We start from the raw sequence: 217,178 nt of genomic DNA on the forward strand, positions 1-217,178 counted from the left end.
CTGCAAGTAGGGACTGAGCCCTATAAGAGGGAAAGAAATAAAAAGAAAATCGACAGGTGGTAAACACAGAATTCAGCAGTTTCCTAGTACTGTGTGGAGTTTGAGGCTAGCAAATTCTCAGCTCAGTGCCCCCTCTCTTAGGACCATGCTGAAGCACCTCATCCTTAAGAGGGTCTTTGGGGCCCAGAAACCCACAGCTTTTCTTTCTAGTAACTTGGTATTCTGGCCCAAGAATAGGTCCAGGCCACGCCAAGGCTGTAGCCACAATATCTGTTCTACTTAGGACTCCTGTCTTCACTCTCAGCTAGTACAACAGGAGGTTCATTGTGGCAGAACCCCAAGCCACGGCAAACTGAGGGGAGAACTGTGCCTAGGAGTCTTATAGTGGGCCTTCTCTAAAGAGTTCCAAGGTAGAGATATCAGGCTGAGGTACTGGTAGGCAGAGAGGTCCTGGTTCAGCCACTGCCTTTGTTCACTACATCTCCACAGGGCATGGTGACAGAGGGAGGCTCCTTGATCCCTGTGCTTCTAAACTGAACTGGGTCGGGGCTGTGTCTCAGCTCTATTAATAGCCCCCTAGCCCAGCCTGCTAGCCCCAAACCCGGATGCCAGGAGCTGTGAGTCAGCAGCTAAAAATAACGGAGAGCAACTGCACCCCAACCCCAATGAGCAGCTCTCTGAGGCCCTCCTCCCTCAAGTTTTTGTTAGTCCCTGTCTCCAGCCCAGGGTCTCATAGAAGTTAAGTGTGCCATAGCTGTCCAGTCCTCCTAGAAAGCCAGTAAGGATAAGCGGTGGTAGCGTCAGGGCTGAGGACTCACGGCTAGGGTCCAGGGGTAAGGGGTGAGGGTCTGGGACTAGGTCCTGACACTCTGGCCCGGAGTCTGGACTCTGAGGTTACAGGACTGCAGCTGAAAGCCTGGGGGTTGGACAGTCTGGAGATTGTCAGGACTGGGTTGGAAGAGGAGGGGAGGAAGAGGCTGCAGGGCTGCGGGGCTGGACACCTGGGAGGGGACAGAAAAGTAGGGGTGCGGGGTGGAGGTACAAGCTGAGAGGTAAGAGCCTGGCGGTACCGGACAGTCTGGGCACCTCCAAGCTGCGGCTGGCAGACGGTCAGACTGAGGGGCGGATCAGGAATAGGGAAAACGAAGGAAATGCATCTTGAAAGGGTAGTGTGTGAAGGAGCCCTTCCCGCGACAAGGCGGGGTGGACGCCCGAGGAGACTGGGACCAGACAGCGGCCGCGGCATTGGCTCCCCCGGCGCCTACTTCCTCCCAGCCCTTCCCACGCTGGCGCCCCCGCCCACCGCGCCAGCTGCAGGCCAGGTATGTTGGCTTGAACCACTGCCTGTGTACGTATGTGTATGTGTATGCATGGAGGGGGCGGGTGGCGAGAAGGGAAGGGGCGGGCCTGGGAGGAGGAGGGGGCTGGAATACAAATTCAAACTCGCTTCCGTCAATCCCGAGACCGGAAGTGGTCGGGGCATCTTGGGAATTGTAGTTCCCGGGGCTGCCTTGCCATCCAGTAGGGTCTTGTCTGGAAATGGTAGTGCTGCCCCGGATCCCAGTCTGGTGAGAGAGGAGGAATTGAGAACCGACCCTTCTGACCTCGCCAGCGTCTTAATCCGATTTCCCTTCGCGTGGAGACACGAATCGGGGTGAACGTTGGTGTGGTAGGGAACAGAAGAGTCAGCCATTGAGCCCTCTCCGAGGGTCCCCGGTTTTGCCTTGGCCCCTCCCTCCCCCTTCTACCAGACTCCCCATCCTAGGTCAGCTTCTCACTGGTCACTTTAACTATTCTAGCCCAGGATCTCACTAGCAACAAACATACTGGGGAACTTGTTCCTCGAGGGGAAGGAGGGCCTGAGAACCAGAGCCTGCGCGCAGCAGCTCATAGAGGCGAAAATTTGTGAGAATCTTGTCGAAATCGGATTATACCCTCAGGGTGTAGAGTCAAGGACACAGGTCTCCAACTGGCACAGAAAACAGGTGGCATTCACGGTGACGACTGACGCGGCCTCCTTCTTGCGGCGGTTGACCACAAGGTGGAGCTACAACGCAACTCTGCACAGAGTGCCTCAGTCACCCAAGCTTGTCCCCGTGGTGGCTGTTCTCTTGCTTCCCCTCTTGCAGCCCTTCATTGTCCCAGGTGGTCTTCCCACCTCCAGCCCAAGAATCTCCCCGTGATGACCCCTCAGTGTCATGTCACATAAAACCGAGTGCATTCTCCACCAAACCCCACCACTGAAAAGATCAGACCACAACCAATCAGGAGTTAAATTCATTGAGGAACAGATTAACGACATACAATAACCAGCCTGTCTCGAAGAAAAGGCTGTGCGCAGCCACCTATAGGCACAGAATTAAATGGCTACATGGGCTCTTTTGCCCCCAGTATCTAGGCAGGAAAGCAGTTAAATTTGCAGGGAGTCAGAAGAGATAGCGAATGGAGTGGGATTAGTGTCTCCATCATCTTTGTTCTCCAGGAAAGGCTGTTCTGTCATCTCCTTCAGTCACTGGTCCAAACTGGTCCATCCCTGACACACCCTGTGCCTTCTACACAAGAACTCGTGCACACAGGTCTGAAACGTTATCTTGGCAACCTCCTTCCCACTTTCTCCGTCCTAGTTTCATTTTGGGAGTAACTTCCCATGACTCACTGTTTTCCCAATGACCTCAGGTCAAAACCCTAAGGGGAGCAGATTCCACGGAAGCTTGCAGCATGCCCACCATCTGTGCAGAGGACCCTCATGGTTCAAAACCTTCTGTTGGCAAAGTTTACCCCACCCCATCCCCACTCAGCCGCTCTCCCTTCCTTGCTGTTAGTCAATCCAGACAGGCCTCAGACTGTGGTTGGTGGGGGGGGTTGGGGCTGGGCATTCACTCCATTATGAAATTGTTGATCCTGGTCAGCAGCACTGCTGTTTCTAAGCCTAGAGCAGCGGGTGGGGAGAGGGGAGGACATATAGGGAGTGACCAAAGGGAAGGCTAGAGGAGGAGAAAATGAGATGAGGGAGAAAGTTCTTACCAGTTTTCTCTCTCTCCTTCTTACATCTCCTGTAGGGAGAAAAGCTTCCCATTATGCGTTCAACCGGCTTCAGGTATGACCTTCTGATGCCAGGTTCCCTCAAACTGCCTTTCCCAGGCTCAGGCTAATTTGGCATATAAGGAAGGGCCCAAGAACCACAAAGGAACCGAACAGACCAAACCCCAAGCTCCAGGCAGCGTATGTGAGTCTGAATCAGTCCCATTGCCAGGACCCCGGGGGACAACGAAGACCCAGAGAGCTGAGGCATGAAGCACTCACCCTTGGAGGAGGAAGGTCCACAGAAGCAACAGGGTGGAGACGCAGTTGGTGATGATCCACATCATTAGGTAGGTTTGAGGGGGCTACAGGATAGGAAAAGGCACCTCTAGGTGGTGGCCAGAGCCCCAAAGGTAGTATGTGGGGGGAAATGCATGAGGAAGAGATGGTTGGGGTTAAGGAGAACTGGAGGTGGGGGTGGGGGAAGAAGACAAGCGGTGACAGCCCCAGAGGTCTTACAATAATCCAGACGGGGTATTGCATCTGCTGCAGCAGCTGGCAGTCATTGGTGGTGACCGAATCCACCCCTGCACACCAGAGCAGGGAAAAAAGCCAGGGCTTGTTCACTACAAATAGGTTCACCGAGACATTATCTTGGTGTAGTGCCCTGTGGAGGTGGGAAACAAGGAACATCTAGAATCATGGGGCTCGAGGCACAGGAGTCAGCCCCTGTGCATGCTCCAATGTACGATGTTGCTGCCAAGGACTGTCAGTTCTACTTTTTAAACTTTCTTTGCATTGCTGAACTTTGTCTCCCAGTGGATCCCACCTACGGACCCTAGCTTGGCTATCAGGGGCCACATGAGTGTGTTTCTCTTCTCTGTCCCATGACAGCACTTCGGGTGTCTGAGGAACAAGTGCCCATGTCCCTGAGTTGTCTTGTCTCAAGGCCCAGCAGCCCCAATTCCTTCCACCAGGGCTTGGGACCTGGCTTATTATTCCCTTTACCACCAGACCTCTTCTGAGCTGATGTTGGTTCCATTTATCAGTGTTCCTTTCAAAGGATGGGGGCTTGCATCTGAATATGATCTCCCAGGTGGGCTTGGCCCAGCTTTGAGTACAGCAAAACTCCCCCTACCTTTTGGGCATGACGTCTGCATGCAGGCAGCCCAGGGTTGGGCTAGTTTTGGCAATGTCACATGCCACTGATGACTCATTATGCACACTATTCAATCAAAGCCCTGGTCTTTTTCGCACATGTTCCTGCTGAATGCCAGTATCTCCTCTCTTGTCTTTGTGCAACTGAGCTTCTTTTGGACTGCAAATATAGGTCTTTACATCTATTCCTGTTGTGTTTCCTCTTGGTACATTTGATCCATCGTCTTAGGGCACTTAGGCTTTTCAGGACCTCAATTTCATCGCCAGTGTATTCATTACCAATTTATATCTTTTGGAAACATGATCAGCAGGTGAGGCTGACTAGCCAAGACTAAAGTGAGGGCCAAAGCCAATGTCATGTCTCCCTCCATGGTGACAACTTGGGAAAAGGTCCTTGAAATACTTGCGATCACTGGGCTATCATTCAATCCATGTTTCTTTTTCTATCTGGCCACAGAGACCTTATAAGAGACCCTGGCAACTGCATGTTTTGCAGTTCATCCTGTTTACTTACTGGCTGGGTCAGCTTCTGGGGCCCAGCTCACATTTGGGACTCTCTCACCTCTCTCCCCGGATCCATCCTCTCTTGCACTTAACCTCTTTGGTGAAGAATGAAACCTAACATCATTCTTGTGGCCATCAAGGTCCTACCCAATTTGGCTCCTGCTGACCTCCCCAGCCTCACCTTCCCCTTGCAGCTCTTCTCATCATTAGCTCCTTGTGACCTGTCAGGTCTCAGCCCAGACATCACCTCTTTAACTACTTCTCCTAATGTGGCCCCTTTTCTAGCCCTCACTCTAATTGCTCTATTACATCTCCCAGTTTTATTATCTTCATATCACTTATCACTATCCAATATGCATATAATTCGTTCAGTTTATTATCTCTCTCTTTCACTAGTATTCCCAAAGCCTGCAATAAATAGTGCCTGATGCATAGCAAGTGTTAAACATATTGGTAAGTATTTGTTGTATGTGTGAATAAATGAATGGTCATTGCCCTCCCTGAGGTGGCTCTCCCCTGCCATTAAGTTTAATGGGATTCCCTTGGCTCCTTTCCTCTGGCACTCACTTGATATCCAACACTGGCAGGTCTTGGTAGGGGAGGTTGAGAAACTGAGGCCTCTCAGTTCTATTGCTTCCTTGCTGTCCATATATCTGGCGCATTCTGGGTGCCCGTTGTTGGACGTTAGCCCGATCTTCATCCGGTAGCCAAAGGACCTGTGGTTCAGGGAAGATGGGCATGAAGCTGAGGAGAGCTTGGGGATTCCAGGGATAGGGGCAGGGGCAGAGAGGTGTGACCACAGAATGGGGTATATGAGTTGGGGTGGGGCCCTGGGGCAGGGGGCAGCCTCAAAATTATCACCATAGCCTAGGGAAGGCAGGGGGTAGGGTGGGGAGAAGGGTAAGAGGGAGTACTCGGGGTCCTGGCAATATCACCATAGCTTGGGGCACCCTTGCACTCAGCACTGTCTCCAAAGTCTGGTTCACAAACGTATCATGGTATGTGTGATTTCGCGGGGGGCGGCGCAAGTCAAACATGATGGAAAGGTTAAGGACTGCAGCTTCCTTCAGCAGCTCTTCCAATGTTGGTACTGTCTGGTTCTCAGCCTCTTTCCGATCAGGACCTGACAGCCTCTTAGCCCCCCAGAAGGGTTGCCTCTACAAGAACAGGAAAATTATTTCAAGACCAGAAGAAGCCTTTAGAGCATTCCCCCATTCTTGCCATTTCGGCTCATTTCCCCCACTTGGTGCCCGGCTCCTGTGTACCTCTGAGCCAGCGTCTTTCTTTCTCTGAACTGTGGCCCTTTCCAGACCATCTAACACCTTACATTGTGATCCCCAACCTCCTTCCCTCCCAGTTTCCTAACTTCCTTTCTCCTACTACATTTTCTCTTTGGTCTCACAGACACCTCTGGGGTCTTAGCCCCTTGGTTTCCTCCCAGTCCATCAGCCCCTTTCTGCCACACCTACATCCCCTATCCTTGGTCCAGCTGCAGCTTGAATTACTTTTCCACAGCACCCTCAATTCCATTCCTGCCCTGCATGCTGCACTCCCCCTCCCACCAAATCCCAGACTCTGATTCGATTCTATAATCATCTGCCTCCTCCACCGCTAGAATTAGGGGGGCAGAGCACATCATGTAGACTGTCACTACAGTCTTCTTTCACCTTCAGCGCCACTTTATCATCCCTTTTCTAAAACAACAACAACAACAACAACAAAACAAAAAAAACACAACTCTATGCCCAACATGGGGCTTGAGCTCATGATCTTGAGTTGAGGGTCACATGCTCTACCGACTGAACCAGCCAGGTGCCCCACTTAATCATCCTCTTACTTGCTCTTCTTTTGCTCCTTTTTCCATTCCTAGTGGCTCTTCCAAACCTCTGTCACTCTCCTTTCCTACCCCTCTTAATCAACAAATGACCTTACCTCCTAATCACTGACATGGAGAAAGCAAACTATCTAACACCTTAATTTATTTAATCATCTCAATGATGCTACAAGGTAAGTACTATTATAATTATGCCTATTTTACAGATGAGGAAAATGAAGCACAGAGAGACTCTGTTGCCCAGACTCCCACAGCTAGTAGGTGGTGAAGCCAGGAGTCAAACCCAGACATCCCTTGGTCTTAATCACCCTGACATGTCATCGTATATAGAGTTCAATGAAAAACCAATCAAGCTGTAAAAGAAATATGAAGTGATCCTATCTGTGCAAAATGAAAAATGCACATGGGCATGTACATCTCTGTATATGTATATATGTATATATACATACTATCCAACTGCTAGCAATGGATATCTCAGAGGAGTTGGATTATGGGGGACTTTTCTATGTTCAGGTTATTTCCTTAATGTTTAATTTTTTTTATAAGAAACACATATTACTTTTAGGATCAGGAAGAGAGGAACTGAAAAAATAAAGTACCCTGATGAATATTTCTGTTACCTACAGGATTGAAGCCTGCACTTTGGGGGCCTGGCATTCAAAGCCCCCTGAGACCAAGCCTCTGGTCCCCTTGCCAGTCTCACCTCCTACCACTCCCACAAATTTTATCTCCCAGTTGCACGGAGCCACTCTTTTTTTTCCCCCTGGAAACACTTTTTTGTACTTTTGGGGCTTGACATATGCCCCTCTTTCTGACTAGAATTGTCAGTCCTTGCTTTGCCCATCTTAAAAACCATTGTTACTGCATGTGCTACTCAGGCATTCTCTCCTGTGAAACCACTCCTGATCCTCTCCCACATCCACCATGCCAAACATTGGCTTTACTCTCTCTCCTCTCTGTTTAAGAGTTTATTTAATCATTTGAGAGAGAGGGAGGGAGGGGAAGAGAGAGAGAGAATGAGTGAGAGAGGGAGAGAGAGAAGCAGACTCCCCACTGAGCTGGGAGCCTGACCTGCTCCATCCCAGGGCCCCGAGGTCATTACCTGAGCCCAAGGCAGACCCTTAACTGACTGGGCCACCCAGGCACTCCTCTCTCCTCTCTATTTGGTAAAGATATTGTAATCACTCTAGTTTTCCTATTATGATAGCCTGTTGGCTCAGCTCTGTCCTTGGAGGGAGAGACTTGTGGAGAGAGCCTGGATACCTATTGCTCAGCACAGGGCTCAGAAAATACTTATCAATGAATGAACTCTCCCCCAAGCGCTCCTACAGGTGGTTGCCTCTTCTATGAGGCTGTCTTCACCTCTAGGAACCAGGTCCCAGCATTGAGCTTCTTCAGTTCAGCACAGGAGAAGTCACTGCTGTGGGAGGAGGTTCGGGCTGGGAACACAGAAGCCACATCTGTGGTTCGGCTCAGGTGCTCATCATGCATGAGGAAGGGGATCCCGTCAGAGCTGAGGGCACAAGGGGTGTCGGGGGGCTGAGCTCTGGGACTGGTCATCACTTCCTGAGCTCCTCTACTGTGTCCCTCTGCCCCCAGCTTCTCTCACCTGACCATCACATCGGTCTCAAACACAGCAGCTCCGCATTCGGCAGTTTTCCGCAGGGACATCAGGGTGTTCTCAGGGGCCAGCTGGGCAAGGGAATTGGTGGGGAGGTAGCAGAGAAGGGTTGGAGCCTGGGAACCCAGAGCCTGGAGGAACAGACCCTCCCCACCCTACTGGCATTCTACCCCACACTCACCATGGGGGCCCCTCGGTGTCCCACCAGACCAGGCTTGGGGGGTAAGTCTCTGGGTTCCATGATACAGGGTGAAGAGATGCATAGTGGGGCGAGGTAGACGGCCAGGGAAACTCCAAAAAATAGGAACAGTAGCAGAATCTTGGGACCTGTGGGGGTGTGGGGGACAGGCTATGGAGAAAGGGCAATGGGTGAGCTCTGGTGGGGCAGAAAGCAGAGTGCAGGTGCAGTAAGACAGGTAGCAGGAGGCAGAAGCATTGACGGCCAGTGAGGGGATGTTGGGGAGCGGAGCTGGCACCTCTTCGATGGATGCGGTAGAAGGTATCAGCCACAGGCCAGGCCAGGAGGGTGATGCCAGCAACTGCTCCAATATGAAGGAATGGGGCTGTGGCCTGTGGACGAGACTTGGTGAGGAGGGCTCTTCTCTCTAGTGGTCCTTGCCTCCCCCTCCTGGGACCTGAGTTCAGAGCTCCTTGAAGTCTTGGGGACTGGGGGGCAAGATGTGTCCAGGAGTTGGACACAGGTCAAGGCTCCCACCTAGGCATTGGAGATCAGTCACTCACCTGCAGTGACACACGTAAGCTACGCCATTCCTGCTGCCATTGGACGTCCAGTCCCACAAGGCCAGCGGCCACAAGAAGCATAATGAGCAGCAGCAGCATCTGGGGAATCGGGGATGAATGGGGCCTTCTTTGTCAACCCTGGGCTCATGGCTCCCTGGGCTGCCTCCACCCCCTATATGCAAACAGGACCATTTCTTTCCCCTGACTCATCCACGTTCCTTCTTTTACTCAACAACCTGGGCTTCAGGTCCTGAGCTTGAGTGCATGGGTAGAATACTGGGGTGCTCAGCCAGTAGCTGGCCAAGTGCTGGGTCCAGTGACCCCTCTTTCCACTCACTCCCATCCCCACTCTACCTTGTGGACACTGTGCAGATGAAGAGGCTGGCCACAGAGCCGCAGGAGCAGGGCCAGGAGCTGGAGGCAGAGGGCGGTGGGAGTAATGAGGTGCCAAGAGGGGTCACTGAGATGGGCTTCCCAGACTGCCCTCTCATCCCTCCCCTCCCCTCGGTGGCCAGGGGGGTGAAGCTGACGGGAAGGGAGGACTGAGGTGGGGGTTATGCGGGCCACTCCCTGACCCACCAATAGCAGTGATGCATATGTGACAAGTAGAGAGATGACCAGCAGAAATGCCAGGGACCAGTCCATCCAGTGTCCCCAGTGGTGGAACAGGAATCTGTGGGAAGGGAGAGGAAGGTGTCTGAGTGGGGGGAGGGCTGTTAACAGTGGCCTGAAGGGAGTTGGGGTGGGTCTAGAAGGATGACTAGAAGGGAATGAGGGGCCAGGGGCTCCAAGGGCCGGGGAGACCTCATGGAAGAGTTTTCTAAGGAGGTTTTGGGTAGCGGGACAGCTAGGCAGGGCTGGGGATGACTGAGCACCCAGGGGTCCCAAGGTGGGGCACAGTGGAACGTGTATGCTGAGGAAGGAGGGGGTCCGTGACACACTCATTGAAGTTGTGCAGGTCATTGAGAAGGATGAGCCCGATGTACAGCCAGCCCAGGGAGAGGAGAAAGGTGAGGAAGAGCAGGCCAAACCAGATACAGTCGCACTGCAAAGGGGCAGGAGAGAAGCTCACAGCCGATCCCCACTTCCAGCTCAGAGTCCCCAACGGATGGCAGCTCAGTGGGGCTTCCTGCCAGGCGTTGGGCTGCTCTGCTCTGCTCTACAGGCAGAGAGAGATTTTCTTCCTAGGGAGAGAAAGCCCCTTCCCCCCAGCTGCCTCTGAGCACACTTGGCCTCCTTATCCCCTCCAGGCAGCTTCTGCCTTGGACTTCCAGTGCCCCCCCCCCCCCATCCCTACTCCACCTTGCTGGTTTGCATCCTCTCTTTGGGGCATTTCCTCCAGTGGCAGCTATACAGGCAGTGGAGGCAGTGGGCCCAGACGGAGCAGCAGCCGGGGGACTCGGCCATGGTGAGGGCCTGGGAGAAGGGACACTCAGCCATCAGGGACTCTGGCAGGAGGTGGATCCCATCCTCCCTCCCAGGGCATCTGAGGAGCTCAGAGGTGCAGCAGAGACCTGGGCCATTGCTCAGCAACAGAGGTCATGGGGCTGGCCAAAGTGCCAGATTGGAACAGGATGTGAGCAATGGGGGATAATCTCTTTCCCTTTAATCTGGATACCTGAAAAGTCAGTGGGACAGCCAGGAGATTCAGTCTCTGCAGGCAGGGTGCATACCCACCCTCTCCAACTCCTCCCCATTTAACAGCATCCATCCATCCAGCTCTGGGGATAGAGTGCTTGCCCAGGGTAGGGACTTAGGAGGAACTGCCCAGGGTGGGGCAAATTCAGTTTAGCAAGTTGAGACAGATCTGGCCAAGCTTTAGGCAGCCCCATGGTGGGGAGCCTTCCACCCCAGGAACCAAGAGTCACCTAAAGCAGAGGTTCTGGTTCTGACCTGGGGCTAAGGAAGGCCCAGCTAGTTGGCCAGTTGATATGGATACAGAGATTGCACACACCACAAAGTCCTGGCTAAAAGATTCTCTAGGTCTCTACCTCCTAGGGGGTAGGAGGCACTGCCAGTAAGAGGAAGACTGGAGGGAAACAGGTTGCCTGTGTCACTCCCAACTTTCTGAAGGAACCCTTTTCCTGCCCGCACACACATGGAAAATCCAAGTCCTTTCACCCCACAGTCATGTCCCTTCCTGCCCAGTCATCCTGCCCAGTCACCCCCCTCCACCCCGCCACCCCAGCCAGGAACCCAGTCTCTGTAGGGGCCCCACCCTCTGAGATCGCTTGGGTGAAAGTACAACAAATACTGGTCAAAGGTGTATGTGTGTGTGGGGGTGTGTGTGTGTGGTTGTGTTGTGGCCTGGGATTGTTAGACCTCGCAATTTTGGGTCATGCGGGGACCTAGGTGGCTTACTGATCCCCAAACTAAGCTGGGTGTGTGACTGGGTGCACGATTCGTGTCAGCATTTGTATGTGTGTGTGCACTAGTGACTGTCAGTTCAAATGGGTTTCTAGAGGACTTTGAGTGTGTAGAGGAGACCCTGGATCCACCCAAAGTGTGTGTGGTCTGAGGGACGTGACCCCTTGTCATCTGGGCCCCATAAAGGCTGTGGAGACTTAGAGGGTACATGGTGGCTGGGCCCCTGAAATGAGGGAGGGTGTGGCTGCCCCGAAACTGCCCTCCTTACCCCATGCTTGCCTTGGGAAAGGAGAATTAGGGTAAGGAGCAGAGGGGTGAGGGGTCTGTAGCTGGAGGGAGGGAAACTCCCCTGAGACCCTTCCAGGGAAAAAGCATCCTAAAGGGATGCTTCTTCCCATCCCAGGACTAGCTTCTAGTAGCCTGCCCTGGGCTCCATCCACACTTACTGCCTCCCTTCAGGTCTTGTCTCTGTATCCCAGACACTGCCTTCCAGAGTCCTCCCTTCCTCCCAGGAGCTGTCTGTAAGATGGGGTCAGGATCTGAGAAGTCTGAAAACCCCAATCAGGGGAGCTGAGCAGGGGTGCTGCTCAATCCTTGGGCCCACTCCCCGCCGGTTGGAGCCGGTCTCCGCCCCACCATTCCCGCCTATCACCCCAGCCTTCCCCAGCCCTCACACCTGTCTCAGCGGCAGCTCTGCTCTGCTCAGCTCTCTGCTCTGCACTGCACTGCTTCCCAGCTCCTCTTCGAGTTGTCTGCCTCCTCCCTCTTCTAGTCCTTGGCTCAGCCCCACTGGTCAAACAGGTGGCACTGTTGCCACCTACAGGAGGCTGTGTGAGTTCTGTCCGAAGGACTTCAGCTGCTCTATGGCCAGTGCCCAGCCTGTGGGGGTGGGGGGTGGGGTGGGCGGGGGTGGGGGTGGGGGCGGAGGGGGGAAATAAGGGAGGAAGGGGGAGGGACAGCAGATCTGCTTCTTTACTTGCTGCTCTGCCGGTCAGGGGCTTGGCGTGAGGAATTCCTTTGTGTGGCCCTCCCCATCTCTCTTGTCCCTCCTCCTGTTCCCCTCTCAGTCACTGCCGGGGCTTTGTCCAGGCTCAGGGAGGCGAGGGCTGAGGGCACCAGCTGAGGGCACCAGCAGGCGGGAAGCTGGGGGGAGGTGACCACACAATTCTGCGACTTGGCAGTGAGAAGGGGCCCAGCCAACCCCCTGGGAAGAAGTGTGTGTGTGTGTGTGTGCTCGCCTGTGTGTGTGTGTGTGTGTGTGTGTGTGTGTGTGAGAGAGAGAGAGAGAGAGAGAGAGAGAGAGAGAGAGAGAGAGAGTGTGTGTGTCTAGCATTTCCCTCAAGCTTCCTGGGAGGGTGGCCTTGATTTATCAGCCTCCTTTCACTCCTGGGATCCTACTTCCACTTCTGTAAGGTGCATCTAGAAGATAAAGGGTTGCAAGCTACTTCTTGAACTCTGGGCAGCAGGTCGCCCTGTTTCTGGACCAGGGGTCACCACAGGCCTCATGAATCCTAGGTGACACTAGCAGCCCCCCATTACCCGCATCACCCCAGACAGGAGATGTTCATTTAGGATGCAGAAAGACTTGTGTCATTCCTGCTGTCTTGTCCTCAAGGTATCTAAAGTCTCTTTCCAGGAATCATTTGAAGAGTATAGTGTTAGGGTCACAAGCCTTTGGAATGTGAACACGTGCAAAAGATGCTGTTACTATACATATCATCAGCAGAAGGCTGGCAAGCATGCTGTAGCCAGCTTAAAGTACAGAGCTCTCTCTGGGTGGGATGAGGGCTAGGGGGGTGCTGGCTTGACTAACCTTCCCTCTTTACCCTTTGACTGATGCAGTGGCTCAAAGCCTGAGAGGCTTACACAGCATTGGTGGGAAAAAATATCTTATTTGGGGATAAACTTGCTTACCCCTCCCCCGACACGTACTGGATTTGGAACAGTGAGAAGGAAGACTGGGTCTCTTATGCCAAGAGCTGGCTCCCCTCCCTCAGCCTTCCCATTGTATCCAGGGGCTCTAGTTGGCAAAGGCAAGAGGCTCCCTTGCTCCCTTGTCATTAAAATGCAAAGAGAAGTAGGGCTGCTTGCTGGCAGGAGGCCAGAGAGGGCGGCCTGGTCACCTAGTCCTCCTGTAGACCTCATTTTAGACAGGTTATCCTTCAGTTTCCTTCACTTGGGGTCTGGTGGATTCTAGAGGAGTTCTGGATTTCATGTGTCCAGTTCTGAGGGGTGCTTTGGGAGCTTTTAGTGAGGTGGTGGTAGTGGGGGGGGGATACTGGGATTCAGAATGCATTGATAGTTAGCCCAGGGCTTGCAAGCTCCTCAAAAGGCCGCAAGACCAGTCAGCAGTCTATTTGGCATGCCGGGGTTGGCCTCATTTTAGCTTTAAGCAGAGATGGAGAACCCTGATGCATAGTAAGGAGTAAACAACACCCCCCTCTCCCCTTTCAAAGGAGACAGCAGGCAGCCAGGACTGTGCTGTCCTGGGACTGGGTAGCAGTGTGGTCCCACACCCATACTATGCCAAGAAATGAGGCTGCATGGCATTCAGAACAGCTACCACTGCCACTCTAGAGTCACACAAAAAGCTTTGGTGTAAGGTAGACCTGGGTTCAAGACCTAGTTGCTACAAGGTAGTGAGGCTTGGGTTCTTGCACTGATTCTCCTTGATAGCATTTCCAGGGGCTAAGGAACCCAGGAATATTTCTTCTTCTAGCACAGAGGATCTTTCCAAACAGTAGTTAGACTAAGATTTATTTATTTACTTAATATTAACATTTTTAAAGACTTCATTTACCTCAGCAACATGGAAGACAATTGAGGGCACTATTAAAACACTTAAAATCCGGACATGGTCAGAGCAGGAAATATCCCAGTATCACCACCATTCCTGATGTGGGATGAAAGATTGGTGCCAGGCCACCAGCCTTGGCTAACTTCTGCCATTAAGCTGAGACAACCTAGAGATAAGACAGCCTCAGCCTCATCCGCAGTGGGGAGGAGGTGGGCAGCCTTACCTGCTCACAACTAAGAAAGAGCTAGATTTTACTGAGGACTGGTTCTTGATGAGTCATCAAGAAGGTCAGTTGGTTCTTTCTTCAGCAGGTGGCTTAGCAACTTTCTGGAGAAGAGAAAGCAATAGTCTGTGGCTTGGAGGCTGGAAAGTAGGGGCCAACATGCAACAAAGATTTCCTCCATTTTGGTAACATGCTGTCCCTTTTTTTCAATAGCAAGAACCCTGAAATCCAGAGGAGTCATTAAAAACAAACTCCTTCTGGCTGCAACCTGAAAGCATCTCCCAAGCCAGACTGGGGCAGTCCAAGACCAACTTCAATAGGCTTCTTCTTCAATAGGGGAGCACCCCGAGAAGAAGCTGGTATTGCTGGCTAGAGCTCGTTTCTTTTTCTTCCCTGGAGCTTTATTTTCTTGGGACTCTGTTGCTACATGTTTCAATTCTAGGAGGCCAAAGGAGGCGGCAGCTGGAGTTGTCTTCTTTAACAGCACCTGCTCCACATCACACATCTCTTTCAGGATCTAGGAAAGACAGAGACAGGTATGAAGAGATCTTGGATGGGGCAGAGGCTCTACCCAGCCTTGCCGCTAAAAATACTCAGCATGCTATAGTAGGAGGTGTCCCCAAGATTGCTCTCTTAAAAGAAAAAAAAAAAGGGCTCTGGCCTATGCCCAATTCCCACTTCCCAGCAAGCTGATTATACCTCTACTCCTTTTTCTCCCACTGCACTTTGTCATAGCTAATGCAGAGAAAGATACTAATACAGTTGGAAGCACCTGCCTTTGGCCTACCTACCTTGCTGTTAGGAGTAGCACAGACAGGGTTAAAGAAGCTCAATCCTGGGGTAACCTCTGTGGGATCCTCTAGTTTGAAAGAGCCTTCGGAATCCTGGGTCCTCTCAACAGTGCTCAAGCTATCCTGAGAATCAGACAGTTGGATTAGAAATTCAGCTACCAGGGTTACAAAATCAGTCTGCTCCCCTTTAACCAGTCAGCCTAAGCAAATCTTAAGGGGACTCTGCTTGGGGTTTCTTGCCATTACAAATGCTCAAAGGCAGCCTCTGAAGGCAAAGGACTAGGTAGGAGAATGGCACAGAGCACATCACAAAGCAATGTTCAAAACAAGGCCACACCTTGGTCATTTCTTTGGTTCAGCTTCCATCCTCCAGAATCCAGAATAACCGTTTTAGCATATCTACAGGGTGTTGACTGTATTAGTTTTTCTTTCCGAGAAGGGAACTTGGGCCAATAGTGAAAAGTTACTTAGGTAACCAGGCAACTCTGGTAGAGCCTGGAGTAGAATTATAGCCTGTTGTCATGGAAACAGAACTGGATTGAGAGTCAGGAAGCCCGAGGTCTAATCTTAGCTGTCATGACCAGCTGTGTAATATTAAATGAGTCACTTAAGCTTATCTCTGGGTCTCACTTTCCTTCCCTGTATAATGGGAGCACTGGACTAGGTAAGCGGTTTTATAACTGATGTCCTAAGAGGAAGCCCAGTATGGAAATAAGTAAAGAGAGAGCTGCTTGGATCAACATGGGGTCAAACTAAGCCAGGTCATGGTCCTCCATTCAAGAAGCACTTCCATGGAGCCTCCAGAGGACCTCAGAACCCAAACTGGAAGGACCATGGGAACAGAAAATCATTAAGTTCCTGACTACTTCTACGATTCTTAGCCTGACCCCCAGCTTGCCAAGCTGGTCCTCTAATGACTACCTGCCTTAGAAGTCATTTTAATAGAAGCTCCAGAGCAGGGCTGTTCACATGCTGATGTTCAAGAAACTTCTGATGAAGGGGCATTATACCAAGCTTGCCAGAGCTGTTGCTGTTGTGTATCACAGAGAGCTGTAGGAATAAGATTTTGCCACGGGGCACATGTAGGAGTAAGGAAGTCTTTGTTGCCCTGAGTTTGCTATTCCTGGGAGCAATATAAGGAGGGCAGCTACAGTGAACTTGGCCCAAAACAGTGACTATTTGAAAGACCAAGTTCTTGTGGGTCTTTTCCTAGAGCCATGGAATAGCTAGTTCCCATAGAGAGGGTCTAAGCAACGAAAGTCTCAAGATGTCAGAAGGATTAAGTTCCTTCCTGGAAGCTGCCTCATGGCCCTCAGAACTCCAGCTAAGCCTCTGGACTAGTTTGGTCCTGTGGGTCTCTGTGCCTGTAGTTGCCTTTTCTGCTCCTTGTCCCTGCCTCAGAAACTGCACCAAAACTTTACAGCCAAGGCTGGGCATGAGGAGCTGTGTATCTAGAAATCTCCTGGGAAGGGCTGTGATTTCTGAAGGGGATGTGTCGCTGGGCTCACAGAGAGGAAGAAGGACCGAGAAGTGAAATGTCCTTGGTTGCAGTGGGCAGGAGAAGGGCAGGAAAAGCTGTGCAGAAAACTCCAGGCTTTAGGGTGGTGGGAACTGGTGCGAGACCAGAAGGGCTGGTGAGGGGCAATGGAGTCGACCCTACCTTGTCTTGCTGCCGGTTCCTACACTTTGTGGAGTCACAGCTGCAGTCCATGCCACAGTCTGATTTTTGTCTCCTGCACCCACACTGCTTGTTCCCACACCAGCCCTTGCAGGAGCACTGCAAAAACAGGTTTGGAGACAGATGCATTACTGAAAGGGTTAGAAGACTAATGTAAAGTGCTTTTCCTTCATTTGCCAGCTTTTTAAGAAAAAAATCGAAAGCCCCATCAACTTTGCCACCCTTCTTTCTCCTCAGCGCCCTCTTCTTCAGTGAAACAAAGATCACCAAAACCACGAGATGTTGCCTAAGAACACGTCATGCTAGACAAATCCTTTCATGTTTGGATTATATATTTGAAAGACAGATTGGAGGGATACCATCATAAAGCAGGGTCACTGGCAAAGACTCACATGATAGTTTTATGGTCAAAGTGAAGAACTGCAAATTGGATGGTGCGGGGAAGGGCTGAGTATAGTGACTCGGTATCTTAAGATCTACCGAGCGGTACTTTCACCCAACTCACATTTCTACAGTTTGCTCAGTGTCAGTCTGGGCTTTATCTTCAGCAGTTTAATTGTTCAACATTTTAACAGATCATCAATGACATGAAATAAAATCATTTACATTTGTATGGCACTTTACAGTTTTCAGAGTCCTTTCATATACATAAGTACAAAAATCTCATGTATCTTCTAACCAGTCTACAAGCCAGGCATGTTTATTGGCTGTAACTATGGCCCAAAACTGGAAGGATGATTAATAAGTAAGATGATACAATCACAATTCAAAAATATTTTGACAGGCTGGAATTATGTGCTACAAGTTGAAAGAAAAGTTCTGACAGGGATAAACAAAGGTCTGGCATCTGGGTCCTCTCCACATCAACTGTATAAATATAATATGGGGGGGGCAGCGATCTGGCTTAAAAGTAGTGTAAAAATGGCCTAAGGTGGGCAAGCCTGGGTGGCTCAGCAGTTTAGTGCCACCTTCAGCCCAGGGCGTGATCCTGGAGACCCGGGATCGAGTCCCACGTTGGGCTCCCTGCTTGGAGCCTGCTTCTCCCTCTGCCTGTGTCTCTGCCTCTCTCTCTGTGTCTCTCATGAATAAATAAAATCTTTAAAATAAATGGCCTAAGGATGTGAGGTGTCAGCAAGCTCCATGAGTCAATAGTGTGAAATGGCTGTCAAAAAGCAAATCAGTCAGTCAGAAATTTGGAGTTTGGAAAGCATGGAGAACAACTGCTTCACTCGATTCTGGGTCAGACCCCATTGGAAATAATGAGCCCTATTTCAGGGCATCAGTTTTTTTCCCCCAGGTATGTAAAAGCATAAACGACAACAACAAAAATCCACTCATGTTCTCACTCTTCCCTTAGTAACTAAAATGCAGATAGAATGGAAGCCTCCTATCTACCCTTTCCTGATCCCATTCACCTCCCTCTCTCTCAGGAACAAAGTCTCTTGAATTAGGTGTTTATTATTCCATGCAGGTCTTCTTCCCACGTATGAGTTTCCATTAAAAACTCTAAGGAATGATCCTCCATGTCTTGAAACTTTATATAAGTGGTATCTTATTATATATTGCCATGTGTTGCTCAGTTCCATTCATTTTCATTCTATGAACACGATTTAGTCATACTCCTCAGGGTGCCACATTCACCCTTAACAACAAGGCTGCAGTAGTAACAGCTGGCTTTAGTGTGTGAGTGCTTCCCATGTACTTACTGAACCCACGTAATCACTGAGTATGCTTCCTTGTGCATATACTTGGGAGTTCAGTGTGTGTATGTGCTTAATAAAGAGGACAGTAGACAAGAAAAGAGGCAGGTGACCAGTGCTATAGGAAGTGATGTTCTAAGAGAAATGGCAGAAGAAGGGGGGGTAGTTTGGCTTGGAACAAATATAGGTGGCAGGGCTCACAGAATAATGGATTAGAGTCAGAAGAGACCTCAGCAACTGTCCAGAGCCTGATTTGATGTATGGGAGCTCCTTTTTAATGTCCCTGGTCTAATTATCTGAAGCTCTATTTATTCTGAGAGGATAGTTCCTATATAACTTCTGACCACAGGACTCAGTTCTGCCATCTGCAATGATAAGGAAGGAATCAGTTTAACCATACTCTCGCAGCATTCTTGCTCAAACCCTGAGCATAATTTCCACTCCCCAGTCCGCCTCTGCCCAGATCCTCTCAAAGGTAAGTATACCTAGCTTCCTCAATGAACCGCCACATGACATGGTTTCCAAGAATCCTCACCACCTTGGCCATACACCAATTTGTCCAAGTTCATCCTCAATTGTGACATCCAGAAAAGAACATAACTTTCTAGTTTTGGTGGCCATTGTGAGGTAGATTGACACAGAACTACTCCCTTGCTATGGACCCAACAGTCTTGTTTATGAGGCCTAAAAACCACAGTAGCTTTTTTTCCGTCTTATCTTTGTGAATCCATACTGATCTTACAGTTAAATATAAGTCTCTCTCACAGAAAAACCAACACCATCGTTCTGTTAGTTGTGAAGCAAAAAGAAACCATTATAATATCCTTTTTCCTGATTTTGAGATTAATATAGATCACTTTATAAAATTGGAAAATCGAAACCATGATTTTTAATATTTAATAGCTGTATATAGTGTTTGATCATGTGAAAACGTCAATTTATTTAACCAGTCCCCTAATGTTAGATATTAAGATTGTGTTTTTTTCTTTTTTTAAAGATTTATTTATTTATTCATGAAAGACAGAGAGAGGCAGGGACACAGACAGAGGCATAAGCAGGCTTCCTGCAGGAAGCCAGACACAGGACCAGACCCTGGTATCACGCCCTGAGCCAAAGGCCGACACGCAACCACTGAGCCACCCAGGCATCCCATTGAGATTGTTTTCAAAGAAATTGTTTCCTATTACCAATCATGTTACCATAGGTATCCTGTTACATAAACACAATCTATATCTTCCCATCATCGAGAAGGCTCTCTACGATCTGGCCCCTAACTACCCTTCTGGCCTGCCCTTGACTGCTCTCTCCCACTTTTCAATACTCTCCAGCTACCCTGTTTTTTTCAGTCATTCCTTGGTAAACCAAATTCATTCCTGTCTGAGGTCTTTGCATTTGCTGCTCCCTTTTCCTGAAATGTTTTCCCTCTGGGTCTTTCCCTGACTTGCTCCTTCACTTTGCTGAGATCTCTGCTTAAGTATCTCCTTCTTGGAGAGGCCTCTCCCAAACACTCTTTTAAAGTAAATTTTCCTATCCCAGAATTCTTTATGACTTCATTATATCTTCTCTGTTTATCTCTTATCACCATTTAAAATTATTTTGTTTTTCTGGCCATTGTGGGTCTCTCTCCACCAAGAATGTCTTTAGTTTCATAAGGCCAAAGATCTTACCTGTCTTGTTTGTTATATACTCAGCACCTAGAAACAGTGCTTGATATATAGCTAGGTGCTCACAAAAGTTTTGTTGAATGAATGCATCCTGTTTTGTACCAGTGACTATTTCCTTAGTATAAATTCTTATGTGTATAATTACTGAGCCAAAGGACAGGAACATTTTTAGGATTTTTGATACATATCTTTTTAAAAAAGATTTTTCTTTTTAAGCAATCTCTATATCCAACATGGGGCTTAAATTTACAACCCTAAGATCAAGGGACACATGCTCTACCCATACTCTACAGACTGAGCTAGCCAGGCACTGGAGATTTTTGATACATATTTTCAAGTTGCCTTCCAGGAGTATACCAATGTACATACCTAATAGTAATAGACAGGAATGCCCACATTAGTCACCCTTGCCAATACTGGACATGATAATAAAAAAAAAACTTGCTTCTCTGAATAACACAGGACAAAAGACAGAGTTCTATGACATGTCCTAGAGAGACTTCACCAAGATGACATTGATCCATTGCCACAGCCTGGGTATGGTCCTCTGACATTTGCAAATTCATCTAAATGCCTCCAAAACATTCTATTATCCTGTCAATGTGTCTCTAATTTATCTAAAGGGATAAGAGAATGAGAGTGGTATCTGAAAGGCTGTCATAAGGAAGAACAATTAGAATTTACACAGTTATCCCCCACTGGGATGATTTATAAGAGTGCATTTTAGCTCAACAAGGAACAACCTCCTAACAGTTAGTGGGCTCCAATGGGCTTCCCTATGAGACTGTGAACTTCCCAGTACTAGAAGTTTTCAAGCAGGCAGAGGCTAGATAAACCCCTGGTAGAGTGGTATTCTGAAACAGTCATGACACACATGACAGATGTATTCATCGCATGAATGCCATTCCACTAGCTGTAATTTCATCCTGTTCTCTTTCACACTCAGGACCCAGATCAGAACGTAAGAGAGGGATAATGACTTGTCACAGACTTGACCTCAAATATATATGTATGTAGTACATGGTGTGTGTGTGTGTGTGTATAACCCACCAGTATGTCCCAATACCACAGCTGAGAATCACTGTAATAAAGGGATTCTTTATATAGAGTGGGAAGTAGAGCTGAAAGACCTCTGGGGTTCCTTTAAACCAGTGGTTTTCAAACCTGGCTACACATAAGAAATCTCTGGGGAGCTTTTCAAAAAGGCCAGATCCCACCTCAGACCAATTAAGTCAGAATATCTGGAGGTGGGGTCCCAGGCTACCTGAAAAGTTCAGGTAAAGTTCCCTTGAAAAGTTCCCTTGGAGATTCTAACGTGCAGTCAGTGTTGAGAACTATTGCTTCAGAGTCTGTAATTCTTCTAGCACTGGTTTCAGTGTCACACTGTGTCTCAGAATAAGATCTGGTAAAAAATTTAACATAAAGAATACCAGACAATGGCAGGAGACTCAGGCTCTAGTCTTATATTTAAAACCTGGTATGGGGATGCCTGGGTGGCTCAGCGGTTGAGTGTCTGTCTTTGGCTCAGGGCATGATCCCAGGATCCATGATCGAGTCCCACATCAGGCTCCTTGTGGGGAGTCTGCTTCTCTCTCTGCCTGGGTCTCTCTCTGTCTCTCTGTGTCTCTCATGAATAAATAAATAAAATCTTAAAAAAATAAAACTTGGTATGACCTTGGACAAGTCACTTCATTCAAGTTCATCTCCATTCTCTCATCACTAAGGAAGAGATAAGAATTCCTGCTTCCTCTTTTCTGTCAAAGGGGACAAATGAGAGTATTTGTAAAATGCTTACAGTCCTTCAGTAACAGTATCTGCATGATATTTTATTTGTCACAGAGTGCTTTTGCACATATTCCTTCTTTTAACTACTCAGATGCCATAAAACACCATATAAAGTTAGTATTAACACTCCTTAATTATTTTTTTAAAGATTTATTTATTTATTCATGAGAGATACAGAGAGAGAGGCAGACATAGGCAGAGGGAGAAACAGGCTCCATGCAGGGATTCCAGGATCACGCCCTGAGCCAAAGGTAGACGCTCAACCGCTGAGCTACCCAGGCATCCCTAACACTCCTTAATTAATTAAAAAATATTTATACAGCTTTGACCGTTACTTGGATTCAGGATATTAGTGCTGGAAGGGACCTTACACAGCCATCTTTCTAGTTTAATCCTTTCATTGCATAGACAAGGAATGAGAAGCCTAGGGAGATTAAGTGACCTGTTTCAGGTCATCCAACTAGCCAGTGGCAAACTCAAGATGAGAATCCATGTCTACCTTGCTTTGAAGCTATTTCTTTTCCTATAGCACATGGCCTGTCCCTCAGCATCTCCTTAGTACATAAAGGAAGCCTGGTTGAGGAAGCCTCCTTTTTCAGCATTAGTTCTAAACGAGTCATTATTTTGGTGCCTGCGGCAGTCTCCTTTAAAGTAATAATGCCAGCCCATTTCAGCTGGGTTGGAATCGCAAATAGGATGAAGGTCTACAGCTAATGTCTCTAAGAGCAGTCTGATCAGGGAGCAGTCACAGCATCCATGTACTTCAAGGTTGCTAAAAGAGAGAAACTAGATCGTGTGCCAACTTGTCTCCCTTAATGCCCAATTATACTCTTAAGTTATTAAATCAGGGGAAAAGCCTAGAAAAGAATAATTTCTCACATTTTAGATATTGAATTTGTCATTAATAACCAATACTTACTTAAAATTTTTACTAGATTTCTCTATTTCCCTTTTACATGTGGAGCAACATTGTCATGATACATATGGAAAGCTTGCTTCAAGAACAAGGATATACATATTTGCTTCACATTTGGACACGTCTTCCCAGGGGTTTTTGGTCCTCTAATATTTGTTTCTGTGTTTACTTCTCAATTCTGCTTCCTATTACTTAGCTAACCCTTGCGTCTATATTCAGCTCATGCTCTCCACTTCAGTCATAGTAAAGTCCATAAACATTTGTTGATTAAGTGAATGAAAGTCAGACACATTCTGCCCCATTTTCTGTAAGTGTCTCCTGTCCCTCTATAACTAAGTCTTTGCAATATGCTGTTCGTTGTGCCAGAAATGGTCTCCCAGTTGCTTCCAAGACTGTATTTCCCTTTCCATCTTATAATGCAGTAATAGTCATCTCTTTCATGGTATCTTTCTAAACTATATCCGCTTGGTTTAGCTTTATAGTCACTCTTAAAATCCTTCAGTCCATCTCTCTAAGATGAATATGCTGAGATTCTTTGGTATGCTTCTATTTCTTTGCCTTGTTTTCCCACTAGATTATAAGCTCTCTGAGGCTAGAGGATGAGCTCTTTAGCCCCACTAAGAGCATGGGATATGTTGCATTCCTGATGATTCTTTCCAAGTGACTTAATGCCACCACGACTAGCTTAATTCCTCATTACTTGCTTCGCTCTGGTGTTGTGGCTTTTTAAGGCTTAGTCCCCTATGAGGTGCTCAAGCAGCTAATGAAATCATATAACCTTCCAGTGTTATTTGTGAACTGTTAGGGTCATTTGTGAACTGTTCTCTTTAAGTGCAATGTGGTTGCAGGGCACAATTGGGGTAGTGGTGAACTATAGGGCCTGGGAAGTTAATGTTTCAACAGAAAACACCTCGGTTTGGTAATTATGTAGGACTATCATTGTGGAAGTAAATAAAGCATGCCTCAAAGTTAAATTGGTCCTAACTAACTTGGTGTGTTTGATCTTAATTACTAGCCTTTTCTGTAATTACTATTACCCCTTAGTCTAGGGAGGCAAGGAAGATAGCTTCTAGCCTGCAATTTTTACTGATATGACCATGATGTGGTAGAAACAACTGGATTTGGAGTCGGAATATTTGGTTTCAAGTCCTGACCGTCCTCAGTTTTATGACCTTGAGGAAGGTCATTTCCCTGTGGGTCTCCAATCCATCTATAAAATGCAAATAATAAATACCTCACTGGATTTTTTTGGTGATGATAAAAGGAGATAACCTATATGACGATGGTTGATAAACTGTCAAATGCTATAAAAATATGAAGGATTATTACATGATCACTTTGGAACCAGCCTCAATAAAGTGGTATAGATACCACTAACCCGTTCAGACTTAGTAAGAACCTGAAAACATGAAGAGAGCCATCTTGTGCACTCAGGCAGCCTTCTCTGCTAGCCCCAGGCTCCATACAGAGCTGGCCCAACAAGGACTCCTCAATGCCTTTGAATGGGACCCAGGGGCTCAGGGATATGGGGCCAGCACATACCCACTGGCAGTAAAGAGCAAGGACCAGAACCCCTGACAGAGATAAGAACTGCCTCCTACCCCTTGGATGTTCTTCTTAGACACCTTAACCAATTTTGTTGGCTTCCATTCCTCATCAGCCCCATCATCATCATCATCACCAGCACTGTCGTCAGGCTCATTCACAGAATGCTCTGAATAATATTTTAGATCCTCGATGTCCATGCTTTGCTCCAGGAACTTTTCTTTAAAACGGGACGGTTTTGGCTAAGAAAAAAAAAAAAGGTTTGGAATAATTACTTAATAAAATTTTAAAAATACATGTAGATCATATCTTTCCAGTAGCTGTTGCCAGCTATATTCTCAAGCCGAGATTTCCGACTCCCTCAAATATACTCCCTTGGCTTTACCAATCAGAAGAGATTCTGCCGCAGCCTTTGGCCTTTCAGAGTCTTTGAAGGGATGGAAACTGAAGGCATAGAAGCTGAGCAATCTGAGGGAGGAAAGAGGGACTCATGATATGATGAGATAAGTATCTTTGGATGGACAGCTGAACACTGCCCTTTCCTCTTGCTCCTCCTCAGTTGTTACATAATACCTGTACATGGCCAAAAGTCAGCGTTCTGGGGAAGGAATGCTTATTTTCCTCAAGACTGTAGTTTTATTTGGGACTCTGAGGAAAACTGAGATGCTGGAATCTGGGATTTTTTTAAAAGACTTTTATTATTTTATTTTATTTTTTTAAAAGATTTTATTTATTCATGAGAGACACACAGAGTGAGAGGGAGAGATGCAGGCAGAGGGAGAAGCAGGCTCCATGCAGGGATCCTGATGTGGGACTTGATCCCGGGATTCCAGAATCATGCCCTGAGCTGAAGGCAGATGCTCAACCACTGAGCCACCCAGGCATCCCTAAGATTTTTACTTTTAAGCAAGCTCTGCACCCAATGTGGGGCTCAAACTCACAGCCCTGAGATCAAGAGTTGTGTGCTCTTCTGACTGAGCTGGCCAGGCACTCCAGAATTTGGGATTTTTAACTCCCAACCTCTTTTGAAAGATAAATTTAGCACACTTCCCCTCAACCATGGCCATATGAAGGTTATTACCATCATTGAGCAGTTTACCTTAGGTGGGATATATTCAAAAGAAGAGTCTGGAGATAGAAGGGTATCCTTAGGAAGATGAGGTTTCTGTCTGCTGGCTACTTGGAGGAGGGTCAGTTTCTGTTTGGAAAAAAAAATGCATAGTATATAGTGCAGGGCAGCTTCTGGGAGTGTTAATGGCTAAAACATAAAGATTCCTGGGCTAGCTGAATTTAAGACATAGTAAAGTGAGGTGGGTTAATAGTAAAGTAGGTTGAAGGACACTCACCTTAGAAGATGAGCATTAGATTCAGAAAAGAACAGATTAAAAACTGTGTGTTTACGGACATTCAGGAGGGCACAGGATGTAACGAGCGCTGTCTATTATGTAAGACTGATGAATCACTGGCCTCTACCTCTGAAACCAGCAATATTATTACATGTGAATTAATTGCATTTAAATAAAACTAAAAAAATTTTAAAAATGCGTGTTTATACCATTTTGAAATGCACATGACCATATCATATAGAAATTTGATACAGACCTCAAAAATAGAGCCAACTTGTCATACCCAGGGCTGCTCCCAAAAGCTAACCTCAATTGCAACAGGGTCTCCCAGGGCTTATTATAAAATGGGTGGGAAGCTGCGCTACCTGCTTGATGATTTCATTCTCTTGGAGAAGCTGCTGATTTTGCTCACACACTTCTCTCATCTTCTCGAGTTCTTCATCCTATTTCCAAATAATACAGTGATAGGTGGGGTTATTTTGGGCACTACATGTGGGTTACCAAACAACTCACATAGATGAAAACATATTGCTGCTAAGTTGCTGGCAGCGGATGGTTTTTTGCACAGTAGGTACTGGCACCCAGAAAAATGTCTGATTCCTACCAGTTCCTAGGTGTCCTGAGTGCCACTTCTGCTCCATCACTCCCAAGCAGTCCTGACTGTGCTCACAAGAACCATGTGCTCTGCCCTAAATGCTTTCCTTATTCCTTTCTATTCCCTAGCCTTACATACCTTATTCATTCACATCAGGATGCTGATTAAGAGACCTACACGGACAGTTAGCTTTGTTTCTTTCAAGTCTACAGATGCTTTTGTTTACCCTTCTAAACATAGACTAGGCAGTTCATTTGCTACTCTAATAAGCCTGATTAAACTTCCTGGCACTAAAGACAACTAGATTCATAATTCAGCATACGACCTTAACTAGTTTGGTTATGTCTTAGATGGGAGGTGCCAAGGAAACCCTAGAGACTGGTGGTTCAGAAAAAAAGATTCTAAGTTGGACAAAATAGTGTTCCAACACGCTGCTAAGGGGTGTGGTGTTCCCAGGCTCTGGGAGATATTCAGACCCCAGGCACTTTACAAACATGTCAGGTCTCAGCTCAGAACAACCTCAGAAAGAGAAAAAAAAAAAGAAAAGAAAAGAAAAGAAAGAGAAAGCTGAATGCCCTTAGGATTCTATGGGATGACTGAACTTTCCCATCTCTTTTAGAGCTTGGGGCTGAGGCAAGGAACCAGGAGGCCTCAAAATTTGGTATGGAGTAAGCAATGTCATTTCTGTTCCCGAAAGGAGGTCACCCTATGTGTGGTTGCATTCTAAATACCCCTACATTGATCAGATAGGGCCAAGAGGCCATAGAGAATACTATTATAAACCTTTTTTCAGTAGTCACTGTCCGCTACAAGTACAGTGGTGTAAATCAGATAGGATTCGCAGTCAGGCCTGTGGATCCCATCTCTGGAGACTTCTGCTCCATTATCATACCTGACACTTCAGTGTGCTCAGCAGCTGTTGCTCCTTCTCACTCACTGACTCCTCTAGCTGCTTCTCTGCCATTTGGCTTTGCTGCAGCTGGCTGAGAAGGTATAGCACCTAGAGAAAGATACAAATGAGACCAAAGGAATGAGGGGAGAAAGGAATTCTGGCTTAGGCCAAGCTGTGATCCAGATGACTCCTCGGATTTAGAGGGTACTTGTTACCTTTCATTCTTGTGGCTGGAAGTAGTAAGCCCGGCCACAATGTTAACCTTGGTATGAAAGTTGAAGGCTAAGAGTCGTTGTATGTGTAAACTTTGACAAGTCATTCCTTTTTCAGGTTCCTTGTTTGCAAAATTTAGAAAAGACAACATGGGCTTTCGAAGGAAACTTCATATTCCCCTCCCACCCTACTATCTTTTCAAATCTACCGACCAAAAGCAATGACACTGATTCTCAGTGTAGCTTCTGGGCTTGCCAGGGCTCACCTTCTCTTGATGCTGCTGTTCTACCCTGACCAGCTCTGCCTGTAACTCTGCCTCAATTTCAGCAAAATGATTTCGCTCCTCAAACAGCATCTTCTGCATGTCGGCACAGCTGGCCTTGTTCTGTTTCAGGCTGCTTTCAAGCTTGCTGACCTGTATTTTGGAGGAGACCAGCTGGAAGGGATAAAAGAAGATCAGTTTATTTGGAGAATGGCCACCTTTCCCCATTCATTAGGCAGGAAAATGTCAGCTTTCCTGAAATGGACTGAGAAAAGTTCCTCCATGTCCGAGCCCATTCTTCTTTTTCTATGTCACATGGATTCTACACATGGTAACAATGCTATCCAGGCCAAGACTCCCTATTTCGGTTGAAATTGATCTCTTCAAGCTAGAAGCCACTGCTAAAATCATTCAATCTCTTGCTCTGTCTCTGGACAAGAATAAACTGAACACAAACAGTATCTAAAAACTCCAAATTCTGATATTTAAGACTTTCTTCCTTCATTCTGAAGAAAAATCCACAGGACACACCCTTATGGCCAATTATGTTCCATCTCAGAATGTCTGTATTCACATGTTGGAACTAGTAGACATGTTAGCTGGCAGTGTAGATCTGGCTTTTCAGGCTAGATTGATATCCTATGCTGGCCTGGTTTTATAGTCTCTACTGGCACACACGGTGAACAGCATAATACCAGTGTTCACACAAACAATCAGGATTTTCTTGGTAGGACAAATCTGCTAACCCAATACAAAAATGTATAAAGGAATAACATTGCTCAAACTTCCAGAGCTGGAGTTTGTATGCTCATCTCAAAGTGAAAATGCCTCAATCACCAGAGGCAATCAACTTCAGTTCCTCTTGTGACAATGTAAGATGACATATTATTTTAAAGTCAGTGAAGATGGGACTTTCCTTAAGATGGGTGTATGTCAAAAGATGATTAGGTTTCCTCTTTCCTAGATTGTACCTTAAACTTTTTTTAAGATTTTATTTTATTCATGAGAGACACAGAGAGGCAGAGACATAGGCAGAAGGAGAAGCAGGCTTCCCGCGGGGTGCCTGATGCAGTACTCGATCCCAGGACTCTGGGACCATGACCTGAGCCAAAGGCAGATGCTCAACCACTGAGCCACTCAGGTGCCCTGTACCTTAAACTTTTTTTGAAAACATCTCATAGGTACAGTATAATAGTTTGAAAAGTAGTACAGTACAATAGTTTATGTATAACCAGTGGCCTACTATGGCATCCTGATACTTTCCCAATAATAATAGCAGACATTTATTGAGCACTTGCTGTATGCCAGGCTATCAGGTATCAATTTTCTAAGTGACTGGGCTGTATTTGTTCACACCAACCTTTACCCATAAAACTATTTTCTCTAATTCTAGTGTCATTGCAGCTTCTACCATGAAAAGTGGCAATGGCACTACAATAGTATTCCAGGTTAACATCTTATTTCAACCTATCTGGCCAGACTTCTAATTGCTGGTAAGAAGAGTGATGCTTACCTCTCCAATTAAATATTTCAGGGCACACTTGGCTTCCAGAATGGTAGCAATACTCTCCCAGCGGTGTTTTGGCCTGTCTTCACTTTCTGCATCCAGCAACTTCTGCTGTAGATCAGCAATCTGGGCACTCCTTCAAGGAAAGAGACAGTGAGACTTATTGCTAGTATCCTTAACACCAAGGAGGAGAGCTCTGTGGAGCTCTTCAGATAGGTTTATGGATGGAGGTATTAGTGAAATATCATTTAAATAATGACTGAGTCAGCTGGTTAGTATCTCAAATCCTGATGCAAAAGGAATCCAAGAAACTATCTCAGTGATTTTATTTTATGAAATACTGGTTGAAATAAATGTGTCACATGGTGGGGCTTGAAAAAATTTGTTTTAGTAGGGTTCTGTTGTAGTATATTAACTGTAATGTAACTTTGTCTTGAGGCCATATGAGTTCAGATTGTGATATGAAGGAACCAGGAGGCCTCAAAAGGATAAGAATCAGGTTGGAGACCTGAAGGGAAAAAGTCTCAAAAGTATAAGCAGTGGGCACCTGGGTGGCTCAGTCGGTTAAGAGTCGGACTTTGACTCAGGTCATGATCCCAGGGTCCTGGGATCAAGCCCCATTTTGGGCTCCCTGCTAAGTGGGGAGTCTGCTTCTCCTTCTCCCTCTGCCTCTCCCTCCTGCTGGTGCTTTCTCTCTCTTTCAAATGAATAAAATAAAATCTTAAAAAAATTTAAAAAGGACAAACAGGTAGATGTTCTACGCTGGGACCAAATATCAAATTGATACCTATGGCTAGTGCTATGAGAGGTTATCTTGATGTGCCTGCCACAGGACTGAGAAGTTTCTAAGAAGATTAGATACCCTGACCCTGGTTATAGCTTACAGATACTTTCTAATCAAGTATGGTCTGAGACCAGGGTTTACACAATATTTCAGTTTCATTAGTAGCTTCCTTCTCAAATTTGCAATGTGTCCAATGAAAGGTAGTATACCAGCATATGTGCAACATGCTGCTATGTAAGGTACTATAAAAGAAGATGGGTACCAAAATAATCTAAGATAGCAGTTCTCAAATCTTGGGAGTCTCAGGACCCCTCTACACTCTTAAAAATTATTTGAGGACCTCTGAGAAATTCTGTTCATATACATTGCACCTATAGATTTTTACAGTGTTGAAAGTAAAACTGAGAAAAAATTAAATGTTCACTAATTAACTTAAAATAACAATAATCCATTATAATCTATTTTATGAAAAATATATTTTCTATTTTTTTTATTTTATTTTATTTTATTTTATTTTTAATTTATGATAGTCACAGAGAGAGAGAGAGAGGCAGAGACACAGTCAGAGGGAGAAGCAGGCTCCATGCACCGGGAGCCTGACGTGGGATTCGATCCCGGGTCTCCAGGATCGCGCCCCGGGCCAAAGACAGGTGCCAAACCACTGTGCCACCCAGGGATCCCGAAAAATATATTTTCTAAAACAAAAAATCATGTAGTGAGAAGAATGAGACTCTTTTACACTTTTATAAATCTCTGTAATATCTGGCTCAGTAGAAGACAACTGGATTCTCACATCTCCCACATGCAAACATGTGACATGTTCTGGTTGATGTTAATGAAGACAATCTGGCCTCACATAGATATGTAGTTGGACAAAGGAACATTTTAGTAGCCTACTCAGATAACTGTGGACGTTCTTCTTTGAGACTACACTAAAACCCAACAAGTGGTAGTTCCTTAAAAATTAGTTGAAATGTGGAATCTGAAACTGTAAACTTTTTACTCTTTTATATTAAAATCCATTGGTCTATCTTCCAATCTGAATGGATCTTTTACCCACAGATGATTCTGTAACATATTTGGGCAATGTTGAGTGATGCAAAATCTCCAAATGATAACACATTTCATTATACAATATCAAGAAATAAATAGTTAATATCACTGCTGGTCTCAACAGAAAAGTTAAAAAAAACTGTCAAGCTCATGGGAGCAGATAAAAGTTTTCCAGAATTCTAAGTTTTGCTTGAAAGCTCAATTCTATCTTTAGTGACAAACACTGCCAGTTGTTTTTCTTGAAGTGACAAGCTCACTCTGTTCACTTTTGAGAAAATGCCTGCCAAGTACTCAAGCCTGAATAACCATAGTTTGTCAGTCGTTCTTTCAAACACAACGGATGTTCCGTGGAAAAAAGAGGCCTATTGAGTTCACACCTCCAACAATTGCACAAGTGCTTTTCCTCCAGACAACCCTCAGACTTCAGCAAAACAGTACAAGTGCTCTATGTGTTCTTCCCATTTGGTCACACAGAATACTAAATAGATTTGAACTCATGGGTTGAAATTTAATAAAATTAACACTGCTTTATCAAAGCCTTTTTTTAAAAAAAGTAGGCTCTACTTTGCCCAATGTGGGGCTTGAACTGATGACCCCAAGATCAAAAGTTGCATGCTCTACCAACTGAGGCAGCCAAGTGTCCCTATCAAAGCCATTCTTAAGTAAAACTGATCTAAAAAAACAACTGAGAGTGTGTGGTCATGAAGTATACAATGACCTCTAGTACAGATTGGTGCCACTGCTTTAATTCCAGGTATGGTATGAGCAATTTTGTCTTCTGTTGCTTTAACTATCACAGCAAATGTCATTGTAGTATAAGTGGAAAAAAATGTCTTAATAGCATTATGAAGACAGTTTCAGTTGCTCAGAGTACCCCAGGGGTTGCAGACCATGCTTCAAGAACTCTGGTCTAATATATAGCTCTTTCCTTCACCAAGATTACAATCAATTTATATTGACAAGACTAATACCCGTAAAAAAATAATAAATATATAAAGATAACACATCCACTGTACCATATATATGATTGATGACTCTAAGTTCTAAAGGAGTTTACAGAGGAGGAATAGTGGGAGATAAAGTGTCAGGGAAGGCTTCTTGGAAGAGGGGAGCCAGAACACTTCAGAATTATCGTCTACCATATGGCCTTTCCTGTCTCCTCTGACAATTCATGTCCCTTAGGTATTTTAAAATTTAGTTTCTGTCTCATCAAGTTTAGGAAAATTGCCTTGATTAAACTCACCTGTTTTTTTTTTTGTTTTTTTTTTTTAAACTCACCTGTTTAATTGCTCTCTACTTGGCACCTGCCTAACATTTAATATTTAATTATTCACAGTGCTGTGCAGGTAAATGTTTAAAAACCAGCCCTAGGGCAGCCCCAGTGGCCCAGCGGGTTAGCGCCGCCTTCAGCTTAGGGCCTGATCCTGGAGACCCAGGATTAAATCCCACGTCGGGCTCCCTGCATGGAGCCTGCTTCTCCCTCTGCCTGTGTCTCTGCCTCTCTCTCTCTGTGTGTGTTTCTAATAAATAATAAAATCTTTAAAAAAATAAAATAAAAACCAGCACTAAAAAAATGGACCCAATTTGTAGCTTTTGCTAGTTTCTGTGGCATAAATGTGGTAAGCTATCAATGGTTTACATTCCTGAAATTTTAACAAATGATTCCAACCTACCCCTCTGTCATTATACTATTTCCACTTGAGAGCAGGGGTGTGCCATCTACTTTCTGTATATCCAACTGTATGCATCCAGGGCAGCACAAAACAGAAACTCAAATGTTGAGTGACTTATAGACATATCCAAAGATAAATAGCTAGTATGTGTTGCTCAAAACAAATCAAATGATCTTTAAGGTCTTGTGGGTGATACAATTCTATCATCCTAAGACCCTATATAATCTCTGTGGAAGTTCAATTCCTTCTAGAGATTACAGATACTTAAAAGACAATAATAGTGATTAGAGCAGCATAATTTCTGGTCTTAGAGCCAGAAAAGGAGAAAGAGAGACTGTGCATTGAGCAATTCTAATATGCCAAGTACTATGTTATGTACTTTACTTATTAATCTAATGCTCATGATAGCTTTACTTATACATTATTACATCTACTTAGCCAATAATCTCTAAAGTTCTCTTTCTTCTGTATTGCTCTTCTGGCATCAGTTCTTAACTTCTTCTAAAGTTTTGTTTTTAGCCAGTTCTACATTTCAGAAATACCAAGATGGGGTGCAACATAAAGAGCATGGGTTTTGGAATTAGATAGGCCAGGTTTTGAATCCCAGCTCTGTATAACCTTGAGCACATTTCTTAAGATTTCTAACCTTCTGGGGTGCCTGGGTGGCTCAGTTAGTTGGCTGTCCAGCTCTTGATTTCAGCCACGGTCATGATCTTGGGGTTGTGGGTTCAAGCCCTGTGTTGGGCTCTGTGCTCAGCAGGGAGTCTACTTGGGATTCTCCCTCTCCCTCTGCCCTGCCCCCACCATGCTGTCTTTCTCAAAACAAAAAGTCTAAAAATATTTTTTTAATTTCCGAACTTGTTTAGATATTTAAAGTCAGAAGAATGATACTTACTTCATAAGGTATACCTCATAAGGAGGGACTGAATGAAAAAATATGTCTAATATGTCTAGTGAAGTATATGGTTCAAAAAATTGCTACATTCTCTCATTTCTCAATCATCACAAAGCCTTTGAAAAACAAGCTTTTGAATCACTGGATTGATAGGTTCTATTTTGATTCCAGGCATAAATTTTTATAAATTACAATGTCTTAGAGATAGTCCTATTACCTGAGCTCCATTTCAGTTTCTAGGCTCTCAATCTGCTTTGTAATGGAATCCTCTGACTCAGAAACTTGACCACGTAGTTCAGCAAGTGAGAACGTGCGCCTCTGTAAAGAATAATGGGAATGAGGGTGAGGTGCTAAAAGGAAAGTAATCCTCCAAAGTTGTGAGGGTTTCTGGGGAGTGCAGAATCTGATTATTGATAACATATTTCCATTGGGGTACTTGCCCGGAGTTTAGGAGGTGGATTCTCCCCAGATTCCTTTTTCTCTTTGAGTTGAGCCACATCCTGAGCCAGGATCTTTCTATCTTCAAGAAGGTCATTCAGATGGCGTTTGGCTTCCTCAGTACTGACCATAACCTCAATTTCATTTGCAAGCCAATTCTAAAAGAGAAATCAGTGATGCTGGATTAGGGATGAGGACTCTCTGGCCCATGGGCTAGATTCAGCTCCAGACTTAATTTCACTCAGAACTGAGCCCACATAAGTAGAAGTGAGATTTTCATCCATGCCTACACTCACCCAAAATTGTAATAGCTCTCCAAGAGCTTTTAACAGAAATATCCCAAAAGGTCATAAGAAAGAGGCTTTCTGTAGAAAATCATTCTCTAGATATCCTAGTATTTCTATACACTGTCTTTGCCTTCTCCATTTTCTCCTTAACGTGTCCTTAACTAGTCATGATAAGGAATTCAAAGTATATTTTATATGTTATATTTAATAAATAGATACTCATTCTTTAAAAAATTTTTTTGAGTATAGTTGACACATAATGTTACACTTAGTTTCCTGTGTACAACATAGTGGTTCAATATCTCTATACGTTATGCTTTGTTCACAAGTATAGCTACCATCTGCCACCATACAACACTATTACATATCATTGACTATACTGATGCTATTCTTTTTATTCCCATGACTTCATTCTGTAACTGGAAGCCTGTACTTCCACTCCTCTTCACCCATTTTGCCCATGCCTCCACCCCCCACTTTCCCTCCGACAACCATCAGTTTGTTCTCTGTATTTATAGGTCTGATTCTGTTTTTTGTTGGTTTATTCATTTGTTTTTGTTTTTGTTTTTGACTCCACATCTGAGTGATATCATATGGTATTTGTCATTCTCAGTCTGACTTATTTCACTTAGCAATACCCTAGAGGTATTAGGTCTATCCATGTTGTCATAAATGGTAAGATCTCATCCTTTCTTTATGGCTGTGTAACATTCCATTGTGTGTATCACATCTTCTTTACCCATTTATCTATCAACGGACACTTAGGTTGCTTGCTTATCTTGGCTATTGTAAATAATGCTGCAATACACATGGGGTGCAAATATCTTGAAATTAGTGTTTTGTTTTCTTTGGATAAATACCCAGTAGTGGAATTACTGGATCATATGATATTTCTATTATTAATTTTTTGAGGAACCTCCACACCATTTTCCACAGTGGCTACACCAATTTACATTTCCACCATCAATACATGAAGGTTCATTTTTATCCACATCCTGCATTCCCCTGGTGATTAGTGATGCTCAGTATCTTTTCATGTGTCTGTCGGCCATTTGTATGTCTTTGAGAAAATGTCATTTTAGAAAATGTCCTCTGCTCATTTTTTAATTTGATTGTTTTTCTGGTGTTGAGCTATACAAGTTCTTTATATATCTTGGATATTAACCCCTCATTGGCTATATCATTTGCAAATATCTTCTCCCATCCAGTAGGTTGCCTTGCATCACTGTGTGAAAGCTTTTTATTTTGATGTACTATCAACAGTTTATTTTTCCTTTTGTTTCTCTTGCCTTAAGAGATATAATTAGATACACATTCTTAACTTTTAAAGTCAATGAATGAAATTTTTTAAGCAAATAAAATTAACTAAACTTAGTTTCTAAAAAGTAACCATCTTTGAGAACATTTTCACTTTTGATAGAGGCATACCATGCTAAAAGTAATCAAAAGAAAGGTGGAGTAAGGGGATATATTAACATCAGATAATGTAAAATTCACATCAAAGGATATTTTTGAGAATAAAAAAGGTAATTTCATAAAGATAAAGGAGTCAATTATTCAAAAGAACTTAACCCTTAATGTTTTTTATCACTAATTTAAGCACCAAAATCATACATGAGCCAACAAAGGAGATAATATGAAATCACAAAATACTCAGTTGATCCAAAAAGAAGCCAAAAAGTAAACAAAATAAAGGGAATGATGAATAGATGGGACAAATAGAAAACAGCAAAATAATAGAGTCAAGCCTATCCATATCAATAATCATATTAAAAGCAAATGGTCTAAACACCCCAATTAAAATGCAGTTTGTCACACTATATTATAAAAGCTAGACTCAACAATATGCTGCTTACAAGAAATACACTTTATTTATTTTTTAAAATTTTATTTATGAGGCAGCCCGGGTGGCTCAGTGGTTTAGCGCTGCCTTTGGCCCAGGGCGCGATCCTGGAGACCCAGGATCGAATCCCACGTCAGGCTCCCGGTGCATGGAGCCTGCTTCTCCCTCTGCCTGTGTCTCTGCCTCTCTCTCTCATTCTGTGTGACTATCATAAATAAAAAAAAAAAAGAAGAAGAAATATATAACCTGAGCAACCCTATATCTATTTTTAAAAACTGAATTTTAGTTAATTTCCACCTACTCCACAAAGCAAAAACTAACAAAAAACACTTCAGGTGACTTAACTTGTAAATTTTAACAAATTTTTAAGAAAGAAACAATATTAGTTCTATACAAATTCTTCTAGACAACTGAAAAAGGACTACTTCCCAACTCATTCTAAGAGGACAACATTTACTTTGATACCAAAACCAGATGAAGACATTATGAGAAAACAACAGACCAATATCCCTCATGAACAGAGATGCAAAAATTTTACACATAATTTTTATTTTAGAAAAATTCTAACTTTATATACTGTTGAATTCAACAATAAACACATAAAAAGGATATGTCACAACAAAGTGGCATTTATTCAAGGAATGCAAGGCTGGTTTCAAAATTGAACATCAAAACACTCAGAATAAAAACTTACAATAAACTAAGAATACATAAGAATTTCTTCAATCTGTGGGGCACCTGGGTGGCTCAGAGTTAAGCATCTGACTCTTAATTTTGGCTGGGGTCATGATCTTGGGGTCCTGGAACTGAGTTGTGTGACAGGCTCTGTGTTCATCTCCTCCCCTAATACCCTGCTTACACACACTCTCTCTCTGAAATAAATAAATAATATCTTAAAAAAAGGACCTCCTCAATCTGATAAAGGGTATCTATTAAAAAAAAACTATAGGGCATCCCAGGTGGCTCAGTGGTTTAGCGCTGCCTTCAGCCCAGGGCCTGATCCTGGAGACCTGGGATCGAGTCCCACGTCGGGCTCCCTGCATGGAGCCTGCTTCTCCCTCTGCCTGTCTCTGCCTCTCTCTCTCTCTCTCTCTCTGTGTCTCTCATGAATAAACAAATAAAATCTTAAAAAAAACTATAGCTAACACCATATTTAATGGTGAAAGCCTGGGTCCTTTCCCCAAGATCAGGAAAAACAGAATGTTTTCTACTGTCACCATTCCTATTCAACATCATCCTGAAGGTCCAAGCTGATATAATAGGGCAAGTACGAGAAATAAAAGACACATAGATTAGAAAGGAAGAAATAAATCTGCATTTAGAGATGTCATGGTTGTGCAGAAAATCTCAAAGAACCTACAAAATAGTTATTAGACTAATAAAGTCAAAAGACAGAAGTTAATATACCAAAATCAATTGTATTTCTTTTTTTTAAATTTTTATTTATTTATGATAGTCACACACACACACACACACACAGAGAGAGAGAGAGAGAGAGAGAGAGAGAGAGAGAGAGGCAGAGACATAGGCAGAGGGAGAAGCAGGCTCCATGCACTGGGAGCCCGACATGGGATTTGATCCCGGGTCTCCAGGATCGCGCCCTGGGCCAAAGGCAGGTGCCAAACCGCTGCGCCACCCAGGGATCCCATCAATTGTATTTCTATATACCAGCAATGAACAACTGGATAAACAATTTGGTAGTTTCTTTTTTTTTTAAGATTCTATTTATTTATTCATGAGAGACAGAGAGAGAGAGAGAGGCAGAGACAGAGGCAGAGGGAGAGGCAGGCTCCATGCAGGGAGCCCAATGTGGGATTCCAGTCCCGGGACTGCGGGATCACATCCTGAGCGGAAGGCAGATACTCAACTGCTGAGCCACCCAGGAGTCCCAATTTGACAGTTTCTTATAAGGTTAAACACACATTTACCACATGACTTAGCAATTCCACTCCTAGGTATTTACCCAAGTGAAATGTTTACCTATGTTTACACAGAAACCTATATGTAAATGTTTTTATAGCAGCTTTAATTCATAATCACCAAAAAGTGGGGAAAACCCCCAAAATATCCTTTAATAGGTGAATAGATAAACTATGGGACATTCATATAATGGAATGCAACTCAGCAAAAAAAAAAAAAAAAAAAAGGGCACAAACTATTGATTCATGCAACAACATAAATGAGTCTCCAATGCGTTATGGTAAGTGAAAGAAGCCATGCTATATGCTTCTTTTTTTAATGTTTCTAATTATATGACACTGATGCAAAGGGAAAACAATTATAACAGAATACACATGAGTGTTTGCCAATGGCTAGGGTTGTGGGAGGAGTTGACTACAAACAGGTATAGAGAAATTTGGGAGGACAATAAAACTATTCTATATCTTGCTTGTGATGGTGGTTATACAACTATATATATTGTCAAAACTCTTAGAACTATACACTCAAAAAGGTAAATCTTACTGTATGTTAGACATACCTTAATAAAGTTGAAAGAAAATCAATGTCATTCGCCATACTAACAGAGTAAAAACTAACCATAAAATCATCTCAATAGGATTCAGAAAAAGCCCAACATCTGTTCATGATAAAAACTTTCAGCAAACTAGGGACAGGAACTTCTTCAAACTGATAAAGGACATAAACAAAAAACCTGTAGCAAATATACTTAATGGTAAAGGATTGAATGATTTATCCCTAAGATTGGGAACAAAGCAAGGATTTCTCTTTTTACTGACTCAATTAAATATTTTATTGGAAGTTCTAGCAAGTGCAATAAGACAAGGTCAAGTTAAAAAAAGAGGCATGCAGAACTACTTAGTAAATAAAATTGTCTCTATTTACAGACAACATGATTGTCTATGTAGCCTCTATAAAAAAGCTGTAACAACCAATGAATATATCTGAACATGTGGAAATTGAAATACAAAAAAATACCCAATATCATAAAAATATGAAATACTTAGGAATATATATATATTTTTAAAGATTTTATTTATTCATTTATGAGAGACACACACACAGAGAGAGAGAGGGAGAGAGAGAGAGAGAGAGAGAGAGGCAGAGACACAGGCAGAGGGAGAAACAGGCTCCATGCAGGGAGCCCGATGTGGGACTCGATCCCGGGACTCCAGGATCATGCCCTGGGCCAAAGGCAGGCACTAAACCGTTGAGCCACCCAGGGATCCCCACTTAGGAATATTTGACAAACGATGTGCAACACCTGTATACTGAAAAGTAAAACTGCTAAGAGAAATTAAAGATTTAAATAAATGGAGAGATACACTGTGTTCATGTAAAGACTCAGTATTGTAATATATAAATTCTCCTCAGTTTATCTATAGATTCTATGCCATCCTAACCAAACTCCCAGGACACTTTTTTTTTAAAAGATTTTATTTAGGGATGCCTGGATGGCTCAGCGGTAAAGCATCTGCCTTTAGCTCAGGGTGTGATCCTGGAGTCATGGGATTGAGTGTCGCATTGGGCTCCCTGCATGGAGCCTGCTTCTCCCTCTGCCTATGTCTCTGCCTCTCTCTCTCTGTGTGTCTCTCATGAATAAATAAAATCATTAAGAAAAATATTTTATTTATTTTTTTGAGAGAGAGAGTGCACATGCGGGAGGGAGGGGCAGAGGGAGAAGGAAAAGCAGATTTCTCCTGAGCAGGGAGTCTGATGCAGGGCTTGATCCAAGGACCCCAAGATCATGACCTGAGCCGAAGGCAGAAGCTTAATTGACTGAGCCACCCAGATACTCCTCCAAGTAGACTCTTTATAGAAATTAACAAGATGATTCTAAAATTTATATGAAAATGTATAGCAGGGATCCCTGGGTGGCGCAGCGGTTTGGCGCCTGCCTTTGGCCTGGGGCGCGATCCTGGAGACCCGGGATCGAATCCCACGTCGGGCTCCCGGTGCATGGAGCCTGCTTCTCTCTCTGCCTGTGTCTCTGCCTCTCTCTCTCTCTGTGACTATCATAAATAAATAAAAAAATTAAAAAAAAAGAAACTTTAAAAAAAAAAAGAAAGAAAATGCATAGCACCTAGTTTTTCCAAAACAATTTTGAAAAAGAGTAACAACTTTGGGGGTTTATACTACCTGATTTCAGAACTTATAAAGCTAGTGTGATCAAATGTGGGTATTGGCATAAAGATCGACATGTAGATCAATGGAGTAGAATCTAGAAATTGACTTATGGACAATTGATTTTGACAAAGGTGTCAAGTCAAAATGAATCATAGACTTAAATGTAAGGCTTAAAACCACATAAATTCTAGAAGAAAACTTAGAGGTAAATCATAGTGACCTTGGGTTTGGCAAAGATTTCTTCAACAGGACATAAAGCCCATTAAGCATAAAAGAAAAAAAAAATGTCAATAAATTGGATAGCATCAAAATTAAAAAGTCTTGCTCTTCAAAAGACACTGTTAAGGGAAAAGGCAGGCCACAGACCAGGAGAAAATATTTATAAAACATAAAAGTCCTTTGTAGGATATATCTAGAATATATAAAGAATTCTAACTGAAAAGTAAAAAAGCTTAATTAAAAAATGAGGAAGACTCGAACAGGTATTTCATGGCAAATAAGCATCTGAAAAGATGCTCAACATCATTAGTCATATGGGAAATGAAAACTAAAACCACAATGAGGTACCACTACCCATTCACTAGAAAATCTAAGATTTAAAAGACTTATCATACTCAGTATTCATAAGAATGTACAGCAACTATAACACTCATAAATTGCTAGTAGGATGGTACAACCAAACAATTTGGCAGTCGCTTAAAAGATAAAACTTAACACCTACCATATGAGAGAGCCAGCAGTCCACTCCTAAGTTATCTACCCAAAAGAAATAAAAACATATATCCACACAAAGACTTGTAGACAGATGTTCAGTAAAATATCCTAACAGCTAAAAACTGGAAACAACACAAAATGTCCATCAACAGGTAAATGGATAAATTAGAATATAGCCATACAATAGGATGCCATTCAGCAATATAAAGACGTATTGATACACACAATCACAGGGATGAATCTTGAAATAATTATGCTGAATTAAAGTCAGAAAAATAAAACATATGTATGATTAAAATTTTTTATACAAGTCTAGCAAATAAAAACTAATTTATAGTGACAGACAGAAGATAACTGGCTGCCTGAAGATGGGGAAGTAGAGGGGTGGACTAGGGAGGGGAGAAAGGAAAGGGATACAAAGTGAGTTCTGGTCATGATGGACATGGACATTGTCTTGCTTGTGCTATATGGATCAATAGTTTCTGCCCTTTTTTTTTTGCTGAGTTGCATTCCATTATATGATTTCATGGGTGCATCTGTGTCAAACTTATTAAACTATACACTTTAAATATGTACAGTTTATTGTAGGTCAATTGTTAAAAAATTAACTGAACCTCACTTGATGCAGGGATGTGAAGGGTTCTCTACTCTGGGCTTTATCTTGTCCAAAGATATTCAAAGGTATCATTAGGAAATCAGGCGTTTTAGGTAGAACTTCAGATTTTGAAGTGTTTTATTCTAAACCAAAAGAAAGCTATTTTCCGGGGGAGTCGGGGGGCGGGGCAAGATGGTGGAGGCATAGGGTCCCCAAGTCACCTGTCCCCACCAACTTACCTAGATAACTTTCAAGTCATCCTGAACACCTACGAATTTGACCTGAGATTTAAAGAGAGAACAGCTGGAATGCTACAGAGAGAAGAGTGTGCTTCTAACAAGGTAGGAAGGTGGGAAAAAAAAAACAAGTTGGGGAGAAGCCCTGCGAGGAGCCGGTCTAAGGCGGGGCTGTGAAAGCCTCCCGGGACAGGAAAGCCCAGTCCTTGAGAAGCAGGAACTTTAAAAATCCATACCAGATTCTTCCCGAACAGAAAGGCGCTTAGCAGGGAACTCGGGCAGAAGCACAGGAGGGGCAGTGGAGCCTCCAGTGTCCCCGAGTCACTAACAGAGGAAGTGCGGCCCGGAAGATAGAGCGCCACAGACTGTGCGTTGATCTCAGTAAAGGGCAGGAGCGCGAGCCGGCAGGGCTTTGGGAGAAGCTCAGGCAGTGGCTCTGGGGGAGGGGGCTGCACCCTGCTGCCTTGGGGAGCCGTGGCCCCCGGAGCACGATTCCAGCAACACACGTCCCGGCTCCCAGGGTGCCCAGCAGACACAGCCCAGGATCCTGCACTCCCCCGGAAGAGGTGGAAGCGGAGAGGGCACAGGACAGTGAGTCCTCTCCTGCCACCGGCCGCCTACAAGTTGTGGAGATCAGCAACCCCCCACCCCCACGTCCCCAGAGCATTCAGGCCAGTGTGGACTGGGAGACTATGGTAGTTACTGAGGGAGCTGACCCCAGAGCTGGAGAGTTGGCCGCCGCCAGTGTTGTTGTTCCTCCTGGTGTCACCCTGTGCCTGGGACAGAGCAGGGCCTCCAGGGAATAGGGGCCTCACAGGATAAACAGCTCCCACTGAGCCGTGCACCTGGCGGGGGTGAATCAGTACAGCAGGCCCCTTCCCCAGCAGACCAGCTGAAAGGACAGGGGAAGAGCAAGCTCTTGACTGAACAGCGCTGGAAAGCTGCAGGGGAAGTCCAGGGATTTATAGTATATAGAACTAGAGGATACCCCTCCCTTTTTTTTTCTTCCTTTTTCCAGTACAACTGGTTTTTAGCCACTCTGCACCAAGCAAAATGACTAGAAAGAAGAACTCATCACAAAAGAAACAATCAGAAACAGTACTCTCTCCCACAAAGGTACAGAATTTGGATTACAATTTGATGTCAAAAAACCAATTCAGAAGCACAATTATAAAGCTACTGGTGGCTCTGGAAAAAAGCATAAAGGAGTCAAGAGACTTCATGACTGCAGAATTTAGATCTAATCAGGGCAAAATTAAAAATCAATTAAATGAGATGCGATCCAAACTGGAGGTCCTAACGACCAGGATTAATGAAGTAGAAGAAAGAGTGAGTGACATAGAAGACAAGTTGATGGCAAGGAAGGAAGCTGAGGAAAAAAGAGAAAAGCAATAAAAAGACCATGAGGAAAGGTTAAAGGAAATAACTGACAGCCTCAGAAGGAAAAATCTGTTTAATTGGGGTTTGAGAGGGCGCCGAGAGGGACAGAGGACCAGAGAGTGTATTTGAACAATTCATAGCTGAGAACCTCCCTAATTTGGGGAGAGAAACAGGCATTTAGATCCAGGAAATAGGGAAGTTCCTCCCATCAAATCAATAAAAACCGTCCAACACCTCAACATTTAATAGTGAAACTTGCAAATTCCAAAGATAAAGAGAAAATCCTTAAGGCAGCAAGAGACAAGAGATCCCTAAATTTTCTTATTTTTTATTTTTTATTTATTCATGAGTGACAGAGAGAGGCAGAGACACCGGCCCAGGGAGAAGCAGGCCCCATGCAGGGAGCCTGATGTAGGACTCAATCCAGGGTCTGGAGGATCACGCCCTGGGCTGAAGGCGACGCTAAACTGCTCAGCCACCCAGGCTGCTCGAGATCCCTAACTTATAAGGGGAGAAATATTAGATTAACAGCAGACCTCTCCACAGAGACCTGGCAGGCCAGAAAGGACAGGCAGGATATATTCAGGGTCCTAAATAGGAAGAATATAGAGCCAAGAATACTTTATCCAGCAAGGCTCGCATTGAGTATGGAAGGAGAGATAGAGCTTCCAAGATAAGCAGACACTAAAAGAATATGTGACCACCAAACCAGCTCTGCCAGAAATATTAAGGGGGACTCTGGAAAAGAAAGAGGACGCCCAAAGAAATAATCCACAAAAACAGGGACTGAATAGGTATTATGATGACACTAAATTGATATCTTTAAATAGTAACTCTGAACTTGAATGGCCTACATGATCCCATCGAAAGACGCAGGGTTTCAGACTGGATAAAAAAGCAAGACCCACTATTTGCTGTCTACAAGAGACTCATTTTAGACCTAAGGACACCTACAGCCTGGAAATGAAAGGTTGGAGAACCATTTACCATTCAAATGGTCCTCCAAAGAAAGCAGAGGTAGCAATCCTCATATCAGATAAATTAAAGTTTATTCCAAAGACTGTAGTAAGAGATGAATAGGGACAATATATCATACTTAAAGGATCTATCCAACAAGAGGACCTAACAATCATGCCCCTAATGTGGGAACTGCCAAGTATATCAATCAATTAATAACCAAAGTAAAGACATACTTAGATAATAATACACTTATACTGGGAGACTTCACAGTGCATTCTGCAAATGACAGCGCAACATCTCCAAAGAAACAAGAACTTTAAATGATACACTGGACCAGATGGATTTCACAGATATTTACAGAACTTTACATCCAAACGCAACTGAATACACATTTTTCTCAAGTGCACAAGGAATTTTCTCCAGAATAGACCACATACTGGGTCACAAATCAGGTCTCAAGGGATACCAGAAGATTGGGATTGACCCCTGCATATTTTCAGACTATAATGCTTTGAAACTTGAACTCAATCACAAGAAGAAATTTGGAAGGAACTCAAACATGTGGAGTTTAAGAGCATCCTGCTAAAAGATGGAAGGGTCAACAAGGAAATTAGAGAAGAATTAAAAAGATTCATGGAAACTAATGAGAATGAAGATACAACCATTCAAAATTTTGGGATACAGCAAAAGCAGTCCTAAGAGGGAAATACATCACAATACAAGCATCCCTCAAAACACTGGAAAAACCTCAAATACACAAGCTAACCTTGCACCTAAAGAACTGGAGAAAGAACAGCAAATAAAGCCTACACCAAGCAGAAGAGAGTTAATAAAGATTCGAGCAGAAATCAATGAAATAGAGACCAGAAAAACTGTGGAACAGATCAACAAAACCAGGAGTTGGTTCTCTGAAAGAATTAATAAGTTAGATAAACCATTAGCCAGCCTTATTAAAAACAAAAGAGAAAAGATTCGAATTAATAAAATCATCAATGATAAAGGAGAGATCACCACCAATACCAAGGAAATACAAACAATTTTAAAAACATTATGAGCAGCTATACACCAATAAATTAGGCAATCTAGAAGAAATGGATGCATTTCTGGAAAACCACAAACTACCAACACTGGTACAGGAAGAAATAGAAAACCTGAACAGGCCAATAACCGAGGAGGAAATTGAAGCAGACATCAAAAACCTCACAAGACACAAAAGTGCAGGGCCAGATGGCTTCCCAGGGGAATTCTATCAAATGTTTAAAAAAGAAACCATACCTATTCTACTAAAGCTGTTTCGAAAGATAGAAAGGGATGGAATACTTCCAAACTTGCTCTATGAAGTCAGCATCACTTCACTTCCAAAACCAGACAAAGACCCCACCAAAAAGGAGAATTATAGACCAATATCCCTGATGAACACAGATGCAACAATTCTCAACAAGATACTAACCAATAGGATCCAATAGTACATTAAGAAGATTATTCACCATGACCAAGTGGGATTTATCCCCAGGATGCAAGGCTGGTTCAACATTCATAAAGCAATCAATGTGATAGATCATATCAACAAGAGAAAAAACAAGAACCATATGATCTTCTCAATAGATGCAGAGAAAGCATTTGACAAAATACAGCATCCATTCCTGATCAAAACTCTTCAGAGTGTAGGGATAGAGGGAACATTCCTCAGCATCTTAAAAGCCATCTACAAAAAGCCCACAGCAAATATCATTCTCAATGGGGAAACACTGGGAGCCTTTCAACTAAGACCAGGAACAAGACAGGGATGTCCACTCTCACCACTGCTATTCAACATAGTACTAGAAGTCTTAGCCTCAGCAATCAGGCAACAAAAAGAAATAAGAGGCATTCAAATTGGCAAAGAAGAAGTCAAACTCTCCCTCTTTGCAGATGACATGATACTGTCCGTAGAAAACCCAAAAGATTCCCACCCCAAGATTGCTAGAATTCATACAACAATTCGGCAGTGTGGCCAATCAATGCCCAGAAATCAGTGGCATTTCTAGACACTACCAATGAGACTGAGGAAAGTGAAATTAAGTCAATCCCATTGACAATTGCACCGAAAAGCATAAGATACCTAGGAATAAACCTAACCAAAGAGGTAAAGGATCTATACCCTAAAAACTACAGAAGACTTCTGAAAGAAATTGAGGAAGACACAAAGAGATGGAAAAATATTCCATGCAAATGGATTGGAAGAATTAATATTGTGAAAATATCAATGCTACCCAGGGCAATTTACATGTTTAATGCAATCCCTATCAAAATACCATGAACTTTCTTCAGAGAGTTGGAACAAATTATCTTAAGATTTGTGTGGAATCAGAAAAGACCCTGAATAGCCAGGGGAATATTGAAAAAGAAAACCAGAGCATCACAATGCCAATTTCAAGTTGTACTACAAAGCTGTGATCATCAAGACAGTGTGGTATTAGCACAAAAACAGACACATAGATCGATGGAACAGAGTAGAGAACCCAGAAATGGGCCCTCAACTCAATGGTCAACTAATATTCAACAAAGCAGGAAAGACTATCCATTGGAAAAAGGACAGTGTCTTCAATAAATGGTGCTGGGAAAATTGGACATCCACGTGCAGAAGAATGAAACTAGACCATTCTTTTTCACCATACACAAAGATAAACTCAAAATGGATGAAAGATCTCAATGTGAGACAAGAATCCATCAAAATCCTAGAGGACAACACAGGCAACACACTTTTTGAACTTGGCCACAGCAACTTCTTGCAAGATACATCTATTAAGGCAAGGGAAACAAAAGCAAAAATGAATTATTGGGATTTAATCAAGATAAAAAGCTTCTGCACAGCAAAAGGAAAAGTCAACAAAACTAAAAGACAACCTACAGAATGGGAAAAGATATTTGCAAATGACTCATCAGATAAAGGGCTAGTATTCAAGATCTATAAAAAACTTATGAAACTTAACAGCAAAGAAACAAACAATCCAATCATGAAATGGGGAAAAGACATGAACAGAAATCTCACAGAGGAAGACATAGACATAGCCAACAAGCACATGAGAAAATGCTCTGCATCACTGGCCATCAGGGAAATACAAATCAAAAGCACGAGATACCACCTCACACCAGTGAGAATGGGGAAATTAATAAGACAGGAAACAACAAATGTTGGAGAGAATGTGGAGAAAGGAGAACCCTCTTGCACTGTTGGTGGGAATGTGAACTGGTACAGCCACTCTGAAAAACTGTGTGGAGGTTCCTCAAAGAGTTAAAAATAGAACTGCCCTACGACCCAGCAATTGCACTGCTGGGGATTTACCCCAAAGATACAGATGCAGTGAAACAGCATGACACCTGCACCCCAATGTTTGTAACAGCAACGTCCACAATAGCCAAAATATGGAAGTTGCCTAGGTGTCCATCGAAAGATGAATGGATAGAAGATGTGGTCTATATATACAATGGAATATTACTCAGCCATTAGAAACAACAAATACCCACCATTTGCTTCAACGTGGATAGATCGGGAGGGTATTATGTTGAGTGAAATAAGCCAATTGGAGAAGGACAAACATTATATGGTCTCATTCATTTGAGGAATTTAAAAAATAGTGAAAGGGAATAAAGGGGAAAAGAGAGAAAAATGAGTGGGAAATATCAGTGAGGGTGACAGAACATGAGAGACACCTAACTCTGGGAAACGAATAAGGGGTAGTGGAAAGGGAGGTGGGTGGGGGGATGGGGTGACTGGGTGATGGGCATTGAGGGCAACACTTGATGAGATGAGCGCTGGGTGTTATGCTATATGTTGGCAAATCGAACTCCAATAAAAAAATATAAAAAAAAGAAAGCTATTTTCCATTTTTTCCTATCCCTAATGTAGATAAGAGAAATGGGAGTGCAAGCTATCCATACCTTCACTCGAGCTGCCGTGCCTTCCATTCCACGGCTCTGAGTCTCCTTCCGCTTATCTGCAACCTCCTGTTGCTTTTGCAGAGCATCTTTGAGACGCTTGTTGGCAGCTGCTGCCTAAATAAAAATGGCTCACAGTAATGTGCAATTTAAGGGTGAAAAAATATTTTAATGTCCATTTTTCTTTCTTAGTAAAAAAAAAAGAAAAAATTCTATGGGTTTGAGTTCCTATAGGAATCAACTTTTAAGTCTCCATGTACATAATACTGGTGAACTACTACTGCTTTAGAGCCTAAGAGAGGTACACATTTCAAAGAATTACTGCAGACTGAAAGAATCTGGAAATGCACTTGTCAATATTACTCTGTATTTTTTTGGAAAGAAGCAAGCTTAGTTGGAAAAAGACATCCTTATTTGAATTTTCATTTCTTCTTCAGATTTTTATCTGCTCACAGTTCATGACATATAAACAGGGATTAAGACTTAGGAATTGCTGGTCAAGATTGGTATCCCTGGTTTTTCAGGACACTGGTTTATTTAAGGCATATTGCTTTGTCAGTACCTAGTCTGAAGGTGATAATACACTTGACCTACCAGGTTGGATTTTCTTACCTCCTCAGTTTTACGTCTGAGCACATTAGACTGTTTCTGGAAGTTTCTTTCAAGTTTGAGCAGTTCATATTGCCTTTTACGGTCCTGAGAGAAAAAAGTCAGACTTTTAATTGCTATTCAGCTAGCGAACATAAAATCTTATAACAATAACTAAAGAGTCCTTCAATGTAAGTCATTGTGGAAAAGAGTAATTTTTTATGGTCCCTCAAAAATTAAAATAGAACTACCGTATGATCTAGCAATCTCACTACTGGGTATATATTCAAAGGAAATGAAATATGAAATCAGTATGTTGAAGAGATATTGCATTTTCTTATTCATTGCAGCATTATTCATAATGACCAATACATGGAAAGAACCTAAGACAGATGCATGGATAAAGAAAATGTGGTGTATGTATACAATGGGATATTATTAGCCACAAACAAGAAGGGAATCCTGCCACTTGCAACAACATGGATGAATCATAAAGGTCATTATGGTAACTGAAATAAACCAAACTAAGAAAGACAAATACTGTGTGATCTCACTTATATGTGGAATCTAAAAGAGTCAAACTCATAGAACCACAGAGTAATGGGTGGTTACCAGGAACTGGGGGTGGCGAAAACTGGGGAAAGTTGGTCAAATGGTATAAACTTTCAGTTATAAAATGACTAAGTTCTGAAGATCTATACATAACAGTGACTATACTAACATTAGTTAATACTGTACTATATACTTGAAATCTGCTAAGGAATAGATCTTAAGTGTTCTCAATTCACTGAAAAAAAAGCAGGTAACTATGTGAGGTGATGGATATATTGCCAACTGGAAACGTGCCATCTCCAAACTTCTATTTCACAATTGTTATGACAATTCTGGATCACTTCCATTTCCATATAAATTTTAGGGTCAGCATATGAATTTCAGCAAATAAGCCAGTTGGAATTTTGAATGAGATTGTACTGAATCTGTAGATCAATCTGAGGAGTATTCCATCTTAAGAATACTAAGTCTTGGGCAGCCCCAGTGGCGCAAGCAGTTTAGCGCCGCCTGCAGCCGGGAGCGTGATCCTGGAGACCCGGGATTGGGTCCCGCGTCGGGCTCCCTGCATGGAGCCTCTCTCTCTCTTTGTGTGTCTCTATGAATAAACAAATAAAATCTTTAAAAAAAATACTAAGTCTTTCTATTCATGAACATGGACTATCTTTCCATTTATTTAATTCAATGATATTTTATAGTATTTAGTTTATGAATTTTACACTTACTAAGCTTATTCCTAAGTATTTTATTCTTAATGATGCTATTATAAATGGAATTGCTTTCTTTACTTTCAAATTGGTTTCTAGTGTATAGAAATACAACTGACTTTTGTACATTGAACTTATATCCTGCAACCTAGCTGAACTCACGTATTAGTTTCCCCAGTTTTTTAGTAGATTCTCTAGCATTTTATACATACACGATCACATTACCTGTCAGCAGTGAGAGTTTTGCTTCTTCCTTTCCAATCTGGATGCCTTTTACATGTTTTTCTTGCCTAAGTGCCCTGGCTGGAATCTCCAGGACAATGTGGAATAAAAGTGACAAGAACGGATATTCTTGTCTTGTTCCTGATCTTAGGGGGAAAGTTTTTTCTTTCCTTATTATGATGTTAGCTGTGGGTTTTCATAAATGCCCTTTATCAGGTTGAGGAAATTCCTTTCTACTCCTAGTTTCCCGAGTGTTTTTATTATGAAAGGGTGATGGATTTTGTCAAATGTGTTTTCTGTCTGTTGAGATAATCGTGTGCTTCTTGTCCTTTATTCAATTGATATGGTGTAATAGATTAAGTGATTTTCAGATGTTAAGGAAAGCTTACATTTTTTCAGATGAGCCCTACTTGGTCATGGTGTTTCATTCTTTTTATATGTTGCTGGATTCAATTTGTTAGTATTATGTTGAAGATTTTCACATCCATGTTCGTAAGAGATATTGGTCTATAGTTTTCTTGGGATGTCTTCGGTTTTGGTATCAAGGAAATACTGGCCTCATAGAATGAGCTGGGAAATGTTTCCCCCAGTTCTGTTTTTTGGAATAGTTTCTGAAAATTTGGTATTCTTTCTTCTTTAAATGTCTGATGGAACTCACCAGTGAAGCCATCTGGGCCAGGGCTTTTCTTTCTGGTTATTTATGTATTTAGTCATTTATTTATTTAACAGAGTGCACACCTGAGTGCAGGGGTGGGGGCAAAAGGAGAAGGAAAGGGAGAGAGAAACCTCAAGCAGACTCCCTGCTGAACGTGGAACCTGACTCAGGGCTTGATCCCAGGACCCTGAGATCATTATCCAAGACAAAATTGAGTCAGACCCTTAACTGATTAAGCCACCCAGGTGCCCTCTTCTGGGAACTTTTAAACCAGCAAATTAATCTCTTGTTATGGGTCTGTAAAGATTTTCTATTCTTTTTTTTAAGATTTTATTTATTTATTCATGAGAGACGCTGAGAGAGAGAGAGAGAAGCAGGCTCCATGCAGGGAGGCCGACGCAGGACCTGATCCCAGGACTTCAGGACCATGCCCTGGGCTGGAGGCAGGCGCTAAACTGCTGAGCCACCCAGGGATCCCCAAGATTTTCTATTCTTGAGTCAGCTTCAGTAGTTTTTATCTTTCCAAAAATTTTCCCATTTCATTTAAGCTATCTAATTTGTTGGCATGCAGTTGTTCATAAGTATTCCCTTTTAATGCTTTCATTCTGAAAACTAGTAGTGATGCCCCTCTTTATTCCTAATTTTAGTAATTTGAATCTTTTTTTCTTGTTAAGCCTACCTAAAGATTTGTCAGCATTTGTTGATCATTTCCAAGGTCCGATTTTTAGCTTCACTGATTTCCTCTATTATTTTTTCTATTCTTTATTTCATTAATTTCCACTCTAATCTTCAACATTTTTGTCCATCTGTTAGCTTTGGGTTTAGTTTGCTCATTTTTTCCCAGTGTCTTAAAGTGGAAGTCTAGGTTATTGATTTGATATCTTTGCTCATTTTTAAATAGGCATTAACAGCTATAAATTTTTCTCTAAACACTGCTTTAGCTGCATCCCATAAATTTTGGCATGTCTTTATTTTTATTTCTCAGAAAATTTCCATGTGATTTCTTATTTAACTCGTTATTTAATTAGGACTGTGTTGTTTAATTTCCTCTTATTAGTGACTTTCCAAATTCCTTTCTATTAATTGATTTCTTATTGCATTCCACTGTGGTTGGAAAACATACTTTATATTATTTCATTCCTTTTAAACTTATTTTTTCCCTTTTAAATGCACTGAGCAATGTTTATGGCCTAACGTACAGTCTATCCTGGAGAATGTTCTATGTGCACTTGAGAAGATTGTATACCCTGCTATAGTCTATAGATGTGTTAGGTCTAGTTAGTTTATTGTATTGTTAAGTCTTTGACATCCTTGATGATACTTTGCCTAGTTGTTCTATCCATTATTGAAAGTGAGATATTTAAATGTCCAAATATTATTTTATTATTTAAAGATTTTATTTATTTATTTATTCATGAGAGACACAGAGAGAGAGGCAGAGGGAGAAGCAGGCTCCACACAGGGAGCCCGACGTGGGACTCGATCCCAGGTCTCCAGGATCAGGCCATGGGCTGAAGGCAGGCGCCAAACCGCTGAGCCACGCGGGCTGCCCATGTCCAAATATTATTATTGATTTATTTTTCCCTTCATTTCTGTCCATGTTTGCTTCATGTGTTTTGAGGCTTTGGTGTTAGGTGCATATATTTTTCGTAATTGTTATATCTTCCTGATGGGTTGACTCTTGTATCATTATAAAATGTTCCTTTCTATTTCTAGTAATATTTTGTGTTTTAAAGTGTACTTTGGAGGAGGGGCAAGATGGCGGAAGAGCAGGGTCCCCGAGTCACCTGTCCCCACCAAATTACCTAGATAACCTTCAAACCTTCAAATCTACGAATTCGGCCTGAGATGTAAAGAGAGACCAGCTGGAACGCTACAGTGAGGAGAGTCCGCGCTTCTATCAAGGTAGGAAGACGGGGAAAAAGAAATAAAGAAAGAAAAGGCCTCCGAGGGGGAGGGGCCCCGCGAGGAGCCGGGCTGAGGCCGGGGCGAGTGTCCCCAGGACAGGAGAGCCCCGTCCCGGAGGAGCAGGAGCTGCACCAACCTTCCCGGGCGGGCGGAAAGGGGCTCGCAGGGAGTTGGAGCAGGACCCGGGGGGGGGGGGGGGGGGGGCGGGGATGCCCTCGGGCTCCCGGGGACACTAACAGACACCTGCGAGCGCAGGAGAGTGCTCCGAGCTCCCTAAGGGCTGCAGCGCGCACGGAGGGACCGACCGGAGCAGCTCGGAGGGGCTCGGGCTGCGGCTCCGCGGAGGGGGCTGCAGGGCGGGAGCGCGAATCCAACAACGCAGGCCCCGGAGCACAGGGCGCCGGGACACAGCCCAGGATCCGGCCTCCCCCCGGGACAGGCAGAGGCCGGGAGGGCCCAGGACAGCAAGGACGCTCCTGCCCCGAGCTGAGCAGATCAGCGGCCCCGCCCCGGAGCCTCCAGGCCCTGCGGACGGAGAGCCGAGAGCCCCGAGCCCCCGTAGTTCCTGCGGAGGCTGAATCCAGGCTTCCAGAGTTGCCATAGCAACTGCGGCTGTTCCTCCTGGGGCCTGACGGGGTAAACAACCCCCGCTGAGCCCTGCAGCAGGCAGGGGCAGAGCAGCTCCCCCAAGTGCTAACACCTGAAAATCAGCACAGCAGGCCCCTCCCCCAGAAGACCAGCTGGACGGACCAGTGATACTCCCCCGTGTTCCAATACAACTTGTTTTTGGCCACTCTGCACTGAGCAAAATGACTAGAAGGAAAACCTCACCTCAAAAGAAAGAATCAGAAACAGCCCTCTCTCCCACAGAGTTACAAAATCTGGATTACACTTCAATGTCAGAAAGCCAATTCAGAAGCACTATTCTACAGCTACTGGTGGCTCTAGAAAAAAGCATTAAAGACTCACGAGACTTCATGACTGCAGAATTTAGATCCAATCAGGCAGAAATTAAAAATCAATTGAATGAGATGCAATCCAAACTAGAAGTCCTAACGACGAGGGTTAACGAGGTGGAAGAACGAGTGAGTGACATAGAAGACAAGTTAATGGCAAAGAGGGAAACAGGAAAAAAGAGATAAACAATTGAAGGACCATGAAGACAGATTAAGGGAAATAAACGACAGCCTGAGGAAGAAAAACCTACGTTTAATTGGGGTTCCCGAGGGCGCCGAAAGGGACAGAGGGCCAGAATATGTATTTGAACAAATCCTAGCTGAAAACTTTCCCAATCTGGGAAGGGAAACAGGCATTCAGATCCAGGAAATAGAGAGATCCCCCCTAAAATCAATAAAAACCGTTCAACACCTCGACATCTAATAGTGAAGCTTGCACATTCCAAAGATAAAGAGAAGATCCTTAAAGCAGCAAGAGACAAGAAGTCCCTGACTTTCATGGGGAGGAATATTAGGGTAACAGCAGACCTCTCCACAGAGACGTGGCAGGCCAGAAAGGGCTGGCAGGATATATTCAGGGTCCTAAATGAGAAGAACATGCAACCAAGAATACTTTATCCAGCAAGGCTCTCATTCAAAATGGAAGGAGAGATAAAGAGCTTCCAAGACAGGCAGGAACTGAAAGAATATGTGACCTCCAAACCAGCTCTGCAAGAAATTTTAAGGGGGACTCTTAAAATTCCCCTTTAAGAAGAAGTTCAATGGAACAATCCACAAAAACAAGGACTAAATAGATATCATGATGACACTAAACTCATATCTGTCAATAGTAACTCTGAACGTGAATGGGCTGAATGACCCCATCAAAAGGCGCAGGGTTTCGGACTGGATAAAAAAACAGGACCCATCTATTTGCTGTCTACAAGAGACTCATTTTAGACAGAAGGACACCTACAACCTGAAAATAAAAGGTTGGAGAACCATTTACCATTCAAATGGTTCTCAAAATATACCCTAAAAACTATAGAACACTTCTGAAAGAAAATGAGGAAGACACAAAGAGATGGAAAAATATTCCACGCTCATGGATTGGCAGAATTAATATTGTGAAAATGTCAATTTTACCCAGGGTAATTTACACGTTTAATGCAATCCCTATCAAAATACCATGGACTTTCTTCAGAGACTTAGAACAAATTATCTTAAGATTTCTGTGGAATCAGAAAAGACCCCAAACAGCCAGGGGAATTTTAAAAAAGAAAACCATATCTGGGGGCATCACAATGCCAGATTTCAGGTTGTACTAGAAAGCTGTGTTCATCAAGACAGTGTGGTACTGGCACAAAAACAGACATATAGATCAATGGAACAGAACAGAGAACCCAGAAGTGGACCCTGAACTTTATGGTCAACTAATATACGATAAAGGAGGAAAGACGATCCACTGGAAGAAAGACAGTCTCTTCAATAAATGGTGCTGGGAAAATTGGACATCCACATGCAGAAGAATGAAACTGGACCACTCTCTTGCACCATACACAAAGATAAACTCAAAATAGATGAAAGATCTAAATGTGAGACAAGATTCCATCAAAATCCCAGAGGAGAACTCAGGCAACACCCTTTTTGAACTTGGCCACAGTAACCAGAGAAGGACAAACAGTGTATGTTCTCATTCATTTGGGGAATATGAATAATAGTGAAAGGGAATATAAGGGAAGGGAGAAGAAATGTGTGAGAAATATCAGAAAGGGAGACAAAACATAAAGACTTCTAACTCTGGGAAATGAACTAGGGGTGGTGGAGGGGGAGGAGGGCGGGGGGTGGGGGTGAATGGGTGACGGGCACTGAGGGGTACACTTGACGGGATGAGCACTGGGTGTTATTCTGTATGTTGGTAAATTGAACACCAATAAAAATTAATTTATATATTAAAAAAAATAAATAAATAAAAAATAAAGTGTACTTTGTATAGCCACATCAGCCTTTTTTTGGTGTTTGAATGGTAGATCTTTTTCCAACTTTTTACTTTCAACTTATTTGTATCTTTGAATTCATTATATGTCTTCTGTAGACACCATGTCTTTGTTATAGATCCTGTTTTTTTAAATCTAGTCTGACACTCTGCCTTTTGAGTAGATGGTTTAATCTACTCACATTATGTTATTTTTTTAAATTTTTATTTATTTATGATAGTCACAGAGAGAGAGAGAGAGAGAGAGGCAGAGACACAGGCAGAGGGAGAAGCAGGCTCCATGCACCGGGAGTCCGACGTGGGATTCGATCCTGGGTCTCCAGGATCGCGCCCTGGGCCAAAGGCAGGCGCCAAACCGCTGCGCCACCCAGGGATCCCTCTCACATTATGTTATTATTGCATGTTTGGATTCATATTTTCATGTATACTTTTTAAATGTCATATCTTTTTTGTTCCTCCATTCTTCCTTTACTTCTTTCTTTTATATTAAGTGAATGAAGTATTTTTTAGGGCAGCATATTGATTCCTTTAATGATCATTTCACTCTATTTTTGAGTTATTTTCTTAATGATTGCTCTAATACTTATAATAAACATCTTAAAAGAATCTACTTCAGGGATCCCTGGGTGGCTTGGCAGTTTAGCGCCTGCCTTCGGCCCAGGGTGTGATCCTGGAGTCCCTGGATTGAGTCCCACATTAGGCTCCCTGCGTGGAGCTTGCTTCTCCCTCTGCCTATGCCTGTGCCTCTCTCTCTGTGTGTCTCTCATGAATAAAAAAAAATCTACTTCAGATTTATATTAACTTAATTCCAGTGAGACATAGAAATGTTATTTCTATACAGTTATTCTCTTCCCTTTCTGTGCTATTATATAAATTATATCTGTATGTAACCATGAAATTCACTATTATTATTATTACTTTATATAAGTTATCCTTTAAATAAGCTGAGATGAAAGAAGAACAAATATATATTTATAGAATTTGTTCTTATTTAGCATTTCTGGTTCTCATTTCTTCCTATAGATTCCGGTTACCATTTGATGCCATTTCTTTACTCAAATACAACTTTGCTCCCAGCTACCTCCTTTGTCAATTATGTTAGATTTCTATATGTTATAGACTCATCAATACAATTACATAAATATTATTTTATATAATTGATTTTTAAATCAGTTAAGAGGGGGCACCTGGGTGGCTCAGTGGCTGAGCATCTGCCTTTGGCTCAGGATGTGATCCCAGGGTCCTGGGATTGAGTCCCACACTGGGCTCCCTGCAGGGAGCCTGCTTCTCCCTCTGCCTATGTCTCTGCCTCTGTCTTTCATGAATAAATAAAATCTTAAAAAAAATAAGTCAGTTAAGAGAAGGGAGAAGAAATACACAATTATAATACTGTCTTTTAGAATTACCTACATAATATCTTTACTGGTACTCTGTGTTTTCTCTGTGTGTGCGCGTGCATGTGTGTGTGTAGATTCAAATTACTATCTGGTATCACTTGCTTTCAGACTAAAGTTCTTTTAGTATTTCTTATAAGGTAGGTCTGCTAAAAACAAAATCACTTAGCTTTTGTTTATCTGGGAATGTCTTTATTTTGTCTTCAATCTTGAAAGAAAATTTCGTTGTCTGTAAAATTCTTGGTTGATATTATTTTACTTCAGCACTTTTAATATGTTTTCCCACTGTCTTCTCCATTGTTTTTGATGGCATTCAGCTGTTATTTTTGGGGGCGTTGCTTGTATGTGATGAGTCATTTTATCTTGCTTTCAAGTTTTTTTTGTCTTTTGTCTTTCATCATTTTGACATAATGTGTCTTGGTGTGGTTCCCTTTCCATTTATTTTGGAGTTCACTGAGCTTCTTAGATGTGTAGATATTTTGTAGCAAATTTAGAAATTTTTCAGCCATTATGTTTTTGAATATTTTTACTATTGTTTCACTTATTGTTCTCATGGAGCTACCAGTCTCTTAATTGCTCACTACCAAAATTTCCATTATTTTTGATAGCTCCTTTAGGTTTTAACTTCCCCAAACTCTGTCCCCAAATAAAGAGAGCACCTTAGGGAGGGCTGCATTCCTATGACTGTTTCAATGCCAATGCTCCCCATCACCCCTGGGGAACCTCTGTATTACTGCTCAAGACTGGGGAGTGGGGATAGTATGCACTTCTCTGAGTGACTCCTCTGTTCTGTGAGTAGGGTGCTGGGCAGGGTCAGTGTACTCTATTTTTCTTGACTTGCCTCTCCTGACATGGAATCTATATCCTATGATTGGGTTGGGGTAATCAGGCCCCAGTATTCCTGGTCTTCTGTAGCAGGAGCAGTTTCCATCCTACACATGGGGGCTAGGTAGAAGAAAGGATCCCCAGACCATCTTGGTTGCTCTTTCCTGAAATAGAACTTCAGCAACATGAAGCTGTGGGGGATGAAACAGAAGAAACCATAGCCACAGACTGGAAGTTGAGGAATGAGGGGAGTGAGCTGATTGTGGCTCAAGTGCCACAGACTCTTGCTTCTTACTGAGATCTAGATTTCTTGAATACAGTTTCTTTGCTATATGCCCTCAGGACATATAGAGACTTTCAATGGCTGTTTTTATAAATTTCACTACTTACATTTCTTTTGTGGAAAAGAGTGTTCACAAAGCTCCTCATGCAACCATTTGCAAAGTGCTTCTCCTTATTTCTTGACCCAATGTATCACATTCTGGCCAATTCTAAAAATTTCCCTGTATCAATGTCCTTTCTAAGAATACTGTTACTACTCTAATTCAAGCCCTTACTATCTTTCTGGATGATGTAACATGTTCTTAACTTCTGTTCTGGGGGGATCCTTGGGTAGCTCAGAGGTTTAACGTCTGCCTTCGGCCCAGGGTGTGATCCTGGAGTCCAGGATTGAGTCCCACATCAGGCTCCCTGCATGGAGCCTGCTTCTCCCTCTGCCTGTGTCTCTGTCTCTGTGTGTGTGTGTGTGTGTGTGTGCGTGTATGTGTGTCTCTCATTAATAAATAAATAAAATCTTTAAAAAAATTCTGTTCTGGCCTCTAGTTTCTCAGTACTTCAGTTTGTTAAACACATTACTCTCAGATGTATCTTTCTAAAGCAGTACTTGGCTGATACCACTTTGTTTCTCAAAAACCTTAAAAATCTTTACATTGCTAACAAAATAAAGTTCAAATTTCTGAAATCTTTAACAATCCAGCTTCATTGTTTTTCTGATGGAATCTCCTACCATCCTTCATCTCACTAGGACCATTCATCTTTCCTTGAATAGCTTACAAAGTTGTCACCTGTGTCTTTGCTCCTGCTGTTCCATCTATCTAGAATGCCTTGCACTTGTCTCTATCAAAATCCTCCCTATCATTCAAGGCCTGTTCAGCTGTCATCTTTTCACTCTAATTGGAAATATGCTTTCTTTTCTTAATTACATTGGTATTTTAGGCCATTCATAAAGTACAGATCTCTTTATTCCTTGAATTAAAGAAAACCGTGCTTATGTCTCACCTTCCCCTCTAGATAAGACATTCTTCAAGGGTAGAGCTCATATACTACTCATCTTTCTCTTTTCCATGGTATCTAGTGCATAGTACCTTAAATATAGTGGACGTTTAAGAAATACTTGTTAAAATTTATGAATGTGTCACATTTTTGGAGATAACCAGCTCTTTGAAGAAAAGTTTCAATGTTAGTCAGCCCAGAGAAGGGTTTATTAGGTAGGCCTTTGGAAGGTTATAGTTACTTACCCTTTCTTTTAACTGGATAACTTCTTTGTCTTTTTGTTGTTTCCACTGTCTAAACTTCTCAGCGTCCTCTTTCATCTGACGCATTAACTGTACCCGCTGGCTTTTCATCACCTGTAAAAACAAAACCCAGTATAAGTATTAGTCATCTACACTTATTCTAGGCTGATATGCAGATGGATAGACTAACTATTAAGAGAGAAAATCCAGAGCTAAACTGAGAAGGCTGCCAACAGATTTTCTGATTAGGTTTGCAATACCCCTTGCTATGCTTGCACAAGGTTTCCAAGTATAGACTAAATGAACATGCTGAAGAAACTTTAAAAAATGTACCAACAGCTAAATCCAGCCCTAAATTCTTTGTATATAAATGAAATTTCAAGGAAATATCTACTAAGCCTCAAGGACAAATCCACCTAGCAACCATTGTATTCTAAAGGTTTCGGTATAAGTGGCTTGTGACTCCACTTTCTAGATGTCAGAAGTCGAACGTTCAATAACTGAAAATAATTTCCAGGTTTCATCACTTTGTAACTACTTTACAGAATTATTCAGCATAATCACGGAAGGTGGTCAGGATATCACGACAAAATATTAAGGTATCTTTCTCCTTTGGTTTCAGAGACTTTAACATTAAACTCTGAATGTTAAAGCCAGGTTTTGTTATTCAGATTCTAGATGACTACCAGGACAATGTCCCATAAAAGGGACATTTGTGGAGAGTCACACATTTGAAATGATGGTCCTGCCTGCTACTTTCTCATCTGACAACACCTCTGTAGTATAATTCTAAATGGAACACCTATGTTTGTAAGTTTTAATGAAATAAACCCAAGGATGAGAGCTTATTACCCGTATTTCCTGGTTCAATTTGGAAACGGTATGCTCTGTGGACTCCTTCAGCTTCAGAAGTTTGGACTGTTCATTCAGCTTCTTCTTCAGATCAGCCATCTGACCCTCTAGCTCCTGGAGACGTTTACGGCGGCGCTCACTCAACCTAAAAATAGATGCTATAGGAATGAAGACTAGCAGCAGCAAAACTTGACTTCAAAAGACATAGTGTTAGACTCCCAGGTTCACAGGGAGATATATATATAATATATATATTATATATATATATCATAGGTGATCAGTCACATAGTCATCTTTAAATAAAGAATAACCACCCAAACAACCAAAATTGTCTCAATAATGGGTGCTAAATATAAAGAGTAAACAACAAATTTTTTTTGAGTTTCTAACAATGCATTCGACTCAAATGACATCACTCCCCACCACTATGTTAAAAGGATGGTTCTTTGAAGATATTTCACTTTAGTTTAGCTGTAAAGAAATAATTCTGATGATTATTACACTAGTCTGAGACAGAAAGCGAACATTCAGCATAACATTTAATAAAGAACATGAACTTTAGACTCAACAGAGGTATAATAGAATCACTGAGTAAAGAGAAGGTAGAGTAGTCAATAAGGAAGAGGTCTGAGGAAGAGTAGGATATTCTGGTTATCTGTCTTGGTTTTATTCTTTTTTAAAAAGTGGGCTCCATGCCCAGTGTAGAGCCCAAAGTGGGGCCTGAACTCATGTCCCCAAGATCAGGACCTGAGCTGACATCAAGAGTCGGACACAGAACCGACTGAGTCACCCAGTCTTGGTTTTACTCTTAACTGACTAAGGGATGGCTAGATTGGTTTTTCATTTACTAGCCTGGACATTAACTCTATTCACAAGCTAATCTGCCATCAGTATAGGAACAAAGAAACTGTAGCTGTCTGGTAGGTTTTATAATCTTTCAAAATCCAGCTCAAAATCTAACTGCTTATAAAGCCTTTCTTGATCATGCCAGCCTAAACTATTATCTCCTGACTCTGAATTCTTAAAGCTATTACTTCCTAGGAAATTTATCTAGCTACTAATCATATGCTGTTATGGCATTCTTTTTTTTAAATTTTTATTTATTTATGATGGTCACAGAGAGAGAGAGAGAGAGAGAGGCAGAGACACAGGCAGAGGGAGAAGCAGGCTCCATGCACCGGGAGCCCGACGTGGGATTCAATCCCAGGTCTCCAGGATCACGCCCTGGGCCAAAGGCAGGCGCCAAACCGCTGCGCCACCCAGGGATCCCTGTTATGGCATTCTTTTACTCATCATGAGGTATTGTTTAAAATCTCAATTTCTTTTCTTTTGTTTAGATCTCCTCTCCACAACTAAGTATAAATCCTGTGGGGACAGGAAATGGTTCTCTTACTTATTTCCTCTATAACTCCTCACACATAGTAGGGACTTGAAATAATACTTATTGGATGTATTCTCACTTGGCTTGGTTGACATCCTTCTTCGTTGTCTGAAGTTCAAAAACCAATTCTTCTTTTTCCTTTTGCAGATTGATGACTTCCAATTCTAGATTTTTTATGTTATCCTAGAAATGTTATAGGTCAGAGAGAAAGCATTAAAAAGCACAAGAAGAAAATCACTTAAAGTCAATCACTTCAACATTCCACATCTTAAAGGAACTATGTATTCAATTTTACCACTTCAATCACACACTAAAAACATCTGTACTTGATTTAAGGAGATTAAAAGTTCTGTAGTGGGAAAAGTATAAATTTGGAATCCAAAAGCCTGGGTTTGAACCTTGAGTCTAGCACTTAATATCTAAATATCTTAAGGGAAGTCATTTCATCTCTGTTTAGCCTTAGTTTCTATGCAGAAAAGAGTTAATATAGCAGGCCTGAGATTGCTGTTTTTAAAAAGAGCTGCTTGTAAGACTGGCCTTCGGCTCAGGTGTGTGAACTTGGGTTTTGGTAGGGTTCCCATCCTTTTGATAAGATTATGTCATTATGTCTCATTATGTCAAGAAACATGTTCTTAACCATAGAGAATAAACTGATGGTTACCAGAGGGGAGGTGGGTGGGAGGATGCATGAAATGGGTGATGGATAATAAAAAAAAAAATGAAATGGGTGATGTTGATTAAGGAGGGCACCTGTCCTGATGAGCACCGGGTGATGTATGGAATTGTACTATACATCTGAAACTAATTACAATACTGTATGTTAACTAACTGGAATTAAAATAAGACCTTAAAAAAATCCCTGGACTCCTACTAGACTCTAGGGAACTTCCCTGATAGATAACATTTCACACATGTTGTCACAACCTGTTGCTAGAGGAATTAAATACATATTATGTTACTCCACTGGAAAAAGAAGCTTGCATCTGGTTTCCTTCAGACTTTGCCCCAGGTGCCTCTTCCCTTTGCTAATTTTGTTTTGTATCCTTCCACTGTAGTAACTCATAGCTGTATGACTATATGCTGAGTCCTTTGAGTTATCCTGGCAAATTGTCAAATGCTGGGGGTGGTCTTTGGGACCCCTGAGAGTTTCCCTATCTATGTAAACTATTAACAGTACCACTTACCTCACAGGCTTGTTGGGAAGATCAAATAAGATAAACGATATTTTGTAAATAGTAAAGGGCTGCACAAACATTCTTCTATTCAGAACTTTCAATATATATTCAATACCAACTGTAGCACTGCATGCATTTAGGAAATGAATTCCAGAAACTGAATTTTAGTAGTTTCCACGATTAGGAAAACCCAATAGATTCCTTCCTGTTCTCATAACCAAAAAATTAAAGGAAACTGCCTAAATGAGTGGTTCGTAGCCAAGATTATGCGCAGGCCTTAGACCAGTATTGAAATGACACAAAGAGGCAGGTCAGATGGGGCTGTATCAGAGCTTTCTAAGCAGGCAAGAGCTCTTTTCCACAAAATCTACTGAGTCATTCTAGTATCCAATGAAAATCAGTCTCATTGCTTTATAGTTACCCTGCATATTTAAACCAGCAATAACGTGTACATGATTATATTAGGGAAGTAACACATGAAAACACTGAGGTAAAAAGCCAGATAATACTTATAAAGGGCAAATTCTCTCTACTGCCTTACTCTTCCAAAATCCCAGTCCCCTATCCAGTAACCACTGTTATCAGCCTGGTCCAGATCTATCAGACACTTTTTAGACATTTACACATTATATATCTGGACATTTACATATTCTAGTCTTTTATATATATATATGTAAATACTTTAAAAATATACATAATTAGTAAATACATAAATATATTGTGGCAAATATCTAGGCAAATTTACATAAATAGATACAAAAATAATATATATACACATGTGCATATTTGTGTGTATACTTACTGAAATGTGTTAAAGATAAGTAGAATCACACTATATGTATATATTATTCTATAACTTGCTTTTTTCAGTCTTAGAGATTTATTTATATCATTGCATATAGATCTAACTCATGTTTTTGCCAACATGAAATATTCTTGTGCGTGCCTTCTGTGCACATGTGCAAAGTTTTTCTAGGGTAAGAACAAGTGGAATTAGAGTCATGGGGGTACACACTTTTAATTTTAATATATACTGCTGCTATATTTTCCTCTAAAAGTGGCTATTCCAATTTACAATCTTGCTAGGAAATTACTTGTGTCCCTGCACCCTTACCAACATTTGATATTACTACACTTCAAAATATTTACCGATTGGATGGGTGAATAATAGTATCTTTTCAATATATAGGCCATATTTAGTCAAAACTATCTCACTGAGTTGAGTCCTGGGTTACTATAACTTGTGGCAATCTTCATTAATCAGAACCTATACCTCCTCAAATTTTTCTACAGCAATTCTTCAGCAATAAAAAATATTTATTTATTTATTTATTTATTTATTTATTTATTTATTTATTTATTTATTTTTATAAAAAAATTTAGAACCAGAAACTACCTTTATTTCTTAGAAAGAGACAGTGATTTACATGTGATGAATAGGTACTATTTACAACAAGAATTTGTCCCCTCTTAACTTTAAGGTTTGGGAGCACCAGCTTATTTGATTCCAAGGGAAAAAAGGACAAGATATCTTACAGCTCTAGCTCTAACTCATTCTTAGCACCTCCTCCTAGGGTTAGAAGTACACTGGGGGAACATATATCCTCATATTTCCAGGGAAGGGTACAAGAGAGGAATAGTTTCTCAGCCTGTTAATCTTTTGTTTACCCTGGAAAGGTCAAAATACATTCAACCTAAAAAAAGGCTGCATTTTTATGTGCCGTTAACATGGAAGATTGAGCTACATATTTAACTTGCTCCCTCCTGATAGCCCACTAAAATGACCGCCCAAAAGGGTATAAATTAACAAGGATGAAGAGAGCCACCAAAAGATATAAACAAACTTTAGAAGAAGAAAATAGTTGAGTATATAGTCACTGACTTAGTAGAGTGGAAAAAGCTGAAATATGACTCCTATAGAACAAAGGCCAAGAACAAGGCAATATAAACCATAAGCCCACAGAGAGGAACAGAGAGGAGAAGTTTCATCCACGGAAAGGCTGAATCTCAGAGGCTGGGCTCACAGACAGCAGACACGACAAAAGGTGGGGATAAGGTACCATACTGCTGACAGGAGATTAAATAAAAGTCTATATATGACTGGGTAGACTCCTCCAAATCTCTTATTTTCTCTAGGTTGCCAGAAATAGGGCATACCATCACAATTCCAGGCAGGAGAATGAAAGTTTTTTTTTTTTTTACTGGAAACTGACCAGCCCAAGATAAACCTATGTACAGAACTTCCTATTGGCTTTTAGTGCCTTACTGTTAAATATGAAAGGAGAGCCAAAGATCACTGGAAATTTGAGGAAAGTTTCTTCTATGAAAGAAGAACCAAAACAAACCTACTAAATTTGGAGGAGACAGAGGCAAGGCAGGAAGAAAAAGAAAACCTCAACAAAATTTAATTTCTATTAGAGATGAACACTGCATCAATGAAAAAAAAATAGAAGGCTATAAAAAATTAAAGGATCAAACACATCTTAGAAATTAATAGGCAAGTAGAAAAAATTTACCAGGAAGTGGAGGGAAATCACCCAGAGAGTGGAATAGCAAGATAAAAAAAATAGGAGGGAGGAAATAAGAAAAGCAGAAACTAAGTCTAAGACATCTCAATAACTTAAGAGGAGTGCGAGAAAAGAGAAATGGAAAAAATAGAGAGGGGGCATTAAAGAAATAATATAAGAAAACCTTCCCATTAAGAACACAAATTTCTAGATTGAAAGGACCCACCAAGTACAATAAATAAAAAAAGGCCAAGATCAAGGCACATCATTGTGAAATTTAATCACACTTGGGAACAAAGAAAAGTCCTGAAAGTGGCGGTGGTGGTATACAGATGAAATTAAAAGAATTGGGCATTATAATGGACTTCTCAACAGTAATACTGGAAAGAGAAAACAATGACGTAAAGCCTTCACATTTCTTTCTTTTTAAAAAAAGATTATTTATTTATTTATTCATGAGAGACAGAAGGGGGTGGGGCAGAGACACAGGCAGAGGGAGAAGCAGGCTCCATGCAGGGAGCCCAATGTGTGACTCGATCCTGGGTTTCCAGGATCATGTCCTCAGCCAAAGGCAGGTGCTCAACCGCTGAGCCACTCAGGTGTCCCAAAGCCTTCACATTTCTAAAGAAAAATCACTTCCATTGTAGTGCCTAAACCCAGGCAAATTAACAAGTCTAACAACAACCACTACCACCAGCCATTTTCAGGAATGCAATGTTTGAAAACATTTTTCTTTCATGTCCACTGTCTCAGAAAGTTACTGGGGTTGTACTCCATCAACACAAAGGGGTATCCCAAGAAGGAGGAAGATACACACTCTGTTTCAACATAGAGATGAGAAGTGAAGCAGATTCCCAGGACCCAAGATGATGGTTCAGGTTGCTGGCTGGGCAGCAGGCTTACAGAAAGCCAACCAGGACAGAAGATTCTGGGAGGGTTATCTTTAAGAAAGAAATGGAATGATAAACTACTTGGTATGTCTGACCATATTAGGAGGAGTTTTATAAGTCTGTGAATAAGTCTGGAGATAAATTATTGACAGGTATATAGAAAAATAAGAAAATGAAAAAATGAGATTATTAACTCTAGGGAATACAAAACGCCAAACAAGAAAGGAAGTAGAATTGTATTATACTATGTGGCTCAGCTGTAAAATCTACTTACATAGTCACAAAAATTTAAACACTATTCATTTCATCAAAATTATCATTTTGAAAGATAAGAGGTGAGGTGGTGCACATGGGTGGTTGTGCAAGAGAGCTACATTCCCATTTCCCATAGTGGGAAGTCAATTGATAATATTTAAAATTTTTTCACAAGTGTACTAATTTATTATTATTTTTTATACAAAGGTTACCATTTTAATCATAATAAGTGAACATTAAGTATGTTTACATTGTATAACCATTATCACTCTCTATCTCTAGAACTGCCTCATATTCTTAAGAGGTACTACCTAACCATTTAATCAGAATTTCTTGAGACTAACTGGAAGTAAAGGAAGCTACTCACAGAAGATATTACAGCACAAAATTACCGTGGTTTTAATTGAATCCTGAGCTATTCTAAAATGTAATAGTAACCCAACTATTCTTTTTTTTGTATTCTTGATTTCCTTCACCTGTTTCATCCATTCCGCCATCGACTTCCCCTCTGGCAACTACCAGTTTGTTCTTTATATTTAAGAGTCTGTGTTTTCGTTTGTCTCTTTTTTTAGTTGTTTTGATTCTTAAATTCCACATATGAGTGAAATCCTATGGTATTTGTCTTTCTCTGACTGGCTTATTTCACTTAGCATTATATTCTCTAGACTCATCCATTTGTTGCAAATGGCAAGATTTTATTCCTTTCTATGTCTGAGTAATATTCCATTGTGTATATTACCACATCTTCTTTATCTGTTCATCCACTGATAGACACTTGAGCTGCTTCCATAATTTGGCTATTATAAATAATGCTGCAATAAACATAGAGGCACATATATTGTTTCAAATTAGTGTTCTTGTATCCTTTGGGTAAATACCCAGTAGTGGAATTACTGAATTATATGGTAACTCTATTTCTTCAAAGTTAGATTATCTATCTATCTATCTATCTATCTATCTATCTATCTATCTATCTATCTAAGAGAGAGAGAGAGCACATGCATGCATGTGCATGTGTGGGGATGTGTGTGTGTGTGTGCACGGGGGAGGAGGGGTGCATGGCAGAGGCAGAGGGAGAGAAAATCTCCAGCAGACTCTGTGCTGAGCGGGAGCTAGACAAAGGGCTCTATTTCCGGACCCAGAGATCCAGACTAAAAAAAAGTTCAGTCATTTGCCATGTCAAGTGGTATCCATTCTGAGTCTCTCCCTAATTCACACTGTAACCAAGACATCTACTAAGAAATCTTTCTCAGTATAGCTATCAGAACGAAATTTCTCCCCAGGTAGGGACCACATTTATTATAACACTATCAAACTATTTATTAAATACCTATTGCATAAGTTAAGGTATTAGATCAAATGAAACAAAATTATACATTCCTTATCCTGAATGTATCACTTTTTTGAAATCAACAGTGCAACTCCAGGGGTACTATGCACATTATGTTGTCTCATCATCATGAAAAACAGTGTGCCTGTTTTTTTCCTATACCATTAAAAAAGAGATAGTAGACATGAACAAATGCTGCTCTAGTTAATATTTTACCTGGTACTGGAAATGAATGGGCTGTAGTTGGCTGTCGTTCTGAGTCATCTTTCTGGCTAGTGCCTCTTTCAGTGCAAGGGCTTTATTCAACTCAACCAGCTCCTTAGACATCTGAGCTTGACGTAGAGCATGCTGAGTAGTGAAAGCATCAGAAGACCTACTGGTCTCTGGACTGGTTTCTACTTGCTGGAAAAGACCAAGATAATGATATTTAAGAGAAACAAGCAATTGGAGCTCCTTAGGTCCTGCTTCATCGGGTCTCACAGCTACTTCTCCATTGCTAGTACCTCTATTCTTTTTTTTAAATTTTTATTTATTTATTTATGATAGTCACAGAGAGAGAGAGAGAGAGGCAGAGACACAGGCAGAGAGAGAAGCAGGCTCCATGCACCAGGAGCCCGACGTGGGATTCGATCCCGGGTCTCCAGGATCGCGCCCCGGGCCAAAGGCAGGCGCCAAACCGCTGCGCCACCCAGGGATCCCAACTAGTACCTCTATTCTTTTAAAAATAATGGCTTCTCATACATTTGCATTAAACATAGGAAATGAATCGATCCTAGCCTATTTCCCTGCTCTTACAGCACCTATTTCTTATATTCTTTAACTGACTCTTCTAGAGTAAACTAAGTTTCTTGCTCTTTCCTTTATTGATCTAACATTTCTTACTTTTACCTCATTCTAAGGGGTCATTACAGGAGAAAGAGTTCTGGAAATGGCACTTTAGGAATGGTGGAAATGGTGACAAGGCTTCATTTATTCTCATAGAGCTGACCTCTGGCACCTCATTTATCTCCTATCTTTCTTCTTTCAGAATATGAAAAATACTGATACACGTTTGTTTTGAGGGGAAAAGATATCTCAAGCAAACCATTGTCTAGCCTTTCGTTTTGACTTTACTCATAACCTTTAGCCAACATCTAATACATTTTGTCTATTCTTGCAACTTGAACACTCCAGATATTCTCCTTGGTTCTTTTAGCCCCTAACCATCTCATCCATAGAAAAAGTATGATGAGAAAAAAAAAATCTCTTCTGTGTCTTTTTTGACTTTGCCATAATTTCCTAATTTGTTCCCTTCCTCATTCTAACTTGCTAGACAGCTGACACAGAATAGTAGCATCTAACAAGGAATCAGTAAGCCAGGTTGCAAAGAAGAAAAATGACATCCCTGAGATGCTCTGCCATCCATTACCAGTTATACTATTAAAGATGGAGCCTATCCAATTTAGGGATTTTACAAAGCTGTTATTTACACTCAAGATTTCTGGATTTCCAAGGTATTCTATGGAGGATGGTAGCAATCAGGGATTCTCTTCCTCAGCTGAGTAATAAATTACAGGAAATGGCACAGTTAAAGCTCCTAGCTCTACACAAAGCCAATTACTTACAGCTTCTGGTTCCACTGCAGTATCAATGGCTGCAGCCATGCAAGCAACAGTTTCATCCTACAATGACAAATGAGTTTCAGTTTAGGAAAAGACTCTGAAGTGAAGATTACTAGTGGATTTTATACTGGTTATTCAATTTTTTTCAAGTATATATAGAGACTACTTAGGTGCTAGACCCATTCTGTGGTACACAAACACCAAAAACCACACATTCCCATTTCCCACCTCCTAAAAGTCTATCCTTGTTATAAGGTTGATCCTGTAAGTCTTTGTAAAAAAGGGGGGGAGGGGTCATGTGGTGATTGACATATTTATTGTAACTTTCCTGCTCTGTCAGGAATAAGTGGGCCAGAGTGAAATATTAGCCATTCTCATAGGCTAAAGTTTAATCCATCTTATAGACTCTACATTTTTACCACTAAGTCTACCTCTAATAATGTACAGGTCTAGCCAGTTCTCATGGACATACCACCCTGAAAACAGACATAGGAAATAAAGGCAATGCAGTAGAAAAGTGAATAGAATGAAAGGTTATTTTGTATTTTATTTTACAGGCAAGGAAGCAAAAGCCTACTCTATGAGGAAATAAATTCCACAGGTAGACACCCCAGATAAATGTGCTCATGAAGTCATACAAATATCCTGCAGTTTCTCTCCCTCATATACACAAGAACCAACCAAACACCTGCAGCTATTCCTGCAGTTATTGCAGGTAGCAGTTACTTGAAGGGAAAGGTTAACAACCACCTAAAAGGGAACCCTAAAACCACTTGTGAGGACTAACTTGTTTATAGGCAATCATATGAACAAGCTTGGTTCTCTCCACTGGAATTTAGGCTTTATTTGGCATTGCAACATATGGATTACCACTTCTGTTTAAGCGATTCTGCAAGCCCTGGGAAGAAAGGATTATTTCCAGGAAGTCACACAATTAAAGTGGTCATAGATGAAAGAGCTATTGGCTCAGTAGCAAGGAAAGAATTTAGGGTTAGCAAGTCAATCTCTGCATCAGCCCAGTGAAACATTACATAGTTGTTGAGACTTGAACCTCAGTAACTTCAAGACAAGGAGCAAAGAGGCCCTTAGTAAGGTGCTATTTGTAAAGTACTTCCCCTTCCCAGAAATTCCCAATCTGTGAGACTCAGAGAAAATGCAAAGGAAGCTCTAGTGTTCCCACATCCCTTCTCAAGTGTTCCCACATCCTTTCTCATCATGATTTACAATACCAGTGATTCTCCAAGGGCCAGACATGAAATCCTTCTTGAGAAACAGAGCACTTTGATATATGATAGGTTAATGGTTACCCTTTCTTCCCTTCCGTATTTTAAGTTTCAGTAAATGGACTACTTACAGACCTATCCTGTTAACACTGGCTTTTGGAGACTTTTTCTAGTACTTTCCAGAGGGCCAAGATCAAAGTAGATGGGTTAAATCTTTGAGGAAGACATGTTACTACTGTGAGTTTACCTTCCAGTCTGTGGCCCCCCCAAATTTTAGAATGCAAAAGTTTAAGCTTTGGTGACATGTTCTGAAGTTGATGGTCAGGAGAACAAGACTAGGGTACACTGAGCTACATTAACCAGCAATACCCTCCCATATGAAGTATGTGCTTGGAGGCTATAGGCAATACCATTACTGGGCATGAAAAACGCCTTTCATGCTGGTCATAGCAGACAGGGTAAAAACAATGACAACAAAATTTGATTTTGTGGGAACTGAAAGGACTGCATGAATTTCCTCACAGGTGATTGCAGCAAGGAGGTTTGTTTGAATTGTGTTTTAAAGGAAGAAATGGTACAGTTTCATGCTTAGAGCCCCAGGAGGAAGATTCAGGAACAATGGTTGCCTTCATAACTGAAAAGAGGGCGTTCATCTGTCACTTAAAATAAAAATAGTTCTAATTTAGAACGAAGGGGACAAGCACTTACATTTGAAACATTTTGCTTTCACTGTAATGAGTTTTAATAAAAGCCACAGGACACAATGTTGTGTATTTCCAAAAAATATGTGCCTGGGAGGGTCTCTGAACAATAGACACGGAGAGCTCTGATTCAAGAGTCCAGCAGGAGCCTTAGGTAAAGGGGTTTACTCTGCCTAACTGTGACAGTAGAGGGAAGCCAGGGGCTTTATCAGCTTGTGGCAATCTTTAGTAACTTCTTGCTTCACGTGTCAAGTGAATTTTAGTGGCAGATACAGCGATTCTATAGAGTTCCTCTGAGTCAGCCACCAACCACTAAGCAACTTCCTTTGGAGGCATGCCAGGCACTAATCATATCACCAGATCCTCACCGTGGACATGCCTTCTCTTATGTTATTAGCTTGTATCCATGAGTTTCCTTCATCTTTCCCATGTGACTCAAAGCCCCAGAAATGAGGTGGTGTGACATCCTCTAAGATCAGTGTGGGGACCATGAGTGATGATGGCGTCCTGGATCACTTTTTTGTGATCACATAAGCTTTGGTTCCACAGCCTGGATTACCTTAATTCTGAGGCAGCTCACACAAGGTTTTCATACATGAGAGGTTTCAGCTATATTTAAGTGGAATTATAGATAGTGACATTTCACCTTGTGATAGCCATTCTCTGGCATGCACTCTAAAATTTAGCCACAATGAAGTCCTTATCATACACCACTTTCATCCCTTTTTGTTTGGCATATACCCTTCTCTCTATATAGATTTTTTCCCCTTTGTCTGTGTGACAAACTTCTATTCGTTTTTTTAGAGCCCAGTTTCTTCTGTACTGACTCCCTGAAGTTTCTATGTGGTTAATCGCCCTTTGCTCATATTGCTAATGTAAGAGGATCAAAACAGAAAGAGAGTTCTCAGTTTTCCTTACTTCTTTTCCCCTTTCTTTGCCACCTCTCCCACTTGGGAACCTTAACCAACGAACAAACTACAAGGCTTACAAGAACAACTCTTGAAAATAATTGGACACTTAGTAGAATGGGGTTGCACCAATATTCTCCATTCAAGCGAGAGGCATGAAAACTGGAATAGCCTCCAACCAAAAGTTTCTTTCTTTTTTTTTTTAATTTTTATTTATTTATGATAGTCACATAGAATGAGAGAGAGAGAGAAGCAGAGACACAGGCAGAGGGAGAAACAGGCTCCATGCACCGGGAGCCCGACGTGGGATTCGATCCCGGGTCTCCAGGATCGCGCCCTGGGCCAAAGGCAGGCGCCAAACCGCTGCGCCACCCAGGGATCCCTTTTTTTTTTTTTAATTTTTATTTATTTATGATAGTCACATAGAATGAGAGAGAGAGAGAAGCAGAGACACAGGCAGAGGGAGAAACAGGCCAACCAAAAGTTTCACAGCAATTAACAACAAAACTGCTCCTTGAGCCAAACCACAAGACACACACCCTCTCCCTTCTCACCTTACAAAAACTCCAATCCTACTTTGACTCAGGGAGTTACCTGGAGGTCAGGAACTCCCTGAGTGCCTCAAATGAATAGTGCCTTTAACCTCTTATGGCATCACTTATATTATTTTCTTTTGGCATTAATACAATACTTAGCAAGGTTACACAGTCAGTGAGGGGCAGATTTGGCTTCAAATCAGGGTCCGTCTGGCTCTGGAGCCCAGGTTCTCAACTGCTGTAGTCTGTCTGTTGTATAAATGAACTGTCATCTCAGACTGCTCATGACAGTTTGTACAGTACTACTTGTTCTAAAACGCTGCTTTCTAGTCTTTTTGGAGTTTACTCATTTAATTTATTGGAACTCATCCTAACCCTTCCTCCCACAATATTGTATGGTATCTTTTTTATTGACTCTTTCAGAGTAAAATACAATGCAGATCATTCCGTGATACCCTTTTGACATCTCTAGAAAACACTGGGCAAGACCTGAGATGGAGAATCAATGTTCCAGTAAAATTAAAGCCTCTGCCCAAGAGCTGGAAATGATATATATATATATATATATATATATATATATAGGCCGAGAAGGAACACCAAAAATAAAAGGTTTTTAGGGTGGTAGGACTGTAAGAATTTTTCTTCTAGGAAAAACAAGAAATACCCACCGCCCAACCCCCACCCCCAGACAACTACTATTGTAGTTCTATAAATAAAAATGGGAATTTACAGAATGATCATTCAAACTAATTTATTACTGGTTAGAGAAGAGAGCTATGGTATTCCCTGGTTGCTCTAAGTCCTCTGTCAGAACCCAACTTATTTAAAACCGAGGTATGGTAAGGCCTCTTATTAAGTTAGCCTATACTGATGGGACAGCAAGTCAACAACTGCTGTCCATGCTACCAGGCAATTGCATACTGCTATGTTTCTGCATCCAGCGTTTGATTAGAGCACTGAAATATTAATGTGCCATTGCATATGTAACCTATGAGTGTTTTGATTTAACGAATTCAATATTCAGATCATATCCAATGATCCATGATCTTTGTCCTCAAGCAGCTCACAATCTAGTTGTTTTGGAAAAAGGCACAGAGTTAGATATGTTTATGTGCATCAAGAGAAACACGAAAGCAGTAGGTCTATTCACACTGCCCCTACTTGGCTTACCGATAGCTGGGTAATCACTTGCTGCAGGTTACGAATTATCTCTACATTTTCTTTTAATTCCTGGTCTTCCAAAGTTTCCACTAACTTTTGAAGATCCACTTTGAGGCTAAAAATTCAAACAAAGGTTAATTAACCCAAAGGTTAATCATACTGCAAAGACCAGAGGATATATGATTATATACTAAGGTCACTAACAAACATTTGATACAAAACTTACGCTGCATGTTGCCTGAGTTCCTCTAGCTTGGCGTTCATCTTTTCATTTGCTTGTTCTGTCTGCAACAGAGACCCAGGAGATCATCAGTGGGAATGTCTGAAAGCCTCACCTAATTATGCCCTCTCTCTTACTCCTATGGATTAAAACCTAGGTAGAAAGGTTGCCTCTTTTGCTGTAATAGAGGATCTAGTGAGCATTGGTGATTTAGTGAGAATGTTTTTTGTTTTTTTAACAGAGTCATGGAAATTAGCCCTTTAGTCAACATGAGCTACTTAAAATAGCATCCAAGCAGCTGGGTCTTATGCTTGCCATGAAGCTCAGACTATGGCGTGGAGTGTGATGCCTTAATTCCATATAGAATTTTGCAACTAGGGAAAAAAGCAAAACTTTCTGGCATGCTACTCCCTGCTGTCTGCACAAAACCCACTTACTTTACTGCCTCCTACACTATACTATTCCCTAGCCCCAGCATAAGGGCATTGAAAACATAAAAGGACTTCACACTGAATATGAGCTGAGCTTTTTTTTTTTTTCAAGTTACACTATCTGATATGGTAGGCTGGTTTTAGTAAGAGAAAGCAAGAAAAAGGGTGAGGCACAAGAATATGGCAGAGAAGAAATGGCAGAGGGAGCTACATTTTGGGAAGGGTGATAAATTTTATCTCAATCACAGTATCTTGTAACGTGCTAGATGTTACAACAGATTTGGGAAGCACAACTTATATAGGACAAAAACGTGCTTGTTATGACATTCTAACAGGACAATGAACTTCACATAGCCATTATATAGCAACCTTATAAAGTTCAGATGGGTATGCGGCTAGAGTAACGGGTACTGTCTGTTACAGTTAGCCACACTCACATATGTGTGAAACACAGCTTCTATAGTTACTTCAAAGGCACAGAATGCAGCACTGGAGGCAGAAAATTATATAGAAAAATCCTCCAGGGATGCCTGGGTGGCTCAGTAGTTAAAAGTGCCTGCCTTTAGCTCAGGGTGTGATCCTGGAGTTCTGGGATCAAGTCCCACATCGGGCTCCCTGCATGGAGCCTGCTTCTCCCTCTGCCTGTGTCTCTGCCTCTCTCTCTCTCTCTGTGTGTCTCTCATGAATAAATAAATAAAATCTTTAAAAAATATCCTCCAGTTCCCCTTCCAATAGCAATGGACAACGAATATAGGATTTGGCCCCCTTTAAAGAATCTTTAAGCAGCTTACACTTCCTTGACTAGAGAGCACACTGATGTGTGAAGGTGTATAAATTACAGATGCTCAATTACATTTTGGTGGAAACTCATTTTCACTTTTGGCAATAGTTGTGCTATTAAAAATTGAGCTGTATTTAGTAGAAAAATGTTAGTGACAGTGCCAAGTTACTTTCAGACAGATAGTAGGCTACAGAACTGGTGTAATCAGTTATATAGAGATCCACTATTTGGAAATTAACCATATGTAAAAGGAATTAATATTAATTTCCCAGCTGTTCTATCTTATCATGGCAGTTGTTGGGACAGAATATGAAACGTGACAACATTAGGAGAAGGGAGATAGAGAAGAACTAAAATCTTACTGAGTGGACAGTTACTTGGTATAAAGTATAAAGATTAGGTAGGACTTTGAGAGAAGGACCTGGTTCTGTCCTCTCTGGAATTTTATTTTTATAATTATTTTTTAAATATTTTATTTATTTATTCATGAGAGACACAGAGAGAGAGGCAGAGACATTGGCAGAGAGAGAAGCAGGCTCTCTGTAGGGAGTCTGATGCAGGACTTGATCCCCGGACCCCGAGATCATGCCCTGAGCTGAAGGCAGACGCTCAATCGCCAAGCCACCCAGGCATCCCCTTTGGTATATTAGAACAAATTTACTTTAAAATAAGATTCATGTGGATTCTTCATAGTAGATCTATAGAATATATACAATTCTTTTAACTTTTCTGTATGTTTGATAAGCCAATGTGTCTACCTTAGAGGGGCTCCATGGAAGATATGATATTAATCCATTTCTTTACATGTAACTTTTCTCTCCTAATGAGAAATATGTTAAATATTTCAGAGACTAAAGCTAGTAAACATCCAGATTGCTAGTAGCTTAGTCTTGGAGCCTCACCAAAATGATCCTCTCTAACATCTGGGCTGTCTGACCAGCTGCTTCGCTCAGACCACGACTTAATTTTTCATTCTCCTCTACCAGGGACTGATTCTTCTCCATCAGGGATTGTAGACTTTCTGATGGTTCCACACTAAAACAAAGAAAATAACATATTAGAAATATCTGTTAATAACACCTATATTAAAGGCGGATAAAAATATATCCCACAGACATTAAGGTGTGTGTGTGTGTGTGTGTGTGTGTGTGTGTGTAGGTGAAGGTGGTTTAAAATTAACCCCCAAAAGTCTGGGAAGTAGTATGATCATTCCAATTTATCCTTCCACTCAGGTAGTATACCGAATGAATAAGAAATATATGCCTGAAATGCTTTGAATTAATGGCTTGCAGGAAGGTAATAATACAGAGCCAGCCATGGTTGCAACAGTAACAACTAACCTCTATCCTTGACTCTTGGTTTAAAATCTTTCTATTCATGCCATAGAATTGATGGCTAAGTGAAATAAGTCAATCAGAGAAAGGCAATTATCATATGATCTCATTCATATGTGGAATTTAAGAAACAAAACAGAGGATCACAGGGGAAGGGAGGGAAAAATAAAACAAGATGAAATCAGAGAGAGAGACAAACCATAAGAGACTCTTAATCATAGGAAACAAACTGAGGGTTGCTGGAGGGAAGAGGGGGTGGAGGGATGGGGTAACTGGGTGGTACACTGCATGCTAATTAATTGAATTTAAATAAAAAATAAACAGGGGATCCCTGGGTGGCGCAGCGGTTTGGCGCCTGCCTTTGGCCCAGGGCGCGATCCTGGAGACCCGGGATCGAATCCCACATCGGGCTCCCGGTGCATGGAGCCTGCTTCTCCCTCTGCCTGTGTCTCTGCCTCTCTCTCTGTGACTATCATGAATAAATAAATTAAAAAAAAAAGAGATTCTTTGAATCTCTTTAAATAAATAAATAAATAATAAACAAAAACAAACAAAAGCGAAGGCTAACTGTGGCTAAAATACACATTGTCTCCCTCCTTTTCCCACTTTCAATCCCTTATCAAAGATTAGGAGCAGGAAAGGAAGTGGTATGGGGGAGGTAGAAGTGACACTGCCAAGGGCTGAAAAATAACCTCATCAGTGTAAGTCAACTACCTATTTACTGAAGTTTAGGGAAATAGCATTTAAGAAGTCAGAAAGTTGATATAATGACCAGTGGCCACTGAGAGCACATTTCACAATTTTCCATAAATAAGTGTTCCCTTCTAAATGCCCACCTTGCTTGAAACCTCTTATTCATTTGTCTATCAATTTTAAATTGTTTAGAGTGGGTGGTGGCAACAATGGTGTCCATATCAAATAGGAGTGGAAGGCAGGGACAGAAATAGCTTGTAGTACATATAGATAAGAACCTTTGGACCTTATGCAGATTACTTGATATCAGTTCCAGACTAATGGAAAAGACCAACAAGATGGCTGGTTTTGGTTTGTTTTTTGTAATCCACTGGGATTAATTGTTCAAAATTAATAGGAAAATAGGACTGGTGAGAAAAGATCGGAAGAAATATGAAGATCCGGATCTGAAGGAAACTGAAGGAAAAAATGAATAGCTGTCAAGGCTATAATAAAGAGAAAATAAAGGACAGGGAACAGCTGTTCTCAATCTCAATAAAGGATCAGAAAGGATTTCAGTAGACACCCTCTTACTCAGCTTAAGACCTCTAGGAATTCTTACGGAAAATCTTAGCATGCTCTTTATTCATAAAGTTAGTAGCAAGGCCACACCATAAGGTCTAATGTTATACTGAGAATTTACTAAGATTCTTTTCAAAAATTATTTTTAAATTATTTTTTTAAAGATTTGTATTTGTTTATGTTAGAGAGAGAGAGAGAGAGTGAGCGAGCACAAAGGCCGGGGGCAGAGGCAGGGAGAGGGACAAGCAGACTCTGTGCTGAGAGTGGAGCCTACATGGGCCTGATCTCACCACCCCAAGATCATGACCTGAGCCAAAATCAAGAGTCAGATGCTCAGCTGACTGAGCCACCCAGGCGCCCCAAGAATTTAAGACTCTTATGAAAAAATGTTCAATTAAAATGTGGATTATAAACTCTTGGCAATTTTAGTGTTATTTTAGGTTGCCTTGATATTTTCTTATTGTTATTAAGCTAAAAACTTCCATGCATCATTTATGTAAGCTGACAAGCCCCCAAAGTAATGATACTTTTAACTCAATAGTTTTTTCCTCCTAAAAATTTCCAACGTTTCTCTAAATGGGGGAAAATACAATGGAAAACCAGTGTTTCCTCTTTTGCAGGCTATTTAATTGTCAATGCTTGGAGTTCAAATTAGCTAAGCATGTGTAAATTGATAAACACTCACAGAAAATCAATACAAAAGCTTCCATGACACACATTCAAAAAGAAAAGAATATAATTCTAGGACAAAAAGCAAAAAAAAAAATCATTTATATGAATCATATATATTCATATATATATGAATCATATATATGAACTGTGTATTTTGTAAAAAGCCTTTATGAAGTGTCTCTTAATATATACATTTTTGAGAAAAGAAGTACCATCTATTTCTCTGTGAAACATTGAACAGCTGAGTTCACTGTTTGATTCATCAACTGTTTCTTAGCATCTATTCCTGCAGCTGAAATTATATCCAGCAGTATATTCTTGGTGGTTGGAAGTCTGAAATAGTTTTTTTTTTAAATATTTTATTTATTTATTTATTTATTTATTTATTTATTTATTTATTCATGAGAGACACAGAGAAAGAGAGGCAGAGATACAGGCAGAGAGAGAAGCAGGCTCTATGCAGGGAGCCCGATGTGGGACTTGATCCCAGAACTCCAGGATCACGCCCTGGGTCGAAGGCAGATGCTCAACCGCTGAGCCACCCAGGCATCCCTGAAATAGTTTTTATTAGTCTTGTGTCCATTAGTCCTATCTTACATAAAACAGGTCTATGCTAAACTGAAAGGAAAGGAAGATGGGTCAGTAGCTTCTAAACTGATGGAACTGGGGCACCTGGGTGGCCTAGTCACTTAAGTGTCTGACTCTTAATTTCGGCTAAGGTCATGATCTCAGGGTTGTGAAATCAAGCCCCCTGTCAGGCTCTGTGTTCAGCAGAAAGTCTGCTGGAGATTCTCTCGTTCCCTCTCCTTTTGCACCACCGCCCCCCCCCCCCCCGCCATGCTCTCTCTCAATCTAAATAAATAAAATAAACTGGTTAAACTAGAATAGGTCTTTAAGAGACCCCTTAAGAGACCCCAGATTTCCTCAGTTTCTTTATCCAACATTCTTAAAATATTGTCAGGAAACCAAGATTAAATTACCCAAGGAGGGAAAATTACAAAGGGTGATTGTCTCTGGGTGGTAAAATTGTGGCAATTTTAAGATTTATTACTTTATACTTTTCTAAATGCCCTATAAGAAGCAATGCATCTCTTTTATAATGAGAAAAAATGATTAAGAGTTATTGAAAATAAGGATATTAAAAGAAAATAGGCTCACACATACATAAGAAAAAAACTCCATATGAAATGTAAAAAATAAAACCAGCATCAGTTCTAGAAGGAAACATGGGCAAATTCCTCTTTAACCTTGGTGTAGGGAAAGGCATTCTAATTATGAATCAAAATCCAGAGCATGAAGAGAATGTAAACACCAGAGCAAGTTTGGAAAATGGTGGCAGTTTCCTGAAAAGTTAAACATACAATTCTACTTCTAGATATCTACCCAGTAAAAAACATATGTCCATACAAAAAAATTTAAAGTAAATGTTCATAACAGCAAAATTCCTAATAGCCAAAAAGTTGAAACAATTCAAAAGTCTATCAACCGGTGAATGGATAGACAAAATGTGGGTTATCCAGACAGTGGAACGCTACTCAGCAAAAAAAAAATAAAAAATAAAAATAAAAAAAAATACAGGTAGTTATACATGCTATAACATGGATGAATCTCAAAATATTATACGTGAGTGGTGAACATAGCATAATGTTTAGAGAAGTTGAATCACTATGTTGGTACATCAGGTGCTAATGTAATATTGTGTGTCAGCTTATACTAAAAAAATGAGATGTACATATGTCTATATATACAATGGAATATTACTCAGTCATAAAAGAATGAAATCTTGCTAATTGTAATGATATGGATGGAGCTAGAGGGCATAATGCTAAATGAAATAAGTCAGACAAAGACAAATGCCATTGCTTTCTCTTATATGTGGAAATCTAAAAAACAAAACAAAACAAACAGAAAGCAGAAACAGACCCACAAATACATAGAACAAATGGAGGTTGCCATGGTGGAGAGGGATGAGAGGATGAGTGAAATAGGTGAAGAGAAGTAAGAAGCACAAACTTCCAGTTACAAAATAAATGTGTCATGGGGATGAAAAGTACAGGATAAGGAACAGAGTCAATATTATAATAACTGTATGGTGACAGATGGTGCCTACACTTATCATGATGAGCACTGTGTAATGTATAGAACTGTTGAATCACTATGTTGTAAATCTGAAACTAACATAACATTGTATATCAACTATACTTCAGTAAAAAAAAAGTCAGAAGGAAAAAAATTATTAGTGAAAGAAGCGAGACAGAAAATCCAAATACTATATGATTCCACGTGTATAAAATGTCCATAAGCAATCCATAGTGCTGGGAGCGGGGAAACAAGTAACTGCAAGTGGGTATGAAGGATCTTTTTGGGGTAACAGAAAAGTTCTAAAATTGGATTTTGTGTTGATAGTTGTGCAACTCTGTAAATTTACTAAAACCGTTGAATTGAATGAATTCTATGGTATGTAAATTACATCTCAATAAAGCTGTTAAAATCAGAAGGCAATGCAAAAATTGACACTTCTTTACTATGTGAAAATTAAACATTTTTGAATGACAAAAACACCAAAAACAAAGTAAAATAGAACAAACCAGGAGAAAATATTTGAAACACACACTATAGACAAAGGACTAATATCACTAATATATAAAGAACCATTAAGAATAAGGGCCAGAATTAGGATGGGTATTATTTTTTTAAAAAAGCAGAAAATAGCAAGTGTTTGGCAAGGATTTGAAAAAAAAATTGGAACCCTTGGGTACTGCTGGTAGGAACACAAAATGGTGTAGCCACTATGTAAAACAGTATGGTAGTCTAATTAAAAAATTAAAAATAGAATTACTATATGATCCAGCTATTCCACTTCTGGGTCTATACCCAAAAGAACTGAAAGCAGGGTCTTAAAGTATTCATGGCAGCATTATTCACTACAGCCAAAAGGTGGAAGCAACCTGTGTCCACTGACAGATGAATGGATAGACAACATGTGGTATATATGTACAATGGAATAGTATTCAGCCTTTAAAAGAAAGGAAATTCTGACACATGCTACAACATGGATGAAACTTGAGGATATTATGCTAAGTGAAACAAGACAGTCGTGAAAGGAGAAATATTGTATGATTTCACTCATGTGAGGTGCTTAAAATAATTAGAGGAAAGTAGAATGGTGATTGTCAGGACTGAGGTGAGAGGGGGTACTGGGGTGTTAATGTTTAATGGGTATAGACTTTCAGTTTTGCAAAATGAAAAAAGTTTTGATGACAGATGGTAGTGAAGGTCGTACAATATTGTGGAAGTACTTAATGCCACTGAACTGTATACTTGAAAATGGTTAAAATGATGAATTTTATTTTATGTATATTTCACCACAATTTTTTCAAAAAGGGCCAAAGGATAAAAAAATCTGATAGAGGAACCTCCACACAGTTTTCCAGAGTAGCTGCACCAGTTCACATTCCCACCAACAGTGCAAGAGGGTTCCCTTTTCTCCACATCCTCTCCAACATTTGTGGTTTCCTGTTTTGTTAATTTTCCCCATTCTCACTGGTGTGAGGAGCACTGGATGTTATTCTGTATGTTGGCAAATTGAACACTAATAAAAAATAAATTTATTATAAATAAATAAATAAATAAATAAATAAATAAATAAATAAAATGACAAAAAAATCTGACAGAAAAATGGGATGTATGGACAGATAATTCACCAGAAAGAGATAAAAGTGGCCCCAAAACATATGAAAAAAATGTCCAAATCTACTCATAATTAAAGAAATGGAAATTAAAACAAGATACTGAGGTATAGTATGTTTCACCTATCAGATCAGCAAAAAAAGGAAAAAGTATGACAACATATTCCATTGGTGAGGCTTAGGGGAAATAAGCACTATCACAAACTGCTGTTGGGAATATAAAATGCAGTAACCCTTCTGAAGGGGAATATGGCAAATCCAACAAAATCACACATGCACTTATCTTTTGCCTCAGCAATCTCATTTCTAGAAATCTACCCTGAAGAGAAATCACTAGTAATATGAAAACCAAGTAACATGTTTATTCACTGCAGTATATTCGGAATTACAAAATACTGGAAACAACCTAAATGCCTAGACATAGGAAAGAGGCTGAATTAGTATATTTGGCATATGTACACTAATAAGAGTACCATGCAGCTGTAAAAAAGAATGAGGACGATTTCTATGAACTGATAAGAAATGATTTCCAGGAAATGCTGAGAAAAGCAAAGCCACAAAGACTATCTGTAGTATACTACCATTCACATAAGAGGATATAAAAATATATAGGTATATGCTCATTTGTACAAGGAAATACAGGAAGGTTACACCAGAAACTAAAGAGGTTGGTTGAATGTGGAGGAGGGGGAAAAGTGGTAGAAATAAGGGTGGGATGGGAATAGGGTAGCAGAGATAAAGAGAGAATGACATTTCACTGAATACTTTAAAAAAATATTGTGGTAAAAACATGAACAAAATTTACCATCTTAACCATTTTTTAAGTGTACAGTTCAGTAAAGTATATTCACATTATCACAAAATAGCTCTCCAGAACTTTTTCATCATACAAAACTGAAACTTCATACCCATTAAACAACAACTCCCGGTTCCCGCCCCTCTCCCCCAGTCTATTCTTTTACAGTTTTCTGCCATTGCTTTTATTTCTACACTGTTCTGTACCTTCAACTATAGGGACATAGACCTTTGCCTATGTTTCCTTCTGTGTTTTTTGTGTGGTTTTCCTTTTAAAAAAAATTGTGGTTGAAAAGCATATAAAACTGGGGTGTTTGGGTGGCTCAGACGGTTAAGCATCTGACTCTTGGTTTTGGCTCAGGTCATGATCTCAGAGTCATGAGATGGAGCCCCACTTTGGGCTCTATGCTCAGTGGGTTGCCTGCTTAAGATTATCTCCTCTTCCCTCTGTCCCTACCCCCACTCACGTGTGTTCTCTTTCTCTCTCTAAAGTAAGTAAATAAATCTTCAAAAAAAAGACATATAAAACTTAACATTCTTAACTGGTAAGTGTACAGTTGAGTAGCGTTAAGTGTATTTACATTGTTGGTAAACAAATCTCCAGAACCTTTTAATCTTATAAAACTAAAACCTTTTAACCTTAAAGGACAACTCTCTTTTTGCCCTGCAGCCCCAGGTCACTACTATTCTACTTTCTGTTTCTATGAGTTTGACTTCTCTAAGAATCTCATGTAAGTGGAATCATACAGTATTTTTTGTGACTGGCTTATTTCACTTAGCATAATGTCCTCAAGTTTCAGTCATGCTATGACATGTAATAAGATTTCCCTCCTTTTTAAGGCTAATATTCATATATATATATATATATATATATATATAATATTTATTTTCTTTATCCATTTATCCACTGATGGACATTTGTATTGCTTCCACTTCCTGGCTATTGAGAACAGTGGCGCTATGACTATGGGTATGCAAATATTTCTTTAAGACCCTGATTTCAATTCTTTTAGATATATACCCAGCAGTGGGATTGCTAGATTATGTGGTATTTCTATTTTTAACTTTTTGAAGAACCTCCATACTGTTTTCCATAGCAGGTAAACCATTTTACAATCCTTTCAGCAGTGTACAAAGGTTCTAATTTTTCCACATCCTTGTCAACATGTTATTAACTTTTTTTATACTATCCATCCTAATGGGTGTATGGTGATATTTCATTGTGGTTTTGATTTGCATTTTTCTGCTGAGTATTTCTTTTTGTATAACTCTAACTCTTAGAGCATGATAACATTTCATAAACCCTTCACATACTCGAAATATAATCAAATAATTAAAACCAACCAAGATGTAGGGGGAATCCTAAAATGGAATACAAACAGTAACTCTGGGAACCAGTATCTTGCCTGGATACTCTAAGCCTAAAGACAAAAAGAACTGTACATAAATGCTGTAATCTAGTTCATAAAAGTGTTTCTCAAAGGGGTATGGGCTAGCAATTCTGAAACTACTTTATGTGTATATGGAACTGAATAAGTAAGTAAATAGATTGCAGATAATGAGAGCTGATTTCTCACTATTGGAAAAAGGAGTTATAGATAAAGGGAGGAGGAAAGCTAAAATGAACTCTGTAGTATTGGACTGGAATCAGAGGTATCAGTATAAGATCATGGGTTTTAATATGTGTACAGACAGATATAAAAATATAAATGAGCGTATGTGTGCATTAATAGACATACAGATATTTTCTAGCTCTACTCACTGAGAGGGCATCAGTGACACCCCAGTAACAATAAGCACATATAGCACTCAGATTGGGTTTCTTTTTTAAAAAAAATTCTATTTATTTATTCATGAAAGACACACGGAGAGAGGCAGAGACATAGGCAGAGGGAGAAACAGGTTCTCTGTGGGGAGACCAATGTGGGACTCAATCCCAAGACCCCACGATCAAGACCTGAGGCAAAGGCAGACACTCAACCACTGAGCCACCCAGGCAGGCATCCCTCAGATTGGGTTTCTAAACACTACTTTCTTTTTTTTTTTTTCATTATGTTTTTTCTTTTTATTTTATTTATTTTTTTAAATAATAAATTTATTTTTTATTGGTGTTCAATTTGCCAACATATAGAATAACACCCAGTGCTCATCCCGTCAAGTGCCCCCCTCAGTGCCCGCCAACCAGTCACCCCCACTCCCCGCCCTCCTCCCCTTCCACCACCCCTAGTTCGTTTCCCAGAGTTAGGAGTCTTCCATGTTCTGTCTCCTTTTCTGATATTTCCTACCCATTTCTTCTCCCTTCCCCTCTATTCCCTTTCACTATTATTTATATTTCCCAAATGAATGAGACCACATAATGTTTGTCCTTCTCCAATTGACTTATTTCACTCAGCATAATACCCTACTTTCAAATAAAAAATACCAGGGCTCTTTTGAGATATGGTTGGTTCTAGAATTGGGACAGACAAGGAAAATACAAGATGAGTGTGGAACATCTCATGGAAATGCTTAAAAACTAGAGGGTGGGGGAGCCTGGGTGGTTCAGTCAGTTGAGTGGCAGACTCTGGATTTTGGCTTAGGTTATGATCTCTGGGTTCTGGGATCAAGCCCCACATGGGGGTTCAGTGCTCCGCAGGGAGTCTGCTTGAGGATTCTCTCCCTCTGCCCCTCTCCTTGCTCACGTGCACTTTCTCTCTCATGGATGAATAAATATTTAAAAAAAACTAGAGGATGTATTAAAGAACATAAGAACCACCCTGAAAGAGCTCCTACTGGACAAAGCAGGAACAATTTGAGTAATAAAACAAATAATAATAGTATTGGATATTAACCCATAGAATAAACCCATGTGTCTATATTATATATATAATCTTCATTATACATACATATTATATTTTATTTATGTATAATGAAGAATTTTCTGTACAAAGTCTATACATAGACTATTACATATAGTCTTCATTATACATATATATGATATATATACATATAGTCTCCATTATATATATATATATATATATATATAAAAGGGGAAAAGAAACAGCTCTTCCTCACAGTAGAATTCCAATTAATACATTTTTTTAAAGATTCTATTTATTTATTCATGAGAGACAGAGAGAGGCAGAGACATAAGCAGAGGGAGAAGCAGACTCCTTGCCAGGAACCCAATGAGGGACTCGATCCCTGGAACCCAGATCATGCCCTGGGCTGAAGGCAGATGCTCAACCACTGAGCCACCCAGGTGTCCCCCAGTTAATAAAATTCTGAGGCCAGAACCCATGTTCTTTCTATCACATCAGGCTGCCTCAAAGCTAACTACAAGTTTGGCAAGATCCCTACCTTGATGTCACATGCTACCAGAAACTTTACTCAATCAGGGGAAAACAACCACAGGAGAAATGACCTCCGTTAGAATATATATTTAAAATTAATCTATGACTCTTACTTTATAGATCCAGGCAGGGTACCTCCGTGGGCTTGTAGCAACAAAACCTGTAGCTGTTGTACCTGGGAAAAGCAAAGAAAAATAGTCAACTAATCACTGATCAAATGCTATTTACCCCTTATCAGCTAAATTACTACAGTTAGCCAGAGTAAATTTATTTGATAGCTATGGAATCTAAGATATATCTTAGGCATTACAGAATGCCTCAGGGTTGATGAGTCAATGATAAAAGTCCAAACAGCATTATATGAATGACTAGTACTTGGAAGATGAGTTGTTCTTTTTACCTAAGCATCTTAATAGCTTTTTATTGAGCATCTATTTTTTTTAGCATCTATGTTTTAAAAACCAAACTCAGCACTGGGCTAGGTAATGTGAGGGGGATTCTCATGTGCCCATGAGAATAAACTCTTGTGTCTTATTGTCAAGTTTATAATCTAGTTGGCAAAGAGAAGCCTATGGCCTGAAATAGAAACAATACAGGACAGAAGATGCTAATTCCTTTTTTTTAGAGATTTATTTATTTATTCATGAGACACAGACTGAGAAACAGAGGCAGAGACATAGGTAGAGGGAGAAGCAGGCTCCTAGCAGGGGGCCTGATGCGGTACTGGATCCCGGATCTCAGGATCATGACCTGAGCCGAAGGCAGGCCCCCAACCGCTGAGCCACCCAGGCGTCCCAGAAGATGCTAATTCTTAAGGTACAGTTAAGTACTTTAGGGTTCTGAGAAGAAGCAAATTAATGAAATTCCAGAACAGTCAAAACCAGAGTGTACATGCAATCATCCTCTCCCACATGGAACTCCCTGTTTAGCAGGGTGTCTGCATCTCCCTCTGCCCTTCCCCCTTGCTCTTGAGTGCTCTCTCTCAAATAAATAAAATCTTAAAAAAGAGAATAGTTCAAGTGTCTCCTGTCTTAAAGCAAAAGCGCCCCTCTCAATCCCATTTCTATCTCTTTTGCCCTATTTCTCTCCCTCCTTCTTTGAGAGAAGAGGGCAAGCCCCAGTGGCTCAGTGGTTTAACGCCGCCTTCGGTCCAGGGCCTGATCCTGGAGACCCAGGATCAAGTCCCATGTCAGGCTCCCTGCATGAAGCCTGCTTCTCCTTCTGCCTGTGTCTCTGCCTCTCTCTGTGTGTCTCTCATGAATAAATAAATAAAATCTTAAAAAAAAAACAAAGTTTGAGAGAAGAGTCTATACTCATTACATCCATTTCCTTTTATTCACCCCTCACTTGCTCCTCAAACTAGTCTTTTTTTTTAGACCCCTTATTTGAGAGAGAGAGGGCATGAATGGTGGAGAGGGACAGAGGGAGAAGTGGACTCCCTGCTAAGCAGGGAGCCTGATGTGGGGCTTGATCCCAAGACCCTGAGATCATGATGACCTGAGCCAAACAAAGGCAGACACTTAACCGACTGAGCCACCCAGGTGCCCCTCCTCAAGCTATTCTAAGCAGATTTCTGCGCATAGCATTCCACTGAAGTAATTCTTGCTAAGGTCACCAATGTTCTGCATGTCACTTTTTCAGTCTTCATTTTACTTGGCTGGTAGCATCTGGCTTACCAGACACCATACTTTCCTGCTTTTCCTTCTATTCTCCTAGCTGATCTACTAAGGCTCTTTCTTGGTTAACCTTTGTGCCAGTTGTGCTTAGATGATAAATCCTCAAAGCTCAGTATCAGTCTTCTTGCTTTATAGACGCTCCATCAAGTCTTGTCTCTGCCTAATGGTTTCAATTACCATCTATAAAATGGTGACTTCCAAGTTTATCTCAAACACAAATCTTTCTGAATGTAGACCTTTATATTCAGTCATCTCCATGAATCTACTTTTGCTCCACTATAACCCATTTCTACACAGCAGCCAGACCAAATTAACATTGTTACCACCCTGCTTAACATTATTTTTAAGATTATCCATGAGGCCTTGATCAGGTCTCTGCTTCTTCTGTAGTCTCATATCAGAATATTCTTTCCTGGCTCCCTATGCTCTAGCCATGCTGGCATTCCTTCAGTTCTTCAAATATACTATATGCCTTCCTAAATCAGGACCTTTTCAGACTTGGTATATGCCTGGCACTGTTCTAAGTGTTTTCTGTGTATTAATTCATCTAACCCTCACAAAAACCCTATGAAGCAGGTACAATTATTTCTATTTTATAGATAGGGAAACCGAGGCACAAAGAATTTGGCCAGGGTACCTAGCTGTTGAGTTATAAAGCCAGCATTGGAATGTGGGCAGTATGACTGCAGTGTCAATGCTTTTAACCACTACACTTTGCCACAAATGCTTTTACTTCTCCCAGGAAGCCTCTTTCTTCTTTTCTGCATAGATAATTCCTACTCAAATCCCTCAGATCTCAACTCAAACACTGCTACCTCAGGGAAGCCTTCTCAGCTTCGATATATAACAGAAAACCCTGTTCCACAATGTCATACTACCCTATATAGCATACTATCTCATTTTAGAAAATGATCTATTGGTATGCTTATGTGTTTGGTATTTGCCTCTCCTGCTTAGGCAGTAAGTTCCACCAAGGCAGAAATTGTGTCTGCTTTGTTCAACAATGTATTCTAACACAGTATCTGGCACATAATAGCTTTCAATATATATTTATTGTTGGAATGAATGGACAAATAAATGATTAGGAAGAAGTGTATTCTTGACAATAAAAATACACATAAAAAATAGCAAGGCAGAACGGAGTATGGCATTTTATAATTGAGATGACACTGTTAACAGGTAAATTACTTATATTTTCTACAGTGACCCCTGGGAGGGAGGGAAAGGAGGAGAAGGGAAGGGAAGCTATAGACTTAACTGAATAGTAGCTATAATCACCAAGGAGGAAGGCCAGAGATGGAGTAAACACTACACAGCTGGGAAATTCTAGATTCCTAGTGGAAAGAGTACTATATACCCTGGAAGGCAAGAAAACTTGACCCCTCCCCGCGCCGTTTCACACACACACAAGCCTGGGTCAATCCAATTACCTGCCTTCTCACCTCTCCACCAGAGCTACTGAGCTGTTGTTGCACAACCAGTTATATTGATACCACCATAAATGCATGCTCCTGGTCTGCTACCTCTTCCATTTCCATGATTACAAGCCTCTGTGGTCTCTTTGATCCCTCTACCCCATTATCTGGTTGCTTGCACTAAGAAGACCTTGCCTCCTACTATGCTGAGAGGATAAAGGCTGTCAGGCTGAAAACCCCTCAGTTCACCTTCTTCTCCCTCTAAATAATTGTCACTGTATTCTTCCTATCCTAACCTCTTCTCTTCTTGTCTTGGTGACAGGTATCCCCTCTACTGTCTAAGGCCAATCTCTTTTTATTTGTGCTCAGGATCTCAACTACTTAGAGATGGTCCCTTAGCAACTAGTCCCTATTCTCAGTTTCAGTCTCTCCCAACTGCTTCTTCCACTTGATTCAAGTCTCTTCCATATTTTTAAACACAAATAGACCTGTATCCTTTGACCCTTGACTGTCTAGCTATTGCCTTCTTGAAAGAGCCTACCAGTATTCTCCACTTCCTTACCTAGCATTCACTGACCATCCCACAACAATCTGCTATCATTCCCCTGACCTTCTTCTCACTGAGGTCACCTTGATTAAAAAAAAAATGGACACTTTCCAGTCCTTATCTTACTTTATACCTCTTTATACATTTGTACTTTTGATGGTTCTCCAAACTTTCTTCCTTATCTCCCACGATACCACTGCTTTTCTTCCTACCTGTTGACTCCTTCTTATCTTTTTGTTTTCCCTCTTTTCCTCATTCCTTAAATACTGCTGTTCCCCCCGAGTTCAGTCTTTGGCCTTCTTCTCTTCTTGGCCATTCACTCATTCAGCAAATATTTAAGAGTACCTTAAATGTGCCATGTACTCTTTGATCTCGTCCACTCTAATTTCAGATTCCATCTAAATGCTAATGACTCTCAAATCTGTATCTTCAGCTCAGACCTCTCTAGGTTAAACCCAAATGGCCAGCTATGTTTGAACAACTGTATTTAGATGTCCCCCAAGCTTTTCAAATCCAAAATGTCCCAAACTGAATCTGTTTCCATTTTCCCACCTGACCTTGTTTTCCCTCTTGTCTTCCCTGACTCAGTGATTGGTTGGTCGTACCATTTAATCAGTTGTCTAAGCAAGAAATCCGAGAACAACCTTGATTCTCCCTGCCTGCCCTTCCACATCAAATCTGTTACCAAGCAAGCTCTATACATTCTACCTCCTTGGGGTTTTTTTCTTTCTAATTTGTACCCTTCTCTTAATTTCTATGGCTACTGTCTTTAGTTCATGCCATAGTTCTCATCTGGGTTATTACAATAGCTTATAGTAGATCTGTGGGGGATATGTTCCAAGACCCCCAATAGATGCCTGAAGCTGCGGCTAGTACCAAACTTTATACATACTATGCTTTTATATATACTATATATTTTATTTACTATATTTTATATATAGTATATTTTTATACTAAATATAGTAAAATATATACTATATTTTATATACTATACTATATACTATATTTTCTATATATACATACCTATGATAAAGTCTAATTTAGAAACTAGGCAAGTAAGAGATTGACAATAATAACTAATAATAAAATAGACCAATTATAATAATATACTATAATAAAAGTTATGGGACTGTGGTCTTCTCCACTCAAAATATCTTATTGAGACACTGCCCTTACACTTTTTCTTGTGATGATATGAGATGATAAAATATCTATGTGATGAGTGTCTAAGTGAGGTGAATGATATAGGCACTGTGACATAGTGCTTGGCTACTATTAACTTTCTGATGATATGTGAGAAGGAGAATCACCTGCTTCTAGACCATGGTTGATCATGGGTAACTGAAACTGTGGAAAGTGAAACCATGGATAAACAGGGGCACTACTATAATTTATTTTCCTACTTCTAGTCATACCCACTTCTAATCTACTTTCTCTATGCTTGCTATAGTGATCTCCCTAAAACACACATTTCACCATGTCACCTACTTATTGAAAATCTTTCAGTGGCTCCCCATAGCTTTCAGGTTGAATTACAAATTCTCTAAGAAGTCATATAAAGACTTTCAGGATCTGATTCTTGTCTTATCTCTCAGCGCTCACTTCTTTTTCAGTGAAATCTCCAATGCCACCCCCAAATCTTACAGTGATGATAAACATGCCAATAGGAATTACTTTAAGGTTTTCCCAAACTAACAGAATGCTTAGCTCACATCTCTAAATCTCTGGTAGAGGAGAAGCTGAGAAATAGGAGCTCTATCATTCTACTCACATACTTATAATTTTTTCCATCAAATTTTAAAGCCCTTATACCTGTTGCTTCAGATGATTAAGTTCAGCTGTCTGGGGATCAATATTAACAACAGGTTTGTTCTTGATTTTTCTTGCTCTGTCAGCATAGCGAAGGGTATTTAATGTTTCTTCTAGATTGGAATCAGCAGGACTCACACAGGCTATCATAAGAGTATGGCTATTACCTCCTAGAGAATCTGAAAAAGAACAACAGGAGGAAATAAAATCAAACAAGTAAAGTGCAAGCAAAGCTATCCATTTGGGTTGGTGGCTTCAAACTCAGACCTCTAAGAAAAAAATTCTTAAGAATCTGCAAATTTCCTATTTGTGCCAGTATAAAAATACTAAGATTTTTGATGTGTAAATGATACAGTTTAGAATCTTATTCCATGTGCCCCCATTCTTAAGACTGTGATTTCAGGAGTTAATCAGTTTAAAACAACTGGGGCCTGGCCCCAGTAAGTTAGGAGCCACTATTGGAATTAAACATTCTTAGGATGCCCCCTCTGGGTAGGTTTTAATTCTTCAAGGAATTCTGTTTAATAAGCACTAATAAACAGTAATCCAGTTTATTTTCAGGTATAAAGAACAGTTATCACTCTATAGACTTCTTGGCTCTCAAAGGCATATATAAAGACATCTTTCCGTTACCTTAGAATCCTGCTTGCCAACAGGTCTCTTTCCTCTTTATCAATTAGATAGCTCTGTATGTGATAGTCCAACAATCTGTTTCCCTGTCCCATCTTCACCTTCTCAGCACTATTATTCTGAGTTACTCACTTATTTTTAGAAACACTCTGAAGCAGTGCTTACCTTGAAGCAGTCGAGTCAACTTGGAATCTCTGTAGGGCACAAAGCCACCCTTTTTGTCATCTCCAAGAGCACTGATTACATTTCCCAAGCACAGGAGACCTCGGTTAATATTAATACCTAATAGCAGGAAACAAAATTCAAATTGTTTAGTAAAGCATCGAACGTACACCTGCATAAAATAAAAACCACACAGAAATATTAAATCATCAATCTTAATGAAACTTCTTGATCCTATTCACTTTTCTGAGGACAAAGGTCTAAACCCTGGGTATGCACATTGAATTTGCTGGCACTTCTTGCCCTTTTCCCATAGACACAGAAATAACTATCACCGTGACAACAATCTTTGTATATTTACTTTTTTAAAAAAAGTTTTTAAAATTTATTCATGAGAGACACAGAGAGAAAGAGAGGCAGAGACATAGGCAGAGGGAGAAGCAGATTCCATGCAGGAAGCCTGATGCAGGACCCGATCTGGGGACCCTGGGACCATGCCCTAAGCCAAAGGCAGACACTCAACTGCTGAGCCACCCAGGCGTCCCTGTATATTTACTTTTTATATCCATTATCACATTTAATTCTTAACACTGAGAAATTAGATGAACAGCTACTTTATAATCATCTTGCTAAATTATTTTTACTATCAGTCTCACCTTACAGATAAGGAAACCAGTGCAGAGGTTCAATGACTTGTTTAAAGTCAAACAGCTGGTGAGTGGTAAGCCTGACATTCTATCTCAGGATTTCAGTTAAGTCCTATGCTCTTTCTATGACACCAACACAGGAATACATTATCTCTTGTTCCTTTAAAAGGGTTAAAGAGGGATCCCTGGGTGGCGCAGCGGTTTGGCGCCTGCCTTTGGCCCAGGGCGCGATCCTGGAGACCCGGGATCGAATCCCACGTCGGGCTCCCGGTGTATGGAGCCTGCTTCTCCCTCTGCCTATGTCTCTGCCTCTCTCTCTCTCTGTGTGACTATCATAAATAAATTAAAAAAATTTTTAAAAAAAAATAAATAAAAGGGTTAAAGATTCTTTTATACTTCTTTATTTCCCAGCTTTTCTTCTTAAATCCTATAATAATCACTGAGGTCCTTCTAAAGACCCCCATCTTCCCATGATTACATTTTTTTTTATGAAAAGGCTATATATAGTGGTTAAGTGCATGAGCTTTGGTGTCAAATAGACCTAGGTTCTAACCTGGCTTTATTACTGACTATCTATATGATTTGGGTTAAGTTCCTCTCTAAAATGAGGCAAATCTATCTACCTCATTGGTTGTAGTGGGGAATTAAATAAGATACTTCTACAAAGTTAAATGATAAAGAAATGTGACCATTTTTGTTAATGCTACTCTACCTTTTACTTACTTGGCCATACTTTGGACTCCCTTATAACTAGAAACAATCATATTTACAAGATCCTGAGCTCCAAAATTCCTGACTACATCCTAGTATCCTTTTGTTTCTTTCATGAATCCTGTTCTTCACCTATATTGTGACCAATTCACTGACACTTTCTTTTTTTAAGATTTATTTTATTTATTTGAGAGAGAGTGTGTGTGTATGAGCGGGGAGGGGCAGAAGGAGAGAGAGGAGGAATCTCAAGCAGCCTCCCCACTGAGTGCAGAGCATGACACAGGGCTCAATCTCACACCCCTGAAATCATGACCTGAGCTGAAATGGAGAGTTGGGGCACTTAACTGACTGTGCCACAGTAGGTGCCCCTACTGACACTTTCTTTTTTTAAAATTTTTTACTTATTTGAGAGAGTGAGAGAGAGTTCATGAGAGAACACATGAGAGACGGCATGAGGGGCAGAGGAGGGCAGAGAAAGAGAGAGAAACAGACTCCCCACTGAGCAGGGAGACTGACATGAGGCTTAATCCCAGGACCGGAGGATCCTGACCTAAGCCAAGGCAGATGTTTAACTGACTAAGCCTGCACCCCGATACTTTCTAATACTCCCAGTAGATCATCTTCTCCCAGGCCTTAAACTGGACCCTGTGACTGATCATTTCAGTTAGGCTTTCCCAAGAACTCACCTTCCTATCATGTTAATTCCCAGTCACAGGTTAAACCAACTCTCTCTGTGTGTGTTTCTGTGTGTGTATAAGTTTCCGTAGGCTGCAATGCTGAAGAAAGTCACATAACCAAATAAACTAGATCCATTCATTTTAAAACATTGCTATCTGACTTTAGCTGAACTCTTGGTCAATTGATAATCTTTTCTTCCTCATTCCTACTCCACTACACCAGTTATTCTAAACACTCATCACTTTCAAGACCGTAAACCTCCCTTCACTCTATTAGTGGATGATTTCAACAAATACATTGTGGAGATCAAAGTTTTCCACAAGGGAAGGTTTTCCCTCTCCTCACCTCACAGTCTTTTTTTTTTTTTTTTTTTTCCGGTACTGATTCCTTCTTCCCTCTCCTTGTTTCAGAGTAATAAATAACTACCTTTATTTCCCCTTCAGCCTCTGCTAGTTTCTGTTCCCTCCATTTTCTCTGGGACCCTGGATCCTTTGATCTTCTCCCTCTCCCTTAGACCTTCAACTTATTTTCCTTTCACGAATTCCTTCGTTTCAGTCTTTGTACATTCTCAAATCTCCCCAAACTAAAACAAAACAATCCCCTTAAGCAATCATCCCTTTCTTGTTTCTTTATTGCTAACCAAAAGGGATACCATTTTTCAGGGCCATTTATCCTATCAGGATGTGAGGGAGAGTCTGTTGAGATTTATCAAAGCTGCTCACCAAAACCTGTACTAATTCTTGTATTAGTTCATTCCTTTCTTTTCTTTCCCCTTTGAGCCCATAAGAACACTGGCCATCTTGTTGGCTCATGTCCCATCTGGGATGTAAAAGAGAGACTGGAGATTTTTCCAACCTGCTGAGCAAAATGTCCATCTATAGTTTCATACAAGAACAACAATAAAAAGATCTAGATGAACCCCGAGAAGAATCTATGGCAACCATGATCTAAGCAAGAATGATACACTTGAGTATGCAGAGGCTGTTTTGTGTTCTTCAAATAAGAATTAGGGCTCTGGAACAGAAAGGAGCAAGGGTAGTGAATCTCTAGAAAGAAACCATCACAAAACAGGATTTGATTTCCTGTTGTTAAGAGATTTTAAAATGATAAGTTCTTGACATGGATGGACTATACATCATAACGTCTCAGAAGCACATGTTTGCAGAGATTTAAAATCTGACCAAGAATGGCTATGGAGGAAAATGTCCAGATAAAATTCTAAAACCTAAATTCTCTAAGATTGAGAATATATCAAACAAGGAGAGGATCAAGAATACTACTTGACATTTCTGGGTATTTATTTACTATGGCAACAAATAAATAGTAGAGATTTTAACTTAAAAGGGAAATATAACTTGCATCATGGAGGCATGTTGCAACAAGTTTCAGAACTAGAACAGAAGTAACAGGGGAGAAAAACCAGGTAGCAGAGAAATGCAGTAGCTCCATATAGAGCAGCTCTCAACTGGGGATAATTTTGCTTTTTAAGGAACATTTGGCAATATCTGGAAACATTTTGGTTGTCACAATTTGTGGGTGGCAGTGAATGCTACTGCATATAGTGGGCAGAGGACGAGGATGCCACTAACATCCTACAAGGCACTGAACAGCCCCCAAAATTATTTGATCTAAAATGTCAATAGTGCCAGTTGAGAAACTCTTCTCTATAGGTGAAGAAAATATCTATGAGCCTAAGGTAGGTAACCGAGTAAAATAGGGTGAAAAACAGAAGTAGTTTTATATTACTAATATGGTCCACCTAGTCAGAGAGAAAGGGAATCATCTGTTACTGCAATGTATCACAAAACTTACAGGAGTAAATACTGAGAAGGTATAGAGTAAAAGGGAATTTGATTAAGAGACAGACAGAATCTTGTTCACACTCTGCCTCTGCCACTTACTCATAATGTAGGACCTTGAACAAGCCACTGAAACTTTCCTTTATTCATAAAATAGCTGTATACATACCTTACCTCATGGGACTATGATAAAAATCAAATATGATCTACAGAGTGCTACCTACACAGAAGTTTTTATTAATGGGGTAGACAAACTCAAATAATTTGGTTATCTATCCACTAAGCTACATGATGCTGAAAGCAGAGCACCTCATAAATTCCTAATGTACTCTGATGACAGTTTTGTCACTCAGAAGATACTATTTCTTATTCTTATTTACATAAGAAAAATGGCTGCTTTGGCCTTCAAGCCGACACACACGGGAGAACTGATTATATAAGTAAAATGATGGGAATCTGTTTGTTGGGGACCAAGGGGCATGGTTAAACACTAGTATGCTAGCTGTTAAGAAAACAGATCTCCAAAATTCAGGATAAGGGACAGCTAAATTTCTGGGAGCAGGACATCTAGGGGAAAAAGGACAGAAGGCTTTCAAAACATAAAATGTAATTAATTGTCTAGTCACAAATTATTTCAATAAAATAATCAATGTAGCTTCATAGAAATCAATGTGGCAAAGAAACTCATACACAAAAAGAACACAGAGCATTATAGGAAGCTCTGTTCAAACACAGGAGATTGACTACTGGCATTTCTCTCCTCTTCCTCCTAAAACATCACTAAAAGGAATTTTAAAAGTACTCACTCACAAGATCCCAGAACAAAGAAGAGAAATATCAGTAGACAGGAGGTTAACATATTTTTTAGAGTACAGGTGGAGAAGCAATAACTGACTTAGCAAGATGGAAGAAGCTTCAATCTAAAGAGACTGCAGGGGGACAAAAATGATGATAGTGATAATAACAGCTAAGTTTATATAGTATTTGCTATAAGCCAGACACCATCCTAAGTACTTTATACATATTAACTCATTTAATCTTCCCAACAGTCCTATAAAGTATGATTATCCCTACATTGACATATATGAGAGTTGAAGCACAAAGGGATTAGGTAAATTGCCCAAGGTCACACAGCTAATAAGTGGCAGTCATTATTCAAATATAGGCAGTCCGGCTTCAAAGTCCATGGTCTTAATCTCTATGTTCTATGGAAATGAGCTGATTTGGTCACTTAGGACCAGGTACACTGGAAAGAGGACAGACTTGAGGCTGAAAATAGAGGACTAGTAGAAAATGTGTATACAGAACTCTGGAATTCTCAAGTCTCTGCCCCAGAGCCATGCAACTACTGTGTTCCCCATTCTCATTCCCAGTCTACTTAATGGGAGAGTTTTTCTAATACCCACATATTAAATGTTGACATTCTCTTGAAACTGTCTTAAGCTCTATTCTCCCTATATATACTCTCCCAAGGTTACTTTATACAGCCTAGAGTTCCAATAAAACTCTAGTAATGAGTCCTTAATCTGCATCTCCAAACAATTCCTCTTTCCTGTTGTCCAAAGCTGTATTTTGGCTACCTACTGAATAGCCAATGGGTTATGCCCACGAGGCCTTGAATGAAATACCAAACAAAACAGAATTCATCTTTCAATGCCAATCTATTTCGCCTCCAGGACTGTTCCTTTTTATTTTCTCTCCATCTAACCAGTCATCCAACAAACAGCAAACCTGAGATATTCTGGACACTTTCGTTTCTCACCCCACACATCTGAGTCCTTTTCATTGAATACTTAGTAAATAGGTACAATGTTCTAGGCATTGTGCTAGTTACTAGACCTACAAAGATGAGTAAGTCACAATCCCCACTCTCAAGGAGTTCATAATCTAAAGGGAGAGATGGACACAAACAAAAATAATTGCAAATATAACATTAAAGGAAGAGATGTGTATAGTAAAAATAAGTTCTTGTAAGGAGGAGTGGTAAATTTTACCTGGGAAGGTAAAGGAGGGTTTCAGAAAATAATTAAAACTTTGAGCTGAATTGTGAAGGATGACTAGAACAGTGCCAATGGAGGAGAGAAGGGTAGGAAAGAAGAATGTAAGGGCATTCCAGGGCAGAAGTAGCGTATGTCAAGGCACATATTTGTGAGGAGCTATGGGTAGTTCAGTATCAATACAATGTAAGGTATGAGATGGAAAGTGACAAATAAGGAGGTTAGAGGACAGCTAGGGAGAGATCATAAGTGCATGACAGATATGTAAGTCTCAGGTGTTTATATTTATCCCATAGGTCAGTGGTTTTTGAATGGTATTCCTCAGAACCTCAGGGATACTTCAGGGAATCGCAGAAATCCTTCAGAGTCTCTGCAACTGTAATTTGGGATTTGTGGGGGGGATTTGTTTTTTTAAAGTTGTTTATTGTGATAAAATATGCATAATATAAAAGTTACCATTTTAACCATTTCTAAGTATACAGCTCAGTGGCATTTACATCACCGGGAGCCCGACGTGGGATTCGATCCCGGGTCTCCAGGATCACGCCCTGGGCCAAAGGCAGGCGCCAAACCGCTGCGCCACCCAGGGATCCCTATTTTAAACATTTTAAAAACTGCCTTTAAACAGCTCACTTCAATGTGCTATATTGCAAATCTCAATATACTGGAGTCTACCAACACATTATCTTGTGTAGCAAGGTTAATGAAGTTTCCTGCAGTCTTTGAAAATACCTCTAATATCTGTGCATACATATGACCTTCACGCAAATGTGTATTTTTAGGTTGTGGCTTTGCAGAGACTCTTCCCTGGTCACATGCTCGTGCATGGAAAATTGTGCAAGTTATCCTACCACTATACACGAGTTTGTAGTAAAACACTAGAGAGAGGCAGTTACTCAATTCACCCACTCTTCACTGCTTCAGTCAGGTGGGTAGTATCAAATGGATGTTCACAATCTACATGTCCACTGATGGGTGAATGCATATACAGAATTCGGTGTGCACACACACATACATATGATGGGATACTATTGAGCCAATAAAAGAAGGAAATCTTGCCTTTTGCAACATGGATGAACCTTGAGAACATTATGCTAAGTGAAATAAGTCAGATGGGGAAAGAAATAGTGTAGGATCTCACTTATACATAGAATCTTAAAAAGCTGAACTAGAGTAGAATGGCGGCTGCTAGAGGCTGAGGGGTGGGAGAAATGGGGAGATGATTGTCAAAGAATAAAAACTTCCAGCTATTAGATGAGTAAGTTCTAGGGATCCCTGGGTGGCGCAGCGGTTTAGCGCCTGCCTTTGGCTCAGGGCGCGATCCTGGAGACCTGGGATCGAATCCCACGTCGGGCTCCTGGTGCATGGAGCCTGCTTCTCCCTCTGCCTATGTCTCTGCCTCTCTCTCTAGCTCTCTCTCTGTGTGACTATCATAAATAAATAAAAATTAAAAAAAAACAAGAGTCTTTAAAAAAAAAAAGATGAGTAAGTTCTAGGGACCTCATGTAAAGCATGGTGACTATAATTAACAGTACCGTATTCTATACTTGATAATTATTAAGAGAGTAAATCTTAAATGTTATCACCAGACACACACACACACACACACACACACACACACACACACACACGGTAATTATGTGAAGGAACAGAGGCATTAACTAACCTTATTGTGGTAATCATTTCATAATATATACATGTATCAAATCATCACATTGTATACCTTAAACTTACATATGTTACATGTCAATAATATCTAAATAAAGCTGGGAAAAAAGATTTAATGAGATAGCACAGATGAAGAACTTAGCCAATTGCACTCACAAAAAAAAAAAAAAAGTTTCAGGGCTTCTTGTAAACTTCGCAAGTATCCTATTAGGCATTTATAGTTATTACATAACATAAACTAGGAAAGCTACTACTAGTGATACAACTTTGGATTTAAATGTTCTATCATTTGAAACTCGTGGATCATTTTAATAATTGAAGAGAATCCTGAAGTTGTAAAGTGGGCTGTTAAGAAGTGTTTATAATTCGCAACTACATATCAGTATGAATCACGATTTTCTTGATAATGTGTCACTAGACTGAATTATAGGAAAAATTAGAGCAAAACCTTCAAGATTCTGTCATCCAGAATCCCCATCATGTCATATATTAAGAATGAAGAATGTTCACTAGAGCTTAGTTTGTAATAGCAAAAGTCTGGAACCAATCTAAATGTTCATCAGTAGGGGAATGGCATAATAAATACAATGGTATACCTATATGATATATAGACATGAAAAAGTACATGGTAGAGATGTATAAGTTAACATGGAACAACCTCCAATATATATATCATTCAGTGAAAAAAATAAAGGGTAGACTTGAATAGACTACCTTGTATGCTTCCATTTGTATAGAAAGAGAAAATAGCTAGAAATGTGGATTAGGGATTTAGGAAAACAGAAGAATTTACTTTTCATTATACTGCATTTTTTAAAAAGTTTTTTATTTCAAACACTTATTCAGATTCACAGGAAGTTGCAATGAAATGTCCAGGAAGGTCTTGTGGTGAATGGTAACATACTGCATAGCCAGAGTACAGTATCAAAACCAGAAAGTTAACATTGGCATAATCCCCAGAGTTTATTCAGATTTCAGCAGTTTTTACACGGTGTGTGTGTATGTGTAGCAGGGGGGGGGGGTCCATGCAGTTTTTTACTTGTATAACTTCATGTAATCATCACTAAAATCAAGATACAAAACAGTCCTATCACCACACGGGCTCTCTTGTGCTACCCTTTATAGGCACACCTATCCTTTTACCCCCTCAGTCCCTAACCTCTATCAACCATTAATATGTTCTCCCCTGTAACTGGACTATATCAAGAATTTTGGTTTTGGTTATTACAAACAGAGCAGCTTTGAACATTCCTGTACAGATTTTTATGTGAACATAAACTTCCTCTGGGATAAATGTCCAATAGTGCAATTACTGTACTGTTTGGTAAGAACATATTTAGTTTTAGAAGAAACTGTTTTCCAGAGTGACTATAGCTTTCTACATTCCCACCAGCATCTATGAGAGATCCAATTTCTCCACATTCTTGCCAGCATTTGGTATTATTACTATTTTTTCTTTTAGGTATTATGAGAGCTGTGCAGTGATACCTCATTGTGGCACTTGTATTTCCTTAATGACTAGAGATACCAAACATCTTTTCATGTGGTTTATTTGCCATCCGTACGTCCTCTTTGATGAAATATCTGTGTCTTTTGCATACTTTGGAGTTGGATTGTTTTTTACTACTAAGTTTTCAGAGTTCTTCATGTGTTCTAGGTATGAGTCCTTTGTTGTACTGCATTTTTTATAATGGAAAATTTTATGATATGCCAGTTAATATAAAGAAAGAAATTGTAATTATAAACTAGCTATAATATTCTTATTGTTTGAAGACTGACTTATGCTATAAATCTGAAATTATATATTTACGTGAATATAAAATCCGTTCTTTTATTTATTTTTAATGTTAGAGTTTGTTGTAAGATTTCACTTAGAGTTCTGCTTTAAAGTGAAAGCAGATAAAACATCTGCTGTAGATGCTGGAAACAAATGAAAGTGTTTTGGGGGGAGGGAGAAGAGAGGGAGGGGCAGAGGGAGAAAGAAAATGTTAAACAGGCTCCACGCCCAGGGCAGAGTCCCACCCAGGGCTCGATCTCATAACCCCAAGATCATGGCCTGAGCCTAAATCAAGAGCTGGACGCTTAACAGACTGAGCCACCAAGGCACCCCACAAATGAAAGGCTTTAAAGAGGGGGCATAGATGATTGGATTTGGATTTCATAAATACTACTTTGGTCATCAGTTAGAAGGTACATTTGGGAATAAAAATTGGTTTTTAAGAAACCATTTAGGATGTTATTTTAACAGTTCAGGTGAGCGACCTCCAAGGACTAGAACAATGGAAAATGAATAAAGGAGATAGAAGTCAAAGATATTTAAGACAAAAGAAAGACACAACCAAGCAACCTTTTCAATGTGGGAGATGAGAAAGAATAAGAATGAATACAACATGTGCTCATAATCTAGGAGTAAGCCAGATATACATTCATCTAGCCAGCCAACAGTTACTGAACACCAACTGTGTGCCAGGCACAGTGCTTGGCATAGGTGACAGGAAAATAAGAACTGGTCTTTATGTTCAAAGAACTCAAAGTCTAATGAGAAAAACAAACAATTACAGTGAAAAGGGAGAATGCAGGGAGACTTGTCAGGGTGGCAACTGACTGGGAAAGGAAGTAATCGTCTATATTGTGATAAGGTTTTAGATTATAGGCTTTTAGGTAAATGCATTTGTCAAAACCCATTTAACACACTGAAAATTTGTGCTTTCCATTATAAATTCCACATTAAAAATATAAACAAATATTGAAATCCAATTAATAACACGTAAGCTTAAGTATTTAGGAGGAAGTGTACTAATATGTGCAATTTACTTTAAAATGCATTTAAAAAAGAATATGGCTTAATGAGTGGATCACAGATACGTAGCAAAGCAAATATAGTAAAATGTTAGTGGTGGAATTCAGATGCTAAGTATAGGGCTATTCCTGTAAAATCTTTTAACTTTGCTGTATCTTCAAAAAATTCATAGTAAAATGTCAAGAAAAAACACTAAGGACAGCAGCTGATGGACTGACCCATATTAGAGGTTTCATAGGTGGGTGAACATCTGAATTGTGAATTGAAATATTAGTAAGAATTGTCAGTCAGATCAAAAGGGAGCAAGAACTCAGGCATTCAATCAGGACCAACTATGAGTCAGGCACTATGCCAGGCCCTAAGGATTCAAGGATGAGTAAGACACCTTTGCCTGACTTGCTGTCTACTGGGGGAGTCAGCCATTTTAGGAGATGACAGTATCAGAGTTGGGTTAGTGTTAGTGCAGGAAAGAGGTAAGCACGGGATGGCGGCAGGGGACTGAAAGTGGTCAGAGTTTCTTCCAGGGGATGAAATCGAAGCTGAGTACTGAAGGGCAAAAACCAAAATTAGCCATGTGAAAACAGAAGGAAGGCATTTCCAGTGGAAGAAGCAGACGTGCAAAGAAGCAGAGAAAAGAAGGAACTTGGCACACTTAGAATGGCTAAGCAGTTTGCAAGGAAGGGGTGGGGAGTGAGGAAGGCAGCTAGGGCTAGAGCACAAAGGTCGTGCCAAACATGGTGATACAAAGTGAGGAGCTATGAGAGGAGCTTTAAGCAGGGATATCCAGTTTAGGAAAACACCTTGGCTGCTGAGTGGTAGATGGCTTGGAAGGGTAACTAACTGAAAAAGATGGGGAGATCAGCCGGAATGCTTGCTGTAAGCTAAGAAAATGCTGAAGGCATGAACTAAGGTAGTGGTAGCAGGGTTAGAGAAAAGAAAGTGATTTGAAAGACGAGAAAGTAAGACTGAAAGAGCTTGGCGAGTGATGGGATTGGGAGAAGAAGCCAGTGTGAAGGAAGAGCATGGCTTGATGCCCTTGTTTCTGGCATGGATGACTGAGGGGATGTTGGTGTTATATAATGAAGGTGACAGAAGGGCAGGCTTAGCAAAAGCAGGGAGGGATGAGGAGTTCAGTTTTAGATATGTGGGATGAGAGTTATCTTTGGGACATCTATGAGATGCCCTACAGGCAACTACATTTAAAGCCTGAAATGTAGATGTGAGATTTGGACTGGGTAGCATATAGGCAGTAGTTATAAGCATCTAAGTGGGTGAGCCCACCTAGGGTGGGGCATAGGTGGCAAGGTGATGGGCTTAAACAGTGGGAAGAGGAAGAAAAAAAAAATCCCAGGGCAGAACCTGGGCTGTTGCAGGTATGGGTGGATGGAAGAAGAGGAGCCTGAGAGAGTCCTCAGAAAGAAGCCCAGGAGATGGCAGTGTCACAGATCCAAGGGAGGAAGGAGACCGTCCAGATGAAGGGGCAGGGTGTCAGACACTGTGGAGTCACCAACTAAGAAAAGGACTAAAAAGAGCCTAATGGGTCCAGTTTTTCAGGTCACTGGGTGACCTCAGCAGGGACCGTTTCAATGGGATGAGGATGGAAGGCTGGCAAAAAGTCCGGGTAAAAGGGAAAAGGAAAAGAACAGTAATATGAGGAGGATGAAGGATGTTGTTCTGTTTTAAAATGGGAAAGACACATCAGAATGCTTCTATGTTAGGGGGCAAGGGAAAGTCAGTAAAAAAGGAGAGGTTAAAAAAGCACAGGAGGAATGTGACATTTGATGGAACCAGATTTGCAAGGCAGTGGAGAGGGGAAAAAACCCAGTAGAGAACATACAAGTACAATAGCACAGAGATCTGAAACAAGAGTACTGTTTGGAAATGATGGGTAGACTCCTGTGGTTGGAACCTTTTTTAGCTTGTAGGCAAGTGGTGGAGATAAAGCTGACAATCTAGAGGGGCAAGAAATTGACAATGTAGTCCCCTGGTACTACACAGTCTCAAGGAGAAAAAAATACATTTGAAGATGAAATGGTTACAAGGGCAACATTGAAAATCTAAGCCTTAGGTTGGAAAAATGGCTATACTGTAGACAGTTTGATGGGGGAGGAAAAGACAACTGCATTCTGGGAGAGAAGAGATGGCTGTGATGAAAGCACACGGGAGCCAAAATTAGCAAGGCACATTGTGAAGGCTGCATAGCTGGGGTGGAGAGTGTGGGCAGAGGAGGCTGTAAAGACAGCTGAGGAGGTAGGCTGGGACCAGGGTACAAAGGGTCTGGAAGGCCTGGCTATGGTTTTTAGATTCCATCCTGGAAGCAATGATGTACCACTTAGTTTCTAATCAGGGAAAGTACCACGTACAAAGTGGTATTTTAAGGAGGTTGGTGTAGGTATGGTATTTAGAATGGAATGCCTCCTAGGAGCCAAAGGATGAGGAGGCTCTTTACCAGGTACGCAGGGTGAAGCCACGGACTTTGTAGAGGCAGCAGGAACAGACTGGAAGTGGGTGCATCTCTACAATACTGCTAAGGAAGAACTAACAGCAGGTAGTGGGTACTCATTCCTAATCAAGGAGATCATGCTGGGTGCAATAATTAGCATAATGGAATAGGAAGAAGAAAAAGCAAAATAGAATGAAAAGGAATAGTTTGAGTTAGAGAAAGAACTAAGATAATGGTGATTTACAAACCAGAGTTTCAAGAAGACTATGTCCAAATGTTAATGCCACTAAGAGGTCAAGATGGGCACTGGAAAGAACCAGTTCGTTTTGGTCATTAAGATATCACGGATACTGTTTTACATAGTGGTTTTAGCAAGGTGGATAAAGACAGACTACCAAGAATTAGGTGAATTAGGTTCCTAGATAGACAAAAATCAATATTAAAAAATAAATTTATTTCCATATACCAAAAACAAAGTTAAAATATAAAATTTTAAAATATTCTACTTAAGCTAGTTATATGGGTTTGATCAATTTGTGAAAATTCAGTAAGCTATTTGCTTATATGTAATTTCCTGGTTTCAAAGATTTATTTATATATTTATTTGAGAAAAAGCGAGAGAAGAGGGGAAGGAGCAGAGGAAGAGGGACAAGCTGACTCTGTGCTGAGCATGGAGCCTGATGCGAGGCCTGATCTCACAACCCTGAGCTGAAATCAAGAGTCAGACACTTAACAGACTAAGCCACCCAGATGACCCAATTTCCTGGTTTTATATTATACTTCAATTAGAAAGATTTTAAAGTATCACTTCTAAACCCATAACTATATGGTCAATTAATCTTTGACAAGCAGTAAAGCATATCCAATGGGAAAAGGACAGTCTCTTCAACAAATGAGGAATGGTGTTGCGGAAACTGGACAGCAACATACAGAATCAAACTGGACCACTTTCTTACACCAGACACAAAAATAAATTCAGAATGGTTTAAAGACCTAAATGTGAGACCTGAAACCATCAAAATCCTAGAGAAGAACACAAGCAGGAACCTCTTTGACATTGGCCATAGTAATTTCTTTCTAGATGTCTCTAGAGACAAGGAAAACCAAAGTAAAAATAAGCTATTGGAACTTAATCAAAGTAAAAAGCTTCTGCAAAGCCACGGAAACCATCAACGAAACTAAAAGGCAACCTATGGAATGGGAGAAGATACTGGCAAATGACATATCCAATAATGGGTTAGTATCCAAAATATAAAAGGAATTTATAAAACTCAACACCCCCAAAACAAATAATCCAATGAAAAAATGGGCAGAAGACATGAATAGACATTTCTCCAAAGAGGACATATAGATGGCTAACAGACATGTGAAAAGATGTTCAACATCACTCATCATCAGGGAAATGTGAACCAAAACTATAATGAAATATCACCTCACACCTGTCAGAATGGCTAAAACCAAGAACATAAGAAGCAACAGGTTTTAGAGAGGAGTGGAGAAAGGGGATCCCTCCTGCAATGTTGGTGGGAATGTAAACTGGTACAGCCACTCAGGAAAATAGTTTAGAGGTTCCTCAGAAAGTTAAAAATAGAACTACCCCATGACCCATCAATCGCACTACTGGGTATTTACCTAAAGAATACAAAAACACTAATTCAAAGTGATACATGCATCCCTATGTTTATAGCGATATTATTTATAATAGCCAAGATATGAAAGCAGCCCAAGTATCCACTGGTTGAGGAATAGATAAATAAGAAGTGATATATATATCGGAATATATTGGAACTTTGCCGTTTGCAAGGACGTGGATAGAGCTACAGGGTAAGATGCTAAGCAAAATAAGTAAGAGGGATGCCTGGGGGGCTCAGTGGTTGAGTGTCTGCCTTCGGCTCAGGGCATGATCCCAATCCAGGGATCAAGTCTCGCATTGGGCTCCCTGCGAGGAGCCTGCTTCTCCCTCAGCCTATGCCTCTGCCTCTCTCTCTGCATCTCTCTTGAATAAATAAATAAAATCTTTAAAAGAAAGTAAGTCAGAGAAAGACCAATCCCATATGATTTCACTCATATGTGGAATTTAAGAAACAAAACAAATGAGCCAAAGGGAGAAAACAAAACAAATGAGCCAAATAAGAACAAATAAGAAACAAAACAAATGAGCCAAAGAGAGAGAGACAGACAGACAAACCAAGAAACACATAATTATAGAGAACATACTGATGGTTACCAGAGGGGGTGGAGTGGGAGGATGGGTTAAATAGGTGATAGGGATTAAGGAATGTACTTTTCTTGCTAAGCAGCAGATGATGTATGGAATTGTTGAATCACTATATTGTATACCTGAAACTAATAATACATCACTATGTGTTAATTAACTGGAATTAAAAAAATATATCACTTCTAATACTGTCAAAATACAAATTACCTATGAATAGAACAAAAGACATATAAGATTTCTACAGGAAAAATTAAGAAATATTAAATAAATAGATATATTATGGACATAAATTTAGAAGACTTAATTTGATTTCATGAAATAGAGTGCCCAGAAACAGACCAAGGCATATTTGGCCCTTAATATATGATGGAAATGGCACTGCTCAGCAGTGAGGAAAGGACAGATTTTTTATTAAATAGTGCTAGAACAAATGGGTATTTATGTGGAAAAACAAAATTGGACCCCCACGTCATACCATGTACAGAAAACAGTTCTAGGTGAACTAAAGACTTAAATGTGAAAGGCAAAACTGTGAAGCTTCTATTCGATAATCTAGAAGAAGATCTTCAAGACCTTGCAGTACTGAAGTATTTCTTAAACAGGACACAAAATAAAGGAATCACAAATGAAAAAGGAGTGAAAAGCCAGAGATGAGGGAGAAGATATTTGCAAAATATGTGGGAGTGGGGAAGTTTGCAATAAATATAAATGAACAGTGAGTAGAACCTATAGTATATAAAAAAACCCTACTTTTTAAAATCAGTAACAGAAAGCCACAATAGAAAAATGGGCAAAACTAGGACAGGTATTTTATAGAAAGGAAAATGTCTGTGGCCGGGTTGCCTGGGTGGCTGTTGGTTAAGCGCCTGCCTTTGGCTTGGGTCATGATCCCTGAGCCTTGGGATTGAGACCCACATTGGGCTCCCTGCTCACCAGGGAGTCTGCTTCTCCCTCTCCCTCTGCCCATCCCCACACCTGTCATGTTCTTTCTCTTCTCTCTCAAATAAATAAAATCTTTAAAAAAATAATAAAATGTATGTGGTCAAAAAATACAGAAAAAGGTGATCAACCTAGTCATTGAAGCAATAAAAATTAAAACCATTATGAGGAAGCCATACAGAAAGGACGAATACCTAACATTTGCTTCAGTGTGGATAGAACTGGAGGGTATTACACTGAGTGAAATAAGTGAATTGGAGAAGGACAATCATCATATGGTTTCACTCATATGCAGAATATAAGAAATAGTGAACGGGACTATAAGGGAAAGGAGGGGAAACTGAGTGGGGTTAAAATTAGAGAGGAAGACAAACCAGGAGAGACTCCTAACTCTGGTAAACAAAGAAAGGGTTGCAGAAGGGGAGGAAGGTAGGGGGATGGGGCGACTGGGTGACAGGCCCTAAGGAGGGCAGTTGATGGGATGAGCACTGGGTGTTATACTATATGTTGGCAAATTGAATTTAAATAAAAAAAGGAAAAAAAAAGAAAAACTCTGAGTAAGACAAAGAAAAACAAAACATTATGAGGTTTATCAGTCCACACTCACTAGATTGGCAAAAATTTTACATTCTGACCAGTGTTGGGGAATGTGGAACTACAAGGTCTTTCATACCTTGGAACACTTTGTAAGACAGTTGGGTATGTACTCTGTGACACAGTAGGTCTTATTCTCAGTATATACCCCAGAAAATCCCTTTCTAAAAGATTTTTTAAGATTTTATTTATTACTCATGAGAGATACACAGAGAGAGGCAGAGACATAGAAAAGAGGAAGAAGCAGGCTCTCTGGGGAGCCCCAGTGGAACTTGATCCCGGGACTCTGGGATCATGCCCTGAGCCCAAAGCAGGTGCTCAACCACTGAGCCACCCACGTGTCCCTTTAGATCTTATTTAAATTCAAGTTAGTTAACATATAGTGTATTATTAGTTTCAGGGGTAGAATTTAGTGATTCATCACTTGCATATAACATCAAGTGCCCTCCTTGATGCCTATCACCCAGTTACCCCATCACCCCACCTACCTCCCCTCCAGGAACCCTCAGTCTATTTCCTATCGTTAAGAGTCTCTTATGATTTGCCTCCCTCTCTGTTTTTATCTTATGTTTCCTTCTCTTCCCCTATGTTCATCAGTTTTGTTTTTTACCCCAGAAAATTCTTATACATATGCATCAAAGTATAATAAACAAGAATGTTCATAAGGATATTGTTAATAATACCCCCAAACTGGAAACAAATGAACTCTCCATCAACAGTAGAAAGAATAAATAGTGGTAGAGTCAATTATAATGGAATACTATTCTGAAATGGAAATAAAGGAATCACAACTATAAGCAAAAGAGATGAATCTCTTACACACAATGTTGAATGGAAGATATAAGACACAGATGATTCCATTTATATAAAGTTTAAAAATAGAACAGAACAGAACTATGCTCCTTAGATATTTATACCATGGTGGTACCATCAAGGAAAGCAAGGGAATTACCATCAGAAAAGTCAGGAGTGGTTACCTCTAGAGGGAAGGGAGGAGGAGGTCATGACCTGAGAGGGGTATACACAGGCGCTGGAAATCTTTTGGTTTTCAACCCACAGGGCACTTATATGATTGTATACTTTATAATTATTTATTAAACTATATATATGATTTATGCAATTTTCTGTATATATGCTGTATCTCATCAAAAAATTTAACTAAGAATGAATCATATGTGTTGCTAAGCAGTGCTAACTGTTCTGAGGCGTTTGGCTCTAAAGGGAAGGAGATAGGGTAGCAATTACAGGAGGATTCAGGATTGAAGGAATTTGGGTGCATATGTTCACCAAAATACACATACAAGAATATTCAAGGCAGCACTATTCATAACAGCCCCAACTGGAAAACACCCAAATGCTCATTCAACAGTAGAAAGGATAAATAAATTGTGGTATAGTCACCAAGAGAATACGCATAGTGATGAGAACGAATGAATTACAACTACATGCAATAATATGGATTAATCTCAGAAGCATAATGTTGAGTCAGGGTTACTAGATTTAGCAAAAGAAAAAAAAACAGGACATCCAGTTAAATTTGAATTTCAGATAAACGATGAATCACTTTGCATGAAACATACTTATATTAAAAATGATTCATCACTTATCTGAAATTCAAATTTAACTGGCCATCCTATATTTTCTCTGGCAACCTTACATTGAAAGAAACAAGTCAGATACAAAGGTTACTCTTTGGGGAAGATAGAGACTGGAAGTGTGCAAAAGTGGTACTTCTGGGATGCTTGTAATATTGTTTCTTAAACACCACTTGTTCATCAAACTGTGTAATTATGACCTGGGCATTTTTCTGTATGGTATTATACTTCAATTGAATAATCTATGTCATCCATCTGTAATTTATTTATAATCTATCTGGCAGTGATCTGAATAACTTTTATATCCAAAGTCACAACAAAAAATAGAGATAAACTTAACAAGAAATATACAGCACCCACAATGACTAAAGGGAGAGAAATAATTTGAATGGGTAATTTAATCCAGAATATAAAATGATCTATAAATATAAAAGTATGTTCAACTTCACTAATAACTATAGAAATGAAAATGAGATAATTTTTCACTTATCAAATTGGTAATAATACTTAGAGAAGTTAGAAAACTTTAGAAAAATGAATAATCTCATGCCTTCATGGGAATTTGGTAGCATATTTTAAATTTTTAGATGGAGTTTGGGAAGATGGTAGGCCAAAGATATCCCAGAATCCCTTTTATTCCCAAGTCTGATCCATCTACTCTATTCTTCAGCCAAGTAGGTGTGCTGTAATAAGCCAACAGAATGAAGTCACAGGATGGGTCTGAGACCTGATAGTAAGGGATGATGCAGAGTTTTTCATCTCTGGAAGAGATGTGAACTCTGAGCCAAGGGCTTAGGGTTTGATGTAATAGAGCCAGAATACAAAGATGGGACATGGCTTCTGGTGAAGGCTTGGCCTGCAGGACTCTACGAATTCCTAGGGGACAGTTGATACTGTCTGTGTGAGTATGCCAGGTTTCTCTGGATCTGAAAATGCTGAGAAGAAACTGAAGAGTTGGGTTGGGTCCTCTCCACCTTGAGGTAAGGACAGCACCATGGAACAAGAGTAGAGAGGCTTCCTCTTGATATCTCCCAAGGATGTGAGCAGCTTACTGACAACATGCCTGCTGTTATGGTGCTGGCTCATGAACAGAAACCACTGTGCCTTTTCCACTCATATAGCTGCTAGGGCTTAAGACACTGGAGTCCCAATGAACAGACAAAAGAAAATAACAATCCACATAAGGGGACCGCGAGGCCAAAGAGAGGACAAGTGGAATACTTCGAATAGGCCTTTAATGAAACAGTTTCTGAAAGAAATAGACAATTTGAACTTAAAAAAGATCTCCCTAAGAGATTAAAGTACAGCACAAAAGACTTTTTGGAACTAAAACCATTTTGGAACATTAAAACCATTCCAACTAAAATCAGAAACTAGATCTTCTTGAAGAAAGCAATTTTACAAGCCCAGGGTATATCCTTCAACATCCTCCTCCTTGTTAATAAACAAAAAGGAAGAGAATTAATGATAGGAATAAATATTGGCAAAGAGATCATTTCCTTTTCACTGATACAATTTTATATTAAGAAAACCCAAGACTCCAGTTTTTTTAAAAAACTAAGAGCTATATGTATCAGGATGAATTAATCTCACAAACATAACATTGAGCAAAAATGAAAAAACACCAGTGACAAAAGAACACATACATTATGAAACAACCTATGAAAACTTTAGAAACAAGCAAAAATACCAAAAATACCACTACATCTTGTTAAGGGATACAAGAATAAGGAAATGAATTGATAAGATACCCCAAGATCAGTGCTAAGCACTGAGTAATGTATAGGAATGTTGAATCACCATGTTGTACACATGAAACTAATATAACATTATATGTCAACTCTACTGCAGTAATAAAAACATTAATAGCTGCAAAAATGTGTGTATATAATACATAAAATGCATATATATAATGCATAAATAAAGAAATACAAGGAGAAATTAACAAATCCGTGGTTGTATTGTCACAAAATAACATATTAAGTAAATAACAAGAAAAGATCATGAATGATCTGAATAATACAATTTTTTTAAAGGAGAATGCTATGCAAAACCTTCAAACCAAAAATGGACAGGGGGAGCACACATAGAAAAAAAGTTATAGGTCACTATCTCATAGGAACATATATGTAAATATCCTAAACTGAAAACTAGTACATGAAACTCAGCAACATACAGAAAATAATTTATCATGGTCATTACGGGATGATTCAATGATAGAAAAGTTATTTTTATAATTCGCTCTAACAATAGGTTAGAAGAAGAAAAAATACAGGATCATTAATTGCCAATCAATGATAAAACTCAACAGTCATTTCTTATTTTAAAAATACGTACTTCTGGGGTGCCTATGTGGCTCAGTGGTTGAGCATCTGCCTTCGACTCAGGTTGTGATCCCAGGGTCCTAGGATTGAGTCCTACATTGGGCTCCCCGCAGGGAGTCTCCTCCCTCTGCCTATGTTTCTGCCTCTCTCTCTGTCTCTCTCATAAATAAATAAATAAAATCTTTAAAAAATAAAAACAGTACTTCTTAGCAAAGTATGAATAAAAAATCACTTCCTTAACTTGATAAAGGATATCCACCAGAACTGTAGTGATAATTAAAGGTGAAATACTAGCAACATTCTGGCTAGAGTAAAAACAGAAAAAAAAGAGAATGGCTATTCTCACTGATACTATTCAATCTTGTACTGAAAAAATAAGGTGCAAATGTTAGGAAGAGGCCGAAGTGTCTACCTGAAAATAATATGAATATCCACCTAGAAAATCCAAGAAACACAACTGACTAATAATGAGAAACTAAGAAAGTGAGGTGCCTGGGTGGCTCAGTCAGTTGAGCATCCAACTCTTGGTTTTGGCTCAGTTCATGATCTCAGAGTTGTGATATCAAGCCCTGCATTAGGCTCTGCAATCAGTAGGAAGTTGGCTTGAGATTCTCTCTCCCTTTGCTCCTCCCCCACTTGCACTCTCTCTCTTTCTCAAATAAATAAATGACTTTTTAAAAAAGAAAATAAGAAAGCAACTCAGCAATGTGCTAAGATACAAAATTATGATTTAAATACTAATACTTTCCCTAGACAAGATTAGAAAATAAAATAGAAGGGTACCTGGTACCTCAGTCAGTTAAGCATCTGACTCCTGATTTCAGTTCAGGTCATGATCTCAGGGTTGTGAAATAGAGCCCTGTGTCAGGCTCTGTGCTGGGCATGGAGCCTGCCTAAGATTCTCTTTCCCCTTCCCTCTGCCCCTCCCACCCTCACTTGTGCTTGAGCTCTCTCTTTTAAAGGTTTTATTTATTTATTTGAGAGAGAGAGAGAAAGAGAGAGCGCACAAGCAGAGGGAGAGGGAGAAGTAGGATTCCTGCTGAGCAGGCAGCCTGATATGGGACTCAATCCCAGGATCCTGAGATCATGACCCAAGCCAAAGGCAGACACTTAACTGACTGAGCCACCCAGACACCCAAGCTCAATCTCTCTTAAAAAAAGAAAATACATTTTTTAAAAAATAATAAAATAGGGATCCCTGGGTGGCACAGTGGTTTGGCGCCTGCCTTTGGCCCAGGGCACGATCCTGGAGACCCGGGATCGAGTCCCACATCAGGCTCCCGGTGCATGGAGCCTGCTTCTCCCTCTGCCTGTGTCTCTGCCTCTCTCTCTCTCTGTGACTATCATAAATAAAAAAATAAATAAAAAATAATAAAATAGAAAAAGATTCAAAATAGCAGTGCAAACTACAATATTACAGAATATGCCTACCAAGACAGGTGGTATAAGAATTATACTAAGAAACCAGCAAAAGTTTACTGAAAGACATAATAGAAGACTTGAATAAATACAGAGAGATCATGCTCCTGGATGGGTAGGCACAATTCTCAAGTTAATCTATATATTACATTCAGAATTTATGAAATTTGTGAATTTTTCATAGAACTTGACAACCTGATTCTAAAACTCATCTCACAGGTACTTGGGTGTCTCAGTGGTTGAGCATCTGCCTTTGGCTCAGGTCGTGATCCTGGGGGTCCTGGGATTGAGTCCTGCATCGGGCTCTCCACAGGGAGCCTGCTTCTCCTTCTGCCTATGTCTCTGCCTGTCTCTTTGTCTCTCATGAGTAAATAAATTTTTTTAAAAAATTAAAAAAATAATACTCATTTTGGAAGAGAAAATAATCAAAATGGTTCTGATAAAAGTGAGGAGAAACTTGCCTTTCCAGAGATCAAAATATATTATAAGTTAGATCTATTAAAGGGTTTAATAATAAGCAAATACACTAATAGGGCAGAATAGAATCCAGAAATAGACCCACACACATATCATCAACTCAATACAACATGATACTAAGTCAAGTTAGTGGTTTAAGGGACTTCTTTTTAACAAATGGTGCTAGAACAACTGCATAATGATCTTCAATCCCTATCTCACTTTATAACCAAAAACTAATTCAAGATAGGTTACAGAACTATGAAAAAGTTAAAACTAAAGCTTTAAGCAGGAAACAGGAGATTATCTTTATGACTTTGGGTAGGCAAAGATTTCTCAGACAAGACACCGAAAGCTCTAAGCATTAGAGGTTAGATATCTGGACTTCATAAAAATTAAAATTTCTGCTCATTAAAGACATTAAAAAGACAAGACATAGACTGTAAAAAAATATCTGTAACATACATTATATGATACTTGAATCCAGAATATATAAAGAATTCCCACAACTCATCAATAAAAATAAATACCTCAATTTGTTAAAATGGGCAAAAGACTTGAATGGACACTTGAAAAAAGAAGATACATGAATAGATAGTAAGTACATGAAAAGAGGCTCAACATTGTCATCTTTGAAATGCAAATTAAAACCATGATGAGATCCCATTTGACACCCACTCTCATGTTTCCAAGACATCTTTTTTTTTTTTTATGAAGATGTGATAAACTGGGACTCTCCTATATTGCTGGCATATGAAATGATACAAATTATGTTAAAGAACTATTAAGCATTTTCTTATATAGTTAAGCATACATCTACCTCCTCCACTCCAACGTATTGACTCAAGAGGAATGAAAATACCTATTAACAAAAAGACCTATATATGAATGTTCAAGATAGCCTTCTTCATAATAGTTAAAAACTGGAACTAACCCAAATTTCCATCTATAGGAGAATGGAAAAACAAACAGTCTTATAATCATATAATGGAATACTACTCAGTAACACAGAGCAAGAACATGGACAAATCTCAAAAAAAAGAAACCACCCCTAACCACATTATGCTAAACAAAAGAAGCCAGGCACATAAAAATTATGTGATTCCATTAATATGAAGTCTAAGAATATGCAAAATTAATCTATGGTGACAGAAATTCAGAAAGAGAGTGGTTGCTTAAGGTAGAATGTGGGTAGGGTGGATTGACTGGAAAGGGATACAAGGGAACTTTGTGGGATAGATGGAAATGTTTCACGTCATGTTTTGGGTGATAGTTACACCTAAACTGGGTGATAAGTGCATATACAACTATCAAAACTCAACAAACTGAACATTTAAAATACATGTGTTTTATTGTATATAAATTTTACCTCAAGAAAATAGGAACCTGCACTGTTGGTGGGAATGTGAAATGGTGCAGCCACTCTGGAAAACTGTGGAGGTTCCTCAAAGAGTTAAAAATAGATCTGCCCTACGACCCAGCAATTGCACTGCTGGGGATTTACCCCAAAGATTCAGATGCAGTGAAACGCCGGGACACCTGCACCCTGATGTTTATAGCAGCAATGTCCACAATAGCCCAACTGTGGAAGGAGCCTCGGTGTCCATCGAAAGATGAATGGATAAAGAAGATGTGGTTTATGTATACAATGGAATATTACTCAGCCATTAGAAACAACAAATACCCACCATTTGCTTCGACGTGGAGGGAACTGGAGGGTATTATGCTGAGTGAAGTAAGTCAATCGGAGAAGGACAAACATTATATGATCTCATTCATTTGGGGAATATGAATAATAGTGAAAGGGAATAAAGGGGAAAGGAGAAAAAATAAGTGGGAAATATCAGAAAGGGAGACAGAACATGGAAGACTCCTAACTCTGGGAAACGAACTAGGGGTGGTGGAAGGGGAGGAGGGCGGGGGGTGGGGGTGACTGGGTGGCGGGCACTGAGGTGGGCACTTGACGGGATGAGCACTGGGTGTTATTCTGTATGTTGGCAAATTGAACACCAATAAAAAATAAATTTATTATTAAAAAAAAGAAAAGAAATAGGAAACTACACACACATAAAACATGAATGAAAAGATTACAAAGTTAAAAATAAGATTGAGAAAAACATATGTAATGTATATAACAAGGTATTAATATCTAGAATATATAAGCAACTTTTTAAAAATATTTTATTTATTTATTTGACAGAGAGAGAGAGTGCACAAACAAGGGGAATGGCAGAGGGAGAGGGAGAAGCAGGCTCCCCATTGAGCAGGGAGCCGGATGTGGGGCTTGATCCTAGGACCTTGGAATCATGACCTGAGCCGAAGGTAGAGGCTTAATTGACTGAGCCACCCAGGCACCCCTAGAATGTATAAACAACTTCTAAAGTCAACAAGAAAAATATAATCTGAAAGAAAAAAATAAGCAAAGGGTATGAACAGGCAATTGACAGAAATGGAAAAAGAAACTCCCCATAATGTGAAAAAACGCTCAATTTCACAAGTAATTGGGGAAAATAAAAAAATTTTTAAATAACATGCAGTGTCAAGATAGAAATAAAAAAGGTCAATAATATCTAATATTGTCAACAGTACAGGAAAACATTCTCATATAGAATAGGTGGCATACATACTGGGACAGACATTTTGGAGAACAATATTTAGCAGTACTTAAAATCTCAAATGTATTTGCCCTTCACCCTAGCAATTCCTCTTCCCAGTATATAATTTAGAGAATATTTTCAAGTATATATCATACACAAGGTTATTGACTGAGGCATCATTTTGCAATAGCTAGAAACTAGACAACCTAAATGTCATTCAATACAGGAATGGTTAAATAAACAAGGTAGATTTTACACACTGTGGAATCCTATATAGCAGTTATAAAAATGAGGCAGATTTATATAGTGGTATAAAAAAATTTCAAAGGTATGTTATTAAGAGACAAAAGGAAGCTGAAAAATACTATGTGCAGTATGATAGCATTTGTCTTTAAAAACAACAGGAAAATACCAGGTAAAATAAAACCAGGCAGGTGAAAGTGGTTACATGTAGATTAGGATTAGGAGGTTGGGGGTGAGGGGGGAGAATGGTTTATTTTCATCTGCATTGTTTGTGTTTTATACTAGGAATTTGTTCATATATTACCTGTGTAATTCAAAGGAAATAAATTTTAGCAGCATGAAAAATTTAAAGGCATATAACAAATACATTACTATATGTACATGCACACTTATGTATAGAAAAATATCTGGTGATAATACACAACAAACTTCATAGCCATAGTTAAACAAGAGCCTGCTTGAAAACTTAAAAGGAAAATCTGGGGAATGTAGTGTCCACAGGAGGCTTTAAAAAGCTCTGGTCTATTTCTGTGTGCATGCTCAGGAAAGACCTAAAAAGCCCTCTCTTCAACCCCTAGCTAATATTGAGGCTCTGTTCAAGAAGTGAAGACTAGAGCCTGAGCGTTAGAAACAAGCCCCAACACATAACACAGAGCCCTAGATGAAGGGTGGAAGAGTTAGAGTTTAAGGCATTTAAGGAAATCTGAGACAAATCATTAGCTAACCACTAAAGTAACTAAGTACACACTTCTGTGACTGCAGACTACTGGGAATTAAAGAATTAGTCCAAGAAAGTCACTAAACACACAAAAACAATAAGTTGGATTTATTCTAGGAATGAGATTGGTTTAACATCCAAAATCAATTAATGCCATAAACCATATCAACAGAATAATGAACAAAAATGTGATCATTTTCAATACATGATGAAAAATCATTTGACAAACTCATGATAAAAACACTCAACAGAGTTAGGAGTCTTTATGTTCTGTCTCCCTTTCTGATATTTCCTACCCAGAAACGAACTAGGGGTGGTGGAAGGGGAGGAGGGTGGGGGGTTGGGGTGAATGGGTGCTGGGCACTGAGGGGGGCACTTGACGGGATGAGCACTGGGTGTTATTCTGTATCTTGGCAAATTGAACACCAATAAAAAATAAATTTATTATTTAAAAAATAAAAAAATAAAAAAATAAAAAATATTAAAAAATAAAAATAATAAAAAAAAACACTCAACAAACTAGGTATAGACAGAAATTCCTCATCCTGGTAGGGGCATCTATGAAAAACACACAGCTAAATCATACTTAGCAGTAAAAGACTGGAGATGCCTAGGTAGCTGAGTGGTTGAGCGTCTACGTTTGGCTCAGGGCATGATCCCGGAGCCCTGGAGTCAAGTCCTGCATCAGGTTTCCCGCGGGGAGCCTGCTTCTCCCTCTGCCTATCTCTGCCTCTCTGTGTGTCTCTCATGAATAAATAAATACAATCTTTAAAAAAGAGTAAAAGACTGAATGCTTTTCCCCTAAAATCAGGAACAAGACAATATCCATTCTCACCATTTCTATTCAACATTGTCCTGGAGGTTCTAGCCAGGACAATTAAGCAAGAAAAGGAAATAAAGGCATCCAGACCAGCAAAAACTATCTCTGTTACAGATGACATGAACTTGTATATAGAAATCCTAAAGACACTTGATGGGATGAGCACTGGGTGTTATGCTAGATGTTGGCAAATCAAACTCCAATAAAAAATATACAAAAAAATCCTAAAGAATCCATTAAAAACCTATCAGAACAAACAAACAAGTTCAGCAAGGTTGCAGACACAAGTCACTATACAAAGCTCAATAAACAAGGGCAGCCCAGGTGGCTCAGTGGTTTAGCGCCGCCTTCAGCCCAGGGCCTGATCGTGGAGACCTGGAATAGAGTCCCATTGTCGGGCTCCCTGCATGGAGCCTGCTTCTCCCTCTGCCAGTGTCTCTGGCTCTCCCTCACTCTCCCTCCCTCTCTCTCTCTCTCTCTCTCTCTCTCTGTGTGTGTGTGTGTGTGTCTCATGAATAAATAAAAATCTTTTAAAAAACAAAGCTCAATGAACAATTTGAAGATGAGTTTAAGAAAACAATTCCATTTACTACAGCATTGAAAAGAATAAAATATTTAGGAATAAATTTAACAAAAGAAATGTACAACTTAAACAGTGAAAATTTAAAAAATTATTTAAGAAGGTCCAAATAAAGGAAAAACACTTGATTTTTGTGAATTTAAGACTTAATATTAAGATGGCAATACTTTCTAAATTGATCTACAGATTCAACACAATCCCTATGAAAATCCCAGCTGGCTTCTTTGCAGAAAATGACAAGTTGATCCTAACATTCATATGGAAATGCAAGGGACCCAGAATAGCCAAAACAATCTTGAAAAAGAACAAAGTTGAAGCACTCACACTTCCTGATTTCAAAACTTGTTACAAAGCTACAGTAATCAAGACAGTGTAGTAATCAAGACTGGTGTAAGGATAGAAATACAGATAAATGGAATAGAATTGAGAGTTCAATTGCTTCTTGACAAAGATGCCAAGACAATTCAGTGGGAAAGAATAGTCTTTTCAATAAATGATGTGGGGATAACTAATGATCTACATGCAAAAGACTGAACTTTGGACTCCCACTTCATACCATATACAAAAATTAACTTAAAATGGATCAAAGACATGTAAAACGATAAAGCTCTTAAAAGAAAACAGAAGCACACATCTTTGTGACTTTGGATTAGGCATTTTCTATAGATATGACACCAAAAATATAAGCAGCAAGAGAAAAAATAGATGAGTGGACTTCATCAAAATTTTTTAAATTATGTGCTTCAAAGGATAACATCAATAAATGAAAACACAACCCAAAGAACGGGAGGAAACATTCGCAAAGAATATACCTGATAAGGGGTTAGTATCCAGAATGTATAAAGGACACACATAACCCACCCATAAAAAGATAAATAACCCAATTAAAAAAGGGGCAAAAAATCTGACTGAACATTTTTCTAAAAAGATACATAAATTGCTGATAAACACATGAAACAATGTTCAACATCATTAGCCATTGGGGAAATGCAAACCAAAACCACAATGAGAATGAGGTATCACTTCACACCCACTAGGATGGCTACAATTAAAGACATAATAAAAGTAAGAATATGGAAAAATTAGAATCCTAATTTTAAAATTAGAATTCTAAAAATAACAAGCCTGAGAAATGTTAAAGTGGTACAGTTCCTGTGAAAAATAATCTGGCAGCTTTTCAAAAAGTTAAACACAGAGTTACCATATGATCCAGCAATTCCACTCCTAGATATATACCCAAGAGAAATGAAAATACACATCTACTTGAAAACTTGTAGGTCAATGCTAAATAACGTGGATGAGCCTTGAAAACACTGTTAAGTGAAAGAAGCCAGTCACAAAAGACCACATATTGTATGACTAGATGTACAGGAAATGTCCAGATTAGGCAAATCTGTAGGGACAGAAAGAGCATGAGTCATAGATAGGTGGGGTGAGGGGTGTGGAGGTGGGGGGAGGAAACTGGGGGAAAATAGAGAATGACTGCTAATGCATGTGGATTTTCTTTTTGGGTGACAAAAATGTTCTAAAATCTACCATGGTGGGGACGCCTGGGTGGCTCAGCGGTTGAGCGTTTGCCTTCAGCTCAGGGCATGATCCTGGAGTCCCAGGATGGAGTTCCTCATCGGGCTCCCTGCATGGAGCCTGCTTCTCTCTCTGACTGTGTCTCTGCCTCTCTGTGTGTGTCTCTCATGAATAAAGAAAATAAAATCTTTTTAAAAAAATAAAATATACTATGGTGATGGTTACACAACTTTGTGAATATACTAAAAATGACTGACTTGTATAGTTTAAAAGGGTGAATTTTATGGTATATTAATTACATTTTAAATTTCTTTAAAAAGGAAATTTTAAAGTTACCATATTACCCAGCAAGAGATCACACACTTAAGTGTATACCTAAAGGGAAACTAAAACTTGTCTACACAAAAACTTACACGCAAGTGCTCACAGAGCAATATTCAAAATAGCTAAATTGGATACAACTGAGGAATAGACAAGCAACATGTATATCCACACAATGGAATATGATTCAGCAGTCAAAGGGAATAAAATATTGATATACACTACAACGGAGAGGATCCCTGAAAACCTTATGTTAAGTGAAACAAGGCAGTCACAAAAGACCACATATTGTACGACTATATTTATCTGAAATACAGGTTATGGTTGCCTAGGGCTAGAGAAGGGGCTGGGAGTAGGGAGCAACTGCTAATTGGTATGGAGTTTCTTTTTGAGGGTGATAAGCATGTTCTACAATTAGATTGTGGTGATGGTTGCACAGCTCTGTGAATATCCTAAAATCTGCTGAAGTGTTCAGTTGAAATGGGTAAATTTTATGGTATGTGAATTATATCTCAATAAAGCTGTTAAAAAACCTCAAACTGTAAACATAAAAAAAGAGTTACAAGAATCTTTAAAAATAGTATTAAGAAGGCTAAATGTCACAGTGCAAACATAAAACAAAAAAGGCACTTTCCAATACATTCAGAACAAAAAGGTGAATGAGGAAGAAATAGGTCTTTGCCCTGTGCCAGCAGTGTAATAATGATATGTGACAGAGATAAAATTCCTCAATTACTATTTTTGCTCCTGCATTCTCATCTCAATTCCTCAGAGGGAACCACAGCCCAATATGAGTGAACAAGTAGTAAGTGAGAACTCAACTACTTTAACAGGAGTTCAAAAATCTGATGAATTATAGCCAAGGAAATTGAGATTAATTTCAAATGAGAATGCTGAAGCTATGTCAATGATCACTGAGGAATCATAAAGAAAGATGTTCCAGAAGACTGGGCAGATAGAATTTCAATTTTCAAAAAAGGGAAAAAAAAGTTAATTCTATAAATTACAGCCTGGCAATTTTGATGTGAGTCTTCTAGATGATGATGATGATGATATGATGATTATTATTATTATTATTATTATTCTAGATGATTATAGGGATGGCTTGCAGGGACCTAGAAATGGAAGAATTAGCACTAGAAGCCAGTTTTAATTCACTAAGAAGTCAATTTAAGCTAATCCTTATTTCTTTTTTGTAATGTTACTAAATTGGTAGCTAATAGAAATATGGCAGACTTAGTATATCTGAACATTTGAAAAAATCTTTTAAGAGATTCTTAAGCACAAAATCAAGAAATAGAGACTGGTTGTTAATTTTTGTTAGATTAATAATCACTTGAAAGATCATTCCCAAAGCATGCAGATTACCAGGCCACTATCATGCTAGACTAAGGTCTCTAATAGCATAAACCATGGGGTTCTTCTAGCCTTAGGAGCTTCATCATTTATATCCAACGACTTAAATAAAGATATGGAAACCATGCTGATGAAGTTTATAAGTGATAATATCTGAGAAGGATAGTGAATACTTCAGATGACAGAATCAGGATACTGATTTTAATCATAAGTAGTTGGGGGTAAAATCAAACAAAACCAAACAAAAACTAAAACTTGCCTGGACCAGATGAAATCAAACCAAGGGCCAGATCCAAATCTCACACCTAAATTAGAAAATGAGTGCAAGGGAAAGAAAGAGTTTTTCACTATTTCTGATATCAGCCTCAAACTTGAATTGTAGCTACTGTTAGAAAATGGCCTGAAATATTTCAGTCAAGACACTAATGATACAATGGGAGTACTAGGAAGTTTTCATCTACAGCTGTGGCCTTAATTTCTCTCACCCTCTTTCAGACGATCCCCTTCAGCCTTGGTTTTCTTCTGTCTTTCTGATCCAGCAAGGTCCACAAGATGCAGCTTGGAGCGAAAGCTGCTATTCCTGTGATGACAAGAAGACCCGAATGAGAATGGTATGTGAACTTGAGGGTAGCTGAGTGTCAGAGTCGGTCTGCTGGTTCTAGTTTTCTTTCAAGTCAGTCAAAAATGGCTCTACTGGTTACCAGTGCTCAGAGTACTAATGGCTGATCATTTGTCAAATGCACTGAAGGAACAACTTAATATTAACTAACATTAAAAATCTTGACTCTTTAAACTGTAGGTGCAACTTACTTGTCACTTTTCTTTCTTTGCTCTATGGAGATTGTAAAGATGGCATGAGATCGGGATGACTGGGAGTTCATAGCTGTGGATGCCACGGTCCTACAGTTGTTGCCCTGCTCCAAACAGGAAACAGTATCCAGAGCAACTACAACAGTCTTCTCAGTGAGTCCAACAATCTAATTCAGAGAAAGAAAAAAAATGCCCTTATGATTCCACTTTAAATACTTCATCAAAGATAGAAGGATTGGTAGGTTAAAAAATAATGCTTTGATACTCCAGCAGAACCTCAATAAATTAGAACAGTTGTGATAATGAGGACTGTTTTAACTAGCAACATTGTGATCACTGCAAACCACAGTCTCTAATCTCCCCTAGGGACTTCCAAAGCAAGGGTACCAGGCAATACTGGAGCTAGAAGGGATCTCTAGATTTTAGGATAGAGCAGTGGATAGATGCCTTCCAGGGAGCCTCCAAGTGAAGGTAAGCTTTGGCCCTAAGAACAGTAAAGGCAACACAAATACTTATGGTATTTCTCTTTGCTACTTTCTCCATGTGACCCTATGCTCCTCCCATACCTCTGACTTGTTTTATACTTCATCTTCACCAAGGGAAATAGCAAGAAAACAAGGTCCTAGGCTTAGTATTATATCTACCCGAGAGAATTTGTACACGTTAAAAATCTCTTGGAGCCTCTGGAGATTGAACCAGATGATTATGAAGCCCCTTTGAGCCCAAATATGCTCCTATTTTATTAGTCCATAGCTCCCAGATCTACATCTGTGGCCCTAATTTCTAGTCCTTCTAGAGGACTGCTACTTACACTTTGAAAACAGTGAATTATAAACCAAACTCATCTTCCTTCCCACCAGCACTGATTTTTTCTACGATTTCATTTCTATGAATATTTCTATTCTCAGAACCTCACATTCACCTTCAATTCCTCTCCTCCCATTTCTCCATATTTCACCTATCACCAACTCCTAGCCATTTTTCTTTTGAATCCATTGCTTCCTTTTCCTTTCTACATCTACTTGCCTTGTCCAGGCCAATCTTACTTCATGCCTGAAGAATAAGGTAAAGTTTCTCCAACTGGCCTTCCTCAATCTAGTCTGTCTCCTTTTCAATCCATTTCTGTTTAGTCTCCCTAAAATCATGCCTCCGAAATTTCTAAGTTCTGTGCTAGATAATGAGGATCGGAGGAGATTTTAAGATGCTCTCCTAACCTCTAGGAGCTAACATAGTTGGAGAGATACACACATAAGATAAAAACTTGGTAAAAGTAGCCAGAGCAATCTCACTTATATACGATTCACAGGAATGGAACACATGAAGCTTTAGCTTGGCTTCATAATCTGGTTCTAACACATCCATTACTTCTCAACCCAGAGTCTCTAATCCAGACAGACTGGTCTAGTCCTACTACCCCCAAAGAGTCTGTTTTCTGCTTAAGCCACTCCTTACTATAAGAATACCCTTACATCTTTTATCTCTGCTTATATTCCATCTATCTCATCTGAAGAATGCTGACAAACTTGTCTTTATCCATCTCAATTTACATCAGTTATGCACACTTCTTTGTACTGAAAATTGTACCTCAAATAATGCTTGGGATTTAATTCCTGCCTTGGCATGAGGCATAAAAAAGATCTTGGAACTGGGTCAAGACCTGGTTCAGTACCAACATTCTTTCTGTTGACGGCATGCCTTTTGCCCAGGTTTCTTATCCCCACTATCCAAATTGTCTTCCCATATTCTAAGTTTAATGGGCTTTTATTTATTTTTAAAGATTTTATTTATTCATTTGAGACAGAGATATATCAAGAGAGAGAACATGAGTAGGGGGAGGGGCATAGGGAGATGGAGAAGCAGACTCCCCACTGAGCAGGGAGCCCAATGAGGAACTGGATCCCAGGACCCTGAGATCATGATCTGAGCTGAAGGCAGACACTTAACCATTTGAGCTACCCAGGCTCCCCTATCGGGCTTTTAAAATAGGTATGATCCTTCAAGCCTTGCTTTAATGCATGGCTAATGACTTTATTTATTCATTCATTCATTCATTCATTCATTTTGGGGGGGGGTAATGACTTTAAAATCCAAAAAGGAAAAAACTCAGAAGCCCGCCTGCTCCTCATGCACCTATACTCTAAACCTCCAACTTTCCGTGAGGGGAAGAGAAGAATGGGAAGAAGATGGGTAAGACACTATTTTACTAAGATTTCCCAAGTATATAAAGCCTATTCTCATCTACTTTCAGCCTTGGATTCCCCCTCTGAATACTCAAGCTGGAGCTAGACTCAAGCTCTGCCTGTTTTCAATACTGGCTTCTAGATTTGGTCCACTCCCATATACAAAACTCCCAACCTTGACTCAAATTTTCTGTTCAGCTATAGCTCCTCATCCTGCATCTAAACCATATGACAGAAGCCTCTCACATAAGTGATCTCTTCTTCTTATGGTACTTATGGATTTTAAATGTTTTACATTATTTTTCCTTTTTAAGTATCATTCTATAGTCTACCATAATGTCTGTTATACAGTGCTGTCCCAACAGAATTTCCTATGACCATGGATATGATCTATGTCTGTGCTGTTCTATAGTAGCCACAGCCACATGTAGCTACTGAGCACTGGATATGTGGCTGGTGGGACCAAGGGACTGAATTTTAAATTACATTATATTTTAGCTCACTTAAGTTTAAATAGTCATTTGTGGCTAGTGGCTATTATACTGAATAGCCCAGGACTAGAACTCTGTAAATAACTAATAAAATATTTAATTGATATTACCATTCCTTCAACAGGTAACAGGAAGACAATATAACTTCCTTCCCCACATGAGCTCCCATCTAGGATTTCTAGATTAACAAAGGAAATTAGGATCATACAAAATCTGAGAGGCTGAGATGTCAATAGTCATTTAAAACCACAGTTGCAAATAAAAGGGATGTGAACTTTAGCGTGGTCAACATTTTTCAGTAACAATAAATGACAGACAAACACACCTTTATGCCTTCTTTAGGATCCTCTCGTATATTTATTTGAGAGGCTTTCTCACGAGATGGGCATAGAAGATCCAAGATTTCTTCGTTGTAAATCTGGTATTGTTAAAAATAAAGTGGTATAAACAAGATGTTAACAGCGGTAATCTTGGGAGTGATGGATTATAGGTGATTTTTAAAATTATTTGTGACTTTCTGTATTAAAAAATTTATAACATTATTTTTATAATTAAGGGCTTTAAATCTTACATGTAACCATTTGATACTTACAAGAATGAATTCACACATTCATTGTAACAAAATTGAGACTGCTCTCTTAAGACAGTTTCTTGGGAATAGCAGACACAATTAAAAATGACAAGGGTGTGCTCGCTTCGGCAGCACATATACTAAAAAAAAATGACAAGGGTGCCCAAATTCAGTTCTTTGCTGGTGCCATAACAGCATCACCTTCCCTAATTTTGTTACAATGTTTAAGTAACAGGTCCTTAGTGGAGGGTAGAAACGGGAAGCAAATGGGAAAAGTGGCAACCAATACTTCAACAATCAAAACTTTAAGTATTTAGAACAGAGTTTAGCACATAGTAAGCACCATATTTGTTTGCTATTATTGCCATTGCTGCAATTTAACATACCAGGTTCTTTTTTTTTAAAGGATTTTATTTATTTATCCATGAGAGACATAGAGAAAGAGGGAGGCAGAGACACAGGCAGAGGGAGAAACAGGCTCCATGCAGGGAGTCTGACGTGGGACTCGATCCCGGGTCTCCAGGATCACACCCTGGGCCGAAGGTGGTGCTAAATCGCTGAGCTACCCGGGCTGCCCAACATACCAGGTTCTTAAGTAATTTTTACATTTTATTACCTGACCACAACTGGGTTAATTAAGAGACTCAAGAAGGCTAATCTTAATGACATTTAAAACTCCCTGTCTTTCAACTCTACACCTCTGATACCTACTAATGTATTAAGATTCAACTCCAGGATGAACTATTCACATACACTATAAAATTGCATGCTTACATTATCTAAGTTTAATCATTGCTCATTGAAGGTATCACTGCTATGGAACCAAGCAGCTAGTTTCCCAAAAACCATAAATTTCCTGAACATGTGTTTTTGAGGTCACGAGGTTAGATATAACTGGCCAATCTAGTTGTATAGTGATATTCACTAGAATGAAAACCCCACAAGGGTAAGGATTTTCATGTTTTGTTCACAGATATATCCGAAGTACATAGAATAGGCCCTATAACACAGTAGGTATTCAATAACATCTGTTGAATAAATACATTCTATTACCACACAGCTTAGTACTTCATCCATTTTTTATAGCATTCTTCCTGAAGTAGGAGCATTATCACTTAGGCCTCAAAACAGTAAAGGAAAATCAAATATTTTTCTGCAGACTCTACAGGGAATCAGCAGCAGAAGCCAAATTGGAATTAAAGAATTCTTATCATCTTTTTAAGTGGCAATGCCAACTCCTCTAACAATCAAATTAAACAGACTATTCTGACAAGAAAAGAACTGGGTGGGAGCCAGCAACAACTGAGCCAGTAAATTTTCTCTATCAATGTTTTAAAATGTAATTTACTAAAAATGCAATTTACTAATGGGTAGCCTAGGTGGCTCAGCGGTTTAGCATGGCCTTCAGCCCAGGGTGTGATCCTGGAGACCTGGGATCGAGTCCCACGTCAGGCTCCCTGCATGGAGCCTGCTTCTCCCTCTGCCTGTGTCTCTGCCTCTCTCTCTCTCTCTCTCTGTGTGTGTGTCTCTCATGAATAAATAAATAAAATCTTTAAAAAATGCAATTTACTTATTTGAGTCATGCCAGGGAAAAAACATGATTTGGATTTATTTTTTCTACCCAAAGATACATTTGAATTCAGTATAACTTAAGATAAATCACTTACCTCCAAGTATGATACTTTCAGAGTAAATTCGGTATCACTCTTTTTATCAATTTCTTTGAAGAGCAATCGTATTACCCTAGGAATGACCCCAACTGTTGGTTCATTCTCTTGCTCTGCAGTGTATGCACCTCCCATTGAATAGGTTTTTCCGGAGCCAGTCTGTCCATAGGCCAGGACGGTTGCATTGTATCCTGATAAAACAGAAGTCACATGCATAGTGGTGCTCAAATATTTTCATCCAATCAATATCCTCCATCTCCTTCAGCAATTACTTGCAACAAAATTGAGATTGCTTTTTTTTTTTTTTGATTGCTCTCTTAAGACAAGGGTCTTTTAGGAGTAGCAGACACAGAAAAAACTTGTGTGGGTGACATGATTTTGCATCACTTTAAAGAAGCAAAGAAGAAAAATACCAACCTCCCAGAATGTGTGCCCCTCTTTATTGCCCTTAAAAACTAGGAAGTAAAAAATAAATAAATAATAAAATAAAAAAATAAAAACTAGGAAGTAAAACACTTAAAGATATGACTGAGATTATGAAGGTGGCCAAACACCTTCAAAAAGCCATTCAGAACTTTATAATTCTACTTTTACCAATTCTAAATTATAGGCATTAAATCAAAGTCTTAGAAGTAGCAAAAATGGAAGGGAGTCCAACCTTTGTTTTTGATAACCAATGTTCATCTGAAGAGGCAAAAAAGTTGATTTTTACAATCAATGAAAGCATCCACTCCCCATCTAAACTCTCAGACTGCATTTGGGCCATATTATCAGGCACTTTGGCCTTTTTTTTTCGTTTTAAAATAATTTAATTGTCTAAACAAAGATCTCCCTTCTGAAGGATATTCTGAAAGATCATAAGCTATTTCCTCAAGATTTTCACTGTAATAAATAGCTAGTATCACCTGGTATGATCATGAGGCAAAAGAATAACATTCCATAGTCTTCTAGAATATCACAGATATGTATATATAGTAATAACTGGGGGAACCAATTTTCAGTATTTTTTCCAAAAAAATTGAAGGCTCTCTGGTATTGGGAATTCAGAGTACAAGAGGATGCTGTTGAGCTGACTAAAAAATAGTGGTTTTGTCTTTGCAATTGAGAGCAATGTTAGCCAAACATATATATTGGGATCACTATCTACTTTATATTGCCTATAAAGACTATAATTTAATTCTTATAGTTTCCCAAGTTAAGATAAAAGTATAGAATTACAATGTTCTTACTGAGCTGTGAAGGAATATTTCTGAGGAAGATGACCAGATTATGAAGGGTCTGGAAAACCGTATCGTTTCCAAAATGGCTAAAGGAAATATGGATGGTTAATTAGAAGAGACTTAGGCAGAATCACGTAATTGTCATCCAAATATGTAAAAAGGAAAAAGATTAACTTTATAGTGGAGAAACCTATGATAACACCATAATCGAATGATCAAAATGAACATCAGCAGTAAGGCAACAAATTATGTGCTGCCGAATAGGATTCAATGGGAAGAATACAGCACCACTTCTGTGATATTCCTGTTAGAGATATACAACCACAATTTAATAATGAACACCAGACAAACCAAAACTGATAAACAGTTTACAAAATAACTAGCCTGTGATCTTCAAGAGTCATGATCACAAAATTTTTTAAAAAAAGACAAAAAAAACCTTAGAATGAAAGAGACTATACAGAGACAGTACAACTCTTAAATACAAGTGCTTCTGAATGAGATCCTTTTACTTTAAAGGATGTTATTGGGACAATTAGTGAAACTTGAATAAAGTCTGAGTAGTAGATGATAGTAATGTAGCAATGCTAATTTCATGATTTTGATGATTATATTGTAGTCATGTAGGAGGAAGTCCTTGATTGTAGCAAATATACACTTAAGTATTCAGGGGGCACCAGGTTAATAATTCATCTCAAATGAATCAGGAAAAAAGTTCTTTATGTCATTCTTTTTTTTTAAATTCTTTTATTTATTTATGATAGTGAGAGAGAGAGAGAGAGAGAGAGAGAGAGAGAGAGGCAGAGACATATGCAGAGGGAGAAGCAGGCTCCATGCACCGGGAGCCCGACGTGGGACTCGATCCCGGGTCTCCAGGATCGCGCCCTGGGCCAAAGGCAGGTGCCAAACCGCTGTGCCACCCAGGGATCCCTCTTTATGTCATTCTTACAACATTTCTGTAAGTTTGACATAATTTAATATTCCAAAAATCTGAAACAAAGTGTTCAGTGTGTTCTGAGCCACAGCATCATTTTTTAATAAAGATTTTATTTACCTATTCATGAGAGACAGAGAGAGAGAAGCAGAGATACAGGCAGAGAGAGAAGCAGGCTCCCCACAGGATGCCCAATAGGAGACTTGATCCCAGGACCCCAAGATCACCACTTGAGCCAAAGGCAGTCAACCACTGAGCCACCCAGACCTCCCCATAACATTATTTTAAAAAGTGGAAAAAATATGTGAAGCCTGGAAGAAGGCTTCCATTTGCCTAGAGGGATGAACTAATATCACTGGGTAGAAATTACAGGGAAGCAAATTTCATCTCAATATAATCTAACACAATTGAGAGTTGTCCAACATCCAATTAATAGGACCACTTTGTGAGTCCGTGAGTTCTCTATCAAAGAAAAAATTGTAAATAGACGCTGGAAGTTCACTTAAAGAATATGGCTGGAAAGCATTTTTCGTTGAATGCAAAGTAAGACTAGATGATGTACAAATGTGCTTTTGATTTTTAAGGGATTGTGTGCCATGGTCTGAGTTTTTTTACACAGACTTCTGCTTTGAATCCTGAATAGCCTCTGTACTGGAATAACAGTAATTAAACACCTCTCAGGCACTACTATCTTCTTTAGAACCCTGCTATGGTCTTCAGCAACACTAAAGTCTTAGCTTCTTCAGTAAAAATTATTAACTGGTCAGGGTACTCAGGGGCTTTAGGAAATACCCATCTTCACCTAAAAGAATTCTATTCATCATTCAAGATCTCTCTCAAACGTTGGCCTGTGCTGTGAGATTCATCCCTAATCCCCTAAGTAGTCAGTGCCATCCTTTTGGTTTTCATACCATGAAAGTAGCGCTAGCTACTTCCATAGCAGGACTGATTCTATTGTGCACTTTTAACTTTAACATATTTTTTCCTTAAAGATAAGTGCAAAAAGGTTAAAATTTTTATGTATTTAAAATTATGTATGCAGTCCTATACTTTCACTCCTACTCCTGGACTTTGAAAGCCTACAGGGCCTGGAAGGGGTTTTATATAATTTTTATATAATTTTTCTCTGAATTCTCAACAGGTTTCACAGTGCCTGAGCCTTAAGTAAGTTGGCAAACTGATCATCTTCGGCACCCATGAAAGAGCTTAGGATCTAATGATGTTCCAGGACAAACAAACAAAAATATATATACAAGTCAAAGATGAACAGAACCACAGAAAGCAAATACAGTATAAAACTAGCTTCAAGGGTACAGACTTTTGCAAATGACATTGAGTTAGTTCCTAGGCTGTGGGCTTTTTGAAGGCAGAACTCCTGTTTCATCTATTCCTGTATCTGCAGTACCCACGTACAGTGCCTGACACAAAATATATGCTAGAGAACCAGCAGAAGAATTAAATAGTCTTACCTTTAAATATGCCTTTTATGAGTGGTGCTACTGCTGTATTGAAGACTTCTTCTTGTTCCGTAGAGGGGTCAAACACAAAATCATAGGTAAAGGATTTGTCAGTACCAACCACCACCTAGAGAAGGCAAGGGACAAGAAGTGAGAAAAATGAAAGGCAAGACCACGCCCCTCACTGCCATTTGGCCCCAGCTGTTCAGAGGTAGGCCCAGGACTCTCCTACGCACCTGAGGCTCCCCGGGTACGAAGGAAAGGCACATCTGGCAGCCCTCACTAATCTCTTTGGGGACCAGAGGGCGACAACGCAGTGCCACTCTTACAGGAATTCCCTTCACCTCTTCTTTCATGATCCTACCGCAACACCGTCTCTGCTTGGGGGGGTGGGGAGAGAGAAAGAAAAGATACTTGCTGATGAATCAATCTTGGTAGGTCGGGAGGGGTGGGAGTTCAGGCCCGCCTTGGAGGGAAGGATGGGTTACGAAACTCGGCAGTAGCGGTGACAGCCTCCCCGTCCTAGTGGGATCGCTGCCTCGGGAGAGTCACTGTCTCTCAGGCTTGGCAACGACAGGACAGCCGGTCAGCTCCACGCTCTGAAGAGAGCGAAGTGGAGCCTGAAATGGAAAGGAAAGCCCCCAGCGGAGATGACGACAAAGAACCAAAGCCCCAGGGTACCAGGAAAGGCAGATCCTGAGCTAAAGTGTGCCCCCTTAACTCACCAAACTAAACGTCCTTTCGCCGGTCTCCCGCCTCCCTGTCCCAGCCGGAGCTTTAACCGCCAAGTTTCAAATCTGTCCCTGAGGCGCCAGCCAATCCGCGTGAGAGCTTGCGGGCAGAGCACGCACGTCGGCGCGCGCAGGAAGATGCGTTAGGAAGGGGAGGGCCTGCGCGCCGCACCCTGAACCCGCCCTTTCCGACCTACCGTAGCATCCGCTTCCGGCTTCCAGACTGAATTGGCGGCGAGCGGACCCTGGCGTTCCTGAGGTCTGCGGGTGAGTGAGGTAGTACTGCATCTCCCCGGCTTGTGCGCAGGATTCAGGCAGGATGCGGGGCAGGGACCTGGAAGGGAACCGGTGGTGAAGGAAGGGTCGTTGTTCTGGGGACCCCCACCATTACTGATCACATCTAGGGAATGTGGGTGGTGCCTTGTCCAGAGTCTTTGTGGATAGTTGGAGGCAGTCCTTGGACTTTGAAAATTGACGCACCTGATTTCCTCTTCTCTAGACGGCAACATCTGTTTTTGCAGGATTGTTGTAGGAAAGGAGATGATCTCTATGGAGTACCTAACAGGTTGCTTGACACGCAGATATTCAGCAAAATTAATTGTTCTCTTTCATCTTTTTTCTTCTTTTTCTCTCTCAATCTCTATCACCTGGAAGTGGGCTGGGCCCATAGATGACAGCCTTGGGATGGGGTGGGGTTGTTTTTTGAAACTTGCTGGACTGCTGACCCTTTTGAACCGTTTTCTGTCAGCTTCGATTCACCCTTCCGTCCATTCCAGGGCCTTGCTGGAGATGGACAGTCGGATTCCTTATGATGACTACCCCGTGGTTTTCCTGCCTGCCTATGAGAATCCCCCAGCATGGATTCCTCCTCATGAGGTGGGAATGTTTGAGTAGGGGATATATTCCTGTGGGCTTGAGATGATACATGAAAGGTAGGATAGCAGAATTAGAAAGCTCAGTGGAGGGTGAATTCTAGCCTTGTTGTAGCCAGGAGCCCAGAAATTAGAATCTGAACAACTGGGCCCATTGGGAGCTTCTTATGGAATCCAACTACCAGAGTCCATTCACACCAGAGAATTCTGGAAATTCAGAGCCCTAGTTTCTATTCTCTAAAGGTGGAGATGGGGAGCTACTGGGCTACTAACATTTTCCCATGCTATCCATCTACCCATTCGGACAGTGTTATCTGTACTTAAAACTAAGTCCATGACCACCCCTGTGTGTGTGTGTGTGTGTGTGTGTGTGTGTGTGTATTGCTTTTAAGATCTTATTTATTCATTCATGAGAGACACAGAGAGAGAAAGGCAGAGACACAGGCAGAGGGAGAAGCAGGCTCCCTGCTTGGAGCCCGATGTGGGACTCAATACCGGGTCTTCAGGATCACATCTTGGGCCAAAGGCAGGTGCTAAACTGCTGAACCCCTCAGGGATCCCCCCACACCTTTTTCTAACTTCAGGGTGATGCATTTGTAGTCCAGATGAAGGAAGGTATAAAATATAAGGCTGGTAGTAAGAATTTGGGGTGCTGTTTCTTGCAGAGGGTGTATCACCCAGACTACAACAATGAGTTGACCCAGTTTCTGCCCCGAATCGTCACACTGAAGAAGCCCCCTGGAGCTCAGGTGAGCTTACGGAAAAATTGTGTCTTTTTTTAAAATTTTATTTACTTATTTGAAAGAGAGCATGCATGAGTGGGGGAGGCATTGGGAGAAGCAAACCCCTCACTGAGCAGGGAGCCCAACATAGGGCTCCATCCCAGGACCCTGAATTATGACCTGAGCTGAAGGCAGACGCTTAACTGACTGAGCCACCCAGGTGCCCCAGAACAATTGCATCTTATTTTAGGATCGGTTTGTCTGTACCAGGCCCAGAAGTTGGCAGTGGATTGGGGGGATGGATGGGAAGGCAAGTAGGGAGGTAAGGAAACACTTTAATGGGCACAAAGTCTGAGATACCACTTCCACAACTTCTGACTTCTCTCTGAGAAACACATAAGCCAAGCTATCATACAGTGATACCATTAGATGTTCTTGTGTTTGTGGTCTATATTGAGCCCCCCTTCTGTGCTCTTGTCTTACAGTTGGGATTTAATATCCGAGGAGGAAAGGCTTCCCAGCTAGGCATCTTTATCTCCAAGGTATGTGTGCCTTGTAGGCAATATGGATTGCTAATTCCCTTTCTTAAGTTACCAGATTGCAGAACCATGGTATCCAAAGGCCTGGGAGAAGAATGATTTAGTAGACCTACAGAAGGGGCGTAATGGGGACAACCATTCCCATTTAAAACGTCTCAACTGGCAAACCATCTGTTTCTCTGCATTGTCACACACAAAAACAATAGCATCTTAACCTTTGAATAGCACTTAATTTCAGTTACAGCCTTTGAAACTCTTTTGCCTCAATCTCATATATTCTCTCCTTACTAACAGGTAATTCCTGACTCGGATGCACATCGAGCAGGACTTCAGGAAGGGGACCAAGTCCTAGCTGTGAATGATGTGGATTTCCAAGATATTGAGCACAGCAAGGTGGGCACAGCATCTGGGCTGTGGTGAGGCAAGAAGCCATCCCTGGTAGAAAAGGCTAGATAGGATTAGCCTCATCTGTAACTTGATATGAAGGAATCTCTGCTGAGGAAGTGCACCAAGAGGAACCAGCTAGTAGTGACCCAGAAGGTTCAAGTGGCAAGCTGTTTTTCTCCTGTTATGATACTGCCCTGAGTCAGATCTCTTTATTTGTACATGCTGCTGTGTTCCTTCCAGGCTGTTGAGATCTTGAAGACAGCCCGCGAAATCAGCATGCGCGTCCGCTTCTTTCCCTACAGTGAGTGCCACTCTCTTTTTTATTTATTTGGCAGGGTGGCCCTGGGTAGGAACTCTTTAAATACTGGTTACTAAAGGCCCCCCAAGTTTGGGATGGGGAATTGGAGGTGTAGGCTTGAAAGTAACCCATTCTTTTCTTCCTTTGCCCCAGATTATCATCGCCAAAAGGAGAGGACTGTACACTAGAGAGTTGCGGCCCATAGCCCTCCACATGAAATCTTCTCGGACAAGCTGGTTAGGCCTCAGGGAAGCCTCTTGGGAAACTCTACTCTCACCCCACCCTGGCAGAGTAGAGTGAGTTAGGGACACAGTAAGGCCCTGCACCGAGTCAGCCAGCCAACTGCATTACTCAAACTGTGCTGCACTTTTTGTTTCCTCGTTTTGTAGGTGAGATCATTCCCTGAAACAGGAAAGGCAGCCGACATTTATTGAATACCATGTGCTAGACAATTACACATGTGTTGTATCATTTTCATTAGAGTCTAGAAATCCACAGAGAAAAAGAATCTTGGGGGCCTTCCATCTCCTCCCATTCTCGTACTACCAGTCTCATACATTCCAGAGACTCCCTGGAACCACTCTCCCCGCCCCCACCCTCTCCCCACAAAAGTAAAAGGCAATGCTGAGGAAATGTTGGTGTGACTTTTGGATGATACTGACTGGGTTTTAAATACTATTGAGGCAAAAATAGTAGCTCTTCCAAAGACAGGAGCCTATGGAAGTACCAGCAACACTATATTTACCTCACAACTATCTCTATCTGGCCAGTACGTTAGGGAGGTCCAAGAACCTTACCTTCAGTGTAACTGAGGAATGGTGTAGGGTGAGGGGTACTAGAAGAAACTTCCCCTTACCTTATGAGCTTTGGACATTTCTCTGTGTATGGGGGGAGGGGTAGTATTAATATAATTGTCTTCTTCCCCACATTGTTTGATCTGGAACACAGATGAAGGGAGAGGCTTGGATGCATTTCTTCCAGGAATGATTCCCAATTTCCAGCTTGTAGTTTGAGTGATACTGTTGACTTCCCCCTTTTCTCCACCCCAACTCCCAAATAACCCACCACCATCTTTATTACCAGTCCATTGTTAGAGATTCCAGACCACATCTTATGCCATTTCTATTGGCATGTTTAAAATACCCCATTGGTTGGGCCTTTGGCTCAGGTCATGATTCCAGGTCCTAGGATTAAATCCCACATCAGGCTCCTTGCTCAGCAGAGAGCATGCTTCTCCCCCCACCCGCCCCCTGCCCCTACCCCTGCTCATTCTCTCTCTCCTAAGTAAATGAAATCTTTTTCAAAAAATACCCATTCAGAAAAGTTTTCTAATGAGGTATGAAGTGAAGTGCCCCCATGATGAAAGTCCCAGATTTGCCTTGAAAGAATCTTGGGAAGCTTAAACATGTATTTCCAGGCCCTGCCACTGGAGAGTGATTCTATTGTTCTCAGGTGGAACCTGGAAATCTGAGTTTTTAAAAAAGTCTTCAAATATGGGAAACAGTTCTAAATAGTATATCTCTTTGAGGAAGTTCTGGCTCTCTATAAATCCCTTTTCAGCTTTACTATGTGCTATTGACAGTAGCAATGTCCTTGTGAGTAGAGCTGGAGGTAGAATTTAGCCCTGTGCTGCCTGGGAAATCCCACTCCCATTCTGTGCTTCTATTTGCTGTGCTGTCCCCCAGTGGCCATCTGAAAACCTGGAGGCTGAGATACTTGCACAAAGGCATATTGGTTGAGTCTACTGAATGTTGAGGTCCAAGACTCTTCCTGTGGTTAGCAGGTTTTAAAACAGCTTGTCTAAGAAGTGTGGTAAACATGGTAAAAAGTCCCAACTAAGTGCCATGGGCCTAGGAGGCAAAAAGCCTGCCCTAAATTGGTTCTCACTTTGAGGTACTTAGAATGGTTCTTTGTCATGACACCAGCATGACACAACTGCATTGTAAAGGTACAGGTATAGCATGGAGAAGATATAAACGATAACAGGCTGAGGCAAAAGTACTGGTCATTTATTGAAGGTGTAGCTAAGAAAATATGGGGAATGAACTGTATCTGCCTCTGAGGTATCCCAGCTGCTGTAGGACTGTATCCCTTTTAGAGTTTTTATTTTATTTTTTTTAATTTTTTTTTTAATTTTTTTACTTTTTATTTATTTATGATAGTCACAGAGATAGAGAGGCAAGGCAGAGACACAGGCAGAGGGAGAAGCAGGCTCCATGCACCGGGAGCCCGACGTGGGATTCGATCCCGGGTCTCCAGGATCGTGCCCTGGGCCAAAGGCAGGTGCCAAACCACTGCGCCACCCAGGGTTCCCCCTTTTAGAGTTTTTAGCAGTCAGAGAAGGTAAGGTGGGATTCCTGGGCCCTGCAAGAATTTTCCACCCCACAGCAGCGAGATGCAGTCCAGAAAAACAATAGCCTTTTCAGAGGTTCTATTAAAATTTTTATTTTTATTTTAAGTATGACTCACACCCATTGTGAAGTTAGAACTCAATGGCCCTGAGATAAAGAGCCTCCTGCTCCACCGACTGAGCCAGCCAGGTGCCCCTCAGGGGTTATGTGTTGCTCCTAAATTCAGAAATTATATGGAAGCTTAGTTAAGTAGCCAGGGATTTAAACCTTAAATCGGAGGGGGGGGGGGGATGGATTACTGGCAAGCCCAAAAGCAATAAATTCATCAAATTAGACAAGAGACCAGGTTATCAACAGGAACAGTGGCTTTTGATGCCTGACTCCGTGAAAGGCTCCAGTTGGATTTCAACCACTGAAGTGTGTTATGGTAAGGGATGTGACTAGGGTTAAGTCTCAACTACCAGGGGCAGCTTCTTGGAGACACAGAAGAGGAATTCTGATCTGACCTCTTCTTGCCTGAAGGCAAACCAGGAAGCTATTTTTTGTGCTGAGGTTAGTCCCATTTTCCCTTAAATATCTGTCAGGACTGGCCATCTAACTCATCAAAGGAAGTTTGCCTTCTCTGCTTTACACTCCTTAGCCCAGCAAAGCTAGGATAAAGGATGCTCCTCTTCAGTGGAAATGAATTCTGGATGGAAGGGCAGAAGCCATGTGCTGGGATAGCTGTGTGCATGTGTTAAATGCATGTAAAAGGCGAGATTCAGAGACGATATTGGGCCTTTGTACTGCATGGTAGGGAAATGAACCTTGTACCTGCCCCAAGATAGGACAAGCCAAGGTTATCCAAAAGAATAAGCAGTGGAGGGTAGCTAGAGACAAGTGCAACAGAAGTATCCTAAACAGAAATGGATATTACATATTTCACATTGTAACTGGTTTGGGTACTGGTCTCAAACATCACATATGAGGTCTCTGGATTTTTCTTCCCCATCATCTACAGAGACTTGTCTGGACAAATGACAAATGATGTGAGGGACCAGAGAGTGGTAAGTGGTAACTCAAAGTGGATAAAGACGGATCCTTCTGAAGTGTGATGATGCCTCCCCAGGACACCAACCATAGAAGCCTTGAACCCATCACCTTTCTATTCCCTGAAACTGGTAAACTCCTCCCCTATAAACAGCACAGGAGAGCCTTCCCATAGAGATTGACTCTAGGTGTGCCAGAAGTTGTAGTTACTTTTTGTCGTTCAGATCAGTGTTGTTATCCACTAACATGATGATATCCTCACTTCTTTGTGCTCCTATATCTACCCACTTACCTGTCTCCTTGAAAGCATTGATATCTACAAGAGAATGTGTTGTAGAGAGTTGAAACATTTAGTAGAGGTTTAGAGAGGATAATGTACCTGCCCTTCCTCTCTGCTAGTCTTACCAACCTATTGTTTCCCTCAATCCCTTTTCAAATAAAACGACAGAACATCCACTTGTGACATCATAGCCAGCCACTGCAGTAGTTGAATCACATGTAGTAGAAATTTAGGCTGCAAAAGCACTCCCGGCCAGCTGTGTCCCATAGCTGCAGCCTGAACCTGCATAAGAAAATGTTTAGAAAGGAAAGAAACTTGCCTTTTAAAGGTTAGAACTTAAAAGGCAAACCAAAAAGGATCAAAGAAACTGGGTCCCTGAAAAGTGGTTGCTCTGGACACAAACCAAGTGGCCTAGCATTCCTAGGACAGATCCAATCTCAATATACTGTTTTGATTGAGGAAGACCTTATGTATAGAGCAGCAGATTTAAGGATTCAAAGCCTCCTGGATTTTGTGCTAAAGGTGGAGATGAGATGAAGGCAGAGAAAAGAAGCAGGGTTTGGTCATTTGGGGAGGCTTCATATTTTTCTTCCCCTTTTCCACAAATAGTCCAAGATGGTGCTACCCTACCATTAATGCGTAGGCCTAAGGTGTTGAGGTATAGTGTTAGTGATAAGAGAGTAATCATTCACTATTTGGTCCTCCCAAGTACATGGTCTTAGACAGGAAGCCAATTCCAATGAATACCTGCAACCAAGAGTCAGATACTCTGCACCACTCCTCTACTCCCAATACCAGGCAGTCTTAGAACCAGAAGTGGAGAATGGCCCTAGAAAAGGTGGTCCAGGGCTCAACTTCTCAACGCTCACAAAAGATAACTTTGAGAAGAATCCCTAGGTGAGTTGGCCAAGGTGGGGACAAAAATGTACTGTATGATGCCTTGATGGTGGGCTCACCTGGCAGGCAACTAAAGCTGTAGTACTTGAAGCCCATGATGAACCTTATCTTTCCCACCTTGAAGTAGGTAAGTAGGCCAATCATCACCCTGAGGAAATTGATACCACCTCCTCGGCCTCGATACTGTACCTTACACAGCCCTATTGCCAAAGCCCTACCCATGTACCTCCCTTCCCTGCTCTGCTCCCCCAGGCACAGGAGTGTGGATTTGTGTAGAGAATCTAAGTGGTTTCCCGGAGAAGCCTCTGGCCTTGCCCTGGGCCCCTCTTGTGAGGGTGTACATCGTGGCAGGTGGGTGGTGCTCTCAGGAGGTGCTCTGACAAGATCACACGGAACTCTTCTCTGTCCATCTGCTGCTCATCACCTTGCACGCTGCCCAGGGCTTGGCACACGGCCATGCCCCCTCAGGTCCTGCCTGTAGCAGTGGGTGACCACGGGAGTGGGGTGGTAGGGGTGCTGTGGTGGTAGGGTAGGGGCTGGGATGGCCAGGGCCCAGAGGAAAAGTCGAAAGACCCACGGAGGGCAAGGGGCCTTGCCAGAGGGAAGTCCAGGGTTGTTTAGGGGAAAACCACATGGTAGAGAGTAATCATGGACAGGAGCAGAGGGTGCTGTTCTCCATACTCCATTACCTCTTTTTTTTCATTTTTTTATTGGAGTTCAATTTGCCAACATATAGCATAACACCCAGTGCTCATCCCATCATGTGCCCCCCTCAGTGCCCGTCACCCAGTCACCCCCACCCACCTCCCTTTCCACCACCCCTTGTTCATTTCCCAGAGTTAGGAGTCTCTCATGTTCTGTCTCCCTTTCTGATATTTCCCATCCATTACCTCCTGGAGAAGGAAATACCAAAGAGATTGCCAGGCACGTCTGGGACAAGTTGATTTATTAGAGCGTTACAGTGGGGCTCCCACACAGAGGCACCAAAGGAAGGTGCTCAGCTTCCCTCGTCCCCCTCCTCCGCCAAAGCCTCCTGGCTCTCTCGCCGCTCCTGCCGAGCAAACTCCTCAATGACTATGTCCTCAGAGCTTGCAAAACAGCAAAGGGGAATGGAAGGTTAGGAGCAACTTTCTGGGCATCGTCCACGCTCACTCCCTTTCTATGATCCCAGAAAAGTGACCCCTTCTCTGCTTCCCAGCCCGGATCTTCAGCCCCCTCTCGGTTGCTACCCCCATCCCCACCCTGGTCGACCACTCCGGCTTGTTTCCCATCTCTCCCTCTCCAATCTCCCAAAACATCCGTTCCCCCCCCCACACACACACACACACACACACACGCGCCACAGAGTGCTGAAGGGGAAATGAGAATGGGGGGTGGGGAGGAGGGGAGGGATCAAAGAAGGAAAGACGGAAGGAAGGCGGGGGAGTGAGGGGAAGGAAAAAAAGTGGAAAGGATGAGGGGGAAGGAGGATTCTGAGAAGAGCAGGGGGTGGAAGGCGTATGAAAAGCACTGAACTATGACACGAAGCTAAACCGTATGTTTCTACTGCACAGCATTGAAAGCAAACACTCCAGGGAAGCTTTTTAAGATTTCAATCGTCATAAAATGGAGGGTGGCAATGAGGAAAGGGGGATGGGGTTCCGGGCCTCACATTTCCTTACCTAGCAGCCTCTGTAGCAAGCGTGGAGAGAGGGAAAAATGGAAGTGAGGCTGACCGGGGCTCTCAGTTCCAAGAATAAATGTGTTGTTTCTCTTCCCACTCCCTTTTTAACTCTCTCCTCCCCGCCCGCCTGAAAACCTCCCCGCCCCGCCCCACGCACACGCGCGCCCCCCCAAAAAAAACTAGGAATCCAACTTATACATTCTCTACCCACACTGATAGTCCTTGATTCATGAGAGCAGAACTGCTTAGTCCCCAACGCTCAGGACCACTGTTCCTACCAGTCCCACCTAGTCACTCACCATGTGATGGCTTTGGATGCATCAGCATCAGGGGCAGCTCCACGCCAACATCGCTGCAAGGATTCCAAGGGACAGTTACAGATCTACCTCTGAGGCCACTCCCTGAACCTCTCTCCCTCAGTTTCCTGGTCCTGGGATGTCCTCACACTTTCATTTGGCACTCTTTTGGCCTCATCATCTCCTCATCCTCCCCATCTTGCCCCAGTCGTCTCTCCCCACTGCTTCCCCCTTGCATCTCTTACCTGGCTATCAGGTCACCTAAGAAGCTGAGGGTTGAAGGACAGTAAAATTAGCAGCTGGAAATGAAGAGTGGCAACCTAGCTTTACTGGGGGATAAGGGATCATAAGGACAACTCAGTCTCAGAATGGGTTTCTGGGAGGAAAGTTGGCTTGCTCACTGAGCTCACAGGTTTGGGAAACTGATCTGGGAGAAGGGGTGGGGAACAGCTTGTTTGGGTCAGTCCAACCAGGGGGGAAATAAAAGTGGCTCCCCAGCCCCTTCCCAAACTGACCCTGAACCCTTGCTCACCCTCCACCAGACACCATCAGGTTGACTCTCACTTTGTAGGACACCAGGATCCCCAGCAGCTCCTTGTTCATTCCAGGTTGAAGACTGGAGGTGGTAGTATTCATTGTTGTGTGTTTGTTGGGGCCGAGGGTGGGGTGGAGGATTAGGGGAGTAATTCATTCAGTCCCTCAGTCCCTTCCTGTTCACCTTTTCTAGCAGACCTTCCATGCTCTAATCTCTCCTCATTGAAATCACATTTCTGTTTGTAAAATCCAGTTTTACCATGTTACACTCTGCTCAACATCCTACCTCTCTGAATATAATTACTGGGCTTAGCTTTCACGACCCTTAACAAACTGGCCCCACCCAGTCTCTCTAACCTCTCCTGCCCTACCCCCTAACACCTGGAAAACAACCCTAAGTGGACCCATCCTCTCTCCATGCTCAGAACATGCCATGCAGACTCCCACCTCCTGGCCTTGCCCATGCCATGCTCCCAATCTGGATGCTCTTTCCTTCCTCTGTCGCTATCCAGATCCTACACTGCCTCAAGATCTAGCTCATTCAATCTCTACCAGGAAGCCCTCTCCAGCTTTGCTGGCTTCTTTTAACTTCTATTGAATTTCTAATCTGAACTACTTGTACAAACATTTAACCTTTAGATTGCATCCACATTCTTCTTTGTTCTCCATCTAGGCCATAAACTGACTGAAGGCAGAGACTGTCTCAAACTTCTTTGTATCCGCTCACATTGCTTAGCATAGGAATGAGCATGTAACAGGTGCTCCATGAAAACTCACTGATTGGAAACTAAAATACAGAAAACTGTATGATATTGGGAAAGTCTCTTCGGGACTCTGGAATACTGATCCTTCATCTATAGAATAATGCTGTCTGGTTGATTCCTAAGGGTCTTTCTAGCAATAACAATCTATAGCTACAACATTGATGAGGCACAGAGAAGGACACTTACCAGATGGTGGCAGATGGCTTTTGGTGGGAGATGCATCTAACACTAGGGCCTCCAAAGGCATGGGGCCAAATGAATGATTTGATAGAAATCTATCAGTTCCTATTCTCTTGTTCTCCTTTTTTTTTTGGTCTTGCCCCTCCATTTCTCATCTCCTAGTCTTTTTACTCCATTTCTGTCTTTGCTAGAGAGTAGCTACTCTAGAGATCACAGTGTTAGAGCCGGACAACATGCAGTAGAATCCTTTCCACCTCTGCCGCTTACTAGCGATACAGGCTTGGACAAGTTCCTTCATGCCTCTGAGCCTCAGGGTCCCTTAAGTGTAAATTGAAATAAGAATATGTACATATCAAGCCTACATTAATGTGATTCATATATATATATGACCTTTGTGAGCTATGAAAGACACAACACAGGCAATTTTCCTCTCTGCTTTTTCCTTTCTTGCTGCCTGTGACCTAAGCCTGGGTATTGGTCCTATGGCATTATTTAGCTTCCTGTTGGCCCTCAGGCCTGCAGGGATCTCTGAACACTGGCCTAGGGATATTTAGAAAAAATAAGTAGGCTTCATTATAGGTGGTATCTCAGGACTATGTACATAGCATGCAGAATGGGTTGGAGAGAGAAAATGGAGCTTGGGAGTCACATTTGAGCTTACATGGTGCTCGAGGCCAGATTGGTATCACCATGCTTGAGTTTGCCATCCAGTGCCAGGCCCTGTTTCTGGCAGTTGGCAGCCAGGAGTGGGGTTACTTCAAAGCTCTTAGAGAAGCTGGAGTTAGCAGCTACAGTCTCCCTTTAAAAGGAGAAGAGAAGAACTTAGGCTAGGCTTGCAAATTAAGTGTACTTTCATTCCCATGTCTCTTGCACAATTCCACAAACCTACTGGGATATCCAAGGGTGCTGGCTGGCATGTCCCACTCTGGAGAGTGGGAACAATTCACTCTGGTGGGAAATTCATATACCCCTGACCTCTGTCCGCATTTTGATGGTCCTCTTATGGGTAGCCTCCCTCCTGTTCTCCTGGGAATCCCTCAGCCCTCACCTTGACCTCCCTCAGTCCTGGGTTCCTACCCTCTTCCTTCTTTTACCAACAGCCTCCTTTGCTTCCAGTCCCCAACCCCTTCCTACCAACCCACTCCTTGGCTTTCTGACCCCAGCCCCAGCACCAGCTCACATGAACTCCTGAATGAAGACGGTCTTGGTGTACTTGTCTAAGGAGTACAGGACGACATCTGTGATCTGGTCAACTGCACAGCCAGAAAAAGCACATGATCATCATCATCCTCAAGACCCCGACTCCCTGGCCTCAGATGTGACCTTCTATGTGGGTACACTATGCTTGATGCACTAAGATGTGCATGTGGACAAAGACACGTATTTTGATAAGCCTGCATTAGAGTGAAAGTCTGGATTAATGCAGACTGGGTAAGTGGAGCTGAGTTTTAGAAAAGGAGCCATGGATTAGGGACTAGGTGCAGGGGGATAGGAAAAGGAGCTCACCTGAAATCTTTATTTTTTTGATGACCTTGTTGGTGCAGTTGTTGATAGAAACATTGACAGAGATGGGTTTGCCATGGTAGTGAACCTGAAGCAGGAAGAGAGGCTTATCATGAAGGTGGAGGGAGAACACCCAGATCAAGACCTAGAATTCCTGTTTCCTTAGCACGGTTGTTGCCCTGGCTTCCATCCCTGTCTACCGAAGTAGGAAATCAGAGTGGTTCCAGGGTAAGGGTCAGGAAGTGTGGGTCACAAACCTCTCTGTCCATTGAGGCCTGGAGCTGTAGGGGCTGAGCTGACAAAAGGAAGCGGCGGGTGGTCTGGGCACAGGGGCCAGGGCCTGGCTCTGGGATTGCAAACTGTACTTTTCGAACCACCAGCCGCACCGAGTCTCTGAGTAGAGGAGTAGAGGCCAAGAGGTTAGCCTGAACATCTCCTTTGGGAACCACAGACCTTTTCCATGCCACCCCCAGGGGCCAGTCCTTGCTTGGGGTGGGGGGTGGGTGGCGGTGGGATAAAGCCTCTCTCAGACGATTCCCCTAGGCCAGCAAACTATGCCCACTGGCCAAATCTGGCTCGCTGCCTGTTTTTGTATGGCCCGCAAGCTGAGAAGGGTTACTATATTTTTAAATGGTTGAAAAAAAGTCAACAATAATATTTCATGACATGTGGAAATCATATAAAATTCAAATTTTAGTGTCTATAAATAAAGTTGTATTGGAAGACAGCCCGCTCATTCATTTACATACTATCCATGGCTGCTTTCGCACTACAATGGCAGAGTTTAGTAGTTGCAACAGAAACTATAGGGCTCATAAATATTTATTTTATATTTTATAGGGCCTAAATATTTATTTTTTGGCCCTTTACAGAAAAGTTTGCTGACTGTCGTTGAGCAAGGAAGAGAAGTCAGAGGGGAATCAGAGTTGGACATCTGAGACAGTGGCGATGGTGCTATGGAGGTTAGAAGTAGGGCTGTTTCTCTCCTGAGATCAAGATCTGTTTCTTAACACTGTCTAGAGGCAGGGATTTTGGAGAGGACCAGAGACTACCTCTTGGAAATTTTCTCCTCCAGGTTTTCAGCACAGAAACTCTTCACTTCAAAGTCAATCCCACAAGCCTGCAAGGGGGCGGGGCAAAGAGAACTCATCTCCAACACTGCCTATTCTTTCCTCTTGGGTCTATAAGGAAATGCCTGACCCCATCCCTTAGCTGTCCATTTCTCCAGTCTTGTTCCTTTATCCCTCTGTCCCTCCTCCTAGAACTGACTGTTTATCCCTTTTTCTCAGAACCCAGAACTTACCTTTCCTGCATCTTCAGGACCTGGTTGCAATGTCACCGAACAGGGCAGGTTAACAACCATCTGGGGGATCAGAAAGAAGTCAGCAAACAGAAGAAATAGGGACCCCCTTCCTTTGTTGAGCCTCTTTGGCTTCCTGACTTAATCTTCTCTGGCAACCTCGCTGAGGACATGGGGGTCAGTACCTGCAGGGTAAAGGGGTAGGCATTGTCTCCCAGCTTTTGTAGCAGTCGCTCCTGTAGGACCGTGAGGGGCCCTTGGGGGCTGGTGGGCTCGGGTGGGAACACTTGCAGCACCTGTACGTACAGATCTTTGCGGAACGTCAGACCAATCACATCCAAGTCATCATGGCCATAGCGAAAGGCACATGTCAACATGACAAACACTGCAGGCAAAGGAGGAAGAGAGTGACCCATCATGCCTGAGGCAGAAAGGAAGTTCTTAAATGGCTCATAGGAAGACATGGAGAGACTATGTAATAGGAGTGAAACCATATGGCCATGAAGAAAAAGATTAATATATTAGACTACAGTAAAATTTAAAACTTCTTTACATTAAGTTTTTATAGGGGATCCCTGGGTGTCTCAGTGGTTTAGTGCCTGCCTTTGGCCCAGGGCGCCATCCTGGAGTCCCGGGATCAAGTCCCGCGTCGGGCTCCCGGCATGGAGCCTGCTTCTCCCTCTGCCTGTGTCTCTGCCTCTCTCTCTCTCTCTCATAAATAAATAAATAAATAAATAAATAAATAAATAAATAAATAAAATCTTGAAAAAACAGAGTCTTTATAAACAATGAAACAAGCAAAAGCCTGCATATATTTGCAACATATTTGGCAAACAAAAGTTTAGCATTCCTAACCTGAAACTAATGTAACATTGTGTGTCAACTCTACTTCAATAAAAATGTTTTAACATTTGTGATATATAAAGAACTCCCACGAATCAATAATCTAAAAATCCCAATATAAAAGTGTGCAAAGAATATGGAGAGGTTCTACACAGAAACACAACATAGAATGGCAAGATTTGAAAACATATTGGGGTGCCTGGGTGGCTCAGTCGGTTGTGTCAACTCCTGGATTTGGCTCAGGTCGTGATCTCAGGGTTGTGTGATCAAGCCCTGTGTTGGACTCTGCATTTGGTGTGGAGTCTGCTTGAGATTCTCTTTAACTCTCCCTCTGCCCCTCCCCACCGCACACTGTCTCTAAAATAAACAATGAATCTTAAAAATACACATGAAAACTTGTCCAGTCTCATTTGTAATCAGACAAATGCAAATTAAAGCCACAATGAGATAACATTTCACACACATCAGCTTGTCAAAAAAGATTTTTTTTAAGATTTTATTTATTTATTGAGAGACAGAAAGAGAGAGGCAGAGACATAGGCAGAGGCAGAAGCAGGCTCCCTGAAAGGAACCTGATATGGAACTCGATTCCCATACCCCGGATCACACCCTGAACCAAAGGCAGATACTCAACTGCTGAGTCACCCAGGTGCCCCTGAACTATTATTTTTAAAATATTTTATTTTCTTGGGGGATCCCTTGGTGGCTCAGTGGTTTGCTGCCTGCCTTCAGCCCAGGGCGTGATCCTGGAGTCCCAGGATCGAGTCTCACGTTGGGCTCCCTGCATGGAGCCTGCTTCTCCCTCTGCCTGTGTCTCTGCCTCTCTCTCTCTCTGTGTGTGTCTTATGAATAAATAAATAATATCTTTTTAAAATATTTTATTTTCTTAAGTAATTTTTACATCTAATGCAGAGCTTGAACTCACAATCACAAGATCAAGAGTGGCATGCTCTACCAACTGAGCCAGCTAGGCACCCCTCCTCTGAAGTATTATCTCCACTTTATAGGTGGAGAAAATGAGCTCAGAGCTATTAAGGGATGGCCCAGAGTTTCAACCCAGGCCTGTGTGACTCCAAAGCCCAGACTTGCGTGTGCCCAACCTACATCGTAGGAGTTCATGCGAGGAGTTGATGTATAAGAAATCCCTTTGAAAACTGTAATTATAGATGTGAATGATGATGATAATCATGGGAATATTGGCAGAAATGGGATAGTTATAATTGAACCCATACTTATGCAGCTGGTACCTAAGATTAGGGGCAAATAGAAAGCCACTTCAGTGGACTAGTGGAATGTGGGATGGGGTACAGAGGGCTACCTGCTGTCCAAGGACAGAGTGATAGAGATTGAGGGAAGGAAAGAGGTAGAACAGGGATGGGGAATCTTACCTCTACCAGGAGCCCTGACCCACAGAAAAGCACATGCTAGTAGAAAGCAACTTATTGTAGTATTTTTAAGAGATCAAAATATCAGACAGATGATCTGCTTTTAAAATTAAGAACAAGGAAAGTGAATCTATATTCAAAAGATACAATGAAAACTGAAAGTAATGATAATGGTAGTGTTTATAAGGACTGGAGCAATGGGCGGCCTCATATATGGCAGGAGGGAGAGTCATTTGGTACAACTATTTTGGAGGGCAGTTTGGCAATAGAAAGCTTTAAAAATGTGTGAATGCCCTTTGGACTTTCATTTCTTCTCTAGGCATTTACTCTTAAGAAATAATTGGACAAAAAATAATTGGACAAATATGAAAGATATATATGTGTGTGTGTGTACATACACAAGTATGTACTTTACAGAGTTGTTTATAACAGCAAAAAATGTCTGATTGAAGATTGACTAAATTATGGTTCCCCATGCAGTATATTACTAAGCAACTGAGAAATTTATAGGTTTCTCTATATGAACATAGGTGAAAAAGATTAGAAAATATTATTTATGATATTGCATTTTAAGTAAAAATATAGCTATTTCACACGGAAAATGTGAATAAATATAAACTAAAATATTATTGGTGATTATCTTTGAGTGATAGGGTAGGATTGTAGTTTCTTTTCTCTTCACCTGTACTTTCTAATTTTTCTACAATGGAGACAAACTTCACAATTTTCGAAAGATGTAACAAATAAATTCCCCTTGGTTTTCAATTACAGCCCATTTAAGAGGAAGAAAAGAGAGAGAAAGAAAAGGAAAAGGAAAGAAGGAAAAATAAAGAAAGGAGAAGACAGAAAAGGTGAGAAAGAGAGGAAAAGAGGTAGCTACAAGGAAACATGAGGAGGGAGGAAATGAAAGAGATGAGGAATAACACAGAATATCAGCATGGGTGAGGCAGAGGGATATGTAGTAGCCCCTGAGGTGAGGGTGGTAAGCAGGTGGATTGTTATTGGCATATCCCCGTTTGCAAGTGGGTAGGGCATCATCTCCCCCGCCTCCAAACTTTCTGGTTCTTTAGCAATTTAGGATCATCCTTTTTGCATGCTAGAAAATAGCTCATTTTCTATTTTAAAAATTCAATGTCTATTATAAAATTATTAATTTAAATTTGTGGCAGGAAAGAATATCCACTGGAAAAAGGACAGTCTCTTCTATAAATGGTGCTGGGAAAATTGGACAGCCACGTGCAGAAGAATGAAACTGAACCATTCTCTTACACCACACACAAAGATAAACTAAAAATGGATGAAAGATCTCAATGTGAGACAAGAATCCATCAAAATCCTAGAGGACAACACAGGCAACACCCTTTTTGAACTTGAACACAGTAACTTCTTGCAAGATACATCCATGAAGGCAAGAGAAACAAAAGCAAAAATGAACTATTGGGACTTTATCAAGATAGAAGCTTCTGCACAGCAAAACAATCAGTCAACAAAAGTAAAAGACAACCTACACAATGGGAGAAGATATTTGCAAATGACAAATCAGATAAAGGGCTAGTATCCAAGGTCTATAAAGAACTTATGAAACTCAACACCCAAGAAACAAACAATCCAATCATGAAATGGGCAAAAGACATGAACAGAAATTTCACCAAAGGAGACGTACACATGGCCAACAAGCACATGAAAAAATGTTCCACATCACTGGCCATCAGTGAAATAGAAATCCAAACCACAATGAGATACCACCTCACACCAGTGAGAATGGTGAGCATTAACAAGGAAACAACAAATGTTGGAGAGGATGTGGAGAAAGGGGAACCCTCTTGCACTGTTGGTGGGAATGTGAGCTGGTGCAGCTCTGGAAAACTGTGTGGAGGTTCCTCAAAGAGTTAAAAATAGACCTGCCCTACGACCCAGCAATTGCACTGCTGGGATTTACCCCAAAGATACAGATGCAGTGAAACACCGGGACACCTGCACCCCAATGTTCATAGCAGTAATGTCCACAATAGCCAAACTGTGGAAGGAGCCTCGATATCCATCAACAGATGAATGGATAAAGAAGATGTGATATGTATATGTGTATATATATGTACATATATATGTCCAATATTATATATATACAATGGAATATTACTTAGCCATTAGAAAGGACGAATACCCACCATTTTCTTTGACATGGATGGAACTGGAAGGTATTATGCTGAGTGAAGTAAGTCAGTTGAAGAAGGACAATCATATGGTTTCACTCATATGGGGAATATAAAAAATAGTGAAAGCGATTATAGGGGAAACAAGAGAAAATGCGTGGGAAATATCAGAGAGGGTGACAAAACATGAGAGACTCCTAACTCGGGGAAATGAACAAGGGGTACTGGAAGGGGAAGTGGGCAGGGGCATGGGGTGACTGGGTGATGAGCACTGAGGGGGGCACCTGATGGGATGAGCACTTGGGTATTATACTATATGTTGGCAAATCAAACTCCAATAAAAAAATACAAAAAAGACAAAAAAATTTAAATTTGTGTCTGTTATACAAATAATACATAGTAATTGTATGAAAATCAGAAAATACAAACAAAAAAATGATTCAAAACTCTGTCATCATACTTCGTATTGCAGAAACAACTGCTGTTCATATCACTTGCAATTGCTTCTCAGCTTTGTGTCTATAATTAAACATCAGGCTACCTTAGATATTTGTGACATTGCTTATTCAAAAGTGGACTTTTTGAGATCGTTGTAGATTTACAAGCAGTTGTAAGAAATAATACAGAGAGATCCCATATAGTTTTTTGTTAAACAGTATATCTTTCACAGGACCACGTATACTGCCCTACAATTGGCCTTTATCACTCAGTAGTATAGTATAAGCATATTTTACATCAATAAATGAAACTTGTTAGAAAAAAATATTAGAAAATATGCAAACAAAATTATCTTCATAAAAGTAGCAAAACATGTAAAATAGCTAAGGAACAGGGATCCCTGGGTGGCGCAGCAGTTTGGCGCCTGCCTTTGGCCCAGGGCGCGATCCTGGAGACCCAGGATCGAGTCCCACATCGGGCTCCCGGTGCATGGAGCCTGCTTCTGCCTCTGCCTCTCTCTCTTTCTCTCTCTGTGACTATCATAAATAAATAAATAAAAATTTAAAAAAAATAGCTAAGGAACAAACTTAAGAAATATATACAACTTAAACAAATAATAAAAAATTCTTTTAGGAACATAAAGATTTGAATAAAAGGGAAAACACATATTCTAGATCAACATGCATTTTTTTACACTAAATATTTCTTTCTGTAGGTTATTCTGAAGATTTTGTAGGAATGTGAGAAAATGATTTAGGTTTTTTTTGTTTTTGTTTTTTTAGAAATACAGAATAATTGAGAATCTCAAGTTGGTTACTTTAGTGGGTATTCCACAGAATTCCTCTGATATTTAAAACTAGCTGGATGGCTTATCCACACTGTTTAGTCAGAAAAAAATAAGGTTATTTTTATCTCACAGTATCTAAAGGTTATATTTGAACTAGTATTCATCAATTTATTCTGAGCCTTTTTCAAGTCAAACCCAACTTTCAAACTTATTGAATCACAAACTAAAAAAAAATTTATTAAAGCAGTGCAAAAATATTTCAATGTAATCTTGATCTATGGTGCTGTGGCCAGAGTAATGTCTCTTGTTACTTGCTGGTGCTATGGTTTTCTTTGTTTCTTTACTTGGGATTTCCCACACACACACCCAGAAAAGACGGGGTTTCCCTACACAGAAGAGGTAGAAAGATATATACCAGAGGTTGCAAAATGTCAGTCTAAGGGTCACATCCAGACTAATGAAAAATGTAAATTTTTGATCTATCTAGACCTTTAAAAATCTTTTAGTTAGTTGCCAACATTTGAAAATCATGAAATTTTCGTGAAAATATGGATTTCTGGAATACTGCATCTTTCCGTAGCCAGTCTAAGCCCATATTCAGTTCAGCAACAAAGTGGAGTACCATGAAAAATAATAAAGAAAATCAGAAAGCTTAGAAAAAATCTATTTGAATTCCAGCACACATATACATTTTGTATACTTTTGAAAAATAAAATTTTATTTATGTTTTAGAAATAAACCTATTTTGAATATTATTTGGGGGAAGAGGTACCATAATCTTTTCAGAATTTAGGCCTCTGAAGGTCTTATTCTGAGCTTCATTTCCAGTTCCTATCCAACAAAGAGAAAATTTGGCCACACTAGGCTAAAATTCCCATTTATTAACTCCCACCAGACAAGGCATTCACAGTTCTCACCACGTTTTGGTTTTCTTCTACCCCTCTGGTCCATTCGTTTAGTCTATTCATTTAAGTTACTTGTCTGGCGTGTGTGACATCTCAGTTTGGGATCCCTGGCACATACAAAGGCCAAGAGAATTTTTACTTACTCTTTCGACCCTTCAAGTAATCGGGGTCAACCAGGACTACACCATCTGTGTAGAGAGCGAGAGACGGTACCATGGTCAGGAAAAATCCTTAGACTATGAAACAGAAATCCATCCCTGAAATAGTTCCTCCCATTTTCCCCTTGAATTGGCCTCTTCTTCTGTATGTTCCTTTCTTGGCTTTCTTTTAGTTGCTGGCTCCCATTCCTTTCTCCCCAGGTTCTTTCCCTTTTTAGACTCACTGACCAATGGGATCCACCATGTCCACATGGTCCACGAAGTCCCGTTTCCCCAGGTAGATGGCAAGCTGTTGTGGAACAACCTTGCATGTTATTATCATAATCATCTTTGAATGGCTTCCCCTGAATCCTCAAGGCAAACCCTTGAGACCTCTCCCTTTTGCCCTTTCATTTGCCTGGCTAGGCCAGGTTCTCTCACCTTCCCATTGGAGCAGGTCTTCTTATACACTCTATAAAGAGAAAATCAGAAAGAAAATAGGGAGGGTCATTGCGAAAGAAGGGAAGAGGAGAAGAAGGAAGTGGAGAAGGAAAGGAAGTATTCTTAGGATTAGGAGAAGAGGCTCAAGGAGCATGAAATGGTGCAAAGGTGGAGGTAATTGGGATAGAGTCCAAGTTACAAGTTGAGGAGAAGTTGGAAACTCCTCTACCACAAAGCAGGTACTTGGGTTTGGATAGGGGACAAGTCACAGATTCAGAGAATTAGGAGTTCTTACTTACCTTGAGATGTGAGCCATGAAGTTGATGTTGAGCCTTTTCTGAGAAGAGGGAAAGAAGGAGGAAGGCTCAGTCATTTGGTCCCAATTCTTTCTCCAGGATACAATCCAGACATACCCAGTGTGGTGTAACCTTTCCTTGTTGAATAGATACCTCACTACCATTCAAGTGCCTTATATTCTCCCTCCTGCCAAGGTTACTTATTCAGTCACACTCTCACCCATCCCAGACAGGGGGAAAAAAACCTATTTTTACAAATTGTTGACTAACCACTCTGTCTATTCTCTAGAAATGGCATGGCTTCCTGGAATAGCTGGGGCACACTTGACCACCTTCACAGAGAAGGAATTTGTCTCAAAGCAGGCTGGAGAGAGCCCTCCATCGAGACAATTTGAGGAAAATTTGACTGGATGAGACTGAACACCACCTGGCACACAGTAGGTGTCAAGACATATTTGTTAGATACGCAAATAAATGAATGAAGAAAAAATGGATTCTGTCTGCTTTTGTCCTACAATAGATTCTGAACCTGAGTTCATCTCACGGTGGCTTTAACTCTCAGTTAAGAGAGGAGAAAAGTGTGGGAGAGAAGGGGTTGGAGACCTCATGCTCTTGGTTGTTGGTGGCAGAAACCTCTATGGAGGTAGAAAGCCTTCCTTGAATCTATTCATCACTCTCTTCACCTTCCCCCAATTTTCTCGTTCTTATCCTTATCTGTGTCCCCAGGTGAAAGGCCTTGGAATAGGGATCCTTAGAGAGAGGGAGATGTCTGTCTAGTGCTTCTCTTTGTTATATATCAGGTCTGGCCTGAGGGTGAGCTCCAGGGAGCCTCCAGAGGTCTGTCACAGGGTCTCTCAGGCCAAGTGCCTGCTGGCTGTGTCATGAAAGATACCCTCAGATGCTCCTTAATATATTCATGGGGATGCTAAAGGCAAGAGTATATGGGACCTAGTATGGGTTAGAAATAGAGGACTTCGGACTATTACCTGGGGAGAGAGATGAAGCTCACATCCGTCTCCAGCTCTGGTTGCTATGCTTACCTCTCCAGCCTCTTATACTTGAGGTCCTTTGAATATTTAGATTGGTGGGGGTCAGAGAAGAAGAGTAGAGTTGGGAGGCATAAAACACTGTTTTATAAATAGTTCAGGTGCCAAGAGTTTAGAAAGCAGATTAAAGGCTAAAAGATTAGTGGCTAAAGATTAGCAGGTTCTTGCTGCTGGGACAGGGTAGGGGTAGAAAGTTGAATCTGATAGTGTTAAAGTTAGGGGAGCTTGAGAAGGGGAACTACAGGGTTTTGGCCTTAAGACTAGAATCTGAGGGGAGTCGACATTAAAGGAAAAGCATGGTGACGGATAGAAGGAGGAGGGCTCAAAGTATGGGCCTTGTGATTCTGAAAGGAGAGCCTTGTGTCATACACTAATGTTTCTATATCTCTTGATCAGCTATTACAGGCCACGCAAAAGCTAAGAGTATGGGAAAAAGTCCCCCACCACGTGGGACTTGGGGCTCTTGAAACCTACTGTTTAGATCCCTGATTATCCCAGCTTATGTGCACAGCAGGAGTCAATCTTCTGTAAGTGTGGGTGGGGACTGAGGAGGGGAGGCTGAGTGTATTGGGCTGTGTGTGTATAAGTCTGTGAGCCTTGAACATTTCTTGATGGAGAGGAAGGTAACAGAGGATCCTTGGCCCAGGGGCAGGTTCCCCTGGAGAATGTTGCATGTGGGGGGAACAGGCAATTGACATCTATATCACTCCAACCTAGAGTAAACCTTCCCACCCAGTTTTTAACTCTCCCCAATCCCTGAAACTAAGTCTGTGCTATAGGCTCTAAGCAGCTTCACTTGCCTCGTATGACCACTCATGGAATTAGAGATATTTCTGTCCTACAGCTGCCAGGACCCCCACAGTGGCAGCAACAAAAATAACCTTCCTCTCTTGGCTGTTCTTCTCATAGGACCCAGGTCCAGGCTTCGTGGACATAGAGAACATAGAAACAGAACCTCCAAACTTTGGGAATACAGAACCCTACCCCACCTCCAAATCCTCATAGAGCTGGCTGGTCTTTAGTATCCATCCATAGTATCCAGAGATGCCAGCCCTCAACCTGCCACAGCAGGGTGTTCATTCCTCAGTGGATGGCTGTGGGCTGGGCCTTTTCTACTTCCTGCTCCCTATTGTGATTGCTGGGCAGCTGCCCTGTATTCCTTTTGTACAGCAAACTATGTTAGCCTTTGCCATTCCTTGCCAATATATACCCCCGTGAACTTGTCTTTGAGTTGCTATTACTCTGCCCTTCTCAAGGATTTTCAGAGAGAGGTAGAAGTCCAGACTGCAGAAACCATAGTGGGACTGAAACTAATGCTGGACATGCAGGAAAGAGTTATGTACTTGCCAAAGTTAGTGTCTGTGGGGAAGGCAAAACTTCAGAATGGATGTATTTTTGGACTAGCCTTCAGCCCATTTTTATCTTCAGACCCACACTTAAAGCATATCCCCTTTCAGTTCAGATCCTTTCAGCAGGAAAAAAAAATGATCTGGTAGGTCTTGAATTCATTACTATGATTGAACCTAAATCATTATCTCTATTCCAGGAGTATGTGCCTTTCTTGGCTGAGGTATAATTTACAAAATAGCAAAATGCACAAATCTTAATTGCACAGCTTGGTAAATTTTTATCTACTGTGGTAGGCTAAATAATGGACCCCAAACATATAGGGTCCTAGTCTCTAGAACCTATGAATATTTCTTTATATGGCAAAAAGGACTTTGCAGAAATGATTAAATTAAGGATCTTGAGATTTGGGATTATTATGTATCATCTGAATGGGCCCTAAATGTAATCACTAGTCTCTTTATAAATAAGAGGGAAACAGAGGGAGAAGGAAGGAAATTTGACTATGGAAACAAGGCAATACTAGAACTGAAGCAAGATGCTATGTCACTGGCTTTGAAGATTGAGGAATGAAGCTCTGGATACTGGAAAGGACAAGGGCATGGATTTGCCTCCCCCTCATAGTCTCTTATGGTCATAAGGTGGCTGTTGCAATTCAGGTGCAGCCTGACTGACACCTTAATTTTGGTGCAATGAAACTGATTTTGGACTTCTGACCTCCAGAACTATAAGAGAATAAGTGCTGTTTTAAGCCACCAAGTCTGTGGTAATTGTTTTACAGCCAGCAATACAAAACTAATATACCTGTGTATACACACATGTAACCACTACCTAGATCAAGATATAACACATCTCCATCTTTCTCCAAAATTTTCTTGTGTCCCTTTCCAGTTTGTAGTTACCAAAGAGAATTATCACAAGATAATAATAAATAAAAATAAATAAATAATAAATACAAGAGTATTTGCATTTTCTAGTGATTTTTTTTCCTGAACTGCAAGGTGGTTCAATATTGGAAAATCAATGTGATACACCACATTCATACAGGAAAGGATAAGAACCATATGATTCTTTCAATAGATGCAGAAAAAGCATTTGACAAAGCACAACATCCATTCATGCTAAAAGCCCTCAACACAGTTGAGTTAGAGGGGACATATCTCAAAATAATAAAGGCCATATATAAAAACCCACAGCTAATATAATCCTCAATGGAGAAAAACAGAGCTTTTCCTCTATGGCCAGGAACAAGACAGAAATGTCCACTCTCACCACTGTTACTTAATATAGTACTGAAAGTCCTAGCCACAGCAATCAGACAACACCTACACACACACAAAAATAAAAGGCATTCAAATAGGCAAGGAAGAAGTCAAACTTTCATTGTTTGCAGATGACATAAAATGCTATATAGAAAACCCGAAAGACTCCACTAAAAAATTGCTAGAACTGATATACAAAATCAGTCAAGTTTCAGAATACAAAATCAATGTACAGAAATTGGTTGCATCATTTATCCATGATGAAGCAACAGAAAGAGAAATCCAGGAATCAATCCCATATATAATTGCACCCGTTTAAAACAGTAGGGGATCTGGGAATAAACCGAACCAAAGAGGTAAAAGATCTATACTCTGAGAACTATAAAACATTGATGAAAGAAATTGAAGAGGACACAAAGGAATGGAAAAACATTCCATGCTCATGGATTGGAAGAACAAATATTGTTAAAATGTCTATACTACACAAAGGAATCTACACATTTCATGCAATTCCTATCGAAATACCACCAGCATTTTTCACAGAGCTAGAACAAACAATCCTAAATTTTGTATGGAACCACAAAAGTCCCTGAATAGCCAAAGCAATCGTGAAAAAGAAAAGCAAAATGGGAGGCATCACAATCCCAGACTTCAAGTTATATTACAAAGCTGTAATAATCAGGACAGGATGGTACTGGCACAAATACAGTCACATAGGTCAATGGAACAGAATAGAAAACCCAGAAGTGAATCCACAACTATATGGTCAACTAATTTTTGACAAAGTAAGAAAGAATATCCAGTGGGCAAAAGACAGTTTCTTCAACAAATGGTGTTGAGGAAACTAGACAGCAACATGTAAAAGAATGAAGCTGGACCACCAAACACAAAAATAAATTCAAAATGGATGAAAGACCTAAATGTGAGACCTGAAACCATAAAAATCCTAGAGAATACAGGCAGCAGCCTCTTTAACATCGGCTGTAGCAACATCTTACTAGGTATGTCTCCTGAGGCAAGAGAAACAAAAGCAAAAATAAACTATTGGAACCACATCAAAACAAAAGACTTCTGTACAGTGAAGGAAACAATCAACAAAAGTAAAAGTCAACCTATGGAATAGGAGAAGATATTTGCAAATGACATCTGATAAGGACTAGTAACCAAAATATATAAAGAACTTACCAAACTCAACACTCAAAAATCAATTAATTTAGTTAAAAATGGACAGAAGACATGAATAGACATTTTTCCAAAGAAGATGTATAGATGGCCAACAGACACATGAAAAGATGCTCAATAATACTCATCTTCAGAGAAATACAATTCCAAACTACAATTAGATCACTTCACACCAGTCAGAACGGCTAGAATTAACAACACAGGAAACAACAGGTACTGGCAAGGATGTGGAGAAAGGGGAGCCCTCTTTTACTGTTGGTGGGAATGCAAACTGATATAGCTACTTTGGAAAAAAGTATGGAGATTCTCAGAAAGTGAAAAATAGAACCACCCTATGATCCAGCAATTGAACTACTAGGTATTTACCCAAAGGATACAAAAATACTGATTTGAAGTGATAAATGAACCCCAATGTTTATAGCAGCATTATGAATAATAGCCAACTTATGGAAAGAACCCAAATGTACACCAACTGATAAATGGATAAATAAGTGGTGGCACATGGAATATTACTCAGTCACAGAGAAAAATGAAATCTTGTCATTTGCCACAATATGGATTGAGCTAGAGAATATTATGCTAAGTGGAGTAAGTCAGTCAGAGAAAGACAAATACCATTATTTCACTCATATGTGGAATTTAAGAAACACAACAAACATAGAAAGGGAAAAGAGAGGCACTAAGAAACAGACTCTTAACCATAGAGAACAAACTGATGGTTACCAGATGGGAGGTGGGGGGAGGGGAATGGGTTATATAGGTGATGGGTGTGATGAAGACTGGCTGTTGTTTGTGTTGAATCTCTATATTGTACATCTGAAACTAACATTACACTGTATGTTAACTAACTGGAATTTAAATAAAACCCTTGTAAAAAAAAAAAAGAGTAGTTGCATTTTCTGAGGTGGCAAGAGTAAGACAGCAAAGGAATGCATCCCTAATTATGGAGTTTCTGGCCTCTATGATATATTGAATGGAGAGGTATTTTCAGGTCCTTACTCACCTCACTTGCACATCCCAGTGATTTTTCCCAGCCAGGGCTTTCAGTTAGGAAGTGATGATCAGAACTTTAAGTGAGGAAAGGATGGGTTATTCAGTAAGGGGATGGTTATTCAGCAGACAGAATTGTTTGTCGACTCAACAGCCACCTCCCCCTTCCTTCCTATGGGCAGAATCTTCATTTCCTGAGTGGACCGTGGCCGTTTCATCCCTCTTGCCAGTGATTGGTTCAGTTATAGGTATGATGAGATTCAGGCCACTGAGATGTGAAAGGAAGTGTACTAGGGAGAAATTTGGGAAAGGTTTCCTGAGTAATAACAGTACACCCACAGGAAGAGAGGCCTTCCTCTCCTACCATTGAATATTGTCCTGTTTGGATGCAATGCTTGAAGTACCTCAGCCACATCTTGTGACCATGAGAGTTGCTAAACAAACATGCTGCGGGTTGCAGATCAGAAAGATGGAGTCAGGAGTTTTTGTGACATTGTTGAGTTGTTGAATTAGGCAACTACAAAGCAGCCCCACTCATGGACTTACGTGCAAGATAATAAATTTCCTTATTTTAAAATCAGCCAAGTTGGAATTTTCTGTTACTGCAATTGAAAGCATACCAGTGGACTTAAATGGGATCTGGGCAATGACATTGGCTCAGTAGAGGGGTGGGGGAGGGGCGCGTAGAAAGGAGAGGGAGGAATTAAATGGTAGAAACAGAGACTTGCTGTGCTGTCCCGGGTGCTGGACAAAGCGGTACTAGTCTTTACACTAAAGCCTTTAACAACCTTTCTGGAGATGAAGAGCAGACATTTTGAAAGATGAAAAGGGCACACTATGGAAAAGACACCTGGACAAGGCTAATTTGGACACAAGTATATGCAGCCAGTCACTTTCCCATTATTTTATTAATAAATTGGGATTAGCCAGGGTTTCAGATTATAGCTCCTTGCCAACAGGGTTGAATGACTGTCTTTTAAAAAAAAAAAGATTTTATTTATTTATTCATGGAGACACACACACAGAGAGAGAGAGGCAGAGACACAGGCAGAGGGAGAAGCGGGCTCCATGCAGGGAGCCCGACGTGGGACTCCATCCAAGGTCTCCAGGATCATGCCCCGGGCTGCAGACGGCGCTAAGCCGCTGCGCCACTGGGGCTGCCCTGAATGACTGTCTTGTTCCGCTCTGCACTGCACCTTATTCTCAGCAGGTAACCCCATTATTTCACTTCATAAAGAAAACCCAGGCAACTGGGGTGAGTTTTCCAATCTTTAGCACCCTCCAAATTCACCTGTATTTTAATTCCTAATGATAAGGAGGATGATAATCCTCGATGCATCACATGCTTTGCCTCCTCCTCTCCTCACAACCAAATAGGTGCTAGTATTCTCATTCTACATATGAGGAAATGGAGGGTCACGAAGGCTTACCTACAGTCATACAGCCAGTGGGTGATGGAGCCAGAGTTAAACTCTAGGTCTGACTTCAAAGACTGCATTCCCTCCACTATTTTACCTACCTTTTCTCCCTCATTTCTTTACTTCCCTCCTTCTTCTCTTCTTCTGTTCCTTCTCCCTCCCTCTCCATCCTTTCTCCCCCTACTGCACCCCTACTCAGAGAAAGAGATTAGAAACCATACCTTTCCCCTCTTAGGCCTTAAGGAAACAGCAAACATTGCAGAGAAGCTGTCATCAAGATATGAATATTAGATGTGAGGGGCGAAGAGGAGGAGGACTAGAAAAAAAAAACTGGAGGAGGAGGGGAATGGAAGGATAGCAGTGGGGAAGAAGATAATAAACTTTGCCTGACACACTCAATTCTGGATTACCCATGAGATACCCAAGTGGGTTTGTCCTACAGCAAACAATATACACAGGCCTTAGCTGTGGGAATCATTCAATTCAACAAAGTATAACTGAGTCTTTCATTCATTCAGTAAACATTTATTAAACATCTACTACATGCAAGATATCTGTTTCTTTAACTCTGAACTGGAAGGTGTTTTTTTTTTTTTTTTTTTGGACAGCAAGTTGTATAATTTTGGGGAAAAACCCACCTGGAGCCTACCCTTTACATTGATGTGGATGGAATTGGAGAGTATTATGCTGAGTGAAAAAAAGTCAATTGGAGAAAGACAATTATCATATGGTTTCGCTTATATGTGGAATATAAGAAATAGTGAAAGAGACCATAAGGGAAGGGGGGAATCTGAGTGGCAAAAAATTAGAGAGGAAGACAAACCATGAGAGACTCCTAACTCTGGGAAAGAAACAAAGAGTGACAAATTGGGAGGTGGGTGGGGGAATGGGGTAACTGGGTGATGGGCATTAAGGAGGGCACACGATGAGATGGGTACTGGTTGTTATACTATACATTGACAAATTGAATTTAAATAAAATTTTAAAAAGCACCTGGAACATATGCTATTATAACTTTACCAGGAAGGCTGTAGGAAAGACAGAGCTAATACAAGTTGCTTGTCCTCAAGGACCTCTGGGTCTGGTATGTGGCTGGGAGAATCAGGAGAAGATGGACAAAAACGCAAATGAGTGGAATTCTATTCAGTTTGTGGTACATGCCATAATCTCAGTAGGAATCAAATATGGTAAGAGTGTGAGAGAGACATCCATTTTGATTAGAGTGAGATCTGTACACCGGAGTCTCATTGGGTATTATAATTACTCATAACTTCTAAGTTAAATCATGAGAGTTGATGTTGAGAGAGGGAAGAAGAAATGGTAGTGAGGAGAGAAAGGAGAGGAGAAAGAGGGGAAGAGAGGAGAAAAGAGAAAATGCTCTAGGAGTAAGGCTTGGGGAAAGGTCACTTTTGAAGGGAGATGGACAAAATGAGCCAGGGAAAAAGTCAGATGGGACATGTGGAGGACTGGGAGAAGCAGCGTAATGCAAAGTCTCAGAAACAAAAGTGAGGAAGAGTTTCAAGAAAGCCAGCAAGTTTGGCCTACAGCATTTCACAAGGCACAAATCATTGCTTTTGACCCGGGCCGTTTTGAGCGAGGTCTTTTCCTAAGTAGCCACTGGGCGGCAGTGGCAGCAGTGGCAACTTGAGCTGTGTGTCCAGGGACTCCAGAAACCCTTCAGAGCTAAACCAGCCTGAAGCAGGAGCTTCTCTAGTGTGGGGGACACTGAAGTGACCTCTTGGGTGTATTCCGAGCCTCAAATCACACTTGTTCTCCTCTGAAGAGATCAACTTCATTCCTAGGAGCAAAGTAGTCACACAAAACACCATATGATTAGAAGCGTTTCATGGTTTACAAAATGTTTTCACACCTATTGACCAGTTCGATATTCAGGAAACCCTAAAAGGTTGGTATTTTTATGCTCACTTCACTGATGAGAAAACTAGGTTACAAAGAGGTGTCCAGCATCACACAATGAATCCCTGGGAAAACAAGGAGTTGAATTCAAGTCCGTCTGCTCCAAACACCTGGGCTTTTTATGTAATATCACAGTGGCCAGCTGTCCAGGACTCAGGCTATAACTGCTTCCTCTGTGCCTCCCTTTCATCTACCCTGACCCTGTCACAGGGCAGGGATCTCCAAGTTTCCACTATTCAGGTTTCTGGGCCTCCAGGAGATCTAGATCTGAGATTCTAGAGCCTCCCTTCCTGGCCTGCCTCCTCCTCTCACTCCCAGAATCCAGCCAGGCAACATTCTCAGGACCTGAAGATCAGGTTGTTTCCAGTTCCCTGCAGAGTGGATTCTGCCCAGACTGCATCTCCCTCCCTAAGAGCACCACTCACCTCACCCTCAGAGTCCTGCAGGCCCAAAGCTTGCCCCTCTGCCTAAGACCCCCATAATCCTGAAAATTTAGCCCCAGGAGCCCCAGATCCAGAGCTCCTGAAAAACTGGCATTCTCTGGCACTTGGCTCTCAAACATTGAGGTTTGGCTTCTGTATTTTCTCAACTGTATTCAGACTGGAGTCTCCTGGACTGGTAGAGAGAGATGAGGGGTGCTGTGTAGGAAGAGGTGGAGCCTGTAAGGGAGGAATGTTGGCTAGCTTCCTTGAGGGGGAAGGAGTGAACTGCCTCCTTTCGCCCTCCTCTTATGTGTACAATAGGTGCCTGGAAATTGACAGGCTGAGAAAACGAACCCCTAGTCTTTCCCCAAACCTACTTCTCTCATAGCTTTTCCCATCTCTGTCGATGGTAACTCAATTTCTCCAGTTGCTCAGGCTGGAAATCTTGGAATCGTTCTTGACTCCTCTTTTTCTCTCACACTCCACATTAGTAAATCTTGTTGCTGGGCCTCAGTTTCCCAATCTATACAGTGAGTGGGTTGGACTAGATAATCTCCTTAGGCCTTTCTAACTCTGATGACCTCCCAGGACTGAAGGAGGGATGGGCCCCACCCCCAAACCCGCCCTCTTGGATAAGCCTTCTGGCTGCCAAAGGGAAAGGTGACAGAGTCAGCTGGGCTCAACTTCAAAGGGATAAGGTAGGAGACATGCCAAGTTTCTTGGGTAATAGTGACAATGGGGTTCCTGGGCTGGACCAGGCTAGGGGAAGGTGTCACAAAAATGGAGATGCTGGGACCAGGGTGAGGGGAAAAGTAAGGTCACCATGTAGAGAAATATTGTAATGGGCTAGGAGACAATTTGGGTCCAGGCATCTTTGCATGATGGATTGTGCTGGTGGGCCTCCACAGTTTTGGCCAGCCAAGATCTGAAGGACAGAGTCAGATGCAGGATGAGAACACCCCAAACTCACTGCCTGCCCTACTGGGCCCCAGCACCACCTGCTGACCATCACTCCCAGACTGGACCAAGGGGGCATGGGTAGGGCCCAGCCTGGTTGGGTTGTACACAGACATTCTCCTCTCAGTTACTCCTAATGCTTCAGTCATGGGTCCTCCCCATTCTCTGCTTTTTGGCCTCAAGTTAGGACTGGAAGGCCAGGAAAATCCAGCGGCCCTCACTTCTGCCCTTTCCATCTATAGGGGAACCATGGCCAGGGCAGAGTGCTCTCTGCTCACAACCCCAGGCCCCAGCCCAGATCCTGGCAACAGTGAGGCAGAGCTGGACTGCAGTTTTAATGAGGAGTTCAAGTTCATTCTGCTGCCTGTGAGCTACACAGTTGTCTTTCTGTTGGGTCTTGGCCTCAACACCCTGACTCTCTGGCTCTTCTTCTTTCGCCTCTGACCCTGGGATGCAACAGCCACCTACATGTTCCATTTGGCCTTGTCAGATACTTTGTACGTGCTGTCACTACCTACCCTCATCTACTACTATGCGGCCCGCAACCACTGGCCCTTTGGTACTGGGCTCTGCAAGTTTATCCGATTTCTTTTCTATTGGAACCTCTACTGCAGTGTCCTTTTCCTCACCTGCATCAGTGTGCACTGCTACCTGGGCATCTGCCACCCACTGCGGGCACTGCGCTAGGGCTGCCCTCGCTTTGCAGGCCTTCTCTGCCTGGTGGTTTGGTTGGTCTCAGCCGGCTGCCTGGTGCCCAACCTGTTCTTTGTCACAACCAGCACCAAAAAGGATCCCCTCCTGTGCCATGACACCACTCGGCCTGAGGAGTTTGACCACTATGTGCACTTCAGCTCGGCAATCATGGGGTTGCTCTTTGGAGTGCCCTGTCTAGTCACTCTTGTCTGCTAGGGGCTCATGGCCCGGCACCTGTATCGCCGGTTGCCAAGGGCCACCCGATTATCTTCTCGTCTGTGTTCTCTCTGCACCATCGTTGTGATGCTGTCTTTGCTGTCTGCTTCATGCCTTTCCACATCACCCGCACCATTTATTACACATCAAGACTGTTGGAAGCTGACTGCTGGGTGCTGAACATTCTCAGCGTGGTCTACAAAGTGACTCGGCCTCTAGCCAGTGCCAACAGCTGCCTGGATCCTGTGCTCTACCTGCTCACTGGGGACAAGTAGTGATGTGAGCTCTGGCAGCTTTGCAGTTGTGGGGGGCGCCAGCCCCCCATGACTGCCTCCTCCCTGGCACTGGTGTCCCTGCCTGAGGATAGTGGCTGCATGTGGACATCCACTCACTGTGGCTTCCCTGCTCCTAGGGCAAGTAGACCGTTAACTCTGGGAGCCAGTAAGTGAGAAGAAAAAGGGTGAATGCAGGGCAGAGGTGAGGGAACTTACCAGTTACACCCAATATGGCTGCGTCTTCTTCTTTCCCAGACTTTGGAGAGAGGCCCACACCCTGAACATTAAGAGGAACCAGGGAAATCATGTGTGACCCCATCCCTCATAAACCCATCATTTGCCCTTTTCTTTTTAGCCAAAGGCAGTAACAGCCACTCTTCTTTTTCTGCTTCTGTGTCCTTCCTGGGGCTATTGGTCCTGTCTCTTGATCCTACAAGGCTTCCTAATATTCTCACCCAGCCCTCTTTCCCCCTCCTTTCCCCCACACATATTTGTGTGTTACTTCACACAAATAATTCCTATGACCACAGCCTCCTTGCCCATCACCTACCTCTCCCATCCACTGGCCCCACCAAGTAAAGCTGCTTTCTCTATCACAACTGACCCAGCCTTTTCCATTTCCCCAATCCATTTAACCCATATGCTTTATCAAAACTCACTGCCTAGACTTTTTTTTAATAAATTAATTTTTTATTGGTGTTCAATTTACCAACATACAGAATAACACCCAGTGCTCATCCCGTCAAGTGCCCCCCTCAGTGCCCGTCACCCACTCACCCCCACCCCCGGCCCTCCTCCCCTTCCACCACCCCTAGTTCGTTTCCCAGAGTTAGGAGTCTTTATGTTCTGTCTCCCTTTCTGATATTTCCCACACATTTCTTCTCCCTTCCCTTATATTCCCTTTCACAAATGAATGAGAACATATACTGTTTGTCCTCCGATTGACTTACTTCACTCAGCATAATACCCTCCAGTTCCATCCACGTTGAAGCAAATGGTGGGTATTTGTCGTTTCTAATGGCTGAGTAATATTCCATTGTATACATAGACCACATCTTCTTTATCCATTCATCTTTCAACGGACACCGAGGCTCCTTCCACAGTTTGGCTATTGCGGACATTGCTGCTAGAAACATCGGGGTGCAGGTGTCCCGGTGTTTCATTGCATCTGAATCTTTGGGGTAAATCCCCAACAGTGCAATTGCTGGGTCATAGGGCAGGTCTATTTTTAACTCTTTGAGGAACCCCCACACAGTTTTCCAGAGTGGCTGCACCAGTTCACATTCCCACCAACAGTGCAAGAGGGTTCCCTTTTCTCCGCATCCTCTCCAACATTTGTGGTCTCCTGCCTTATTAATTTTCCCCATTCTCACTGGTGTGAGGTGGTATCTCATTGTGGTTTTGATTTGTATTTCCCTGATTTGCCCAGACTTTATGGTCTGCTACCTTAGGGTTGTCTTCCCTCTTACTCTAACTTTAGTTAAACACCTTGACTCTCACCTTCAGCCGATTTTCTCCTCTCTCCCAGACTGAAGGAGATTCCAAGACAAAGCCAGATCATAAGGCTGGTTCGACCCACTGAAACTTCATGTCTTGGGACTTCATCTAAGTCCCCATTTTTATTAGCTTGCTGAGTTCCTAGTGAACATTCCAGAGCAAGTGTTTCCTGTCTTTTCCATCTTCTCAAGACTCCAACTTCATCCTCTAATAGTTACCTTGCCTCCTGTAAAACTGAGAATACCTCAATTTCTTTCTGCATCATTCATGTTCACTCTACTTTTGTATCCATCTTGTCTTTCTTTCCTGTAGACCCAAAATAAGAGTTGGCCCTCTTACTTGTTTCTTTGTTTATTCCTTTTCATCATTTCAGTCTTTCCATAAACCGATTTCATCCCATTTTTAAAGAAACACACAAACAAAACCTAACCAAACAAAAATAAAGCATTATCACTGGTACCTTGACTCTGTTGTCTCGTGTAGCTAATATTCTATTCACCTTATTCATTTCACTGTCAAATTTCTTAGAAAGAGTACCATAACCCCATAGCCCCATTTCATCACTATAAAGTCACCTCTTAACTCTCCGAATCTGGTTTCCTTCTGTACCTGGAAGAACACAAATTACTACAAAAGCAAGATCTTAATGATAGTTTCTCTATATTTATCCTCTATGACTATCTCTACTTCATGTTACTCTGGTGCATAGCCTGTCCAAAAATTTCTAATGAAAAAAAAAATTAAAAATTCCAATTTGACAACATTAAAGGAAATTTTGAAAGAAAATATTCACCTGCATTTCTGAACCCCAGACAACTGTTTTCATTTATCTATGTTCCATGCCTTTTCTGTTTGCATAATACTTCTATTTTATAGAAATGCAATCACAGTGTACATATATTTTAAATTTTTGCTTTAAAATTTTTTTAAAGATTTATTTATTCATGAGAGACACAGACTGAGAGGCTGACACATAGGCAGAGGGAGAAGCAGTCTCCTCGCAAGGAGCCCGATGCAGGACTCGATCCTGGATCCCGGGATCACGACCTGAGCTGAAGGCAGATGCCTCAACCGCTGAGCCACCCAGGTGTCCCTAAAAAAACTTATTGTAAATACTGTCCTTGTGCTACAGTCTTTCATATTTATCATTTCAGTGGCCACATAAAATTACATTCATTAGATTTTTTTTTACTATTCCCCTATTATTTATTGGACTTTTAGTCAGCTCCCAATTTTTCTGTGTTTTGAACATCTTAGTGCATATGGCTTTTTTTCTTCTTTACAATTCTGTTCCTAGGACAAGTTCCCAGGGGTGTGATTACCAGATCAAAGGGCATGAATGTTTTTTATGGATCTTGATTTTCAAAAAAAGTGTACAAAGTTTCAATGTCACAGTGGCACACAAGTGCTCCAGTTCCCTTGCAGCTCTAGTATTAGAATTTATTTTTTTTATTTTTTTTTATTTTTTTTTAATTTTTATTTCTTTATGATAGTCACAGAAAGAGAGAGAGAGAGAGAGGCAGAGACATAGGCAGAGGGAGAAGCAGGCTCCATGCACCGGGAGCCCGACGTGGGATTCGATCCCGGGTCTCCAGGATCGTGCCCTGGGCCAAAGGCAGGCGCCAAACCGCTGCGCCACCCAGGGATCCCTCTAGTATTAGACTTTATAAGAAATCTTTTTGGATGGCTTAAAACATCAATTTGTTTTTTTTTTTATATAAATTAATTTTTATTGGTGTTCAATTTACCAACATACAGAATAACACCCAGTGCTCATCCCGTCAAGTGTCCCCCTCCGTGCCCGCCACCCATTCACCCCCACCCCCCGCCCTCCTCCCCTTCCACCACCCCTAGTTCATTTCCCAGAGTTAGAAGTCTTTATGTTCTGTGTCCCTTTCTGATATCTCCCACACATTTCTTCTCCCTTCCCTTATATTCCCCTTCACTATTATTCATATTCCCCAAATGAGTGAGAACATACACTGTTTGTCCTTCTCCGATTGACTTACTTCACTCAGCATAATACCCTCCAGTTCCATCCACGTTGAAGCAAATGGTGGGTATTTGTCGTTTCTAATGGCTGAGTAATATTCCATTGTATACATAAACCACATCTTCTTTATCCATTCATCTTTCGATGGGCACCGAGGCTCCTTCCACAGTTTGGCTATTGTGGACATGGCTGCTAGAAACATCGGGGTGCAGGTGCCCCGGCGTTTCATTGCATCTGAATCTTCGGGGTAAATCCCTAACAGTGCAATTGCTGGGTCGTAGGGCAGGTCTATTTTTAATTCTTTGAGGAACCTCCACACAGTTTTCCAGAGTGGCTGCACCAGTTCACATTCCCACCAACAGTGTAAGAGGGTTCCCTTTTCTCCACATCCTCTCCAACATTTGTTGTTTCCTGCCTTATTAATTTTCCCCATTCTCACTGGTGTGAGGTGGTATCTCATTGTGGTTTTGATTTGTATTTCCCTGATGGCAAGTGATGCAGAGCATTTTCTCATGTGCATGTTGGCCATGTCTATGTCTTCCTCTGTGAGATTTCTCTTCATGTCTTTTGCCCATTTCATGATTGGATTGTTTGTTTCTTTGGTGTTAAGTTTAATAAGTTCTTTATAGATTTTGGATACTAGCCCTTTATCTGATATGTTATTTGCAAATATCTTCTCCCATTCTGTAGGTTGTCTTTGAGTTTTGTTGACTGTATCCTTTGCTGTGCAAAAGCTTCTTATCTTGATGAAGTCCCAATAGTTCATTTTTGCTTTTGATTCTTTTGCTTTCGTGGATGTATCTTGCAAGAAGTTACTGTGGCCAAGTTCAAAAAGGGTGTTGCCTGTGTTCTCCTCTAGGATTTTGATGGAGTCTTGTCTCACATTTAAATCTTTCATCCATTTTGAGTTTATCTTTGGGTATGGTGCAAGAGAGTGGTCTAGTTTCATTCTTCTGCATGTGAAAATTGGATGACCAATTTTCCCAGCACCATTTATTGAAGAGACTGTCTTTCTTCCAGTGGATCGTCTTTCCTCCTTTGTCGAATATTAGTTGACCATAAAGTTCAGGGTCCATTTCTGGATTCTCTATTCTGTTCCATTGGTCTATGTGTCTGTTTTTGTGCCAGTACCACACTGTCTTGATGACCACAGCTTTGTAGTACAACCTGAAATCTGGCATTGTGATGCCCCCAGCTATGGTTTTCTTTTTTAAAATTCCCCTGGCTATTCGGGGTCTTTTCTGATTCCACACAAATCTTAAAATAATTTGTTCTAAGTCTCTGAAAAAAGTCCATGGTATTTTGATAGGGCTTGCATTGAACGTGTAAATTGCCCTGGGTAGCATTGACATTTTCACAATATTAATTCTGCCAATCCATGAGCATGGAATATTTTTCCATCTCTTTGTGTCTTCCTCAATTTCTTTCAGAAGAGTCCAGGGCCAGATGGCTTCCCAGGGGAATTCTATCAAACGTTTAAAGAAGAAATCATACCTATTCTACTAAAGCTGTTTGGAAAGATAGAAAGAGCTGGAGTACTTCCAAACTCATTCTATGAGGCCAGCATCACCTTAATTCCAAAACCAGACAAAGACCCCACCAAAAAGGAGAATTACAGACCAATATCCCTGATGAACATGGATGCAAAAATTCTCAACAAGATACTAGCCAATAGGATCCAACAACACATTAAGAAAATTATTCACCATGACCAAGTAGGATTTATCCCCGGGATGCAAGGCTGGTTCAACACTCGTAAAACAATCAATGTGATTCATCATATCAGCAAGAGAAAAACCAAGAACCATATGATCCTCTCATTAGATGCAGAGAAAGCATTTGACAAAATACAGCATCCATTCCTGATCAAAACTCTTCAGAGTGTAGGGATAGAGGGAACTTTCCTCGATATCTTAAAAGCCATCTACGAAAAGCCCACAGCAAATATCATTCTCAATGGGGAAGCACTGGGAGCCTTTCCCCTAAGATCAGGAACCAGACAGGGATGTCCACTCTCACCACTGCTATTCAACATCGTATTGGAAGTCCTAGCCTCAGCAATCAGACAACAAAAAGACATTAAAGGCATTCAAATTGGCAAAGAAGAAGTCAAACTCTCCCTCTTCGCCGATGACATGATACTCTACATAGAAAACCCAAAAGCCTCCACCCCAAGATTGCTAGAACTCATAGAGCAATTTGGTAGCATGGCAGGATACAAAATCAATGCCCAGAAATCAATGGCATTCCTATACACTAACAATGAGACTGAAGAAAGAGAAATTAAGGAGTCAATCCCATTTACAATTGCACCCAAAAGCATAAGATACCTAGGAATAAACCTAACCAAAGAGGTAAAGGATCTATACCCTAAAAACTATAGAACACTTCTGAAAAACATCAATTTGTTAACTTCACTTTTTCAATTACTTATGGATAGAACACCTTTCCATATGTTTACTATTTGTATTTCTTCTTTTTTTTTCAAATATTCGTATTTCCTCTTGTGTGAACTCTTCATATCCATTGCCAATTGACACGAATGGTCTTATATATATTGGTGATCTTATATATCTCTAAATGTATTCTTTATTTAACATACATGTTAACCCTTTGTCATATTTGATATACATATTTCTTCCATTTATTGTAATTTTTACTTTTAATTTTGGGTTCCTTATTTTATCCTCTTGCTTTACATTTCTTTCCTCCTGCTTTTACTTATTACTTCCTCTCTCTTTGCTGACTTTTCCTCTTTTCTCCCTAAGTAAACAAGTTCCAAGATCTGTCATAGTCATAGCATTTGGGGATTATTTAATCCACTCCCCACCGCCCTGCCATCTGACCTTTGATTTTCTCTGGGAGAGAACATATGTACACATGAATTAAAAGTTGACTTAGAGTCCTTGAGAGTACCTCAGAAATTTTCTGGGGTTTAGATATCCTCTCACTTTACAGAACAGGAAACAGGCCCAGAGATATGACTTGTCCATTACTTAATAAGTTAGTGGCAGAGCAAGAACTAGGCTTAGCCCCCAGGTCCCCTGACTCTCAGAGCTCCCTCCATTACACCATGCCAACTCAATTCTAACCTCTCCTTTCTTCCAAGTTCCACTTCTATATCTTTAATTGCCCACTGGACAGGGGTGAGGCAAGATGGCAGAGGAGTAGGGTCCCCAGGTCACCTGTCCCCACCAACTTACCTAGATAACTTTCAAATCACCCTGAAAACCTATGAATTCGACCTGAGATTTATTTTTTTTAATTTTTTTAATTTTTATTTATTTATGATAGTCACACACACACACAGAGAGAGAGAGAGAGAGGCAGAGACATAGGCAGAGGGAGAAGCAGGCTCCATGCACTGGGAGCCCGACGTGGGATTCGATCCCGGGTCTCCAGGATCGTGCCCAGGGCCAAAGGCAGGCGCCAAACCACTGCGCCACCCAGGGATCCCTTGACCTGAGATTTAAAGAGAGAACAGCTGGAATGCTACAGAGAGAAGAGTTTTTGCTTCTATCAAGGTAGGAAGGCAGAAAAAAAATAAAAAAGAATAAAGTGGGGGAGGGGCCCCCATGGGGTGCCAGGCTAGAGCCGAGCCCAGAGCCTCCCGGAGGGGAAAGCCCACCCTCCAAAAGCGGGAACTTTAAAAATCTGCACCGGCTTCTTCCTGGAGGGAAGGTGCTTAGCTGGGAACTCGGGCAGGATCCCAGGAGGGGCAGTGGAGCCTCCAGTCTCCTGGGGCCACTAACAGAGGAAGTGCGCCCGGGGGAGAGCGAGGTAAAGGGCTGGAGCGCCCGCCCAGGGGGGCCTCGGGAGCAGCTCAGGCGGCGGCTGCGGGCGGAGGGGGCTGAGCCCTGCTGCCTTGGGGAGCCGTGCACCAGGAGCGCGATTCCAGCAGCACAGGCCAGGAGCCCAGGACTCTGAGTGGACACAGCCCAGGATCCTGTGCTCCCCCGGGCCAGGTGGAGGCATGGAGGGCACAGGACGGCGAGGACGCTCCTGGCACCAGGCACCCCCAAGCTGTGCAGATCAGTGCCCCCCGCCCTGGGAGCATCAAGTCCAGTGCAGACTGGGAGACTGCAGTAGTTACTTAGGGAGCTGACTCCAGGGCTGGAGAGCTGGCCACCACCACTGTGGTTGTTCCTCCTTGTATCACCCTGTGCCTGGGAGGGGCGGGGCCGCCAGGGAACAGGGGCCTCACCGGGTAAACAGCTCCCACTGAGCCCTGCACCTGGCAGGGGGCGGGGCAGCTCAGGTGCACACACCTGAGAATCAGCACAGCAGGCCCCTCCCCCAGAAGACCAGCTGGAAGGACAGGGGAAGAGCAAGTTCTTGGCAGAGCAGCGCTGGAAAGCTACGGGGGAAATCGAGGGATTTACAGTATATAGAACCAGAGAATACCCCTCCTTGTTTTTTTGTTTTGTTTTTTTTCTTTTTTTTCTTCCTTTTTCCATTACAACTCATTTTTAGTCACTCTGCACTGAGCAAAATGACTAGAAAGAAGAACTCCCCACAAAAGAAAGAATCAGAAACAGTACTCTCTGCCACAGACTTCCAGAATTTGGATTACAATTCGATGTCAGAAAGCCAATTCAGAAGCACAATTATAAAGCTACTGGTGGCTCTGGAAAAAAGCATAAAGGATTCAAGAGACTTCATGACTGCAGAATTTAGATCTAATCAGGCCAAAATTAAAAATCAATTAAATGAGATGCAATCCAAACTGGAGGTCCTAACGACGAGGGTTAATGAGGTAGAAGAAAGAGTAACATAGAAGACAAGTTGATGGCAAGGAAGGAAGCTGAGGAAAAAAGAGAAAAACAATTTATTGCCCAATGGACAGTTTCACTTGGATCTTCCATTGTGACTTCCAACCCAAGATGTCAAAACTTCCTAAACCAGTTTCCCTACCTAACTTGATCATTTCTTTTCATGGCATCTTCCTTCCTCAAGTCACCTAGGCTCAAAAACACTCAGATAACTTCAATTCTTCTCTCTCATTATTTCACGAGATTCTGACCTTTCTTTAGTTATCATGCCAGTTATAATTGGCTTTCATTTATGATCCCAGTGCTACCATTCTAATACTGACTGTTATCACTTTATTCCTGACTGTTACAGCCTCCTAAATGGTTTTTCTTACATTCAGTCTCTCATCACACAAATGCATCCTATATAAGGCATACTGGCAGATTAATCAACCCTAATACTGTTCTCACAGTTTCACTCTCTTGCTTAAAATTCTCTCATGGTTCCCCATTGTCTACAAGTTGAAACTCTTTAGTCAGAAATTAAAGAGAGAATTTTCAGCCTTATTTTCCATTCCTCCCCAGTATCAATCTTTCTTCTCCAGCTAATTTGAACTCCTCGTTCTTTCTCCAAATATGACTTGCATTTTCTCAGCTCTGCACCTTTATTCTTCCCCATTACCCCCATCCCATACTAGAATGCCCTTCCTTTCTTCTTCCACTGTCCTTTTTCTACCTAGTTTCCAAGGCTGGGCTTAAGCCTCACTTCCTCTTTAAGGCCTTCTATGGTGACTGATTCATAGTGACCTTCCTGGTCACTCCTACAGTCATTATTGTCTATATCAGTCATTTGGCACTTTTATTGTCTTTTGGAATTATGCTATTATTGCTGTTTAACTCTTTATGTATGTTTGCTTTGAGTTCCTACCTGTAAACTCCTTGAGCTACTATGATAGAGAGGAAAGAGCATAGGACTGAAAATCAGAAGAGCCAAGTTTATCCCTGGTTATGAAAGTGGGGCTCAGGGGTGGCACTTGGGTGAGTTCCTCAGACTCCTTGACCACATTTCATCACCCATAAAATGAGGATCATAATCTCAGCTTTAAGTACTTCAGATTGTAGTAAGGCTCTGCAAATCTAGAGAGCTAACCAAATATAAATCATTGTTATTATATCACCACATTTGCTTAATAAATGGGGCTTAATAAACATTTGCTGAATGATTACACATTAGTAATTCAGTTTAATGTTTCTGTTCCTGGGCATATTTCCATGTTAAGAGGCCACAGGAACCCCAAGAAACCTAGATATAGATCTAAGGGCACTTTAGGAACAGTGGAGATAGGAAAGGCATTAGAAAGATATTGTGAAGGAAAGTAGGCTTATCCAGCACCTCTCACATTCCACTCCACTGGCTACTTACTAGTTGGACTACCTGTGAGGCTAACCCGGATGGGAGAGGAAAAGGTGGCTCATCTGAGCTTTCATTTTCCTCACATTTTCTACTACTTCATCCCATAATCCCCAATCATTTAGGCCACATGTTTCAACTAGGATGCACCTAGGACTCTATTCTCCTTCACTGATGTGATGAAAGCCAGCATTTTGGTGAAGAAATGATGAGAAGTAGTAGAGACAACAAACATTTTTAGTCAGATAACCAGACTTGGCTTTAAAGCTTCAATCTGCTACTTGCTAGTTGCATGATCTCAGACAAGTTACTTAATCTCTCTGAGCTTCTGTTTCCTCATTGGTAAATTGGAGGTAGTAATAATCATTTAGCTGGGCTGTTGTGAAGTGTTAATGGAGTAATGGATGAAGAAACATCATTTACAGTTCCTGTGGGAGAACTTTTCAATAGTTCTCAACTTTTGTGTAGTTGGATGAGGAACCAGAATTCTAGATTTGGATTAAAAGTGATAGTTAAGACCATGACAAAGACTGAACCCTTGAGTGTGAGAAGCAGAAGGCTAAAAACTTATTATTGAGATATGACCACAGTGATGAATTGGGAGAAAACAGATTGAAACTTTGGCATTGCATCAAGGGAGAAAAAAGTTTCAAAAAGAAGAACTTATAAAAGTTATTTTTTAAAAAAAACTTTGAATGAAAGGAAAAAAGAAAAATTAAGGAAGTAAACAGCAATGAATGCGTAAGAGAATTCATGGAAGATGATACTCTCAGAAAGATAATAAAAAAATACTTGATTCCTTGCCAACCTGCCTACAAAAGATATTAGTCAATGGTATTAATTAAAGAGGCCAATCTCAAATAGCTTTTGTAATCAAGATCTGTTTACATGTATTTATACTACTCCTTCTCTTTTAGTTCCTATAGGTCTTTGTCTCTTTCCAAAGATTTCAGAATAACCCACTGAATGAGTTACTTGCCACAACCTATAGGCCTTATATTTCTAATAAGATTTAGATGTGATTTGTCACCAAAAGGGAGTACAAAAGATACTTGAGTACAGCCAAAGAGTTAGTCTGTATATGAGGACACCTTGGTGTATGTTTGATTGCCAGAGCTTATGTATTTAGGTCACAAAGTGGGAAGAAGACAAATTATTTTTCCTTGAGTTAAAGGGTAAATTATCAAAATGTGAGACCTTTTCAAGACAAAAAGATAAAATCCTTTTTGGGGCTGGCTGGCTATTCTGTACATTTTGTACCGCAGTTTGAAGCCCTAGTCGTGGAACTACTGATGGGAAGAAGAAACCAGATGTACTTGGAAAACTAAAGAGAAAAATCAACGAATGCCCTCTCAGAGCATTGTGATGCTGGCACCAGCTCAATTTGTTTACTTCTTACTGATATTTAACTTACTCCTCATTGTAAATCCCATCCCCTTTACAACACCAGTAACTCTTTATCTCCAGTGTGAGTAAAACATTTCTTTTTACACACTCAGATCTAGTTTGATTTTTACAAGTTTTGGTCTTTATTCATTTCTCTACTTCAGTTTCCCAAAGCACATATTCTGGGATATTAATACATGCTATTAAGTTTTTAAGGGGTTGGATTAGAAGGGGGGGTCCAACATAGTGACATAGGCAGACCCTAAACTCACTTCCTCCCATGGACACAACAAATCTACACCTACATACAGAGTAATTCCTCCTGAAGAAGAATGGAGGGCTGAATGAACAGCTTCAGCATGACAAAGAATAGAGGGAATACATAGAGAATGGCAGGAGACATTGGGATATAGTAACAACAGGAACCTCAACCCCGGTGCTGTAAACTGCAGTGGGGAAGGATAGCACTGAGGAACCTGTGCATAGATTTGCCCTTGTTATATCCAGAGCAGTGAGTTATACAGATGGATGTCATAGTCAGAAGGCCAAATTAAGGAGTCTTTATTAAAAGCCAGCAGCTGTGAGGGAGCTCATGCACTCCAAAATCTCGCAGCCCCGAGTAAGCTCAGGGATAGGTTAATAAAGGCATAAACCACATCCTGTTGACAGTTTCTGTTGAGCCCTAGACATTTGCTAAGCATTGTACAGAAGCAAAAAAAAACTGGGTTAAGTGAATGTCTAGGGTATACTTCCTGAAACCCTGGGTATTGAGGCATTTTGCAGTTTAACCAGACATAAGGTTACAAAAATAGTGGCTATATACAAGTTGGTGTCTTTTATGCTAAGTCTCTGGTATTTCACTCTCCATCAGGCACAGGAAAAAAGCCATGGTTTAAAAGGCAACTAGACTATAAATGAACTAATGCTAGGGCATCCCTTAAATGGCAGAACTGCTGGAACACTATGCAGGGTTGGAGGTGCCAGTGAGCACCATTGTTTACATCCCCCCTCCACCTTGATACTGCAGATTGGAATGGGGTCTGGGCACTCTAGCCAGCCTGCTGCCTCAGTGATCTCAGGGACCCTAACCCATACCAGCTCCAGTCATTCCTTCAAGGTGGCCTCCCCTACTCTTGACTACCTGAGATCCACTTGTCCCACCAAGGTGGCCCCAGTGTGGTGTATATCAGGACACCCCTGGACTGTGTCCACTACAACTCCAACCATCTCACCTAGGTGGTATGGGTGCAAAGCTCTCCAGGACACTCTGGCTCTTTGCCCACTTCAGTTGCAGCCAATTTGCCAAGGCAGCCCCTGAATGGAGCACCCCAGGGAAACCTCTCCCACCTGTGTCCGCTTCACCTCCAGCTGTTCCACCAGGATAGCCCCTGTGCAGAGTGCTCCAGAACTCAGACTGTTCCTGCTAACCTCAGGAAGGAAACATATATCCAGATCCAGGAAGCAAAGAGAGTCTCAAACAAGATGAACCCAATCAGGTACACACCAAGGCATATAATAATTAAAATGACAAAGATTAAAGATAAAGAGATTCTTAAAAGCAGCAAAAGAAAAGCAACTAGTTACATACAAGGGAAACTATAAAAGCCTACCGGATTATTTTTCATCAGAACCCTTGAAGGCCAGAAAAAAGTGCCATAATATATTCAAAGTGCTGAAAGAAAAAAAAACCTACAACCAAGAATACTCTACCTGGCAAGGTTATCATTCAGAATTAGAGGAGACATAGAGTTTCCCAAACAAACAAAATTTAAAGGAGCTTGTCCCCACTAAACGAGCCTTTAAAGAAATGTTAAAGGGACTTCTTTAAGTGGAAAAAAAAGGGTCATAAGTAGAAGTAAGAAATTCATAAAATGAAAAATTTTACAAGTAAAAGCCATCATATAATAAAGATAGTAAACTAATCACTTATAAAGTTAGTATGAAGGTTAAAAGACAAAAGTAATAAAATCAATTGTAACTAAAAAATTAGTTGAGATTTACAAAATAAAAAGATGTAAATTATGATTGCATATATGTGAAACATGGAAGAGGAGAGTACAAACATAGTGCTTTGAGATTGTGTTCTAACTTAAGTGGCCATCAACTTCATATAAAAAATTATATATTTATGATGAAATATATGAACCTCATGGTAATCACAAACTAAAATCTATAATAGATAAACAAAAAATAAAGAGAAAGGAATCCAACCATAATAGTAAAGAAAGACACAGTCACAAGGACAGAGAGCAAGAGAAGAAAGGAATAGAGAACTACAAACCAACTAGAAAAACAATGAACAAAATGGCAACAAATGCATACCTATCAAAAATTACTAAATGTAATTGGTCTAAATGCTCTAATCAAAAGATATGGGGGACTTAATGGATGAAAAAAAGACTCATCTATATATTGCCTACAGGAGAATCACTTTATTTTTATTTATTTATTTTTTTGAGAATCACTTTAGACCTAAAAACACATACAGACTGAAAGTGAAGGAATAGGAAAAAAATGCCATGCAAAAGGAAATGAAACAAGAAAAACAACTCAAACTCAGATAGCAATATTTACATCAGACAAAATAGACATTAAAACAAAGATTAAGAGAGACAAAGAGGGGCATTACACAGTGAAAAAGGGATCAGTCTAACAAGAGGATATAACAATTGTAAATACCTATGAATCCCAAGTAAGAGCACCTAATATATAAAGTATATTAACAAACATAAAGGGAGAAATTGACAGTTGTATGATAATAAGGGACTATAACACCCCATTTATGTCAATGGGTAGAGCATCCAGAAAGAAAACCAATAAGGAAACAGTGGCTCTGAATGACACATTAGACTAGATGGACTTAACAGGTATACCCAGATCATTCCATCAAAACCCAGCAGAATATACATGCTTTCTTTTTTTCTTTATTAATTTTCAAAATTTATTTTACATTTATTTTATTTTTTTAAATTTTAGTTTAAATTCTAGTTAGTTAAGTACATTCTTTTCAAGTACATGTGGAACGTTCTCCAGGATAACTCACACATTAGGCCACAAAACAAGTCTCAAATAATTTAAGAGATTAAAATCATATTATCTTTCCAAACACAATGATATGAAACTAGAAATCCACCACAAGGAAAAAAAACTTGAGAAAACACAAACACTTGGAGGCTAAACAACATGCAACTACACAGCCAATGGGTCAATGAAAAAAATCAAAGAGGAAATTTAAAACTTCCTGGAAACAAATGAAAAAGGAAACAAAATGGTATAGAATTCTGGTGATGCAGCAAAAGCAGTTCTTTTTAAAATTTTTTTTAGAGTGAGAGAGCACAAGTTAGAGGATGGGGAGGGGGCACAGGGAGAGGGGTAGAGAGAGAGAGGATTTTAAGTAGGCTCTACACACAGCTTGGAGCATGACATGGGGCTTGATTCCAAGATCCTGAGATCATAACCTGAGCTGAAATCAAGAGCCAGATGCTTAAGGAGGAAACTTGATGGGATGAGTATTGGGTGTTATACTATAAGTTGGCAAATTGAATTTAAATAAATAAATAAAAAGATTCAGATACTTAACCCACTGAGCCACCAAAGCACCCCACAAAAGCAGTTTTAAGATGGAGGTTTATATTGATATGGGCCTACCTCAAGAAACAAGAAAAATCTCAAATAAACAAATTGATGAATTGTATGATGATGAGTTGTATGTAAGTGATGAATCCCTAAATTCTACTCTAGAAACAATTATTACACTGTATATTAACTAACTGGAACTTAAATAAAAACATGAAACTAAAAAAAAAAAACAAAAAAAGCATTCTTAAAACTTAAATGATAAAAATAATTCAAAATTTTTCAGATGTGGGGTTTTCCTCATACCTTTTTGAGTTTTATTTCTAATTCATTCTTAGACAATTATGCCAGCTCTGCTGGTTTGACGATACCTTCACAAATTAAAAATGAAAAAAACCTCAAAGTTTGAAAACAAAAATCTTTAAAGATTCATAAAAGGTTGTAAACCATCTGTGGTTTACCAAAATTACCAATATGTGAAGAATCAGTAACAAACCGCTTTTGTCTTTTTTAAAAGATTTTATAAAAAAAAAAGATTTTATTTATTTATTTATTTATTTATTTATTTATTTATTTATTTATTTATGATAAAAGGGAGGTGAGCAAGGAAGCAAGAAGGGTGCTAGGAGGAGGGATAAGCAGACTCCAAGCTGTGCAAGAGCCAAGCCTGACACAGGGCTCAATCTCATGACTCAGACATCTAACCCTGACATCACAACCCAAGTCCAAAATTAAGAGTCAGATAGTCAGCTGACTGAGACACTGAGGTGCTCAAATACCAAACTACTTTTGAATCAATTGTTGATTCTTTCTTTATTTCTACTATCTTCTCACCTGGCAAGCTGATCTCTGCCTGCTCTGGGGCTGGATCTTCATTGATAAATTGGGGCCCTTAGGTCTTTCTGGACACCTCAGATACTTACTAATTTATTCACTTCATTCAGCAATATTTATTGATTACCCATTATATGCCAGGTACAGGGGGAACGTAAATCAGACAACTACCTCAAGAAGTCTATTGGATGAATATTCAAACATGGCTGACAGTTATTAATATTGACTTACTATGTAGCAAGCATTCTCACATGCAGACTATATAAAGCTTTACATGTGAAAGAGTAGTGATGATGTCCGGCTACAATAGAATATATACAATGAGTACAAGACAATTGAAAGATTTAAATTGTTTAAGATTAATTAGGTTCTTGGTTTTCAAAAAAGTTGCTTAAGTCCATTATAAATATGCAAAAATGATATACTGTTAATATTGTTTTGTACATGAGCTCTTTCAGAAAGGACTTTAATGTGTCACAAAAATTGACTATGGGAAAACCAGTTTTTAAATCAGAAGTAAGCCAAGCAATATATAACAGACTCTGACAGTATCTTACCCAATACCCATTATCCCAATCTTTCTTACCCAGAGAACCTCAATTTTGTTTGGGGCAGCAATAAACCAAACTTCTCAAATGTATACCTCAGGGTGGCCACATGACCTAGTTCTAGCCAATGAGATTTAAGCAGAAATCTACTGGATAGGGTTTCTAGAAGGGCTATTGTTTTCCTACTAAAGGAAAACAATTTAGTTTACTAGATCCTTTAGCTTTTTGCCTTATGCTTTTTACCATTTTCTTCCTGTGTAGAACACAAATGAGGTGTTTAGAAATCGAGCAACCATTTTACAATCATAAAGACATAAAACATACACTAAAAAAGTTGTGAAGCAGAAAGCTGTAAAGATTATCTTGAGCAATGGACCCACCTTTGGGCTGGAATTTTTTTTTTTGCCTAAAAAAACCACCCAGGGGTGCCCGAGTGGCTCAGTCGGGTTAAGCATCTGCATTCCTCTTGGGTCATGATCCCAGGGTTCTGGGATCAAGCCCCAAGTGGGGCTCCCTGCTGAGCGGGGAATATGCTTTTCCCTTTGCTCTGATCCCCCACCATTCATGCTCACATGCTCTCTCTCCCTCTCCCTTTCATACAAATAAATAAAATCTTTTAAGAAAACAAAACAAAACACTTATTTTGTTGCCCCACCACAAAAGTGTTTTTGTTACATGCAGTCAAATGTGGTCCTAACTGGTACACTCTATCTCAAAAGGGAAAGGTTTGCAGGGAAAATATTTTAATTTTTATTACAAGAATGAAGAAAAGTCTTTCTTCTGATTTGAAAAGCAATGGGATTTCCTGCAAAATAAAAGTACTTTTCTTGATCTTGTATTTGCCTGTGGTGGAGAGCAAGATATCTAGGAGAGCAGGAAATATAAGCTAACTCCTGCCCTCTGATCAAGTGAGATTGAGATATTACATTTTACTTACTGGAGCAGTGTCTCCTAAAATGTATCATAGCACAATAGATTCTTGAGATATACCTCAGGAAAAAAATAAAAGAAAAAACCTTTTCTTGGTCAAGTTGATAGATATTGAATATAGAACCCATTCCTCTTAGAAATTCACAGTAGGCATTATGATGTTAAAAGCTCTGGATAAATCCTGTAGTAAAGAAATTGGCTTAACATTGTTTGACCTGGCCTCTTAATAAGCTATTTTTTAACTGTAGTAGAGTTGACATATAATGTCTTATTAGTTTCAGGTGTACAACATAGTGATTCAATAATTCTCTACATTATGCAATGCTCACCACAATAGATGTAGTTACCATCTGTCACTAAACAAAATTATTGCCTATATTCCCTATGCTGCATTTTTCATCCCTGTAACTTATTTATTTTATAACTGGAAATTTGTACCTCTTAATCCCCTCACCTGTTTTACTTATTCCCCATCTCTCCTGGCAACCACTAGTTTGTTCTCTGTATTTGTTGGTTCATTTCTTTTGTTTTTTAGAATCTGCCGATAAGTGATCATATGGTATTTGTCTTACTCTGACTTATTTTACTTAGCATAATATACTCTATGTCCATCCATGTTGTCACAAATGACAAGATTTCACTCTTGTTTATGGCTAATATTCCATTCGTATATACCACCTCTTCACCCTTTCATCTATCAATAGACACAGGTTGATTCCATATGTTGGTTATTATAAGTAATTCTGCAAAAACCACAGGGATGCATGCATCTTTTCTAATTAGTGTTTTTGTTTTCTTTGGGTAAATACTCTGTAGTGGAATTACTGGGTCATATAATATTTCTATTTTTAATTTGTTGAGGAACCACCATACTGTTTTCCACTTGGGCTGCCATAATTTGGCTATTGTAAATAATGCTGCTATAAACATAGGGATGCATGTATCCCTTTGAATTAAATGTTTTTTTTATTCTTTGGGTAAATACCCAGTAGTGTAATTGATGGATCATAAAGTAGTTCTATTTTTAATTTTTTGAATAACCTCCACACTGTTTTCCACAGTGACTGCATCAGTTTGCATTCCCACCAACAATCTTTCATGTTGAAGAATACATTCTAAATCATGTACTATGAGACAAACAGTGCATGAGGGTTCCTTTTTTGGCACATCCTCACCAATACTTATTTCTTGTGTTTTTGGTTTTAGCCATTCTGATAGGTGTGATACCTCGTTGTAGTTTTTTGGTTTGCATTTCCCTGATGATGAGTGATGTTGAACATCTTTTCATGTGTCTGTTGTCCATCTGTATGTCTTCTTTGGAGAAATGTCTGTTCATGTCTTCTGCCCATTTTGTAATTGGATTATTTGTTTTTTGGGTATTGGGTTGTATAATTTCTTTATATATTTTGGATACTAACCCTTCATCAGGGTATGTCATTTGCAAGTAACTTCTCCCATTCCGTAGGTTGCCTTTTAATTTTGTTGATTGTTTCCTTTACTGTGTGGAAGCTTTCTATTTTTATGTGGTCACAATAGTTTATTTTTGCTTGAGTTTCCCTATCCTAAGGAGACATATCTTAAAAAATGTTGCTATGGTAAATGTCAGAGAAATTGCTGCCTGTGCTCCCTTCTTCTATATTCATTATTTATTTCTAATTTTACTCTACTGTGTCTTGTGACTATAGTATATGGAATTTCTACCTTTTATATTAAGAACATTTTGAATTCAAATACTAAATAATAGTTGTAAAGATTCATGTGCACTTTAAAAGAAAGTATTCCTTGTCCTAATCATTATCATTTGACAGTCTAGTCTACATTACTTGTATTATTCAGCACCATACTTTTTAAAAATTAGTTTTTTGTCTACATGACTTGTCATATTCTGATAGCCAAGTGTTGAAGTCTCCAATCACACTATATGGCAGACCCTTGATGTATGAGGAATTCCAAAGCATGTACTGTGAGACCATATGATTTTCATCCATAAATGCAGAGAAAGTAGAAGTGAAAATTTCAAGTTCCTCCTTTACACCCTTAATGAGGTTAACCATTAGTAAAGACTGACAAAATCAAGTTCTTATTAGTAGAGCCAACAAAAGGCTAAGGAAGAATGGAGGAGGGGGTTATTAATTTTGCCTAGTGAAGGCTTCACTGAGAAGGTGATATTTGATGTGGACTTAAAAGGTGAATATGCTTTACTATGTAGAGAGAAAGCAAAGAAATGTGAAAATATTGAGAAAACATGAAGTAGTCCAGTGTACTACTTTAGACTATGATAGTGGTGATTGGATATTCATGGGGGTTCAGAGTATGAAGGGTCTTTGTTGAACTTCATGATGGGGAAGCGTTGAACTCTGACTATAAGTACAGACATCCCCTCTATGAGGCAGCCCTCTGGATATCACTCAAGTACTCTGCTCACTTTCTGCCTCCGTGATTACCTCTGGAGTTCCCTGGACATTTGGCCCACTAGGGTTACCATTCTGGACACTCTTAGTAAATGTTCCTTCCTGCCTTCATATTCCATGATTAAATCTTACGGATTATTTCCCTTGATGATCACTTCATACAACATTACTGTAACATCCAGAGTGAGGAGCAAAACCTTAGAGTATTAGAGTATCTCAAAAATATTCAGGGATGGAGGAGGAGACAGAGGGAGAGCAAGAGATTGCATTGTAGAGGAGAGTCTGAGGCTGAGGAGCAAAGATAAAGGGGGAAAGAATTTTTGAGAAGGAGTATGTGACTGATGCTACTAAGAAAGCTGAGTCTTACACTGGAATCCCTTTGTTATTTCACTCTTGTAGCCTCATTCCCATGTGTGCCCTTAAGGTTCTTTTCTGGAAAAATTCTGCTGTAGTTTGCTCCTCCTGAACAACTCAAACAGGTGAGAATAAATTGAAATCCAATTCCCCTTTTTATTCAATTACTTTAGGTTACCTCTTATGAGGTTTTGACTCATCCAATTAGTCCCAGTGACTCCTACCAAGGTTTCTCCTACCTAATCTGATAGGCTCCCAAATCAAATCAGCTACTTTCTTTATATTACAAGCAGCCTTCTCTGCCATATCAAGGGGTTTGAACTTTATCTTGTAGACCAGCATTTGCAAGACTCTATTTAGAGAGACACTTAATGTTCCATGAGATGGTAATAGGTGTTATTTGAAACAAGGATTCTATTATCAGGTAAGCTTGGGAAATACTAAGTACTCCCTCTTGGATAGTCACAATGCCCATTAGTGTAGTGACGATTCTGAAAATAATTCAGTAAATACATCCATCTAACTTTGTTTAATCCAGCATCTCCCACAGTTATTTGACCACATAATAATTTTTTTCTTTGTAATATTTATTAACATCTGTGGAACATTAATGGTACCCCAAACGTAATTCAAGATATGCTGGTAGAAGCACTGTAGGAGCAAAAAGGGATTTTAAGCAGAGGTCTAACAAGTCAGACTTAGCATTAATAAGAGCACTCTGGCACCAGTGTGATAAATGGATTGGTGATAGAGGACTCTAGTAGAAGTAGTGGCAATTATCTAGAAATTGCTTTGACTAGGTTCTGACAGTGGAGAGGGAAGATGACACATTGGATTAATATCAAGGTGGTAATATTAACAGGATCTGGTGATAAAATGTGAGATTGGGAGGGTTAAGATGTTTCACCTGCTATTGGATGTGTTGATATTAAGGTGTTTGTTGAAAATTGGTAAGCTGGATATATTGGTTTTGAGGGAAATCACTTATGAGAGAAATCTGGGTTAGAAATAGATATTTCAGGGATCCCTGGGTGGCTCAGCGGTTTAGCGCCTGCCTTCGGCCCAGGGCATGATCCTGGAGTCCCGGCATCCAGTTCCATGTCGGACTTCCTGCGTGGAGCCTGCTTCTCCCTCTGCCTGTGTCTCTGCCTCTCTCTCTCTCTGTCTCTCATGAATAAATAGATAAAATCTTTTAAAAAAGAGAAATACTAACATTTGACAAAGCAGCAAAGACTATCCACTGGAAAAAAGACAGTCTCTTCAATAAATGGTGCTGGGAAAATTGGACATCCACATGCAGAAGAATGAAACTAGACCATTCTGTTACACCATACACAAAGATAAACTCAAAATGGATAAAAGATCTAAATGTGAGACAAGATTCCATCAAAATCCTAGAGGAGAACACAGGCCCTTTTGAACTAGGCCACAGCAACTTCTTGCAAGATACATCTATGAAGGCAAGGGAAACAAAAGCAAAAATGAATTATTGGGACTTCATCAAGATAAGAAACTTCTGCACAGCAAAAGAAACAGTCAACAAAACTAAAAGACAACCTACTGAATGGGAGAAGATATTTGCAAATGACATAGCAGATAAAGGGCTAGTATCCAAGATCTATAAAGAACTTATTAAACTCAACACTCAAGAAACAAACAATCTGGGGATCCCTGGGTGGCGCAGTGGTTTGGCGCCTGCCTTTGGCCTAGGGCGCGATCCTGGAGACCCGGGATCGAATCCCACATCGGGCTCCCGGTGCATGGAGCCTGCTTCTCCCTCTGCCTGTGTCTCTGCCTCTCTCTCTCTCTCTCTGTGACTATCATAAATAAATAAAAAAAAATTAAAGAAACAAACAATCCAATCATGAAATGGGCAAAAGACATGAACAGAAATCTCACAGAGGAAGACATAGACATGGCCAACAAGCACATGAGAAAATGCCATCACTTGCCATCAGGGGAATACAAATCCAAACCACAATGAGATACCACCTCACACCAGTGAGAATGGGGAACATTAACAAGACAGGAAACAACAAATGTTGGAGAGGATGTGGAGAAAGGGGAACCCTCTTGCACTGTTGGTGGGAATGTGAACTGGTACAGCCACTGTGGAAAACTGTGTGGAGGTTCCTCAAAGAGTTAAAAATAGATCTGCCCTATGACCCAGCAATTGCACTGCTGGGGATTTACCCCAAAGATACAGATGCAGTGAAATGCCGGGGCACCTGCACCCCGATGTTTCTAGCAGCAATGTCCACAATAGTCAAACTGTGGAAGGAGCCTCGGTGTCCATCGAAAGATGAATGGATAAGGAAGCTGTGGTCTATGTATACAATGGAATATTACTCAGCTATTAGAAACGACAAATACCCACTATTTGCTTCAACGTGGAGGGACCTAGAAGGTATTATGCTGAGTGAAATAAGTCAATCGGAAAAGGACAAACATTATATGGTCTCATTCATTTGGGAAACATAAAAATTAGTGAAAGGGAATAAAGGGAAAGGAGAGAAAATGATTGAAAATATCAGTGAGGGTGACAAAACATGAGAGACACCTAACTCTGGGAAATGAACAAGGGGTAGTGGAAGGGAAGGTGGGCGGGGGGTGGGGGTGACTTGGTGATGGGCACTGAGAGGGACACTTGACGGGATGAGCACTGGGTGTTATGCTATATGTTGGCAAATTGAACTCCAATAAAAATTTTTTTTAAAAAAGAGATAGATATTTCAGATTGAAACAGTATAAAGTGAAAGATAGGGTGGGACCCCACCAAAACTGAATATTTAAGAAGTATGAAATAAGAAAAGTAAAAAAGGTAATCTAATTTTCCCCTTTATTGAGATACAATGTATAACATTGTGTAAGTTTAAGGTGTACAACATGATGATTTGATATACATATATATTGCAAAGTGATTACAATAAGGTTAGTTAACATATCCATCACTTCACATAATTACAATTTTTGTAATAACATTTAATATCTACTTTCTTAGCAATTTTCGAGTGTATATTATTGTTAATTTAAATCATCATCCTGTACATTAGATCCCCAGAAATCATTCATCTCTAATTGGAAACTTGTACTCATCAGCAATGGCCAACATCTCCCCACTTCCCTTATTCCCTAGCCCCTGGCAATCACCATTCTATACACTGTTTTTATGAGATTGGCTTTTTTTCTTTTAGATTTCACATATAAGTGAGATCTTACAGTTTTTGTTTTTCTCTGTCTGACTTATTTCACTTGGCATGATGCTTTCAAGGTCCATCCATGTTGCAAATGGCAGGATTTCCTTCTTTTTAATGGTGAATAATATTCCATTATATTCCACATCTTATTTATTCATTCATCTGTCAATGAACACTTAGGCTATTTCCATGTCTTGGCTCTTGTGAGTAATGTTGCAAAGAATACGGGGTGCAGATATCCCTTTGAGATAATAATTTCACTTCCTATGGAAGTGCCCAGGTGTGGGATTGCTGGATCATATGGTAGTTCTATTTTTAATTTTTTGAGGAACCTCCATACTGTTTTTCATACTGGCTGCACCAATTTACATTTCCACCATTAGTGCATGAGGACTTGCTTTTCTCTACATCCTTGCCAACACTTATATTTTGTCTTTTTGATAGTAGTCATCCTAACAGGTATGAGGTAATATCTCATTGTGGTTTTGATTTGCACTTCCCTAATGATTAGTGATGTTAAGCATCTTTTTTATTTTTTTATTTTTGTTTTTAAATTTTTTTTTATTTATTTACGATAGTCATACAGAGAGAGAGAGAGAGGCAGAGACACAGGCAGAGGGAGAAGCAGGCTCCATGCACCGGGAGCCTGACGTGGGATTCGATCCCGGGTCTCCAGGATCGCGCCCTGGGCCAAAGGCAGGCGCCAAACTGCTGCGCCACCCAGGGATCCCTAAGCATCTTTTTTATGTATCTGTTGGCTATTTGGATGTCTTTAGAAAAATGTCTATTTAAGTCTGCTGCTCACTTTAAAATCAGATTTTTTTTTTGCTATTGAGTTGAATGAATTTTTAAATGATCTTTTAACTTTTGTTCCTTCACTACTTTTTTTTTGTATAGTTGACACATAATATTATGTTAGTTTCAGGTGTATACCTTTGCTGTGTTTTTTAAAAAATTTTATTTATTCATGAGAGACACACAGAGAGAAGCAGAGATATAGACAGAGGGAGAAGTAGGCTCCCTGCGGGAGCCCAATGTAGGACTTGATCCCAGGACCCCAGGATCACACCCTGAGCTGAGGGCAGACACTCAACCACTGAGCCACCCAGGCGTCCCTTTGCTGTGTTTTTAAGAGTGTCTTTTGTTGGTTGCCTTATGAAGGAAGAGACATCTGTGTTTTTATTTACTCTTTTAAAATTCTCAACTTTAGGAAAAACTTTTAAGCAGAACTTAGTAAGACTTTAAAATATAGTTATGAAGCGGATTTCCCATGGTAGACTCTTGTATGGTAGCAAATGCCTTGGGATTATGGTGTTAGAGGACCATCATGAGGACAAAGTGACCTCTGTGAAATGCCTCTGCCAACTGAAAAGTAATCCTGAATAAGTTCCCTTTGATTTATCTGAAAGGCACACTTGTTAGCTTAGTGGTGTGGAGATAAAGGAAGCCTTCATATTTGTAGACAGAAGATTGCCACACAAAAATCTGTATATGAATGTTTCTAGCAGTGTAGGCATAGTAGGCAAAAAGTGGAAACAATCCAAAAGTCCATCAACTGGTGAATGGATAAAAACTGTTGTGTATATGTGCAATGGAATATTATTCAGCCACAAAAAGAATGAAGTACTGATACATGCTACAACCTGGATAAGCCTTGAAAACATTATGCTAAGAGGAAGAAGCCAGTCCTAAAAAACCACATAGTCCATTACTCCATTTATATGAAATGTCCAGAAATGGCAAATCCATAGAGACGAAAAGTAGACTAATGTTTCCTAGTGGCTGGGAGAGATGAAGGAATGGGGAGTGACTGCTAATGTGTACTGACTTTCTTATTTGTGGTGCTGAACAATGTTCGAAAATTAGTGGTTGCACAGCTCTGTGAATGTATTAAATATCACTGAATTTTACACTTTAAACAAGTTAAACTTATAGTATGCAAAATATCCCAATTGAAAATACATTATGATAAAACAAGAACAACCTGAGTGGTAGCTACTCAAACTGGTTATCATTTGAGTCCTTCAGGACCCAGGGGGTTGGGCTTAGGGAAGAAAGCCAGTAGGGGGGGAGGCAGGAAACATGTCTGTCCCTAGCATGCCCATGGTTGGGCCAGAGGGGCCTCAGGATGCCCCCTTTTGCAGAATGACTGAGTAAAGCTCCTCAGGACAGCAACTACAAGGGCTTTGTGGCAAGGAAGGAATTCCTAATGTTCTCCCCTACCATACACAGCCTTCTTTTATCTCCTTTTCTCTCCCCTTTGGTTAGCAGCAAATGAGTCTCCTCTCCAAAGCACATGCTCTTGGGCATGCAAGCTTATTCGGTCACACGAAAAGCAGCTTTTGGGTCGCTGAGCAGCCATACTGGGTCTTATGCTGGTCAAACAGTTTGCACAGGGCATCCATATAGAGTGCATGATATTTGTCCACCTCTTCCCGGCTTGGTTTTTCAATTTTGGGCAGTGGCAGAGGCTCCCCAACTGGAGATGGAAAAAGAGAAGGGGCAAGTGTTAGAATCTTCTCTTCCTTTAACCACCTTCTTCCCAGAGCCAGATCCTTTCACTTGCCAAGTCAGGTCTCAGATTCTCCCTCTCTGCTACCCTTTTCTTTGGTGGGGGTGGGGAGGAGAGGGCTGAGGTTGAGATCAAGAAAGAGTTGAGGTAGGGCAGTCCCAGTGGCTCAGTGGATTAGTGCTGCCTTCAGCCCAGGGCGTGATCCTGGAGACCCGGAATTGAGTCTCATGTCGGGTTCCCTGCGTGGAGCCTGCTTCTCCTTCTGCCCGTGTCTCTGCCTCTCTGTCTATCTGTCTGTCTGTCTGTCTCTCATGAATAAATAAATTTTTAAAAATCTTTTAAAAAAAGAGCTGAGGTGGCCTTGGGGCTAAAAGCAGCACTCACCTACAGTGATGATAGGCAGTGAGTATGGCAGGAGCCCATTGGAGCCTTGGCAGAAGCCTCTTCCATAGAAGATACAAAAATAGAAACCAAAGATACTGCGGAAGCAGCTCTGGAACTTGTACATCCAGCTGTCCTTATGGAATAACACCTGTTCATATACCTCAGTTTCTCCAAAAGTGAAGGTGGGAACCAGATGTGCCCTGAAAGAAAACCTCAATTTATTTCTCAAACACAGGCTACAAATGAGAATCACCCAGGAAGAACCCTGGCCAGGCTCCTACCTATATAAAATCCCTGTGACATAAAGCATTTCTTCTTGCACTAAACAGGGCTCCTGTATTTATTGTCTTTTGTCTTGAAATTTTCAAGTCCAGTGAGAATGCTATCTCTGGGCAAGATCACAAGGGCAAGATATGGGGGGGGGGTAGGGAAGGAAGAGGGTTTTGGGCAGAGATCCCCAAAAACCTATATCATGTAAAGAAAAGCTTCCAGGAAGTGTCATGCAGAGAAATATCTGACCTGTTTCTACTAGTAGGAAGCATAGAGAAGATGATAATATTGCACAGATACATATATTATGATATGACTATCACCCACAGGGACTATGCATAAGGTATTCTATCCCTTGAGATTAGAGAAAAGTCATGTTGCTCTCAGGCCATTGAGAATCAGGCTCCTTAAGTCTTCCTGTGAGAGAAGAGTAAAGAGAACATGGTCTCTTACACAAATCTTTGTGAGTTGCTAGTAATCTCTCAGCACTCTGATATGTGTTACTTTACTGAATCCTTAGAGCAGAGACAGAGCAGGGCACAGTGTGTGTGTGTGTGGGGGGGGTATTTTCTTTATCTTACAGATCCAGAAGCCCAGGTTCTGAAGGGGAAAAAGTCATTCAGGCAGTCAGTGAGTGACAGGACCTGGACTAGAACCCAGGATTCCTTCCTCTCAGCTCAGAACTCTCTCCTATGTTATGCTCCAAACTGATGAACAGGCCCTTCAGGCAAGGGCCTTAGATGAACTACTTCCCTTTCCTTTGAATCTACAATAGGACAATTGTCTCTGTGTTCACTAGGCTGACCTCCTGACCTTACGGTGCACCCCACCGCTCCAGCCTTGGGCACCTGCTCTTTTCCTGCTATCTTTATGCCTGAATTAAAGTGGCTAATAATTATCTACCAGTTACTGTGTGACAGACACATGTAGATGTTTTCTGTAGATGACTTCATTTAAGCCCCACAATGACTGTATGAAGTAGGTACAATTATTTGTAACCACATTATGAAAATGAAAACACCAAGACTCAGAATAGTTAAGTAATCTGTCTCAGAGTGCACAGTAAGTTATGGAGCCAGTGTTTCAAATCAGGCCCCCTTACTTCAGATTCCACGCACATACTCACCATACTGTACTGCCTGTCCCTTTCATTTACCATTAACAAACAGATGTAGATATTAATATTAATAGAGATGATGTGGGCATCATCTGTATATTAAGGGAGTCCTAGACAAGCCCCCTGATAATGAATCTGGGTTTCTTGCTTGGATTCCTAAGAATTGGTCCAGTTTGGTTAGAAGAAGTGGATGACATAAACTTTTTTAAAATTCTAGGACCATCTCCCCTCTGCACTAGTAAGTTCCATGAAAGCAAGACTCATATCTGATTAATCTTGGCATCACCTAGTAGGTGATACTGCTCAGAGAAGGCCACCCACCCTAGCCCAGGGAGGAACACCTACCCATGCTGGAGGGCTGTGCGCACAAACCCTTTGCGCTTCTGGAGGATGAGGGTGGTAGTGTTGGGCACACTTTGCAGGGCCTCTCCCACTCCTCCCACTACGATGCCCACGAGGTTGCCAGTGCCGTGGCTTAGCAGGTAGTCGATAGCTGGCTGGCTCACAGAGCACACACCTAAAGAGAATCAAGGAGCAGAGACAGGAGCGAAATAAGGAGAGGAGAAAATAGCTAAGAGAGAACACCATCTGCTCTACTCCTCATTGGCTTGTTTGTACACCCTCTGTTCCCATGAGTCCCAGAAGGAGAATCAATGAGATGGGACAAAGGGTGTGGAAAAAAGAAGGTTGTAGGCGAACCCAACATGTTTCACTTTGAGGCAATATCTCCACTTCATCGGAGGCACTGAGTCAAAACTATAGTAGGAAGGTTTCCAGTGGTATAACTAGAAGGACTTTCTGAATATCAACTATAATCTTACTCTTTTCCTTTCCTCTATTGCCTTTAAATAGCAAAAGTTATTATTTACTGAGCATATACTCTGTGGTAGGCACCATATTGAATACTTTACTTGTATTATCACATTTAGCCATCAAACCACATCTGAGGTTGGACTATTATTGTCAGCATCACCTTGCTGATCAAGAAACTGAGACCAATAGCATGCAGAAGACCACACAGTAGCTGGCAGAGCCAGGATTCAAACCCAGACAGTTTAACTCCAGAATATATGCTTTAACTACTATGCTATGATGGGAGTGAGTGAGAGTTGGTTGAGAGGTAGGGGATGGGGCTTTAAAAGGTGCATCCCCTAGCAGAAAATGGGCCAGAAGCTCCAGTAAGTATGGTCAGAGTTACCTTTGGCCATGAGGTACTCCCTAACAAGGGGGATCTTGAAAAACCAGGACAGTGTGGCCAAGTGGGGAGTGATGCCTGGGAAGATCTTTGAGAAGCCTGTGGCTTCAGTGCAGAAGTTGCAGAAGGCTCCAAAGGTCAAGATGCCATGGGGGTGAACCCCCATGAGGTAGTTGTGCTTCGGTGACAGGTCTTTAGTCTTCAGGATCTGCAGCCATGGAGAGAAGTGCCAGAGGTGGTGAAATGAGATCATGTGAAGAAGCAAGGGTGAAGACACTTCAGTAATCAGGACAATCTCTAAAGCAGAGCTTTTCAACATAGGCCATGAGTGGGTTTCAAGGAGCCAAGATATTGGTTTCCTTAGCTCCTGGGAAACCAGGTAGGATCTGGGGCAGCTAGAACTGCTGGGTTTTTTGCCTATGGCTACAAGTAGTTTAGGTCATTTATCTCAGTGCATTTTATGCATGGTATCATTTTGTAAGAGTGCTATTATGTGAAAAGGTCGGCAAGCTCTGCTCTGAAAATTAGGGCAATGTTTGTTGTCTACTCCAAAGAATGCTCAGAGGATCAGCATAGCAGTACATTTCTAGAAGTCTTCCTAATATGCTCTCCTCTCAACCCCCTTCCAGTTTCTGCCTAACTAACTTCTGCTAAACTTGAAAACTCTGCCTAAGCATCACCATGTCTGTGAAGCTTTTTCTTACCCCTCATCTGAACTACTTGTATACCTTGTACCAAATCATAAATACATACTTGTCTATCCTTCTCATTAGATGTGAGCACCTTGATGGCAGATTGCATTCTGATCACTTCTCTGTACCTCTAACATGTGGTATAGAGTAGGTAGGCTTTCAATCAATGTTTGTTAAACTGAACTGTATTTGCATTTCCATGTGTATCATCTGCTAGGTCATGCCAAGGGTGTCTAAAGTATGCTAGCAGAGTAGCAAGTTACCAGCGGCGCTGTTGGGTCCTGAAGTATGTCTGGCCTGAGACTTCTCTGGTATGCTCATTTTCCTTATAGACAACCCTAGTTACTTAGCATAAATGCCCAGTATTTTGGGAACTGTGGGAGATGCTGGGGAAAAGACACTTACCGTAATGGGAAAATAGTTCTTGAGGTGGGTCCAGGCACACCAATTCCTTACCCAGGCTGAATGCCTTCCACCTGAGACGGAAATATCAGTGGGGGTGGTGTCTGTGTGTGCCAACCCCATCCCTCCTGCTTACTCAGGGCTTTCCTAACAGCATGGAGGGAGCATGGCTCTGCTAGAGAGGTAGAAAAGGAAATGGCCCCAAGACAGTCTTGGCTGGTCCAGGTCCTGTGTCTCTGAGAATTTGGATGAGGGACTTGTGGCATGGTGAGTGGGACTCTCTGGTTACAAGTTAAGCTGGAACATTCTTAGGCCTTGTTCTTTCTAGGTCCATAAGTCTTACCTTGCTCTGGGGTCTTCCAGTCCAGGAAAAACCAGATAAAGTAAAGCACTGGTAGTGGCCACAAGGATGTAAACAGCAAGTAAATGAGCAATGGCTGCAAGATCCAAACTGATGAGGGAGCAGGTCAGACCAAAATTGGGCTGCCAGCAAAACTTGCCCATATACGTCCCCATTAAGAGCTCTCCAAACTACTCAAGCCCCTGTTCCTGGCCTTCTGCACAGTCCAACTCTTGCCCATCCAGAATCCATGTCTACTTCTCCTTCAAACATTCCCTCTCTCATCTACCATACACCAGCCCTATTTCTCTAATTCCCTATCATCCCCATCTACTTGCTTCCCCACCCACTCACCATCCCTCTACTGCTCCCTGCTTACCACCAGCTTTTTCCCCCTTGCTCCCATTCATCCACCATCTTTTCCTTCTTGTCTCCCTTCTCCTTCACTGTCCACCATCCCCAAACCCTAGTTAAGCCACAAGCTCATCATCTTTCCTTGCCCATATACTAGCCACATCTCCTCACACCCTGCCACCTAAGCATCTGCATCCCTCTACTGTTTTCCATTCACCATTCCTTCCATTATTACTCTCTCCCCACATGCTATCACCCCACCCCATCCCAGAATGGTAAACTCTATGGTATAAACATAGACTATACTTCTCCAAGTCTGTAATTCTAATGCTTCTTCAGTCCCACTCTCCATGCTTCCTTATTCTGGTAGATATACAGGCCTATTCCCTAGGCCTCATTTCCCCCTTCCAGATAGTGAGGATTAAGAAGTGGCTAAAATTAGCCAGATCTACTCATAACCATCATGACCCTGTTCTACCCCTCTGTTTGTTCTCACTGTGTCCTGTGGTATCTCTTCTTTCTCCAGGGCAATCATGGAACTCAAGTCTTATTCTGTAGTATCATCTGAGATGATCAAAGATAGGACATGAGATTTCCCATGAGCATGAAATTCACCCCAGATCTGGCCCTGGCCTCTGACTCTGGTTTCTTGCTGTGCGCTCTTGGATCAGTACTCACACATGGCAAGGTAGCTCAAGGGCCATTGTAGAAGTATCAGACTCTGGAAGTGCGTAGGCTGCTTGAGACAAGGCATGATGCTCAGAAACCTGAGGAGACAAAGATCCCAGAACACTCTTCTAACCAGTGGTGGCACCAGCCTCTGGAAGCTCACTCGACAGTGAATGCATATGATCAGGAGGATTTTCACCTCTCTTTTCCTTCTTTGTCCTGCCCCACACCTATGACCCACTGCAGGAGGCAGGCTTTGGAGTACCAAGGACTGCCCCATCAGGTCTGAACCCTGGGCCCTGGCCATTTGCCCTTTGACTCTTTCCTGAGATTATTAAGACATCAGGATGAAGAAAGGTAAGGACTACCATCTAGTCCTAGTGACTCAGAGATCAAGAGAAGGGAAATACCTTTCATAGGCCACTCTGAGACTACAGGGGTTGTGATCTCAGTGAGGTGGCTGGTGGTCAGGGAGCTCTAGATAGTTTTTGGGGTGGGGATCACCTAGTATAGATTTTTGTTGAGAGACACTATTGTCCTGAAGTAACCTGGCTTGGGATGTCCCCTCTTTTAACTTGCTATTACAAAAATTTCCAGGGCAGCCTGGGTGGCTCAGCGGTTTAGAACCTGCCTTCGGCCCAGGTGATGATCCTGGAGACCTGGGATTGAGTCCCACATCCGGCTCCCTGCATGGAGCCTGCTTCCCCTTCTGCCTGTGTCTCTGCCTCTCTCTGTTTCTCATGAGTAAATAAATAAAATCTTTTAAAAAAATTCCAAATATACACAAAGCTAGAGAATGCAACAAATTTTTATCTTTTTCTTCATGTTTTTTGTTCATCTTCAATAACTATTAACATTTTGCCATACTTGTTTCATCTATTGCCCCAATTTTTTTTCTTGGAGCATCTTAAAGCAATTCTAAGGTACATCATTTCACTCTTACATACTTCATTGTGCATACAAAATTATGAATGTTTTCTTCCATAGTGATGCTATAATCATCCTTAACAAATTTTGTAATTCTTGAATAATAACTAATATCCAGTCCATATTCAAATGCCTTTTTACAGTTGGTTAATTTGAATCAGGATCCAAACATGATTTGTTGATTGTATTTGTTTTTTGTTTGTTTTTTTTTTTTGTTTTTTTTTAAAGATTTTATTTATTTATTAATGATAGTCACACAGAGAGAGACAGAGAGGCAGAGACACAGGCAGAGGGAGAAGCAGGCTCCATGCAGGGAGCCTGACGTGGGATTCAACCCCGGGTCTCCAGGATCGCGCCCCGGGCCAAAGGCAGGCGCCAAACCGCTGCGCCACCCAGGGATCCCTGTTGATTGTATTTGAATGCTATGGTTTCATAACTCTGTCTCTCTTTAATTTTTCATTGTAAAATAAAACTTAGATACAGAAAACCACCTAAAACAAATGTATGGCTTAATAAATTATTATAAGATAAATACCTTGCAGCCACCACTACATCAAGAAATAAAACTCCAGAAATCTCTCATGTGCTCCATTTCAATCACAACTGTCTCTTCTTCTTCTCAAAATAACCACTATCCTGACATTTAGAGTAATCTTTTCCTTGCATTTCTATGGTTTTATTACCCAAGCATACTTCCTTAGTCTTGCCTGTTAATTGACATGTTCCTTAAATTTTCTCTTTTTAAATTTTTTTATTTTGGAAAGTCTTAGATTTATGGAAGAGTTGCAAAGATAGTATGGAGAGTCCGCTATACTCTCCACACAGCTTCCTCTTATGTTAACATATTATGTAACCATGGTATAGATACCACAGCTTAAGAAACCAATACTGGTACATCACTGTTAATGCCAGAGTTTATTCAAATTGCACCAAATTTTTCTACTAATGTCCATTTTCTGTCCCAGGAGTCCATCAAGGTCTCGCATTGCATTTAGTAATCATGTCTCCTTAGTCTCCTTCAATCTGTGATAGTTTCTTGATCTTTCCTTTTATGGCCTTGGCGTTTTAGAAGAGCTTAAGTTTGTTTTCATTTATAGGTTCCCCCTCCATCCCTTTCTTTTCCTGACATTATTTATTTATCTCCACATTTGACCTGGAGAATTTTCCACAGCCTGGACTTTTTTTACTGCATGCTCATGGTATGCTTCAGTAGGATCCTCTGTATTTCATGAAATGAGACATCTGGATTCAAGGAATGGATCAGACTCAGGTTTGAGCCCTTTGGCAAGATCTAAATTTGCTTTTAATACAGAACAATCCTCCTTCCTTCCCTTTTATTTCCCATGTCATTGGCCTGTTGAAGACTGTTCACCCTTAGAGTAAGCTAGTCTTCCAGGCCTCAGCACCAGCTCCACTAAACAGGGGTGATGGTATGGAGCCTTGTTCCTAGGTGAGTTCCAAATACAGGCAAAATGGGAAGGAGGGGAAGCGAAGTCCTCATTCCTCTCTCTGACACCTGTTCTTGCCTTGTTGTAACTTCATGCCCAGTGAAGCAAATTGAGTTGCAGGTTTGTTTTTATTTTTGTTCATTTTTTTGCTGTTCACACCTAAGGATTGTATGCTTCTAAAGGGGTAGGGGCTACATCTAAGTTGTCAGTGCCTCAGTCCCTAAGGCCCTTAGTATTGAATGAATAATGATCAGTGAATGAATATCTTAGTTTGAGATCTTGATAATGATGGTTTATTATGGGTAATCACTGGAGTCCTATAGAATAGTGTAACCTTGGAGATTTAAGAGGGGGCCAAGAAGGTGTGCAGAAAAAGAAGACAAGAGACACATTACAAAAGAGAAGAGGAAGAATGAGAGAAAGGAAAGGCAGTTGCTGACCTTTGAATTGGTTTGGCAAAAGATGTGGAGGGCACCACTCCAGGTCTTCTTGCTGATTGGATACCAGCCTAGCCCTTGAGCAAATGCTAGCACTCGGGTATTGCAGCATCTCAACCTACATAGATGTTGACATCCTTGTGGTTGAGGGTGAGAATTAGCCTCTGGCAATATAAGGGAGTTTTAGCATTCTGTCTTTCCATAATAGAATTTTCTGAGCCAACATCAACTCCCTGTCCACATTCTCTCAGCCTTCTAAATTACCTTCTTCTGGGACTTCTCCTGGATTAACTTTTAATAATTTGTACATTTTCATTTTTCCCCTCTAGTTCCTCCCATGGCTTCTGAGAAAAAGGTGGTAAGTTGTTGAGAAGACATTCAGGCTACAGAACTGACCTATACATATATTCTTCCTTGTTGCAGCAGATCCTGTCCCTTGTTTTAGTATTTAAAATTTATGGACTTCAACATGATAATAGTTGTATTTTTTATATTCATTGATAGAGAAATATAGAATACACTCAAGCACTAAGAGTATACACAATGATGCAATAGGTCATTTGAAAAAAATCTGTGGAAACATGTTATTTATTCATTCTAGACAATGCTTGGGTCATGTGGGAATTTCTAGAACCCTTATAATAGTTAAGTTACTCCCCTCACTCCCCAGCAGTTTGGAAACTGGCTGTTCTCTTTTTCAAAATGATAATTAATTTATCATTTTTCCTGATTATAGAAATAATCCATGTAAATCACAAATATTTCAGACTATTCAGGAAAGCATAAAGGGAACAAAAGTCACTCATAATCTCATCACATAGAAATAACTAGTCAATGTTAACATCCTGGTATTTCTCTCTCTTGGCTTTTTTTCTGTACAAATATAGACATAGATATAGTGTCACTGTGAAGAGTTTAGGCTCCTGAGTCCAACATATCTAGGTCTATTTCTCAGCTCTGACACTCAAGTGAACTATGAATAATTACTTACCCTTTTCCTAACTAGTTTATCTGTAAAAATACAAGTATAATGCTTACTACCTACACCATAGGGTTATTGTGAGGAAAAAATAATGTAAAGCACTTTGCTCAGTGCCTTGCTCATATATATGCTTATATTTAAAGCTCAGTAAATGTTAGTTATTATGCATAATTTATTAACCAAAAAGTAATCGTATTTTATGCACTGTTTTGTAAACTGCTTCTTCACCCAGCAGTATATTGTGGACATTATTCATGTCAACTTTCTTCTCTAACAACATACATAACATTTCATTGTATGGATATGCCATGATTCATTCAACTAACCTCCTATTATAGAGGAAGCACAAATTTTTAGGCATGCCTTTTCCATTATCTGGTCAGACTTCTAGATCTTCTACTGGTAGGTGATCAGAAACCTTCATGTACCCACAGATTTTCCAGTAACACTGATCAGTTTCCTTTCTCCCAATAGTTTTTAGGATTTACTGGTACAGAAAGTGTGAGGCTTTCTCAAGCCTCTGTTAACCTGGGAGATGTTCAGGGACCAGGGAACCTGGTGAGCAGAATCAACCTCTCTCTCCAAGGAGATGACTGAGCCTCAAGAGGGGGTTTGATCCTTTTCTCCAAACAACTCAGGAAACAGGGTTTCAGACCCAGCAGGGTTGCTGCTTAGATTCACCTCAGCTCCACCTCAGGAAATGTTTGAATGGAAACCAAGTCCAGGGCTGTGATGGCATATGGAAAAATGGGACTTGTAAGCTGTGGATCACTTAAATCAGCCTGTATCCAGGAAAAATGGATAAGAAATCTGTTTTATCGATATTTGGTTTCTATGCTTTCATATTGTTTTCTTTTATTTTTGAAAAAAAATTAATCCAGTCTCACCTGAACTAAGGGTAGAGTGATTCCAATTTCCTAGACCAGAGACTTTCTTGGTATGTGGGTGATCCTGGCCACCCTGAATTATATAAAAGAAAATGGAATGATGACCAAAAGAAATTAGGAAACCTGGAAATGTGAGAACTGGTTGTTAGTAAACATACTGATTCTTTCTTGACTTTTTCTCTCTCTTTTTTAAACGTGACCCCACAGAATTAACATAAATACTTGGATAATGATACACTCTTATCATTGTTTTATGATGTCCCTCTTCTCTATCTGCCTATATTTATTGATTCATGTTTTTCCAGTAGGGATTTCCCTCTTGAGCACTGCATGCAAGAAGTACTGTCTTGTCCCTGGGTTACAACTCAGCAGCTAATTGTCTAATCTTGGCCTTCACTTCCTTTTCAGAGGCCTGAAGATATATTCTTAATGCCCAAGTTCTTCCTTCTTTTACCTTACCAGTCCTGGCCTGGTAAGGATTTATCAGAGCAACATCAAATCCTCAAGTGAGTTCTGTCACTATAGGATATTAATAGCAAATAGCCAAAGCAGGTCATGGAGAAGGATGAACATGCATCAATATTCCTCCAAGCCAATGCCTGGTTATATGAAGATCTAGATATCAGAAACAAGTTGGAGTTTTAAGATCTGGGACATCAACAAGATATGGAGATCAAAGCAAGAATAAACCAAAAAGCAAAGTCATTCCAAAAAGTGACATGGCCAGTGGAAACCATTCAGTTCTGGTCCTAAGTCAAAGGTGAGTGGGGATCAGAGGAACAAGTGACATTGAGCTCTCTGTCCAGGTGATTAGAACAATCATAGAAGGTTCTTGCCATTTCCCCACCTTCTGTGGCAAGCCAGTCCACCTTGTCATACAGTGTCACTGGCCAACCTCAGCTTATCCACCAAGTGACACTGCCTGCCTCTGGCTATCTGCCTATTCCTTCTAATCCGGTTTTGCATCCTAAACAATTGGATGAATTCATGCTGTATGGTATGTGCAGAAATAGCCAAGTTGGGGGTGGCAAGGATCAAGGATTTGTTTAGTGCAGTATGATAGCTGCAGGAGTGAAAACCAGAGTTTGCAAAGAAAGAAACTGTCATATCACAGAATATGGCAAGACAAATGCTAACTGGGAAGCTGCTTCATGTTCTCTAATGTCATCGGACTCTGAGCAACTAAATCCGTCAATCTGAAGAGGAATGGTTCATTGACTACAAACTTTCTGGTGCCTACGCACCGTCAAGGGATTTTTTTTCTAACTCACAAGTCCTGGCATAGGTAACAAAAGAGCACTTTATCTCAGACATTATACACCTGATATAGTAACAACCCCCACTGGTCCCTTGATGTCACTGGAAGATCTTACTTTCCCACCCTTTTCACCTTTGGTGCCAGAGAAACAACAGGAGTCACAAAGAATCATAAAATTCTTCATCTTGGGGGATCCCTGGATGGCTCAGCGGTTTGGCGCCTGCCTTCGGGCGGGGCGTGATCATGGAGACCCGGGATCGAGTCCCACGTCAGGCTCCCTGCATGGAGCCTGCTTCTCCCTTTGCCTGTGTCTCTACCTCTGTGTGTGTGTGTGTGTGTCTCTCATGAATAAATAAATAAAATCTAAATTAAAAAAAAATAAAATAAAATTCTTCATCTTATCTTCTGGGAGAAGCTCGCTGGTGTGGCTTGACTTTTTCAAGGCCCTACCTATATCTTACAAGGTATAGTACAATTGCCAAAGTTACTGTAGTCTGGAGGGCTTCCCTCTCCACTGCAGGGTAGTGGTGAATTACATCAACTTGTATTGTCCTTAACCTGTTATAAAAAACCAAAACCTCATGTATGGTTTATTCAGCTTATGAGAATGAGAGAAACACCTGTCCCAACACCTTGACCTATTTACATTTAGGAGGCAGGGAGATCTAGGAGGGACCAAGATCTACAAGCTGAACCACATGTTGCAAACTCAAATATCTCTAGGGAACAGAGATACTAGAAATGACAGGACAGGCTGAAAATTACAATAGGGAATGGTGGGGATTGTGGTGAACTAGAAAGGGCATGCTCCTTCTAAAGAACTTCAAGGTTGGGGCACCTGGGTGGCTCAGTTGGTTGGGTATCTACCTTTGGCTCAGATCATGATCCTGGAGTCTCCAGATTGAGCCCAGCATTGAGTCCCACATTGAACTCACACTGAACCCCACATTGGGCTCCCCACTGAGTGGAGAGTTTGCTTCTACCTCTGCCCCTGCCCTGCTCCTGCTCTCTCTCTCTCAAATAAATAAATAAATAAATAAAATCTTAAAAAGAAAAACTTCAAGGCTGGTTTTTCCAACTTTTTTGGTCAAAAATTTCAAACATACAAGAAAGTTGAAAGAATAGAATAGTACACGCTTGTATATTATCTATATCTTCAACAATTGCCAATACTTTGCATGTTTATTTTATCTCTATATATTTGAATGTATGTATATATGTATCAGTGTGTGTGTGTGTTTTCTATTTCTGAACCATTTCAAATTTTAAAAACAACAATATCTGTACTGTCTAAACAAAACACAACCGTGAACAGATTTGACCCAAGGGCTGCTAACTTGTGACCACTGGGGAAGAACTTGTATGAAGAGCACACATCAAGAAATCTGACATGAAACAAAGGGTGGACTGGAAGAAATAAGCATGGGCTTCCAGCTCTTCCTCAGCCTTCTTGTTCTAAAAAGAGTATATAATGCTTTTCAGATTGGCCAGGATTTCTTTTGTATTATTATGAATTATATCATATGTATAAGAGTTGAAAGAATGATCATGAGAACAAAGGTGTATTTATTTAATAGTATGCTCTCAGTTGCTTCGAAGGCCCTTACATGCCTCTCCATAATATTCCCCTCATCTCCTCCTCCACCATGAAAAACCACCATACTGATGAGTTTGTCTATTATTCACTTGCCTTTATTGGTAGTTTTATCACATATGTATGTTTGTGCCCATAAACAATAAAACATTGTTCAGTTTTGCCTATTTTTATATATATGCACATATCTGTATACCTACACATATATAAGATGGTATTCTGCTATGGCTTGTTTGTTTTCACTCAACAGTAAGATTTTGAGATTCATCTTTGTTGATATACGTAGCTCTGCTTTCTGTATCCCATGGTATGAATGTGGATGGATGTAACATGATTTATTCATCCATGCTCTTATTGATGGATATTCGGGTTGTTTCCAGCTTGTTTTTGTTACTATTAACCATGCTTCCTGGATATTTTTATTTATGTCTTCTGGTGCTTGTGTGTAAAAGTTTCTCTGAGATATATGCCTAGGAGTAGAACTGTTGAGTCATAGGTTCTGTGCATATTCAATTTTACTTTAACTCACTTTTTAATTTTTGCCAATCAGTTTAGAGTTGAATACTACCTTGTGGTTTTAACTTGTATTTCCCTAATTAATAAAGAAATTGAGCATCAGTTCATGTATTTATGGCCCACATTTCTTCTGGAAAATGCTTGCTTATGTCTTCTAATCATTTTTCTGATGGTTGTTTTTCTTTACTACTTTGTAGAAGCCCTTTGATATAGTCCATATTCTAATTCTTTGTCATTTAGGTGCTGTAAATGTTAATATACCAATTTATAGTAAGGTATAGAGGACATAGTCTCTGGAGCCAGACTGCTTGGGTTCAAATCCCAGCTCCACCCTTCACTAACTGTAATCTCAGGCAATTAACTTCTCTGTGCCTCAGTCTTCTTAACCTCTTTGAGCTTCATTTTTCTTATCGGTGGAGTACCTAACTCATGGAGTTATTGTGCCAATTAAATGAATTAATATATATAAAATACTTAGAATGACACCTGGCCTGTAGCAAATAATATATATTTCAGTGGAATGCTCTCCAAGGACAGGGATTTTTTTTATGTTGCTTTGATTTGTTCATTGATTTATCCTCAGAACCATTATCAGTGCCTGGCACATAGTAGGTGCTCAGTAATAGTTGTTGAATGAATAGTCTTTCTCTTAGTTTGTAGATTGTCTTTTCACTTGCTTTAGAGATGTTTCAAAGTTATTAATTTTAATGTGGTTGAATTTGTCAATCCTTTCCTTTAAGGTTTGTTCTTTATGTGTGTTATTTAATAAAAATTCTTCCCCACTTTGTTGTTATGAAGATATTTTTCTATATATATTTCTAAAAACTTTAAATTTTGTTGTTATTTTCCTTAAGATTTATGTGCATGAGCAGGGGAAGGGGCAGAGGGATAGGGAGAGAGGAAGCAGACTCCCTGCTGAGTGTGGAGCCTAACAGGAGGCTTGAGCTTATGATCCTGAGCCAAAATCAAGAGTCAGAAGCTTAACTGAATGAGCCACCCAGGCACTCCAACCACTCCAACCAGCTATGTTTTAGTGTGGTGTTCTTAGTACTGGGGTTATAGCAACAGTGAACTAGACAAAGTCCCTGTCTTCATGATGCTTACATTCTAGGGAGGGTGTGTGTGTGTGTATAGATATATAGATATATAGATATATATACAAGTGGTATATACAATCCACAAGTGGATATACAATCCAATGCCAAGTGGTGATACAATCTATGAAATAAAATAAATCAGAATAAAGGGGATAGGGAATGGAATGGGCTGCCATTTTAGGTAGATTGGTCAGAGAAGGCATGTGGCCATCTAGGGGAAGAGCAATTCCAGATAGAGGGAACAACAAGTACTAAATCCCTGAGGCAAGAGCATACATGTTCAGGAAATTTATTCAAGAAACAGCAAGCAGGCCAGTGTGGCTGGAGTAGAGTTAGCAACAAGTAAAAAAAATAGTAGGAAGTAGAGTCAGAGAAGTGGTGGTAGTATTAACCATGGTAAGTCTTTGAGGAAATAAATTATTTTGGCTCATCAATGTCTGTTGGGTAGAAGCAAAGCCTGAAGTGGATTCCTATTATGGTCTCCTAGTCTCTGGTTTATCTTCCATTCTCTATTACTACTCAGTTCATCTTTTGAAAATTCCTTTTGTACTGTCACTTTCAGGTGCTCTCTGTTGCTTGTAAGATAAAGGCCAAATTACACAGTCTCTGAAACATCACCCATGCCCTTCCCTCCACCTGGAACATCTTCCTACCTCTTCTCTGTTCAAGATCACATGACCAATACAGTCAAGACAAGAAGTCAGTTCTCTTGACTCCCAGAGGTAATAATCAGAGCTTGTTAAAACTAGAATGATCTGTATTAGTTAGGATGTAGGTTTAGTGCATGTGACAGAGATCCAAAATAAAATGTAGCCTAAATAATGTAAAGATGCATTTGTCTCTCTTTCAAACACAATGAGGTTTCTGAGCTGTTTTATGAGTCTACTCAGTGAAGTTCTCAGGGGCCCAGGCCCTTCCAACCCTCAATTGAGTTGTCTACACTTACATCATCAAAAATGGTTTATCTCCCTAGAATATTATAGCACTCTTTGGTGTGTGTGCATAGCAGCCTTTTAATGATCTTGCTTTGGTATTTGCCCTTTTATTTTCTTAATCAATCAATTAATTAATTAATTTTGGGGTGAGAGAGTTGTGAGAGGGTGGTGCAGGAGGGAGAGGCAAAGAGAATCTTAAGCAAGCTCCTCTCCCAGAGCAGAGTCTGATGTGGGGCTCAATGTGGGGCTGGATGAAGGGGTTCGCTCTCACAATCCTGAGATCATGACCCGAACTGAAATCAAGAGTTGGAGGCTCAACTGACTGAGCCACCTAGGCACCCCTGTTATTTGCCCTTTTAAATTCTATTTTTCACAAGGCAGCTAGAGGAAGGCTTCTAAACTTCAAACCAGATTTTGCAAGATTTCCTCTGTCCAAAACCAATGATGGAGAAGATCTTCCTCCAATGATGGAGATCTGGAGACATAGATATGGAGTGATTTCCAGGATATATCTAAGCAGAAAAAAGAAAGATACAGAATAGCATATACAATAATGCAACCTTCTGTCAAGAAGGAAGGGATAAAAATATATCCATACAACATACAAATATATACATACAAATGTTTCTAATTGTAAGAACTCTAGAAAAAACCTTCAAAATAGCAAAAATACTTCCTGATAGAGAGAGAGAAGGAACAGATAAGAGGGGGTGGAGTTGGAAGTGAGATTTATCAATATACTGCATTATGTGAGCTAGTAAGTGTAGATGGAATGATAGAAATAGAAAAACACGATTGTACAACCTCTGATGAAATAACTGTCATGCAATGATCATCACTGACTGCTTAAATCACGGCATGAAAGGTTGATATTGAATGTTACAATGAAAAGATTAGGTTATTAGCACATATATTTTGGATCAATCTTAGAAGCACTATAAGGAAGATAACCCCAATGTGCAGTGTCTACCTATACCTACTTTTAAAGTATTCTCCCTGGGCTCCTGGGTGGCTTAGTAGGTTAAGCATCTGCCTTTAGCTGGGGTCATGATCTCGGGGTCCTGGGATGGAGCCCCAGGTTGGGCTCCCTGCTCATCATGGAGTCTGTTTCTCTCTTCTACCTCTATTTCCCTCTTTCCCTCTATTCTGCCCCCCCCCCCGGCTCATGCTCTCTCTCTCTCTAATAAAGAAATAAAATTTAAAGACCCATATTCTCCGCTCCAAAGGAGAACCTGAATCTAAAAAAGCCTCTGGTTAGCTTCCAGTTCCTAGGAAATAGGAGAAATAGAGAAACAAGTTAAAAAACATTATGAGGAAGCTAACAGACAAATCCACAATTTAGGACTTTATATAGAGCAGTGATCTAGTTTCTTCAAGAAGTCAATGGTATAAAAAATGGGGGAGGGGTGAGGGAATGCTGCTCTAAATTAAAAGGATTTATTTAAAATAACTTAAAACATTTATATCATAAACCAACTATAAAAAAACATTTTGAAGGCAATGAGGGAAATTTGACTATGGACTATGTATTAGATGGTACTAGGGAATGGTTGATTTTTTAGGTATGATAATAACTTTATTGATATGTAAAAAAATGGTAATGTTTTTAGATGTGACATATGTTAAGGTGAAATTTACTTTAAGACACTTCAGCTAAAACAAAAAGAAGTTGGATACTGCAGCAGTATCTTTTTAAAATTAACTAATTTATTTTAAGTAATTTTTCCACCCAACGTGTGGTGGGGCTCAAACTCACGACCCTGAGATCGTGACCCCAGCTGAAGGGAGTCAGCCAGGAAGCAGCAGTATCTTGATAATTGAGGAATCCAAGTGATAGTTGATAAAGATTCATTATACTATTATCTCTAGTTTCAGATATGTTTAAAATTTTTCATAACAAAAATAATTGTAACCCTTCCAGCAACATCTCATCTCACTTAGTAGAATATCCAAAACCATCACACTGGCCTATGGGCTCCTACTTGATCTAGCTCTTGTTGCCCTCCCTCACCTTATCTTCCATTCTCTTTCCCTATTCATTCCACTCCTTCCAGTTACTAGGAAATCTTGTTGTACCCTGAATATGCCAAGCAGATTTCCTCTCGGGCTTTTGTCTTTGTTGGTCTCTCTGCTAGGACTGTTCTTCCTCCAACATTAACATGACTGGCTGCCTCAGTTTAGTCAGATCTCTATTCAAATATCACCTTTCTGGAAGGCCTCCCTCACCAGCTTCACTGAAATAGAACTCCCCATCACACGCTGATCCCTTATTGTCCTTATTTTTCTTCACAGCACTTATCACTATCTGATGGGGTTCCTTGCTTGCTTGTTTATCTGTCTCTCCCAGCTAGGATGTAAGCTCTGAGAGGGCAGGGTCTTTGTTTTATTCAGTGCTACAATCCCAGCATCTAGAACAGTGCCTGTCACATAGTAGGAACTCCATAAGCATTTGTTAAAATATTGAAAGAATGGTTATGATAGCTTGAAAGCACTAGCGATGTGGGATAAATAACAATTTAAGCTGACACATTTGCTGAATTGCTAATCCTCTATGAACAATGTGTGCTATAATGATCTATATATGTCATATGGTATGAGAGATCCTCGGGATGAAAAGTGAGGCAACTCCCAGACTCTGCTTGTCTTCAGGGAGGACTTGTTTGCACAGATGCTTTTGGACTGTGTCACCTGGCTTACCTCCAGGCTGTTGGGTTTGTCAAAGGGGTGGAGTCCCGCTCCAGCTATTTGTGTAACTGCTTGTTTTCTGACTCACTCTTTCCTTGTCCTAGGCCATCCCTAAGCTGAGTTTTCTTCCAGTTACTGAGGAAGAGAAGAAAACTAGTTATTGAGAACCATCAGGTCCTGAAAGCCAGAGCCAGAGCCAGAGCCTCAAAGCCACTTTAGAGCCTGGCTCTAAAAAGGTCTTAGTTTTCTCTCAGACATTATGCCTTCAGACTGTGGTGGTTTCTGCAGAGGAGGCCCAAGAAAAGTGGGTTCCCTGTGAAATCTTGGACCTGGGGGGCAACAGTGAGTCTGAAGGTCCTTTCCCTCCCCCTAACAGGGAACATTCTCCTTCACCTATTTCCTTCCAACCTCTCTCCACTGTCCTTCTTGATGTTCTCTTGTTAAGCAACCACTGAACAGTAAGTAGTGAGCTTGAATCTGTGGCACTTCAGGGAAGCCTGTTAAGGGATGCCTGTGCAGACACCCCATTCAATTCTTCAGCTCAACAAATTCTGAGGGAACTTGACTTTGCTGCACACTCAAACGGTAGTGTTGTGCCATTTGGTTGGGGTCTTGCTTTGTCCTAGAATCCACCAGGGCCAAGGAAAAATCTTTCAGCCCTCATACTTGAGTAACTCACTATTGCACCCTAGCTAACACCAGTACTATTCTATTTTAATGCTTAAATATTTATAACATGTTTAACATCTAGTTGTGCTAATTCCTCCATATTACTTTAGTTTTCAAAAATTGGTTATTTTTTTTAAATTGACTCCACACTGGGCATGGAGCTCAACGTGGGGCTTGAACTCTTGAACTTGAGATCAAGGCCTAAGCTGAGATCAAGAGTTGGATGCTTAACTGACTGAGCCACTCACATGCCTCTGCCTGGTTATTTTCTGACTGTTTATTCTTTTGGATGAATTTTAGAATAGCTTTCTTAAGTGCCAAACAAAACTATTAGGATTTTAATTGGAAGTGCATTAAACATTCAACTTAATTTCTTTCTTTTTAAAAATTTTTTATTTATTTATTCATGAGAGAGACAGAGAGAGAGAGAGAGGCAGAGACACAGGCAGAGGGAGAAGCAGGCTCCATGCAACGAGCCCGATGTAGGACTCGATCCCGGGACTGAGGGATCATGCCTTGAGCCAAAGGCAGACGCTCAACTGCTGAGCCACCCAGGCATCTCAATTCTCTTGAGTTTTTTAAACTATGCAATCATATTGTTTGCAAACAACTCATAGACTATGACCTTGACCAAGACTATGACTATGACCTTGATCAAGACTATGACCTTGACCAAGTTCAGACATTAAGTTGTCATAAGGTAAACCCATATCCTATTGGTTCAATATAATACACTGTAATTTGTTCCCGAAAATTCATCTTACACTGTAAAAATATCAAAATTGGTAATGAAAATAATAAAAATAAAATTCAAGTATGTTTTTTCTAATTTCTCAAATTTTAATTATGATTTATATTATTTCATTATTTAACTTGATTTTTTGTATATTTTTTATTGGAGTTCGATTTGCCAACATATAGTATAACACCCAGTGCTCATCCTGTCAAATGCCCCCCTCAGTGCCCATCATCCAGTCACCCCCACCGCCTACCCACCTCCCCTTCTACTACCCCTTGTTCTTTTCCCAGAGTTAGGAGTCTCTCATGTTCTGTCACCCTGTCTGATTTTTCCCACTCATTTTCTCTCCTTTCCCCTATAATCCCTTTCACTATTTTTTATATTCCCCATATGAGTGAAACCATATAATGTTTGTCCTTCTCCGATTGACTTATTTCACTCAGCATAATACCCTCCAGGTCCATCCACGTCGAAGCAAATGGTGGGTATTTGTCGTTTCTGATGGCTGAGTAATATTCCATTGTATACATAGACCACATCTTCTTTATCCATTCATCTTTCGATGGACACCGAGGCTCCTTCCACAGTTTGGCTATTGTGGACATTGCTGCAATGTCAAGTATATGTTTTTATAAAAACTCTCATTAACTGTATAAAACAAAACATTAAATAGAAACGTTACATCATAAATGTTTCTTTTGGGGTTATTTTTCCTCATGGGCTAGCCTAAGATGTACATTGTGAATATATGAAAAATCATTGAATTGTATATTTTAAAAGGTGAATTATATGGTATGTGAATTTTTGGAAAAAACAAAAATACAAGTCCTCGAATTTCAGAATGAAGGTGTCACATTTTTCTGCTAAATATTCCTTAAGTAAATAAACATAGGCATTCTTTATTACCCTTAAGACCTTTGAGTGCATTTTAAAATAGTGTCATCTTTCTGGAAAGTTTTTGTTATCAATAAGATATGTATTGACACATGACAAATATTTGGAGTAGGATAATTTCTGGAGCATCTCTAACAATGACCCTTTGCTCTCCTATTTAAGTGAAATCTTTATGGCTGAGTTCCTCTAAGAATCTAACAATTCAATACCTCTGATTTATAGCCAAGGCTTGATTTGTATTTCTTGACATTATAGATTTGTGACAGTGTAAGATTACAAAAAGTCCTGTTTCATTGATATTAGACACCTGTTTGGAAATAGTAGCCTTCCTCCTCAATGATTTCATTTAACTTTGCCAGGAATTCCATTAATGCTTCTACAGATAACCCCTTCCCCAGTTCTGGTAGTATAACAAATGGGTTCTCTTTCTGTAGCTATTAAACCAGAAATATACTCTACTCAGGAAAAATATTTTCCTTTGATATCTCACTCTATCTTTATGTTATTAAGAGTTAATATTTTTTGTCAAAATTGTTGCTTGGATTATTTTGTGTTATGGAGTCAAAAGTCAAAATATCATATTTTAGTCTTAAGTTATGGCTTTTCTTAATTTTAAAAATTGATTTGGCATTTTTCCTCATATATTATAGAGTGAGAAAGCCACTATAATGTAATTTGTTACAGTTACAATACTAAACTGATAGAGTTCATTAAAAAAATTTGGTAAACTCAACTTCATCAAAAGTAAAAATATTTTCTCTGTAAAAGACCCTGTTAAAAGGATAAAAAGACAAGCTACAGACTAGGAGAAAGCATCTGCAAACCATATATCCAACAAAGGACTAGTATCTAGAATATATAAAGAACTTTCAACAGTCAAGATCTAAAATGGGCAAAAGTTGTGAAGAGATGTTTCACTAAAGAGGATATATGGCCAGCAAATAAGCAAATGAAAAAATGTTTAACATCTTCAGCCATTAGGACAATTGTAGTGTAAGTGCCTGACAGTTAGCTTTTGGATTGTAACATAAATGCCTGGCTTTAAGTTTTTTATTGCCAAAACATCCATATCAAAGACATTCATCTCAAATAAATACATTACCAGCCACACAATGAGATAAAGAGCCGGGTGACACTCAATCTTAAGGTTCCCCTTTTAGAAAGCCCTGGTGACCTGGATAACTGACTGCGTGACCTTCCTTTTCCCTTCCCAAGTTTTAATTCCCACTCTGATATATTAAATTCACCAATTAAGAATGAACCTGTGAAGCCCTAGGCTCCCCACTCTTGATCCCAGTAATGGCAGAACCCCAAGTCTGCATACTTTTTTTATTTCTACCTATGACCTCATTGTGTGGCACCTGGTGTGCTGTGTATTCTCCGGAACCTGAGTAATAAATCGTTTTTTCAAAGTTCTCTGATGGTTGTTGCTGAGGTGTGTCTTGCAATCATAATAAAAACCACAAAAAGTGGGCCAGCCACGACATTGAATCCAGTGGGGAAATGTCTGTGGGCTAGCCACAAGTAGTCAGGGTCCAGGTGAGTGCCCCCAGGCATTTTTAGCCGACAGAGATTGATCTAAATCAAAAATGCAAATTAAAACTACAAGGAGATATCACTACATCTGTATCAGAATGGCTAAAATTAAAAAAGAAAGTGACAGGGATCCCTGGGTGGCGCAGCGGTTTAGCGCCTGCCTTTTGGCCCAGGGCGCGATCCTGGAGACCCGGGATCGAATCCCACGTCGGGCTCCCGGTGCATGGAGCCTGCTTCTCCCTCTGCCTGTGTCTCTGCCTCTCTCTCTCTTTGTGACTATCACAAATAAATAAAAATTAAAAAAAAAAAAAGAAAGTGACAATATGAAATACTGGCTAAGATGCAGAGAAGCTTAATCCTTCATATATTGCTGATGGGAATGTAAAGTGGTACAGCCACTCTAGAAAATAGTGTGACAGTTTCCTATAAAACTAAATATGCAATTTCCATATACCCCGGCAATTGCACTCCTAGGCATTTGTCCCAGAGAAGTCAAAACTTTCATTTATACAAAAACTTGTACATGGGTGTTAATAGCAGCTTTACTTGTAATAGCCAAAAACTGGAAACAATACAGATGTCCTTCAATGGGTAAATGGTTAAACTACCTGGTGCATCCAGACCATGGAATCCTATTCTGCAACAAAAAAGAATGAACTATTGATACAGGATGACTTGGATGGATCTTAAGGGTATTATGTTTAAGGAAAAAAACTAATCTCAAAGGACAACATGCTGTATGATTTCACTTATATAATATCCTTGAAATGATAAAGCTATTTAGATGGAAGATGGATCAGTGATTGCCAGGGCACAGGGATGAAGGCAGAAGTGTGTGATTATACAGGTGAGGTTCTAGATAGTTACTCTATGGTGATGAAACAGTTCTATGTCATGATGGTCATGGGGATCATACAAATCTGTACATGACATCAAATTGTCAGTTTACACATACATACACAAATGCATAAAAATGGTAAAAACTGAGTAAGGCCTCTAGTCTAATTAATAGTATTGTAACAGTATCAATTTCCTGTTTTTATATTGTACTCAATTATGTAAGATGTCACCATCATGGGAAGCTGGGTAAAGGGTCCAATGGACCACATTCGCACCTTGCTGTGAATCTGCAATTATTTCAAAATAAAAAGTATTTTAAAAAAAAGTATTTTAAAAATATTATGTATTTTTAAACTTTTATACAACTTTTAATACAACTCACATGTTTTTCCTTAAATTAAAAGGCTGATTTTTGGGGTACCTGGGTGGCTCAGTTGGTTAAGTGCCTGCCTTTGGCTCAGGTTATGATCCCAGGGTCCTGGGATGGAACCCCATATCAGGCTTCCTGCTCAACAGGGAGCCTGCTTCCCCCTCTCCCTCTGCCACTCCCCCTGCTTGTGGTCTCTTGCTCTCTCTCTCTCTCTCTCAAATAAATAAATAAATAAAACCATTTTTTAAAGGCTGATTTTTCTTAAACATTACTTTTTCGAGATATAGTTGCATACTATAAAATTTTCCTATTTAAAGTGTATAATATGGTGGGTTTTAATTATTCACAAGGTTGCACAACCACCATCACTATCTAATTCCACAACATTTTCATCATCCCCTAAAGAAGCTTCATACCCATTAGCAGTCACTCCCATTTCCCCTCTCCCCCAGTCCCTGATAATCACTAATCTACTTTATGTCTCTCTATCTCTATATTTGCATATTCTGGACATTTAATAGAAATGGAATTATGTAATATACAGCCTGTGTTTCTGGCTTCTTTCAATTAGCATAATATTTGCAAGGTTTGCCCATGTTGTGGCATGTATCAGAAGGAATGAAATTCCTTCTATGGTTGAATAATATTCCATTGTATAGATATACCATATTTTGTTTATTCATTCATCAACTGATGGACTTTTGGGTTGTTTTCATTTTTTTGGTATTATAAATAGTTGTGCTATGATCATCCATGTACAAATCTTTGTGTGATCATGTATTTTCAATTTTGGGGGTCTATATGTAGGAGTGGGACTGCTAGGTCTTACAATAACTCCATATTTAACTTTTTGAGGAACTACCAACTTGTATTACAAAGGGGCTGCACCATTTTACATTCCTAACAGCAATGCCTTAGGGTTCTAATTTCTCCATATCCCTTATTAATACTAATACTTGTAATTGCCTGCCTTTATTATAGTCATCCTAGGGAGTGTGAAATGGTATCTCATTATGGTTTTGATTGGCATTTCCCTAATGATTAAAAATTTTGAGCACTTTTTCATTTGTATATCTTATTTGGAGGGATTTCCATTCAAATTCTTCACTCATTTTTTAAGATTTACCTATTTATTTTTAGAGAGAGAAAGAGAGAGTGCGCATGTACCTCCATGCAAGTTAGGGGTGAGTGGCAGAGGAAGATAATCTCCAAGAAGACTCCCCACTGATTATGGTACTTGCCCTGAGGACCCTAGAGATCACAACCTCAGCAGAAACCTAGAGTCCAGTTGTGTACTTAACCAACATTGGGTGCCTGAGCCACCCAAGCACCCCCCTTTGCTCACTCTTAATTGTACTTTTTGTCATTGTAAGAGTTCTTTATATATTCTGCATACTATATTCTTATCAGACATGTGATTTGCAAATTTCTCCTGTGGGTTGTCTTTCCATTTTTATGATAGTGTTCTTGAAGCACAAGTGTTTAATTTTAATGAAGTCCAACTTAGCTATTTTTTCATTTGTTGTTTGTGCTTTTGGTGTCTTATCTAAGAGTCCATTGCCAAATTCAAGGCCAGCAAACTTTACTCTTATGTTTTCTTCTGTTTTATAGCTGCAGCTCTCATTTTAGGTCTTTGATCCATTTCAAGTTAAATTTTGTATGTGGTATGAGGTAGAGTTCCAACTTCATTCTTTTCCATGTGAATATCCAGTTGCCCTGAATCATAAATTGAAAAAACTATTCTTTCTTTCCATTGAATTGTCTTGGCACTCTTGGCAAAACTCAATTGATCACACATGTATGAGTTTGTTTCTGGATTCCCAATTCCGATCTATTGATATAAAAGTTTTTTAATGAATAAATTACTTTCCCTGAGGTGTAACATGGATCCACTCTGAATAAAATCCATATGACTTTGCCCACACTTATGAACTAATTTAAGTGGGGTATCATGGGTCCTTATTTAGGAAAATTAAGCTGATTAATAAATAGGTCTCTAGGAAATGAGGAATGGGAGGTGTGGTGGTTGATATTAGAAAGACCTTTGGATTAGAATTAGCAAGACTTGGGTTTGAATGCTAATTCTATACAAAGCAATGTAACTTTGGGCAAGTTACTTAACTGCTTTGAGTTTTAGCTACTGAGAAATGGAGATGACCTCAATCTCACAAGGCTGGTGTTGGCATTAAGAGACAAAGATTGTGAAAATGATGGCATAATCCCTATTACACAGTAGGTACTTGACATAAAGTAGACTCACAGTGTGTGCCTGGTCTCATGGCTCCCTTCTTTTCTTTTCTTTAAAGATTTTATTTATTTATTCATGAGAGACACACAGAGAGAGAAAGAGGCAGAGACACAGGCAGAGGGAGAAGCAGTCTCCATGCAGGGAGGCCAATGTGGAACTCGATCCTGGGACTCCAGGATCATGCCCTGGGCCAAAGGAAGCACTAAACTGCTGAGCCACCCAGGCTGCCCTCGTGGCTCCCTTCTTTCTGACCCAGAATTGTTACATGAGTCTAGGAGTACGTGAGTCTAGGAGAGATGGACTACTCAGTGGATATCTATGTCAATTTTCACAGTTTTGCTGTCTCCTACACTGTATAACAGTCCTTCTTCCTCACCTTTTTTGTCAGAGGAAGTATAAAGGATGGATGAAGAAGAGGAAAATGGCTCTCCACAGACCAGCTTCCTGGCAGGGTTTGAGGGAAGACCAGCAGTGAACTACA

The 217,178-nt window shown here is 40.8% G+C and overlaps 6 protein-coding genes across 11 annotated transcripts; 2 read left to right on the forward strand and 4 right to left on the reverse strand.

The window, feature by feature from the left end:
* Nucleotides 1-2,264: 2,264 nt before the first annotated feature.
* On the reverse strand, nucleotides 2,265-12,071 carry GDPD2 (glycerophosphodiester phosphodiesterase domain containing 2). Of its 2 annotated transcripts, none has more exons than XM_055339180.1 (16): nucleotides 11,923-12,071; nucleotides 10,182-10,295; nucleotides 9,821-9,924; nucleotides 9,459-9,552; nucleotides 9,234-9,293; nucleotides 8,880-8,978; nucleotides 8,615-8,708; nucleotides 8,320-8,465; nucleotides 8,127-8,209; nucleotides 7,880-8,030; nucleotides 5,619-5,840; nucleotides 5,251-5,399; nucleotides 3,541-3,688; nucleotides 3,304-3,386; nucleotides 3,025-3,053; nucleotides 2,265-2,929 (listed from the first exon to the last, which is right to left on the reverse strand). In XM_055339180.1, the coding sequence occupies exons 2-16, from the start codon at nucleotides 10,284-10,286 to the stop codon at nucleotides 2,877-2,879; spliced, it is 1,620 nt and encodes a 539-aa protein (XP_055195155.1). In that variant the 5' UTR covers nucleotides 10,287-10,295; nucleotides 11,923-12,071; the 3' UTR covers nucleotides 2,265-2,876. The 2 variants fall into 2 exon arrangements, with proteins under 2 accessions (XP_055195155.1, XP_055195156.1); XM_055339181.1 differs by lacking the exon at nucleotides 11,923-12,071 and adding an exon at nucleotides 11,693-11,725.
* A 1,911-nt stretch (nucleotides 12,072-13,982) lies between these two features.
* Nucleotides 13,983-133,160, reverse strand: KIF4A (kinesin family member 4A). Of its 2 annotated transcripts, none has more exons than XM_055338926.1 (31): nucleotides 133,085-133,160; nucleotides 132,596-132,736; nucleotides 132,372-132,486; nucleotides 128,749-128,939; nucleotides 126,836-126,928; nucleotides 123,840-124,006; nucleotides 123,515-123,609; nucleotides 92,586-92,702; nucleotides 91,794-91,969; nucleotides 86,457-86,518; nucleotides 76,170-76,302; nucleotides 74,062-74,120; nucleotides 73,845-73,950; nucleotides 69,310-69,366; nucleotides 67,922-68,107; nucleotides 61,628-61,731; nucleotides 60,168-60,312; nucleotides 59,319-59,429; nucleotides 48,635-48,718; nucleotides 48,026-48,139; nucleotides 34,006-34,161; nucleotides 33,783-33,883; nucleotides 29,167-29,296; nucleotides 27,657-27,827; nucleotides 27,179-27,286; nucleotides 26,057-26,134; nucleotides 25,445-25,543; nucleotides 24,402-24,587; nucleotides 16,718-16,834; nucleotides 15,058-15,180; nucleotides 13,983-14,783 (listed from the first exon to the last, which is right to left on the reverse strand). In XM_055338926.1, exons 2-31 carry the CDS (start codon nucleotides 132,713-132,715, stop codon nucleotides 14,580-14,582), a joined length of 3,708 nt encoding a protein of 1,235 aa, XP_055194901.1. In that variant the 5' UTR covers nucleotides 132,716-132,736; nucleotides 133,085-133,160; the 3' UTR covers nucleotides 13,983-14,579. The 2 variants fall into 2 exon arrangements, with proteins under 2 accessions (XP_055194901.1, XP_055194902.1); XM_055338927.1 differs by having other exon boundaries at nucleotides 132,596-132,739; nucleotides 133,085-133,101.
* Nucleotides 133,161-133,292: 132 nt separating this feature from the next.
* On the forward strand, nucleotides 133,293-139,549 carry PDZD11 (PDZ domain containing 11). Of its 3 annotated transcripts, none has more exons than XM_055339049.1 (7): nucleotides 133,293-133,357; nucleotides 133,867-133,966; nucleotides 134,628-134,711; nucleotides 135,170-135,226; nucleotides 135,518-135,616; nucleotides 135,851-135,911; nucleotides 136,062-136,560. In XM_055339049.1, the coding sequence occupies exons 2-7, from the start codon at nucleotides 133,880-133,882 to the stop codon at nucleotides 136,094-136,096; spliced, it is 423 nt and encodes a 140-aa protein (XP_055195024.1). In that variant the 5' UTR covers nucleotides 133,293-133,357; nucleotides 133,867-133,879; the 3' UTR covers nucleotides 136,097-136,560. The 3 variants fall into 3 exon arrangements, with proteins under 3 accessions (XP_055195024.1, XP_055195026.1, XP_055195025.1); XM_055339050.1 differs by having other exon boundaries at nucleotides 133,296-133,366; XM_055339051.1 differs by lacking the exons at nucleotides 135,851-135,911; nucleotides 136,062-136,560 and adding an exon at nucleotides 139,260-139,549.
* Nucleotides 139,550-141,241: 1,692 nt separating this feature from the next.
* ARR3 (arrestin 3) lies at nucleotides 141,242-160,021 on the reverse strand. Its single transcript, XM_055339048.1, has 17 exons — nucleotides 159,928-160,021; nucleotides 154,091-154,128; nucleotides 153,792-153,822; nucleotides 153,600-153,660; nucleotides 153,357-153,401; nucleotides 146,891-147,090; nucleotides 146,709-146,768; nucleotides 146,458-146,525; nucleotides 145,663-145,798; nucleotides 145,409-145,493; nucleotides 145,083-145,155; nucleotides 144,564-144,701; nucleotides 142,957-143,040; nucleotides 142,670-142,693; nucleotides 142,428-142,480; nucleotides 142,127-142,136; nucleotides 141,242-141,553 (listed from the first exon to the last, which is right to left on the reverse strand). Exons 2-17 carry the CDS (start codon nucleotides 154,105-154,107, stop codon nucleotides 141,463-141,465), a joined length of 1,176 nt encoding a protein of 391 aa, XP_055195023.1. The 5' UTR covers nucleotides 154,108-154,128; nucleotides 159,928-160,021; the 3' UTR covers nucleotides 141,242-141,462.
* Nucleotides 160,022-164,877: 4,856 nt separating this feature from the next.
* Nucleotides 164,878-165,986, forward strand: P2RY4 (pyrimidinergic receptor P2Y4). The gene is given in 2 exon segments (XM_055338037.1): nucleotides 164,878-165,625; nucleotides 165,628-165,986. Coding segments are annotated over 2 exon segments (1,107 nt in total).
* A 22,339-nt stretch (nucleotides 165,987-188,325) lies between these two features.
* AWAT1 (acyl-CoA wax alcohol acyltransferase 1) lies at nucleotides 188,326-196,855 on the reverse strand. 2 transcript variants are annotated; one of them, XM_055339060.1, is made up of 7 exons: nucleotides 196,645-196,853; nucleotides 195,616-195,723; nucleotides 195,276-195,346; nucleotides 194,182-194,386; nucleotides 193,329-193,500; nucleotides 191,597-191,796; nucleotides 188,326-191,179 (listed from the first exon to the last, which is right to left on the reverse strand). In XM_055339060.1, exons 1-7 carry the CDS (start codon nucleotides 196,718-196,720, stop codon nucleotides 191,025-191,027), a joined length of 987 nt encoding a protein of 328 aa, XP_055195035.1. In that variant the 5' UTR covers nucleotides 196,721-196,853; the 3' UTR covers nucleotides 188,326-191,024. The 2 variants fall into 2 exon arrangements, with proteins under 2 accessions (XP_055195035.1, XP_055195036.1); XM_055339061.1 differs by lacking the exon at nucleotides 195,616-195,723 and having other exon boundaries at nucleotides 196,645-196,855.
* Between the last annotated feature and the right edge of the window lie 20,323 nt (nucleotides 196,856-217,178).

Source organism: Nyctereutes procyonoides, unplaced genomic scaffold (genome assembly GCF_905146905.1).
Source record: "Nyctereutes procyonoides isolate TBG_1078 unplaced genomic scaffold, NYPRO_anot_genome, whole genome shotgun sequence".
NCBI classification, from domain to species: Eukaryota; Metazoa; Chordata; class Mammalia; order Carnivora; family Canidae; genus Nyctereutes; species Nyctereutes procyonoides.

Coding starts and splice junctions, on each gene's coding strand:
- ARR3 (XM_055339048.1), bottom strand. Junction 153,661..153,791: donor AGACCTGCTCCAATGGGAAG/GTGAGAGAACCT, acceptor GTTCCACAACAG/CTTGCCATCTACCTGGGGAA. Junction 142,694..142,956: donor CTGATGGTGTCTGGTGGAGG/GTGAGCAAGGGT, acceptor TTCAACCCTCAG/CTTCTTAGGTGACCTGATAG.
- AWAT1 (XM_055339060.1), bottom strand. CDS start 196,720: ATGCCTTGTCTCAAGCAGCCTACGCACTTCCAGAGTCTGATACTTCTA. Junction 194,387..195,275: donor AGAACTATTTTCCCATTACG/GTAAGTGTCTTT, acceptor CCATGGCTGCAG/ATCCTGAAGACTAAAGACCT. Junction 191,180..191,596: donor ACTGCCTATCATCACTGTAG/GTGAGTGCTGCT, acceptor TTCCATCTCCAG/TTGGGGAGCCTCTGCCACTG.
- GDPD2 (XM_055339180.1), bottom strand. CDS start 10,286: ATGGCCGAGTCCCCCGGCTGCTGCTCCGTCTGGGCCCACTGCCTCCAC. Junction 8,979..9,233: donor ATCTGCACAGTGTCCACAAG/GTAGAGTGGGGA, acceptor CCGATTCCCCAG/ATGCTGCTGCTGCTCATTAT. Junction 8,210..8,319: donor GACACCGAGGGGCCCCCATG/GTGAGTGTGGGG, acceptor TCCCTTGCCCAG/CTGGCCCCTGAGAACACCCT.
- KIF4A (XM_055338926.1), bottom strand. CDS start 132,715: ATGAAAGAAGAGGTGAAGGGAATTCCTGTAAGAGTGGCACTGCGTTGT. Junction 124,007..126,835: donor ATCCTAAAGAAGGCATAAAG/GTGTGTTTGTCT, acceptor TCTCTGAATTAG/ATTGTTGGACTCACTGAGAA. Junction 27,287..27,656: donor AACAGCAGCATCAAGAGAAG/GTGAGCCCTGGC, acceptor ATCTTTCTCTAG/GTGCTATACCTTCTCAGCCA.
- PDZD11 (XM_055339049.1), top strand. CDS start 133,880: ATGGACAGTCGGATTCCTTATGATGACTACCCCGTGGTTTTCCTGCCT. Junction 133,967..134,627: donor CATGGATTCCTCCTCATGAG/GTGGGAATGTTT, acceptor TGTTTCTTGCAG/AGGGTGTATCACCCAGACTA. Junction 135,617..135,850: donor AAGATATTGAGCACAGCAAG/GTGGGCACAGCA, acceptor TGTTCCTTCCAG/GCTGTTGAGATCTTGAAGAC.